Source organism: Excalfactoria chinensis, chromosome 1, assembly GCF_039878825.1.
Source record: "Excalfactoria chinensis isolate bCotChi1 chromosome 1, bCotChi1.hap2, whole genome shotgun sequence".
Taxonomy (NCBI): domain Eukaryota; kingdom Metazoa; phylum Chordata; class Aves; order Galliformes; family Phasianidae; genus Excalfactoria; species Excalfactoria chinensis.
The window spans coordinates 31,876,456-32,133,533 of NC_092825.1; the positions used below are offsets into that span (position 1 = coordinate 31,876,456).

At 43.4% G+C, this 257,078-nt stretch overlaps 4 protein-coding genes across 11 annotated transcripts; 2 read left to right on the forward strand and 2 right to left on the reverse strand.

Annotated features, from left to right (window-relative positions):
• Positions 1-474: 474 nt before the first annotated feature.
• On the forward strand, positions 475-98,041 carry RASSF3 (Ras association domain family member 3). 4 transcript variants are annotated; one of them, XM_072326373.1, is made up of 6 exons: positions 475-528; positions 26,462-26,586; positions 92,317-92,424; positions 93,464-93,731; positions 94,671-94,786; positions 95,110-98,035. In XM_072326373.1, the coding sequence occupies exons 2-6, from the start codon at positions 26,533-26,535 to the stop codon at positions 95,257-95,259; spliced, it is 696 nt and encodes a 231-aa protein (XP_072182474.1). In that variant the 5' UTR covers positions 475-528; positions 26,462-26,532; the 3' UTR covers positions 95,260-98,035. The 4 variants fall into 4 exon arrangements, with proteins under 4 accessions (XP_072182474.1, XP_072182475.1, XP_072182473.1 ...); XM_072326374.1 differs by lacking the exon at positions 475-528 and adding an exon at positions 10,586-10,674; XM_072326372.1 differs by lacking the exons at positions 475-528; positions 26,462-26,586 and adding an exon at positions 49,073-49,338 and having other exon boundaries at positions 95,110-98,041.
• Positions 98,042-101,931: 3,890 nt separating this feature from the next.
• Positions 101,932-121,936, reverse strand: GNS (glucosamine (N-acetyl)-6-sulfatase). The gene is made up of 14 exons (XM_072347937.1): positions 121,643-121,936; positions 121,219-121,278; positions 120,371-120,577; positions 118,750-118,815; positions 118,257-118,355; positions 115,790-115,957; positions 112,329-112,411; positions 110,942-111,060; positions 110,339-110,442; positions 109,886-109,987; positions 108,598-108,705; positions 107,830-107,940; positions 106,249-106,409; positions 101,932-105,539 (listed from the first exon to the last, which is right to left on the reverse strand). Exons 1-14 carry the CDS (start codon positions 121,784-121,786, stop codon positions 105,455-105,457), a joined length of 1,617 nt encoding a protein of 538 aa, XP_072204038.1. The 5' UTR covers positions 121,787-121,936; the 3' UTR covers positions 101,932-105,454.
• Positions 121,937-122,679: 743 nt separating this feature from the next.
• On the forward strand, positions 122,680-171,575 carry TBC1D30 (TBC1 domain family member 30). 5 transcript variants are annotated; one of them, XM_072334634.1, is made up of 13 exons: positions 122,680-122,969; positions 124,860-125,024; positions 148,339-148,400; positions 148,818-148,883; positions 151,246-151,371; positions 152,939-153,124; positions 154,869-155,037; positions 156,338-156,506; positions 159,730-159,835; positions 164,550-164,662; positions 164,809-164,948; positions 166,894-167,100; positions 168,583-171,575. In XM_072334634.1, exons 1-13 carry the CDS (start codon positions 122,729-122,731, stop codon positions 169,359-169,361), a joined length of 2,529 nt encoding a protein of 842 aa, XP_072190735.1. In that variant the 5' UTR covers positions 122,680-122,728; the 3' UTR covers positions 169,362-171,575. The 5 variants fall into 5 exon arrangements, with proteins under 5 accessions (XP_072190735.1, XP_072190773.1, XP_072190745.1 ...); XM_072334672.1 differs by lacking the exon at positions 122,680-122,969 and adding an exon at positions 125,631-125,654 and having other exon boundaries at positions 124,893-125,024; positions 168,583-171,460; XM_072334644.1 differs by lacking the exons at positions 122,680-122,969; positions 124,860-125,024 and adding an exon at positions 142,402-142,935 and having other exon boundaries at positions 168,583-171,460.
• A 35,686-nt stretch (positions 171,576-207,261) lies between these two features.
• Positions 207,262-249,332, reverse strand: WIF1 (WNT inhibitory factor 1). The gene is made up of 10 exons (XM_072349219.1): positions 249,149-249,332; positions 248,915-249,054; positions 226,082-226,190; positions 221,679-221,819; positions 217,615-217,710; positions 216,011-216,106; positions 214,692-214,787; positions 211,053-211,148; positions 210,670-210,765; positions 207,262-208,086 (listed from the first exon to the last, which is right to left on the reverse strand). Exons 1-10 carry the CDS (start codon positions 249,279-249,281, stop codon positions 207,965-207,967), a joined length of 1,125 nt encoding a protein of 374 aa, XP_072205320.1. The 5' UTR covers positions 249,282-249,332; the 3' UTR covers positions 207,262-207,964.
• Between the last annotated feature and the right edge of the window lie 7,746 nt (positions 249,333-257,078).

Genomic DNA, 257,078 nt, shown 5'->3' on the forward strand with positions numbered 1-257,078 from the left:
CCGTGTGGGTCCCTCCTGAGTCCTTCTCTTCCCCCCTCCGGGCACGGCGGCAACTGCCGCGCGGCTCCGAGGAGCGCTGAGGCACCGCGGAGGGTTGCGGGGCCGGGCCGCTCCCGACTGTCCGGAACCCTCCTAAGGGAACCTGCGCTCGAAAAACGCGGTGGCTAAAAGCAGCTTATTATGGGATGCTCATTACGCTCCGCAGCCACCCCCTGCGCGCCACGCGCGGTGTCACTTGTAACGGGCTGAGGAGCGCCGGGCGCGGCGCCGCGCCTCCCGCACGCAGCCGTGCCTGTGGGACGGCGGGCAGGGCCGCGCTGCCGGGCCGCTCCGCTCAGCGGCTCAACGGAGGAGCGCGCATGGCGGCGGCCCCGGGGGGACCCGGCCCCGACCTCGGCTCCGACCCCGGCACCTCCTGCGGCCGTCCGGCGCCGCCGAGCGCTCCGCACCGCTTCGTGCCGGCGGCGGCGGGAGCGTGGTGCGACCTCTGCTGCCGCTTCGTCGTCTCGCAGGGCCTGCGCTGCGCCGGTGAGCGGCCCCCGACCCCTCGCTCCCTTCTTTCCCGTCCCGTCCCGTCCCTGCGGTGCCGGGTGGGGGCTCGCGTGCTTCCAGGGCAGGAGCGGAGCGGCGGTGGCCGCGTCCCTGCACGGCGGGGAGGTGCCACGGGGCGAGCCTCGGGGGGATAGTTCCTTCCGTGGGGATGCACGGCGGGAGAAGGTGGGTTTTAACCTCACCTCTCAGAAGGCGACTTGCCTGTTTTGCAGCCTGTCAGCCAAACGCACCTTGTTTTGATTCTGGTGCTTTTGTCAAGCGTAAGGAAAAAGTCCAGCAGGAAGCGACCTTCCCACGTTGAGGGCTCTGTATAGCTTCAATCCCCCGCCCCAGAAGGACGTGTTAGAGGATAACCGAGCGCTGCCCGTAGCCGAGTGCTGTGTCGGGGTGTGGGCTGTGCCTTCTGTCCGTGTCCCCGATGAGCATCAGTGTTAGAGGTGGGCGCTGACGCCCGGCCCAGGGCAGGAGGCTGCGTGTGCTGCTCTGGCTTAAGGAGATGTGGCAACCTTAGGTTGTCCTCTGCTAAGGTACAACATTCCTCTTACCAGGTTTCTATCATTACCTTCTACAGCTCTATTCTTACAGTTAATATTCTGAAAGGAAATAAATACTAGCGATGTGAAAATACCATTTTTAGTGATTTCTTATGATTCAAGTTCTTGCACCGTTGTGACAGGACGTGTAAGTGCAGTTATGGGAAAGTAGACCTTAAGAATCCTATTATTTTCTTTTACGGTCGACTGTTCTGTGGCAAGAGCCCTCAAGTGTCATGTTGGATTATGCATCTTCCAGCAGTGTTTTCTCAGCACGATTACGGCTCGCAGTGCTTTTCTTTCTCCTCTGTGACAAGCTCCATTTTTATCAGCCATAGTCCTCGCGGCTGCTCTCTGGTGAAGTAGCACAGGGACCATTCAACATTTATAGCCTAGCATGGATGTAACATTTAAAAGCCATAAAGCGGTGTGGAGATGAGAGGGAGTGGGAATGAAGTCAGGCACAGACCGCTACTTGAGCCCAAGTGCTTGCTGGCACCCCACGATCTGAGTGGATGGACCCAAACAGCTGAAAGAGCGGTGCAGAGCAGCAAATCCCCATCTGCACCTGTGCAGTCCACAGGCTCTTCATCTGACCTGGCTGTAGAGGTGGCAGCGGGCTGCAGGGCTGCAGCAAGGCTGGTGACCCCCGGTGGATAAGCCATGGTCCTTGTCAGCACCCTTTGAGAAGCAGAAGCTACAGCAGGAGTTACAGTGCCAGTTCCTGGCAGAGGCTTTGAGCTGCCTGGCAGGCACAGCAGTGCTGGGAGGTATCCAGGTAGTTCTGGGCAATGGTAGAGAGCTTTGCTGCCTCATCTAAAAAGCAAAACGACAGCATCTTCCTGGCAGCCTGCAGCAGATAAAGAAGGAACTGCGCACTGAATTGTCATGAGGATTCTGAATCAGAGAGATGGAGGTATTACTTGTACTTGGGTCACCCTGTTTGAGTTGGCACTCAGTAGCCAGCTGCCCTCAGATGAGACCAGAGTCAGTCTCAGCAGAAAGAGCTGCAGTGTCCCTATGGAGTGTTGGCAGATCATTATGGCAGGGCTGCGCTTTGCCATCCTTGTTTCATGGGGGCGGGCTGTGATCATCTCTGGGGTTCCATGTTCTCCTTGGTACATGTGATAAAGTGAGGTGTTAGGATGGCTGCAGTGAATGAGGAACCCCCAAGAGAAGGTTCCTTCTGCTTCTCGTGCTATTTTGGCGTGGAATTCATCAGTTGGTTTTCCAGCTTCTGCTAAAAATTGGAAAAATACTTTCATGTAACTCAGGGAAGAATGATCAGAATGGGAAAAAAAGAGTTCAAGGAGATCAGTGACCATCTGTTAAATGCAGTGCACAAGGTGCACATTATTCAAGCAATATATTTCTTGGAAAAAATAAGGCAATGCCGGAATTTCTGGACCTCAGCCCAGGAAGAAAGCCAAGTGTAATGAGATACCTCTGAAAAAGATGCTTGGTAGTATCTGAGCTCTTGCTGTTATTCTGGATTACTTTTCAAGGGGGCCTTAATTGGTGCAGTGCTCCTGACTTGCTTGGCCCTTCACCTTTTCACCTCTGTTTTGGGGGGAAAAACCATTCATCTGTGCAGGCACAGACTGCTGCTGCCCAGTCTGGCTGCTCCTCACAGAGCGGTTGGGAGCAGAAGCAGCCCAGCTTATTGTGGCTTAAACCAATGAAAGGATGTGCAGGAAAGAGCAATTTTCTCTTCTACTGTTCTAATTTTCTTTCAATCTGAGAGTGCTGTGTAGTGATAGTTGGCAGCGTCCTACATCACACCGACGGCTTGACGGTATGTAGCATTACGTAGCACAGCAGCCCTGAAGTAGTTGCGTTGTTTGCCTTATCATTTGGCATTTGGAAGATGAGGCATTTCTAAGAGTTTTAGATAAATGTTGACCTTTGTGCTGCCAGCCTTTGGAATCTTCTTCTCAACAGCTTTTCCTTCCAGCCAGCCTGGTCAGCGGGCTGTGTTTGTACAGGTGACAGGGGTGTGAAAGTATTACCTCTGCGCACCGCCTGCCCTGCGCATCCTGGCTCAGTTCTGTAGCTTTTCTTTTCCCTTTTATGTTGATACTTCCATTTCAGATTCACTTTTTCATTGAGCCAGACAGAAACGCCGCTGTGCCTTTCCACGAGTTTTGCTCTTCATTTAAGAGGATATAGAGAAATTATAACGCTTGCATGACTTCTGGTTCAAGATTTCTGAAGATATTTAATCAGGTGGAATTTAGAGGCAAAACAGGTCATTTATTTTCAATTTTAAGTGATGTGACAGGATGGGGAGCTCCTACTTATGCTGATACTTACTGCCCTTAGCAGTATGTCACCCAAGTAACGCTGTGTGTGCTGGTGTGTGGGTCAGGTTCGTGTGGCAGGGCTGATGGTCACCTCTGTAGGGAGCTTGGGAAGCACAGAGGCTCACAAGTATTTGTGAAGTTGCTAAATGAAAGACTGCAGTATTTCCATCAGAGTTTTGATGGACAGAGTCCCTTCTAGAGACAAAATGAGAATGTGGGTAAGTGGGTGTCCTCTGGGTACCAGCCTGCAAAGTGAAGGATGGAGGCTTTACAAGTCACATGTGATATACCTCCCTTATTACAAGACTTCTAAATCATCTTTTAGAAAACCACAAGGCCCCTTAGAACAAATTATGATGTGTTATCTAAATGGCTCCTAATTAGCAGCACTGTTAAAGAAATAGATTCCTCCTTACAGAAAGAGAGGTAAAACGCGGAGCAAAGAAGGAAATGCAGGTATTAGCAGTTTTTTTCCTTCAAAGGATATTTTTTTGGCAAGCAATTTCTGGAATATATGTTTTAATGCTTTTTGAAAGAGAATGGTCCTTGTCAGCTATCCTGGCAGTAGGAGTTCATTCGTATTTATTCACATGTGATGAAGGGTTGTGTTGCTGGGGCTATGCCTAGAGTTACCATTTGTATTACCAAACATTCTGTGTTCCGGGGTTGTCTTAAAGTTTCATCTTACGAGTGAGAACCTTGGAGCAGATTGGAGGTAGAGCTCTTCTTTCCTTCCCCATTCTTTCTGTGGGTAGTTTTCTAATGACTTGCCATTCTCAGATTTTCCTTTATTTTGTTTGAAGTCCAAGATTACCAGAATTTCTCAGGCTCCGTGTGGGCAGGAGAGGCTTCACACTGCAGACCAGGGTTCTGTTTTCCCATGGGTTTGCTGTTCTGAGCCCATTTTCCCACTCATTTGCAGAGAACAGTAACTCCTCATCTGGTAGAAGCAGACCCTGTGCTGAAGTGCTGTGAGTGAACCAGATGCCAAGGAAAGCACCGAGAGGTGAACTCGCATCCTTTGTCAGCCAAGAGGGCACTGGCCAAGCCTGAATCAGAGCTTAGCTCATATCCAGCACTCACAGTCATCCCTTCCTTCTGCTGCAGCATTTACCAGAACCCCTGGCATGACTGGATGGAGCTCTGTATCCAGACAGTTAACTGCAGGTCAGCAGTGCATACAACAGAAGGACAGGAGTTATGCTGCTTTTAGCCAGATGGCTCTATGAGCTGCAAGGCATGTCTGTTGTCAGTACTCAGTGCAGCACAGAGACAAATGCCTTTTTGATTTTCCTCCATAGAGGAAGAGCATGTCTTGTGTAGTAGCTTGGGTGCAGTGCCCTGACAGTGAGCACAAAAGCTTGAAAGAAAGTATAAAGGGATACAGTGAAAGTTGAGCTCTGCGACATCTCTTTTTCTATTGCACTCCGGGTTCTATGATCCAATACCTGACATGGCTAAAATAAGAAACAGGGGATGAGAAACATCCTGCTCTTCTGGGAATATGCATATAAGGGACATCGTCAATCTCAGGTGCAAATGGCATGTGATCACTTGTGCAATGTGCAGAGATCTAGTGAAGGATTCTCAAAGTGCTACTGTAGCCTAAAAAGTAGTCAGGCTGTTGATGTAAACAGACCGGACTAAGATGAATGCATGTGTTCTTTTAACAACATTTAATGCACATTTTTGTTTTCCTGCCCTGATTTCTGATTTCCCTTAGAGATGGTTCTGTGCAAACCCTCAATGAGAAGTCTACTAATCTTGGCACAGTCACCCGGAGCTCACAGGCATGTCTGTCATCCGCCGAGTCAACTCCAATGTGTCAAAATGAGTTACGAGGCGACTCAGTATCTTCAGTTCTAGCCAAGAGTTTTATTTTCTCTATATTTTGAAGTGAAACTGTGTGTGTTTAAAAGCTCACTTGCGATACCGCATCAGTCACATCAGTCTCTGCACATTTGCACCATCAGGAAAAGGACATAAAGAAATTACAACAAATGTTACAGGCTGAAGTGTTCAAAATGAAACAGGGAACAGCCATTGCCCAGGACAATGGACAATGTTAAAAAGAATCTTGCAGAAATATTGCTGAAATTTGCAAAAAAAACCACTTTTCTTTATGTAACAGTGTATTATGGTGTTTCTCAGTAGTGCCATATATTTCCATAGAATTGCCATATATTTCCATAGAATATATTTCCATAGAATATGATTCTATTCCATAGAATCATAGAACAGTTTGGGTTGGAAGGGACCTTAAAGCCCATCCAGTTCCTACCCCTTACCAAGGGCTGGTCGCCCTCCATCAGCTCAGGCTGCCCAGGGCCCCATCCAACCTGGCCTTGAGCACCTCCAGGGATGGGGCATCCCCAGCCTCTCTGAGCAGCTGTGCCAGCACCTCACCGCCCTCTGAGTAAAATATTTCCTCCTAATATCTAAACTAAGTCTCTTTTTCCAGCTTTAAACAGTTTCCCTTTGTCCTATCACTGTCACACCACGTAGAAAGTTGATCTCCCTCCCATTTACAAGCTCCCTTTAAGTACCAGAAGTCCACAATGAGATCTCTCTGCAGCCTTCTTTTCTCCAGACGGAACAAACCTAGCTACCTCAACCTTTCTCAGTAGCAGAGCTGCTCCAGCCCTCTGATCATCCTTGTGGCCCTCCTCTGGATACGCTCCAACAGCTCCATGTCCTTCCTGTGTTGGGGGCCCCAGGCCTGGATGCATTAATCCAGATGGGGCCTCATGAGGGCCCAGGATATGGTTGGCCCTCCGGACTGCAAGCGCACACTGGCAATTCACATTGAGCTTCTCATCAACCAACACCCTCAAGTCCTTTTCCTCAGGGCTGCTCTCAGTGAGTTCTTCTCTCAGTCTGTACATGTCTGGAATTACCCTGACCCAAGTGCAGCACCTTGCATTCCATTTTAGAATACAGTAAGGACTAACAGATGTGAGTAAATGTGCTTTGACACCCCGATTTCTGTCCTTAGATTTCTGGCCAGGATGTGTTCCACTGGAAGTATTTCTCTGAACTTCCTGCTCCTCACTCCCTAAGGGCAGAAATCCAGTTGTTTTCCGGCAGAGCCTATAGATGCAGACAGTTCTCAAGGTTTTTCAGTTCAGATGTTCTCAGTGTGCCACAGAAAAGATGGGACACTGCTTTTTGTCTTCTTACTGCCAGCTCCGAGGAGGCTCTCACAGCCCCTCATGTGCTTTCCGCAGCGGTATCCTGGCTTCTTCAGAAGCTGTGCAGACCACAGTTCATCTCATGGACTGTTTTATAACTTCACTACAGGATGGGAATAAGTATACCCAGGAGACTCCCTTCTTTCTCTGCCAACAAGAGGGGAGCCATGACGACCATGCCAGCGGCAGACAGCTGGATTCAATTAGACAAATCCCATCTACCTGCTCATCCAGAGAGATTTCCGTAGGGCTGGCAAAAAAGGATTGAAACTGCTCCTGCTTTGGAGAGGTTTAATCCCAATTCTGTGGTGTTTTACCTGAAATTCATTCTCATCACAGGAAAAATAACTGCTGGATGGGAATGTCTGGTGGTATAGGGCTGGGAGTGGTTCAGTTTGGTGTGCAGTGACTGTCAGGTGAGGTTTTGGGATTTGGTTGTGATATGTTTTATTCTATTTGTATGCCCTTTGTGCATCTGTAGTGCATTACGTAAGGTTTTCAATATCTTTCCCTTCTGTTGTTTTTCTTTATTTCCATATCACATGTTGGTGTATATTACCTATTGGTGTATAAATGGCTGGAAAAATTCCTAAGAAAGGATTAGATGCAAAATGCCTTTGACAACTAAAAGGCTGTACAATCTATTTTAACTTTATGGATTTATTTGCAAAAAGAATAGATCACGATATCTGAAAATGAATGCTTTACCCCAGTTTGAGTGCTGCAGTTCTTCCATTTCCATCTTTCAAACAGGGGCTTGGGAGCTGCAGATCGTCATTCACTGCCCATTTTTAATCCCTTCTTTTTGTGTATGCGCAGCTGCTGAGAATCAAAAGTGTTTTTAGAAAGCTCAAAATACAGCTCCTTGTTTGGATTATGGATGGATGAGCAGCTGAGCTGGAAATAGGAAGTATTATGTTAGTTTTGCTGAACAAAGCTCAAATGCAGCAGATTTTTGTTTCTTTACTCATAGGAAATGCACTGTGCTCTTCACGAGCCTCCCAGCAACAGTGCAGCATTTTCACACATGATGATGTTATGATTCTGTTGTAGTATGAAATCTGTGGCGCTGTGTCTTGACACTGCCGTGCAAACGCAGCAGTGCTGAAGCATGGGACTACAGAGCTCTGGAAGTCTTTGTCCTTTACTGGAAGTTCAAGCTCCATTGGCATAGAAAATACTATTGTGAAAACTGACGTACGAATACTTCTCCACTCTGTGCTCTGCTCGCAGGTATTGTACATAGCACTGTGCCACATACCCACGCTGCCATGTGTGGGAAAGCAACCACCAAGTGTATTATTCTACCTACAAAAAAAGGCAAAAACTTACTTTGAGCTCAGCTACTGGGGATATTTGCTAATGGAGACAAGCATGTATTAATATCTCATTAATATGTTTACCTTTTCTTATGCAGTTCTCAAAAGGAGTGGTGAGGCATTGGCACAGGCTGCCCAGGGAGGTGGTGGAGTCACCATTCCTGGAGGTGTTCAAGAAATGTGGAGGGGTGGCACTGAGGGTCGTGGTTAGTGGATGCTAGTGGGGATGGGTTGGTGGTTGGACTGGGTGATCTTAGAGGTCTTCCTACCTTAATAATTCTATGATTTTGTGATTCCCAGGAAGTCACCATTGGTTGTTTACATTTCCTTATGTAGAAATATGTCACCTAATAGTGAGTTTTTTAATGCAGTTTGGTTCTTTTCTGTTCCAGTTTTGCAATTCCAGCATAAGCTTGGGAATGACATTGGCGCAGCAGCCACTACACCCTGTGTAGCCCCGCTCAGAGCCAGCCTGCAGGGCTTTGCGTGTCAGTGTTGACAGTGTCATGTCTCAGCTTCAGGGGGTTTTGCCAGCAGCCCTTATAACCTAGGGGTCCTGCTGGGAGCTCACTAGGGCTGCTTTCTGTCTGGCAGGCACAGGTTTCCCTGTGTGGGGTGGGCTGTGGGGATGGCACTGTGGAGGATGAGGTGTTTGCCTGGCTCTGGTGCATGGCCTAGAGAGCACCCGTGGCTGTGGAGCCAGGTCTGCGTACCTACAGAGCTTGAGGTGTGTGGGCCAAACATCAGTATGCTGCAGGGAGAGCCTTGCAGGGGTTGGGGGTGAGGCTGACCCACAGTTCAGCAAGCTGGTTTGTCACACAGCGTAATCGTCTGGTTTATTTAACTGAGGATTTTGCGTGCTAATCGAATTCTGTGTTGTTCCAGTAAGGCATGGAGCACTGCAAGGCATAATCCTCCATAGGTTTGTTGTGCCTACCAGCAAAGTCAGTTTGCCTCTTTATGTTTTTATACCCTGGTGTGTTTTACTGAGTGCTCTTTTAAGCCTCATAAAATACCGTCATAGCAAAAATACAGTATCAGTATTTTTTGTTTGGATGACAAATATATTCCCCCGCCCTTCATATCCTGCTAAAGATAATACATACCTCTTTGTCAATTTATAAACTTACTAGTCCTGACATATATTCACTTTTAGTCTGAAGTATCAAGTATTTTTGTATAAGCCGCTTTGGTTTTCATTCCATTTTGTGCAGACCCATTTCAGGAAGAAAGCCTTAATCATTCAACTCAGCTGCACTTAAGCGCTCAGAACCATTCCAGCTCCCACAGTGTTGAGTTAGCTGTTGGGCTCTAGCTGTGCTGTTTGCTGAGCTGAGTGTCGGAGCTCTGACTTGTGCTGAAACCCTCACTTTGCTGCGAAATTCCTGCTGGCATGGTGTGGTGGGGAGACGAGTCTGGCAGCTCCAACCCTGCCGTCTGCTCTTCCGCTGACACTGGCTGAAGAATTGTGGCAGATCCAGCTGAAGTGGAAATGTTTGTTTTCGGAGACATACTGAGCAGAGGAAATGCAATCTATCTAACTTGGACCCGTGAAGTTAGCAGTGTGTTATAAATGTCCAATGTATAAAATGGGGCTAAATACTTCACTTATTTTAGCATAGAGAAATACATAGTGAATTCTAGAAAAGTTATTAACTGCATGCTGTGAGTGTAGCTCGTGTAATAGAGCCCTTCCTTACTGTCATTTAAAGGTTGAGATAGAAGGATCTTTGTTTAGTAATGACATTAGTTTTGGTATTCAGTGTTTTCTGCTGTCCAGATTCAGCAGAAGAGAAAAAAAATCAAATTAAATGTGAGAAGCTGAAGAGAAGCTTGTGACACAGCTGAGATTGTACTGGGCTTGGGAAGCAATCGAATTGTCTCGCTGTTAGAATGTGTATGCCAGAAGTATACAAATAAATGTATGCTTTATTTGTTTTAAAACAGTTAAAGGGGGTATATTAATTCATTGCATCTCTGGGTTTACAGTTCAGTGTATGTCTTGCTTGAAGCATGCAGTCTGACTACTTACATACTGGTAGTTTGTTTGGATAACTGAATGTTAGTAGATGCTTGATTCGAACTGTGGCAGTGAATGATGTGACTGTTGCATTTACCTTAGAATCCATTACAAGTAAAAGTTGCATTTTAAAAAGCTGTGTATTTATAGAAATCTGTTCAACATGTCGCTAAAAACTTTCAAAGGAAGGTTTCTGAGATACCTAGATAAAATCTTGTTGGTTTAAATAAAGGGCATTTGAAAGGGGTCTTAGGCTATCAGTTTTGGAATTGATTTGCTTACAGTCTAGGAGAGGTAGCTGGAGATGAACCTTCCAAAAACCCTCTGTGGAAAAGAAGTCCTCTTTTAACATCACTGAAAGCACAGCACCAGGTTAAGGCTCTGAAGCATTGGTCTTTCTTTAGCCAGAGCATCTATTAATATAGCTCTGCTTGTCGTAAAGAGGGAGGTCTAAAGGGCTCTAAACTGAGTGACTGGGAGGGAGGGGATTTAGGACTAACAGGTGGTCTCGAGACGCACTGGCTGAGGCTGAGCTCAGTGCCGGCGTGCTGCATGCGGGCATTTGTGGGCTTTCCTCTCGCAGTCTGGCTATGTGTTCCTGCTCTTCCTGATGTAGCTGTGGAGCCCTTTCAGACATGGCCATAAGAAGCGACTTCAGCAAAACCATCAGAAGGATAGCACGTTTCTTTTACCGGTTTCCTAAATCACTGGGCAGCTCGAGGAGGAGGACAGTAAAACTTCTTTGGAAGTCTACTGGTAAGTCTGCTGCTATACTTCTTACGGCATTTATTTTTGTCCCACTACAAAGGAATTCAAAGAGAAAACTAATTTACTCCCATTCAGCTGGTTAACTTTCCCAGTCCGGAGTGGTTCTGCATTTTTCCATTCTCCGAGGCTCATTAGGTAAAACTGTAAAAATATTTTGCGGATACAACAGAAGGATCGTTAGGCTTGCTCAGATGGAGAATCCTCCGGCAGCCTTGTGATTTATTCATATTAGCAGTCATATTGGAGATACTAGGCATCCCAGTTTTACAGACCTTGTTCCTCACTTACACAGGAGTTCTGATATTCCTCAAATACTTGACAGAAAATTATTCCTAAGTGCCTTACCTGTTCATTTATCTAGAAGGCTTTGTGAAGGTAAAGGTGACTAGATATCTTGGCTCTTTGTGTCCTTGTTCACAGAAAGCAATGAGGAATGGGTAGAGGGCTTATGTTTGGAAGTGATGCTCTGTCCTTGATACCCCTTTTATCAGCCAAAATGAAGTACCACTCAGCTCATCAGTTAGCAAAAGTTATTACTTCTAAAGACAATTCAGTCTTTGATCCTTGTCCACTCCTAATGGGAAGGTGTTTGCATCCTCTTAAATAGTCCTAAAGCCCAAAGATGGTTGTGTCCTTTCAGAATTGCCTGAAAGCTGGGGCTGAGGTGTGTTCAAGGAGTTGGGAGAAATGGGCACTTTTTCAGCTTAGGAAGCTGAATTTACTCTGTTATTTTTAAAGGTCTAATTATACGAGACAGAATTTCTTTCGACAAGGACTATTTTGATCGAAGTGGTCATCTTGTCAATTCTGCAAGTATTGCAGCATTAATACAACATTTCAGTTTGCGTGGGGTGGGATTCGGAGCAGTTCTGCAGCTGAACTATTTGTAGTTGTAGTGCTGTGCTCCAGATCACAGATTTATGAACCTGAGACAGAAAGGAAAAGTTGAACAGTCCGTCAACTTGTGAACAAGTTGTGCTATGGCTCCATCACCTGCACAGTGAACAGAGTGCTTCACTATGCATTATCCTAGATTTTTCAGCTTTATCTCCACCTCTGTGTTTTTCTGTCAGTGTTTGTTTCTGTGGTGGCACTAACAGGATTTTCCGGTTAGGTCAGCCAGGATGAGCCAGCAAAATAATTGTGCACTGCTAGCCTTGTTCCACGGATGAAAAACCCAGCTAATAATTAAAGCCGTCCATAAGACTCACTGATAGTTTTTAGTCATGTTTTAACAACAAGAAAGAAACTTTCATGATTTGCATGTGTAATGAAGAGTAGAGATGGCGTTCTGTAGTATGCCTTGCCATAGACACTGCGATATCCACTGTCATCTGAGTCGAGAGATGGGCGCTGTTCCTCTGCACAGATTTGCTTTCATTCTGCTTTGGTCACTCCATGTCTCAGGTGTCCTTGTCCTCTCCTTTTCCGGTCCAGAAACAAAATCAGCTGAAGTACAAAAACAGATTTTAAGTACGAGGGTGAGTTTAGTACTGCTGTATATGATTGTTTTCAGAAAGCTGTATTTGGTACAAGTTTGATCTGTGAAAGCGTAACTAGATTTCTAATCCTAAAAGTCCTTTGTTTCCAGCCTCTTTGGATGGATGCTTTGGCTATGGATTATTGCCCATAGCTAAGATACCCTTTTACGCATCATTAAAGATGGAAGAAAATTCTAGGATAATGCTCAGTAACTATTTTTGATTAAATTACTTACCAAAGGTTAAAATAATATCTTAGATGTAGTTCAGAGTATGCTACAAGGGATGCAACAAGAGTAATGCCTCCCATTTTGTCATGTTGGCCCACAGCATCAGGGATGGGTGCTGGTGGTATAGCAGTAGAGGCTGAACCGTCCCACCAGTGTCCACTACATGTTGTTGCTGTGTGACAAGATGGCGGCAGAGGGGCACTCTGACATAATGCTGTCTGACTTGGAAGTGCATAGAAAGTAACAGTAGGTCATTGAATTCCTGTGTGTGGAAAAAATGGCACCGCTGATATTCATTGACATATGCTGAATGCTTCTGGAGACCAAGCAGTGGTTGTGAGCACAGTGAAGCGGTGGGTAGTATGTTTCAGCAGTGCCAACAGCAATAGTGAGGCACCTCTGCTGTTGCAGGTTTCTATAAGCACTGCATGCAGGCTCTTGTTCATCGCTGGTGAAAATGCATAACTGCTGTTGGTGACTGTTTTGAAAATTGTTTTTTTTTGTAGCTGAGAATCTTCTTTATCAAATAGTGTTACTGTGCTCTTTCTATCTGTGGTAGTTTTAATTTAGGGTTCTGCAGCATTTGTTTCTTCGAAATGCGTTTGGATTTTTTTCCTTTAACATCCTCATAGAAATTGTATTGAGAAGTCGTATGATTAGAAATCTTCCAGTTCATAATAAACAGTCACAGAGGAGTACTGAAATACAAAGAATTAGAAAAATGGGTCAGAGAGAGCCTGGATAAAACTATGGAAACCTATGGTCAACGAAGACACAATAGACAAGTGGCTTCTATTTTCCCTATCTTATAGCAGAGGGTTAAAGTGATGGGTGACAAATTTAAAGTAGGTAAAAGGAAATTTCTTTACTTTTTCTTTTTTTCTTTTTTTCTAATTCAGAATGTAATTAAATTGTAGAGCTCATTACCAGGGGATGCTGCTGAGGTCAGGAATGTAACCAGATTTAAAGAGGATCTGGAAGAATAAGAATATTCAATCATATGACAATTGAAGCTGTAAGAAAAGCTTTGAAAGAGATGTAAATCATCTTGCTTCAGTGTTTAAGTTAATTATTACCAATTACAGATTAGTTTGACATAGTTTCTGGCTCAGATCCCACAGTTGTTTTTTGTAGTTTCTTTGGAAGCAACAGATGCCTACCACTAGCAGAGACAACCTTATATGCATTGACTTAAACCCTTTACAATCTTTCTCAATCCAGTGCAGAAAAAAGCAGATTTCAGACCTGTTCAGAAAAAAAACCAATCTTGCCACAATATCCTGTGGTAATGAACATGAGAAGATGAAAAGCACAATGCTTCCTATCATTTTTTTAGATAAAGTAGCCTGACATGGAAGACGTTGCTGGCCATTTCTTGCCAAAGCCAACTAATACATGAAAATCTTTATTCTCGGCTCTTGGACGGTGATGGTTCTCTACAGTTTGAGCTACTGTCCCTCTAGGAATGTGGGAAGGCTCTTTCAGGGGGCAGAAAGAGAGACCTTCTTGGCAAAATGCTGAACTAACTTTATTTCCTGCCGTTGGAAGTTGATTTTTACCTTTCACTATTGGTTGGGTTTTTACCCTTCATTATTGGTTGGGTTGTGTTGGTTGTTGTTGTGTTTTTTTTTAGCACAATATTTCTGCTCTAGTGTTTTAGCCTTTTAGTTCTTCTCTGTCATTAGTAGAGCTAGAAATCTTTATTTTTTTTCACAGTTAAAAGCTCGTTATGGAGTAGGGTGTAGAAGATAATGGCTTGCTGCACGCAGACAGTGGATATTTTAATGGATATAGTAACTTCTTTTTTGGATCCTGTTGTACATGTTGCAGGGGTGGATACTGCTGATGGTGCTGGCATGCTGCTTGGCTCTGGTTGTCCTGGCCAGTGCATGCCCGAGTTAGGGCAAGCTCACTGCCTGGTGCTTGGGGGCAGTTCTTCATGGTGTGGTGGATTCATGAGGCCAAGCCAGGGCTTAGGGTGCTAGCAGAGTTTGAAAGGAGTCTCTTTCTTTGGGCTGGTGGAGAGTGTTTTGTCCCAGTGTGGATAATGAATGGGGCGTGGGAACATTTGGGAACTGCAGCTCTGAAGCATTCTTGCTCAAATAGGTGCACAAGATGTTTGCCCTCAGGTGAGCAGGGTTAATTAACTGTATCTGGGAGAGTGGGCAGAAAGGCACTGTCTCAGTGGACACCTACGTGGTTGCAGATCAGTTATACTGAAACCTAATGGAGCAGCGGACAAGGTGAGCTTCTGTAGCATGAATCCAGTAACTCAAGGTCATATCTCCTTAGGACCTACTAGGGTGGGTGTTCCAGCTTCGGAACCAGCTTGTCTGGGCTGCTGTGTTTGTTTCCTAAATGCCTACTTCAAGGCTACTGATCTCATAGAGCTAGGGATGGGATGGCACTGTAACAGGTTGGAAGCAGGTAGAATACATTAGCCTTTTACAGTTGGACCATGCAAACAGGTTTTCTGTCTGTGTTAGAACTGCATGCAGTTCTTTCAGTTCCTATTTGTACATCTGCTTTGGACCCTTCAACTCATTTGATGTGAAGGTTCCCAATCCTCATTTTATAGCCTGTGTTCATTTAAGTTCATATAAGTATACATAGATTATTAATAGAAATATGCCATTTAAAAATCACTTGTGTTGTGAAAACATGGTTTTAATTTCTGGTGTTCTTTTCAAAACCATCTCCATATGTACTTTTGCTACCTCTTTTTATTTTAAGTATATGTGTAATTTTTCTTGTACAAATTGCATCAAAGTGCATTTATCTGGCTCCAGAGGAAACTGTTCCAAGCTCTATTTTGTACAAAATATTTAATGCATATTAGCAAAGTGAAAAAGAGGATGGTTGCCAAATGTTGGTGTTTGCAGGTCATAGGGATACTTTAGAGATGGCTGCAAACGGCTGTGGAAGAAACACATCGTTCTGACTGATGGGTCAGTTAAACTTAATTCATTGTTGATAAATATGTACAAAAACATATGAGAAAAACACTGTAACTGCATATACAGAACAGTAGCTTATAGTTTAGCATTCGTCACTTGGAAAACTTGGTTGACACTCAGCTGAACATGAGCCGGCAGTGTGCCCAGGTAGCCAAGAAGGCCAATGACATCCTGGGTTGTATCAGAAAGCGTTGCCAGCAGAAGCAGAGAAGTGGTCATTTCTCTGCACTCAGCCTTGCTGAGGCCACCTCTGAAGTACTGTGTTCAGTTTGGGGCCTCTCACTGCAAGAAAGACATTGAGGCACTGGAATGTGTCCAGAGAAAGGCACTGAAGCTGTGAGGGGTCTGGAGCACAAGTCTTAAGAGGAGTGGCCGAGGGAGCTGGGATTGTTTAGTCTGGAGGAGGCTCAAGGGAGAACTTATTGCTCTCTACAGGTACCTGAGGTTGTGGTGAGGTGGGGGTTGGCCTCTTCTCCCATATAACTAGCAGTAGGACAAGAGGAAACGGCCTCAAGTTGTGCCAGGGGAGATTCAGGTCAGATGTTAGGAAATACTTCTTCTCCAAGAGAGTAGTCAGGCACTGCACCAAGATGCCAGGGAGGTGGTCATCAGAAGTCATTACTCCACCATGAACTGCCCACATGAGAGGCTTAGAACAAATCACTTTTTCACATACGTGCACATAGACGTAATTCAGTTGGAGAGCTGACTAACAGGATGTTTGAGAGACCAAAGTGTAAGCGTATTCAACAGGGGATTAGATAAATTTGTGGAGGAAAGAGCCACAAAGGGATATTAAATAAACAGATGCAGATGCAACCACTGGCTCATTTAAGTTGCAGATTGCCAGAGGAAAGGAGGTCATAAAGAGGAAATGTCATTCAAAATTCACTTTATTTCTCATGCGTGCTCCCTCTGCACCTACTCACAGGCTCTTCCCAAGACAGGATAGTGGCCTGGGTGGTTCCTTGCTCTAATCCAGCTGTTCTTGTGTTCTTCAACTGAAATACCAATACAAGCTGCAGAACAGGACAGCCTCTTTCACTGTTCTTAATTTCTGGGTGTTCTTCCATCCATTAAATAGTTGTTGAGTTTGCTTCATAATTGTAAGTCTGTATTTTTTCAGGCATGACCCGTTCTGTTAGGGTCCGGACAGTAATGGTATATTTTTGTCTGTAACGGTCACTAGTCACAGCACATACAAGTCACATGGCATTTACTAATTGCATCACACATTGTTTTATCCCCATTATTATAGTTAGATGAAGTAAATGTGGTGTCTCACTGTATGGGAGATTGGTAATCACAGCCTGAACCTCTGATTAATCAGCTGAGGCAAGTATGGGGTCAGCTGTGGGAGCACAGGTGAGAGTGATGTAGCTGTGCTCCCGGAAGGGGTGGAGCTCGACTCCATCCCCTCTGAGACCTCATTTAAGGGCTGACTCCCACTGAGGCAGCATCTCTTGGAGATTGCTCACCAGTGAGGACTGCCCCAGCTTCTTCAGCCAAGGCACCACCACTGGTGAGTTTTCCTTTACTTATTCCTTCTGTACATTTGCTACCATCTGTATATTAACAACCAATACACTCACTAAACTCTCTTTTCCTTAGCTCTACCAGTTTTAAATGGAACAAGAGAAACCTCAGTACATAGCTTATTTCCCTGCCAAAGGAAGGTCCTGATTGGTACCCTGAGATTTACTAAAGCCTTCGTAAGTCTGTTATAAATGCAAAGTAAAAAAAATAAACAAATCTCTTCAGGGACTGAACTTCATTTCACAGGTATAACCTCTGTGTGGTTCAGGACTAGCAATGTGAATATCTGCAACGCGTGAGGGATGTCGCCGGGAACTGCTGTTACGGTCTGTGCCTGGTGTGGGCTTTGAGGTACTTTGGAAGATTTAGTTTTACTTTCTGTTTTTCTACTGCTTCTTTTCTTTCCTTTGCCAATGGAAAACAATAGCAGTAGGAAGATGTCATTGCTCTTTGCTTCTTTGTCTTTTTTGCTGCTGTGGTAGCTTGCAGTAAGACAACCAGAAGAGAAGAGGATGCCAACTGTGTGCATTAAACACAGCACCTCCCCAAGATACATGTCTCAAGGTCCATTATCAAGGTGGGAATGATGTCCCATAACAACTGAAATAAAAGCTGTGAGCTCGTCATCTATGCAGAAGAACATTAATAAGTTAGCAGTGAGGAATTTACCCTTTTAAAGACAGAATGTAACAGTATAGCCTTATACCTCAACATCCAGAAACATGCTTGGAGCTGGGCTGCGCTCAGTGTTAAGAAATGACCACTATAGAAGGCTCTTCAGGCTTGCTGAACAAGCACAAAAGTTGTTTAGTTAGGCTTCCTGTCATTTGATCGGTTTGATTTCTCTTTTTCCCAATTTCACATTGCACCAACTGAACCAAGTATAGGGAATTAAGTAACTTGGACCTGGCTGCGAGCTCATAGCTCCTCGGCAGGGTGGGTAGCTACACCTAAGCCATACTTTTCATACCAATGCTTATTTTTTGTCAGGTTTCTTCTAATAGAAAAGGAAAACAAACATAAGATAACTTATCAGTTAACTTTATACTGTGCATTTTGGGTGTTCAGCAATAGAGGGCACTAGAGTAAATGCTTTGTTTTCAGATTGAGCACTGAGAAGTGCCTTGTTTAAAAATTTTTGGATGTTGAAGGTTTTTTTCTCCCCATTATTTTTCTCTTTTAGTGTTGGAAGAGACTAGCAATCACAGCAAAGGGAAATCCAGTAATTCCAGCATGACAGGTATTGGGACTGTGGACCAATCTTTTACCTTTTAAAAATTCTTCAGTTACTTCCTATCACATTTTCAGTTCAGAAAGTTTGCGGACGACACCAAGTTGGGAGGGAGTGTTGATCTGCCTGAGTAGAGAAAGGCACTGCAGAGGGACCTGGATAGACTGGATCAATGGGCCGAGGTTAACTGTATAAGTTTCAATAAGGCCAAGTGTTGGGTCCTGCATTTTAGTCACAACAACCCCAGGCAACCATACAGGCTTGGGGAGGAGTGGCTGGAAAGCTGCCTGATGGAAAGGGACCTTGGTGTGCTGATGGACAGTTAGTTGGCTGAATATGAGCCAGAAGTGTGCCCAGGTGGCCAAGAAGGCCAATGGCATCCTGGCTTATATCAGGAATGGTGTGGTGAGCAGGACTAGGGAAGTCATCCTGCCCATGTACTCGGCATTGGTGAGGTGTCACCTCAAGTTCTGTGTTCAGTTTTGGGCAACCAAGTACAGAAAGGACATTGAGGTGCTGGAGCAGATCCAAAGAAGACCTGCTCAAGGCTTGTGAAGGGCTTGGAGAATAAGCCCTACGAGGAGAGACTGAAGGAACTGGGGCTGTTCAGCCCGGGGAAAAGGAGGCTGAGGGGAGGCCTCTTCCAATATCTGAAAGGTGCTTACAGTGAGAGCGGGGCTGGTCTCTTCTCACTGGTGACAGGACAAGGGAAAATGGCCTCAAGTTTTGCCAAGGTAAGTTTAGGTTGGATATCAGGAAAAACTTTACAGAAAGGGTAGTTAAGCACTGGAATAGGCTCCCCAGGAAGGTGGTTGAGTCACCATCCCTGGATGTGTTTAAAAGCTGTTTGGATGTGGTGCTCAGGGACGTGGTTTAGCAGAGGGTTGTTACTTAGGGTATTATCATCATAGTATCATAGTATCATAGTATCGTGCGAGTTGGAAGGGACCTTAGAGATCATCGAGTCCAACTCCCGGGTTTCGAGCCCTCTGTGTAGCGAAGTGGCACTTCTACCCCAGCGCCACAGGGGGGATTCGAACCCGGGCCCTCCAGTGCCGCAGGCAGCAGCTTAAACCACTGCGCCACTGGTTGGGTTATGGTTGCACTCAGTGATCTTTAAGGTTTTTTCCATCCTGAGCAGTTCTGTGATTCTGTTTTTGAACAGTGTCCATAGAAGGGGATGTCAGAAAACCAGCCAGGTATGTGGGGAGGAGCAGGTTGTGTGGTTGAAAACCCTCAGTCCCCACATCATCGTTTGGTGCTTGGTTCTCAAAGCTTACTGTTCCAAGCCCATAGATGTGTTTCTCAAGGCAAGCAGCTGGGACCATTCCAGCAGAAGGCTGAAACAAGAGAAGCAAGCTTAAAGCTGCAGTATGGAAGTTAAAGCCAGATTTCAAGTTGGCTGTGACACTAAAATAGATCAGAGAGATTTTGAGTAGTAAATATAATCTAAGCTTGTATTTTCTTGTTTTGTATTTTTCTTTTAAAGTTCTCCTGCTATTCAAAATTTATGTTTTAAGTCTTCCTTGATTGAATGAAGTGAATGTATTCCGTTCTGTGTGGTCTGGCAAGCATTAGGAGCTCTGTTGCTGCTGGAGTGGTGGTGGTTGCAAATAGGACTGCACACAGAGCGTTATCTGCTCAGAGCAGGCACAGGAATTCTGAGGAGCACAGCTCTGTTTGTGGGCTGATAATATGGAATCCCAGCTTTGAGCAAGAGCTTCATATGGCAAATCTTAGCAGGAGAATTTTGGCAAGCACTGGGGAAAGGCGGAAGATCCAAGACTGAGATAGCCATGTTGAGAAAAATACAGATGATCTTTGCATACACATTAAATTGACTTTGCCAGAGCTATTCTTTAATAGCTCTGGAGTAAATCATTAGGGTTTATGTTCTGGCATCGCTCAGGGCTCAATGCTCAAAGACATTTAAGCATTGAAGAGCCACTATAAAGTTTAGTATCTCAAGACAGGCATTAATCCTACCTCACACATTGTTTTTACATGCATGAACGTGTGCAGTCCTCCCTCAGAGGTCAGAGGCTTTCTCTGTGGCTGCTGCCAACGCTCTTACCTGGTAGCTGTCACCTCCTAAAGACGCTTCATGTATTCAGAATTCCCCTATCCCAGTTCCACAACGTGCAGCTAGGTGGCAACGTCCGCTGCCAGTTCTTGGGCGAGCTGCCCTGCCATGGCAGTCCTGCTCAGCCTGCCCCCAACTTCCAGATGGCCGTACCCACACAACTCCTCTGTCTGGAGCTGACCACTCAAAGCTAAAGCACAAGCCAGGCTGCGATAAAATCACACACATGCACACACACAAAAAGACATTTAAAGCTCCAAAGCAGACCATGCCATTGTTTATAGAGGTACCTGTGGCAGAAACTGAAGAAACTCTGGCTTAGCTTGTTTAGTTCAAAACACCAGTCCCTCCTTCCTGTTTTGCTGTTGAGAGGCTGAATTAATGTACTACCAGATTACTTGCTACCTGATGCATGTGATCAGGGATGTGCTCTGGGTGTTCACAGATCGCAGGGCCGTTGAACAAATCCAGGCTGATGGATGTTGTTGGCCTCCATGGCTCACCTGTTCCTGGAGTTTTCAATCTGGAGTTTTCATGTCTTCTCACCCAGAGGCCTATGATTCCTGCTCCACAGATGTCATGTCCTCTAGATGTGGCAAAGTCAGAATGGTTACTGCCTGCCCAGGTGGTAAACAGTTGTCTAAAAATTCTCAATCTTCTTTATTTCCTTCTTCCTTTTCCCCACGATAGCCAAGCTCTACTTTGGTAAAACACTTTGCAGACAAAAGTCAAGTGAACTTTTAGAACTGTTTTGTTAAAGCACCCCTTTTCTGCTGAAGCCCAAATGTATGCAAATACACGACCGAGCAGGCCTGGCCTGTAGTCAGTGTGGGTACCATAGATAGCTGCACAGTGAGCTGGTTACAGGAGTTTGTCCTGTTCCCAGGCAGAGTTCCTGACCCTGGATGGGGCTGTGACAGGTCCAGGTGGAGCTGCAGGCCTGATAGGTTCACTTTTAATCAGTGTATATGTAAATGTTTGGGGTTGCACAATGCTGGAACATTCACATCCACGGGTAAGTGACAATTGTTAGTAAAGAGACCTTGCAAGATTCATGTGAACATTACAGAAGAACTTCCAGAGTGCCCGTTTTGACTCACTGAGAGCACTGGATAGGAACCAAACTTCAAGTATCTCCTAATAATTTCCTGTTTTGAAGAGGAGCCTTGAAATGCTGATATATTGCTCAGGATCTGGAGTTATTTCTGTGATCTAAAGTAGGAAAGATATAAATCAAACGATGATATCAGATATGAATTTGCAAGTATGTCATTATTTTCAAATATTCATTAAAACATTGGAAGTAACTTTGGTGTCATACATAAACATTTAATTTTTTTCTCTTCATAGAAGCTAATTAAACCAAACATGTTTTGACGTATCATGCCAGTATTGGATTTATGCCATAATATAAGACTTAGTTACTGATACATCCATCCCATGTCATCAAGAATTACGCTGGTATAGTCAGTAACTCATTTTAGTTTTTCAGTATGACCTCATTTGTTCAGAATGATCCTGTTCATTGAGTCAGTATTGAACATAAGGAGTAGTGTGTCAGATGATGAACTCTCACAGACCGGTATTGACACAGCGTCATCCAAGTTACAAACAGATCCTGGTTTCACTCTTCTACTTCAACTACCTATTTGTAGTCATATTCCTTTGACTTTTAGCTTCAGCTTTGTGTTTTACAACAAGTAACACTTCAGAGATTTAACTCGTAGAATGTGTGAATATATTAGAAGTACCAATGAATGAGTGTGTGAGAGGCTCTTGTTTGTGGTTTTTCTATTCTTTGACAATGGAAGATTGTAATCCAGATGGTTTTTTGCCAGCTATGTGAAAGCAAAAGATGAGGATTCTAGAAAAGCTGGAGGAGGAAAAAAAAAAAAAAAAAAAAAAGTTATATAAATGGCTTAAATTCTGAATCTTGAAGCCTATTTTTAGCACCAGCACTTCAAAATCGTTGTGTTGTTTGGCTTTGTGCTTGCCGCCTACTATTGTCAAGTGGGGCTGTGACAGCTGTGTGAAGCAGGAATTGGATGAGAGAGAACGTCTGCTTTCCAGCAGCACTGTTTGTCTACTTGAAGGTGAAGGCCCATCTGGTTATATCTTCTGGTCTCCTTCAGCCCGCCGGTGCCACTCCAGCAACAAGATGTCTCCATTGTCTTCCTAGAGGTTCTTGTAGTAGCAGGACTCCTGGGCCATTGCCTTAGGGAGTTAGTCAAGCCAGTTTTATGGTCTGTCAGTGCCTGGGAAAACTGCTGTCTATGGGATGTGAGTAGGGCCTGGTGGCTAGTGGCCATGGCTGTGGCCCATGTGTCTGTTGAAAGCAGTCTGCTGAGAAACTGTAGATTAGAAGAACTTATGTAGAAAAGTAGTAATTGTGGATGGATACCACTTTAGAGGAGTTAGAAACGTGGGGCTTTTCTGTACTGGAGTGTGATCTGAGCCTTGTCTAGCTCCACAACAGGGAAAAATGCACAGAGATCGCTTGGGAAAGAGCACAGCTTTAAGGAGGTCAGAAATTCCCTGTCTCATCTGTAATGATTGTGGTGCCTTAAAAATCACCCATGCATCATTCATTGGGAAAACGGTTAAAATGAACTTCATTCTAATCTCAAACTGATGGTGAGTGACGATAATAAATAAAGAAATAATCAGAAATAAAGAGAATTGCAGCTTATGAACAGAGTTATAACAGATCTGAGCCTCTTAAAAGCTGGGGGACACTCAACAATTTCAAAGGGCATTTGTGCAAATAATAGGTTTCTCATTCCACCACAGCATCTAGAGAAACTTGTATGGTGGTGACCTTCTTTGGCATCTAACTAGAATGTAGACTTTTGAGCATCAGCAAAAAGAAGGACACAACATATATTGGGTCCAAACCAAAGCGTGAGATGTGGATGTCAAAGTACTGTAGAACTATAATGAATTCTATCTTGCAGAAGAAATAATGATCTTTCTTCTCCTTCCTTATGTGACCTGCTGGCTGCAAACGGATTAAGAAGTAAAGCCGTAAGCATCTTACGTAGTTTGAATATTTTTCCAAGAAGCTTTACAAGCATAATTTCTGTAGGGCAATCACAGTAGTAATGTCTCCTCTGATAGCTGGGAACAAAGCCACAGGCTATCAATTAGAGATAATTTTACTGTCTAATTTCCCATCACATGCAGTAGCAGAACCAAGCTGTGCACTCTCCTCAAGCTTTCTAGTAAAGACTTCTTCAGTTTATTGCAGCTGATAAGTAGTACCAACCTAAACGTAAATTCAGCTTTGAACTTTTGATGTGTCACTCTGGCATGGCATACATTTGCATTCCTATTTGAAAGTTAAATTTGTCTGGGCCATCACAGAACTTGCGTGCACATGCACACCTTTCTGGGCAAGGAAAAAGACCATAGCAGGAGGGAGAGGCTTTGCTGCTGAACCTCTGCCTGACCCACTGACACTCAGTTACAGGGGCTGATGCTGTAGCAGCCATTGAGCTGCCTGCCTCCCTGCTGCTTGTTTCCTGCTGTGCAGCCTGGCACAGCCCACTCATGCAAACAGCTATTTACAAGCTATCAGACCAAACCAAGTGTCAGATGAAGAGAACCCAAACATCAGGTAGGGACCAATCACATAAAATGGATGCACTCAGGTCTTACAGTTGACCCTTATGAAGGCAGGATATAAGCAGTCTTCAGTTCATGTAGTTTTAAAATTATTTTTTTTTCCTATGACTCCAGTAGCAACGTGGTAATAAATAATGTGTTCCTTTATGACTCAGTAGTTGCCAATGCAATCTTAAAAATATTTGTATGTTTAATAAATACATAGTTTGCATTTATAAAGGATGCAGGATAATTGCATGTGTTCAGTATGCAGCGTTATGGCACTTTAATAAATAACTTAAGTATACAGGACAGCCTGAGCATTAGTAAAATAAACCTGTTAGCTTTTCTACATGTCTGGGGGTGCTTTTATCAGCTGTACAGTTTAAACCCCTGCACACCTTTCAGTTCAAAGGACTGTGTTTGTTTCAGGCTGTGTCAGGAAGCAACACCTGGTTCTGATTGTTTTCTGAGCAGAAATAATATGGCAATTCAGAATCTGGTGATCAAAACAGCATTTTCAGAAGAGTAGCTGATTTTTGAACTGATGGTAATTTTGAGAATAATCCAACAAAAGATTACCAAAAAAGGAGGATATTATTCTTAATTTGATGCTACCTGGACCTTTGTGAAATGTTGTATGCCATGAATTCAGTAAAATAGTGTGTTTAAAGCTAAGATAAATAGTAAAAAAAGGCTGTAAATATTATCATGCTAGGAAAAATTATATGTTTTTTCTTGTCTTGCTCATTGAACTTATAGTCATTATATTGAAATCTGGTTTATGATCAAGAGTTTCAGAGAAGAAGCTTTCACATTTTTTGCAATTATGCCTATAACAGCCAGCAGGAAATTATGGGCTTGTCCTACAAATGACATTACGGACTCACAAATTAAAATGAATATAAATGACAAACAAAATAGCATTGAGAGATAATGTTTCTTAACTTAATTAGTAATCCTGGTTTTGAGCACTGTTTAGCTAGGAGATTTTTTCCTGATATTATTTGTGAAAATGAGCCTTCAGAATAGGCGCATGCTCATATTGTATTTGTTTGCATGGCAGCAGAAAGCTGTTGGAGTAACAAAGCCTGGTTTCATACAGAGTTGTGCCCTGTTCCTTGTAGCCTCCTCCCGAGCCAACAAGAGGCAGGTAGGAGCTGGTTGTCCAATGTCTGAAACCTGCATGATGGTTTTGCCTGCCTTGCCCCAAGCTTGGATATTAGTTTGGTCTCTCTTCTTCAACCTGGTGATGATTTTCATGAAATTCATATAGCCATAGTGCTCTTTTAGACCGTATGTAGTTGAAACTGGTCAACTTCAGGGTAGAGCCTTTTCTCAGTATTTTGAGTAATGCCCAACAGGGTTGTTCTTGCCCAGTAATTAGCTATAAACCATTTGCTGATGCCCTGAGAGTGTGACTCTTGTGTTAAAGATCCAGTCCATAGCCAAGAAGAGCAGAATTACTCCTGCAATGCTCTGTTGACTTGCCCTGTAACACCGCTGCTGAGTATTGATTGTAACTGGGAACCTAGAAGGATTTATCCTTCAAGAGCTGTAATGGAAATCTATTATAAATATATATATTTATATAGATGGGAAACAGATTTTTGAAAGGGAACAAGGGAACAATAAAGAAGAATCCCACCCAGAACTCATCTTTTCCTATAAACAAGAATGGTATAAAGCTCTGTAAAAAAACCAACACGTATTTGCATGAGTGGTTTATTTTTGGGAAAATCAAAGCATTTCCTCCAACAGTCGTTCTTGGAAATGGCTGAATTGTTTTAACCAAAATGTCCTAAACCAAACAGCGTGATATTCCCCAGCATGGAAACTTTGAGGACAAGTGGTTCCTCTTTGGCAAAATTATAAACAATTTAAGACAGAGTCTAAAAATAGAGAGCAACATTCAGTGCTAGACAAAGGTGGTATAACGAGCTCTGCCCAACTTATAATAACAGTGGATGCAACAAGGCTTCAGAACCAAATTCCTCTAAAGTGATTCATCCCTTTGTGATGCTGAAGCAGTAAGAATCGACTGCTTTCTTGGTAGAGACTGGGCCATTTGCCTCTATTAGGGATTTACATTTCTAGTGTCCACCTCGGCAGGTTTTGGTAGCCAGCAAGTGACATCTTTGAGTTGTTCCTGAAGGTAGCTTTCTGATTTAGCAGGTTAACTACAGCTTCAGATGAACTCCTCATTCCATTTTCAATATCCCTGTGTGCATTCTCAAGAGGACCCTGTTTAAAATGCATAAAGCCATGTAATAGAGGTTGTAGGGTGGTTGTACTTATGTAGAAAATCAGAAATGTTGTGTCTTTTCTGAGAACAAACCCTCACGCGCTTGCATTATGATAGCTAATAAATAGTGTGTGGCACAGATTTCTTGCAATAATGCATGAGGGCAGCCCTGATCCTGCTAGAGACACGCGTTGCTGGGACCTTATCGGGGCTGTCTCCTTTGCTCCAATGATTTTCCATCTTTCTGATATCTACCCATTTTTATGGGGAGTTTCAGACGAGGCAGCGTGCCATTTCCTGGGGGTCACACAGCAAATCAGGATGTGCCTCACTCCGAGCTTCTGCCTGCGGCAACTTCATTTCTAAACACTTCTGTTTTTTCTTCTTTTTGTCTGCGTGCGTGTTGCAGATTGCAAATACACATGCCATGCTCACTGCCGAGATCTGGTGCACCTGGGCTGCCGGCGGAATGGGAAATTAATGGACTGCCTCACTGCACATGGCACCTTACATGGATCTGACAGCGATGGTCAGGTAATAGGTCTCATGTTTGTGTAATTACTGCTGTCTCTTGTCAGCTCTGTAATGAAGCATGGTCTGCCTGCTTCACCCAGCTGCTTGGGAGTGATGTCACACTTAAGCATGGCCAGCAGCACTATGGTTTTGCAGTGCGACTGCTGCCAGATGGGTCACCGCTCCTCCAATCAGTTATCAGCTAAGCTTGCTGAGAATTATCTCACAAAATGGTATTTCTTCTGTAGGTTTGGCTGCCCAAGGCAGGTGGCTGGAGCAGAGCAGGTGTGTGTGCTGGGGTGAGAACCTGCGGCTGCCTGTTAGGCTGTCAGCTGTGCCATGGAGCACCTGGCAGCGAGCTGGACAACCCAGGTGCTGTGTACTGCTGAATGGAATGCTGTGGGACTGTGAACAGAGCTAAGGGCTTGGCTGTTTGTGACCATTAAATGATGTTTCAGGTTTTGGCTGGGCTTGGTGTCGTTTCATCATGCCTCTCTGCCAGTAAATTCACATTTCCTGAAATTCCCCAGCAGCTTCAGTTTGTTGTGGTGTACCCCCCTCACTTAGGCCACCACATTGCTTCTCACCTTGCATTTCTCCCTCAGTGTCAGCATCTTCTCCCTGCCTCTCCTTCCTCAGTGGACGCATCAAAGCAGCACGTGATTGCAGGGAGGTAGGGATCCTCCATTAAGGAGATTGACACAGAGATAAAGAACCCTGCAAATCTTTAGTGCTTTGGTAAAAGTTGCATTGTGCTAATTAGCTCTTCCCATCATCCATTTCCAGATAATTTACCTTTCTTCATCCACAGGAGTCCACCCACAATTAATAAGGTGTTTAGCCACTGGACCTGAACCAGTTTCAACTGGTTCTGAGAGTTGAAACAAACTTCTGAGAGCTGAAACTTCAAATTGTCTCAATTCCCTTGCTAGGTTTGCTGAGTGTGCTGCAGATGGGCGCGGAGCTTTCTCTGGGAAAAAATAGTTTGAATTATTCTGCAAAATTATTCTGGCATTCTGCAGATGGAGTGTAGTCTGTAGGGTTTTAATTAGACTTGGAGCGTGCTTTGGAAGCAAGTCTTCCAGTTGTCCTCACTTAACCTTGTTTTGGTTTGTATCAGCAGGCCGACTTAGAGCACACAAACCTTTCAGGTTGAAATTAAACTGTTTGCTGAAGTCTCAATGAAGGGGTACTCTGACATGCTCCAGCCAGTTATGACCATTCAGCCCACAGGAACGAGGCTGTGACTGCCATAAGTAAAACCTCTGAAGTCTTTATATCAGTGACTCCAGGCTCTCAGCGCTGTACAAAATTGCTTTGCTTTACAGAGTTGCTCCTATTGCACCACAGGATTTGTTAACGTAGGCGTAAGATGTTTGTCACAGAACAGTCCTCAGTGAGAAGCACACTGATAAGAGCACCAGTGAAGCCTGCTTTTGCTTTATCTACATTATGACTTTGAAAATCACATGGTATGCAAAACCAGTTGATTTTGCATCACGCTATGTTAGCAAAATGCATATCTCCAAAGAGCATGCATGCATTTGGGGATATCTCAGCCATACAGTGAGTGTCCACTGAAAACGTGATGGGATTAAGGAGAACTGCTGGAACTTTGTGGTACTTATGGAGAGGAATGCCTTACTAACAACCTGTGTAGTCTTGACAGGGACTGGTCAGATAGGTTTATACTCTGGATTATAAACAAACTGCTTGACTTTGTTAATAAGCTCTTGGAGTTCAAAAAGCTGAAGTTTGCTGTCCTTTCTGTATGTGGATCTATGTACACACACACACATATATTTCATTATGAAAAAGTCTAGTAAATTTAATTACGTACCTGTTTGGAGAGATTGTTAAAGCTCTGTGGTTAAATACTTGTAAATGAAGCTCACAGTTTCACACATACTGCAGTTACCTGATGACAGAAATACATGGCTGAGGTGAAAAGGGGATGGTGTCTAGCTAATTCTCTGGCCTTAAATGGTTCCCTCTCAAAGACATTCCAGGTAGAGATTAAAGCAGAAAAGAGGAATTAATGCCCTCTGTGATCTCACAACAGCACCCTTGGGAAAAGCAGTGAGAGAGCTGCTTGTGTCCTCCAGGAGCAAGCAGAGAGGATGGTCATGAGTGAGGTTTGTACAAAGCCATAGGTGCTTGGTAAGGTATAGAAAGGGATATAGGACATCTGAAATGGCTTGCATAATAACATCCCTGGCTTCGTATTGCATGGATCCTCTGTGGAGAAAAGGGAGAGTGCAAGAATGGAAAACTCTGGGTCTGGGTGGGCACCAAGGTTGCCACTAAACGTAACTGGAGCTGAAAGTAGTTTCAGTTCTTTCTGCTCAGAGCGGTGAGACACTCTGACATGTCTTCGAAAAAAAATATCCCCTTTTGGAAGAAAAGAGGCAGTACAGAACAAAATATCACTGCGCAGATGTGTTCAGCTCTTGATTAATAACGAAAGCTACCAGTGAGTTACTGATTGCTCTCACATACCCACTGTTGGTAGTGGTTTGTGTGCTGTACAGCGTGCGTGTTTTTTATGGCTTGTATATTTAAGATTTCTATTCAACCTGATTATGCTTGGTAGTAGTTGAAAGGAAACGAGGAAGACTAAATGTTTTGGCAGGCAGAACATTCATTTTTGCCAGTGAATGGGATTGATTTCAAACCTGGAGCTGATTTCAGTTCCAGTTGTGTGCATTGCTCAGGCCGCTTTTAAAGAAATCCATTTCACATAAATAAAAGCCATGATAAAGTATATTAGCTAGGAATTGGTCCCAGACTTTCAAAGCAAAAAAATTTAAGAGATACCCACAGCAGTTCTCTGCAGCCTTCCTTCACAGCGTGAGTATTGCTAGTATGACTTTGTGCAGTGCTGACTTACTTAAGATCTTTACGTGTATACATGTATATAAAACATAAACGGCAACATTTTAAGAAGTCTCATTTACTATATCAGATATTTGGACTTCTTTAGTAGTCTCTAGAGTAGGTATCACAAGTATGCAGCACGTATCCTCTGGGTCAGGTATCCACCACGTGGCTGCATAAACTCTTGGGTTGATAATAACTGAGGCAGTAGTTAAATACACCAAGTAGGACAAAGGCAACAGATGCATTTAAGCAGGTGTTGTTTTTTTTTTAATTGAAAGAAGATCTTGGACCTTAGGGTGGTTTTTTATGGTTTATTTTATTTTATTTTATTTTATTTTATTTTATTTTATTTTATTTTATTTTATTTTATTTTATTTTATTTTATTTTATTTTATTTTATAAGTATCAATTCCCACAGGAAATATCCCATTTTTGCAGCCGTTGTTGGCTTTATATCTTTCGGTGGCAGTTTTAACGCTGCACACAGAAGTCGTTAAAACGAGTTTTCCTTCTCCCAACATCAGCGTTCTCCAGTAGAGGGCAGGGAGCAAAAGTGCAGCACAGCTGCTCCCAGCCCCGGGCTCTGCCGGCAGCTCTATGCTCCTTCTGCTGCCAGGACAGCTCTTACTACCCGCAGCTGCCTCCCTGTCCGTCTCCTGAAGAACTTCTCTGGAAAAAAATAAAAAATAATAAATAAAAAGAAAGAAAAAAAGAAACCGCAGCAGAAAGCACGTTATTGTGTATAGACAAGTCATTGTGACCATCCCTTTCCAGCCGGTGGCTTGGAGGTTTTCCATCCCTTGCCAGAAAGGGATGTCTTGCTGGAATTACGATGATTTCAGGTTTCTTGGAGATATATTTCTCTCCTGTGTGGTATTCTTATTTTGGCAGAATTTGAGACTTTTTTTGTGTAGTTGCCTGGGATTCCAGATGCGCGATAGCTCAGGCAGTTCTGCTTTACCTAGCTTTCCAAGCATCCAGAAACTATGGACGTCTATGCACAATGTCAACCCCACTTGGATTTGCTTGAAGCCCAACGGTAAAAGCTGGATGGGGCACACAGTGAGTGGACAGACCTGTGTCATCATAGCACCAAATGACATATTATGGGAATTCAGATGTCTAACAGGGCAGGATTCATCCTGATAGCTCTTTATGGGTATTTACAGCCTGCAGAAGAAACATTTTTTTCCCTGAAATTCCATTTAGAGTCCTTAAATAATAATACACAGGTCTGATAATACACAGGTCTGACCTTTCAGACAGAGACGTAGCAAGTGAACACACAGCTGAAATCCAGAGATCAGTTCTTGGTTGTTGAGCAATCAGCTCCATTCAAACCACTCTGACCTTCAAGCTGCATAAAAAGAAGCAGACAAGGCTTCAAATTACAGGCAAAAACTGCTCTTAGACCGGAGGAACACTGCAAGTGAACTTCTGATTTTTGCAGTTTTGTGTTGTTATTTTCAAGACATTCATAGGAGCTCCTCAGCAAACAACACACAGTGCTCCCCCAGTAATGCCACCTTCAGCTTGAAATGTTGTCAGCTATTGTCATAAGATCAATGTTATCCCTTCAGCATGTATTTCACATACATGTTGTTCTTACCACAAACTTCTTCCACAACCATTTCCAGTTTCTGCTGTCCATGTTGTGCCGCATATATGATGTAAAATACTAACTGCCTGTCTTTATTATAGCAGTCTTCTTCCTCGTCCAAAGCTATTAATATCTTCACAGGACCTCAGCAGGCTCCGCAAAGCACAGATGATCACGTTACAAATTTAATAGAAGTAATATAGGCTTGCACGTCCCATGTGTTTGAGTGGTTTGCTGATACTCAGTTCAAATGCCACAGCCTAATCATGCTGGAGAAAAGGCTGCAGGAGAACCAACCTTGTGAGACACTGTTTTACTTGTGTAGATGATATAAAGTGACATAGACACACATCAGCACCAGGGGTGGCCAGGTTCTGCCTGAGCAAGCAAGGGGAGCTGGTAGCAGGTGAGGGTGCTGTGGGTTGTGCCAACGATGGCTTGCAGCAAGGAAATCTGAGTACAGTCTCTTTGTTATCTTTTGGGTAGTTATTCAACATGCAGATCGGGCCAGTGATCACCAGGAGGTCTGTTTTTTATGGGGCATGTGTAGGCAAGTGGGTTTTGGCTGCTTGCATTGAAATGTGCGTGCTTGAAGAGAGGTATTTCACTGTTGTCACAAAATGGCTGAGCCTGGAAGGGACCTCTGGAGGGCCTTTGCTCCAACCCCTGCCCAGCAGAGCCACCAGAGCAGGGTGCTCAGGCCCACGTCCAGGCAGCTTCTGAGGATCTCTAAGGAAGAGACCCAACAGCCTCTGGGCAGCCTGTGTCAGTGCTCTGTCATCAGCACAGTAAAGAAATGCTTCCTGAGGTTCAGAGGGAACCTCCTATGCTCCAGGTTGTGCCCATTGCCCTTTGTCCTGGTTGTGTGCACCGCTAACAAAAGCCCGGCTCCATCTTCTTTGCATAGTGACGGAGGCCAACAAGAATCTCATGGGATGCAAAAAGAATTGCTAAGTTCTGCACCTGGGGAGGAACAACCCGAGGCACCAGTAGATGCTGGGGACATGCAAATGGAAGGCAGCTCTGCAGGAAAGGACTTAGTAGTCCTGGTGAATACCAGATTGGACTTCAACCAGCAACATGCCCTTGCCTTTAAAAAGGTTAATGGTGTTCTGGGCTGTGTTAGGCAAGGTATAGATAGCAGGTCAAGAGAGGTGATAATCTCTATTCAGCAGTGATCAGGCTGTACTTGAGGAGCTGCATCCAGTTCTGGGCTCCCAATATAAGAAAGACATGGATGTACTTGAGAGAATCTGACAGGGGGCCTCAATTTAGGCCACAATGATCCTCCTATGAGGAGAGGCTGAGAAAGCCTGGATTGTTCAGCCTGGAGAAGAGCTGGCTCAAGTAGGGGTCTCATCATCTCATGAGTGTGATGATACGTGTGAGATGCCCATTCACTTGGTGCTAAAGCACTATCTATGATAGCACCTTGTTCAGCTATCAAAACTTGAGGAATGAGAGAAAATGAATGCTGGATAGGGAAGTTGTGAATGTGGGAGCTGATGGCAGCTCCTGTGAGTCTCTGCCCCTCTGCAGAGGCCTACACTGATTTTTTCTTGAACATCCTTGTGAAGCAGATGACCGACAGACAGCTAAACTCCTGGAAATCAACTGGTAGATAGGGTGACAGGCACCTTCACTCCTCCCTTCACAAGCTGCTTGGTTATTTACTTCACATCCATAAAAATATATGGATATATACTCATATACCTCAACCAAAATGAAGTTATCAGTAGCACAGCAGCCATGTCAGGACTGTCCTAATCTATTAATCCACAGGGGTGATAGTTTTCCAAAGAGGGTTCAAAGAAATAATTCGTATCAAACACATTTTATTGTGCTTATCCACCAGGCTCTTTTTATTTCACATTTGAGAGTTCAGGAAGGAAGCTGGGCTGGAATAATGATTGCAGACTGCTTAATTCACCCCATGTGGATCTGCCCTAAGCAAACAAGGTGGCAGAAAGGCTGATTAAAAGAAAAAGTCAGAACTGTTTGGATCTTGGCGTAAATTGGCGTCAATATTCTTGAAGCTTCATTCTCTCTCTCTCTCTTTTTTTATAACAGTATCAAGCTTCTTTTGTTGACTTATGGTGTTAATTGCTGTTGGAAATTTACAGAGAAGAGATTACTGCTGCCTTTTGACTCAGTGCAGGAAAGGCATGATGCAAAACCTTCCCTGGTGGGGAAGGAAGGTGGGGAGCGGTTTTTGATTATTTTCAGTGATAACATTGCTGGATGAAGATATGAAAATATTTGCTCTCGGTCTTTGATCCAAGTGGCTTGCCAACCAGCAGCCCCACAGATAGCTGTCAGGAAAACAGGTAGAGAATAGAGGCGGTGTTGTGCTGATGCAGTCCTGTTTATCTTAGAAGAATGTAAGGCTTTGCTTCCCCAAGAGGAGGGAATCAAACAAAAGAAGGTAGTGTCATTCTGCACTGATCATGGCTCCCTCTTTGTGAGGATACAGCCTACGAGCTGCCCTTGGGGCTCTTCCTTGGTAGCTGACTCTCAGTGTTTGGTCTGTCTGGAGTCCTTCTCCTCTTATGTCCTTCTCACCAGACTGTGAGCAGAGGAGCCCTCCTTCGTAAGCTCAGTTTCTCTCCAACTTGGTATATGTTTTCAGTGGTGGTTTCTGTCCTTCCAAGAATCACATTGTACAGTGAAGCTCCGTTCTCATCTGTGCTGTCTCACAGGAAATGTGGATAAGAACTTACATATTCCCTGTTAACTCTGCAGATAGTGTGTATGAACGCATGAACATTCAGTAATGCAGTAATGTTGTTGCTTCGGTGTATTTACTGGGAAGGAGGAGACTGTGACCAGTTACTACTTTGTTTAAAGGCAAAGACAATGAAGTCATCATACTAAACTAGTAGGGAGCAGTTCTTTTGTTCCTACCCAAACCATAAAGGAGTGGCTGGCTTTCCTGCAGTGAAAACATACCGGGTTCTTGGCATAACTGTGGGAGACCTCAAGGAGTAATGTCTCCTTCTATGTTTTTATTAAACCTGCTCAACCTATTTAACCTAAGCCTGCTGTCCTGCAGCATAGCTTTCAGTCTTGCACCTCTGGTTCCTGTGTCCAGATCATCTACTGCAGTGCAAAAGAAGCTGCCCAGATGTGAAAGACTGTTGTTCCATTTAAACACAGAGCTGGAGCTACAAAATGGAGACTCCTACTAGCTTTTTGGATCTGATGTGTTCTGAATAGAATCCGCTGGTGATAAGTTATTTGGTTTTTAATTTCCTCAAATATTTATTTCACAAAAAACAACACTTTTGAAAATGAGATAAAGTCTTCTCGTCACTTCATCCAAGATAAACATTTTATATTATGGCTGGGCTGTTCTGGATCAGATTTTGGTTCCAAGGGTCACTTTGCACTGATTGCCTTTCAGCTGTGACCTTCAGATGTCCTCAGATTTGTGCTTCTTTTGTTTCTACTCTTGTTTTGGCTTGTCAAGAAAAGAAATTCACATACTACTTGGAAGAAGAAAGGAAGAAAATGAGAGCTTTGACATACTTGGTGAATAAAGTTGAGATCTTGTCTTCTGTGTATTGTCTCAGCAAACAGTTTGTGTATAATTTCCAGGCTGTCTTCAGCTGGTCTGACACAGGGCAGCCTACAAGACTGTTCCATCTATGCATGTCCAGACTGGGGGTTGCAGCTGCTTCCATTTCCCTACCCATCTTGATTCAGATCTGGACCATCTTCACAGTCAGGAGTCCGTGGGGAGGTCAGAAACCCAAAGTCATGGGGTAAGGAGGCTGCAAGGTACAGCGGTGTTGTTTTTCTTCAGACAGGTACACAGCATCCTGAATCTTCCAGTCACTCCCTTTCTCCATGACCCAGCTCTTAGTCAGGAGGCCTCTGGGTGGGTTACAGATCAGCACCTGGCCCAGGTGATGCTGCAGCCATACTGCTTGCGAGGCAGAAGTGCCCTGAGAAAATAAGTGGGGTGCCTGCCCTGTGTGGATATTCCAGCAATATAAAAGGACAAAATCATATCTGCCCTTTATCTTTGTGATGAAAGCTTCCATTGTGGGACCCCAAGAGGTCTTCAAGCATATACACTACAACCAGTGCCATGAGCTGAGGGGAGCAGCAAATCCCTATTTAAAGCATTTTGCCTACTTTGTGCCGCAGTCAGCTGGACGGCCGGATAATATTATTTGCTTTGCTTAAATCGTATCCTGTGCTTCTTCACCTCATTCTCTGCCATTGCTTACAAGTGTGTGTGTGTAACCATGGTCAGTCCCTTTTCAGGTTTTGTCTTCTCTGACTGTGTTTGTTTACAGCAAGATAAGTGCAGCCATTGATTATTTTGCTTTACAGTCCTGAATGAGAACAAAGCAGTGGTGATAGTTACCATGGGGCAGCAGGATGAGGTCAGCATCCTGTCTAGGGCTGATCTCACCTGACTGACTTCAGGATAAAACTACGCTGTCTTGATTCCCCTAAACTTCTGTATCCCTGCAACCTTATCAGACAAGGAAGACTGGTCCGTGGTAAAGCAGACCACTGCTGTTATGTCTCCCATCGCTCCTGAATTTGCATTTAGAGGAATGTTGCTCTGGGTACACGCTGTGCATTTTCTGTTTTCACAGTTCTCTCCCTGCAACCTTCCTCTTGCCATCCTAACAAGCATTTCCCTTCAAATAACCTTGGAGATATTTCTTTATCTGCATATATGACTAATCAGCAAGGTCTTATGATTATTATAAAGCAATTTGTTGGAGGTAGGAATTAGAGCATGAAACTGGGACTGAGGAAACCAGATTTACAGTCCTTGCTCCACTAATGACTGATTAGATATGGCCTTCAGCAAGTCAATTTGGCCTCAGTTTTCAGATGTGCCGATTTAATTTTTAGTCTCTCGCCTCCAGCTTTCTTTTCTTCCTTCTTCCATGAGGAGGGAGGTGCTCTTGGTATGCAAACCTGGTATTTCGCTCTACCTCAAATATATCTCAGTCTGGGAGTCAGAAGTAGAAAATGTTTGTGGAAATGGTGATGTTGTGATTAATATTCCTTGCCTATCTGCTGCTCCTAACCACGCCGAGAACCAACTCTTCATTGCGAAATACTGTGGGCAAATAAATGCGGTGTGTGGCACGCCTGCGTGTCAGCAGCAAGCACGGTTCTATCCCGAGAGCTTGATTGTTTCTGTATTTGTTTCTGCTTTCCCCGTACTTCTGAAATCAAGTACTGCTGAGTGATTCATCATGGCAGGTTGCTGAGTTTGTCCAAGACTCTGTAATCTGGAAAAGGAATGAAAGGATGAAGATATGATAAGCTGGAATGTAACTTGGTACAAGAGAGGGAAAGGAGTAAGATCTCTAGCAGCTGCTTTTGTGAATCATGATCTTACTGAGTTCTTTATGTTTTCCCCCACAAATCGCAGATAAAACTAGGGACTGGAACAATGTCTTGGGCTGAACAAATATGAGAAATAAGTTTTGGAAATACCTAGAACCCCTATTTCCAGCTGTAACCAGGTATCTACTGTCTGTCCGAGAAGTGTTCCTAGCATTATTTGTCATGTAGATCCTAACTTTGTGGCGATAAGTGCGCACTTCTCTTTCCCTCTTCTCAAACAGGCTGGGCCTCCTCTTCCTCCTGCTCTTCATCACAGCCTGCCCCAATACCTGCACTCCAGCCTTATTCAACTCTGGCAGAAAGAGCCACCCTGGGTGCTGGGACAGGAGAGCAGAGAGATCTTTGCTTGAGGAGAAAGTAGGAGAGAAACAGAAAAGCAAACGGGATGCAGACAAAAGCAGCCTGGACATTTCCCTCTTCATTGCATCTCCTTTGACACAGACTGGATCTCCCACGGCAGCCCTGCTCTTAGGGGTGAGAATCATCGTATTGTAGGAGACAGTGAAAAATGAGATGTGGGGTCCAACAGAGTTGATGAGAACAGAGTTTAGCTACATCAGATTGAGTTTCAGTAACCGTTTGTAGATATATTTATATTAAATATTTATATTTATGAACTGTCCTTTATTTTTATCAGCTCACACTTTTGAGCCTTTTGTAGACTGCGGTTGCCTGCTGGAGACTCAGCAACCAGAGCGCTCCTGGCACGGGGAACAGGAGGTGCCCTGCATCCTGAGCCAGGGTCAGCAGAGATGGGGCCTCTGAGACAAGGGGAATGTGCCTGCCTCGATCCCACCCATCCCCAGGCCATCCTAACTAATGTTAGTTGGCAATTGTCCCTAGTACTGAGGGCTGAGGCAGCATTTCATGGATGAGTCCTCTAGATTCTGCTAAAGCAAAGTGCTTATGCACTTGGAGCAGTATTTCCTGGTCATTCCACACTCTTCCTCACACTTTTTGTTTCTTTTAAGTCACCTGTGGGTTTTGGCTGCAATTAAGAAGGAAAAATGTTCTGGCAGTTCTGCTGCAGTCAGATTTGGCAGTTTTGCCCGTTACTTCCAGTAATTATCTTCATGTCACAGCTACGCCCTCAGTGCCAGCTTTAGGGAAACCTTCCACCTTTCTGCTGTTTTAATGAGGAAGTGGATTCTTTAGGAAATTGCTTGTCTGCAAGAACAACCCCTTCTTTGTAAGCACTCTTGCTGCGGTCTGTTGGAAAATATGCAGATGTGGAAGTCCTGTCCGTGGCCGACCTGCTGGCAAGATGCTGCGGGCAGCGGGCGCTGCGTTCCCTGCAGTGTCTGCAGGGCAGCTGTGGATGCTGCCAGCTGGCTGAGCCACAGCAGGCAAACCTCTGCCAGCAGCAGCGCACGGAGACACAGGGCCTCTCAAAAACACAGATGCTGATGCAAATATTAGGGCCGCAATGACAAGTGCTGCTGCTCCGTGAGCAGTGTGGAGTCTGTGGCAGGAGGCTGCTTCCAGGATGGGGATGTGACATTCCTGGGGAAGGCTCTCAGTGCTGGGGTGCCTCTGCATTTCAAACCCTTGCTGCCATAAGCCTCTTTTAAAAGGTTTTGCAGAGTTTTCCTGTGTTAATTTAAAAGCAGGTGGATTTAAAAGAAGGTGGATGCAGTATGCATGCAGCAAAGAAAGTATGCTCTCTAGGGTTATTCTGCCATGGTGTTGTGTGTAAGGGATGTTTCTGACTTATTTTGGAGTTTTTGAACAGACTGCTTGCTCACAGATTGCTTTCTGTCTTTGTGGTGCGACCCATTATTCAATTATCCCGTGACTTGCTAAGCTGGCCACATCAAGTGAGGAGAGGAGCACCCTCAATGTTAAGTTCCCTGTGCACATGGGCTGTGGACACATCTGCAGTCCTGAGCTGCACAGGCACAGCCTCTGTGGTCACGTGTGGCTGGATTCTCTCTGGACCGGGAACTGCAGGCACAGAATGCAAGTGGAGGACGTGGGGATTTGAACAGTTGGTGTTGGTGGGATTGCCTTTACTGCCCAAGCAGATTTGCAGTCCAGGTGGCACATAGCAGCAGGCGGTGATCCTGGCTCCCTTGGGCAGTGCTTTGTGCTGCAGAGCACTCTGTGCTCCTCTCCCGCAGTGTGGTTTCCAGTTCCTGACTGGTACCTCCCTGCACTGATGTCACTGAGCAGTGTCCATACCCCATAGCTTGCTGTTCTCCTGAGGAGCTCCATTTCACCCCATGGGATGGCTCAGTGAGTGAAGCAGCTGCTCTGCTGGGGCAGATTTCAGGCTGGTGCTATGAAAAAGAAACAACGAACCATAGCAAAATTGGTTCCAGTTTATCCTATCAATCTGTGCCCTAAATTGAGGCTGCTCAGCAGCTGCTTCATCAACAGCTGAGCTGTCTTTGCAGGGGGACCAGGACCCCTTGGGAAGGGGCAGAGTGGATGGACAGCCAAGGGCAGGAATAGCTGCTGGTGCCCAACCCACATCTCCCACTGGTGCAGCTGCTTGGCAGCTTTTGGCGTGGCAAAGAAAAGCAGAGTTGTGGGTGAAGTCTCCATGAGCCTGTACAGAGCATTGCTGTGTCAGGAGCAGAAAAGAAAACATGTAGAAACAAAGTGCACAAAGGTTGGTGGAAAGCAGCTATATTTAGCCGCTCTAAAAATTGCCCAGTACAAGGCACAGAGGAAATGTCTGCGGCAGCATACACCCCTATGCTTTCACCTGTTGCGGTGCTTCTTAAGCTTAGAAATGTCAGTAAAATAAGTAGCAAAGCAGCTAAAGCTTCCCCAGAAGAAGTGCCAGCAAACTAAGCTCACTTGTTGAAGCAGCCGTTGCTGAACTATGAATTGACCTTGAGCTGTGTTGATTTACTGTAATTCAAACCATCTGCACTCTGAAACAATTAAAGCCTTCAGATCTCTGAGGAGTTTCCTTCCTCTGATTATAACTTATGTGCTGTGGTAGGACACAGGGGTAAACAGCCAGTCAGCGTGGAGCTCCATGCCTGCCTCTTTATGGCACCACGCACAGTGCTGCTCCGTTTCAAGCTGGCTTTCAAGTGGAGAGTGCAGCATATGTTCTGCACCACGTGCTGGAGTCAGAGGCTGCAAACAGTGTGGGATGGACACATCTGCTGCACCTCCACCGCCTCCTCCCCCAGCTCTGCCTTGAAGATAAGGCAGGGGGTTGGGCTTGGTGATCCCTAGAGGTCCCTTCCAACCGCTGTGATTCTGGGATCTGGTAGGGATTTCTGTCATGTATGGGTCACTGCAGAGGTGGCGCTGAGCTCCAACCCATTCCCCAGCAAGGCCCTGGTTCATGTGTCCTACCTGCAGCCTCCTCACTCCTGACAGTGCTGTGTCTGTAACGCTTGTGTCACAAACATCTGACCGTGCTGGAAGCAAAAGGATGGGATAAAGGTTACAAGTTTGCTTCTGAGTTTGTCCCCCTTATTGCTGAGATTTTACATCGCTTTCCAGGAGCTCAGAGCTTACAGTTCTCTACATCCTTGACAAATCAATCTGTGGCCATGACCTCCATGTTTGGACATCGCTGCGGTGGGAAAATACCAGCCACTGGTTCTGTAGGATCCCTCTAGAGTCTGTCAGAGCTGCAGCTGGCAACATTTCACATTGAAAGCATTGCAGTGTAAATCCTGTTTTTACATGTTCATCCTCCATTTTAATGATAACGACATTAAAACTTGGAGGCCTCCCCTTTCAAATCACAGCGAGGAACAGTTATCTGCAGTTCATGAATGAGAGAAGTAATTTATTTTGTAAGAATAATGTGGTTCTTTTCTGATTTTGGAAAGCAAGTTTAACAATATCAATGTTAGCAATGGCCGTAACATTTAATTAATTAGTTGGCTTTTAAAGCTAAGTAACCAGTAGCTGTAGCACAGCCTCTGAGCCAAGCACAGCCTCCGAGCCAGCTGTGACTATACTGAAGACCTCTGTCACAGACAGTAACCCCCGGCCTCCAACCAGGAGAGGCACAGCAGCTCTGGTCCCCATTTCTCAGCACTGTGACCCCCGAGGGCAGGCTGCGTCCCCACGCACATGTCTCTGCAGACACCGGGTGTGATGGCTGCAGGCACTGCTCCCAGGAGAGGTGTCCCACTGCCACCTCGGGGTGGTTTCTGGAGCTAATGACCCCTGAGCACATCAAAACAAACTGGTTTGCTTTGATGGGAAAGCATGGATGTGCTGTAAAAGAGGGCCCAGCAATGAACTGAGACGTAAAACAGATTGTCAAAGCACCCATCCCTGCGACAGAATGGGGAAGCTCAATCAGTGGATAATGTAGGTACAGCTCCTATAAATTCTATGTCACCTTATGCATGCTGTATACAACAGGCTATCTATCAACAACTAGACAGAAGTGTATCAAATGCCAGATTTATGGCTTCCTTTGTGACCTTGGTACTGACCCGTGTCTGACCAGTGCTGGAGGCCAGAGGGGCAGTGAGGGCCTGGGCCAGGTCCTGCACACAGGGCTGTGGGGCCACGGGCAGTCACGAAGGAGGCATTGCCCAGCTGAGGAGCGCTTGTCTTTGAGGCCAGAATATGTCCCCTTAGTGGTTTGTTTGGTTTTTTTACGGTATTGTTGTTTTCTGTTAATGGAAAAGATAACAGCAAGCAACCCCACGTATCCCACATCAGCACAGGGCCCAGGCCCTGACCTCTTCACTCACAGCCCAACCAGATGCAGCAGCAGGCGAACACATAAAGAGCTTCTCTCCCTTGGCCTGGGAAGCTGCTCCTGCAAATGTGGTTTCTTTCTTCTGGTCATATATATATGTTTTTTTCTCGCTGCAAGTACTGCTGCTCCATCTTATGACATGTGGGGAGAGGAGAGCAGGAGCTGCGCAAAGCCTCCCCCCAGCACACAGGCTGGGCTTCTCGGGGTGTAGGACACCCACTTCCCCCACCCCCTTCCTTCCCACCATGTATGAAGACAGGAGGCTGACTTTACATCGGGTGAATGATGGATTCAAGATGCTGAGCACATCGTTCCACAGTTTTGAAAGAAAAAGCCGAAGCACCATATTTTCCTTTTTTCTAGTCTCCAACATGCTCTCAGCCCTGACGCATGTGCTTTCTTTAGCTGCCCTTTCATCTACTGTACTTTTCCCTCAAGTTTCCTTTAAACGTTTTTGGGTATATATATTTCTTTCTCTAAACCTTCCTTCAAAATTAGAACCATACATCCCATCTTTTCTAGGCACGTGCTCTTTTTGCACCCAGAAATCCATTTGACTCTCTGTTATGAAAATGTCAGAAATTCTGAGTAGAAAAACACGATTCTTAGTTCTTTGTTTGTTTGCCTGTTTTCTGCTTTGCCCAGTTTGCCTCTTTGTCTAATATGTTTTCTTCGGGCCCCTGCCCCTCTGTGTCCTGCACTGGGGGAGGGGGAGTGTGACAGCAGTGGTGAGAACTGGGAGCCTCGTAGGCTGGTGAATGACAGAATCACAGAATGGTTGGGTTGGAAAGGACCTCAAGGATCATGAATCTCCAACCTCCGTGCCACAGGCAGGGCCACCAACCGCCACATTTAATACTAGACCAGGCTGCCCAGGGCCCCACCCTACCTGGCCTTGAACACCTCCAGGGACGGGGCATCAATGGGACATGGGCTGAAAGTGAAAGGCAAGATTTAGCTACATTTTTCAAGGGCAGTCACACTGGAAATGTGAAAAATCTTGTGCATCATTGCAGAAGGAAGGGGAAAAAAACATTAATTACTTTGCATTAGCAGCTTTTCTACTAAGAAGTCCTCGGGTTGGAGGGGCAGTTTCTAGAGGGTTTCTACTATCTGTTGCAATCAAGCTTGCTACTAAAAGAGCAAAATGAAGTCTCTTAGAGGATGACAGGAGGAGGACTTCTTTGGCTAGGAAAGGAGAATGTGGACTTGATTCCCGGATCAGAAGGCCCCTTCCCCCACGGATTTACCCATTAGAGGACAGATGCTTGGAATCAGATTGCAGCTACAGTTCATTAGGGCTCACATTTTCGTGGTATTCACAAGCATGCTGGGCTTCCACAGTTGTGGTTTCTATACTTAAAACAGAAGTTCCTAGTTAATTTTACTGCCCCAAGTACTTTTACATACTGTTAGCAATTAGGATGAAAATTAAAAATTGGGGGATGTCTGTTTTCTGTACACTTTATTACAGAAATGTTTCCTCGGGATTATATTTTCTCATACAGCAGCTCTATTGTTTACCCTGGCAAGGCAGGGATGCTTACAGGGAATTAGATGACAGCACTCCCAGGCCTCCAAGCTTCCTTTATGCCACCCTTTACTTATACTTGCATTTGCTCACACCAGTGGGACTCTGCCATTGAGGCTGAGTTCTTCACCTCTTTGTTGAGCTGGGGCTATTGCACTACAACTAATGCTGACAGACTTGACCTGACACTGTTGGGGTTGGCTATGGTATGAGCTAGAAAGGCCATTCCACAGGGAACAGATTGCCAGGTGCAGTAACATGGCTGTCAGCTCCGAGCTCTCACTGGTACTGGCACATCTCCTGGTCTGTCCGTGCCACAGAAATATGGCCTTGGGAAGGGAAGGGGGAAGGGAAGGGAAGGGAAGGGAAGGGAAGGGAAGGGAAGGGAAGGGAAGGGAAGGGAAGGGAAGGGAAGGGAAGGGAAGGGAAGGGAAGGGAAGGGAAGGGAAGGGAAGGGAAGGGAAGGGAAGGGAAGGGAAGGGAAAGGAAGGGAAGGGAAGAAAAAGAAAGGAGTGTGGAGAGTCACTCGTTTATATTTGCACAGCACTTCAAAACCCTCTGAGTAAACATATGACAGACATATGAAATACATTTTCATCGTCTGTGGTGTAAAAACTACCTTTTTACATGTGTGACAAGAATGTGCCTGTATAAGCATGCATTTTGTAGTCAATGAAGAGGAAGAAAGGAAAATTGCTAGCAAATGTGTCTGTCTAATAGGAATATGAGTATCTTGGAAGAAAAGTGCACACAGGCATGGCCAAGAATTGCATTATGAGCTCCATCCAAACCCGCTCAAAGGCACTGTAAGCCTTTCCATCGGTGCTAGTGGGTTTGGGACAAATGTGAGCTGTGTGAAGCTTGGTGCTCCTGGCACGTGGTGAGGTCAAACCCTGTGGCAGTGTCCTCAAAGAGCAGAAGAACCCCTTGGTGAGGGCTGTACTCATAGTATTGTATCAGACAGCTCCATGCCATCCCACTCAGCTGCGTCCATGACGTTCTGTCTCTTTGAGATGAAAGTTTCCAAGAATATTCAGCGAATGTTTAAGGATCTCTAACAAGGACCAGGATCTAGTGTGTGAGCTCAGGAGCAAGGAAGAGATTCCACGGGCCACCTTTAGTTTCCAGGTATCCTTTTCATGGTGAAATAATGAGTCAGGTGGAATTATGAATTTGAGGAGCTGGGAAAGGACTCCAGGTAACGCTGCCTCAAGTTGTATCTGTCGCAGCAAGTATGTGGCCCCATCCCATTTCTTCATGAGGCAGGGCGGGGAGGCTGCAGAACTGGCTCCTGCTTGTTTTCAGCCTGCACTCATGCGTCTGTGTGGCTGGAGTGCCCTTGTTTGAATTAGCAAGTCACCAAGTATGAATCAAAGCGTAATTGTCAGTGCTGCCAGTGGCACTAAGCAGACCTGAGCTATTAATTCGAGACAAATGGAAGAAATGAGTAAACAGAAAGTTTACTGCTCTATGGCAGCTACGGGCCTGAGTGGATGTTCTGTGTCAGTTTTATTTCAACTTTATTGCTTCACTTTGATCATTTGAAATGACCACTGTTCTCAGCTGGAATGTAGGAAAACCCAAAACACATGATTTCTCAACTAATTATTTTGATTTTGAAGGGATATTCTGTTACAGGCTGTTTTTCTTCCTCCGCAACTTGTCTTTGTATCACTTTTTTGCTACACAAATCATGACTTGCGTAATGAACATCGTGGAATAATTATATTTTGCTGTAAAAATGTTACAAATAAGCCAAACCCAAAGTGTTGGCAGGTAGGAACTCTTTGAATTCAGTCCTATGTGTATTTGAAGCTTTAGTATGTGCTGCAGGGACTAATCATGGGTAGAGCTATGTGTATGGTCGAGGCTTTACAGGATCAGAGCCAGCACTTGCCAAGATGTGTGAAAGCAGAAAATGAGGGGGAGAGAGAACCTGGGGCTTCAGAGCAACCGAAAGGCTTCCTGCTGCAGCCAGAGGCAGGGGGCATCTTGCAACTTCATAGTGCTTGTAATTATGAATAACGCTAGGGTTATTACTGGAATTCTTCTTGCAAAACACTGGTGAAAGCAGGAAAGGAGGCGATCTGCAGACTCCTGCCTTAGCGCCGCGACTGCACCCAGCCTGGCTGTGAGACCTGCCAAGCCATCAGCATTCTGGCTGACACTGGGGTCACACATTAGTACTTCACAGCCTAATAGGTTCTGAAAATATTTGAAATTGTGGCATATTTTTAATTCCCTGTTATCCTTCTGGCCAAGGAAAACCATGTAAGTTGCTCTTGAGGTCTCCACACTACTGTTTGTATTTTAATAGAAAAGCACTCGAAAATGTTACAGGAGTCCCTAAGCCCAAGCCCTGTTTTGCTTTAAGCTGATTCTTTGACACGGTGCTTTTTGAAACAGTCTAGCCAAAATCTGGAGAAAAGTGGCTTGCGAACAGAACAGTGTGTCTTGGGCACTGGCAGCCAAGCAGCCACAGTGGTGGAGTGAATGTTTGCTGAACTTCCCATTTTGTTGAGCTCTCCAAGTTTATATGTCAGAGGGCTGAGGGGATGTTTGAGAAACATGTAAACACCATGCAGTCACTGATGGAGTTAATGTAAACGCTGTAGCATGTTTTATCTGTTGTCCTGTTGTTTAGTCTGGGGAAGAGGAGAAGGGGGGAATGATGAGAGACTTCAAATACCCAAAAGGTTGCTATAAAAACAGCAGTGGGCTGCTCTCTCTCTCTCGATTTTGTTAAGGTTTTAAGTGAGATGTTAGAAGAATCTTTCAAACTCCAGTAGGCAGCTAAAAAGCTCTGGAACAGATGACCTGCAAGGGAGTTGTTACGCTACCATTCCTTGCTCTAAGAATGGGTTGGCTGAAGGTCTGCAGGGATGCTGCACAGACCTTGATTCTTCCTCAGAGCAGGGGATGGATTTACTGAACTGCTCTCTGTAGTGCCCTTCAACCATATTTGCATCTGGAATTGCCGTCTCTCCAATAAAGAGACTTTTTAATGCAAACAGACAAATGGAACTGCAAGGCCTTCAGATGAACTCCGCCTTTATAAAATTCAATATCTATTATTATTTCAGCTATGGTGGCCAAGAGTCCAATCCTTACCAAATTGATACAATTATCCGCACCTGTTGTGCCATTCAGGAACCTTAGCTTTAATTTCCACTTTTCTGCAAGCTATACCTGATGTTTCATTTCTCCAAACTCTCCAAAACCACAAAGTAATTTAAAGCTGAATTTTATCTTTGATGTAATAACGATTTAAAATATTGTTGCTCCCCTTAAGGAACAAATATCTACATATCACACAAGTTAACCTTCCCTGTGATTGCTCTGTATTAATATCTCATTCATTAAACCTGTTCTGGAACCCAGAGTGCCCATTACTACTTTTGCTTGACTTGAGCCACCACATTCTAGTGTCTTGAATGGGCTGTAATTTAAAAACACCATGAAATTCTATCTGTGTCATCAAACCTTGTTAATCTAAATGAATGTTATTCTTGTTTTCTTCATAGATGCACCCATGGCACTGCTAATTGCTTCACTGCTCATTAAAATAAAGAAAAAAGCATCTCAGTCTTCATTGCCAGTTGCCTATGTGGTCACACAGTAGCTACTTCCAGCTTCATTTCTCATTGAACTAATTCTTGGGATGAGTGATTGAAAGCCTCATAGTGCTTGTCTATGTTTTAAATCTCTATCCTCTGCCATATTTCTTGGCTTTTAGCTTCATTGTTTTTACCTAATGCTTCACTAATGCTCCTTAAGAACAAGTATGCTTTCACAAACTTTATTACTAAATTTACCTTGACGTATTGCCCTATTTACATCGCACAGTTATTTTGCTCATTGACTACTTACAAGGACTATCAGAGGTGACTGAAAATAACCCAAGGCTAGTGATAATCTGGAGGTTTCAGTGTTCCAATTCCCAGCTAGGAAGCCTTGATGCTTAGCATCCACCTGGTCCATGTTGCAGTACAGAACAGTAGCCATGGAGAGGAGATGTCTGAACAGGACTTACCTCTCCTTTTAAAGGTTCTACAAATCTTAGTGGATATATGACACTGATGATCACGATGTAGGTGGTGTTTCGAGCTGACCAGACAGCTGTATCTCAAGTGACAGCACATTGATTGCTGTGCTTTAGAAGGAAAATCTGTGCTTGTTGGTGCTGCTGTAAATAAAACATAGGCCTGTTAAATTAGCAGATTTTATCTGAACTTCATAAAGCACAATTAGCGTAATGCAGTTACATATGTTGAGTCTTTTAGTTCTGACTTGGACGTACTATACCAAAATGACTGATCTACAAGCTGAGATCACCCGGATTTCTTTAAAATCCATTTTAAAAAACATACCTGTATATTAAGATAGGGAAACCAATTGATTTTTAAACATCAGTCTAGGATAATGCAGAATAGGATTTGCATATATTATTGCAAGCACCATGTAAATCAAAATTAAAAGGCATCTCATCTGCTCGTACCTTCATGTGAATTCTTTGACTCAGTGCCACATCTGAAAACAAAAACAAGAAACACTGTCAAAATTAGTAGGCTTAAAAACTGAGCTCTGCCTGAAGAATGAGTTTGTACTGGGATATGTATTATAAAGAACTTAGATGGACTTTCTCCATCAGTTTTTGTTGCAGCAGGAGGAAACTACATCAGAAATCTTCCATTGTTGTCGATAGGTGCTTCATGGACAGCTGAATGTCATGCCTTGCTGTCATAAACTGGAGCCAGGACTTGCAACAGATCCTGCACAGATGGACGGAAGCTCCTGCGTGGCACCTCACTGCCTTCACGGTGCTCTTTGTGAGCTTGATGGTCCACCCACACACGATCGGGTTGTGAGGCTGCGGCTAAGCAAACAGGCTGTGTACATAATGCCTTTTGTTGCTGAGAGTCGGTCAAGTGTGCCACATTCAGAACACCCCTTTGTAGCTGGAAAAAAGACCTGGGAGAAGCCAAGCTGACAGGAGAGTGAGGAGATAGATAGCACCTCCAGACTGAATGCTGTCAGTGCTCAGCCTGAGCTTTTTGGCCAGCAAGGGGGTGACTTCACCGATATGCAAGGTGGCGCAGGGAGAACACCAAGCTGACTCCATCCCCATTGCAGCGTGGGCACAGGATGAGTTGCGTGCACACAGCTGGTGAGAAATCATGGAATCATTAAGGCTGGAAAAGACTGCCAAGATCATCCAGTCCAACCACCAGCCCACCCCCTCCATGGCCACTAACCACGTCCCTCAGTGCCACACCTCCATGTCTCTCGAAGCCCTCCAGGGGCAATGACTCCACCACCTCCCTGGGCAGCCTGTGCCAATGCCTCACCACTCCTTCTGAGAAGTTTCTGACCAGTTGTGAAGGCAAGCGAGGCAGAGACAGAGAGGAGAGAAAGGAGATATCAGCAATGGCAACCCAGGCACATCTGTGGCTGAGCACAAAGGCTACAACGTGCTGGATCAGAACATGGCTTGGTAGACACAGCCACGCACATCCACTTAAACTAATACTGCTGCCGGAGATGCCTCCTGCCCTCACTCCCATCCCCTGCCCTGGCTGCAGGCCCGGCCCGGGCTCACTTTCCCCCCGGGATCAGTGGCATAAGCTCAGCATCGCGGAGCCGAGGCCCTACAGGAAAGGCGGGTCTACTTTTTGGGCAGCTGTGCGGGCCGAGGAAGCCGTGCCTTAAAGCCAGTATCCTGTCGCTGACAGCGACCAGCTCTAAATAAATTAATGGAAGAGATGAGAAAACCCGAAGCAGGTAATTATGGAGCTAGCCGGCCTTCAAGCATTGTCTGCCACTTCCCCGTCGGTGTCTGGCCGTGATTTACGCCCCGCATCATCCCAGAACTGCCGTTTCTGAGCACGTTTTTCAGCCGCGGTTGTGGCGGTCCGTGCCCTCCCCGCGCCGTCCCATCCCCGCGCCCTGACGGCGCCGCTCCCGCTGCGGCCCGGGGCGATGGATTCCTCGCGCTTATCTCTGCGGGCCCAAGGCGGGGCGAGGCAGCGCCGCAGGAGCGGCCAGCTGCGAAGTTTAAATTCAAGTTCTCCTAAAACAAACCGAAAAAGACTCGCGGCCGTTCGGCCGGTGGTTCCTTTTTAATGCATTATTAGGGCAAAGTCCCCCGGCGAGGTGCCCCCTCGGCCACCTACTCGCTGAGAGGCCCGGGGGCGGCCAGCGCTCAGCCGGAGCTCCGAGGGCGGCCCGGCGACCTGAGGCCCACGCCCGGACTTTCATCTCCGGCCTTGCCCTCCCAGCCCTGCCCGGCGGCCGTCAGCGCAGCTCCTCAGGGCCGGGTGTGGAGGCAGGAGGTGTCGGCGCGGCGCTGCCCCGCGGAAACTTGTGCGGCAGGAAGAGAGGGCGGGAGGCAGGGAGCGGTCGCTGCGGCGGCTCCTCCTCCTTCTCCTCCTCCTCCCGCGCCCCGGGCCCGGCGGCGCTGGGAGAGGAGCGGCCGCGGCGGGGCCCCATGCGGCGGCCGGGACGGCGCTCTCCGCCGCCGGGCCCCTCCCGTACCAGCAGCAGCACTAGGAGCCGCCGATGACCTGGACCAGCAGCATGAGCAGCGGCTACAGCAGCCTGGAGGAGGAGGACTCCGAGGAGTACTTCTTCACCGCCCGCACCTCCTTCTTCAGGAGGCCGCCGGGCAAGACCCGCGCCGCCCCGCAAGTAAGTGCCGAGCGCCGGGTCGGGGCCCGGCCCGCTCTCCACGTGCCCGCCGATCGCGGAAGGGGCCCCTCGCCCCCAGTGGCCGGCCGTGCCCTCAGCTCTCTCCCGCCAGCTCCGGGCTCCCACGGGCTGCAGCCTCTGAAATCCCTCCCGAAGGGCTGAATGGGCGGGCTGGGATGGGGTTAAACGGAGCGTGTGCTCCGTACGGAGTAACCGGCGGGACTGTGCGCGTCGTGTCGGCGCTGAGTGCGGTGCGTGGCAGCCTGGCTGCCGCCCGGGCGGCGGGGAAGGGCCCTCGGTCGCACTGGAGTGGTTTAAGTGCTCGGCGGAGATCGGCTGTAAGAAGACTTTGAAGTGAAGAGCTGATTAAAAACAATAAAAACCCGAAGCCTTCCTAGTCAGCGCTGAAATGTCCACCTCTAAGGAGGATCTGCGGGCAGCGCTGGGCGAGAAGTGCCGGAGCGTTAAGGCAGTCGATCTAAACTCCCTTCGGGAGAGCAGAACACTCAGGTTCCTGTCAGCGCAGCAGTGGGGCGAACGCTGTGCTCCTTTAGCTGAAGCAGCCCAGCCCCTCTCGTCTTTTCTGAAGCTCAACGTTTCTTTCTAAGCACGGCTTTATCCCTGGAAGCTGATGAGTCAGTTTTCCACGTGCTGGCTTCCCTTCCCTTGCTCTCACTGCTTGCTCGGACCTCTGATCGGTGTTTGTACGACTCCTGCTGTGTTTTCCCTGCTGCGTGAGACTCAGCGAGGAACTTGGCTGAGCCTGGTGCCCTCTGATCAACCTGTGGGGCTTATCAAGAATCGTGGTTGCCCACAGCCCTTCCCCTAGGTTATGTTGTGCTGCAGAAGCCAACCTTGGTTTCTGTTTCTCCAAGGTTCCCCAACTTACTCCCCATTAGTGACTTAAAATGTGAGCCCTGTAACCATCCCTCAGGAAACTCCTGCTCCCGTTTGAGGAAGTGCACGGAGTTTTCTTGAGCTTTGGTTTCCTTCACGGAGTTTGGCAGGGTGCCTGGGCACACCCTCTGCCTACACCTGAGCCTGGCTGCCTTGTACAGATATCCTGGGACCAACATTTCACCTTGTTGCCTCCCCAGGATGCTTCTTGCAGCTCTGTTCCTGAGAGGTCATCTCTTTCTCATCCATTTTGAGTTCCAGTTTCATACAAATTCCGGTGACTCTGAATTTTCAAGCTGGCAGGTCCTGCTGCGTGTCCTTGAACTTCGTCTGCTGACCTGCTTGACTGGAGTTGGCCACCACCTGGCCCATACAGAGCAGAGAATGGCTTGGGTTGGACGGGACCTTAAAGTCTACCCCGTTCCAACCCCCTGCCATAGGCACAGACATCCCTCCATTTTACCAAGTTGCTCAAAGCCTCACCCAACCTGGCCTTTATCATCCCTACAGCTGGGGCATTCACATCTCCTTTGGGCAGCCTGTGCCAGAGCCTAACTGCCCTCTGAGTAAAGAACTTCTTCAAAGCCATTATCCCTTGTCCTATTGCTACATGCCCTTCTAAAAAGTTGCTGTTTTATAAGCCCCCTGTAAGCAGTGAAAGGCTGCGCTAAGGTCTCCTTCCTTGCAAAAGAAGGTTGCAGTGTCACAGCTCTGTGTGAACAGATACCTCACTGCTGCCAGACTGTGGGTGGTGGTTGTATAATGGGATGTGAGAGGCCCCAGGTCTTGATTCAAGTCCTAAAAACATGGTTGTTTCTTTGCTTTGTAATGTTGCTGCATGAGTTGTCTTAGCAAGTACTTGTTAAGTAAGTGTGGTGGATTGTGCAAACATGTAAATCACTGTGTGTGATGTTAATGTTCTCAGTCAAGGGGTGAAGGGAAAAAAAGCAAAAATTTGATATTCTGGTCTGTTTCCCCAAAGAGAACTGTGGTGAGATGCTGCAGGGTGTGTGTTTGAGTACATATTGGGTAGCGTGGAACAAATTCATCTGTATTGCTGACTCTGCAGCGTCAGAAGCACTCAGCTAAATGTTTGTAGCCATAAAGTTACTGCCAGTTGCACTGTGCCTGATGAGTTAGAGAGGAAAGAAAAAAATCCCCTAACAATGCTGAATGTAGATTTCAACAGTCATGTGGCCAGTAAGAGTGAGTTTCCCCTTCCAGCAATAACAATCATAATAAGACTCTTTGTATGTATGAGGATGTTACTTTTGGTTTGTATTTGAGGTTTAGTCAAAAAATGCATACTATGTCCCCTTGAGCAAAGAGGAAAGAGGGGAGCTATTAGTTATTGTTTCTGTGTCTTTCTCAACTATACAGATGCTGGGTTTTGCAGGGTGCTTTTTTATTCTTGCTGAAGACAAAGTGGCGGCAATTGCTTTTAGCCTTCTGTCTCAGCTCCTTCTTTCTCCTGCTCTCACAGTGAAGAGGTTGGTTACAACCTTTTTTTGACTGGATTGAACTGAACGTGGCCCTTTTTTGTGCTCCCAGTGACTCATTTACTAAATGAAAAAGGAGGAACTGTAAATATTTTGTCGTGCCCGTGTGACTGCTCATGTGAGGTGAAGTTACCCATGCACAAAGGCTTTAGCAAGATCGGACCCGTGCTTCTGTACAATCGAACCTTTGGAAACCATCCACTCCCTCCAGAGAAAATACCAAAAGAAGATGTTTTGCAAACTTTTGAAAGCTGACCCCTGTCTCCGTGTTTCATCCCGCCCACCCCCATCCTTTCAGGAAAAGTGAAAACAGTGCTGCCTGCTCCTGCATGTCTGGCCATATGGCCGAGGGAAGTGCATCTTCCTGCCTGCGTTCCTGCAGTTCCACCGGCCACTGCCACACACTCTCCCACTCCTAGCAACATTGATGTAAATCCTCGCTATACCTCTCCTCCTTTCTCGCAGGCTGCCCTGGGTTAGCTCCCAGCCCTGCCTCCCACTGGGCAGCTTCAGGTACCCAGGGAATCCCCCAGTGAGGTATTTCTCTTACACAGGAGGCTTCTGGGGAAGTGCTGCTCCAGGAGCAGGCAGTGCTGTGTTCAGCATCCAAACAGTGAGTGGTGTGCACGCAGAATGGCTGAATTCTGCTGGAAGTGCAGTGTGAAATATGGTGGAGGTACACAGTTTGACTTTGGAATGCCGCTATTCTCTGTAAGAAGAAAAATAAGAACTTTTGTTGTTAATGCTGGTTTTTACAGTTTCACCCAGGGCTCTCTAGAAATGTTAGCAAGAAAAATGCAGTTGCTTCTTGTGGCGGTTTCCAGAAGCACTCACCATCCTGCTGCTCCTCAGTCCATGCTGGCTTGTACTCAGTGCTATCCTTCCCCATTTGAGGTCCAGTTTCTGTCTCTCTTCCCATTACTGCTCTCAGCCTTCGCAGCTTTTGCACCTCCTGGGCATTCTGACCCCACACTGTGTCAGGAGCCCAACTTGGGGCTCAGCCTGTAGAGGTGCTATCCTGCCACACCGTTGTTGTTTCCTCCCTTCCTTCTGTGTTTCAGTGGGATTTGCAGGTGTGGTAATGGGGGTGGGAGAGGAAGTTAATATAAAGAAAGCTGGAAATGGAAGCCGGATGTGAAAGAGCAGAGGAGCCGTGCAGAGGAGAGGCAAAAGGCAGCGGGTGAAAGGCTCATCCCAGCGAGGTGACCATCTTGCTCCGCTATCGGTGCAGAAGATTTGTGTCTTTGTTTTCAGCGGATGAGCTGGCATCCATGTGAAAAATTAAACAGACTTTTGGGTGCGGAAACTCTTTTTTATATCTGTTCCACAGGAGTTTGCACAGTGGCTTGTGGTGTTTCAGTAAGAAGAGAGACAAGAGCACTTTATGTTGGGAGAAAGCAGTTTCTTGGGGTAAAGTGCTGTTTGTAACTGTCCAAGTGTAGTTAGCGTGGCTTTGTGCTAGCAGTGTCCATTATTAGGAAGTTCCATGTTGTTTGGTTGTTACAGCTCTTCCCGGGTTTCCTTTCCACAACACTCCCCAGAGAAAACGGCTCTCCTGACGACCAGAACAAATGAGGTTTCTAATTATAGGCTCCGTTTGGAGCAGAAGAGGTCAGATTTGTGTTTGACGTGTACTCATGAAGCTTATTTAAAAAATACAACTAAAAATATCCTGTAAGGTCTTTTTATTATTATCATTATTCATTACATTTGACTGTTGGTGAATACTGTGGGATAAACTTTATCTCAGCTAAAACACTCAAAAGTTAAGGCTTGAAGGAACCAGCAGCATAGAGACTGTGCCTGTTTTAAGGTCACATCAGTGTTAGAGTAAACCAGCAGCCCTTGTTTCACTCTGGTGTGCTTCATCCCATTCCACTCTGAGCACACCATGCAGTGCTTGTGCATAAGGAGCTCAGCAGAGCAGGGCTGTTCCCAGTGGAGCCCCAAGGCACTTACCAACATCTGACAGTCTCTGGAGGTGAGAGAGGATTTATGTGCTTTGCGCCAAGGAGCACTGATCACTGTGCATTGGTTTATCAGCACAGTTGGCTCTTATAGTTATGTTCAGGGAACTTACCTAAAACATACACTGTTTGTAGGTGTGAAGCGGGGAACTACTAATGCACAGCAATTAAGAAGCGAGATGAGGAGAGATGGGTTGATATTCTGTTCCAGGAGGAGTCGAAGTCACTAAAACATCTCATGGGTTCAGCCATCTCAGTGTCCTCAGTGCAGCAGCACTGCAGGTACTGTTCAGACTGGATGTCTACTCTTTCTTTTTTCCTTTAGTCTGTTATACAGTATGAGATATATCTAGGGCAGTATTTCTCTGGTCATATAAGATTTGGGTTCTCCAGCAGCATACTGCTGGCTCAATTGTTGAATATCACCAGATAAACACTAGGTTTTTAAAATTTTATGATTATTTTTATTATTATTTTGGTCATTTCTTTAGGAAGATAAACCTTTGGTTCACTTACTCGAGCTCATGGTAGTTCTGTGCAGATGTTTTGAGATTGGAGTTTTGGCAATGTAACTGAGTTTGGGATAAAACTGAGGCTTTGTTTGAGTGCAAAAGAGCAGAACTGCTGCAGTTTAAAGCTGCCAGATGTCAGAAAGCGTTGGGACCTGTATACCTTATGGGTTGGAATGTTTAAATCGAGACTTGTTTAGATGTGTGAACAGATGTGGAAGATGCGAGGAGTTCCGCTTAAGTCGAGGAGTCTGGTGAATACAGGAAAATGTGCTGCAGAGCAACTGAGCTCGTCATCATCTGTATACAGTAAGTAGATTTACAAAGTAAGCAACCAACAATTATTTGAAAGGAAGGGAAGAGGAGGGGCCGGTATCCTGTCTTCATCGTTTCTTAGTTCAACTATAGACCTGTGACAAGAATATGAGAAAATATCAGGGTACCATCTTGGAAGAGGTTCTTGCTGACTAATACATAGCCATGGCAAGAGCGAAAATATGAAGATAAATGAGGTAAAAATCAATACTGCGTTTTGTCCCTTGTGTGAAATGCCAGTGGCAGCAGCGTTGGATTAACAGTTCTTAGTAAACCGATTAACAGAGGATTTTAAATGAAGCAATAGATCTGTAATGCAGTGTTTGCCAGTGACAATAACCTTGTGAACGAAGCCAAGCAATGTAAGTGTCAGGAAGGGATAAATCAGAGTGATGGATCTCTGTAGTTAAGCTCTCCTCTTACAGACAGGCAGCCGTCTCCGATGACTTCAGCAGCATGTGCCCATCAGGCCAGAGCTGTGCAGTCTGTGCTGCACTCTTCCTCCCGGATAGATACAGTGTTGGTTTGTGCGTATGGATGCATTTATCTGTACACGCAGTATTTATTATTTGGTGTATTTGTTGCAGCTTGTCATAGTTAGGTGTATACTTTAGGTCAAAAGCAGCCTTCCAGTCAGCTGCTGTGAATCTTCCAGTTGCTACTACGGAAACTGGAAAAGAAGAAAAGGTGGATCAGGATGTTAACACGTGGTTTTAAATTAGGGCTACTAAGATGGAGAAGGGTTTAAAGAGCAAGGTATATGAGGAGCGGCTGAGCTCCATGGGTGTGCTCAGCGCAGAGCAGAAGAGCTGAGGGGAGGCCTGATGGCGGCTGCAGCTCCTCACAGGGAGCGGAGGGCAGCGCTGAGCCTCGGGCCGGCATGGAGCTGTGCCAGGGGAGGGGCAGATGGGGGTCAGGGACAGGGGCTGCACCAGAGGGTGTTGGGCACAGCCCTGAGTGCTGGAGCTCAAGGAGCGTTTGGACAATGCTCTCAGATATGGGGTTTAGTTTATAATGATGCTGCATGGCGCTGGAGTTGGACTCAGTGATCCATGTGGCTCCCTTTCAGCTGAGGTTATTCTATGACTGTATATTATTGCATATTATAGAGTTATAGAATACACACACAATGTATATGTTTTAGATTTTTGCTCTCAGAAAGTGGGATTGTTCTGTACCTTTTGAGACTAACATTCAGGAAAGGCTTAAAACCAGTGCATCCCATGGACTTGTAGGGAACACCCTGCTGTGACTGAAGCTAGCTCAGCATGCTTTCATTCAATGCTGTTTGAGCTCTGCTGTACTGTCCTACGTTTGTGTTTGTTTAGATGCCTGCAATGAAGCACGCAGTCCTGTAGGCAGGTAGGAATTGACTCGGGATGAGTAATTGCCCCTTTTTGTTTTTGTTTTTTGTTGTACTTGCTCTTTTGCAAGGCTGATGAAATGTTGCAGTCAGTTTTTAGGAGAGTACTTCCTTTGTGGCCATATGTTTGGCTGTGTGAAGTAGCCACGTGTGGTTTATGTAGCAATTAAGATCATTTTCTAGTTACTAATCTGTGTGTGTGCTGGAGAAGAATTTGTGCTCCCTTACATGGAGGTATGTTTGCTGTGCTGGAAGTAATAGTAAGGGCAGCAGTGGTGCCCTGGCCTGGTTGAGAAAGCCTCAAGTGGCAGTGCTGCTCACATGGGAGCACCTACTGTGTGCTGCTGCTGGCTTCTCAGTCCCACTCTTCATTTGGGAAATTCTGACTGTTCCATGTGAAGTAATTGTGGAAAATGGTGACTGTGTTTCTTTTAGAAATTATGTACGATAGTAGAGTAGAAAATCATTGGCTGGATGTGCAGGAACAAATTACAAAGTAAGTTTATTGTCTGTAATTTTTTATAGTCATCCCTGTTGTCCCTAATTAGGATTGCATTTCTTGTTTTCTGTCTTGTACTTCACCCCCAGGTGTGTTCAGGTACATGGATTGTACAGTCTAGCTATGCCGTACATTTCCCCACAGTACAGTCACCGTGCTTTATATTTGTGGTATCTGATCCACGTGAACTTTTTAAAGCCAGATTAATAATAACAAAAACTGAAGATCAAGTTCTGCTCTGGCTGAAGATAGTATTTGTTTAATAGCTAAGTAAATGTTTAATCTTATTTCCAAAGAAGCAGAGGTGGTCGTGATTTGGCTTGTCCGGTTATATTGGTTAGTAGTATCTTAACACTTCTGTTGATGGATTGTAACCTTTCTTGTAGAGGGCTTCCTCTCAGCCACTTCCTATGCATAGTTGTGCCTCAGATCATGATAGTCTGACAAATGAGAGAGTTTAGTATAAAAGTTTTATTTAGATCGTGATTTTTCTTGCTTGCTCTTCTGAACAGTTCTGCTTACTGGGAACAAAACATGCAGATCTTGCTGTTTGGTCCACAGGTGGCTTGATTTAGTGTGTCCACTTACAGATAGATCAGCTAAGAGTTGAAAAACATCTTTGTAGTTCATTTGAGAAGCATCTGGGAAAGCTGTGCAAACTAGCAAGTGTACCAGGGATTTCAGTGTGACCCACAGAGCTGATGTCTGCAGGAACTGCCGTATTCTTTGGCACTGCCAAAGAACTGTAAAGATTAAAAATATGATGGTTGCATGTTGTGTATTGGGAGAATTGACCTGTGGTGTTTGTCCTGGTGTCTGAAATGAAGAACTTCACAGTGTACAGTGCCACTGAGATCAGCATTAAACCAGCGCAGCTTCTTTTGTGTGTGTGTGATGGATGTAGTTTGCATTCAGTATTACAGTTTTTAATAGATTATTATTGATGTCTGCAAAGGTTCTGTGGTGTAGACAGGTGTCTTATGTTACCCTATAAAGGTCGCTCTGGTTAGCTTGCTGATAGTGGCAATGTGTACATGTGGCAGGTAACCTGGGCTGTGCCTGAAGAGCTCAGCAGTCTGTGCCATTCCAAACACTCATGGGAGCATCACTTGTGCAGGCAGCCTGGTATGAGCAGTAGTCAGACTGCCGTGTAATCTGCAGAAAAGTACTCTGCTTTACAAAGGAGGGCTTAATATTTCAATATGTCACGATATTCACAGCTTGCACAGAGCCTGATTTAGCAAAGCATCACTTGGCAGTATCTACATAAAATGTGGCCTTGTAACTCAGAAATACTTTAAAACATAAGGCTTTGTGAGCTGATTTTGGTGTGAAATCTAATAGAAAGGAGTTTCTAGTTGTCATATCAGTTAGCAGGCTGGGTTAAAATAACCAAAATGCCTAATGTGTTATTCAGGAGCCTGCAAATTCTTGAATCAAGAATACACCTTTTTTTCCTTTCAAAGACTGTGCTGTGTGGGATGATGACTAATGACAGGAGTCCTAATCAACTCTTCATGTAATTAAAGCCATTTAACTGCTGCTAGAGAGCCTATTAAGTGGATCTCAGGACCTGAGTAGATGGGTTCACAGTAGCTGAAAAATACATTTTCATGTAGTTGCACCATTGCAGATTTCAGTCTGGAATTCACTTTTCTATTTGCTGACATGATTTAGTTATTTCGATGAGAAAGTGACTCTTACGATGCACTTGAATTGCTTTAGCTATTTTTTGATTCACCAAAGTGGTAGGAGATTAATGTATGTACATATGGTGGTCTGAGCTTCTGGATATGGTCACATGCACCTCTGAAGTAGGCCATCATGTTATTTGCAGCTGCATTTTTCTGTTCTTGTTGAATTAAGTGCACAAGGAAAGAATTGCCTTCCCTAAGCTTATTTCTAAGGGCTTCATGACTGACAGTATAAAATAAATATTCCTCTACATAATGCAGTGGTATCTTCTCTCATTCTTCATGGTTGTGGCCATGTGATAAACTGTTTTATTCTTTGGGGTACACATTACTTTCTCTTCTCCTTTTAGTCTGAGGCTTGCTTGCACTTCTGTGGTTTGTACCAGAAATGCTGACAAATGTGAATACCTTCTCTCAACATACCCATCTAAGCTGGCAAAATATTGCTTTGGGGTCTGATTTTCCTTCATGGGAACAAGTTTGTTTTCACAGAACTTGAAAAAAGGTATTAGTGTTCATCTGACCATGTGATCCACTCTGCTGAGCTTCTGTCGGGCCCTGATTTGTGGGGAAGGTATTTCATTTTGAAATGAGTAGAGTAAAACACAACTGATACAGAACCACCATCTTTTAATCAAAGTGGACCGAAGAATGTTTTCTGCAAGGTTTTAAATTCTCTACCACAATTGCATCTTCTTCTTCCTGGAAAAACTACATAGACTGTATAAGTAAATAAATGAACAAACAAAGAAGTAAAACCGGGTTGTGCCCTTACCTTAAGCCTATGTGCAGAGGGACTTCTCAAGATGGATGTGGCTGTGAGATCTGAAGTTTTTTGTCACCCTGGTTCCAAATCCTCGATCTGCCATACAGTGAAGCAGACAGCTGATGTACTTAGCTTGGTGAGACTTTAAATTGTGGATTAGGCTGAGTGCTAATTAGCCAGCACACGGAAGAGACAGTTCTTCTACCTTAAGCCCCAGTGACAGCACACACAACATTATCTTTGCTAAACGTCAGATATTTGGGTGAAGAGAAAAACCAGTGACACTTCATAGGTCAATGGATGTCAAATATGAAGTGGCTTGGATGCTCAGAGCGCATTGCATCAGGATTTCCTCTTTTGCCTGTTAAATCATAGGGCGTTTGTCAGTGCCTTGACAGTATTATGACAGCACACTTGTTATAAGATATAGGGAAAGTAATGCCTGGTTTACACCTTTCTCAAGTTGTGAATGAAAATGAAGATGTCTGTTAAACAATAACAGTACGGAAATGCCCAGCTGTCAGAAAATCAAGCAAGTTGTTGCAAAACATAGCAGGTGGTGCAAATGCAAATCACTTTAACTTCTCTTTGATCACAAGGAGGTTCCTTGGGAGGCTAATCCTGTGCTTTGTCACCAGATGCTTTGTGCTCACCTGTGCTCACAAAACAGAGGTGTGAAGATCTGCCTTAGTAGAACTAACAAAGTGTTTAAGTAAGTCTCAAACGTTTCCAATGGACCAGAAATTGCAAAATGCCTTTAATTTCTTTCTAAGTGTCTTCTACTTATGACATGCATCTGCCTGGTCATGGAAACATCGTTATTAGGGTATAATTAGGTATGATTAATAATATCACAAGTTATTTTGTTTTATGGATAGAATTGATGGGTTTGTCTAAGTTGGCAGCTGCTGTTGATTCAGTTGCATGTTCCACATGATAGAAGCTTATCTCAAGATGTGGGAACGTGATTGTTTATAAGGTTGGTATTATGTGAAGTGGTACATCAAAGCAGTTTCTGATTCTCTGAACTTTAAAACTCACAGCTGATTTAATTAAAAAAAATATAAATAAATTAAAAGCAACATGTTTCTCCGCCCACTAAAACAGACCCCAAGTGTTCTTCAAAGCATATTTAGTTTTAATGGCTTGGTGATTTCTTCCCTGAGGCGTTTTTGAAGTTCCTGTTAGCACTGGAATATGAAGATGTAGCTTTGAATTGTGAAGATAATAGACCATTAAGAGGCGTTTGCCTCTTAAGATGACAAAATGGCATGTTCTGTAAAAACAGAAGTAGCCAATAAACCTGATGATATTTCCTGTAACACTCAAAAGTTCATGGCAGATTTCTTTGTGACTTATAACCTGAAATTGCTCCTGGAGCAGCCTGGTGAAACGTGTGCTTAAAGATAACTGGTATGCCATTCTTGCTTTCCCCCTTGCCTCAAAACTGAATCAAGGATGCATGTTAAAATGAGCTTGCCTAAAGCCTTTGTGGCTCATGTCAGAAAAATCTTATGAGGTGTAACACAGCTTTTACATCACTACTCATATAGCTGTGAGCACATTGTATGGAGGATTTTTGGGTAGGTGCTCTGTGATATGTGCCTGGATTTGTCTTACTTAACTAAGTAATAATCCATATGTTTTCATCTTGAGGGATAGATGTAGAAGATAGAGGAGGAAAAAAACCCAAAGCCCAATAAACATCGTTCTGCAGGTGTTTCACATTTGGTGGTAACTGTGGCAGAAACAAGAGGCAGCTGAGCAGCGTTAATTATTTGAAGAATTACAACAGTTGTGTTGTTGGTACTGCCACCGGCATTTTGTTATCTTACAGGCACTGAAGCGTTAACAATATAGTAAGGTACAACCAATAGAACTACAGTGCTGTCCCCTGGATTTGGGAAGGAACTGTTTCTTTTAGGTGTTTCTAGAGAATCTCTCTCTTCCCTTATTCCCTCAATATATGCTGCTAAATGAACCTCTTTGCTGCCTTCCCAGAGGGATGTGGTCTTTGACCCGATTGTTCCCAATACTAAAAAGGTAAACAAAAAAATCCAAAATATTGTGACAGTACCCCACTGAAGCTTTGAACTGGAATTAGCTTCCACTTTCTTTAGAACATGTACGAAGATGTACTTCCCTGAGTAGCACTTGTACTGTTTCCTCTTCTCCACACCGTGGGGTTTTGTGGCTCATTATGTCTTCTTACAAAGGCTTCTAATTCTTGTGCTGGTCAGCATGGGTTGTCTGTAGTTCAGTGTATAGCTTTTTCTTTCAGATTCTTATCTTCACCATCATGTCCACTTTTGATAAGTGTACATATACAGTATGTTTTGGTAAAAACTTGGTACATTAGGTGTAAGTTGGTTATCAAGATGTACCTGTGGTCAGAGCACAACTCTTGGTACTCTTCTTGTTTGGACATTTTATAGAGGGGGCGGAGCACTGCTATTCTTTGAGACTCATCCCATGAACTAAGAACAAATGATGTCTCACAGGATGGAGGTGTTGTTATGGAGCAATTTGTAGAATCATAGAATGGCCTGGGTTGAAAAGGGACACAGTGATCATCCAGTTTCAATCCACCTCCTATGTGCAGGGTGCCCAACCACCAGACCAGGCTGCCCAGAGCCACATCCAGCCTGGCCTTGAATGCCTCCAGGGATGGGGCATCCACAACCTCCTTGGGCAACCTGTTCCAGTGTGTCACCACCCTCTGAGTGGAAAAAATTCCTCCCAGTATCTAACCTAAACCTCCCCTGTCTCAGTTTAAAACCATTCCCCCTTGTCCTATCACTATCCACCCTTGTCAACAGCTGCTTCCTCTCCTGTTTATATGCTCCCTTCAAGTACTGAAAGGAACTTCATCCTACTGGAAAGAAATTCATCCTACTTCTGTTGATTGTGTCATGTAACATCTTGGCAACACACCCAAAATGCAGATGTGACACGTCTAGGGTTATTTTAGAGCATGGTTGCCATCGCTTGAGCAGAGGGTGTGGTTTCACTGCAGCGTTAGTTTAATTAAGCTAGTTTTAAGGCAGACCCATTCCTTGAACCAGCTTGTCGTGTGGCTGCATGAGGAGCTGTGCTGGTGCGAGAGGGGCTGGAGGAATGCATAGGTGGGGAGGGTGGGACCTCAGGAAGCCCCATCTGGGCTTTTCTTACCTGGCAGAGCTGTGCTTTGGGATCGCTCCGAGGAAGAGCCTCAACGGAAGGTGCAGGGAGGATGTGTCTTGGAGTGCTGGGATGGATTTCTTAACCGTGTGCTCAATGGAAATGCTCCGGGTAAGCAGAAGGTGGAAAAGTTTGTTTTAAATGTATAGGAGATAGTGAGAAGAGATAAGCAAGGAGAAAGTAGTACAGTTTACTCAGTGGGAAAAACTGCTTGTGCTTTAGGCTGCGATAAAGTAGGAAACGGAAAAGGACTGCAGTGTAAACTTGGATTTACTTTCAGGTTTCTGATGCTAAAAATGAATGAATTTGTTTATTTTTACCTCTTCATATTTTCCGTGGATCTGGATTCTTCTCTTCATTGTTCCCTATAACAGACTTTATAGAGCAGTTCATCAGTTTAGGGCACTGTTTTAAATGTGTTATAATACAATTTAAATGTCATGCCAGCCCAGAAAGTGGCTTTTTATTGTGTAGCACTCTTTCCTGTGTCTTAAAAACTGTAGGGAGGTTCCCTTGTTTGACAGTTCTGAAGTGGGAGAAGTTTGGTATGTCTTTATTAATCTATTTGATGAATGTATCATTTTCATGCCAGTTTGTAACAAATCTTAGAATTGAAACTGTCTGCTTCTGGTAATTATCACAGAAATCAACTTTGTGCCATGATTTAGCTGTTGTATTTTGGACTATTGATTATGGCAGGTCTCCTCTGAGACGGGAGATTCAGGTTAGACAATTAGGAGGAAGTTTTTCACCCAGAGGGTGGTGACACACTGGAACAGGTTGCCCAAGGAGGTTGTGGATGCCCCATCCCTGGAGGCATTCAAGGCCAGGCTGGATGTGGCTCTGGGCAGCCTGGGCTGGTGGTTGGTGACCCTGCACATAGCAGGGGGGTTGAAACCAGATGATCACTGTGGTCCTTCTCAACCCAGGCCATTCTATGACTCTATGAATTAGGGGTATTTTCCAAAGTATAGGCAGCTTTTTAGACACTACTACTGCTCCAGGAAAAAAAAAAAACACACATATCTTCTCCTGAGTAAAAGACATGAAAAAAATGCAGGTGAAAAAGGAGCTATTACCGTGGAAGTGGGAGCTGCAAAGGGCAGTAGGTGTTGGACCTCTGAAAGGAGAGAAGGATAAGCCTTCTACCTTTCTCTGACCTCAAACATTTGAGCCTGATGGCTCCTGACTGTTTAATCATTTATTTTTGCTCTTTTCAAAGAGGGAGAGCATCACTTGGTAAGCTTCTGATCAGACTGTAAGGCAGTGACTGGCTGACACTGCTGAGCCCTGAGAGCATTTCTGAGGCCGTTAGAAAAGAGGCAACCTTCCAACTCAGCCTATAGATGAGCATAATGGAGAGGGTTGCAGAGGAAGGATATAGAAACTTAGACATAAATACAATGAATTTTGGTTCTGACTATTAGTAGTATTCCCTAGCAGTTAACTGTGAAGGCCCTTGTGTTTTATTGAGAGCTGAGAAATGGAGCACTGACCATCAGTAGCCACTGAACTGCAGGCTGTGTGTGTCAGGCCTTCTGGGGACGCAACATGTCCTGGTCAGGGTGAGGAGACCAGGAGAAATCACCTGGCCCTGGCCTGTCCCTTCTTCCCTGTCAGCTTTTCCTTGTCCAGCTCTGAGCTTCACTCCATGCAGTGGCTGTGTGAAGAGTTAAACATCCTCTCTGGACAAAGGGGACAACATGATCAGAGTTGATGCAGCCTGGAGCCCACTTGTGTGGTTTTGGCTGCTTGGTGTGACTTCTGCTCCCAGCCCTGTGTATCATGCCAACACCAACAAGAGGAGAGGCCAGCAGGGGATTTGCTGCCACAGCTGTACGGCACTGCAGAGGGCTTCAGCAGGTTGGTTAGGAAAACAAGGAATCTGTGAGAGACTGGGCAGGTGGAGGATGTTGTCAGTACTGTAAGCCAAGTGTTGGCTGTGCTCTGGTCTGTGATGTGGAGGGCTGAGGTGGCAAGATATGGGACCCTGCCTCCCTGGTGAAGGGAGGCCAGGTAGCTGAAGAACAAGGAGAAAGATGGCTTGGGGAGCACCTGCTTGGGACTGGAGCAGAGGGTTGCATGGAAGCAGGAGGCTCTGGACAGCTGTTCTCATCAAGGTTGGTGGACTGGAGGAGGTGGTGTGGGGCAGTGTTGTAGGTGGGGGGTTGGTGGGAGCTCTGAAGCAGTGCAGGGAAGCTGGATGGTGGGTTGGAGCCATGAGTCTTTGCTATACAAACAGCAGCACTTAAAAGAGAGCAGCTTGCATATGAGAAAATGTGTTTTGTTGTTGCTGCTTGTATTTATTTTTGGTCATTTTTCCTCTACTGCCTGTTCTGTTTTCATTCCTCTCAGAGCCGACTGAGTTGGCTATGAGCTCAAATCAATCAATATTTATTATTTTATGTGTTCCTTTACATCTCTTTCTTCATGGCAGTAATGACTGAAGAGATGACAGAAAAAATACCTGGTTGCACATCATTTTTCAGGTGATGCTTACTAGTACCACTTAGCAGACATCTGTTAAGCGAGGCTATTCATAAACACTGACATGGTGGGTAATTATTAACTGTAAATCCCTCGGTTTTGACTGCTTTTCTCTGGGGTTTTAAGACAGCTGCTGATAATGGATAGGTTGTTAAAATACTTTTCCATGCTGGAGTGTGGCAACCCCACTCTAATACTGATCCCTCGACTTCTTTGCAGGTTGCAGGGAATATTCAGAGCTCAGGTGTCATTTCAGGCTGACCTTGAAGCTCCTTTTATCAGACTACAGCCAGGCTGGAACCCAGCTGCTTTTCTCCAGAAGGCTTCAGGGTGCTTTGGCTGTCCTTCAGAGAGCATGTATGAAATTAAATGGAGAAAGAAATTGGTTTGGTATTTTTTGTTTTGTTTCTGAGGTAACACACCAGAGTACGTTAAGTATAGCGGTACCTAAAGCTTGAATGTTGGCATACAGCAGTATTCTATGAAAGTGAGTAAAAGGTGGAAATTTACAAGGCTGCTGTCTACTAACTGAACTTTTTGTATTGCTTGATTGCCAGTAAAAAGGCAGGAAAAAATAAAAGCATCATTTGAGGGTTTTTTTTTTGTTTTTGCTTTATTTTTTCGCTAGACAGACAAATGCAGACCAGTTGCATGAAAGTGTTTGCTCTGGCACCCTTCATGCTTATGAGAGTCTTTGCTTATGACCTGAATTCTGGGACAGTGTCCAAGCATTATGCAGTCTGGAGCGCTTATCTCTTGCATTCTTTTTTATTATTCTGCACGGCAGAGTACACAGACCTACTTAACAAACGCCCGTGTGATGGTGGCTCTGCGTCCTGTTTCAAACTCTCTCCTCTGCTACAAAGGATGTGCAATTAAATCTCCCCTTTCAAGGAGGTCCTGCTCTTCAGTTCCTGTTTATTCTTACGCCTTGAGCCTCGATGGTGTCTTTTTTCTTCTGATTTGAAAGTCACTACATTAGTGATACAACGTGCTCATTTTCAAGGTGACCCATCATCTTGCATTTGTCTCTGGGAGGAAGATTAATTCACTGAGCAAAATAAATCGTTCACTGGTTTTATTTGAGTACTTGCAGAGTGCGTGTGAAACTTTACATTTGTGCTTTTGTGTCCACATTCCAGATATAACTATACCCTTTTACAATAAACTGTTACATGAATGGTGTTTCTGACCCTCTGAAGCTAACTTCTTGTGGTGACAAGAATGTCGTGTTATGTACCTGTGGTGTTTGTGCAGGGTTCTTGGTTAATGTCTGGAGAAGCTGAATGCTGTGCGTGGAACAAGTCAACTGTAAGCACAGATGGCAGAAATACAGTTGGTTTTACGCTGTCTTTAACTGTGACAGGCAGAGCTTTGGCTGTGCTGTGCAGGTGTTTCAAAATCAATTGTTGCCTGGATGGAGGGATAACTGAGTATCACACAAACTGTCCTCATTTGCTACTGACAGTAGGATCTTCAAGTTCTCCTGGCTGCCTACTTTAGCTCTGTTTCCTAGAGCAGCATCTTCTGCAGCCCATCTCTGTCTTAAGCACGGGACATCTTTGCTCGTTCTCACAAAGGGATGGGGACACACAAAGCTCCTGCAGATTTTCCATAAAGCCATGAGCAGGTTTTGCAGAGACCCTGACAGTGCTTCAACCAAAAGGGCAGCAGTGGCAGCAGGGGTAATGCCAGGTGTAAAGGAATTCACCTGAGAGAAGCTCTGCTGCTTCGTACAGAGGAAAAATACTTCAGTCTCAGCTTGCTCCTTTGTAGCTATCCATATGGAAGTCTTCCAGTGCTTAGTTAACATGAGACCATAGTAAACTAGGCTTTGTTTAGTTCATTTGCACACAAACCTCTTGCTTTTTTCTTTTTCTTTTTCTTTTCTTTTTTTTTTTTTCTTTTTTTTTTTTTTTTCCTTTTCTTTTTTTTGCTGCCCTTGAGCAGCTACTGGAGGAGTTTCCATTACTAAATGGAGCTGATGCCGTCCCTGACCTTGGATCGTTTGAGTCAGAAAGTGTTTTTAGAACAGCCTTGCTTTTTTAGAACAAAGCAGGACCTGAGAGTTTTTCAGAGTTCAGTAAATAACCCTGTGTTGGGCTGCTCATGCAGGGACTATGGCGGGAGCACTGTCTGCAGTTTCTGTTCCCCCTTGTATCTCTAGGCCTCGTCCCTCTGCTCCCCTCCAGTGCTTTTGGCATGAAGGGATGAATCCCTCAGCTGCTGCCAGTTGAGGGAGGAGTAAGCATCCTGTGCCTTGCTAGGTGCTCCCTTACTCAGGTTTGGCAGGCTTCTAGCTCTCCCCCCAGACACTCTAGCTCCTGCCCAGCTATGGAGTGCAGTTTGCCTTTGAACTCAGTCCTGGAGAGCTGGGAATGCTCCTAGTGAATGGCACTTGGCAGTAATGTTTTACCAAACATATTTGTATTTTATGGAGTACAGAGGTTACCCCTCTCCTTCCTTTTCCCACTGGTCCTCGGTGTCCTTCCTAGCACCAGTTGTGCCCTGCAGTACTTCTCTGAGCTGGAGTGCTACTGGGCCCCACACAGGCTGTGGGGCAGCTTCAGCTGGGAGCCCATGGGATGGCTGCCCTCGGCACTGGGCTGAATCTGGCAGGATTACAAATGCCTGCTTTCCACTAACCGTTCCAATCATAAGGCAAAGATAAAAATGGACAGATATGTCTTTCATGAGTTTATAAACTTCAAAGGATTTGGCTTTCTTTTCATGCAGGCAGCTGGCTTTTGATTCCATGCTTTGGCTTTCCTTCCCTAAGTGCTCTTCCCCGACTCTCATAGCACAGAACTTTTATGTGATATTGGAGATGATTTCCAATAAGGAGTGGGATTTAGGGATGGTTTTTGGAAGTGAGGTGCTTTGTTTCTGTAGGACTAATTCTCTGGAGCAGCTCAGTGTTCTCAGTCCTCGGTGTTAGGAACGACCCATGAGTACTTTGCGAGAACAATCTGCCTGCAGATCCTTTCCTCTCTGGATGGCAGAGGCCCAAGGGCTTCAACCAGTTACCTCCAGGTGAAGCAAACCTTGGAAAATCCTGTGCGAAAGAGAACAGATCAAATCCATTTTCGTCCTAATCATAGCAGACCTTTAAGGCAAAGGGAATGAGTTGTCCTGGTCTTTGCAAATATCTCACCTGAGTAAAAGTTCATCATTCTTTTCTTTCCAGGAATTGATGTAGGAGGGACAGGATCGAAAATGTGATTTATAAGCAAATATACAAAATGTCCTTATCTTTAATGCAATCCTTTATATTTTAAAAGGACAAAAAAACAACCCCAAACCCTTCGTTTTGCAGTTGATATATAATGTAGGGTTTAGCTGTAAGCCATCGCCTCTGTCAGAGCAAAGGATGCTGTTTTTTTTCTCCTCTTAGCTGCTTTTGCCACTTCCATCTTTGGAAAACAGGATTCCTTTCGAGTTCTTTGTTATTGTAAGAGGGTGGTTACTTGTCTTAGCTGGATCATGCAATGACAGTGTTTGTTCTTAGCAGCAAGATGATAGGAAGCAAGTTAAATTCCTACTTTACTTTTAGTTGTTCCATAGGGTAGCAGTAAACTGGGAGACTATTGAGGAGAGTGGCTGGATTTGTAGTATTGGTAAGAATGCCATAAAACATGAAAGCATTTTGCAGTGCAGTAGTAGAATATTCATGCTTGTCATTCAGATGAATTTCAGTATCTTCTGCATGCCTTCTTTTTGTAGCAGCGCTGCCTTTCACAGTGAGGATGTATTGCATTATTGCCACGTCCAATCAGTTGCATAAGACAACTTTGATTATAGCAATGCGGTTTCTACTGCAGGGTGGCTTATAAACAAATGACTGTAGGTAAATGCATGAAGCACAGCAGGAAATTTTAAATGGTAAGTCTGGTGAGAGAGATTAGTGAAGGAAGTACTTCTGAATGTGGGAGCACAGCGTGACACTTGTAGTTCTGCAGTTTTCAAATGCTTTGTGGATTAAGCATCTCCCTTGCTTTCAGCAGCAGTTGTTTTTAATGTTAGCCGTCAGAGAACGGGATGTGAGATTGCATTTAAGTTCATAAAGTATATGCCTCTCTTAGTAGACGTGTGGAAGTTTAGGAACATGTGGAACTGAGTGATTTTGTATATTGTAAAGGCACGTGGTCATTTGTATCACCTCAAGTAGGTTTTTCCCGTACAACTTCACTGTAGGCTCCAAGTTCAAATTTGAATGCTGCTAATCGAATAGAATTGTAGGTGTTGCTTGCAGGAGAGCTGGCATGTGTTCTGCTGGATGCCTCCGGTTGCAAAGAGGTATCTTCAGACTGCTGGAGTGTTACAGATGAGAGTTGGCAAAACCACCCCAGCTTGGCTGTGCACTGGTGCAGAGGTCACCTGTGAGGCTGTCAACTCAGGATGAAAAGAAAATGGTGACTGTCCAAGATTGAAGGTGTGTGTTGTTGGGTTGTGTCACACTTGGGAAAACACAGTGCTCTGGGTGATAAGGCTTTAGTGCTTGCTCCATCATACAAACAGGAGCCATGAAGAGCATGGTGTGATGTGAATCAGCAGCCATGTTGTCACAGAATCACAGAATCACAGAATTATAGGGGTTGGAAGGGACCTCTAGAGATCATCGAGTCCAACCCCCCTGCCAAAGCAGGCTCCCTACACCACGTCGCACAGGTAGGCGTCCAGGCGGGTCTTGAATATCTCCAGAGAAGGAGACTCCACCACCCCCCTGGGCAACCTGTTCCAGTGCTCCGTCACCCTCACCGTAAAGAAGTTCTTGCGCACATTCGTGCGGAACTTCCTATGCTGGAGTTTCAGCCCATTGCCCCTAGTCCTGTCCCCACGCACTACTGAAAACAGACCAGCCTCGCCACTATGGCTCCCACACTTCAGGTATTTATAAACCTGGATCAAGTCCCCTCTCAGCCTTCTTTTCTCAAGGCTAAACAGACCCAGTTCCCTAAGTCTCTCCTCGTAGGGGAGATGCTCCAGGCCCTTCACCATCTTTGTGGCCCTCCGCTGGACTCTTTCCAAGAGATCCCTGTCTTTTTTGTACTGGGGAGCCCAGAACTGGACACAGTATTCCAGATGAGGCCTCACTAGGGCAGAGTAGAGGGGGAGGATCACCTCCCTTGACCTGCTGGCTATGCTCTTTTTAATGCACCCCAGTATGCCATTGGCCTTCTTGGCCACAAGGGCACACTGCTGGCTCATGGCCAACCTGTCGTCCACCAGGACGCCCAGGTCCCTCTCAGCAGAGCTCCTTTCCAGCAGGTCTTCCCCCAACCTGTACTGGTGTATGCAATTATTTCTACCGAGATGCAAGACTCTACACTTGCTTATGTTAAACCTCATCCGGTTTCTTACTGCCCAGCTCTCCAGCCTGTCCAGGTCTCTCTGAATGGCCGCACAGCCTTCAGGCGTGTCAGCCAATCCTCCCAGCTTCGTGTCATCAGCAAACTTGCTGAGGGTGGCCACTAGTAACGCTGTCCAGAGTAACGCTGGTTACTTCAGCCTCTTGCTTGTGTTTTGGTGAGGTTGAAATAAATAAGACAAAGCAATACCAGTAAGGCAGTCCCTTTAGGAGAAATGAGGGAGTAGGGCCGCTTGAGAGCTTCTGCCAGCAGAGACGGGTATGTCCATTTGGAGCCTCGGGGTTGCCAGTGACAGTGCTTTTTGTTGGGGTGAGACATGGTTTGGGTGCAGAGGTGTGAGCTGGTTCCTGCACTGTGGCTCTTTGCTGAGGCAGCATTGCAGGGCGCTTTGGTGTCTGTGGAGGAGCTGAGCTTGCTGGCAGGAGCTCGGTATCAGCCATTTCTGATCATGGAGCCACTTGGTGTGTTTTTTCTGCAGCAGATTGTCCACTGCCTCTGCTTTCACTCTCTTGGAAACAGCCCCACTCTCCCTTCCCAGCTCCCCACAGTAGAGGATTGTCCATACGATGGTAAAAGGAAAAACAAACCCAGAGAAACAGATCTATTTTTTAATGACAGTTTCAAGTGATGTGCTACACTGCACAGTGGTACCTGTGGCTCTTAAGTCTTGAGCAATAAAATAATTCAGTGCTACGTTCAATTTTGAATGATATGCTATTGAGAAGTTTTAAATTAGATGCACAGCTTCCAGTCTGAAGGTGTTATCATTCTTCTGGAAAAATCTAATGGGTTGTGTTTCCTTTGCAGAAAGGACTTTCATTGCAAGTCTGAATTAATATTCTAACAGCTAACCGATCTGTCAGAGCATTTGCCATCTTACAGACAGCTCTTGTAAGTGCTGTCCATCCTCTCTCTCAGCAAGTCAAAGCATCAGACTGGAGAAGGATCTTCTTTTAGCAAAAGCAAACTGACAGTTGGTAGCATGCTGAAAATAGCAGGAGATTTCTCTTATTTTAAAATGCAAGCAAGCACAAATCAAAACATAGGCACTGCATGGTGTTTTTCATGTGTTCGTATTCACTTTTGCCACTGCAAGTGCCAGCTAATCAGGCAGAAACAGTACTTAATTGTTGAAATCTAAGCATTCATCGCTCAGTAGTCAGGAAATGTGAATTGACGGGTAATCTGCACTGTGCAGAAATCTATTGTAGACATACTGGATTTGTCTGCCAAAGCTGGTGATTAAATATTATCTGAAGCACATGAAATGTACACCAGTATTGAACTTACAGCAATTAATGAAAGTTTGGTTTTCAACGTTGTTTTGGGCACAGCAACAGCGAGATTTTAGGAATTAAGTTTTAAGTTAATTGTCCTTCTAGACTTCACTGTGCAAATACATTTTGTTGTTACAGGTTTGTCTTCTATGGAAGGGATTAAAAGCTTTTGCTTTTCTTTAGTGTAACTGACAGCCCTCTGTTGTCCTACTCCTTCAGAAGAGGTTGATGACAACTGCAAACACTTGACACCTATGAAAATCAGCCCTCACATTCTTTAAGTTCAGAAAAGCCTTTTTATATTCTGCTCTGCTGAATATGGTATTGCAACAAGAGGTAATTTGGAAAAAGCATTTAAGGTCTATAAGCCTCAGGTTTAGCACTCTGTTTACCTTATTCTTTTTATAAAGCACTTCCTAAAGTGGCTTAACTATGGTGACAGGTACTTGTAAACAAAATGGGCTTGACTGCGGTGCTTTCTTCAAAGCCTCTTTTACATATAGCAGTAGAAACAGCCGTGCTTTTGACTTGTCCTCTTTTAATTTGAAGTTCATCAGTGACACCTGACAGCTTTCTCTGAGACACACATGGGCGCAGTATGTGCTGTGTACAAGTGCCTCCAGATATTTGAGGATACTGGGCGAGTTCAAGTGCATCTTTGATTCCCTTCTTATCATGCACTTTAAATCACTTTAACTACAGAAAGGTGCATCATTTTTTTTCTTTGGCTTTCACCAGTGAGGAGAGACAGACCCAGCTCTGTCTTTATTAGCTAGCAGTAACCAGCTTTAGTGTTGTTGCTGGTACCCCTAGGTCACCAAGCTTCGCTGCCTCTGGTTTTCTTTTTACTTAGGCTATTGTATGGAGGAGCAAGTACTGCTTGACCTGCCAGTCTGCCAGCTCATTACAACCAGCTCTCCTTTATTTCCATTTCCTCTTTTGCTTGTTATGCAGTGTGAGTTTATCTTTAAAGAAGGGAGGACTGAAGTGCTGTTTTTGTGGGCTGCTGTAGCTTGCATCTGAGCTCTGGGTGTCCCAGGAAGGGGCAGGCAGACAGCAGCTGCTGGAGGGAGATCAAAGGATGTTGTGCTAAACCAGACAGCAGGGAAAGCTGCAGGCACAGGCAGAGCTTCGCTGGGATGGGGTTGGATGAGGGAGAGCTGCAAGTCAGAGCTGTCTGTTTCTTTGCCTTCACTCTACAGCAGCTACTTAAACCAGAGCTGAGGAGAAGTATGTGTATTTCCCAGACTACTGAGCATTTGCAGTGGGACATAACAGAAGTGGCTGTGGCATCTTTGAGATGTTCCCCTGCCTGGGTGCAGAGTCTGTACTGGTGACAGATCAGTTTGGCACAGCAAAGCTATTGAAACTCCTGCAGGGTTGGGGTGCCCATGCTATAGAAACAGTGGCTGTGTTCACTTTCCTCTCACAACAACAGCCCGTATCTTCTCTTCACACTTCTTTCCCATCCCTTCTTAGCTGTTTTTTTGCTCCCTGGGATGATTTCCACTCAGTGTCTCAGGTGCAGCAGCTGTCAGCTGTGGGGCTCCTTTTTGCATCCAGGCTCCCCAGTTCGGCAGCAGTGACTCAGCCTGGGCTGGGTGCCTGTCTGCCCCTCAGCCCTTTCATCTCTTCCCTGCTCTACTTTCCTAATATCTATGATCTCCCAACTTCCCACAGCCACTCCTTCTCCTTGTCAGATAACAGTTACTCAGTGCTGCTATGCCACTCCTGCCTCCCAGGCAGGTGCTAGCTGCCCTGGGTGTTCCCTGTGGCTGCTGCCTTCCCCTAAATGCCGTTGTTTCTGTCTCTCACTCCCTGTTGAGATAGATCAGACAGTGATCTGTAGTTTGGGCCTAACCCACGGTATTTTGGGACAACCAGCCAATTTGCATGCATGGAAGCCTGTCCTTCAGAAGTTCTGCATTAATAATCTACTGTATTCTGCAACCAGCTGAACTTTCAGGAGCCTCCACTCCTGTACCAGTGCAACCACATTCTAAATTGAGCCACCTGCATTAGTGCTTCCCTAGTTCTGCTCTGCAGGTGGCCATAAAGCATCCTTCATAGCTCTACTGACAAGAGGAAAACGTGGCAGGAGAAGCCTCCTGCCTGGAAGCCTGTAGGAGAAGGAGAGGTGTGGAAATTCACCATTAGTCTTTTTAGCTGCCATCACCTGGGTGGTGTTTGGGGTTACACGTAGTGCAGGTGGGACACGTTGACTTTTTGACCTTCTGGCAGCTCCTTGGGGCGGCATTATCCAGATGCTAATGGCATTTGGGAAAAGTTCGTGTTCCATCATCTCCCTGTGCATTCCTCAGCCCAGGGATTGTGGGAAAGTAACAAAGTTTGGGTAGTAGCAGAACTTGCAAAATGCTGAGAAACAGTTGCTGATTCTAGAAGATATAGGAAGATTTTCTTCCACTCATCTAATTCCCTGGGATGTGGTTCTATGCTCGTGCTACTCGAGGCAGAATTCTCTGAATCATACAAGAGAGGTCAGTAAGAGGAGTAGTTGCATGCCTCGGGGGATTATATGGTTTGAAATACATCTTTGCTATAAATTGCAACAGATGGTGGTGGGATACTTTTGGGTGGATTTTTTTTTTCCAACAGTACTTTCAAAAAAAAAACCCACAAAAACCCCTTTCCTTTCACCGTCCATCCAGCTTTCTCATCAATGCAGATTTCTGGGGAAAAGGCGATAATGAACTAAGAAAGGTTGACTTTTTGTTGTTGTTCTGCGGCTTTGAGTTTCACTTTTCTTTTTCAGGGTTACCAGATGGAGCTTTTGCCTCTCCCAGTACTGCTCTGCTTTATTATCCAGGCTAGGGATCACGTGGTAAATGGCAAGTGTGCATATGGGCTTTTGCACATTCTGTATGTATTTTTAACATGTGCAATATATCCTGTAAGATCTCCATTCTCTTCTCTCATCAGCATTCTCTTCGGTTAGGAAAAGATCCATCTTGCAAGAAGGGGATTAGCTCTGCTGATTAGCTGCAGGCTATACATTTGAAGAATTGACTGAGGATTACCTCCCAAGGCAGGGTTTGGTCCTCCCAGTACCCAGGAACACAGAAGCTGCCCTGTTAGTTTCCAGCTGATCATTTTTCATTTGCTCGGGAAGGGTATCCAGTGCTGTTGGGTTCCACACAGTATCTGATTACCTCATGAAACTTGAATGTAGTCTTGAACTCTTGACCAGATACCTTATCTTCTCATAGTCCTATCAACCTTTTAAGTGGTGGGTTTTAGGTGGTGGTGGTTGTTGTTGTTTTAATACCTCTTGCAGCAGTTGGCTGCAAGATGGATGGCAGTACATCCCATTTTTCTTTTAGGTCACTCTTTAATTGGTATCTTTACTTAGATATGGTCATATATGATACAGGCTCAACTTCCTGCATTTCTCCTTGCTCTGTTCTCTGTGTATGGGCAGGAAATTATACCTTTATTTATATTTTGTCCTGAAAGAAGGCTGTTGATACTTGTTTCAGTTGAGTGTCAGGTCTTAGGATGTACAGATCTCTTTTCCTTGAAGGTTGTGAACAGAGGTGGTAATTCTTACTTTTCCTTTTGTCCTGGCCAGATAGATCCATTCTTATGTTCCATAAATGTGTAGCATTTGCAGATCCCTCTTGACCTGTCAAAATGAAAGCTGGCTGTAATAGTTTCATATCTGCCACTTGGGTTGAAACAAGAGCTGGCTGCCATGGAGCTTGTCACGTTATTTGGAGTGCCAGGTTTTCCTCGAGACAGTCATTTGTGGGGTTTTTGGTTTTTGTTTTCCTTAAACTGAGATCTCTATACAGTTGTTTTCTAAATCATCTTCAGTAAGTATGGTGGGGTTACCTTGCCGTCCTCAGATGGCATGAGAGATCTTGTTCTGCTGCCTTCAGGTAGATCTCATCTCTGAAACCAGACAAGGGGCTCTTAGTAGTTAAACACTAAGACTTCAGATTGAAGACTTGTATTTGAAAGTTGATGATGAAACTTGAAGAGGAGAGGGGTGAGTGTTGAGTCTAGCTAAGCTTGAGGTAGCTCCCAGCATGTCTGCTGGTTGGAGGATGTGTGAATGCAATGCTGAGAGGTTGAGGGTGGCATCAGTAAAGGCAGGGAAACAATTTGTGTAACAGCATCTCATCATAAACAGTAGTGTAGGTAATAACTAGGAGTTCTGTAGTAAAGCAAGAAAATAAAGCTGATCTGTGAGAAAAAGCTAAATAAACTCCTTCTCCCAAGAGAGGCACTCTTGAAATAAATGGTTTAGAACAGTTATGTCTACTGCAGCCTATTTTAATAAGAGGCCAGGGGTGCAGTGAGAAAGCATGGCTGCTGTTTGCAATGTTTCTTCTTTTCTTGTTAATTCTTTGTTCAAGCCAAAGCTCCCATGTCTTTTAGTTTATCATCAATCTGTTTAAAAAATAAAAATAAAAAAGTTGTTTGGAGGTGTTTTTGGTCGGATATGAAGTATGTATGTGCCAGGGCATCATCGTGTAAAGTCAAGTACGATTGTTCTCATCTGCAAACATCTCATTGTCCTTGAATGTACAGCTTCCTTGTAGTCTTCATGGTTTGTTGACAAATCCTAGCTCAGTGGTACTCTTGTTCTGGATTGGATGTTCTAGGTATTAAAATAAATCTTAGTATGAATTAACACATTAAAATGTGTGTTTATTTCTGAAAACACTGGATAGCTAAGTTGTTACTAGTTGGAAGAGTGAGAGTTATTTCTCCTGCTCATCTCTTTCAGTTAGATTATGGTTCTTAATTACCTTATTGCTTGCCAGCTTGCCTCCCACAGACTGTTTTCCTCATCCATTACTCAGAATGTATGGTGCTAATCTTGATGAGTCTTTCCCCTTCTTGTGATTGTGGGATATGTCATATGGCCATAAATTTCCTGCAGAGTACTCCAAGTTTGCTTTAGAAGAAAAATGAATCCCTTCAGTATAGACTTCTTTTTTCCAATGGTATTTCACAATTTTTTGTGAGTGTGCCTTCCAATAATAACACATTAACAGCATCTTCCCATCTACAAGTGCACTACTGCTCGTGTTTCAGGCTGTAGGAGGCCCATTCTGCATTACAGCTGAGTACATGAACCCCAGCTTCACGTCCCAGGCTCTGTATAAGGCTGTGTTTGGCTAGCCTGGCCTTGGTTCAGGGCCCACTCTCTGATGCATCAGTATTAAATCTTGGGTTATGGTATATGATAGCTTGGGAGCTCAAAAGTGAGGGCTGTTTACACTGGTATCCTGTCTGGCAGTTGCTTACAGTCGGTGCCAAGGGAGGAGTAGGATGGAGCATATACACTGTGGTGTTTTGCCAGAGTGTTTTCCCAGCCTCTGGTGATTTGGAGCTAGGTGATCTTCGGTGAGTTATCTAATTGTTTCTGAACTCGTGTAAACTTGTAACATCCACAGTGTGCCGTGGCACAGGATTCCTCAAATTAACTATGTTGCACACAAAGGCACCCCATCTTTTTTGTTTTTCAACTCTACCTCTTGCTGGTATCATTGGGGTTCAGCTCAGGACCGGAACGTGTCCATGCAGTAATGGTGTGAGTGCAGATACCTTGGTGCCAGTGCTGGCAGTGGAGCTTGGAGAAATTCAGCTCAACACCAAGTCAGCCTGTGGGGTGGAATTCATTGCCTAGGCCTGAGGTACCTGCTGCCATTTTGGGTACTATGGGGTGGGTTTTCTGCCATGCCTTGGGTTGCCACTTCAAGAGTTGCAGGTATCTTGGGTGCATGGGGATTTGACAAATATGGCACTTGGGATTGACTGCTGGGAGATGTCTCACTGTATTGACTGGAATGAGAATGAAGCATTTGGGTTGTTCTGATACAGCTCTGTGCGCTCCCCCATTTGTGAGAAACGTCTTCTGCTTGTGATCTGACTAGGTCTAGGATCTGACAGACCTCACATTGCTGGCAGCACGCAGATCCTGCCTATGAGATCCAGCGTATCCTCACTGCTCTCAAGGCAGCTCCCCTAAAAGGGGAGAACCTGCCATTGGTGGTCATCTGCGACTATTTTTGTGCTTAAAACTCCATTTCAGGACAGGGTTGGGATCGGTTTCTGCTGAGCAGTATTTATCCCAGAGGTTCCTGCCTCCTTCGCTGGACTGCTGCCAGCCTCTGCAGTCAGGGACCTCGCAGGCTGGGGTTTTTCCCAACCTTGCAGTCACAGTTGCTTAGTGAAAATGCTGCCACAGAGCACTTAAAAATGTTCCTGTATGCAAGTGCGTGAGGAAAGCAGTATTGTGTGCAGTGCAAGGCAAAGCAGTACTTTTCTTCTTAATACTTGAGTAAATGAGCTTTTTCTTAGCCTTTGTTAGACTGTTGAAGAAAAGTATAACTGTAAAATCTGTGCATTTACTTATTTAAACTAATTTAAAGGTCATCCTTGAATTAAGCCTCCTTTATGAAACATTACTGTATGATCTCCTTCAGCATTATAGCCCTGAATTCCTTGGCCTGCACTGCTTTTTCCCTTCTGGTTCCCTGTTGTCCTTCCAGATACTGTAGCTGCTCAGCTGCTTTAGAGACACCCAACCAAATTTCTGCTGTGGACAAAATGGCCTTTTCCTGCACATTCTCCCTCCACTGCAGTCGTGGCTGCATATTGAGAAAGTATCTTCTTATTATGTAGTCCTGTGTACCCAGGCTCAGGCAATTGACACCAATCGAAGTTAAAATCTACTAAAAAACAGCTGCTGCAGTTTCTGATGCATATTTGTGCATCCAGCTTCATTCATACAAACAGTGGTTTGTGTTTTATAAATGGTGTTTTCAAATTGTTGTTGCAAACTTGACACGTGGATGTGAGCTGAAACCGCTGTTGATAGCTTTCCATAGCCCTATATATATATATATATATGTATACACACAATTATTGATAATGAAAAGCACTTAAACCCATCTCTGAGTGGTCTTGATCAAATCTGTGGTGAAGCTGATAGCCTACTCAGTGCTTTGCTCTCCAAGCATGTAATTAAAGGCTGCTGGATTAAACATTTCTCCTTAAAACTACATGCGTGTTCATGGCAAAATTTGTAATGCTTTTCATTCCTGATTAGAGTACAGGAGTGAAAAACAGACTTTATCCATTATCCAGCTGCAGAGAAAGCAAATTAGAGGCCTCTGGAGGGGCCAGGTGTCCCTTGGCAGTGTTTTGATGGCTCCTATTTCTAATAAGCACGCTGGAGTTTCTAAGTCTGTATGGGTGTGGGGGAGAGCTGTGTTCTGCTGCTTTTAAACCTAAATGAGGGTAGTTGTGCTCTCTTAGCTCCTCTTTCTTATGTTCTTAATCATCCTACACTGGATTTGTTCAGTGATTTCTGTGCTGCTGGGCTACAAGGAGCACACGGTGATTTAAACTGTTTGGATCAGGACACAAATAGCAGTGAGGCATTAGACGTGGTCAGACAACGTATTTTGCAGACAGCTGTTGTGGTGGAAGGCAGCAGTAGCTCTTCCTGAAGGAGGACTTTTTCTAAACTGAAGCAGTCAGATCTGGAAGATATGATGATGTTAGAAAAGCTGATGTGAAGATCTAGTGCCTACTGCCAGCATCCCTAATCATTTGGTATTTTGAAACATCCTCTTAGCAGATAGATGGCTCTTACTGTAAACTGAAACACAAGAACGCTGAGATTATGGGTGCAGATATAATGCTTCTCTGTCATGTGTAATGCTTCAGAAAGAGCCTGCTAAGCCTTCAGTTTACAGCTGATATTCTCAGGAATCTCCAGTTGTGCTGACAAATTCTTCTCTTAACAGGCAGTAGTTCGCATGGAGGTTGCAGAGGGATTGTGGCGCAGGCTGTGGGGAATGCTGGTACACAGGAATGCTTTTGGTGACAACGGGTCCTGACCCAAGGTACTGCAGAGGGCTGGTGCTCTGGCAGGGAACAGCAGCAGCCGCAGGGCACATCACCAGTTCCTCTCGGAGTGTTTTAAATCAGATGGAATTTGGGCATCCTGCATTGGCAGGGAAGGCAAAGAGCTGCTGCTGGGTGCCCAAGATATTCTGAGTAGAAGAGGAGTGCAGCCCCGTGGCTGGCATTTAGCAGGGTTGATCCTGTTGGAGAAAGCGAACATCTGCCCAAACTCATCCTGCATGGCTGTAGGTGCAAGCGTGCTTTTGGAAGCTGCTGGGTTCTGCTGGGTGCTATCACTGCCACCTGTGACACTGTCAGTCTGTGGGAGGGTGGCTGGGAGCACCCGTATGCTTCATTTCTAGTAAAATTCTGTGGCCATGCTTGGGACTACAAGTCGTATCACTGTCTTCATCAGGACAGTGTTGGTTTTGATCAGCCTCTTTCCTTAGCTTAAGAGAAGGCTTCTTCTGGCTTATCAGAAACATGGTATTTCCTAGTCTGGTGAAGCCTGTAATATGTCTGGGGCTCTTGTTAATTTTCCAATAACGTACAAGAACAGGGTTGAGAAATTGCATACAAAATGGGGCTTGCTGAAGCAAAACTAGGAGGTGTGGTGGCGTTGCAAGTTGTACTCCCCGCAACATTATCTTTTCTTAGCATCACTTGCGTGCTTTGTAGTTTGCTTGTTTATATTACCCCTGCTCTTTTTCTGAAATGCTGATTTTATAATACTGTAGCCAGCTGCATCTGGCTTCTTCCCACTTTGCATCATAAGACACATTTGATTAAAAGCACGCAGTAAACTCCCTTTAAGTCCCTGTGTTTCCATACTTTGATGTTGCCATGTTATTTTTTTTTTATTAAAAAAAAAAGAAACACCAAAAAAATCCCAACACGTGCTCCAACACTGTGTGCACATCTGCTTCTCTGTGTGTCACCTTGGTATATTTACAGAGCCTTGTGTGAGTGACTGCTTGTTTCATTAGGAATCACTAACAAATAATCCTGATAAAGTATGATTGTGTGAATAACTCTACTCATTTGATTAGGACTTAATTGGTGGTCCTAGTAGTAAAGGACCAGGTTTGGTTCTCTTGAGAGAACTTTCCCAGAACCAACGATGCCTTGTAATCTATATGCAGATATGATACTTCTTTTAATACGCTGCTGTAACTCTTGGTGTTCATAATACAGCTTGCTGAGAAGGAAATCATCATTTGGATGCTAAATGTGGTTTTAAACCAACACCAACTAATTCAAAAAGAAGAAACTCAGCACCTGAGAACTTTGTGTTTATTGTTCAGTTGTCTCTAGCTTGCAGGTCTGCTCCCAGCATTGTACCTTACAATGCAATGTTGCCTGGACAGGGAACTGGATAGGAAAATGGCGGTGCTCTTCCACTCCGCTGTGCGAGTGGGCACTACATAAAGAGTTTTACACGAACCTGCAGCCTCTGATAATTTGAAGAGTTTCTGCAACTATGTTTCACAAAGGAGCTGTTTGAAAAAGCTTGACTGAATTTCAGTCTTTGGGACAAACTGTGCAAGTTGGGAACAGAAGAAAGTGAAATTGTTCCAGGTTTGGTTCAGTTGCTTAAAGCTGAGTTCCCTTGCATGTGATGGGTCTGTGGTTAGAGGACTTGTTGGACTTGTTTTATGTATTTGCGGTAGAAGGATCAAAACAAACTGACCAGTCTCTTTATGGGACTAATGCTTTTGTGTTCATCAGGAGTTACAGGTATGTTCTCATTTTCTTCCAACTCCAGTTGGAAGTTCCCCTTGACTATGTTTTCCTTGGTGTATTGATTGATACAGTTCTGAGGTCGCTTTGTGTATTATTTAGTAACATAACAAGCTGATAGGTAAGTGCTGTGTTTCTTTACAATCAGGTCATTTTTTGTTATGATAGTTAAATTTTGCTCCACTGACAGCATTGGGCTTCTGTCGGTTTGCTTGCTTTATTTTGCCCCCTAAAAACACAAGCATCAAGATTCTTAGGCTAGGACAATATTCTTCTGTTAAAGTACAGGAAATATTGAAAACAGTATTTCAAAGTCTTATTAAAAGTGATTCCGTTATGGTTTTGCCTTGTGGAATTTGTTGCTTATTTAAATAAGCTTTGATTCAGTTGCACTCAGCTTATCCTGTGCCTGTCTGTGAAGTGACCCACACTTTTCCATGTGTGCTGGCTTACGAGGGTATTTGTTGCAGGGTGTGGCGGGTCCTTATTCTCCCCCTTCTCTTTAATGTTAGCAAGTGTGAGTTTTCTGTGGGGGGAAACAAATCCAGAAGACTCTCTTCTCCCTCCCCCTGAAGTGTGTATCAGCTCTAACAGATCCCGTGTCTTCATGAGCTTCGTGATACATTTCCTGAAACAGAAGTTGGGGCTAAGGAAAGGTGGAGTAACAGCAGCATTTCCTTGTGCCTGTAACATCCTGCCCATAAAAGCAGGGAAATAGCTGTTTGGAAGGAAAAAAAGAACAACTTCTGAACTTTGTGGTAGAATCAACACGTTCTTCCATTTGCTGCTTAAGAACAAAGCCTGTAAGTTTTTTTCCCCTTCACAGGTTTCCTGGAGGCCATTCTCCAGCGTGGTAAAATAGCTTGTGTTTGGAGACGAGCCATGCAATCAGGTTGTGAGCCAGCAAGCGCTTTTCTTCAGCGCAGGCTTATGGCAGTGCTCTTCTGACCCTTCAGAAGAAGGGCTATGTTTATCCAGCTCTTCTATTGGGATACGCTGTAAGCACATTTTAAAGGCTTCTGTTCAGTTCACACTGCCCATGCAAGTCTATTCACTGTGACCTCCTTCTCTGTTCTCCTCCGTAACGTCCTATCTGCATTTTTCTAAAGGACATTGCTCTTGCCCCACTCTTTTATTGATGGCATTAAAAATAAAATGGTGGCAATTGCCCTTTTATTCTGCAATGACTCACTATTCCAGCCTTGTCTGCCTGAGGTATGACTTGCGAGCTGCCGAGGAGGGGAGCAGCGTGCTCATGGCAGACCAGGAAGCAATATGAGCTGTGGTACATAGCATTAGCCTAGTGTGGTGATGGGTCAGCTGGGAACGTGTGCAGGAGTGTTTGTTGCAATAGGATGCGCTAAAACTTGAGGCAGTCAGTTGGCTTGAACTCTCGCTTGTGAGAAATGGACACGTAGGTATTACGGAGAAACAAACTCACACTGAAAGTAGATGGCCAGCTACTATTCAGCAAGTGTATTTTTGCAAAAGGAGTCAAGTCAGATGAGGTTGTAGTAGTTTTTCTTTTTTTTTTGTAATGGCAGTAGTGATTATTGTCTTTCTCCTTAGAGAATGGAAGAGCTGTGAAGAAACTTGTCCTTTTGTCAGTCCTCTTCTGCTCAAAACTGAGGTACTGGGGAGCCTGTTTAAGTGTGCAGCTGAGTTTATGACACTGTTCCTTAAACAGTGAAGGATCTCTTGCTTCGTCTTTTCTGAATGGCAGAAGCCCTTCCCTACCACACGCTCCTCAAGAAACCCCACAAAACCGAGGAAATGGTTTGTTAAACAGAGGGTAGAAAAACAAGGGATTAAAAGCCCTCAGAAAGCAGGTTATCATTACCATACTGATGAGTTTATTCAAGGCATAGACATGCATAGATTGCTCTGTTTCCTCACAGTAGAGCAATCTGAGGATCAAGTACACCTTACCTCAGATACCTAAGTGAGCGTGAGTTCACTGGGATGTGTCAGTGTAGTGAGGGGCTGAATGCCGGGGTCGAGACCCTTCTTCCTGCCTTCACCTTCTTGTCAGTTGTCTAATGATTGTGCTGGGATATGTCTTTTGGCTACTACCCTATTCTTAATAAAACATGCTAATACTGAGGCTGTGCAGGAGTGTTCAGTCTGTTAGCTGTTAATGAAGTGTGCCAGATGATCTACATTTTCTGGAGTGTAAAAGGAGAAATAGCCTTCATGCAGGTTAGTCTGCCGGGGCGTCTCCTTTTGTTTGCTTTTGTGAAATACAGGATTTGGATGCCTCTTTGAAGAGACTGGGAGCTTCTTTGAAGGTGACTCCCGAGCACTTCAGTGCAAGCTGTGTGGAGTTAGTCATACAAGGCACAGTGAGAGATAGTGTTAGTATAAAAGTATTTCCCATATTTGTTTCATTTTCTGCCGAAAAAGGGCTGTCACTGAAAACTTTATTGTATATGGAGTTAGGTTTAGCTCTTACCATCTGATGTGTGTATATAAAGCAGCAGTTATGTAAGTTGGCAGTAAATATATATGAAGGCCTTGTCATTCAGCATACTAAGAAGGTACTTCAGTTCTTTGGTGGCTTAGAGAATGTATACATTTATAAGGATATCAGTGATTTCTTACAGCTTTTTCTCCAAATTATGATGGGACTTTGAGACCTTCAGAATGCGGATTTTTATTTGAGAAGTAGGTAGTTGTGCTTCCTCAGTTTCCTGAGAAGCACTTGTGGTAGGGGAGGACTTCCCTTCAGGAGAGTTTCAGATATGAGGTCAGTGCCAGATGAACTGAGAGAGATCCAGTACTTCCTCTATGGAGGGAATGGTGTGTTTCTCAGCAAGGAACTTACCCCCATGGGCAGTGCTGGCTTGAGAAACTGCTCCATTTGAGCAGTGCTGTGTTCATTGCAGGGTCTGATGGGGAAAGCCACCTGTCAGGCTTGTGCTGTTTCAGGAGAGGCAGTGTATTACATCGTGCTTCTTCAGTCAGCATTACTGCCATGCGGTTTTTAAGGACTTGGTTGTTTTTTGGTTTTTTTTTCCAAATAGATCAAATCCAAACAAAATGGACTGACTTAATGGGACTGTGGCCATGTGCAGATTTGCCATAGCATGAGCCCTGAAGCTGGGCCTAGGTAGGAAGCTGCTGCCTTCTTGATGCAGGCAGGCTTCATCAGATGGCTTAAAAAAGGGTTTGATGAGCCAGTCTGTGAACTACCCAGCCAGACCTGGGAGGGGAATGTTGCTCTGAAGCTAAGATGGCACAGAAGTCCAGCCTGGCGCCCAGCCCCACGAGAGGCCTTCGACTGAACCTGCCTCAGTATGAGAGGCCTGACAATAGCCAAGGGGCAAAAGCAGCATGACGCTGCCTGGCACGTGGCTGGGACTTCCTCCACCAAGCTTCCCCAGGTTGGTTTCCAGTGCCAGTTCTGGTGTATGTTGTAGATGCATTTGAAAACCATGGGGTTGTCATTGCAAGCAGCCTCTTCCTGCATCCTGGTAAATGGAGCCTGCTGGATTCTTGCAGTTCAGGTTTGCATGCAAATACTGTGGTATAATGACCCCAGGTCCTGATGTTACTTAATCATCTGATTTGGTATCTGGATGAATAGCTCACCTTCTTTTCAAGATATAATAATTAGATTTCTATACTGTATCTTCCTTCTATAAGCTTGTTTGCAGATGTCTGTTGGAAGCTAGATTTTGTTGTGTAGGTCTCAAAGAGGCTGACTGTCCCTCTGTACTTCATTAAACCCCCTATCTTTCTATAGAGGAGACCTGAAGGAGAGAAATTATTTGTCGTGTTGTTTCTTGCATCTTATCTTACTAGCTGTAATGAGCAAATTGACATAGCTGTGAAATGTTGCTTAACTCATGTAATGTATTGCTTTTAAAATGTGTCATAATATGAAAAAAAAAAAAAAGTAGAAATCTGCATTAGATCTGCTGTATTGTGGTGGACAGGCTAATGCCAGGCCTTAGAGGCTATTCTTCATATGGTTGGTTTTCACTCTACGCAAAGGATTGCCTTTTAAAAACTGGGTTGTGTGCCAGTAGTTAAAGTACAGCCTTATAGGGTATGACAAGCTTTGTTACTAGGGGTTTTCAGAGGTGAAGTCATGGTAAACATAACTGAAACTTCAGCAGTGTTAACGTTACCAACAAATAGATTTATTTTTCTAACCTTCCTTTCACAATGCCTGAACTTGAACTGCTTTTATATTGCCCCAGCTTAAAGGAAAATAATTTGTTAGAATGAATAAAGGGAAGTTAGTTAAAGCCTGTGTTTTCCTTCTCCGCTGCTTAAAAGTATTCACCATATAAACATAGAGTGTTTACATCAGAGAAGTTGGGCAAGAAAGATAATGCTTTCTGGTACCCTTTCATTAGCATGCCAGCCACCATTGTGTGCTGGTACTATGGGAAAAACTGAAAATGGTCTGCATCTAAAAAGCACCTATTGGCTGGAATGCCTGTACCTTGTAAAATCACACCAGAATGATCAACTGTGGCTTTCTTTGACCACAATGAAAGAACCCTGGCAGAGAAACCAAGCTATAACTTTCTTAGGGATTTTTCACAGGTCTGTAGTGTTGAAGTTAGCATTTTGATGCACCTGTTGTGTGTTCTGTGTGCATCCTAGCTCAACGCATCTCAGGGCAGAGTGGACCTACTTCTCTAAAATGATGGAGAGGGTGGGACAGCTGTGCTAGGAGGAAAGGCTGAAGAGTTCAGAGCACCTCATTTTGTAGAGGCATGTGATTATGTTGTAAAAGTCATGAGGGTGATGGGTAAGCAGACATGAAATTCAGGTTCACAAGGTCTTGCAGTGTTAGGATTAAGGGGGCACCCGTTATGCTTAATGGACGTTTCCTTTTGTCTCAGCAGTAGGTCACTTGAAGGCAGATGACAGTCCTTCACACTGCATTTGTGAATTTCCAGAACTCGCTTCTGCAGGAGGTGCAGACACAGGGAGTATCAGCAGGTTCCAAGAGGCTTTGCATGCATGCCTTGACAGCAGGGCCATAAATGGAGACTAAAAGCACTCAGAAGGGAGCTACCCTCTGCATTCCTGCAGAAACAGTTGTGGATGCCAGTGGAGAGGCTGCAGAAAAGGCTCACGTGCTCTCTCGAAATAGCCTTCTTTGCTGCTGCTGTTGCAGACAGAATACCAGGCTGAATGGACTGTACACCTGGCCCAGGCGGGCGCTTCTGCTGTTGCTGCTTTGAGAATGTGGGTTGTTCTTAGTCAGGTGCAGGCTGTTCTTTCTTGCTCCATTAGGATAATTAAGACTTGGATGAGCCAAGCCTCCTCAGAAAAACAGAGTGTTTTGGACTGCATCCTGCCCCGTGTGCCACTGACCTGGGAGTGGGAACTGGGTCACAGTGAGCTCAGAAAGAAAGAGGCACTGAACAGGATACAGAGGTTGCTGTGCCCGCATCATCCGTCCCATCAGAAAATGGCATTCCCTTACCCAGGGAACAGTGTGTGCCTTTTCAAGAGGACACAGGCATTTTGAGGTGTAGCTACATGAGAAGGTGCCAAGCTTGGAACTGTGTTTTTTTGTTTATTTGCTTTGTAGGGTTTTCAGATTTGTCTGGGTTTTTGTTTAGCTGGTTGTTATTGTCTGTCTTCTCTGTACTTTTCTGGCTGCTGATGTCTTACTATTTGTGGGTGGACACAACCTGCATCTCCACTCTGGTTCTCAGACTTTCTGTGGAAAGAAGAGTGCATCTTCTGAGCACAGACTTGCTCTCGGATGGAAGAAGTTGCTCTTGCTGACAGCATTGCTTTGATCTCGGGAGAGTTAAGGTGAAGGAAAAGCAAGATGTTTGTTTGCAGGGTTTCAGTGTCTTTCTTTCCTGTGGGAGTGCTGGCAGGTTGTAGGAAATGTAGAGTTATCTCTGGTGAAAGTAACAAAACTGTGCTGAGATAAGAAGTCCCTCTCTGTGTTTTCTCTCTTATTCTCTGCTAGGTTATGTGTTGTATGTTACTGCTGTTAGTCCTTTAATGCAAACACAGACTAAATAAGTTGCATTAGTTTCATTTTTTATTAACTAAGCAAGACTTACATACTTTTTTTTTTCATCTATTATAGATTGCATTTGTCAAAGCCTCACTATTTTAACTTAAGAATAACTCCTGATCATAATTCACAGCCAGATCAGTGCATCTCCACTCTTCTGGCTGTATCAGGGTCCACTCTACGTGTGGGATTAATATGGTGTATGAGGGGCAGGAGGTAGGCACTGCCATTGCTTAAACGTTGGCTTGAGATCTCACAGGCCTTCTGTTTAGACTCCTTAGAACAATATTACAGTATTCCTGGGACAGGTTTATATTTTGTCCTTTATGTTTTCTCTTGTCTATCAAGCCAGAAGGTTAAGAGGAGTTTGATTGCCCATTCCTCAAAGGAGCCAAGTTCCTAGAAATGTTGTGAGAATGGGGGGTTAGAGGAGAGGCAGCTTGTTGTATTCCCCTGTAAATTAAAAGCAGGTCGGGGAAGCTGAGCATCCATTTCGAGGCCTGGATCCTGAGGAAAAAGGCATCAGGGTCTTTGGCTGTGGCTTTTTCTTAGCCTGACTCCATAGCAGCTTGCTAGCTGTTGAGGTTAGTGCTTTCTTACTGCAGGCAGGACTAGGCTTTGGCAGTAACCGTGGGACTTGAACTTTATGGAAGTCCCAGATGTGATGTGATTCTTCTTTTTTGGGGATTGTGACTTGATTTGCAGTTCATTTTAATTGTGATCTATGCACTTCTTGTCGTGTTCCTTGAGGGTTCACACAGAACTACCCTCTGGGGGCCCTTGTAGTACTGGGTATGTGCATTAGAAAGACAGGGATTCTTCTCTTAACATCCGCCATACAATAAATGGGATGTACTCCAGGGTATGGAGGGGATAAAGGAAAAAATCATTTTCTGCCTTTTTTGTTGAGAGGAGGCTCAACTGTTAAGAGACATTGCCTCATGAGTTTGAGTGAAAGACCAACTATTCCCTGTGGAGAAACAAAAGCACTTGCCTCATTTCCTTCTCACTGGCAGCTGTTCCTTAGGAATTTCATTCGAGAATGAACTGCTTTAGTTGACCTGAGGAATGGTTTTAATATGAATGGCCATCAGTGGTGTGTGCTGTGAGTGTTGGGAAGTGCAGCGTGATTTTCACAGGAAGTTAATAGGTTGAACTTAAAGAAACTTTTTGGACCCCAAGAAATCCTCCATACACATTCTGGTGAGTTCAGCTATCTTGACATCAGTTTTTATCCTTCCCATCTGCGCTGGGCTGAGAAGCAGGGAACGGAAGGAGACACAGTGCTCTGATGAGGAAAACACACTTAGCTGGGCTGGGAGGAGGAAGGGGCGGTGACATGGCTGCCATTGCTGAGGTCATCATCTGGATGGTGATGTAGAGACACCTCACACAGGTTTTTGTGTGTTACCAAAATAACTCACTATAAGTCTATTGTTCTTTTTTTGTTGTTTTTTGGAACACTGGCACCTAGAAGTGTCTTGGTAGGCCCTGCAGCACCTAAGCTGACAGAAGGTACAGTATGAACTGTTGTGCTGGCTGAGCTTCTGCAGTGACTCATGCAAGGATCTGTGGTTAGGAAAAGTTGTCACCAGGCCTGTCCTTGGAAAAGGGGCAGTTTCACAATTCCCACCATGCAGACTGTGTTGGTCATACATGCTGGGTGTCTCACCAGGAGCTGGAGATGAATCAGCTGCATCCAATTAGGTGCAGGGATGAGTCGTTGGGCTGCAGCATGCCACCCCTAGTGCTGCTCTGGGGAGCTGTGTCTGGGCTTGCAGTGCATGCCTCTGGGTTCTGAGGGCCACAACCAGAAAAGTGGCTTCTGTCCTGGGCTGGGTGAGCCACAAGCTGACACAGACGGGCTTCTCCTCTCACCAGGACAGACGGAAATGTCACAAGGACAGGTCACGCATACTGAGCTGTGGCATCCAAATCTTACCTCTGAATGCCTTCCCTCCCTTCAGCTCCGTTTAACCTTGGTGAGGTTGGAGTAACTGCTCTCCTAGCAGTCTCACTCTGTGCAAGTGTGACTTAAGCTGCTCAGTGAACCTTCCTCAGCAGCGCAATAAAGGCATTTTGCAAGGCCCAATAGAGATGTGTTTATTACTGCTGTTACTCTGCTGCTGGTGGGTCACTCAAGATCTTTTACAGATGGTATCTGTGAGATAGCACAGTGGAATTTGATCTACTGGACCTAAGCAGAGTTATCAGAGGGATTTTCCTTGGGTGAGTCCTGTTACTATGTGACAAATACAGGAGGAAATAAGTCATAGTTTGCCAAGCCCTCCCCCAGCTGCTGAGGTGTGTTGATCAGAGATTTGTGTCTGAAGACATAGCTAGACAAGGCTGTATGGCAAAAGCCAACTGTCAAACCATACTAAGAGCAGTTCAGCTTTGGGGAATCTCTGTACTGTCTTGTCAAGAAGCTATTCTTGCATATTGGTTATGTGTAATTAGTGAAAATGAAAGACACAGGTGCCTCAAATCTGATGTTAGTCACTGAGCACAGCTGACCAGTTGGCTTTGTGTCCATGGAGGGCTCAGTGGGTGTTGGACACTCGTAGTAATGTGGACAGATTGTTTACTTATTGTGAGCCATGTGAATTTGCCCTACACCATTAATGGCAGTATTTTCTTGTTGTTATCTCCAGTTACTGAAAGTCCTTTCTGCCAGATTAAACCTCTTGAAGTGCACCTTCATACAAAAGAATCCATAGAATGGTTTGGATTGAAAGGGACTTTAAGACCATCTAGTTCCAACCCCCTGCTATAAGAAGAGACACCTCCCTCTAGACCAGGTTGCTTAAAGCTCCATCTGGCTTGGCCTTGAATACTTCCAGGAAGGAGGCATCCACAGCCTTTCTGGGCAACCTGTTCAGTGTCTCACCACCCTCACAGTAAAGAATTTCTTCCTAGTATGTGGTCTAAATCTACCCTGTTCAGTTTAAAGCCATTTCCATTTGTCCTGTAAGCCCTCTTCAGGTACTGAAGGCTGCTGTAAGGTCCCTCCCCCCAGAGCCTTCTCTTCTCCTGGCTTAAGAGCCCCAGGGCCCTGGCTCTCTCAGCCTGTCCTCATAGGGGAGATGCTCCAGCTCTCTGATCACCTTTGTGGCCCTCCCGTGGACCTGCTCTAACAGCTCCGTGTCCTTTTTGTGTTGGTGGCCCCAGAACTTGACACAGGCGGGGTCTCACAAGAGCAGAGCAGAAGGGCAGAATCACCTCTCTTGACTTGCTGATCACACTGCTCTTGATGCAACCCAGGTTTACAGCATTCTGGGCTGTTGGAGCACACTGCTGGCTCATGTTGAATCTTTCATCAACTGACACCCCCAGTTCCTCTTCAGAGCTGCTCTCAAAGCCATTCTCTGCCCAGCCTGTATTTGTACTTGGGATTGCCCCAGCCCAGATGCAGGACCTTGCACTTGACCTTGCTGAACTCCGTGAGGTTGGCATGGGCCTACCTCTCAAGGCCGTCCAGGTCCATCTTAACAGTGACAGTCAGCTCCATCAAAGTAGAGAAGAGGCACCTGCTTCATCTGTTGTCCGTGAAATATGGCAAACATTAAAGCTGAGGTGTCCACTATTAGAAATTCACTATTAAAAGAGCTAGCAAATTGGAGAAGCATGAACTCCCACTCTGCTCATCTGTCAGAAAGACGGATATGAGCTGGTGTCTGTGCTGAGGAGCTTGTCTGTAGCTGCAGATGTGGGTTGTCTTCAGCTTTGGGTCTGTTAAAGCAGGCGTAGAGGCAGTAAGGGTTCTCTCCAGTTTGTGTGGCCAGAACATTGGCCTGTTTTCACATGGTTTGAAGATGGCATTCATAATGCCCATAGTTCCAGACTTGCTCTGTATCATTGCTTTTACTGCTTATTTTGAGCACTAAAGCAGCAAAACCTATTTTGATTTCAGAGGAAAAAAAACAAAACAAAACAAACCAACAAAACAGCACTTAGGCAAAAGAAAGGAAAAGAAAATACCATTTTATTTTCATCTGTTCATTTGCTGTCAAAGTGAATGCTGCAATGGCCTCTGAGGAGAAGAAGCGAGAGGTTTAGATGAGATTGTATTTGTAACTCTGATGGCAGTTTGGGGGAAGATGACAAATAGAGGAGTAAGAAAGATTCATTTCTGTAGTGGGACTGCAGGCTTGGATTCTGAAGACGTTCAGTAACTTGGTGTTTTGTAATAATGAGGTGGGGTTTGGCAGCTGTGCTGGTTGCTCTGCGTGCTTAGTAAGAGTTACGCTAAGGAGCCATTGGGAGAGTTGTTTGGCCGGTGTTCATTTTGCCTCAGTTTCCTCATCAGTGAAGAAAAGGTGTGTTCCCTGTGTTATGCAGGAAAGCAGCATTGGAGTCCGGATTGAAGCCCAAGGTTTCAGGCTCCCAGTGCGTTCAGTCCACACCTTTCTTTTTATAGCTATGGGAGAAAAGTCAGCGCCAGCATGTCATTTAGTAAAACACCGTATAGGAAAAGCAACGCTAAGCTCCAAAGAGCTAAAACTGGCCGGTTTTAAATTAGAAGACAGCAAAATGCTTTGCACATTCTTTCTGGGAAATGTCAGCTTTCAGTTCCGCACCGGCTGTGGCCATCCTGGCAAACCAATGCGCTGTCCGGGTGTGTGCAGCACTTTGTCTCAAGGGCCGCGTGTGCGCGGGGAGCTCCTCTCCTCTGTATGGCTCCCCACGTGTGTCTGTGTTCAGATGGACCCCAAAAGCTTCAGACCTCCACTTCCCCTTTCTAAGCGATGTCTTACATCGTTAAAGCTGAGCACTGCAACTCTTTCAGACTATATATGGCGTTGGTGCTCATGGTAGAGTGTATTTATAACGCTGTTCGCTGCAGTGATGCGTGGATTGGGAACAAATGTTTGCTTGGATAAAATCCAACTCCAGGGATTGGTTTTACTGCTGAGCGTAAAATCCGTAGCAAGCTTGTAAGAGCAGCAGTTGAAAATCTAATAGGGCCTTCCCCGTGGAAAAGCCATGGCTGTGGTGTGACGTTATGGTGCTGGCGTGACTCGTGATGGCTCACATAGCAGTCAGAGCCCCAGGGCGTTTCTAGACTGGAACATGGGGATGCTCCTGCCTTTGTGGCACAGGTTGGGACTGCTGGTGTTACTTGGTAGTATGCGCTACTGCTTTTGTGTGCGCTCTTTGTTTGTTTAGAAATACCCATTTGTGCCCTAAGTAATGTTTCAAAAAATCCAGCTGTGTTCTTAATGGAATTGCATAGCACTGACATAAGCAAATCGAGCTGTTTTACATACCCCAATAAATATCTGAGTGAAAACAATTGGCAAAAGAATGACACAAGTGTCTTTGGGTGTGTTGGTTTAACCATCTCCGTTCAGTTCAAGTGTTCCACTCGACTCATCTAGCTTTCTTTTGCCATACAGATGGTTAATGTGCATTGAGCCCTGTGGGGTAATTGTCGCCCAGGCTGGGAAGGCTCAGATCCCACCTTGTAAGAGAAGTGTTCTTTCTTTTGTTTTCTAACACCTCTCTCTCTGCTGTTCTTGTTGAAGGATGTTCAGAAGGAGACCGAACCTCATGTTTATCTCAGTAAAGAAGAAGTTAAAGAGAAGATACAAAGCTATAACTCATCTGTCACTGATAAACTGAAGATGACCTTGGTAAGTTTTGCAAAGGGTTTCTGTAACCTTACAGTAGGAGCAACTGCATGGTAACTTTGTAGAGAATAATTCATCATTTTATCCTTAGCATCTTACATGCAAAACCATCTCTGGTTTCATGACCTTATAGTAGGCTTTCTCTTAGATCTGGAAATAAATCTTACATCTGGAGTATTTTTATCTGTGTCACTTTTTGATGTGAATGGAAGCAAACTGTAGAAGAAACAAATTTGAGTGTCATTTGAAATGCATTTAAGATAAATTCTTCTTTAACACGAAGATGTCAGTTTGTCAGATGAAAACCTTTCAAATGGTAAACATGAACATATTCATTCTGTTTGGGTTTATAAATGTTTTTCAAGCATCTCTTTAACAGATGCACGAACAACTGAGAGAAGTGAAAATGGGCAATATTTCTAATAGGGGACTTAATGCTCAGAGCAGTCCTATAGGTTTTAGTCCTATAGGTTTTAGCATGCTGCCATCTCCATGCATATAATGGGGACAATTGAACTAGGTCTAAGGCTCAGCCTGACCTTCTCCAGACCATAACAACAACATTCACAAGTTCTCTAACTCATAACATGTGAACAGTTTAGCTGTTTTCCTTCAGAAGAAATCAGAAAAAATAATTAGAAATGCTCGTTAGACTAACATTTATTCTGTTTCTTTTGAATTGCAACAAGATTTGAGCATTTAAATGCCATAAAACCATTTGACAAGTGCAGCTGAAAAGTGGGGAGTTGGTTTCTTTATTTGTTCCTCAAATATATAGTTAGAAATGCATGCTAACAGACTTCTGCACTTTGTAGTCAAGATTTAATAGATGTAGAGCTGTTACTGTTAAGGCAGGTATTGACTTTATTCCTGCTGGTATTTCTGCTGAGTAATATGAATTATTGACAGGAGATCTGTCCTAGGAGATGTGACGTATTAAGATGGCGTTTAAGATCTCTCACTCTTCAGTCTTGCTTCTCCACTAATATGTCACGATCGTTTACTGCTGATTTTAAGCGTTTGCTGTTTTTTCCTGTTGCAGAACTCAAATGGGATTTACACTGGCTTCATCAAAGTTCAGATGGAACTATGCAGACCGATCACTGTGCAGTCTTCTCCCGGCCAGGGAACGTGTGCTCACAGCAATAACGAAACTGCTTTTTACCTGCCGAACGACTGTGTGAATACACTTCACATCAGCAGCACCAATACTGTCCGTGAAGTTATTGAGGCCTTGCTCAAAAAGTTTCTTGTTGCTGACAACCCCGCAAAGTTTGCACTTTACAAACGCTGTCACAAGGAAGACCAAGGTTAGACTTGGGGCATTTGGGTGACAGAGTGATTTGTGGGGATCTGTGTTATAGGAGCGTTTGGAATAGGCAGGGTGGAAGAAAGAAAGAAAGGGGCAGTTGGTGGAAGAAAGAAAGAAAGGGGCAGTTGGTCGTCTTAGTCACTCTCATCTTTTTTCTTTGGAAAAGTAGCATGTGCAGGAAAGAGTAAGTGATATGGGGATATTTCACAGAAATCGGGAGAACCCACTAAAGCAACTGCATGGATCTCCTCTGCTGGAGGAGGGGGGGGTCTGTCAGGCCCTGAATGTCAGCACTACAGGTCTGTGAGATTGAAGTGTTTTAAAGAGAAACCATTGTGTCAGCAGTGCCCGCAGTCCCTGCTTGGACAGACAGCTGTTGAGCTGATGAGCGTTGTGGGCGTGCACATTCTGCTTGCATGTGGTACTTGGTGTGCGTGATGCTCTCTGCACCATCTGATGAACAAGTTAGGCGTATGTCATGTTTGGAAATGCCAGAAGATGCAGAAGGTACCTTCAGCATTGAGTTAGTGCATTTAAGAATCTGCCTTCTTCTGTAGGCAGACATTGACAGCGGTTTCAGGAGCTCAGATGTTTCTGGCTGTCTGGAAAAAAAAGTCTAAGAATGATGATAGCACAGCTGTGATGTTTTAAATACTTATTTATAGCTACAGAGCTGTGTTGTATTTCCTCCTCCCACCCCCGCATGTGTTCAGATCCTGTGCTGACTAGAAGCTGCTTCATTCATATTTGAGTTCAGCTTCGCTCTGCTGCCCTTCCCTGAAGCTCATTAGTTCAAAATGACGTTGGAGAATGTGTAAATTTGTGGCCACAGGTGCAGGTCTGTGAAAATCTCTAGCGTTGGCTGGCACTGATCATTCAGAACATGTCAAACATTGTAATTAAAGGTGGTTAATTTCTGTCACTTCTTCTCTTCCAGTTTATATATGCAAGCTGTCCGACCGAGAACATCCCCTCTACCTGCGTTTGGTGGCAGGCCCCAGGACAGACATGCTCAGTTTTGTTCTACGTGAGCACGAGACTGGAGAGGTCATGGTATGTTCCACTCAGCTTTTTGGTCCTTTAACTTCAGGGATCCTGTTTGATCTGCGCTGATGTGACGATCTGTTTTTTTTAGGGGGGAAGCTTTCATTTTTTTCTTCTCCTGATTGATAGTTGTTTTGTGCTTTCTGTAAGTGCTTAGGCTGTGGTTAGACTGGCCTGCTGTTACTTGCAGAACAGAAGAAAGACAGCATAAAGGAGTTGAACGTTTTCAGATTGGTGAGACTTGTGAGCAGGGTGCCTGATGCTGCGTATAGATAAATGCTTTGTGCATTTCCTGTTGTCTCATCTGTCCTTTTCTTTTCCTGTCCTCACAGTGGGAAGCTTTCAGCCTTCCTGAACTGCAGAACTTCTTGCGTATACTGGACAAAGAGGAAAACGAGCAACTGCAGATCCTAAAGAAGCGTTACGCAGCTTACAGGGACAAACTTGAAGAAGCCCTTGGCGGGGTGTGGAAACCTGGTTAAAAGGGGGCCAAAGCACTCTCAGGAAAAATGCACACAACCAAATGTCAGTATAGCATGCCAAACCCAAAGTACAAAAGAGCAGCAAAGAGTAGTTTTCTTTATTCAGAAGACTGTTTCGTGATGCTAGGGTACCTGAATTTTGCTATAGACTTAGTTCCATAAGCCGGGTCACTTAGCATCTCGCACCCACATGCGTAAGGGATTCTGCATGTTTGTACATCAGTTTGCAACCCTCTGTGTGCCTAGAGAGTTTTCCAAGTAATCTTGGTGCAAGCTGTGAAACTGTAATCGATTTACTAAGATGCTATGAAATAAGATTATTTTTTTTCTTCTTCTTTGCTTTAAATGGTAGCTTTACAAGTAAGGAGGTGCAAATTGATTGGTTTAATTAAAATGAATAAATCTTATCTGGAAAATAATCAGTCGGAGCACTATCTTTGAGATGAAATTGATTTGCACTACCTTTCTGTTTTCGAATAGTTACTGTATAATTTGTGAGAGAACTGTTATAGATGGAAGGCATATGAGACCTTGTGTTTTGTTCTGTGAGATTTGCGGAAGGCCTTCAGTTGGTCTTCCCAGAGAAGGTAAGGAGAAAGTTGAAGAGAGGGTTAGAGTTGGGGGCAGGGAAGGTGTAATAACTGATGGAGAAGGACTTGTTTTAGATAGAAATAGTATTTATACAGAGGAAAGTTAAAATACTAATTCTACAAGAGTAAAGTTTTAGGATGTTGTAATATTGTGACTAAGTTTTAGGGCTTTTTAGTTGCATAAACCCACACTGGAAGAGAAATAAAGATGATTGAAATATTGGGAAGGAAAAAGAGGCAAAAGCTGAATAAGAACGGAAGTGGAGCTGCACATAGAGGTCACAATTGGAGAAGCTGGTTCTGTAAATGTGTCGTTGGAAAGTGCAGCAGCGCCAACCAAGTGGCTGCTTACCTGAATTCTGGAATGTGGATGTTATCTAAGATAAAACTCTGTGAGAAGTGCCCATCTAGTGAGTTTAGGATCCAGGCTGTAACTACGGTTGCATTTGCTCTTTATTGGGAGTCAGATCTTTCCCGTGGCTCATCAATCCATGTTTAGGCTGGATAAGTTTGAATTGTGTTATCTGAAAGACAAAAATAGATTCGTCTGCTTCCTCATCTGTGGAAGGGGCTCGGTCAGGCAAAGGGAGCGGTTTCTTATTCATGTTTCCAGCATAACAGAAAATTAAATTATATTGAGTGTGTCGGTGACCGAGTTTAGCAAGTCTTGCTGTCAGTAACTCAAAGATTTTCTCCCTCGTATTTTTAAATCCTTAATTGAAACCTGATTACCAAATTCTGTAAACTGCTGATTTACTTGATTTAAACGTAGGAAAAATGTAGCAAGAAAAACGTTTTACTTTATTGTAAATAAAACTGTGGTTCTTTCAGAGTTATTTATCTAAAAAGCACGCTGGAAAGAAACCAAAGAAGTGGGAGTGCAATAGAGGCATGAGGCAGGTCGGGTAACCCATACTTCAGTCATTACCACGCCAGAGAGGAAACAGAGCTCTGTAGAATGGAGGTGAGGCGGGGGCAGTGCTGTAGGCTGAGGGGCTGCTCCAGCCGGTGCACTGTTTTGTTTTGTTTCCTTTTCATTTGGGTGGGTGTTTTTTCCCTCCGCTCCAAGGATGTTCCTTTTGAATTCCCAAGGAGTTGTTAGAGCTTTGGCGACATCTAATGGATACGGTGTGAAACTCCGCCATGCTCCTGGTCAGCGATTTGACGTGACTGTGCCTTTGTTTCCTTTCCTTGAGCTTCTTTATTTAAAACCCCTTGGCAGGTGTTTTTTGGTTAAAAATAAAAAGAATTTGACAATCGTAATGTTTTAAAGCGTTAAGAGAAATTAAAAGTAGGACTAACTATAAAGTATCTATAAGGCATATCTTGTTTGTTTGTTTAATTTCACATGTAACATTGTAGTGCATGTGCGAGTTAGTAACATTATCCTCAAGTGAGACACTTTATAATGGTTCAGGGAATGCTTTTCTGTTCTGTTATGGTTTGTTTTTTTCTATGAAGCAGCAGCATGTCCGTGGGTATTCTGTTAACATCCACTTATTTATATGCCTGCCCGTAACGATGTAACCTTTACATAATCGCTGTTGATGTTGAACCATTTGTTGCTCAGATTTAAACACTGTTTGAGTCTAAAAGCGGAGTATAAAGATATGTGAATTTTGTTTTTACTTGAACTATCGGTCTTTTTAAGTGGGCACATCTGCATTTACTTTAGCCAAAAACCTCAATCAGTGTTGGATGCACTATGAGTTTTGAATTGGGGGGAGAAAGGGGCAAAGAACCCAAACGGCTTACTATATTTTAACTCTGTCTTAGTCCATGGTTAATTATTGTGAGATGTCGTGTGCGGGGTTAATTATTATTATTGTTATTATGATTATTTTTTACACACTGGCAATTACAACAGCTTTAATTTAAGGAAAAGTGATGGTCGTCCCTGGCCATTTTTTCTCTTTTTAATTTTAGCATCAAATTAAACTGTCAAAGCTTCTGTTGCAGAACTGCTTTCATTTCTATATGTGATGGTACCAGAATGATCAGACGGTGGGGGGTGGGGGTGGGGAAACGCAGGGAAACATTAAAATATATGTCTTTAAAAACAAACAAGCATTAAACTATTTATAATTTTGACAAGCTTAGTTTTATTTTTATAGGGAAGTTTTTATTCCCCTAAAAGTTATTAATGAAACGGCAATTGATGGTTCCATCATTAAAGTTGAAGTTGGCAATACTTCGCTACGTGGTATGTTTTTATTTTCCTGTTCCCTGGAGTGTTGGGATGGTTTGGATGCTGGATGAGGCTTCCTGGTGGCACCGGGTCATGGTTAGCAGGCGTTACCTTGCCTGGGACAGCGGGTAAATTTAGTGTCTGTGTGTGTGTGTCTGTGTGTGTGTGTCTGTGTGTGCTCCCAGTTGTACTCATATAACAGCAGTACGTGGTTTTACTTTAATTTGCTTCTTGTTTTTGATGAAGAATAATACAAGAAAAAAGAAATAGATTTTTTTTCCAAATAGCTCATCGTGGGCTGTAACACATGAGGGAAATGGGAACTCCCTTCTTGCTTCTCCATGAGTGGTCAGGATGGTAGCTGTGCCGTGGGAGTGAGGAGTGCCACACAAGTATGTAAGGCTGGCTGTGTCTTTGTGGGGTGGTGATGCGCTGCGATGCTCTTCTGGTCCCTCCTGTGCTTTTACTAGGGGTCAAGCAAAATAACCGCTCTCCTTTGACCTTGGTGTGAATCCAAAAGGTGAAAATCCAGCCGTGTTCCTGACTGGCCAAGAACCTCTGGCCCAGCGTGTGGGAGAGGTGAGTGAGTGCGGGGAGGCTGCAGGGTGTGAGCTGGGCCTGCACCGCTGAAAGGGCTCACAAGGACAGAGAGCTGGTGAAGCTGCTCTGGCTCCCCAGGTTGGCTGATACTAGAGTCAGGATGTATTGAAACAATGTTAGAGGTGCAGTGACAATGGGAAATAAAACCAGATCACCACCTGACCTGCACTCATCTTTCTTCAGTACCAGATTCCTGGAAGAGCCACTGGATTTGCTGATGAGGTTGGTGTTACTGAGTACAGATTCACCCATCAGTCGGCTACCTCTGCTGTTCGTGATGCCGTGCTGCTTTGGCAGGAGCACACAAGCTGTGACCCAAACCAGTGTGTGAACGCCTCCCTGTGGCCCCAGTGCTCCCTAGTGGGACAGGTTGGTGCTGATGAAGGTGACAGTGACAGAGGTGCTCTCCCACAGGCCCTCCTTGTAGCTCTCAGTTGTTTCCTTGGCTTGGGCTGGTCCCTGTGCTGCTGGAGCAATGTGTGTCTGGCAGCATGGCAGAAATTGTTACAGGTATACAAGTGTATAGGAAGAAAATAGGTTCTTCAGTGATCATATTGTGGGGTGGTGTCCCCATCTGTATCACGAGCATTAGTCTGTTCAACTCTTACTCCCGGATTGATAGGATAAATGGATAAGTAATGCATTCCTGTTCTTCAGTGTTACGTGTCATGGATCCAGTATGCTTTATTTACCACGTACCTCGAAATGCTTTCCCAGCCCTGAGGTTTGCTTGTGGCTGATGTGTGACAGGACAATCTTCCATTACAAAATCCACAAGTGGTCACCAGTTGGGCTCCTTGTTGCTTAGTAATTGACCAACCTCACCTTGCTGCATGCTGATACAAGTCATGTGCACCAGTGCACCCCACTCAGTCACCTCATCTTTGCCTCTCCACAGCAACTTGTAGGAGAGATACTGAGCTACAGGGGGAAGACAACAATCCCACCATAAAATATCCCAAGTTGGAAGGGCTCACAAAGATCATAAAGTTCAACTCCCACTGACTCGAGGGAACACCCCTGTGGGCAGCTGGAGTCACCTCCACCTCACCTGGCTGAAGCCTGAGCAGTAGCACTGAGTCCAGTTAGACACTGCAGCACTAAATACTACTGGTCCTTATAGACTTGGGTTTTGTGCTGAGCATGCACTGTGCATCCTCCCATCTCCCCATACCTGTGGGGTGAAAAGTCACCAGACAGACGTGTCCTGGGGTGCTGCAGCTGCTCGCTCAACTCTTGCAGTGGCTGTGGCAAACACACACCACATTGTGTTCTGCAGAGGTAAGAGGCCACTCTGCATTACTTGTTTGCTGTTGTGCAAGTTGAAAGTAGAGGTGTTCTCAGCTGTCACAACACAGGACAGAAAGGGACTGTTCTATGTCAGCGCTTTGCATTGAGACACCCTTAAAGAACTCCTGCTTTAAAGCTGTTTTCTTCTCACTTTCCTAAATTGCCTTTTTTTTATTGCACTTCTGCTTTCCCACCACTTCAGCTTAGAGAAAGCACAGTGATTGTGGTTGGGTTGCGCTCTGTGGCTGTCCCCCTGTGGCAGAGGGGACCTTCAGCAACCTTCCAACCCAAACCATTCTGATTCTCTGTTTTTAAATGTGAGGACAACCCCTGCAGACACTCTGTTCCCAAATCCAGCTGCTTTCTTGGTGCTATTTAAAAACTGGGGTGTGTTAATCTCCTGAATTTTGCAACATACCAGGATTCTATCAGGTGAAATGAATGAGTCTGTAGTGATGGTGCCTGAATTATGTAAGCAAATGCTGCTTCCTGGATGAGCAAGAGGGGATAGTATGAGTAACAAGTAGTTCTGTTCTGCCTTTACTACAAGTACTCCTGAGACAAGTCCAGCACAGAACTCTCCTGCAGTAGCTGCACCCAGCATCGTAGCCTACACAGTGTGATAGAAAATAGCAAAACAAGGCTGATTTCCCCCTTTAAATTTGGAATCTGGTACGTGAGCAGAGATTTCAGCTGTGGCCAACAGGCTCAGGGAGGCACTGCAGTGCCAGTAGATTTGATGTTCAGCCCCTCTTTATTTCCCAGGCAAAATTACTGCCTCAAACTGGCTGTGAAGTTCTCCATTGGGATAAACAGGTGCTTTCCATATGTCAATAATCCTGGGCAGTTCTTCATGTCTAGACCTGACAGCTGCAACCTCGAGCATCTCTCTCTGCTCATAACATTCTTCCATGGCTGGGAGAGGGCAGATACCAGACATTTCCTATCTGTTTTTATGCTCTGACATAACTGCCTGTTGGACAAAGTTAGAATCCATGCTTTTAATTAACAGCAGGACAGAAAGGTGGCACAGCGTCTATTGAGCATCTCCTCATGCCTGCTGCCAAATTACAGTGCATGTGTTCAAATGTGAGCAAGGCTCAGGTGAAAACACAGCTCACATATATAGGACATAAGGTCTACTGCAGTTGGAGAGCAATATCGATCATAGGAACCACCCCAAAGTGACCTTACCATGTGGGCACCATGGAAATCATTAAGCAGAATGGGAATTTGCATTGAGGTGCTGCAGAGCTGCCTTCCTTGGGGTGTTACAGGGAGCTGTCAAGGCTTCACAAATAGAAACAGCAAGAGATTGAAGTGTTCCTTCATGCAGCTGTTAAATATTTTCCCCTACTTAACGGAGGACTACTAACTAAATCACTGAAGCGGTGATGAAGATACAGCAGAGAAGGACTTATAGAAGCTTTTCAGAAGACCTGAAAAGCTGAGAAGTGCTGAATCACCCTGCAGGACAGTCCAGAAAAGTCATGTAGGTACTTTTAAATAGTTGGACAGAATCACCCAAGGACTCAAACTCTGCACCGGGGACTTGGAAGTGATGGGAAGGAGCCCATCTTACTGTTGCTCACAGTTCCCATTTGTGTGTGGGGAAAAAATAAAGCCTATCCCTTTATTCTTCCTCATCTCAAAAGGCAGAACATGCTGCCTTTAATTACGAAGAGTAATTTCTCCACTATCTGTTCAGTTCAAGTTTTCCACGTACTCAACTACATCAGTTCCCAAGGTAATACGGGAAAGCACAGATTGCTTTTAGATGAGTTTACTCACCTCAACCTTATTTCTTCCTTGTGCAAAGCAGGCAGGTGTTGTCTTGTTGGACACCACACAAGGGATCCACCACCATCGAGGTCCATTGGTAGGCATCTTCACGTCATGCGGCAGTAGGCAGAGCGCAGGCTTAGCAATGAGAAGTCAGTCTGGACAACATGACACACTTCGATCCTTTGGAAAGGTTTAATTGAAATTCGGTAACAAAGGGAAGAAGTTTGATAGGCAGTTTATTTTTTCTTTCCCCAAAAGTGCAGCAGTGAACAGGGTCCTCTGGAAGGGCACTTTCTAAACAAACGTTCAAAACAGCAGAAATTAAGTATGCTCACAACACGCTACAGCAAAGTATGCTCACATACAGAGTACTACAAAAAAAGAAAACCAAACCAATCACTTGAACTGAATCACAGTACAACCAAAAGTCATTGAAATATTGGATGATCAGTCAACCTTGACTTGTTGGAACGGGTATTGTGTCTACTTTGAGTACGTGATTGCATGTCTGTCTGCATTACGGCTCTGCTCCCCACACAGAAGACCAGGATGCTGGGCCTACACTGGGTGAACGTGCACTGGCTGTGCACACTTAGGCCAAAGGGGTGACACACAACATGGTTTGTTTCAGGATAACGTAAGAGTTAACTGTATTTCTCCCTGCACAGTATCTGCTTTGCCAGCTTAGATCATTAAAGTTCACAGCTCTGCTTCTGATAATAATGATTTACAAAAAAAAAAAAAAGAAAAAAAATAAATCACATTTTACCTAAACGTAATTCTGTACCAATAAGGCCCCTTCATTTGACACAAATGCCTTCAGTACCAGGGTGTGGATACAGCTATGATCACATTGCATACGAAGTGGAACATCCAAGGAAGACAATTTGCCTTAAAACCCATTTGGTTGGGAATCGGATCTGGCTGCAAGTTTAAAGTTCCTTCATAATATTTCTGTTTTTAGTCAAGAATCAATACTGTTCATTCGGGGCTCTTCAAAGACTCAGAATTATTCATGGAAATAGATACAGGACAAGTCACAACAAACTCCCCCCTAAGGCAACGGGAGTCAAGCAGCTGTTTGCTCCTGTTCTTACCTTCAACTATGTGCTTCTGCTGAACAGCTCTTGTATCTTCATCCACAGTGAGAAGTTATTTTCCTGAACAGCCTTTCTCTCTGTTTTGGTTGAGCAAGGACTGACTCATTTCATTCTGAATTTCAGCTCAACGTGACAGCTACTGCCTACAACAGACTTCAGGTATGGTGTGATTCTTTGACACCGAGTGCAGAAGGAAAGTTATTGAGTCTACTTAAATGGGCAACTGTTCACAGCGCATACAGAGGGCACAGGTGCTGACCCAGGTGCAGCTGTCTCATCTTGTGTTTAATAGCTATACCAACTCTGTCACCTATTTATTAGGCAAAAAGGAAAACGTTCAAAAAGAAAGATTTGCTGACTATGGCTTTCGATCACTTTGAGTGTTACACATCTGTACCCAAAAGATTTTTCTGTCTTTTCCTCTATTGAGAAGCATAACGTGCATTACTTGTGCTGAAACTTAACTGAAGTTGGAAGTTGACAGATGATCTCCTAGATGTAATAGGGCTGTGGAGGATTTAATGTACAGCAAACTGTTATACTAGCCTCCAGGCAGCTACCAAAATGAAGTCGAAGCAAAAACCAACCCTAAGCAAGACACAAAGTACATGAATCTTGGGTTTGAACCTTAGGTTTAGCTCAGTGTGCAAGAAAACACTTGAGAGCACAAAGAACTTTGGTTTTGTTTTTAAAAGTCAAAGCAGAGTCTAAATGATATTGACAGACAATAAAACAGGCTTAAAAAACAAAGAGAAAAAGATAAAGCTACAACTGTAATGGAGGAAAGGAAGTCCTGAGCATCTGAAAGCATGTTAAGTAGTTTAAGAGTATCCAAAAGCCTCAGTACTGATGCAGATACTCCAGCTGAGAAGTTACCCTTCAAGCATTTTGTTTCCAAACATTTGGTCACTCAAGAGATTTGAAACATTGAGTTAGATTTGAAATCAAAGCTGGATAAAACCCAAGCTGTACGCCAGCACAGAAGTTTGCAGCTAAGCTAAACGAAAGGCAACTTCTGTGCTTCAGAATCAAAAGGAATTATCAGCTGATTTTTAGCATTGCTTTTATCCAGTGTGCAGATCTGTGTGTTGGGATACGTACCTCCGCAGTTAGGATACAGTTGCACTTCTTTGCCTCGTTAGTTTGTTAGTTATTTCCCCCCCCCCTTGGTAGAAGGCTTTAAGCAACAGAAATTGACAGCGTCCTCTTTAGAGAGGAGATCGAAAATAGCTGACTGAGAACTGGAGAGTTGTGTCACAGTTTGTCTGAAAAGGGAACGATTACCTTGCCTGATATACAGTTGATTTATGCATAAGCAACATGAATTTGTCTTGCAAAATACGCACAGCTTGGTGTTTCTAGAAGGTGTTTTGCCAATAATCTATAGAAAAGTCACATTCTAACTCTAATTCAGGTGTTTTTCCGAGATTTCGGAAGATGCTCAAGTTGGGGTACAAGTGACAGCTGCATTTCAGATGAGCCTGATCAGAAAGTTGAAAAGACAACATCACCTTTCCAAAGGGAAACCAAATGATAACGTACCGGTCAGATGTCTGACCTGCAGTCCTTTGGTGTGAAGGCCACTTACTGCAGATTCTGTATAGTTATGTCTCAACCAAAAAGAAACTATGAAGTACTTAAACTGCCTACGATTGCGCTCTAACTTCTAACGAACAGTGATTTACTTATTTCAGTTAGTTTTCTCTCAAAACAGTTTACCTTCAAGAATCTAACTGATATGGTTAGATGATTCCAGGTAGTTGGAGGTTACAGACAGATCAACTCTATTGCTGTGCCCTGTGTGTTTTTGTTGGTTTTTAGTATTACTTCTTTCCACGTATTGAAATAAATGTAATGGTTAGCTCAGAACACAGGCACACTTATTTGAGTACTTGTTAATCCCAACACTGTTTTGATTAACACAGTAGGAAGCCTATGTTAAACCTTAAGAGATTTTTCAGTAGTACATATTAACCCAATCCAGCATTTCAAACTAGGAGGCTGAAATTACATTCTTGTTTGCAAGCTACCAAAGCAGACCTACAAAATTCATTGGTCTCATTTAAAGTGGTCTCGTTAAAAGAGGATACTCTGCATGCTTAGTTTAGTTCTGCAAAAGACTCTCAGATCCTACAGTTTTGACTAATGCCTTCCCTACGCTGTTTTGGGCTAGTCTGCTATTGGCATTAAGAGCTTCGTGCTCAACACAGGAAACCTATCCATAAACACAGCCTTTAGGAAAGTGTGTGACACTGAATATAGGTGAGCGTTACTGTGCAACAGCACCTGCCTATCTGACCCAATTCAACTATGAGTTTACTGGTTCTTTTTAGAACAAAATAAACTGTTTGGATTGACAGGCCATAGTACAACCTCTGTGCCTGGGGTATGAAAAGGTGTTTGAAAGACAAAGGTGGTAATTATCCGAGTAAGAGATTTAGCTGTGTCTAACGATTTAGTTACAGTTCAGCTGTAAAATATACATATTGCACAAGGCAACCAGCTAAAGACAAGGGTTTTTCTTCCAAACAGGGTTTGAATAGCCCGGTAAGTCTTCCAGCTGTGATCAACGAGAGTTTCAGAGACAGACCTGCTGCAGTCACTGGAGAAACTGGTCAGTGGGAGCTGATTGCAAGAGGCTCTTAAATGCTCGATAAGGACCGCGTAGAAAACCTCCGAGCTCGAACACCGTGATTGCTGAACATCAGCCGTGGGTCAAATCTGTACCTGCAAAGAGCAACACAGTCTGCGTGAGCTACAATTAGTCCACAGCAGCAAGCATTTCTAGGAGCAGCTGATCTCTAGAATAGCTCTGGTACAGTGCTACGTGAATAGCAAACAGCAGCGACACTCCACCTACCAGATGAATTATAACAACGTACAGCTAAGGAGTAGATAATCTCCAGAGAAATAAGTATGTATAACATACCAACAGCACATCGGTATGTGTAACATTCATGAGCTGCCTTTTAATAGAAGGTTTTGCTGCCTCTAATTACAGACCTACGCAGCCCATCTATAGGAACATTTCAAACAGTGCTTAAAGTTTCAGTCCAAAAGGCTGCTGTCTGCATTTTGAAGCAGCCCAATTTATCTACAACATGCCTACAGAAACATGCAGAGCTTTTTGTCGCTTGCAGGCAAAACTGATGCCACTTGTCTGACTATTCCAAATAGCTGCAAGACTCAGCTATGCTAAGTCAACAGTGGCTGACAAGATTAAAGTAGTAGTATTAATGCCATCAAGTTACGTTTGGTAGGTTCAATTAAAATAGGGATTAAGCATTCAAGATAGATCAGCATCAAACTATTTCTAGTAAAGGAAAGCATACATGCCAGGGATATTCTGTCTCATCAGAAACACCCTCCATGAAAGCTTAGTCTTTTAAAACACACGGTTATATTTAAAAGTACTATGAATCGACACAGTGTTTACCCAGGATCGAAGACTCCAGGTGTGCGGCAAGTTGCTCCTGAACAGGACTGCAGCATCATTAATCGATAATTCATCTTCTCTAGAATTTCTTGATCGATTGTTTTGGCAATGTTAGTGATCTGGTGTGGATCCGCTGTCAGGTTGTACACTTCCACAAACACCTGTTTAACATAAAGTCCCTGGACTGTATCAAAGTCCTAAATGATAATTAATGTTTAACCACATTATATAATATTAATCAAATGCTGTTCCCAAATACTATTTCATGACCATCACATCATTATATATAGATAGACAGATATGCTTATGTACTTCCAGTTGTCAGAACTCAGGGACATCTTAACTAGACGTAAAAAGCATTCTCGGTACAAATGTTTAGACCTAATAAAAGAAAAGCTTTGGTACGTGTACATACTTAGAGAACTAGATTTGTCTAGGCAACTTTAGGGCAGATTTGGTTTTTGGTACATTAAATCTCTGAACCATTCTGTGGGACAAACAGTAGCTAAACATATCTAAAAAGTGCAGCCGATGTTTTGTCTGGGCTCCAGTAAGTTGTGATTGCAGATGATGCTGATTAATACTGGCTCAGTTGTGTCTAACTGTGATAAAGATTCATCAGGACAGACCTTGGTTACAAGCTTTCTGGGGAGGTTTACTGCAAGGTTTCAAAAGCGACATCACTGCATCTTTCCAGTACTGCTGCCTTAATTTAGCTGAGCGGCCCAGAAATTCAACAACCAATGGAGTGCAGGACCTGCTATCCTATTGTCTTTTCTGCTGTCTCCCTACCAAATCTATCTTGTGGTATTTACTGTCCCAGTTTAAATCATTTATTGCAGATTACTCGAACTTCGTTTGTGGCAGCGTGGTAACTGGGAATAGCTGATGCTTAAACATTCACTACACACATGCTGACATTGCAGTTCATAGGATTTGTGACCCAAACACTCGCCTCAATCCCATTATGCTCCCTGGAGCAACTGCATGCAAATGGACTCAAAAATGAGACCTAAAAACCAGCAGGTTCTGCACATGCAGGTGATGCCCTGCTAACAAGATTCGCACCGTTTCTGAACAGGGGACTGTATATCACATTCTCCCAAATAACATTAGAGACCTTTCTGAGAGTTGTAACTTATACTTGTTTGGCCAGAATAGGCAAACAAGCGGGCAATAGAGGTGAAATGATTAGCCTGATGTTTCAGCTTTCCTGAGGAACAGAGGTGCAGTTCAACTTAAGAATAGCAGAGGTGCGATATAGCAAAAGTATCTATCAGTAGTACAGAGGAATCAGCCACAGGGAATTAAGACTGAGAAACAAATTCAGCCCCAGCACAGCTCTGCTGTTAGGGGATACCAGAAGGAAATAACTATAGTTTAAAGTAGACTCCTTTCCCCACCTTTTCTTCTCCCCAGAACCTCACCACAAACTTCTGTTCATTCTCATTGGTTGTTAAATACTTTGCAAGCAATGCCAGTCTGCTTTCCAGAATACTTCATGCAAACCACTGAGAGCAGACAAGACTGCAGATCATCACCTGCACAGTTGTGACCAGCTAATGCCTGTTATGGACTCACCTCCCGGTCATCAAATTCACAGTACTGCAGATCCCAGGAAGTTGACATTGTCCTTACGCAAGCGTATGTGTTGTTATAGGAATCTTCACAGACACAGTCTGGGAAGCAGTGCTGTGAAGTAAGCAGTTAAATATTTAAGATTAAGAAAGGTGAACTAGCAATCCTTTCCCCAGAGTACACACCAGCTCAAGCCAACTGCAGTTAATTAATGAACACCAGGATCTCAGTCTAACACACTTAAGGCTCTGCCAGGGGCGTTAAGTAAAAATCATTTCTTCTAAATTCAAGACTGTGTTATTAGTGAGTGAACTCACAGTGATTAAATGCATTTTGTCTGGGAAGCTGATGTATATACACAACAGAACAAAACACATTCAATACAACACAAAAGGCACACTTTACTTAGAGCAAACTTTGATCAGAAAGCAGCTAGCAACAAACAGCTAGAAAGAAAGAACAGTGTAATGATGCCACTGGGACTCTAGAAGGAACACTGTGTCTCTGCCTGCCATTTTCTGAAGTCAACACCTTTCTGGATACTTCCGTAGCCCACAGGCTCCATGGATTCCCACTGAAAGGGTGACTGTTCTATATGGTCATATGAACACATCAGTTCCACATGGCTGGATGTCTCCTTCTGACTCTTTAATGCTGCACAGCACCCACAGAGCTAGCTCCTAATGGCAGCTTGCTGCTAGAACCAGGCGAGTCCACAGAACAGATAGGTCAGTTGCTGTTTTCTAATATTAACGTTCTTGTCCTACTTACTGTGACACCGGGTCCGAGGCCAGGACAGGTAGGATCACTGCCGTTGTATCCTTCTCCCTGGTACTCCACCAAAAAGTCTGATCTCCATGTCACGTTTTTGTCTCCCCTCTAGGAAGAGAGGACATGACTTAGAATTCACTGTATTAAGAAACAGAAGATTTCCATGCCTTGCGTAACACAAACACTATCCACTGCTCAAAAGGCAATATGAGTTGTGGTCCCTGGTTTAAGTCGGTCTTTAAATAACATTCAGTCTTAGGCTAGAATTCCTTGGGTAGCTGAAAGACAAGGATCCAACAAGAGATATCCCACCTCAAACCTCCAAGAAAAAGCTACTGAAGTGATACGTTCAGCTCACAAGTAATTGTGCAGTAACACAAACAGTAAGCTGTACAAATACTACAGCATTACAGACAAGAGCCCTGTGACAAGGCTGTTTGGCCTTGATTTGTATCAGATGACCACAACAGGTGGAAAAAGATAGCTTTGGCGTAAGAAAAGATAAACAGCTTTAAGAAGCAACTACACTTTAAGCTGCTCTATTTGTAGATGCATTTTATAAGAGAGAAGTAGTTTAAAGTTAACACACTGCACTGCCACAGGTCTACACAGCAAAATAACGAGCTCCACATTTTTGATTGTCAGTTTAAACTGACACCTTTTACCTGCCTCCATCAGAAGAACAGCTTAAGGTTTGGATAGAAGGTTTTAATAGCAAAGCACTGTTTTAAATCTGGATGATCTCCTCCATTTCCAAGTAAGCTGCCTTCAATTTATAGACTAAATTTAATTAAAACTAAAAGGATAAACTACAAGCAGCTTTATTTAAGTAGGCTTCTGCTCACTTATTGGAAAGGTCAGCTTTACTTTATGAAACCACCTACAGTTTCATAGAGTTTAGTGAGAAATGCTTGCTCTTCTGAAATGTGAAGCAAAACACAGTAAGAATAATCTATCCTTCTTGAGTCTGTGCTGAGAAGTCCTAAGGAAAAGGCAGAGAAGGTTGCAAAATGGGAATATGCAACTTCCAAAACAGGAATTCTTACAAATTGCAGCATTAGACAAAGCACGACAAGTTTCTATTACAAAATGACCGCAGCTCATTGTAATACACCTGCATTTAAACTGCATACCCATGTTTTTAACCACTAAACCGTCAATATCCTGTGTGAAAACTCCAACAAGGTAAGAATATGGATTAGAAGTCCACCCAACCCATTGAAGGAAATAATATTCCCTTTGAACAATCATCCCTATTGCTGGTTACTGTCCCTGGTTGTCTGCTTACCAACAGGGGCAACAGTGACATTCCATCCATCTGAGTTTTATTCAAGTCATATCCCGCAATATCCAGAATAGTGGGACCCAAGTCAATATTTGCAACAAGCATCTGCAAGGTGAGGAGAACTGTTAGCTCAGAAGACCAGAACCTAACAAATACACTGATAAGATTTCTGCTTTCAGTACACCCAAACACTACTTGATTTCATCCTGGCAGGCTAACAGAACCCATAACCTTCACAAGCAATGCTAGAATCTCCAGAAAGTGATCTCCACATCTCTTATGTCAGCATCCTGCGATTGCTTAAATGTACTGCTTCAAGCAATGATGTACTGACTTGTTTTTGTAAAGAATGGAGTATTTGCATTTCCTACCCCCTCATATTTCATTGAGGAACTATTACCTGAAGTGGTTAACAGTGAAACAACAGAAGTAAAGCTGCATTCTCTTTTCACTTACCTTGTTTGTCTGATTTGGTTTTATCCCTGGTCCTCGGACTAGCAATGGAACTTTGATATCAAACTCATACAGCTGCCGTTTGTCTATTGGCAAAGAAAACTGTCCTGTATTGGAGAAGAAAGAAAATTAGACAGCTTCTTCTTTAATGTTTAGAAAGGCCTGTGTTACTTAATTCCCAGCAATGAATTTTAAGAAGCCAGAAGGGGTTACGTGCTTCATTAAAGAAGATATTTTGAAGCTGTCAGCTCCTGTAAGACATAACTCAATGTTTATTAGCTTGGATGACACCTTTTCACTTGTGCAACATGTTCCAGACAGGTCTTTGAGACAGACTTTGACTGGTTAACTTTACAGAACAGAGATCCTTCCTCTACTTCTGTCTCATTTTACAGTGAAAGGCAATGCTGAGAATTAAAAAGACAAACCAAAATCCCTCAAACACTCTACACTACAACTGCAGGATGTTTGCAATTCAGATCTGTACTTCTCATGTGTACAGTTTTCCACAGTTGCTGTTTCCATTTTCTGCAATGGTCTCAAGAGTGAGAAGCTATGCCACTCCTGGAGCTTCTACTAGCATTCAGTAGGCAGTGAAAACCTTACCAGTATGAAAGCCATTGTCTGATGTGTAAAAGATGTATGTGTTATCTAATTCTCCATGGACTTCCAATTTCTTCACTAGCTTCTCTACCAGGTCATCTACTGACAGCAAAGTTTGCCACCTACATAGAAACAAAACAATTCATACAAGAGAGTAAAACATTAGAATTGGGACGAGTAGTGCCTTCATAACATGCTTTAAATCAACAGCGAATGCACTGGAAATGGATTATTTTGTTTGCTTGTTTCTGAAAACAAGCATCATAGATTATCACACTGTACTTTTGGAGGCTGCAATTTAAGATAGAAATGAACTGTTTGTCTTCAGTTCTTGTTGATTTTATTCTGAAGTGTCTGAGAAAGACGTCAAAGTGACGGTTACTTCTAATCTTATCTGGAGACAGCCAAGACCAACTATGAAGCAACACAGTAGCAAAGAGTCACAGTTCTTCTGCAAGGTCACGTTATTAGTTCTTTGTATTTTAGTACTAAACATTAGATATAAGTCTGCCAATAACTCAGTTCTCTATTTGGGATCCTTTATGCCTGAAAAGCACGTCAGTTGTTCTATATCACTCACACAGTATCAGGATCTACTACTGCAATGTATCTAAAAGCCTTAAGCTGACAGAAGCCATTGACACTGCTTCTGAGAATTCAATGATAAGACTCCACAGGCTAACGTAATGTTGAATTTAAATTGGAATTATTCAATTATTATATCTTCTTGTCTCCAGGCTTAATTTAGGATTCGGCTGCTTATTTTTATCTCAGCCTTTTGTTAAGCAGGAGTCTGGGGGAAAAAGAAAATTCAAAAGCCTTGGTCTTCTATCTCCAAAGCAACAGGCTAATCAATACCTGATAACTGCTTAAAATTCAGTTTAACATTTAAAGTTAGTTAAGCTAGTGTTTAATTCAAAACCTCTAAAAAGTCTACAACATAAGCATACATCTACAAGGGAAACAAATACATCTTGCTTTATGCTAAGAAAAAGGGAGCAAATGATATTTTCATATTCATCCCACCCCTTGTAGAAAGGGATCAAGCACTTGCCCTGGCCAGACAGTTATTACACATATTTGCATCTAAAGGGGTAGGACTAGAAGAGTCTGAGAGCCAATGTTAATGACATTAGCTGACCAATACATTGCTAGTATTTCATATACATTCTGAACTGAAAGAAAGGCAGCTGAGACATTAAACGTGACTCATCTTTCTATGATTTACAAGCAAAATACTTCTGAAGGCAATTACAAGTTTCTTTTCAAGAAGTAAACTGAAAGTCAGGTCTGTTGAGACAGATGCCAGAGAACTAGCACAGGTAACACCTTGCTGTCAGATGTATTACGACCCCTTAAAACTTTTTACCTTAAGAAACAAAATTCTTACCTCTTCCTGTAAGCATCGTCAAGAAACTGTATTGAAGAGTTAGTCATTGGAGTCTTTGCTTGTCGAATTAACCAGTGCTTGTTCTAAAGAAGAAAAAGAAATAAGAAAAAAAGCAGTGCGGAACAGAAGTACAAGAAAAGTTGTGTCAGCTTTTATACCCCCGTTAGGCTGATGACAAATCTTGTTAGGGTAAAATATCCACAATTGCTGTTAAACAGCTAGAAAATGCTATGAAAACAGTCCTGCTCTTAGCTCATGTAAGCCCCAAGTTGCAAGAGCAGACCGCACTACAGCTCCATTATGCCTGTGCTGGATGCTTTCAAAGCAGTCCAGGAAAGAAACTGGTGATAACTGCTAGGGAAGGTCCTCCCAAACAACATTTCAGTAGCTACCAAAAATCCAGGAAGATGCATGATTTAGGTCTAATGGGGGAAAGAAAAAGGCCTCAAGGACTGAGCACATTATAAGATTGGACAGGGCTGCTGAAGCACAGTTCTTTGGGAATTCATACTTGTGAGCATACTAACATCAGTAGAGAGCTGGGGAGAAATTCAACAAAGGCAATTAAGACAACCTGGTTTATGGACAGGTGAGAAAAAAATCCCTGCCACTAACAGATTCTCAGTAGCTTACGAACTCTGGGCTACAGACTGAGCTGGGTTCTGCTTCCCTTACTTTTAGCTCTTCCCCTTTTTTCATTGCTCACTTCCCCCACATAACAGATAATATTTAGTTCCTACAAAAAGTTACTCTCTCACATCCTCAAGCGTCGGTCTGAACTGGGTCAGTCACTACACAAATACAAGCAAAAGTCTGTTGTGAATAAACTGAAAGTTAATATTAGTGGGGGAGCAGAATAAAGTTATGTCAGTGCAGCTTTATAATTTTTCATTTAGGAAGTTGGAGATGATCCACTTGCCACCCTCGGCTTGAGCCTATACTTAGCTGGTCACTCTTCTCTAGAGCCTCTAGTTATGCAACTTCCCTCTTGTGACAAGTGAATGACTGGAAAGCATTTGGGCTTCAAGGACTCACAGAGTGACTCACACCCTCTTGCAGTTACTCAATTCCCCATTTTCTGTTTTGTACACTGAAGAAAGGATTTTTGGCATGGAAAAACTCATTTCACAACCAGTTTGTTTTAATTCCCTTTATTCAGATCTTGCTTTTGCAGCAGCTGTAAAGGAGCACAAAAGCGAGGAAAGATAGAACACGCATTATCCCCAGCTCAGCAGAAGTGCTTCAGAAAATGAAGGAGCTGACACTGTCACCTGGCACCTTTTGCAGGCAGTGGGCTCAGGAAAGCTCTTTCCCAAGACAACTGTGCTGTGTAACTCAGACTGAGAAATCACTTGGTAAAACTGAAAATCCCTCTGCTCTGGAGTATTTTTCTCTTCTCATGTTCCTCCTAAGTTTCATACGACACCTAAACATACTTGTTGATTTCAGTATACACCATACTGATTCACCATCCTCAAATTTGCTTCTGTCAGCCCCTGCCAAATTTCATTCACAGTATTACATACAAGGCTGTCCACTGAACCTGCTGTCTCCTGATGCCCCACTCTGAAAGAAAGCCTACAAGACCTTGAGACAGAACACACTATCTTGTCAGTAGAATCCAGACAGGGCTGTGCTTTGACTTTGCAAGGAAAACAATACATGGAAGAGAAATACCTGACACAAATCTTGGTCAGCTTTTGTCAGAACAGCTTAGTTGGACACCTTGTCTGGAATATCAGTAGCCCTCCTTGGGAAACCAGACAGCCACCTATCGCTTGGAATAATCCATAGCTGAGGATCTTGAGCAGAAAGCACATTACTGGCCAATAGAAGAACTCAAATCTTACTCTTTATGCCGAGATTCTACCTACATGGCTTCTTTTAGTACCTCTTGCCCACATACTACATAAGGAAGCTAGGAAACATTGACTTAGGAATCAGGACTGCATAACACACGACTGCACAATGCATGTTTGCTTAGCAAACATTACAACACCAATGACTTTAGTGTCTGGGCCTATGTGTATGTTTATTACTTTTGTAGGAACTGTGCATGCCCTGGAAAATAGAGCTCAAGGAAGAGTTAGGCTTTGAGACTATAACAGTACCAATTAGAAATGCACATTGCTAATGACTGTAGCTATTTTATGGCTAGGAAGGTGCTACTCTGTTCTTATTTTGAAACAAAGTAAGACTGTTGCCTTCACAGGTATCAGCTACCCATCATAACACAAAAAGACAGACTCGTGGGCATACACACAGCTTTTGCCTTTGTTCTGCATAAGGGAACTCCCATGTCATATAGTTTCAACTAGCTGACAACTTCACTGGTCAATTTATTCCTAGCTCACAATTTTGAAAGCGTTCACTTACTGCAATAATGGAACCTAAGACACAATTAACAATCTTTCGTGGAAAAAAAGATTCCAGTTCCCACTACATCACAACATAACGGGTTGGACTGAAGTATCTATTCTTTACTGCCTGGAACACCTTTTCTTCCCTTTCACTCACAGTTTTACATCGTGCTGATAAGCACAGAGTCATTTTTTTGTAAGCGATAGTTCTCAGCTAAAAAGCAAGTTCCACCTGGGACTGCATGAGCCACAGTGACCTCAAAAGTGGTTTCACTGGGCTCCAGACAGGAACAAATCCTGAAGTGAACACTGAACAGTGGTAAAGCCTGTATTTGAAAATGAAATCTCATCAGATCAACTGTCCACAACTTCCACTTTCACTTACTGTCAGAGCGAGTAGCAGATTAGTCTGAGCTAGAGCATATATGGCTGAACTTACTGGCAGCAGGGAAGATACTGCATGTCCCAAATGTTCTCAAGTGTGTAACACCAGGCTGATAAATTCAGCTTACAAGTCATCTCAATAGGTGAAAGCCAAACTACTGAAGTCGTAATGACTCTAAGCCCTGCGCTCCATGATTTCACAAAGTTTTCTAACTGGCCTCAAAAACTTGCCAAGTAGGAGCAGGTCTGCCAGGAGCTCAAGCAAAGGGCCCCACCCTCATGAGTGGACATGGAGTGGAAGCGTAAGAGTTGTTCTCAAATCCCCTCTGAGCCTTTCTGCAGGACAACACTTATGTGTCCTCCTGAACACACTGAAGAACAATGAAAGAACAAAGCGTTTCAGAATAATCCAGAAAAATCATCTTGAAACTGGACAAAGAACAAACATTTTCCACATTAATCATATTATCATCATTAGTCTATTATACCATATGATCTTTGCCACTGAATTTTTAATTTACAAAATAACAGGACGCACCAATCTAAGTCTCAGTATAAATAGCCTTTAAGAATAAGGCAGGTAACATAACCAAACAACTAGTGGTTGTGATGCTAGCCAATTATTCTGTTTAATCTTAACAAGCAAGCCAGAATCACTGCTTACTGCTCTCACCAACTAGGAGAGCAGTCTCTGCAGACTCTTGCTAGACAGCTTACCTTCCCATGAATGTTAAAATTGCTGTTTCTTGGTGCACTGACATTCTGAAAGCTGTTTTTATACTGTGGAGCAGCTGTCCAAGGCGAATGTGGTGCTGGGGTTGAGATCATCATAAAGAAAGGTTCAAAATTGGATTTATACTCCAAGAAGTCCAATGACATGTTAGCCTGTTTTGTTAAAGAAAAAGAGGTCTTAATTCCAAAGGAAAACAGTACTCAACAAATCCAAGCTACACACACACACACAGTATTCAAAGCCTGGACAACAAATAAGCTTCTGAAGTGGTTTGGACACTTGTGGATGGTAATAAAACTGCAACTCCTGATTAAAGTAATTCCAAGCGTTAAACAAATTATCTGTCCCACATCTCTGAACAGCATTCTACTTCAGACCTTTGCTTAGACTGGAAAGCTCATCAAAAGGATGGCATGAAGGATAACTCCAGCTTTTCAACCCACTGTGCTTATTTCAAGTGTTAACAGAATGCACCCAAACCCTTCCGTTCTCAAGTGAAACTGAAACTTTAATACAGTCTGAGGGTCTCAGATGCCATCCCCTGCCTGACAGATCACAGACTGCCAGATTCAGTTGCCCTCTGAAACAGACAAAGTCCTAAAGTTTTCCAGCTCTGCAGCTTATAGAGTATGCTCATTCCACAGCCAGCTCCTTCATTTCTAAGAAGTGTCACATTTCTGCTGGTGAAGCCAGCAGCTTTAATGAAGCACAGCAGCAAATTCCAACTACTCAAGTCACTTTTCTGCACTTTCATTTTCACTTCAGTCTATGCCCAACTTCAGGGAAACACTATGAAGAGCTTCACTTTGCCTTCCCTTGTTCAGTCTTTGAAATTAAAGCTTCAAAGGTATTACTTGCTAGAGAGTCCTCTCTATTTGGATTTTCCAACATTTTCTTTTCCTGTCTGACTAGTATGTCCCTCTTTGTATTCCCTCTTCATCCTCTAGAACTGGAGAAATGCTAGGAATTCCTCCTGCCAATATGACTCTGTCTTCCTCCCTCCTAACTCCCACATATAAACAATAGGGGCTGGACTTTACATGATAACAGACTTAAGGGAGGAATCAAAACTGTTAAGTACAGAAACTTGGTTCACAAACTGGTATGAGGGAGGTAAACTCAGATTTTGTTAGAACATTTCAGCATAGCACATCAGGTCTGCAGCAAACACCTGCTACAGGTGTTCAGATTCTTAATACTAGATTCAATTTCTCATGTCCTCAGTCAGGACAAGGAGATTGCGTGCTGGGCCAAGCAACACAGGAACTTTGCATAAGCTACTTTTTGCTCTTCCTGGTGATCTCTGTCACTGTTTGGCAGCACACACGGTACACATTGCCCACCCACTGGATTAAACTGAAACACTAACCTGAAATGATACATACATACTTAGTAGCTATAGGCAGAAAGTAGAATGCAACATACTGAAAACCCATCATAACACACTGGTGTATCAACAGGCAACCCGCTACAAATACAAACCTGGTCAAAATGCTTATGAGCTACTGAAGGACCAAAAAGACCAGTACAATACCAGTAACAGGATAGCCTCTCTTCTGGCTTACAATTCCAATCTAGCTTTAGACACTGTAAATCTAAATTTAATCAGACAGCTGTTCCATGCCTTAAGAAACATCAATCAGTTCTGTTCCTAGTAAGCAGCTGTCTAGGTTAAAGAACTGGCAATGAACCTCACTAGAGTCAGCAGAAGATCCACAAACTCACTGCCTGAAGAGACTTTTCAGAGGAAAGTTTTCCTGAGCATGTAAGCTCCCAGCAATGCCATTAATACACTACAACAGTGCATTAACTTAAGATTCCAGCTCTGGGAAGGGGATGAGGAAGGTGAAAATGCAATAGAAAAATCCACACTACTTGCTAAACAGGGCCTCAAGAGAACTACAAGATGTCATGGCTTTGTAATGGATTAAGCTATAATATATTCAAGTTACCAGTTTGATGTAGTTAAAATATACAAGATATTGAGACACAGGCAACATCTACAAAATAAAACATGGTGTGAAGTTACTTTCATATGCTTAACTTCCTACTAAGATCTTGATGCAGTTAATCTGCTACTGAAGTTGTCTATTGCAATGAAATACAGCCTTCTATGAAGTAATTTTAAGACACTGCTTGTACATATCACATTCCTCACGTACCACAGCAGTCAGTATTAACCTCTCCGTGAGGCTACTGCTAGTAAACAGGCAGTTGGAACATATTTCCTTTCCACAGCTTCTACACACAAACTTCCCATGTTTAAAACATACCCAGAATCTTGTTTTGCTGTTTGATGCCTGCCTGGTGCTATGACAGGGCAATCATTGGCTATTTATGAACTACTGCAGCCTAACAAATTGCCATTGCCACCCCTCCCCAGTCCCCCAGCAAGAGGCATTATTTGGACACAAGTAGTTTTTATAACACAGATGTAGCAGAACTTCCTACCAGTACATCCGTCAGATAATCGACGCTGTAGTTCTCACCATGCTTTCGTGCTTTGCCATTTACTGAAAGAGTATAGTTGTAGTACTTTGAATTTTTCTCCTGCAAGAAAGAAAAGTTGCACACACGTTTATACAAAGCAACATACTCAGTGATTACTTCAAATAATCAAAACTCCCAACATCAGACAAATAGGTTGCCAGCATTTGTCATAAGGACACTCCAAGAATTATCAGAACCAGTCCCAACAATATCATATTCTGCAGCATTATCTCGCACCACTTTGGCTTTAGGCTCCAAGGTTCTTCCCCAGGCAGTTTAGTAGGAGTAGCCCTTGTGAAAGCCAAAGGACTGATAAACAATAGAGGGGAAGAAAGGGAAGATTTGCATTAAGTTATTAGATGCTCTGTGCTCTCTATTTCATGACCAGCAAAATTTAGAATATAAGCCGGATTACAAAACTATCAAAATGAAGGATTTTAACAACATCACATACCAGAGCATACCAAAAACTCCATCCTGGAGGGACATGACTTACTCCCCCTGCATCCTCTGCTCCATACTGAAAAACAGATAGATTGTGACTCAGTTTCAGTTATCACAAACAAAAGCTAGAGATTATGCTTCATATTCATGTGCTTTATTAAACACTAGCCAGAAAAACCATTAAGTCAAATTAAACTTCAGAACAGAAAAAAAGACAAATATATTTGTATGTAAAATGCATATTTACAGGCCATTAGAGAGACCAGGGTTAAAATAACTGAAAGATATTATAATGAATTCCAGATTTTCATTTACTATTTAAATCTTATTCCCTCTTCTACTCCACACATGGGCTCATACAGAGATCCTGTACATCATCATGCAAGAACACACTATCAGAACACAGGCAGTAAGACAGCCTTGGGTTTTATGCTAACAGCTAAGAGACTAAAGAAAACTGCAAGTAGGCCGACAGCCTCCGTCACTCCGTACGAAGAGTTAGAGTGAACTTAAATCAGTGCTAGTAGCTGTCATCTTCGTGACAAATGATTAAGAACAATTAGGCCTTAAGACAGCAAAATAGGAAACTGGCTGCTGAACCAGCGCCAAATCCAAAACAGAGGGTGTCTCAGAGCAACACAATGTATCTTCTCAAGGCTGCCCCCTCACATCTACACGGCTCCCCAAACTGGAGGGACAGGAGACGGTGCTGACTCAAGGAATGCTCAGAGGAAGCCAGATAAACTTCCCTTCCCCAGCTGCCTCATTGACTTCAGCAGAGGCACACTTGTGCCTGGCTAGAATACTCACTCATGTTCCATTATTCTATTATGCCACCAACATTTTCCACCAAGAGACACATGGAAAATAATGCTGCTAAGAACTTTAAGTCACCTACAAATACAACTCCATTATGCCAGAAGCGAAACAAATCTTAGTGCTTTCAGGGAGAAGTTTTAAAGCTTACTATAAGCTACCATGAAGCACAGCTTAGGAAAGGGAAAAAAAACAAGAACCAAAAAGCACACACAAATGATTTAATAATAAAGTGCTGAGTAAGCTCTGCAAAGAGCTCAGGTATTAGCTGCTCTCCCAAGAAACTTGCTTCAGTGAACATTTAATATTTAAAACAGCAATTAAGTGCCAAAAGGAAAACAGCAATGTTCAAGGGGATATATCAGTTGGAAATGGTGAGAGAAGTTTATTCTTCTCCTTTGAGTAGCATTATTGTAACATCTGCCTCAGGTTGGTGCAGGCCTGATGACATTCTTCATAGCTCCCATGTGCCAATCATGTATTTCTTACAGCCATGAAAAACATGCTGTCTATCAAGTGAAACAACCAAACACACTGAAATATGCCTACGGATCCCATCATCCTTTCACAATTAACTTGAAAACAACAAACCCTCAGACAACCAAGAATCTGATTTTAACTAAGCTAAGCTCGAGATCTCAACTTTGCACGTTATCTATCCCGCCTCAGGGCAGAGAATTGTTCATCCAAGTAATATCATTTAAAATACGGTGGGGATTCAATACCTATTACAAACAAAAAAGCCAGAGGCCATTTTAGAAAGGTGGATAAAGGTGAGTACGCTGTGCCACAGTAAAAATACAAGTGCAAAATACCTCATTCAAGTACTTTCCAGCAAAGAACGTTTGATAACCACACATTGATTTGAGCAGTGCTGGGAAGGTGTTGGGTTCTTGTATCTTCTGCCACGACTTGCTGCTGCAGTTTCCTTCCAGAGTGTTATTGACAACGTGGTGGTTATGAGGGTATTTCCCTGTTAAAATGCTCGCACGACTGGGGCAGCAAAGCGCACTGGGAACATACTAGAAGGAACAGGAAGAAAAGAGACAGGATTGATACTGGAAAACATTTCTCCTTAAAACGTACGGGTTTTAAAAGATCAGATAACAGGTTGATCAAAGAGCTCACCAGCTTTAAAAACTCACAAAACACGCACTGTGTAGGACACAAAGGACACCCTAAGGATATTCACAAGTGAAATGCTGTGCTTGAAACTGCCTTATGGGTTCTCCAATCCCATACTTGCACAGTACAGATAAACAGCAGTAAGCATCCATTCAAACACTGTGCTCACCAGTTGATCCATGCTGTTGTTTTAGTTATGACAGTATATTAGAACACAAAAAGAACGAAGTGGAATTTCAACCTGCAGAAAGCAGCCGGTTTTAAGTGGCTTCTAATGCTTCTCAGTTCACAGTGAGAGACAGACTAGGCAGCTGCACTGCGCTGAGGAAGTCAGCTCGAAGGCTTTTAGGAAGTGAAAATTACCCCCTCAGACTCTGGCCTTGAGTGCTACTTATTTACTTAGAGACCTAAAACTAGCTAGGTGTTGAATCAGGAACAGAACAACACACAGAACATGCACGTTCACAGGCTCTGAAACCGAAAACACAAACCACACACACACACCTCAGAGCCTCGAGGCGTTAAGGCAAACACTTACTGCGTTTAAAAAGGTGACTCCCATCTGCGCAATGAGGGCATTGGTCTTCTTCATGGGGGTCTGCGAGAGAGAGGCACCGAGCGGTCAGCTCAGCTGCACACGCGAGAACAAGGAGCGAAGCGGCAGAGCGGAGAGCGGCCCCATCCCGTACCACAGCGGGCTGCGCGTCACGCAGCTCGGCCACACGCAGCTCGGCCACACGCTGCCCGGCTCCGGGCAAGAGAAACTCCGCCGGGGTCTCTGCGGGCGCTGCCCACCGCCACGCGTCCCACTCCGGCGGCCGCGGAGCACCCCCAGGCCCTCACAACGCGGCCCCGCTCCCAGAGTGCGCGCCCGCCGGGGCCGAGGCCTCCCGCCCCGATCCCTGCGCGGGCACCGCGTCCCTCGGCAGCGCCGCGACGCCTTCCCCGCCCGCCGGCCGTACCATGCCGCCCAGGAAGACGTCCTGGTCGTCGGTGAGGATGAGCACCACGTTGGGCCTCTGTCGCGCCGCCCGCGCTGGGCTCAGCACCAGCAGCGCGGCCAGCGCCAGCCAACGGGACACCGCGGGCAGCGCGGAGCGGGACATGGTGCAGCCACGGGGCCGGCCGGAGGGACAGACGGAAGGAAAGCGCCGACGTCGCTCAGCCCCCCGGCGTCGCGGAGCGGCCGACCGCACAGCGCCGGCTGCAGCGCGCGGACCGCCCCGCCCCCGGCATATGACCAGGGCGAGCGGGGAGGGGGGGCGAGGGGTGTCACGTGGGCGGGAGGTGCCGCCCAACGCCCCGCCCCACCGGGCGGATCGGGGCGGAGCCGCGCTCTGCGCCTCGCCCACAGCGGCACCGGCCGGAGCGCGGGGCGTCACGGCTGAGGCGCGAGGGGCATCGAGTCCGACTGCGGCACCAACTGCAGCCAGACCTCGTGTCTGGGAGCGCCGCTCAAACCCACCTTGAACGCGGGGCCGTGCACGCCGCCCTCAGCCCAGCCGCCCCTCCCCCGGAACAGCTCCATGCCGTTCCCTCAGGCCCTGTCGCTGTCACACGGAGCAGAGCTCAGCGCTGCCCTCCGCTCCTGTCAGGAGCTGCAGCCCCCATGAGGCCTCCCCTCAGCTCCTCTGCTCTGCTCTGAGCACACCCCGGGAGCTCAGCCGCTCCTGGCAAGCACCCTTCTCCATCTTCACACCCTCCTATGGACGCTCTCCAATAGTTTTATACCTTTACGTAGCTTAACACTCGCCGTAACAGACAGCGTAGCTTTTTGTTCTTAATGTCACTCTTGCCAACCCGCTGCGTTTCTCTACCGACCTGCTCACACCCCCGCCCCGCCCGCGCCCCCCCCCCGCCGGGCGGTGATGCCGCACGCAGGTGCAGCCCCGGCCGCGGGCTCTACCAAGCCGCGAGGTGCGCGGGGAGGACCTCGTGCCGCTCCTGCCCGCGAGGAACGCCCCGCAGCCCGGGCTCCCCCCGCCACCTCCGGCCGGCCGTGGAACGGGCCGAGCCCGGAACTCGGCGCTGCCGCGCGGCCGCGGAAGATGGAGGCGGCGGAGAGAGGCGCGGGCGGCCGGGCGGGCAGCAGCGCGGACAGCCTGGCCGAAGAAGAGGACGAGGAGGACGAGGAGGTTCCCGGCAGCGGCCGCTCCAGCCGCACCTCGTCGCTCGTCAGCGGGCTGCTCACCGAGCTCTACAGCGCCGCCGAGGCGGCCGCCCCTCCCCGCGTCCTGCGGGAGCTGCAGCGGCAGCGGCCGAGCCGCGCCGAGTTCCTGCGGCTGAAAGGTACGGACCGCGCCGGGCCGGGACGGCGCCGCTCCCCTCCGCTCGGTGCAGCCCGGACTGCGGGGGCTGTTCCCCGCGGGTGGGTGGGACGGGGCGGGCTCGCCCGCGGCAGGTGGAACGGCTGTCATTCGTTATTGTTCTGCCCCCCCCTTCCTCCGTGAAAGGTGGCCGTGATTTCAGGCTCTCGTAATTCTCTTAAGACTTCGGCTTTGTAGTTTTCAGGCTTACTGTGCGGGTAAACTTGTCTCCAAGGAAAGCCGAATGAATTCAAAGTAATAACTAACCAGAATGAAGCCGTCAAAGAGCTCACGACACCCGTGCAACTGTGACAGTGAATACTTCCTGAAGGATGGGACTTGCAGACCCAAAGTCGGCCCGGTGAAGAGGGCCATACAAAGATCTCTTGTTTCCTGATGTCAGAATATCCTTGTTTCTGTCAAGGACAAAAGAAAGCAGGAGGTGAATAGACAGATTCTCAAGCTGTGCAAACAGCTGTCTGCTTCCTTGTTTGGCTTCCTAACGAGATGATGGTACTCAACCCGATAGTCCAGGATATGGCTCATGTTCTGTATGTCCCACAGTGTCTGGGACTCAGCAAGAATTAGTTTGTATGGGAACGTATGTCCCAGAACTAAAACTCAGGAATTTTGCTGCAACACTAATTAATGGTTTTTACAGGAAAAGCTAACTGGGGTGAACAAGAAAAGATAAAATTCACCTCATTGCTTTGGTGATGACTGTCCATGTCAGCAGGAATACAGTTTGTTTTTTTCCCTGGTACAACGTGGCATGAAATCACTTTGCCCAGTCCCAGTGATGGGGGGTGCTGACTGAGCAGCAGCTGATCTAGATGGGCTGCTTGCTGCAGAATATAGAGTTGTTTTTGCCAGCAGCTGCCCTTGCTGCCATTCCTGGTTCTCTCCCATCCCACAACTGGTTAGCATTTCAGCCTACTTTGTCCTGTTTTTTTTAAGCTCTGCTGAGATCTGAGGAAGGTTTTACTGTATAAACCGATCACCATCCCACTAACGACAGCTTTTCCTGAAGGCATCAACTTTTTGCTCACTGCATCAGATTACCGCAGGATGGATTTTTTGGATTGATTTTTCTTTCAGCTTGAAGAGGCGTGGTTGGACTGAGAGCAGCAGGGTGTGAGAACAGTCTCAGGAAGAAAGCTGTCAGGACAGCAACAGCAAACTTCACCAGGCTGTTCCATAGCAAAGAGCTGAAGAGTAGTAGCACGTGGTAGGCAAGACCCAGACCCTCACTAGCAGGATGCACACAGAGGAGAGAATCCAAAAGCTCTCTCCCACACCTCCAAAGCTCACTGCACAAGTGTCAGCAGGAACATTAGAAGTAAACTGAGTCATTTTGGTGAGCTGAGAGCTCTGGTACCACCGTGACCAGTGGAAACAGTGAAGGCCATAACTGAAGCTGCATCATTTACCTTTAAGCGGTGATAGTTATCCACTTAGAGCTCATCCTGGAGTTGCTTTGCAGGCAGCTTCTTGAACATCTTCCTTTGTCTATTACCATTTACTTATTCCTTTTGCATATTTTTCCCAGGTAGTCTTTTACATATAAAATGTAACCCCTGATTTTGCTGCTCGAGGTGTTTTCTGCTGCATCTGCCATGAAGGTTCAAATTTATCACAGTACAATCACTAAGTTTAATACACTGCACAATTAATTGAGGTACTTTAGTTTGAATGAACATTGAAGACTTTGGCTCAGATCTTGAAAATGTTTATAATTGGGGATCATCCCATTCTATAGATCTTCCAGTATGTGGGAAATGTGTCTGTGTAAATGCTTTGGGGGCAAGTCCCTTTGCATGTCAACTACAATAGGCTGCTCTGGATTGAGGTTGTTTTCTCTGCTTGTTGGCAGATGTGGATGAATTGATGACTATAAAACGGGAACTGAATCACAGAATTTCTGTTCAATCCGCAAAGTTACTTCATCTTCTGAAGCTGAAAGACAGGCTTGTGCATAAAGTCCAGAAGAACTGCGACATTGTCACAGCTTGTTTACAGGCAGTTTCCCAGAAACGACGTAAGTGCTGTTCTGTGTGCATGTGTATTAGTGTAAGTAGCGTATTTCATTAACATAGGCAGTATTTCAATTAAGGCCTCACCCTTGAATTAAAATCATAAGGCCAGACTGTGCTGTTTCTTACACAACTGACTTCCAGTGATGTCTGTGGCACCTGGCAAAGCGCTGCTTGATTTAAGCTATTGACTAGATAGGCTGCTGTAGCTACAGGTGGAAAATGCTACTGTCTTCTCAGTGTTTTGTTAGTAGTGCATGCAGCTCATTTCTATGGAGTTGATGATTCAAGATGAGGAACATTAGTATAAACAAATTTACTTTCCCCAAACATCTTTATCAGCACGTGTGTGTTTGGAGGTTTCAAAGGGAGCAGGTGGGAAAGGGGAGAATTGTTGTTCTTTAATTGTTTAGCTTTTTCTTCCAACATGGTGGAACCTTTTTCTGAGGCTTGGTAAAATTGTCATCCAAAGGCATGTTGAACTGCTTTTATTAGTTCTGCTACAATGAAAAAATGTAATGTTATGTGTCAAAATAAATAGTAAATATGCCTTCAGAGCGGATGTGTGAAAATAACCCGTTTCCTGTCTTATTTTTTTTATTAACATGCAGCGTGACAGGTACAGAAATGTTCAGGTACAGTAAATAAAGCATGGTCACTTCACAAAAATACCTGGCAGGAGCTTTGAGGTGCATGTAAAATATTATGAAAAGAATCTTACTGTAGTGGCATGTGCTAACATAATTTAGTTATAGGTTGGTCTATTCATTTTTAAGCATTTATAAATGTTCCTTTGGTTGACTTAAAGCATAGCATGAAAGATCTTGGCTGACATGTACTACTCCAGGCATATTTCTTCTTCTCACTTACTATTTTTCTTCATCAACATCAGCTTGATAATCGAGTCTTCAATATTAAGCATACACTATAGTCTACTTTTAAATGAGTATTTCTGTTTTGCATGCATTTAAGTATTTAGAGTATTGACTGTAAATTCTGAAAGTGTGAATGTCCTGATCTCATTTGTCTGGTTAGAACCTTTTTGACTCAAGGGGATGTAGGATTTCATCCTAAATATGAATGTGTTTTTACAATTTTCAGAGACTTTTGTACTTGCTTTTTAAACATAATGCCCCTTTCCATTAACTTGCTGGTGGTACTTGAGATACCAGCTGAAATGTCAAGGTAACAGTTTATCGTCTAATATCAGTACATGGGCACACAGATTTTTGAGGATTCTGTAGGTTTGTATATTTACATACCTTCAGGTTTGATGTTTTTATTGCTAATACAATATGTTACTTAGTGTTAACTTTCAGCTTGTGGCTCAGAAAATCCAGACCTGAGTATCCCAGACCAGCCGAAACTTAGTTATTTCTCATGTTAAGATCTGATCCAAAGCCACTGGAGTTTGTTCAGTGACTTGCTATGGCTCCATTTGCTTTGGAATAGACGTACAAGTTTCCAGTAGTCGTACCTTTGAATTGTTAGGTGATCAGCAGCTGTCCAAAGGCAGGCACAACTGATTTTCTTCCCCCTGGCCTTTTATTCCTGCCTCTGTACTATCCTCCTGCACTGTAATAGGCGGAAACCACTGTGTGGTATGTGGTGAACCAGTCTGGAAAGCTGATCCATTTGAAAGATAATTCCTTTTTTCTTTTCCATAGCACTCCCCCATTTTCATTTTCTGCAGAGAGTGGCAGAAGTGAGAGCATAGGAGCTAAGGTAATACTTAGACAAGTATGACAAGTGCAGTTGCTGTGTATGTAAAGTACTAAAATCTCAGCAAAACTGTTAAACAAAGAGAGAAAAGATCTACTAAATATTTTTCTTCTTTAAATATTATTTTTAGAGGCAAAGAAAAGAAGATTCTTTCACCTGTGGTGTCATTAATTCTCACATTGCAATGTATGTAATAATACAGTGATGCTTCAGTTGATTTATGTGGAGTTTTATGGTTTGTTAATACTGCTGTCACACACATCTTTTGTCCTGAAATCTCTGTGCAAAGGTAGGACATCCGTCAAATTAACCTTAGGATCACATCCAGATGCTTAAATCTGGTTCAATACAAAACCGAAGTTATATTAACACACAGTTCGTTCATATTCTCTGTGTATTTTTGATGAAGAAATATTTTCAAAAGAATCTTTCACAAAGGGTTTGTTTAGTGCTACGAAACCTATAATAACTTTAACTGTGTCTTGTACTGTCTTTAGAAAGGCTTAGTACACTCTGTTGTACTTAGAAACTGAGGTTGAAGATTGTTATTATTCTGCTGTTTAACATTGGTTCCAATACAGAATTCTCTAGGATGACAGTAAATATTTGCTGTTTTTTCCCTTCCCTCCACTGGTTTGATTTAATGCGGAGCCAGCAGGGGGAGACAGCATATTTTATTTCATGCAGAGATTGAGGTATGTCTCTTTGGTTTTCATAGGTTGGTAGCTTTTGTATCATTTCCTTAAACATTAAATTAAAAGCTTCACAGATGGCAAATAAATGTTCTTTACAAGGAAAGTATTGGGTTTCATATGGGAAGCAGCTGGGAAAATAGTGACAAATTATATCTTAATTAGAACTGAGATTGTTAATTCTGATGTGGCCGTGGAAGTTATTGAGAAGCTCCTGATCAAGAGAGCTGAGTCTATAAATTCAGAGTTTTATGTATGTACTTACTAGCAATACTCTGATCTCATTGAGTGCATCTTACCTTGATAGGAAGCCTGTGCAAACTGTTATTACCTGTCCTCAGTGAGGTACCCTCTGCGTTCCCTGGGAGACGGCCAGGCTATGAACTCTTTGTGAGAGTGCGCTATTGTCACTCTACAATGAACTCTTCTTACAGGGTAGGAATCTCTCTTAGAGGATACTGAGAAAGCCTTGTCTGAGACAGTAGTAATATAAGTTGGTTAGTTGTGAGTTGTTCCTCATTCTAGTCTCTAAAATATATATTAAAGAGGAGTGTGTTCTGTATTGAAAATTTAAAAAAAAATTAATATTTCAATTTCCATTTGCAATGAAAAGATAGACTGTGTGCTTTCTGTGTTCATCTACAACTTGTCTTTAGGTTTCCTGTTGTAAATTAAATCTGACTGATTTTAAATTTAACTCAGTAGTTCTGATGTTTGAAGCCAGATGGATTTGCTTTTTTATAGCAATAACCATTTAACTGATCTATCAAAAACACATTCCTCCTTTGATACAGTTAAAATAAGAGGTTTACTTCTTGTGGAGTCTCATTTCATGTCAATCATCCTCAAATGACTCTACCTCTACACCCCAATGATGTTTGTGTACTACTTACATTACTAGTCTCAATCCTTCACGGATGTTAATGAATTTGATACTTTAAGAAATGCTGTGATTGCTTCTTGTTTTTCGTAATGAATTGTTTTAAATTTAATTCTACTTCATCCTTCACCTTTGGGAAGCTTTTTGGTGGGGAAGGAGAAATGGGAAAGAAACAGAATAATGTGCCTAAAGATTTAATGTTTGTTTCCAGTTGTTTGTTAAATTCATGGAATCATAGAATTGCTCAGGTTGGAAAAGACCTTAAAGATCATCAAGTCCAACAGCAACCCAACCATACTACCCTAACTCTAACAACTCCCTTCTAAATTATGTCCTTGTTGCTAAGTGTAGGCTGAATTTTTGTTACAGTTGTTTGCCCTATTGGAGCAATATGTATTTGCTACAATAAATATATTGAAAATTTAAATTATTTTTAACTGATGCGATTGTCAACAAACTGTTACCTGTGTGGTATAAAGACACTGTCTGTTACTTATGACTCAAGATGTGGAAGTGGGCTGAAGACTGATTAGCAAAGATTTCATAATCTGATCTGTGTCCTGTGCTGGTTTGTAGAGAATGAAGTAATGGGACAGGAATGGAGACAACCAACAAATTTAAGGATGCTGCAGTTTGGCTTGTTGAGGTTGGTAGCTGTGAGAATCCTTAGAAAGATCTAACTATAGTGGTGAATACACAGCTACGAAATTAAATGGCATTCATTTATCATATTTCATTCATCTTTAGCCAGCCAAGATTTTGTCAAATCTGAGAGCTCATTCCAGTGCAACAGAAGGCTGGTCTGAGAAGGATCACTTGTGAGCAGCATCAGTATCACTATGCACTATGTCATGGCAAAATGTTTCTGTAACTAGTTGTGTGTCATATTTAGTATTTGCTAATGAACATTAGATTATGTATTCTCAATAACTGTTAGTGAGTCTGTCAGACAGAAAAGTGGGTGTTCTCATACACAATACCAGCAGTGTGGAACACTGAACAGGATGCTGATTGTTACAAGGACAGCAATTTTGATTTTTGAATGCTATTGGGAGTTTGCTAAGTTAGTATTTTATGCAGCTACCTGAAATATTAACACAAAAAAGTGCTACCTCTGCATTAAAGGGTGACAAATAATCAGAACCTGAATAATCCTGGGGACTTTTTAGGTAGTGAACAACGTGATTACTTCATTTTGATGAGAGTCGGATCTTGGAACTGGTATTTCATGAACTGCACAGCCAGGGTGCTGAAACTGAGGAAAGCAGTGCAAGGGGAAGCTGTTCTTTCCTTTTCTATTGCTGAAAAGGAAGTCGTCCTGTTGTTTTTCTCTCAAAAGCAAGAGGATGGGTTTACTCTTTGATTTGATCATATCCCAGCTCAGAAGTTCCCGTGGTCTGTGCATTTGCAGAATATAAATTTCAGAAGATGACAAAAAAAATACTTAGTGCAGTACAGAATCTGGAATCCTCACTTGAGGGGAAATTCCACTTTTAGAATGCAGCAACAAAAAGTATCTTGTTCCAACATGAAATGAAACACCCACTCACAAAGTCAACTGCTTATGAAGCATAATTCTGAAAGCTAACATTTTTGAGCTGAAATGCTTTGTTGGGATTTTGGCGCTCCTTGCCTTTGCTCATTTCATGTTATGTAATGAGCTGTTTTTTAGACATTATAGCATTTAATTTCCAAAAGAGTCAAAATGAAATTATGTTTTTAGCATTTAGAAATATATATATATATATATATATTTTTCCAAATATATTATTTTGTCATGAAGGACTCTGCTCTTCACAAGCTGGCATTTTGTGGTAGTTTTCCAGTAAAGTTTCCAACCAGCTTTGTTACTGGAGGATTTCCTGGGAATATACATTCAGCCATCTCTGCAGTTCACTCTGGCTGCTCAGCACTGAGGTTGCCAAGTTGGCTTAGGAGCTGAACAGCTAACACTTATTCTTAAGCCATGTGTTTTCCTTCAGTCTCTTTGGAGATTATTTAGATCCTTACTTCTTCTGTGTCTGATATTCCTCACTATGCCTCTTTGCCCCTAGCTCTCAACACTGGAATTGAAAATATGTCACTGCTGACATATTACGATCATGTGTTCTGTCATTGGCTAAAATCTGCAGTTTTAAGAAAGGGCTTTTATTGTGGGCTTCTTCGGAGTTTAGTTAAGAAAACAGTCCTGACTGCTGCTTTGGCTAGTGGCAGGATCCAGAAGGAGGATTGCTTTTGTTTTAAACCTTGGGCATCCGGTCAAGGTTTAGGCATATACGCTTTCAGACACTTTGGATTGATGGTATATTGTACAAGGCATGGTTTGGGAGTTACCAGCTCTCATGGTTTGGGAGATAACCAGCCTTCACCCAATGGAGTGCAGTGAGAGCTGGTCAACTAACCATGACATCCCCCTTCTGTATAGACTGTGTGTCCTGCAAACTTTAGGGCCATACATCTGCATGCTTTCTTCTCCCCATTTTGAATACTTCCCTTGGGAAATGACAGACATCTGAGGTGAGGGTAAAGTGATGTCACGTTGATCTGTGTGTAAGTGTCACATATGTACAGTCTCATAGTCGACCTCTGCTGCCGTCACCCTATAATAGCCACCACCCAAGCAGTGGTTGATGCTTTCACCATCTTACCTAACTATATTAAAATAGCTCTACAACGTTTTTATGTAACACAGAAACCTGATGGGTTATTAACAGCTGAATGTGGCTACACTATGTATTACCAGAATAAATACTTCATTGCCTATTATAGATATGATGAGTGAATTCAGTGCATCTTTCTGTAAACAATAATTTTGCTGCTGAATCTAGGCCCATTTTGCAATCAGAAGTGCAGGCTGCTCTGTGTGTGAACACACAGATTGCAGGATCGCTGACGTGTTCTAGTCATACAGTGTTCCTTACAGGATGTGAATATTCTTTGTCATTGTGCTGGCAGCTGTGACAGCAAAGAAAAGCTTGTTAATGCTACAGCTGAGAATATATTTATTTTGTATGTACATACAACTGAGGTTGACTGCTGCCTTTTCTGTATGTTTCTGTGTAGCTGTAGCCCTGTTCCTGTTGCAAAGCGATAGCAGACCTCCTGGGATTAGTTTTGTGATGCACATAGAATTTTGAGTGCACTGAACTATGTGTTTCACAACAGCTGTGCCGTGAGAAGTTGATGCGTGGGATAGTACTTGTTACATAAAATGCTTGCTGAGTATTAGAAATGTGGACTAATCTGATAGATTATTGCAGCTGAATTTCTTTTTTTGGATTCCTTATCAAGTAATGTTCCGGTAGTAGCTATATATGAATTGGTCTGAACAAAGTGGTTCTCGTATCAGTCACATCTTATATCTTCAGTACTGCGATAACTTTGAGAAGTGTTATTGGATGAGCTTGAGCTAAGGAGACTGTTCAGGCTGCTGAAGGAAGGATGCTGATTGTTTGCTGACAGCAGTCAGAGCTGCCTGTTCTCCATCTGCAGTCCCTAGTCAGTCAGTTGGGACATTAGTAACAACTCTGTCAGACAATGTTGTTCTCTTTCTGCGTTGAGATGGATACCTCATCTGCTGTGAAATTTGATTGGCCCCACAGTTCCCTGGAGAACTGGAAAAGCAAGGTTTTTATTAAAGTCACAGTGGGTACATTTGGTTAAGTGACTTGAGATACTGACTTCCTCACAGGATCGCTGTGAAGCTGAGCTCATCCTGTTCCACCCCAGAGAGTCTGCCAGGGGCAGGGAAGTGCCAGGCAGGGCTGGGAGGAGTGGAGTGTGTGGCCTAGCCCAGCAAAGGGCTCAGCACACAGCTCTGTGCAACTCGGGCAGCAGCAGAACTAAAAGCAGGCATGAGCTTTGCTGTGTCCAGGATATCTGGGGTACTAGGAATTCACAGCTTTAAATGAGAATCTGAGATGAAGCTGGCTGTACAACCAGTGCTGCAAAAGGCCATGTGGGAAGGTGTGACACATGCTGAGAGCACGTAATGGAGATAGCCAGCATTCATGTGTCCATTAGACACTTCTGATCTCATCACAGATCTACTCTTACACCTGCAAGTAGTGAAAACACATGGCATTTGTGGGAAATACTGAGCATTCAAGATGTATGGGTTTGTTTATATGTATGAGCTCACGGGATGGGTGGCTGCATCAGTTACCTAACTTTAATACAGATGATACAATCTTTAATCTTTTACTGGAAATACCCTGAGAGAAAAAGCTGTGCAATTGGATTGTATACATAGTCTTTCACACTTGTCTAGTTTAACAGTACATACTTTCTAATTCTTCTAGGGATTGTACTTAAGTGCTATTAACCTTGCTGTTCTTCGTTCTTCTTTTTCCTAATGAAATGCTATTTATTTATTTATTTGGGAAATTGTTGTGAATTTTCAGGAAGGTTAATAGAGCTTCATTGAAAATGTTCAACAGAGTGCATAGCATTTAAGCAATACAGATGAATTTTATCTCTAAGAATCACCCACAAAATGTTCTTTGGTTGAGTCAGTCTTTGAAGAGGAGATTTCCTGGATATTGGAGACCAAATGGAGGATAACTGCTTCTTGGGATAATTAGGGCTAGGCATAGACTGATTTTTGAAGCATCAGTCTGTGCTAGCAGCTGAGTTTCTGCAGTTCTGTGAGATAAGCTTGAATTTAAAAACAAGATGGTGAAAAAGTGGGCTGCGAATTTAGTCCTTTTAGGTCAATACTCCTGGCTATAATTCTACGCAGCTCTGAAGACTTCCTCATATTTGAAATGTTTTCTCCTTGAAGTTAGTAACAAGAGCTGAATTTGACTTGCTGAGCAGTGAATGAGTGCTCTTCACATGCACTTGAAATTTGCCAGAGAAGTAAAGTCTGTTTTATCTCCTCATTTCACCATGTACACCTTTGTAGAAAGAAAGTATTATTAGCATTATTGAAAACCTTTTAAAATTTGAAACTTTTTATTATGTTTTATTAGCAATTAAATTGCTTATAAGCAACTTGGAACCAATCAATGTAATGCTTCCCTTTTTATCCATACAGTACATATTGCCAAAATACAAAGCATGTATAGTTTGTGGTTCTTGGCTTGCATTAGGCATCATTGATAGGTAGCAGTTGGAGGGATTTATTTTCAGTACGTTACTGCTAGTTTCTTGCCTCAACCAGTCATCACCAACAGCAATAGTGGTCCTTAGATCCTGAAGGAGAGATAGTTATCCAGTGAAGTCAGAATGGAAAGGTAATTGGTACATATAGCTGATTCTGATTTTTACACACATATGTATATATTTAGAGAATACTAATCTGAGGAATTAGTTCTAATATTTGTGGTAATACTTAGAGAAGCCCAGTGAAGTCAGGAATTTAATGAGCTTGTCTCTGAATAAACAAATGGTGTGAGGCCCCCTGGAAAACAAATTTATATTACGAGTGGGACACCCAAAGGCTGTCATGTTTGGAGGAGCAATGAGAATTGTCCCAAGCAACACTGGCAGTAAATGGTCAATCAGAGCTTTGCTGTTACCAAAATGCACACTTGTATAGTGTTATACATGTTGAAAATCAATTTTAGTTGGTTCAGGCTTCTGCTCTAAAATCAGCTTTGATTAATCATAAACATATTTAGTTCAGGAAACTTTACCTTTGAAAGTGCATTATAAACAGAAACTTTGAGTTTAAAAAGCTTTGAATAGTAACGCGGTCATGACTGATATCTGCTTTCTTCTCGTGTCGCTCGTGAGCTTCATCAAAATCCTGTTGATCCATCCAACTTGTTTGAATGCTTGATGCACTCTTTTTTTTTACAGGAAGTGGGAGGTGGAAGTTTGAAGTTCCTTTGCTTTATGTTAGTCACTTCCTTTTTTGACAGTTGCAGAAGTGCTCTGTGAAGCTATGGCCCATGTGGTAGATGGAGAAAATAATTATGCGGTGTGGAGGTTTGCAGTAGTTTCATTTACAAACAAAATGTAATCGGAACGTTTCAGTTTCTTAGAGGACTAGTGACTTCTGCAAGCAGCAACTGATGTATATGCAGTCAAAGGTCTTGAGTGCTGGTAGATGACTTCCATGCTGACTGATCAAGATTTGTGGTCCTACAAAATCCATTAGCTTCTGTTGGAGTGAACAGCGTTTTCCTTTGCAATCTCAGATGGGGTTTTGTTTCCATTCCTCTGTAATGAAACTCCATCCATGGAGGCCATATGCTGTGAAAGGGAGGGTCCTTTCTAGGAAATATAAGACTGTTATCTGTGGGCAGTCAGGGACGATGTGTCTTTTTGCTAAATATATACAGAATACCTTGCACATTTTGAGCTTGGTCTTTGATGGAAGTCCTTAGCATTACTGCAGATACAAAATAATATCTAAAACCTTTTGTATGTAAACATGATCCAATTGCCACAGTGCTTCATGGCCCAAAGCAAAGGCGTTCTTTGCTTAGTCTTTTTTCTGGCTTAGGTGGTCACTTTACAGTCAAAGATCTTTGAAAGTGTTCTTTTTCATGGATAAATCTTTTCTTGGAGACATATTGGTTTTGCTTTCATTAGTTTTATTTAGAAGATTAAAATCTTGCTGTTTCTGAAATAGCAGTTGAAATCAATCAAGTTGGCAATTCACACTGTGATATTCAATTTCTATGTTAGATGCTAAACAAATAATCAGATTCTAATAAGGCACCTCTGTTTGAGACCTGAAAGCCTGCAATATACTGTGACCTCTGTTCTGTAAATATTTAAACATGACGACAAATAAAAACAGTCAAAATAATAGTTTTTTGTATTCTTTTCGCTGTATTACATTAGTCTTTTCTGCTGAATTGATGATTAGTTTTTTTAAATGATCATGTGACTTTTAAGTGGGATTCGGGGGTATACCATATACTGTATATACTGTCCAAGACATGCATTTGTTTTCCATCATTTGGAAAGTTAAGGGAACATTGCTTAGTTCTTATGTTTATCATTAATATTTTTAGGTAGGCCTCTTCAGTGATTTTTTTTAGTGTGTCCCTTATGAAAATAGTATTCTGTTTCACTAGAGGCAGATGATTTCTCTGACAAAAAAAGGCATTTGCTGTGACATTCCAGTTAAAATGTTCTCCATATATGATTTATTGGGCATAAAGGCATTGCTGTGACTTTTATTCCACTGGCTAACATGAGACTTCATGCTGTTTACTACAGCAGTTAAAATGCGTTGTTACTATAGCAATGCCTGCATGATGTATCTTTTACCTTGCTCATGAAATGCAAATATCTGCTTAATGTAACTGCATGTGATCTGCTTTACTGTTATAACAAGTGCATAAGTGATATGAGTGAAACAAATTGACTTTTGCTCCTTTTCTCACAACAGATTTCTTTATGTCCTTCATCAGGACAATACTGGTCTTACTGATCTTACTGTCTCTCTGTACTATGCTACTGTGTTTTATTTCTTTCCTTTGAAGCAGGCAGACTGTCTTTCTGTGATTGTACAGCACCTACTCTAATACAGTGCTGTAGACCAGAATTAGAATTTATGGGTGCTGTGGTGAGTAGAGATAGCTTTACAGAGTATCAGGCTTACTCAGTTGTGCAGGTTTGTTGCCCTCTATTACTGGCCTAATAACGGGAATTAATTTATTACTGTCCTGTGATCAAGCAATCGAATATTTAAAACCCTTTTTGTTTCCTATAAGGACAATTCTGATTTAAATCTCTGTGTTGTCCTTTGAGTGCAGCCACAACACACTATGTTAAGGTAAAGGTTTCTAAATCACAGCAAGTTTGTAACATTAGGTTATTTTTTTTTTCTCCTTCTGAAAATTGCTGAGGTCCCTGTGGTTTGTGGCATATGATGTTTAGAATGCATAAGTCGGCTTCTGCTTTTCAGAAATTCTTTCAGATCTCTCATATTAAACTCCAGGAACAGGCATTTCCCATTGGTGGGTCTGGAATGAATTTGGTTACTCTTTGTGCCTAACCCATTGGTATGGGTTGCTGTCATTGTGTGCACAGTGTTGCCATGTTATCAGCAAATGTAGTTTTTCCATTCTCAAAAATATTTTTCTTTTTCCTAGAAACTGCAGGTGCTGCAGAAAATAAACCTTTTTAATAGTGCAATCGTGAGAGCTGGTGACATAGCAAGAAGAAATAATTCATGACAGATAGCATTTGAATATTAACAGAATTCCTAGCTTTCAGTGTGATTGTGTTGTAGGGACAGGTTTCCTAAAGGGCTCAGGAAAGTGGGGCCTTTGTGTGGGTCTGGAGAGACATAAACATGTAGTTTTGTTATTGTTTGCCTTAGTGAGTTTTGGTACTGTATGGCTGCCAGGTCTTTCTGCAGCTCCATTGTTTGTAGAGACAACTACATCTTTACAAATGGGGAGAGGCTATGGGTGGGTTCAAGAGGGTTACAAGTGTCTCTACTTTTGGTTTAGCAGCCTGTGATACTTTTCTTTCTATGATTCTGAAGGGTTTCACATTCTCACACACATAATCCAATTGCATAAGTATTGTTTGTGCTACTTTGAGAATGGTATGGGAAGTGAGGGGCCTGCAGCCAGCCTTACCTGCACTGATTGACTGCCTATGAGTGTAGTGCCTCTCTAGATAGTAAACTGGTCATCACAACTCCATCCCATTCTCTTAGAAACTGCTTTTACAATTGATTTACTGGTGTCTTCATGACAGATGGATGATTTTTGAGTTCTTTTCATGGATGATGCAGAAGTTTCGCACACCTCTCAATTACAACAGACTTTTGTGGGTAGGTGATATGGGGAGAGCTGGCTGTACTGAAGAGACCTTCTCTTTGTCTTTGTCTTTTGTGCCCTAGTATACACATATAGTGTGGAAGGCAAGAGTGGATAGTGTGACTGGAGAGGAAGGGGGAGAATGACCAAGAAAAAATAACAAGTATCATAATGAGTAATCTTGGATCTGAAGTTCTTTCCTGGCTCAGTCCCAATTATACTAAGCTGAAGGATCCTATAGTGTATATATGTCTGCGAGCTTCTTACCACATGATTCTTGTGGATTGATTTCCAAATACACACTACAGTAAATGCTGCTACCTTAATTATGTTCTCTAGGTCATTTCTCAGTAAATACAGCTGAACAACATGCAGGCAATATTCTCTTTCAGACATCTTAGCTATAAACAAACCCATATCGCCAGTGAGCTCTCTACTAAGAATTCCTGAGATTCCCTCTACTTTGCCTTAAATTCTCTAAGAACAAGTGGGCTGTGTTAAGGGCTTCCTTCAAAATAAGGCACTGTTAAAGAGTACTTGCTCTTTAAGCTGTCAGTTTTTGAAGGGAAAAACAAGAAGGGTGTGTGCAGTCTAAAGGAAGATTAACACTGGGCTAGAAATAAGCACGCTGGGATATGTTTCTCAGTTCTGCTGCGCACTTCCTGAGACTAATCTTTTAAGTCTTGATTTTCCATTTCTGAAAATGATAGATATTATTTCCTGTCCGTTGAGTAGTTTATATTTGTACTTATTACCTTTGTAACAAGGATTGGCTCTCACTCCTTTTCTTTTCTGGTTTTTGTTTTGTTTTGTTTCTTTTTCCTATGATATCTAATATAGGACAAAGCAAGGTCCTGGCCTCTTTTGTCACATTTACGCACCAAGTACTAACGAATGGAAAAACTTAAAATATTAATGCTGTGTTGATAATGGTGCGTCAACACACTGAACCATTTTCCTGAGCTCAACCTAGGGGAAGTACATAAGGTGAACTTCTCTAGGCACAAAGACAATAGCTGAACTTCTATTTTTGTTCAGACTCTGGCACTATCCCTTGTCCAGAGAAGGCAACCCTGGTTGACTTATATAAGAGCAGAGATCAGCATAGTAACAAAACCGACTGTTAGTCCAAAATCTTTTCTTCTTTCTTTCTTTCTTTCTTTCTTTCTTTCTTTCTTTCTTTCTTTCTTTCTTTCTTTCTTTCTTTCTTTCTTTCTTTCTTTCTTTCTTTCTTTCTTTCTTTCTTTCTTTCTTCCTTCCTTCCTTCCTTCCTTCCTTCCTTCCTTCCTTCCTTCCTTCCTTCCTTTCCTTTCCTTTCCTTTCCTTTCCTTTCCTTTCCTTTCCTTTCCTTTCCTTTCCTTTCCTTTCCTTTCCTTTCCTTTCCTTTCCTTTCCTTTCCTTTCCTTTCCTTTCCTTTCCTTTCCTTTCCTTTCCTTTCCTTTCCTTTCCTTTCCTTTCCTTTCCTTTCCTTTCCTTTCCTTTCCTTTCCTTTTGTCTTTTGTCTTTTGTCTTTTCTTTTTTTTTCTGTGTTTACAACACGTTTCCTGAGATTGTAACATGACTCTGTCCTCCTTTATCCATAGACTCCCTCTTCCCATGCTTGTGCAACTATGGCCATACAAAGTAGTCCTGCAGGTTCTGCTGTGCTTGGTTGTCAACACAGCAGTTGCAGCCAGTTAGTATATTAAAGTGTCTGCTTGCCTGTGCTGTCTGAGGTAGGAAATCCCAAACAGCCTGCAGAGAAGTACTGCCAATGCAGGAGGTGATGCTGTACAAGCAGGCTGAGGCAGGAGGAGTTCTGGGCCACCTGGCAGGCGCTCATGTTCAAGGACACTCACTGCAGCACTGCTGTATAGCACCCATGCCCCTTCAGTGCTAGAGATCTAGCTAGCCAAAAGCCTCTTCTCAAGTTGTCAGATGAGTTATGCTTGTTTTACATCATAATGTGAAGCTGTCATGACATTTTTTAAGTACTAACTTCAGCTTGGTTCAAGAGCCTATAATAGATGAGAGTGGCTTTTAGGATAAAGCAAAAAGATGCCATTTTTGGCAGGATGGTTGTTTAGTAATAGAACTCCTGTAGAATTGGATAGGATAGAAATTTTATGTGGTTTAATGGAATAAGTGTATTTTAAATAGTTTTGCTTCCTGGGAGAACTCAAACTGTCTTATCCTGTCATGCTTCAAAAGTAGGCGCATTTCATTCCACATTTTCTCCTAGACTCTACAATTTGAAAGTATTGTTTTTTTTCTCCCTTGAAGCTCATGATGAATTAGACTGCACATCGTAATGTGTGTTGGTATGCATTTCAAATTCCTCTATTTACTATTTGAGCTGTTTGAAGCCAAATGATAATGGGGTTACATTTTATGGTTACATTTTGCGGACTGTTACTAAATTCTGTGTAATATCTTTACCTTGGCAGGCAATTGGCTTACGATGAGGTTAATAAAATAGCTTTTACCTTGTGATTATAATACATATTTTCCATTATATTATTGATATGTACATGCCATCTAATAGTTGTACCAGCAGCTAGTGCAGTGATGCTGCATAAACATAGTTTCTAAAGTGTTTTGGGATGAAATGTAGCATAAATTTTTTTAAACAGGTTTTTTAACAGCAATAATACCTTTTTGTGTAGGTACTAAAAGGGTTTTCATCACATTTTAAAAAGCATGACATTCTGTAAAATTTTCCTATAAAATAAAACTTGCCAGTTAAATATTTTGCTAACACAGGTATCCCAAACCATGGCAAACAAGCTTTCTCCCCAGACTTTAACTGTTTAACCTTTTATAAAGATGAGATACAAATGAGAATTATGGGAGGTCTGTATAATTTCATATGAGATAAAGAGAAGGATATGAAACGCGTGAAATACAATGACCCAGCTGGAAATGGCTTATGATTTTTCATCTTTTCGTTATGTTTAGTCTTCTTTGTGCACATCATACAAGAGCCAGTGAAGTGTGCCTTCCAGGAGTTCTGGATTTGAGTAGCTAAAGCTTAGTGGAAAAAGATATATCCTTCTGTTTAATTGCAAGATTGCTATGCAGCCCCATTCTGTCACTGCCCTGTCTGCTGATGTTTACTCTCCCTTTCTAGCTGCATGTCTTGAACCTTATTATCCCAGATAGAAGGGAAGAAGGATGGTGAATGGTGAGGAGTCAGGTAAATAGAGCAGAGTTGGTTTTTCAGTGTCAAAACCTTGTGGTGATCATTGGACAGTTCACCAGAAGGCAGACTGTGGGAAATGAGCAAGTTACACTTGTCATGGAGGATTTCTTACAAGGTATCCTAGGCCTTATAAAGGCATGGTTAGCAGGTGGTGACGAGACTCAAAGACATGCCAAATGAAGAGGGAAGGTTTTTCAGAAACTGAACCAGTCAAAGCTCTTCAATTTATTTATTAATCATTCCTGAACACCGTACGGCTTGCTGGTAATTGTAGCTAAGAACTTGTTAATGTGGCCGGCCTTCTATGACTTTGTGAAGCAAAGTAGATTAATGGTGGCTGGTGACATATTTGGTTTCAAATTGTTGCTTTTACCCCAGCTTGAAGCTGGTGGTTTGTCTGTGAGCTTTATTGTCTTTGCGCTTTAAAATTTCCTTGTTGTTGAAGACTATTTACAACTCAGTGGTGACTATGGCACATTTATACAAGCTGCTGACATGCAGTGTCATGATTAGAAGTCTGCAAGTCCAGGGAGTGGGACAGAGAATGCTTGCCACTGACAAGTCAGAAGCTTTGCCTAATCAGCGGTAAAAAAGATGCCATCTATTTTTTCTAGAAGCTCCGCTCCTGTCCTTAAAATATGTATATATATGCATAATGGGAAGCTTAGCCATATCTCTGAAATCCATTTGAGCTGATGATCCAGTGAGTCATCAAACCCATTAGTATGCCTTAGCTTTTTCATTTTGTCTCTTAAAGTTCATTTTTGCACTTTTTTTTTTTTTTTTTTTTTTTTTTTAAGATTAATGCTGCATTAAATGGCTGGCATATGGGCAAGTGCCCTTAGTGTCATTCTGGCCCTTAAAAGCGGCCATTCTGAGTCACAGAATGATTGTCCTGTTTGTTTCCAGGTTTTCATACTGCAATGAGATGACAAGTAGGAGAAACAACACTAACAAGGACTCTGTACTCTGGCTGTACCAAATCAGCTGGTTATCTTCATCACTTAAGCACTGATGTCAGCTGACTTGTAGTTCTTTAACAATTGGACATATGATATTGTTATCATCGATTTGGTGAGGTGACCGAGTATGGATAAGAAGACCCTTAATCATGTCCTGAAACTCTGACCTTGGCCATTGGTTTGTAGTGTTAAATTAGCCAGTCTTGGAATGATCAAAGAAAGATGCGGTACTACTTGCATATGGTGCCAAAGGAAGAGGAGAAAAATACTACATTATGTGGTTATTTCTGTATTTAAGTACTTCTGTTACAGTCCCACTGGTACAATCCGTACACCTAGGGGGATTAATTCGTTTCAAATTTTATGCTTTAACCACTAAATCATCTCCAGCTGGCACTGAAATAAAGTGATCTGCATCATCTACATCAGCAGGGAAGTGTCACCTTTGTTAAAAAAAGAACCACCGACACACAGACTTAATTATCTATTCAGAGTGCGAGCTGGCAGCTCAAATGTAGTGACTTCTCTGCAGAACCAAGCCAGATATTTAAAGAGGCATGAACAAATTCACACTTCTCTGCAAAAATAACGGTAGCTTCTAGATATAGCTGTAACTTCTAGATTAGAAGATTTTTGTTTTGTTCTGTTGGTGTATCCTTTATGTAGTTGGCTTTACTGCTTAACTGTTGCTAGTTTCCATATTGCGGCAGGCAAACATGTTTAATAAAAGGAGGAAATGGCTGTTCCAGAGCTGCAATGATGGACAGGTGGGTTCAGACTTTGGGCAGCTCGGTCTTCGAGCCTGATTTATGTGACATAGTCATAGCTTTAGAATAATCTCAGTTGGAAGGGACCCACAGGGAACATCAAGTCCATCTCCATCATACAGCTCTCCTTCGGCAGGAGCACCAACTGCCTTAGGTGGTAAAAGCTGTCAGCATTTTCAATGCCTCCCCTTGCTTGTCAATCAAACCAAGAGCTTGAAATTTTGTATCAAATCATTTTAAGATGCTCTTGGGTCGAATGAAAGCTCTTGAAGATGCACCTAATCACGCTGTTGGATAGTTTCCTTTTTGAAGTTATGTATTAGGACGTGAGGCTGTAATTTGGGGTCATACAAGCGGCTGTTGTTTTACTTGGGGATGCTGAAAGCTGGACAGCGCCCCGTGGGACATGGGAGCGCCCCCGGCATTCCTGCCCGGCCCCGTTCCGCCTGTCCGCTGGATGTCAATCAGTGCCTCCTCGCTGCTCCCCGTGGCAGAGCCGGAGCGCTCCGTGCCGGAGCGGAGCCGCCCTCGGGCCGCCCTTTATCTCTGTGAGGAGCTGCTGCATCCAGGTGGTGCTGGAGGAGGTTTTCAGGCGCTGATGCTGGGATTGTGGGCGGGAGCAACTCTCTTTTTTTCCCCACCTTCTTTTTTTCCCTTCTCCTCTCCTTGTCCTCCCTCTTTCTCCCTGCACCTCCGCTCCTCTGCCCGCACTGCAGAACCCCGCTAGCGCGGACAGCTGCCACTCTCTTTCCCCCCCGCCCCCCTCGCCATGCCGCCGACCCGCAGCCTCGGGGCAGCTCGCTGAGCCGCGGGCACCATGAGGCAGGAGCGGCTGACGGGCTCGCTGCGGCGCGGCGGGCGATGCCTCAAGCGGCAAAGCTCGGGCGGCGGCGTGGGCACCATCCTCAGCAACGTCCTCAAGAAGCGGAGCTGCATCTCCCGCACGGCGCCGCGCCTGCTCTGCACCTTGGAGCCAGGTACTGCAGCGGAGCGGCGGCCGTAATCCCGTAAGCCGCTTGGCGGGGGCGGGCGGGCGGCCGGGTCGAGCCGGGCAGAGCCGAGCCGGGCCGAGAGGACGCAGCCGGACGCGATGGGGGCCGCGGGTAGGCGCGACGCGGGGAGGCGGCGGCACCGGACCGCGGCAAATGGCTGCCCGGGTCCGCGCGGGGGATGCGGGGCGCGGCGACGGCGGGATCGGGCCGGGCGCCTTCGGGATCCGCCTTCGGAGTGCGCCTCGGGGCCCGCTCGGGCCTGCCGGGCTGTCGTGGGCTGAGGCTCGCTCCGCGCCTCCTTCTCCCGCCCAGAGCTCCCCTCCGGCACTCGCCTTCTCTATGTGACAAAGCCCAGCCTCGATCGCCCGCTGCCGGCTCCCCGAGCCCCCGCCCGCCGCCTGGCCTTTGTCTGCGGCGCGCTGCCGGCTGCACCCGCAGCCGTGGGACGCGCAGCTGCGGCTCTGCGGCTTTACCTCAGCGCCGGCGTCCCGTCGGCACCCGTGGTCGGCCGGGCGTGGGGACGTGCTCCGGAGGGACGGGCTACTAGCAGAAACGCTAAGGGGTGATCGTTGCTGAAGGCTAGGTGGCGGTTGCTCGTCTTCAGAATGGTGGAGCGCTGAGTTTCTATGAGGTATTGGGAATCTAGATTCAGTTTATAATGTTGAGCTGTTAAATGTAGTAAAAGCATTGTTATCTCTTGTCTGATCTTAGGCCTACAGAAAATTTCCAAGCTCACAAAGCTTGGAAAAACCTATAGCAATGCACAGCAATATGTAGGGGTCGTTTTCCCATTGTGTGTTGGGCACTCATGTGCAAGGCTGCTTTTGGAATCGTGCAGCGCTGACTGCTTCTGTGTTTGAGATTCATTTTGGGGGCTGTTACTAATAAGGTCTTAAACACATTCTGGTAAAAGATTTATGGCACTGCTGTTACTGAAAGCATTTCTCACCTTTAGTCCTCACAGACCCCTGCTCCTGCAGTAGCCTTCCAGGTAACAACATCTGCATAATGACACTCTGTTACTTACACTCTTATGGGGACCTGGAGACGCAATCAGAAGCTCAACCACAAATGTTGTAGTCCCAAGGCTAATTCAGTGTACTGTTCAATGTGGGTAAATACAGTGACGTCATTCAGGATGCACGCTTTCCTACAGTGATGGAGACAGGGAGACTAATGAGCCTTCACAAAAATAAACTTAGTTAAATTTTGTTCAGGTTTTCTTGTTATCTATGTACACTGCATGTTTGTAGTGAGAAGTTTATGTAGTCTCCAGTTGCTGGATGTGCTTTGATAAATCCCAGTGAGCTCTAATGGCAGCTCTGGCTGCTATTTCTGGTTTTGCAGGTAAAAATATATGTTTAGAGAAAAATTACAGGGTAAGACTAAGAATCTTGCTATTTCTGAAACAGCAAGGAACAATAAGGTGGTAGTTTATGTTGCCATTTTTGTCCCCATATTTGGTCTCCCACTGCACAGAAAGCTGCTCAGGGCCCTTTTCCTCTTTTTATTGTAAAATATTTATCTGTTTTCTGTTCGAGAAGTTTCAACATCTCCTTCTAAGTACAGGCAAAAACCCACAATTATGTGCTTTGTGAATTTGAAGCTGTGGCTCTTTAGGTTGCATCAGAACAGATCATCTTCATATGGTTGGTTTTTTTTGTTTTTGTTTTTTTCTGTTTTAATATCATTTTCAAGGATCGATCATTTCAAGGAGCGGTTGGATGTTGTGTTGAGGGACATGGTGTAGTGGGAGCTATCGGTAGTAGATGAATGGTAGGACTGGATGATCTTTTAAGGCTTTTCCAACCTTGGTGATTCTATATGATTCTATGAATATTTCTGAAAAATTCACAGACTTTGGCTCTACTCTTCTGTTTCATGGAGCTGAGGAGCAAGGATTTGATTTCTTCATCCAGATACTTGGCTGGATGTCTTTTTTTTTTTAGCTCCCATGGCTTATTACATGGTCATGTGCTCTACTTTGGTCATGCAGTGGGAGGCCTGAGGTTTGGGTATAAAACTTACTTCTCTTAGCCTTTTGTTATGGGGTTTCATAGCATATTTTATATGGGAAAGCTAACAGGCCTGATTTCTTGATTTTCTTATGTTTCATGGGTGTTTTAAAAATGTGTACGTGTGGGGTTGTTTGTTTTTATTTTTATTTTATTGCTTTAATTGTTCTCCAAATACAATTTTTGCAGTCGTTTCTGGTGACCAGGTTGCAAGAACATAGAACAGACCATATTCTGGCATTCTGCCCTTCAGAAATGTAATTGATGCCAAACAATCGTACTTCTGAATATGCTTGTATTTGTGGAGCTAGTTAATTCAATTATGCTCCCAACACATTCCTGTCTGCATAGGTTAATTTTGTTTTATGTATGAAGTGTCATTTGCAGAGGTAATATGTAGTATGCCAAATGATACTATTAGGTTTTCTGGTTTGATTAAAAAGAAGGGTTAAGTTGTACTTATGGTGATTACAGTCCCCAAGAGCTGCATGCAGGGCACATTTCAGCCAGGCTGTCCATGTGGAGAATCTGGTCAGAAAAGTTCCCATAAAGCTTCAAAGGATCAGGAGTTTTTCTTGCAAAAGGTGTGCTTATATTATACAATGATGAAAAAGGTAGCCCAGAGATAAAAGGTGGCCAAAAAAGGAGCAAAACTGCTGAAAATGGGTGCAGAGGGTGGCAAGGTTGGATAGATGTGGGGAGCTGTGGAGGGAAGAAAATATTGGGGAATTTAGGTTTGTGGGAAGAAAGCAATTGAATGCAGAGGCAAAGGTGGTCAGTGGTAAGATGTAGTGTACAATGGATGTTTATGGGAGAAAAGACTGGAGGAATATCTGGATATCTCTGGCCTTGCCCTAGGGCAAGAGTAGGCAGGATGAAAAGGATGGCAGGACTGACGGCAAAAGGCGGAGTACATGCAAGGGTGGAAAACTTGTTAGAAGGGAAAGGATGGAGATAGGAAGCTCTGGGGAACCAAGAGAAGATGAAATAACAGTTCATCTACTTGGGAAAGCTCTGAAGTCCAGGGACAAATTCATTGAAGAGTGTAGAAACTGCACACGCAGAGGAGCACATAACAGGCAGTGAGGTGCTGCTGCCACCTGGCTGGCTACGTTCCTGAAGGTATGCCAGGAAGCTCCTGGCTGGGTTGTCTTTCCGATCTCCTTTGTCCTTGAAATCTTTAGGAAAAAAGATTGTATTGTTCATATTGCAGCTTCTTTTATCTGTTTACTTGCTGATTTTTATTTTTATTTTTTTTAAAAATTGAACAAAAAATGTAATTTTCTGATTTTAGGAAATACAAATTATTGAAAATGAACAGGTGTAAGGGACCATCCCCGTATGTTCTGTGGCTCACTCCCTGTGTTTTTTGCCTCTTCTCTGTCACAAAAAACATCGTATCATTTGATTTGGAGAATATTGCTGCCTGGCAACTGGTAACAAATAAGGGGCCACAGACTTCATGGCTTCATGAAGTAATATTGTAGTTATAGTACAAGGCCTGACCAAGAGGCTCCTTGTCATGCTGCAGAAGGGCTTAGTAACCATAGTCTAGTCTAGTTTTACCACATGATGTTAGTCTAATTTCTCATTGTTTCACACCTGTCCTAGTTGTCAGCTTTGGTTTGGTAAACTTATGGATTCAAGGCACTTGCCTGTGTTTTTGGTTGCATTTTTCTTTACAAAGATTTTAAGACAAAGAGAGAAGTTGTTACTGAGATCTTTATCTTCGAAAACTGTGAAGAGATTATGATGTAGCTGTTGAGTTGGAAATGAATACGTGATTATTTTGGAAGTCTATTGTTTCTTTGATACCAGGCAATGTTAGATATCATGTCAGCTGTTATATTAACAAAAGGAGTTCTTGATCACAGTGTCTTTGTGTAGTAGTCTTTTCCGATACTTAACACAAAATTGCTAGGGAATGAGAATCCCTTTTTCACATCTACAGCAAATGTGATATGATTTCATCTTAGTAGGCTACTAGCACTGTTACACTGCTCTGCATTATTATGAAAAGATTTATGTATTAGGAGTCCCTGCTGAGTGCCATGGGTTTATGGGGTAGAATACTAATAAACACTTGCTTCCAGGAATATTTGTTAATACTTGAATATTTTTCAAGACATTTGTACTGTGCTTTGATTCTTTTATTTTTCTAAATCTGGCAAGCATGTCTTTTAAATCTAAAGCACAGAAACCAAAGCCTCAGCCCCCAGGTCTCAAGAACGCAATACTGAATGATCATTTGTGTGTGTTGTGAATTTTCTTTTTTTTTTACCTCTGCCCTGCCAGGAAAAAAAAAAAAAAAAAAAAAAAAAAAAAAAAAAAAAAGAAAAAGAAAAAGGCAGCCTTCAGGGAGAAAGCTTTGTCTCTCTGTATGATGTCTTATATATAGGCATTACAATTCTTAAGTTGCTTATTGCCTCATTTTAATTTACTTATCTCTGTTTGCACATGTCAGTATGCAAATGCTGAAAGACATTTAATATTCCATAACTAGCAGATGCCACTACAGTTTAAGCTTTTACAAACTCACAGGCTTAGTCCTTCAAAGCACTGAGAATTACTGGTGGGTTGATTAGCATGGATTTTATTTACATAAAACCTAGCAAATTAGTTTTTTGTTGTTGTTTTTTTCTTTTTTCTTTTTAAGGGTATTTAAATATGTATATAAAGATGTTAGGATTGATATTATAGGAAAACTGTGAGCAATATGTAGCATTTTAAGTATGGAGTAAGGCATGATATGGAGGGAAAGCAAAGGGCTTCATTCTATGTGTCAGAAAGTTCAGTGGGTGGGGTGCGGCGCGGCTCTGTTCAGCACCGCAGCTCTGGACAGCGGCGTTGGAAGGACCGAGGCATGGTAGAACGGAACTGAGCAATGCAGAGCGGAGCGCAGGTGTGACTGTTCTTCATGTCATGGCACAGTAGATGCCATACTCAGGGTCCAGTGTGGGCCAAATCTGAGATCCTAATATTTCGTGTCATACTGTTCTTCAAGTCATATCTGCTAGTATTCTGTATAACAACTCCTATAATTTGCTCCTATGGACAATATAAAGGTTCATATAGTAGTTTGCAAAGTCCTGGTATGTTTTAAAAATAGCGAACTATGTGACTCTTGGTGAAATGAATTGTGCTGAACTAAAACATTAATTTGAAGAGGATGTCATTTAAAAAGCATTTTGTCCGTATGCTTTTTAACATAGCTCATCTGCTCTTCCCTGAGCAGACGATAAATCACAGAAACAGGTTAAAATATGATTACTCAAACAAAGATAGTGGATGTTCTGTGATCTTATTTGAGCTAGTTTTATTTGTGAGCTAAATGAAAATAAAGATCATAACTATTTTTCCTTCTTGTTTCTAGGAGTTGATACAAAATTGAAATTTACTCTTGAGCCATCTTTAGGTCAAAATGGTTTTCAGCAGGTAATTTGGTTAATTATTATCTGGGCTTATTGGAGTACTGGGCTCACCTCATTTAAAGTACTTGCTTGAGTTCAAAAATGCATCTATCATCATATCAGCATATTATTTGCTATTGCATGAAGAATTGTTCCATTCGTATTTGGAAAGTCCAATAGGTTTTTGTTTGTTTTTTTAGAGATCTTTTACATCTTTGTGTCCTATTATTTAATAATGTTGTTGTATCAGTCAATAATTAAACTATTTTCCCTATAAATTGATTAAACAGTTGAACTCTAAAAAGCATACAGTAAAATAAAATGAATGTGTATGTCTGCAGTATTGTAGATGCTGCCACATTTTTGCATTAAGCTAATGATGAATTTTTACCTGAATTTTTATGATTTGTTCTTTTTTTTTTTTTTTTTTTTTTGCTTTTAGTGGCATGATGCACTCAAAGCAGTGGCCAGGCTGCCAACAGGCATACCAAAAGAATGGCGGCGAAAGGTAGGTAGACCTGCATGCAGTGTTCAGTGCGTCACCTTTGAGTTTCACATGAAAGATGAACAAGGTGGACCACATCAGTATTACTAATGTTTTTCAACACTGGAAATTTTAAGTGTGAATTTTACTGGGATTTTACTGAATTTACCTTCTTAAGTGATGATTTCACGTAGCATTTGAAAAGACTGAGGAAACAGGTAAAAATAGCATTTACATCAGTCAGGTTCTTTCTGCTTGAGACTCAGGAAACTTACTGCAGTGCAGGTGATATTGTTTCAATTTGTCAGGCCCGAGGAAATGTATTGGTGAAGCTGCCTCAGCAGCTGAAGATCAAATAAAAGTAGAGCAAATCTCTTCTGTAGGCTGTCATGCTTATGAAGGTGAAGTTGATAAATGCTAGTGCTGGAAAAAGTGTTCTTGGATATGTTTGATGGGGTAAAGGCAGGTCCCTTAAATAGGGAAGTTCAGAGTCAGGAGTGATATGGAGTGGTAGAGAACACCATTGCAGGGAGATTGCACTCAGTGGTGTAGAAAAGGACCCAGTGGGATTATGCTTAACTTGTATTATTGCTTTCTTCGGTTGAATTTGAACTTCCCTAGCCTACAAATTCATGTGTATGTATTTACTTTCTTAAAAACAAAATGAAGCATATAATCTCAGCTTTACAAATGTAGTTTTACTCAACAGACTATTTTTAAAGCTTTTAAAAATACCTACCTGGTTCCATGCATTTTTGATGAGTCAGGTAATTTTCTTTCCCGTTTTCTTCTTGCTATGCTTCCAGATTGTAAAATGGGGGAAAAAAATGAGGCTGTAAGTTATTGTTATCCTAACACCACTGCCACTGCCCTTCTATTTTTAATCTACAGCTCCAGTGAATAATTATATCATCTTAATATCTTAATATCATCTTAATATCATCTTTTGTTTCCTGAAAAGTTCTCCTCCCACACTTCAATAAGCCTTCTAGAACTGCCATTTCAGCTTTTTTTTTTTTTTTTTTTTGTGGTGCACTGTATCACATAATGACTGAGGTAGATGGGGACCTTTGGAGGTCATTTAGTCCAACCATCTCCGCAAGGGCTACCTAGAATAGGTTGCCCAGGACCATGTCCTGACAGCTTTTGAATACCTCCAGAGATGGAGACCTCTGTACAGCCTGTGCTTTTCGCTGCTATTCCTTGGTTTTCCAGTGATACTGATACCAAAATTATGGAATCATTTGATGTTTTGGCAGCATGCTGATTGCTTCCTTTGCTGACAGTGGAAGGGGTAGGGTGACATCTGCATTACTGCTACAACATGTGACATCTGTTGTCCAGAGCTGGCAGAGGTAGACAAGCCAGTCAAACATCAGTAAGAAATAAACAGTGCCAAATGCTGCTGGGAAGTGGAGAAACATTAATCCTCTACATGGGTGGCTTTTTAAAAGCGTGGGATGGCATGTTTAAATGCAGAAAATCTGATATTCTGTGAGCTGTCTACAAATTCCTTCAGCATGCAATTATGTAAGCGTTTATATCTGTGGGAAGTGTTTGAATTACTTTTGTCACTTGAGGGAGTTAACAGCTGGTATAAAACTTGACCCATTTGCTTTCACGATTTCTTTCTGTTTCCTGAAAATAAAAATCCTTTATTGTTACTTGTTGCCATCGTATGATCTGTCATGTTTATTTATGGTTCCAGAACTTCTCAAATATTTAATGAAGGTTCATGATTTGTCTTAAGTACATGTACGTAATCTGTTTTGGTAATTAGCTGGTTTTTAAAAGTTGGGCAATATCTGTTTTCAGAACTCCCTGTTGTGCCAGTAGTTTTGGAAGTCTTTTTTTTTTCTTTTTTAAGATTAATGTATACTGATCCAAGTAATACTTTTTCAGATTAGTCCCAAATGCTTCCTACTGGGAGCTGCTCCTTCTGGAAAGTTTAGATCTCCAGGAGTGGGAGCACTACTAGGTTTCTTATGTGGCATTTCCAGGAGATGGATCCATGGTGGAGTTAAAGGAAAGCCTGCAGCTGTTTTATCCTTTATAGAATGCCTTGCTGGTTATGAGATTAGGAAAGCTGGTATGACCAGTAGGTGGGCTTCCACTTGGAAGGGCTCTTGGTTTCTGACAATGGACTTGCAACTTTGTGAACAGTTCATAGATTTACACACTGAATACCGTTTTGCTCCTTTCTGCTTTCAGAAGCAAGGTATTACTTTAATTATGCAAAAAATTGTTTTAAGTATAGTTTTCTCGTGTGTACATCAAACCTAACAGCAGACTGTGGCTGGCGGAAGTTGGTCAGGTTAATCTTATGGTGCTTATAAAAACTGCTCATATTTTATCTGAGAAATAATGCATTTTGTTGACTTCCTAGGTTTGGCTGACCCTGGCTGATCAGTACTTGCATAGTATAGCCATTGACTGGGATAAAACAATGCGTTTCACTTTCAATGAAAGAAGTAATCCTGACGATGACTCTATGGGCATCCAGATAGTAAAGGTAGACAACTTATTCTATTTTACTTTTCTAATGAAAAGCAATTATATACATTTAAGATAGAGTTTGGATGTATTTTGTTCTTTCCAAAGTGTGTGGGAAAAATCTTCTTTGATCCACAGGAATTATTTCTTCTGGTCCTTCTTTTGCATTGCTGTGGTTAGCATTAACTGAAATAGAAAAAAAAAAAAAACTACAACTGAATCTGTTTTCCTTAGTTTCTATTAAAATAATAATTATGAGACATACCAGACTAATGGAGATGGTTGTAAGGTTTTGTTCTTACAGTACAGATTTTGAACATTAACCCCAGAAAGTATTTGCGTTTAACGGTATTATGTTTTATAGTAAAGTAATTGAGCGTCTTTCTATGTGCATTTCTCATCTGGTTGTTAATTTATATATAAAACAAAGGGCATTTTTGAGGAAGAACCTTACTGATTTATATTGCTGTGGTGATGTAGATGTTGGTCTGTTTACCTAGGAGATGTTCTTCATTTTCTATAATCATCTTAATTAAAGGACAGGGAACAAACTTCCTGTGCTCCTGGTTATTACAACTGTCATCTGTACTTGGTAATATAAGGTTTTAGATCTTAGTCATGGAACATGAAAAATTGTAGTGCATTTCATCTTTTACAAGTAATTTTAATTAAATTTTCAAGGACTCCTCTCTATCTTTGTTTTGTTTTGAAAACTTAGTGGGTTGGGATTTATTTTACATTCTGATTTAAAGAAAAGCAGTTCCTCTTGTTTTGTTTGGTCATTTCAAAAATTGGATTTTTGTCTGTATTCATTTCCTAGCACAAATTACCACTTCACAGATGGAATGGTAATGTCAGGCAATTCCAGTCAAAAAATTGGATGGGTTCTAGAACAAATGTCTCAAAGTGGAAGTCCTTGGCAGATGCTCGCTAGAAATTCAGCATCTAGCATCAAACCTTAAAATTGCTGCTGCTAGTGTCAGTTGCACACAAGCATCTACTCAAATCCTTTGTTCCATATTGTGCAGTATTAACAATTCATGATTTTCTGCTCAGCCAGTTCACGTGGTAGCAGTTTCCCCATGCAATGAAAGTGATTTTGAGATAGAATCTATCTATCTATCTATCTATCTATCTATCTATCTATCTATCTATCTATCTATCTATCTATCTATCTATCATCTACTTTTCCCATGTTTAATATGCACAGAATACATTTTTCTGACGTCTTTGGAAATCCTTAAAATCAAGAGAAAACACCATTCTGTGGAGGAAGATTTAAAAAGGAACTACAGAGCTGATATACTTTGCCTCTTTGAAACACAGAAATCTTCTGATGTTTTCTGTGACAACTTCCTGTGAGCACTTTCTAGATGACTTATTTACTTGTGACCCTACTGAAGAGAAATATGTTCAGCAAGCTAAAGGTTTGCAGATTAAAAAAGAAACAAGCTCATCAACTTCAGGAGCAAGTGTTTGGAGGGTGGACGTGAAGGGAAAACTGGGGCAGGCATGGAAACTCCTGGGAGGAGGGAAATAAACACCTTTTATTTTTGGTCTGTTCTTCATCTTTCTATCCTTTACAGGACCTTCACCGAACCGGTTGCAGTTCTTACTGTGGCCAGGAGGCGGAGCAAGATCGAGTGGTACTAAAACGAGTTTTGCTGGCTTATGCCAGGTGGAATAAGTCTGTTGGCTACTGTCAGGGCTTTAACATACTAGCTGCGCTCATTCTGGAAGTGATGGAAGGCAATGAGGGAGATGCTTTGAAAGTGAGTAGAATCTTTTGTTGCAATGTTGAGGATTACTTCTACTTAGTGAACTTAAGAATGAATGAATGTATGAACTTTATAGGCAGCCAAAAAAGAGCAAGGTTTAAAGTAGATTGTTTTTTATCTGTAGATTGCTTATTATCTTGTCTGAGCTAAATGTAGACAGTTTGAATGTCATTACTGTTTAAAAAACCAACAAATTATATTCAAAAAACAAATGAGAGCTTGACCATAAATAAAGATGACATTGCTATTGACTTTACCCAAACACTATGTTTAGCTAAAACTTCCAGTTTGTTATCAACCTCATACATGGCAGTTAAGAAATCTGCTGCATTTTAAAGCTAGTTGTAGAAGCACACAAAATAATTATGGAAAATGAAAATAAATAGCTCATTTGTGCTAAAAATTTATTCAGTTCTGTCAGCTGTTATTTTCCATTTATCTTATACTGTCCAGAAGCTTCCAGGACACATTATGACACTACAGGAAACACAATTGCCCTATTTTTATGATTATGATTTTCAAATAGATTATTTGGAACTCTGTGTTATTTTTGTGTCATCTCTCACTATGAGCTGTGTCAGGCTCCTTTTGCTGAAGAAGTAATGGTATGGCACTAGAGGGCCCTGAAGAGGTAAATCACTGAAGTGTGTTAGCACTACAAAATAAGCCTTAGCTGGCAAAAAAGAACAGAAAACAAAGTTATATCTTCTCCATGTTCGGTATGTGTGCTTTGTAAGGCTGGAATTTCCCAAGAAGGGGAAGGGATTTGGTGTGAAAGCTGCAGCTTTTGCCATTTTAAATTGTAGGATAAGCTAAAGAGGAAAGATACCAGTTTGCAAGAGGGTATGAGAGAGAAAGAGTAGCTCTGGAGCAGGTTTGGGAGTTAGCAAGGATTGAGAAATCTCTAGTGAGGTAGTGAGTAATGGAGAGTTAAAGGAGATGGTGTGAGCATGTGTATACTCTTTTGCTGCAGTTGGTAGAACAGGTATTGAAATAGTGAAAGATCTTGAAGTTTACAGTCTTCTGTTGGGCTGCTGATAGACAGAAGGTGATTTATATCTCTTTGTTCCACTTGTTCGTTCTTAGAAACTCGATAGCATCCAGTTAATGCATTTTTACCCATGTCGTTCAGCTATCTCACTTGAAACATATGTCTCTTTAAACTGTCTCATGCTGCTTACTTTAGCACCTCTTAAAATGACAAGATGAAGTGCAGCATGCACTAACACATCACAGTGAGATGTGTGAGGAGTGTTTTAAAAGAACATTATCTCGCATTTTGAAGAAGCAAAAGAAGATTCTTTAGAAGATGAGTATTCTAGTGGTGGCAGTTAACAACCAGAAAAGGGATAATGGAAGTTTTCAGCTATTTGGAAAATCTCATAAACACCTCTAGCATCAAAAGTGCAAAAAGTTGCCTTTGATTTGAGTAATGCTTCCAATTTGGGCATAGCTTACCATCAAATTGATTTCAGTCATTAATGGTTGATAAAATCTAAGCAGCTTCAAGAGGCTGTCTTAGCCTTTGCATCTGTATCGCTTGTGGTAACTTAGAGTACCCGTGGATGCTTAAAAAGATGTTTACACACCATTTTAATGGAGATGCCAGAGGCATGTATTGACACTGGCTCTAACCTGTAGTTTTGTGAACAGAATTTAGAATTTGATATCTCTTTTCTGTTATTGAGACTTATTTTCTAGGAGTGAGTCCTATCTGATTATATTTATCTTCTTACAGATCATGATTTACCTAATCGATAAGGTGCTTCCCGATAGTTATTTTGTCAATAATCTCCGTGCTCTCTCTGTGGATATGGCTGTTTTCCGAGATCTTTTGCGAATGAACCTTCCTGAACTGTCCCAACACTTAGACACCCTGCAGAGAGCTGCTAACAGAGAAAGTGGAGGTAGGTTCAACAGAAAATGCTACTGATTTTTCTTCTTGCTCTTGTTTCATTTGAGCACAGGTCTGAAAATAGTCTTTGAAGTGTTTTCATGAATATATTGCTCAGAAAATACGCATTTTACATTGTTAGAAGTAGAAGATTATTGATATGCTTAAAATATATTGTTAGTTCTCTCAGGAGAGACAAGGAAAATCATTTGGTCCCACAGTTAACAGCAAACATAACATAAACATGTTGACAGGGATGTAAAATGTGTGGAGTGCCATCACTGTAATGTACGGCTTAGTACAAAAAAATATGTGGAAAAAGTGTATCTTTCCTTAACTCATGATATGTGTCCAGCCACTTGCTGCTTCTAGTTGCTAGAATTTACAGAGCTGTTCTGAGAAGAGTTGGAATGCAAGAGCAAAGGGTAACTGGTTAATATGTCTTCACCTGGATGCTTAGCAATATGCAGATACAAAACCGAGCTGCTTCTGGGATTACTATCTGAAAACTGGCTTTGCACTGTGAATTTTTGTTGTGTAGCATTTCCTCTAGATAACTTTATTGTTTTCAAATCAAAATACAGCTGTTTCGTTCATGAGAGGTTCCTCCTCACTCTCATCTCCCATCTGGAAGCGAAGTGCACTTAGGTTTCATCTTTTCGAAAACATACAACCATGCTACATATAAGTAAACTCATGACAGCGCAGTCTGTATGGACACTAAGAAAGTGTATCAAGTAAGCATTTGCTGTTTGAAAGTATATTCCTCTGTGGATCATGGACGTCAGCTGATACTAGGATGCACAAATTGTTCTCTGAAAATAACAAGAAAATAAAACTACAGGTTTGTCTGACTTCTGAATCTTGTAGGAAGCTGTTAACAAGCCAGAAGGAAAACTGAATGTGTTAACAGTTTCTTCTTCTAAGCTGTCAGTGCATCAGGACTGAAGACTCCTTATGTCATTAGTTTCTGTAGAAATGCAACTGCATTTTTTTTAATAAAAGGCTTTTAGCTTATGTTGTTATAGAGAAGGATAAGCAATCTTTCTCTTGTTAAGAAAAGGTGTTTAGTGGTGTTTTTCAAAGTGGATGCTGCTGCTTAGAGCTTTTGGCGATACAGCAGAATGAATGGTGACTATATATGTCCTTTTTTTCTTTTTCTCAGCTTCTCTTTAGCTCCATGCTAAGAAACTTTTGCCCAGTAACAGGGGTTACTAGAATGACAGGTGAATTTCGGTATGCAGTTCATACATCATGTAAAACAATGGTAATTACAAAGGACTTAAAGTATTTATGTGTTTTTTTTATTTCAGGAGGCTATGAACCCCCTCTTACAAATGTCTTCACAATGCAATGGTTTCTGACCCTCTTTGCCACTTGCCTGCCTAACCATACAGTTCTGAAGATCTGGGATTCAGTATTCTTTGAAGGCTCTGAAATTATACTGAGAGTAGCTCTGGCTATCTGGGCAAAGTTAGGAGAGTAAGTGGTCATGTTCATCTGACTGTTTTTCTTTTGCTTTGATCAATGTAAATAATTTATACGTTGTTCTGAAGAGTATGTTCTCAGTTCTCAGCAAGATGCAGTCTTCCAGGAGAACGTACATCTTTTTCAATGTAGAAGCAGTGTTCCTCTTTGACTTCTCCAAGAAACTGTGTACTAGAGGATATTGTCATGGTACCAAAAGAATGGGCATGATAATAAGCTGAACACTCTTGCTGCAAATGTCTCCCACTGTTTGTATTGTGTACATATAATGTCATTATGGTATGCTGAAATAATAGTTGGACTTTCCAGAGCATCAGAGGGAGTTAGTAAACATTCTGGGGAAAAAAAGTACAGAGCAATTTGAGGGTGATTAGCTGATTTAGTCCTACTTTGTCTGAAGCTGGAGATGCTAATCCTCATTTTTTTTTTCACTTAAGCCCATTGGCTACGTGTAAGAAAACAGCTGACAGTTACTAAGAGAATCATTTTGTGTAACATGGTTCTCTGTTAATGCTTGCAAACACATCTTCTTGAGTTTCTCTGCTTGTCAGCATGCTGTAGCAAAACTGCCATTATTGTTAATTTGTTTTTCTATTATTATTATTATTATTATCTGTTCATTTATATTGCTATTAATCCACTATGTAGGATGAAATACAAAAGACTAGTCCTAAAAAGGAGCTGTTGTTACAGCAAATGTTTGCGTTCCAAAGAGTACACAGTGCTCCTGGAGAAATGAGAAATGTCACCAACTTTGGCAGGAGGTGTGAAGTCTTTCAGGACAAACAGATGTTAGTTCAGCTGAAAACTTCTTCAGCAATTGCATCATTTTTTTCTTGTGATGCTTAACTTCCTTTTTTTCCCTTCAGACTGAACCACTGGGGTTTATGCTCATCTCTGTACTTGGATGTTTGAATTGCTTTTTCTTCCTTTGGAATATATTAACGTTGTAGGCTACTAGCGTTGCAAGGGAATGTTTAATACAACTCATCTTTAATTGAAAGTGAAATTAGTGTAATAATTACCCAAGACATTTCTTTTGATCTGTTCATAAAAGAAACATTTACAAATAATTTGCATTAGGATTAAGCTGCATGTAGTCCTGTTGTGCTTTACTGCTTAGTGCCATACCTTTAGATAAAAGGTGGGGTGGTTCTCTATGTACTTACAAGCCATAGCTACAAATATTCCAACTCATAACACGATAAAGAATAAAAAGGAAATCATTGCTTTGAAGATTTTTAGCATAAAATGTAATCAAAGAAAAAATTAAACACACTTGTTGTACCTTTAGGATAGGTCTCATAATTGATATGAATAAAAAAATAGGGTGAAAACAGTAAAGCTTCTTGTAATCAAAGCAGAAACCAGTACCATGAGTGTGTAAATAAACAGAAATGACCTGGAGCTGCTTGTTGAGCAAACAGGAAAGAGAAAACTTTACTATTGTGAAAGCTCAAATGAATTAATGCCTTCCAAAGGAGAAGGTATTCTGAGAAAGCTCAGCTGTTGCAGTGGCTGACTCAGGAGAGTGTCCATCACCTGGAATGGGAGATGAATTGGCAAATGCTCAATAGTCACATTTTCCAGATGGAAATTTCCTCACTTTTGTCCATTTGGGGTCTAGGGACAACAGAAAAATCCTGCTCTGCCACAAGCAGCGATTCAACAAAAAAAGTGACCCTATCTTTCTGTAGTTGGGAGACAGGGTCCTGAGGCCACCTGCTTTTCCCAGTCTACTAAGAGCCATAGGAAAAACACCAGGAGATGACTAGAAGTGTCTAGTGCTGGAAGCTTTCTGTCTGTACCTGTTTTTTTCCATCAGTGTTTTCAGACACTTCCATTTCAGTAGATTTAAATTGATGACATGAGCACATAAAATCGCAAACTTTGAAATGCAGTATGGAGAAGGCCATGAAAAAAGGGTATATCCTTGTTTACCTTTACACATTTTGGGATGTTGTTGTGAATTTGTTTTTCCTGCATCACAGCTACGTGGAAACAATCACAGGGTCTTTTAAACATCAAGGAGTGGTTTTAGATGAAGCACTTAGTTCTCTCTGTTCTGGTAAAATCCAGAGAGGAAAAGAAGTTTGATTTATTTTATATTTTATATTTTAAAATCTCTTATCAAATTCATGATGTAAGCTGGAATAAATAAATACCACATTCAGTGTATTCCCTTGAAATAATGATCTTAACAAAAGTCATTTTTTTAGACTATGATTTTTTATTATTTTTATTTTTTCCCAACTAAAGATCCATTCTGTTTCTAAAGCTGTCAGAGCCAGTGATTTGGTGCAGCAAATGACTGGTGGTGATTTCTTTTCTTCCAGGATATTTTTAGGAAGGAAATATTTACTTGTGTTTAGCTTTTAGACACTCACTCAACATAAAGGAAAATATGGGTTACTTTTATTTTCATCCAGACTTTGCAGGATTTCACGAATCTTTCCAACCTATAAACTTCTCATTTACAAGATGAAGAGAGTATTTATTTTCCCCTTGAAGGCGACAAGCAGTTGAACTTATTTTTACAAAAAACTGATATCTTTGAATGGAAATTGTTGCAAGGGCAAAGGAACGATTAGGCTTATCTATCTAATCAGTGGTTCGTTATTTTGTTTTGCATCCCTGTCTCTGTCTTTAATGGGTATGCTGTTTGGAGGTCAGACAGGGGTTCTTAGAAGGACTGGTGGGAATGAGATTCATTTTTAATTCTTAGAAGTCTGAAGAGGAGGCCTTGAAAGTTTAAAAGCATTTTTAATTGGATCAGGCCTGTCTAACCCTTAATCAGAGTATTATATTATGACTCTGTAATACAGTCAGTTAAATTGACCGGCATGTAGGCGTGTATGTATGAGATAATCACACAGTCCTGTTTTCACGCTAGCAACCAGAACGTTACAAGATTAATTTAGCAAGAGGCACTCTTATTTTTGATCTGGTGGATTTAATATTTCTCAAGTTTTAGAACTGAAAGAAGCAGAGTGAATAACCTGTCTGTATATGCATGAATGTGTATAGCCTAGGCAGACACGATCTAGTGATGTGCAGTTTTATTATTTGGAAGTGTAGGGGGGGATTACAATAAATGTAAGAATTAAGGTAACTAATGGAAATGCATGTTTTATGATTACAGAAAGTTCAGTTTTGGTTTGGAGGCAAATAATCATATGTAATAATAAAATGACATAAAACATTTATTCTGACATAGGCAAATAGAGTGTTGTGAAACTGCAGATGAGTTTTACAGTACCATGGGCAAGCTGACCCAAGAGATGCTGGAAGACAGTCTGATCGACAGCAATGAACTCATGCAGGTGAGTGATTGTGGTATAATTTTTTGCGTTCTCCATCCATCCTTCAGGTGCTGATTTCTAAAGAATTCCGTTTTCTATTCAGATACTGCAGGTACATAAACTCTCTCAAGAGTAAAAATTGAAGATAAATACAGATGACCTGCAGTTAAAGCTGAAAATCTTACACGTTAAAAATGGAAAAGCACTAGACTCCACTTGATAAAGAGTATGGACACGTTGAGAGCTGAAAGTTTGGTGTGATAAAGTGTGCAGCTGAATTTACGCAAGCAAGATGTAGAATCTCTTTGTAGTCATAATTCTTAGGAAGTTCTTTTATTTTGTTTTTGTTTTGGCCAGTTATTTATTACACTGCGTCCTTTTCATTCTGCAGACACAGTGGGAGACAAGGATTTACCCAGTGAGAAGGGGAAAAGGAGTCCTTCATGATTTGAAAATAAAGGAATAGCCATGGAGAGTAGTCAGTGAACTATAAACAAAGATGTTTGTAGATAACTATGCTCATTGAATTCTTATACTTATGTCACTGGATAAGAACAAATATCTGTGTTGTTCTGGGAAAGGAAAGGGACTTGAGAATTGCAGATAAAGTTGTATTGATTTGTGTTGTGTGTGTTTTTATAATATACACGAGGATTTGTCTACTTACATTTTTTATGAATGTGTCATGCTACAGTTCTCATGTTTTGTTGACTCAAAAAGTGGATGCAGACGCAGAGCACATGATTAACCTAAATATTTTGACTTGGGAGGTGGAAGAGAAGTCTGCAATTGAGTGGGTTTATTAATGTAGTGGGCAGATGACTTATTTTTTCCATTTCTGCAAGCAAAATTTTTTGTTTGGGATTACACACTTCCATAGTCTGGTAGAGTACTGTCCTAAAGTGAAGAATTGCTTTCAGTCTTCTAGTTGTTTTGTCTGATGAAGGGGCTCTGGAAGTGGGAAAGGTAACTACTGTGGCTTTGTTCTGCTTCAAAAATGGAAGTGCAACTGGTCAGAAGTACTTGTATGCTTGTAAAATTGGCATTATGGTTCCTCATAGGGTAGTGCAGATAATGAAGACATGTCAGGAGGGCAACATGCCTGCTTTGTGTATGTCCTCTAAGTAGAAGAAACCCTACTGCAGTTTAGTTCGCATTCATAGAGTCAAAGGCAGGCACTGACAGCGTAGCTGTTTTCATCAGAGAAATTCACTCCAGGTTCTCTTTATGACATGGGAGATGTTGGCAGTGCAGGTATTTGCAGTTAGCGGATATGAGTCCCACCATGTGCCTGGCTGCTGCACTTGAACCTTTTTTTTTTTTATTATTTTTTCTGCTTTGGAGCAGAAAATAGAAAAATAAGAGCCAGTTCATTAATGAAAGGAGATAGGCTGTTTGAAAACATTGATTTTATAAATTGCTTCAAGACTTTCTAGACAAGTAAACCAAAGATGAGCATTTAGGCTGTTTTGTTTTCAAAACGTTATTTTTTCTTTTCCTATTCAGAATCAGAGTGATGGTTTTGCTTGCATATGATACTTTTTACAAGGTGGCTGAGGAATTAATATCCTACCATGGTGAAGGATTAATATTCTACTCTGTATTTTCTATACGTTTCAGTAGAGGTTGATGCTGATGATCATCTCACTTTTCTTTAAGCTTGCTTGATGCTTTCACTTGTATTTTAACTACTTATCCAGGCTCACTTAAGCCCCTGAAGAATAACAGGCACTTCTAGACCACTAGGAAACAAGTTGTGCTCTATAGACTTATTGCCTTTTGAAGCTAGAAGAGGAAGGTATGACTGATGCTTCAGGAGCAAGAGTTGACAGGGCAGATATCTAAATGAGATAAGCTTTTGCATATTTGACCCTTGTGTAGAAAGAGTTCTTATAATGTTAAACTGAGGAGTAATTGGAGGAGCAAGGAAGCCAGCAGCTTTCTCCTTTATCAGACTGAGCAGTTTAGGTGAATAAAGTGTAAGTGTTGCACACACCAGATGCTAGGCTGCATGTGTATTTCGGACTAGCAGTTAAACAAGTACAGTATTCAGTAATATTTTATTGGCCTATTATTAAACTGTAGCTCTTGCATGGAGACAAAAGGCTGTATGCCAGGTGTCTGCAGATTCTCTAAACAATGTGTGCTTATTTGGGTACATGCTTTCATGTGTTCCCATAAAATGAGCATTTTTACAAGCAGCTAAGTTAATTCAGTTTGTAGACGTAGAAACATTGCAGTGTACAGATGAGAAGAAAACAGAAGATGGAGAAGTATCCCCGTGTATTTACTGTGGTGGAGGGAAATAGGGGGTTAATCCCTTTCTGTTAGCCCAGCATTTTGGACTATCTCCTGCAGACAGTTGCCTGCATTTGATGGTAATTCCCTGGTAACTTTTTGCTGGAGCAGCACATAGTCTGTTTTTGAGTTTGGTTTTGCTTTTTATTTTGTTTTCTAGTGAAAGAGGGAGAAACCTTAAATCATTGTGGAGCAGCTCTTGAATCAAGAGTTTGTGAGCTATCTTGCAAAAGCAGAATTTCTTGCCCTCCTCTGGAAGCCACAGGCCTGTCACCTTTGGTATGGCATTCTGCTGAGAGCATAGCTGGCTTTGCAGTTTTAGAGTAAGGCGTGAGGTTTGAGATGAGAAGGGAGGGTGTTTTTCTCACCTCTTTAAGTGTTCCCAGAATCTGTCCCTCACAGCCATATATAAGATGGTGCAGCCAAACTCTTAATGCTTCGTATTGTAGACTGTTTCCCACTGGCCCACTTTCACCAGAATTAATCACGCAGCATCCAGATCTGTGTGCAAACAAGAAACAAGATTCACTGAGGCACTGCTTTGGGATCACAAGTGCTGGTTGACAAAAATTTTTGAACGTGCACCAGCATCAAATCTGTTTGTGGATCTCTTAGCCAGATGGCAAATGAAGCTCCTAGTTAGAATCTGACAGCAAGTAATTAAGCAAAAGATGTGTGCAAGAGAAAAATTGCACAGGACCTGGAAAAGACACGTTGGAGACATGGAAAAGCTGGAAGCATAATCTAAAACAGTAGGTGTGAGGAGTAAGTGGAGAGTTCAGGCTGACTATTCACATAAAGGGTAAATAGCATATGGAAGAAGTTACCTGAAAAGGCTGTTGACATAAAAAGTAGAAATAAATTCCAGACGCACCTCCTTCTCTATGAAGGGAGAGAGCTGAGACATATGGGGAAAAACACAGTGAAGTGTGATGGAGATCAAACAAACAGGCAGACATGTTGGGCCGGAGGTAGGTCTTTCTCCAGATCATAAAATTCCTCCGTCTGGTAGACTGCCGGCATATCACTGTTCAGGCCCTGGAGGATATTTGTCTTTCACAGTAGTGCTGCAGTTTCACAGAGTGACGAAGCTTCAGTTCATGCTCTGAGTTTCTGAAGGCATTCTCCGTGCCTTAGAATCTTTGCAGAGCTCAAAATAGATAATTCCTTACACAGTGGCCTGTTGAACTGTACTACTGCCCTGAGTCTGATCTAGCCAGGAATACCCTTCCTGCTCCTCACTGCTAAAATCATTGCCACTGGAGATTTCTTTCCCCCCTTTTTTTATCAGGAAAGGGTCAAAATTCATTTATGCAGTTTTCTTAATGTATTTAGCACAGACAAAGCACTGTTTGTGAATCAATTAGATAGAAGTTGTGCACAATTTCCTTTCATCTTAATTGAGGCCATTTGCCTTTAAATGAAAATGTCAGTGACTTACTAGTGCAGGAGCAAGAAAAGGGAAGATTTCCTGCCATGGCTAAGGAGAATTTTTTATGCTGCTGTCTGTCAGTAGACATTAATTTATCAAAAAGCTTAATTTTTTCAAAGGAACTCTGGGAAATGTTGTTTCAGGTTGTTTTTTGTTTGTTTTTTTGTTTTTTTTTTTTCAGTGCAAAAGTAAGGGGAAAAGGGCTACTCAGTTAGGTAGGGTCAAATCCGCAGTGATACTGCAATGAATGTGATCTGTCTTCATGCCAGGTTGGTAGCTGACACACACTGTCTAATTACGAAATGGCCTAAAGCAAAACTAATGCTGAAAGCAAGTTCATTTGCAGCTATTGATCATCTTTAAGTATTGAAGTAAATAGAATTTAGTAAGAGCTTTTTGTGGTCTTGCTTTAGCAGTTACTCACACTGATTTTGCATACAAAGAGTTGCAGTGACATTTTTTTTTCAATGACAGGAAAAATCTCTCTTTTTTTCTTTTTCTTTTTCTTTCTTTTTTTTTTTTTTTAATGCTAGCTGGATAATATTGGGTCCTTTCTGTTAGTCTATAATGCAGGTGATGTAAAGGATCTGTTAACACTCTTCATTTAGTGAGGGTCTACTCATCCTTATCTACAACAGAGTCAATGCCTTGCTGAATACCTAAGCAGAGGCGCAGTTCTTCTGGAAGGTGCCTAATGCCTCATTGATGCAGGTGTGCTGCTGAGGAGTGATAGTAATATTAAATAAGTACATCAGATTTTTTAAAAGTCTGTATATCTAATATTATCTTAACTGCTTTTAAAACTCTAAACTATGCGCTTTCCTAGTGAGTCTTAGTTTTCTTACAGGAAACATTAGCTAATTCATAAAACTAGATGTCTTACATTTTTTTTCATGGCACAGCGTTTAATTCTGCATGTCTATGAAAGTCACAAGGACACATATTTTGTAGAACTATTGATTAAGGGGATGATTGTAAAAGCTGCGTATTTTTTTTTCCCCTTAGACTGTTTATACCATGGCTCAGTTTCCCTTCCCACAACTGGCAGAATTAAGGGAGAAGTACACTTACAACATTACTCCTTTCCCTGCGACAGTAAAGTCAACTTCATTTCCAGGGTAAGTCTGAAATGCACAGTGGATCATTGTCAGATATTGAAATGACATCTTCCCTTATATACACCTAAAGAAAGTAAAGATGTTTAGTAGTAATCGTGTTTAAGAATGTCTCTTTCCCCTTTTTCCCTTATGTTCTCCTTTGTCAGAAGGCTAGGCAGGACCAGAGACAGTGATGAAGAGAATGATCTAGATGATGAAGACTCCATTGCCAATGCAATTGGCTGTCTTGGACCATTAAGTGGCTTTTTGGCACCAGAGCTCCAAAAATACCAGAAACAGATGAAAGGTAAAAATGTTCTAGTTAATTTTAGAAAATGGAATTAAATCTGCATGACCTTGCAGAAATCACTCCTGTATTCAACTGTGAAAGCTGCTGTGAAAATGGTATTTTTAATTCACACAGGGATTACAGTAGGTAACAAATCACTTCCTCTGCAGTCCATGAAGATGCACTGAAAGTCAATTTCAAAGGCTGCATATATATAATAAATAATCCTATGGGGTGGGGATTTGGCTACAGTAATGTTTAAAAAAGAGTAGTGAAGTTTTGCCCTCCCACAAAAAAAAAGAAGCAAGCGTATGAAAAAGAAGTCTAGCCTATGTCCACGCTAATTTCCCAGAGAACTATTTGGTGATCAGCGTCTTCTGAAGAGTATGTATTTAATAAATAATCTTAACCTTCATTAGCATATGTGCATATGGAACATGTCGGTGAAGATTAAATTCTGCAGGAAATTTCACCGCGCTATTGGTCAAACCTTTAGATTGTATAAAATTATAGGAGGGATTGGGTTGGAAGGGAACTTGAGGATCATCAAATTCCAACCCATATACCACAGGCAGTGTTTTTAAACACTAGGTCATGTACTAGACCCGGTTGCCCAGGGCCGTATCCAACCTGGCCTTGAACACCTCCAGGGATGGAGCACCCACAGCCTCTCTGGGCTGCTGTGCCAGCACCTCACCACCCTCTTCCCCTGACATCTATTCTAACTCTTTCTTCCTTTAGTTTAAAACCATTCCCTCTTGTCGTATCACAGTCTACCTGTGTGAAAGGTTGATTTCTCTCCTGCCTATAATCTCCCTTTAAATAGTGGAATGCTCTACATTGGTGAGCAACAGCTCCAGCGATCCTTCACCTCTTGTTGGTATGTTCAATACCTGAACCAGAAGGTTATTGTTGATGGACTCCAGGAACCTCCTGGTTTGTTTGCAGCTTGCCATGTTGTTTTCCCAGCAGATATGTGGGTGGTTGAAATCTCCCATCAGAATGAGAGTCAGCGAGTGCAACGCTTCTTGCAGCTGAAGCAGGAAGTCCACATCAACAGACTTCCTTTGATCAGATTGCCTGTAGTAGAGCTCAACCATCAGTTGTCCTGTATTGGTTCTGTGCCAGTATTATTATCCCACAGGTTCTCAACCTGTTCCTGACTGTTTCTCGGAGGGAGCATTCTATCCACTTTTTTTAACACAGAGAGTAAATCCCCCACTCCTCCTGCTTTGCCTATCCCTTCCAAAAATCTTATAGCCCTCAATAATGATATTCTAGTTATGTGAATCACCCCACCATGTTTCCATGATAACAATGAGATCGTAGTTTTCCAAGTACATCATGGTTTCCAGCTCCTCCTGCTTGTTTTCTGCTTTGCATGCATTGGTGTAGAGGCACTTCAATGGGCTTTAGGATACATTACCTTTCTAAAGGAGCCCTTCCACAAACCTCCTGGACAAATCTGAGGTTTTCCCACACTGCTTCCTAAAGTGACAGTGTTCCCTGGCTCTTCTCTATCACTCAGCAGTACTTACTAACCCGGGTTCGAATCCCCCCTGTGGCACAAGTGGTAGAAGTGCCGTGCTGCTACACAGAGGGCTCAAATCTCGGGAGTTGGACTCGATGATCTCTAAGGTCCCTTCCAACTCACACAATACTATGATACTATGATAACTTTCCACTGCTTTGTTATTTGATGTTGTATTATTAAAACATGCACTCCTTCCCCTGCCTCCCACCAAATCTTCTTAAACTATTCTTAAGAAGTAGCTCTAGAAATAATTATTAGTTAAAAATACTGCAGCTTTATTAAATATGTGTATTATAACAACTTAGATTAAAGACTACAGATAAATAAAGAGAATAGGATTCTGCTACAGGCTTGCCTTGCTGATAATCTGTGGAACTCTTCAGTATGCCAATTAACTTCTTGGCTCCGCTTTATTCTCACTCCATGCAGATCAGAATGAAGAACAAAGTCTGGGCTCCAGTAACATTGCAGAACTTAGTCCTGGAGCAATAGACTCTTGCCGAAGCGAGTATCACGCTGCTTTTAACAGCATGATGATGGAACGTATGACCACCGATATCAATGCACTGAAAAAGCAGTATTCCAGGATAAAGAAGAAACAGCAACAACAGGTTCACCATGTGTATATCAGAGCAGGTAATACATAAAAACATACTCAGTTACTGATTTATTACAAGCCAATCTTGTAGTAGGAGCCAAGACCAATGATGCTCTTTTACTTTTAGCCAAATAGGGAAAATGAAAGATTGACTTGTAACATTAGTAGTAGGGTGGTTACTACTCAATGTACACAAAACATAAATGAGAAAGTCACAATGTTTTTTTTTTGTCAGGTCCTGAAGATGATGACCCTGGGATATTTTTAGGTCCCAGGGACCAGCTGAACAATGGTATTTAGAAGCGTCATTGCTATCTGGGTGCACTGTGTTGATCTCTCTGATTCAAAAGTTTAAATCCTTGGCATTCTTGGAGTTGACGTACTGATGCACTGGAAAAAAATGATAAAAAGAGATGAGTACACTTTGGATCAAGCAGCAGGTAGATTCATAGCTGGTCCGTAGCTTCCTAACACCCCTGAGATAACCAGGGCATGACAGGTTCGAATGTTCCATTGTGGCTGACAGTCTATCTAGCCCTAATGATATTGCTCTCAAATTCAGGCTGGACATTAGTTTGTTATTTAGCAGTCCGTGTTGCAGGATCTGTTTCTCCTGATTTGGAGATTAGACTGAACAGAATAACTAAAGGTTTTACTAGGTATGCAAGCTCCTTGTTGGAAGTCATCTTTCCAAGTCAGCATTGAAACATGCAGATGGATCACTGCAGGGAGTTTTATTCATCTCCCAGTGGCTAAACCTTTTTTCATAGGAGCTGCTAATTTTCATTAAAGTTAGTATCTTTTCTGAAGGAAATTCATTTCAATAGTGGCAAGGTATCTGCTTTGAACAAAGGCGGTGGCTGTGCCAAAACAGTGCAGACAGTAAGATGTTGATTCCCAAGAACTGCCAAAAAATATAAAATCAAACCCAATATAGTAACAGTTCTGATTTTTCTAATCATGTTGCAGGGCTGGGTTTGAGGTTTAATCAAACTGTCACCTGATTATCTAACTCTGCATTTACTGCTGTGATTGAATCGGAGGATGCAATAATAAGTTGGTGTAGTTTTATCTATTAAAAATATGCTGGCTCATTCTGTATCCACTCAAGCCTCATGGAAAGGCTTAGATGACTGACTTCATGTAGGGATTGAATTGCCTCTTACAGCTGGAAGAGAAACGAAGGATGGGGGTGCAGAGATAAGAAGCCAGTTTCTGTTACAGCACAGTTTCACCGGTGGAGGAACTGTATTTGTTATGATTTATTTTCATGGTTTTCCTAGCTCGGGACTTAGCCATAAATAAGAAGTATGGAGGAAGAATGGAATTATAGCACTTCTAGCTTTGCTTTTTACTTCAAGCTGTAAGAGGAATTCAGTGATTTTACTTGAAGTCAGTCCTACAAACCTTTGCTATACCTCAAGAAAAGCTACAGATTGTCTTTGCTGATAGATCCTTGGAACGTTTTGTTTCAACACTGATTTAACAATACTGTGCTTCTTTCAAACACTTTCTTTCAGACAAAGGGCCGGTTACCAGCCTCCTCCCTTCTCAGGTAAACCATTCCCCAGTGATAAACCACCTCCTTTTAGGAAAGAAGCTGAAGTCAAGTAACAAATCTCTCAAGAATGCTGTTATCCACATTCCAAGTCATGCTACAGGGAAGATGTCTCCCATTCCCCAAGAAGATCTTAAGTCCAAACTGAACTCTCCATGGCGCACTCACATACGAGTTCACCGGAAGAATATTGCTAGGGCTAAAGGCCAGCTGGGCTATGGGGATACCATAGGACTTATAGATGAGCAGAGTGAGAGCTGTAAAACAAATTGTTCTGGTGCAAAGGAGGACACTTCCAAGCATTCTGATTTTGGAGAAGGAGGAGGTAGCTTGGATGACAGGACTACTCGGAAAGCTGACCAGCAGTCTGCCGATGCAGTCTCTATGGACAGCAATACAGACTTGACAGTGGTTCAGCTAAAACTGGAAACGCTGGAACTCACCTCAGATAACAAAACTGATGCTGAGTCAACATCCAGTCAGTCCTGCCAGGCACATTTATCTGAGTCGTCTAATTCATCCAGTGACAATGGGAACCTGGCTAAATCTCCCCAGTCTGGTAATTCGAAGCCACAAGTCTTCAATCCTTTCCCCAGTGTCAAGCCTCTTCGAAAGTCAGCGACAGCCAGGAATTTAGGGCTGTACGGCCCCACTGAAAGAACGCCAACTGTACACTTTCCCCAGATGAGCAGAAGCTTCAGTAAATCAGCCAGTGCTAACAGTGGGACCAGGAAGCGATGATGACCGCCTGGCACTTTCTGTTTCTGACAGCGACCAGATTTGTATTGCTTTTTTACATTTTCTTTTGTTTGTGTGTATTTGTGTCCCAAAGAGTTCCTGATCTTTACCTGATGAGGACAAAAGTGGTTACCAGATGTACAATTTTGTGTCTTTGGAAACTGTGCTCCTGTGTTGCTGTGGGATAGATTAGTGAAGATGCACTTTGGCACCCAGTCGCCAACTTCAATGTTTCTGTGGTAATATAAACATTGATTTGGAGCGTGAAACATACTAAAATCACCAGCTGCCTTTAATCCGTAGGCCTCAATGGCTGCCTCTTGTTTCTTTCAAAGCTGTGAAGACAAACTGTCTGCCTGGTGCAACAAAACAATAATGCAGTTTTTAAAACTGTTATGCAGCCTCCTGGTTAGACTTCTTCATCACGCTGAGTAGCTGGAGAAGCCACAACTAACAAAAGCACAAGCAGCCCTAGCAATCAAAAGTATCACTTTTGTTGTTGAACATGGACATGTGTTTATACTGGACCACGTGACTTCAACCATTCTCCAATTGCACGTCATGCTTCTCTTCCCATGGCAGTCCTCTGCTGATATTGTTTTTAATATAAATGTAAATCAGTGAGTGTGAGAATAACACACACGAGTCCTTCCACAACACTGATTTGCTCCTTTTCTCTCACATATAATGGCTGGGGAGTTGCAGTGCTGCAAGATTAGGTGTAAGGTACAACTATACGTATAGTTGTGTTGAATGTTATGACACATCTTGACTTTAGTGGATGTAAAACTATTACCTAGATTACAGCCTGTTTTGTAATTAAATCATATTTGCCTGCTTAGCAGTAGGTAAAATATATGAATGTTCCAAAGTAGTTTAGAAGTTAAAATTCTATAAATAGAGTAGTAAGATACTTAGGGTGCCACTTGTCATTAAAACCCAGCACATCAGCCACTATGTTAGTGGATTGGACCTTTTGGACTGCCAGGAGTTCCCTGCATGGCTCTGGCTCGTTGAGAAACACCCACGGCTAAGCTGTAAGCTGAATATTTACTTCTCAGTCCCTTTTGCCTGTTGCTTAGAACGTTTCCTCAGAAGCCTGACTTCTGATACGTGTCCCCTGCTAAAGTTTTGCAAAGCTGATTAAATACCATGCGACAAACAACATTTATATGTGTATATATAAATATACGCAGGTAGGCAGAGGAACGAAATGTGGATCATTCAGCTTTGGGGTTGCAAAATCAAGCACTCAAATTCCACCAAAACATGCTGCTCTTAAAGGATTACAGCCCTGCCACGCTGTATGCATTGACTTTGCTTTGTGACATTAGTACTTCCAGGTTCCTCATGGTGTGGAACTGTCCTGACTTTAAGCTGATGTAAAGGCAGTAGTGACAAATCAATCCCATTGTATCTATTTCCTCATCTTCGTTCTTTGTTAAATTTGGAAATTAACATATGATTGTCTATTTATTAACGTATCCCATAACTTTTAGGATGTGATAACAGTTTTAGCTGTACAGTATACCCTGTTTATTGTTGTGGGGACAAAATTCTTTCACTGTTGTATTTTATACAGGTGTATGCGTATAGGATAGTATACAAGTATGAACACGATGCATTTTTAAACAGTTATAGATCAAATCTTGCCCCTGCCTTATTTCGGGTGAAGTAGTATTGTCGCTAATGATTACTCGTAGCATTAAGTAAATTTAAACTAATGTAGAGTTTAGTCACTAATCATTGGGCTGTATGAGAGCTGTTTCTGCCTTGATTTAAAAGAAATGCACTTCTTTGCAAAATCTTACTGTGAATCATCCACCCCATTTTTTATTGTGGCTTTAGCGGCTCGTGCGGCTGCGTGTGGAACCAGTGGAAATAAAAGGAATGGCATTCTGGAAAAGAAAAAAAAAACAACACACTAAAACGTCACAAGTATGTGCATGAGTTTTCCACACGTTGAGATGTGGTTAAGTAATGGAAAATTAGCAAGCTTTGCGTAGCTGGTGGTCTGGGGAAAGAAACACCAATAAACAACTAATTCTGGTGATTCAGACCTAATCAATGATGAGTGCGTTTTGAGGGGCCTGGGCTTCACTTGGGCTGTTAGGATTGAGGCAAAGGAATCGCAGCAAGTGTGTGTATAAATGGGGTGCTGTTTGCAGCAGGAAATTTTGTCTAAAATGATGTTCAGTTTTCTTGGTTTCCAGAGCTAGCAATACTGAGTTGTTCGATACCCCAAAGGATGTTTGACCTACCTGAAAGCTCTGCTGAGCACGCAGCAAAAGCGTTTGGTATTGAGGAAAAACATTAAGAAGAGGTTCAGAGAACCAGGAATCTCCAGACAAGTTTCCAGTTATTTTTCTCTAAGGATTCCTTTCATTAAGTGAGGTCTGTGGACGCAGCTGTCTTTGGAGGATTGGCAAAGATTCATCCTAATGGATGGCTGTCCTTGTTGTTGCTTTGTTTGCTCCCATTTTACACATTTTTGTATTGGTGGAAGATCAAAGCAGGCCATTGCCACAGTGTCCACAAATGCTTTAAGAAGTGCAGAACTGCCCCATGAAAGGGCACCTTCAGCCCAAGTGTTGTCAGCCAACAGGAGCTGGTGGGATGGCAGGTTGCTCGAGCACCTAGAGACTGCTCTGAGACTTCTCAGTACTGCCTTGTTTGGTGATAGGCATCCTAGGGAAGGTGTGGGAAGGGTGGACCCCCCCAGAACCCTGTAGGAAAAGCTGTGTATGAAGAGGATCTTAATGGTATTCTTCTCCTGAAGACTTCATGGTTTGCACTGTCTGGAATTTGAATGGTCTTAAACGTAGCAAAGGAAAGCTACAGCACTGAAGTCTATGTGCTCAGTTCCAATGAGGGGTTCAATCATTTTTAATGTGATTTGGTGTGCAGAATTGGATGCCACCTAGGGTTAATAGTGTTTCAGACTGGTCAGTGGTCTGGCCCACGTGCCCTCAGCTTATGCGGTGCAGCTTCTGCTGTGCTTAATCCTGTACACAGCACGCAGCAGTTACTGGCTCACCACAGGTTTAACAAGAGCCACAAACTTGTTTCAAGTCTTCCTTTGGTAAAACCATACTGAACCATGCTGGCTTACCACAAATAAGCAGGAAGGATAGGCAGCAGTAGCAGGGACGTGGAAGGTAATGCACGTCAGTTGGGGTAAGAGCATAAACAAGGTGTGTGGCAAGCTGCGTGCCCGTGCTGCTTTTTAAACTGTTAATTTACAGACAATGCATGGAAGGATTGGGTCAGCTGTGTGCCCCTCTCCCACTCGGTGTGCTCACAGGGAGCTCTGGCTTGCCTGAGGTCTGCCAGGGGCTGATCTGTGGTGATGGTACCCACCCACACTGTAGCCCAGCCACTGCACCCAGCCTGCCAGCAAAGGGGAGATGACAGCTGGGGAGCAGCTGATGCAGTTTGCTGAGGCTCCCTTATCAGGGCAAACTACTAAAGAAGGGAGTGGACATTTGGGGTTACTGCAGATAGCTGTGCTGGGCTGCTGCTGGATGACAGTGAATGTTTCACTGTGGGTGAAGCCTGACTTGCTAACTGCAGCTCCATGGTGCAGAGCTGGCTTGCCTATGTGCTCAGAGTACCATTTAGTTGCTGGGGCAGCTCCTCAGCCTGCAGCTGCCTGAGTGCCTGGGCTGTGCACAGCACGTCGAGTGGTGGTGGTTGGCCAGGCTGGGGCTGATGAGAAAAGCAGCAAATGAGCTCTGTGCTGTCCTGGGAATGCTGAATGCACAGTGAGGACCACAGACAGTGCTGCAGCAGCAAAACGTCCTCCTTCACATGAAACACTACAAATACAGAAGCCAGGAATGAAAGGAATAATAAACAGCACAAAGCTTGAGCTTGAAACAGTAACTGCCAGCTCCTATGTGAGCTCTAAGATGCACCTGGCTGCCTGAACTCCAGTTGTCCCATAAAAGCCACTCACATGGGAGTCAAACAGCGCTTCTGAGGAAGGTGTATCTGCAGCCTCCGGCACTTTCCTGTTTGCATCTGAAAAGTAAGTGAAACTGATTCGGTTGTTTCAAGACTGGGGTTTACCATTGCAGTTTTCCTTACCCTCCTAATGACATGATTTCTGGTAGATGCTGAGTGCTGGTGTAAAGCTGCTCTTCAGTGCCAGTCAGTTACATGACACAACATGCCCTCTGAACTCCAGCTTACACCCTAGGATAATTTCTTTGCACTGTTTTCCCTGCACTAGCAAACTTCTCACCCAGCTACAACAGCAGTGCCCGCTGCCTGGCCCCAGCGCCCTGGGAGAAGAGGCCTTTCTCCACAGGGAACAGATGGGCCTTTGTCTGCTTGGCACAGGGAAGAAGCCTCAGTGTTGGCCGACACGTTCTCCATCTCCGCCAGCCGATGCTGAGTCACTGATTTCCTTCCCAGCCAGAAGGCCTTTGCTCCATTCATGCCCTTGAGCCACTTCTGCTGTAGTGGGAGAGGCAAACTGTCGCAGCCCATCAGCAGGCCGTGGGCTCAGTGTGACAGGCGGCTCCTGGGGGATTTTGCTACTACACTTTGCAAAACATAATGGCATGTTCTTTAAAAATGCTACAACTGTGAAGATACGATGTTGCCATCTAGTAGAGGTTGGATCAGGTCTGTAGATACCGCCTCCTGCAAGTCCGTGCTGGATCCTCTGGCCTCCGTCTGCCCCATCTCTTCCTGAGTTAACATAAAGGCACAGCGACCTAGCTGTGGTCGCTAGATGCCACTGTTGCTCCATACAAAACCCGTTCCGCTGCCTAAAAGCCGCAATTGAGAGGAAAGGAAATGCGAGCCCAGTTTGGTGTTCGGAAATCGTTCTCGTTTTCGACCCTGGAGCAGCTACCGAGTCACTCACCCTTGTTTTCCTACGGCATCCTTCCTGCTCTGTTTGGCTTCTCAGTGAGCCTGCTAAGCTGGAGCAGTGAGCCCAGCACACAGACTGCCAGTGTGTCTTTGGAAACAGCGCCCGTAGCAATACAGTAAAACACTTACAGCCTCTTTCTCAGTTAGTGCCATAACAGAGATTTAAAAAAAGACTTTTTGTCATATTTCAGTAATAGCTAAACTAAAAATGTCCCTCCCTGGATGCTCAGCTCCATGCCTTGGAGTCCTTTCTATTCCAACCCCCAAGCATTTTCTAAGCCTCTGCAGTCTGCAGGTAACCTGTGCTTATGGATCCCTCACTACCCTGCAGTCCACCTGCCTGTCCTCAGCTATCAGTACTTTCTCTGGACACCTCAAGCTGCTACTTGTCATCCAGTAATGAATCCTAAGACAGAGAATCTTGATGTTCCTGAACAAAGCCAGAAGTTGATGGATTTTGGTCATTAAACCAAAGTGTGCTAAAGAACACAGTCATTTCTAGATTGGACTGACTGCAGTTCATCTAAAAATGGCTGTGAAAACCCAGCAGTTCCAGGTTTTTAACCTCTGTTTTGCGATACGCTTCAAAGAAAGGAATCGCTTCCAAAATGTCTTTTATCCTCAGAAATCATTTTTTCCCTTATCCACCCAGTGATGTCCTTGATTGGCGTCCACAAGCACGAGCAGTCCCTATCCTGATAAGCAATGTATTAACTGTTGAGCGTTGTCTATTTGAGGGCACACGGCTGCTTTCTGTGCCTTGTGTTGAGGCAGCACTTCTGCAAACACTCAGCCAAGTTCCATGGTACCAGAACACTGCTGTGTGCCAGCAGTGGGGCTTGCGTGGGTGAAGGGGGACGAAGGCAGCACCCTCTTCTAAAACGGCAGACAATAGTCTTATTGTTTCAAAGAAAAACAGGGGTAGAGGGGCCTGTGCATCTGCTGGAAGGGCTCAGGGCTAGAGGCAGCGGAAAGGCTCTCTCAGAAGGATCTGTCTGCTCAGGTGGCAGAGGGAGATCTGTGCCCCAGTACCTGCATGTGTTTAGATGTTATAGTAAGTGGTAATTATACAAAAAGAGGACAGAACTCCTCTGCAAGGAATAATTTTCATGAGGGGCTTATTTCTTTAGATTAATGGAAAATAAAGGATGAAAGTTGGCAATGACGTAATTTCAGTATGCGTTCTGCGTTAAGGAGAACCCCCAGTAAATGTTCCTGGGCCTGCCCTGGCCTCCTGGTGTAGGTTCGGGAGGAGGCAGGTGGGCTCTTCCACTTAACGCTTACTGACAAGTAGGGAACTCAGGACATTTCCTTTCTGCCTTTTTCTCCTCCTTTCACACCCAAATGGGTCAACCTGTGCTCAACATCCAATGAGGAAGAGATCCACTTCTGACACAGCTACGAACCACACTCATGCCTGTTTTTCTGCCAATCCAATTTGTTGGTCTCCCCCTCTGAGCCCATCAAAAACCCAGAACTTCTCTTCAGCTGGAAACTTGGCTGTTAGTATCACATATGCGTAGCTATATTTGCTAGATCAGAAAATAAGAGTACCTCAATCTTCTTTACAAATTCATAACAGGAGGTTTGTTTGCGGCTGTCTTTCATCCCTCTCATTTACAAAGAACGTTTTGAGAAGTGTTTTGCCAAAAAATTTGGACACCAGAAGGGAAAAATATTTCTTACCCCTACTTTTATCTGCATGTCTTTGAAAACTCAGCGCACAGTTCCTTACGTTCTGGTTTGAAAAACAGCGCTCTCCTTGAAATGCAGAGGCCAAAATCTATTCAAACTCACGACAGCAAAGAAAGGTAAAATCACTGCACTGGTTTATTTCACTGCTACAAATGACAGGCCCAGAGAAGAAAGAGGCGCTGGGACTTGGCTGCCATCAAAAGTGACCGCATGAAGAGCAAGTAAGTGAAATACATGGATTTTCCTTTCAGAGGTGTGTTCTGCTCTGAGGTGCTGTTGGGGGTTGTGGAAAGCTTTAATGAAGGTACTTTGATGATGATGAAAAGAGCCACTACATATGTGTAGAAATAAAAAGGAATTCCTTCCTTTATCTTCTTTTTTTATAGCACAACGGATGGACTAATTGGAAATGAGACTGCTAACCTACATCATGATTACTCAGCACTTTTTAAACTACATCGGGGATCATGGAATAGAGGGTAAATCCTGCTTGCTTTTCTCTCACATAGAACATGTGCCTACACTATTTTTGAGCTCTACGCTTCACATATGTAGACTGTTACAGATGAAATGTATGCTTGATGTTGTTTTCTCACTGCTCTCATGCAGAGATGGACTATGGTGGAGAATGCCTCGTACCCTGTAGCCCTGAAGTCATTACTCTCAGGAGTGTTGCAATGTGAGCGTGTTGCCTGGGCTGTATATATTAGTTCTGTTGTGTCACAGCATCTTGTCTTAAGTTAAGGCCACTTCAGGGTGGGAAGAGGATGTCAGTTTAGGTCTTTAGTTGCCTTCAAATGATGGCCTTAGCTTGCGAAAGGTGGAGTCCTTCCACCAGAATTTGGAAGATCCTCGGGACTACTGAAGGGAGCTGAGATGTGATGGTAAAGTGCCCTTAGCCTATTCTCCCTGAGCGCAGTGCATGTCTAAAACAGGCCAAGTTTCTGGCTTAAGCTGTGAGTTTTACACAGATCTTCAGTTATGACAACTAGTCTCTGAGATGCCTCTACTGAAGCTGTTGCTGTTTTGTTTGGAGAAGGCATTGAACTGCTCTTTAGGTTGGGAACACTGCCTTAGCTGGCAAAAATGTCCTTTTCCCACACTTTCTGTAACCAGAGAATATAAGCTTAGGGCTGCAGTACGGGAAATCTGCCTCCCTTATTTTATCCTTTAGTGTATTAAACCTGTCACCTAAACAACCCAGAAGTGACCACAGGAGGCTGTGCAAGACTAGGGAGGAAGGAAGAGGATTTGTGGGGAAGAAGTATCCTATGGGCATAAAGGCAGCCTGGAACCACCATCGCCAATAGCAGCCTGTGAGGAGAGGTGTCCCAAATGTGGCCTCTGGCTTCTGGCTGCAGAGGCAGCTGATGTTGGACCACCCTGATTCACCACACTGAGTTTTAGGCTGTGACCAGAGTGCTAAACAGTAGAAAATTTAGAAGAAATTGGAATATTCCTCATTGCTGTTGAGAGCTAAATGGAAAAAGACAACCGTCATCCCTTTATCTGCAAGTCACAGATCTCTGAGCAGGAAAGCTGAAGAACTACACAGAGGAAGTTGCCTGCAAGGCAGAAAAGAGCTTTAATACTTGTGAAAAACAAGAGTTTATAGAATGATTGTGAGCACCGCCTACTGGCTCATTAATCGCTAATAGATTTTATGTGTATAAAAGTGTAGTGCTGAATGAAACTTGATCGATTTGACCTCAAAGACTGTAGAGATCCAACACAGAATCATAGAATCACAGAATGGCCTGTGTTGGAAGGGACCCCAAGGATCATGAAACTCCACCCCCACCCCCACAGGCAGGGCCACCAACCTCCACATTTCACATTAGACCAGGGAAAGTGGACTAATATTTGTTAAGGAACGTGGTTTGAAACATCCTGGGTGGATTTTCCTCAGTACAGTGAAAATGAAATGAAGGTTTAAAAGGTTTCCAACAGTGCTGACAGCTCACACTCACATTTCTTATTCAACACTGCGATGTTTAGTTTCTATTTGTACACTGTTTGTGTTACGTGGTCTAACTCAAATTATTTGTTACATATTTAATAAAACAAAGCTACCGGTTGACTTGGAACATCCCAATGTTTTGGCATTTTAATTTTCGTAGAAGTGTTGGGGGTTTTCTGCTCCCAGAACTTCATTGTTAAAGAAGGGAGGAGGAATTTGTCCTTCCCTCCGCTTGGCAAGCAATGCACACGTTCCTTTCTGTAAACAGCAGATTAATTTGAGCAGTAAGCAGCTCCCACTGGCTTCTGGCTTTTACTAACTGGAGGCTGAGCGCTCGGTGCAACAAAAGCTTGAGTTGCCTACAGAATAGCTCCTCTGATTCAGCTGAAAGCTGAGGAGGACTTTGGTCCTTCTTAGAAAAGACCTGCGCTTTTTTGTTGATTGTTCTTGTTCCCAACAAAGACAGAAGTGAATTAATCTCCCAAAGTGGGATGCTCAGAGATGTGCAAAGTGAGACAGAACTGGCAAGAATACAATAAGCAGATTAATAAGGAAGTCATTAAGGGATAGAGAAGCTCTGATGTGATGGAGAGGCTTTTAGTTTGAAGAAAAATAGGTACATAAGCTCTCATTTTGCTTTAAATTTCACCCTTCTTTTCTGCAGTAAGCCATAAGTCAACTGCTTGCTGTGACTTCAACAGAAAACAATCTCTCTTTACTTTCCTTCTCATAGACATCTTGGGCTCAATAGAAAGCTTTCTGACTTGGATCCAACTGTTTGCTCAGTTTAGGAGACATTTCTGATGCTATTCAGTATTTCACAATGGCACCAAAAGGAAATTTGTCAGCACAGGAACTCTACTTAATTAACAAGCTGACAGAAACACCCCTGAACCAGAAGAGAAGGGCTCTTGCAAGGCAAGGCTGGCATGCCACTGGGTAAGGTGAAGAAAGATTAAGGCAAAGAAGGAGGTGTCCTGCAACATGGGAATAAGCAAAATGGAAAGGAAAGACAATATCTGAAGATTAACAGAACAAAGCAACACAACGCAAGCAAATTACTCAGTTTTTCCACCCATTTCCTCTGCCTTGCTTGCGTGTTGTGTACTGAGCACCTAGACTCAGTGCAAACTGATCCAGTGATCCAGAGTGTCTTTGTTACTTGATCATGTTTTTTTTATGCCTGGGTTTATTTGACACAGGCACATATATACCTAGATGCATATATGTATATAAGAGATGCTCTGAAAGTACTTCCACCAATTTTATTATGCTGGCCCACTATGTCAGGGGCAGATGTTGGCAGTATGGCAGCAGAGACTGAGCTTTCCCACCAATACTCCATTACATTTTGCTGCCATGTGACAGATGGCAGCAGAAGGGTAGTCTAATGGAATAGCATCTGACATGGAAGAGTGCATGAAGTGCTATACCACTGAATGTGAAAAAAAAGTAGACTTGGACCCCCACATTGTTTCATACTTAGGTCCTGAGGAATTAACTGCAAGGAGCCACTGTAATGTGTTAGACCTGATGTTCCTACCCTGTGGTTCAAGAAAAGCTGGCAGATCACACTGTAAACAGCAAGGCTTATCTTACACTGCTTTAAGCTGCCTCTAAGCCTTTATATGGCATCATGTCACATACATCTTCAGGTGTCAAGTAATGGCTGGAAGATAAATCACTGCTTTCTAAGCCCCAGTTCAGATAAGTAAGAATGCCCTTGGTTTTCTATAAGTAGCTCCTACTGTAGTAGCTGCAGTGTCCTGGTCACACGGGACTAAACACAAAGGGTTTCTAGATGGTCTCCTATTTCCTAAAAAGACATCATGCTCTTTGGATTTCACATAACACTGTGCCAAAGCTCTGAGAAGACTGTAGGACAACACATCAAGGAAGTGGGGTTAAATTGTCTGCATTCCCTTGGGACATTTCTTATCAGTATGGGATTTGCAGTTGACTCTTCTGAGTATCGAGATGGCTTTCCTCATCTCTCACGAGAGAGAAGGATCAGCACACTAACCAATGAGCATCACACATCTCACTCATATGTTTCCTGTTAGATTAATCTTCCAAGACACCAAAGGCTCCCGTAACTTTACATCAAAAGGTCTCGTGTTTCATTCAGTGAAGAAACTGATACAGAGCAGTAGAAATAGCAGTTGGATTTTGTCGGTGCTCTGGGAATGAGTTCCTGGTGTGATCTACACTGTCCACGTTGCACATAGGAGCCATGCCAGGCGGACAGGTGCAGCTGGCTTGGAAGCACAGGGAGCATTTTGTGGGGATCAACGTTAAAGAAATCTGATCCAGTTTCAAGGGTGGCAAAAACACAGTTCCATCCAAAAACTGTCCTGAATTTCACGTCCAGTGTTCTACCTCCTTCTGAATTCGACTCCTCTCTCAAAGCTATTGCTTTGCCTGGATACTTTCGTCCATAACATTTGCCCCTGAAAAACATCTCTACCTCTATCTCCTCCAGTGTTACAAAGGCACCAATATTCACACAAGGAGGCAGACAAGTGTTTTGTTTCCTGTGTGGTTTGGCAGCAAAGCAAGTGCTCATTCTGGGTGCTGCGACTCCTCAAGAAAACCACGTGAAGTGGTGCTGGATTTAGATTCCCATTCTAACTCCCACCATGAACGTTTGCTTCAGAAATTCAGATAAAATCTTACTGTTTCTATCCCTTGCAAAACAGGCGTGTATTGGAAGTTTTATTTTTTTGGAGTGTGGTCATTAAAATCTCTACAGCAGTTTGTAGGTGGACTGGAGATTTGTCTTAAGTCTGTTCATCACCTGGACAGTGTATTGGGGAAATGTCACTGTGCATGTCCCATTCTTAAACTCTTCCCTAGATATCTCTGGTTACTAACCGACCAGCAGAACTCCTGAATTAATTCGATCCACTTGTTACTGTGAATTCAAGCTCTGTCATTAAATCCCTTCCCTCTGACCCAGAATCATTTTAAAAAGTAGCTCTTTTTTTTGCTCCTTTTCTCCTTCTCTTACTTCTGTTGCTACTAGACAAGGCTGCAGGACTTGTTCTTAGCTGAAACTCTGCGGGTGGTTGCTGTTTTAAAGAATGGAGCACTTCATTTCATGCTTTCTGCCCATGACCTTTCCTCCTGGTCCTCTGTTTCTCGCTGTACTCTTCGATTTCCTTCACCACGTGTCATTCCTTGGTACTATGATTAATCATAGCTTTGGGTAGAAACCTATAATGAAATACTTAAATAATGCATAACACTGTATGCTATAACAAGAGATGTGATAGAAACAATGAAGGAAATAGCTCCTAGGAGGTGAAGAAGTCCACTCAATCTGTTAACACTATTGATTAGTCAGTCTTCTCATTAACAAAGTGCTATTATTCTCTACCAGAATATTGGATAGGCTAAGTTATTTTAGTCCTCTTGTAGAGACAGATATTTCTGCAGTGTTACCTGCTAGAAAAGCTGTTTCAGTTTTCTTTTTAGTCACTTGCAGTCACTACTGAGTTACTCATGACTGAATTACTCACGGTTGTTAATATTACATCAGCTACTATAAAGGTAAAAGAAATTGAATTAAACAATCTTTTTGTTCACTTGTTTTGTGGCATTTTGTTTTGTTAGGGAAAGAACTGCACATCCGGGGAGTGATTAGATCGCTGTATACCACAATCACTGTTCTTATTGTTGGTGATACCAGTGCCACTAAGAAGATCAACGAAACTGGTATTTCACTATCTCAGGTCTGACAATGATAGTAAATGGCAACCAAAGGATTTTTAGTACAGTCTGAGATTACAAAGATAGAAGTTACTTTTATCATTTGAGAGACATGGGCTCAGAGAAGTTAATTGACTTGTTCTGTATGCCACAGTGAGCCAAAGGCAACACAAAGCTGAACCCAGCCACCGTCATTTCAAGGCTCACATGCTAGCATCAAAAATGTTGCTTTGCTTCAAAACCAACAAATTCAAAACAAAAAAGATTCCTCTTGGGTATGAGCTGGTAACCTCTTGTGTCCATAACTGGCACTGTCTTGGAGAGACCTTTACCATTTGGTAATAACTGTGGGATTTTGTTCCGTCCAGTGCTTGATTAATTGTGCATTTTTGTGCTCTGATGCTGAAGCTGGAACTATCAATTTTATAATATGTTTATTTATTTTCAAGAAGCACATAATTTAGTTTACAGTAAGATGTGCCCTGTCCCTGAGTTTTCTGCATTCAGTCACGCATTTGGCATGCCAGTAATAACCTTCTGCTTTTGACGGCCCTTCATATTATATGACTAAGCTTATTTCTCTTGAGTCTATCTTGACACGAGCCTGTTGTTCTAATCCTTGCCCTTTGAAATGCACGTTGTACACAAACTGTTCCACTGTGTGCAATCTTCTAAAAACACAGTGTTACAGGTTTATTACTTGCCTAGCTTTAAATGATTTCCCTAAGCTTAGTCTGTCTCTCATCCCAATTGTAAAGTTTCTACTTTTTCTTTAAAATTCAGATGAAAATCCTTTGTTGGAACAAATAAAGGTCATTCTTCCTGGTGAAAAAAATGTAGTTGAGAGAAGACCAAAATATTTGTGGACTTAAGAGTAAAATTTCCTCTGCTGACTTATCCAGTAGAGGATATAGATTTTGGCTTGAGATTTTGATTATGCCTCTTTTGAGGCAGACATCCCCTGCTGATTTCAAGGGGAGTTTCAGGAATTGGGAGAAAGCACTTGAGTAGGGATCACCATCTGAAATTAATAAAATATTTTTTCTTCGTGTTTCCTAAGTCCTTGAAACTGTGTAAATGATACCAATGTCATAACTGAAGTATTCTTTACCCTTTGTTTAACATTAATGAACGTTACGTAGCCATTACATTTTCCACTTTAGTAAGCCCATCTGTAAAATGAAAAGAGAGAAGTCAGGCTTTGCCATGGGGCTTTACTAACCAACTTCTGTTATGCTTCATCAATAAGATTGTCAAAAAACAGCCAGATTTCCACTCTTCAAGGAGGAAGAACATACGTAGTATCAAGTGATAGTTGTGAAGGTGCCAGAACTGCATGATGCCATTATAAATCTTTTTGCCTATGAAAAAAATTACATATCAGTGACTATCAACCCCGAAAGCCCCTTTTCACACAACGATTCTTTCTAGATCCCAGCTAGTATGAGCAGAGTTTCTTGTGCCCATGTATTTCTGGAGTGATGCTTACCATTTTCCCAGATATTGCTATTAAGTCAGTGATTTAGTTGACTTGGATTTTATCTGTGGGCTGTGGTTTCACGTGTTTAAAACAGTGGCCACTCTTTGTATTTAATCCAGATTAACTAAACCCCTTTGCTGACGTGAAAGTATAAATTATCACCTTGTCTCAGTAGTTCTCCCTCCACTTTTCCTTCCAGCATTTCAGAAATGCGCACTTTATCATTCACTGATTTACCAATCCAGCACTGAAAACTGAAAAGGAGGCAGACAGATGAATTCTTCACCTTTTATGACGTCCTGGGCCAGTTTCCTGTTCAATGTAATCTGAACTCAAGAATAATCTTCCATCTGCTCCTTCCAAATTTCAAAGCTTTAACAACAGCAGCAACAAAATGGATCAAGGACGCTGCCTTCTGCATGCCAGGTGAAGAAGCCGGAGACAGAATGGGGTGGAGATTGACTGGGAAAACTGAGAACAGATAGGAATATTTCTGAGTGCAAACTACAGGGGAACCTGATAATCTTCTGCAGTGTGGTACAGAATGTTCAACTGTGGGGAGTTGTTTCAATGACAAGTAGAGCTATGTGAGCAGTTTATTGTTCTCCACCATAAATGATAAAACTAGGAAAGACCTTGATGATATCTTGTCTGAGGCCCTGCCTAATACATTCATAAGTCCACCCGCTTTGAATTGCAACAAACCACACGAGAGAAATCCACCCACCATTGTTTTCATGTGAAGTCTGATTTCTGGGGATGGATGATCCCTTCAGATGATGGCAGTTTCAATTGCAAAGTGTCTTTCCTAATTGCATGGCGCAATAATTACTTTCTGAGCTTACTGGAACAGGTTGCCCAAGGAAGCTGTGGATGCCCCAGGCTGGATGTGGCTCTGGGCAGCCTGGTCTGGTGGTTGGCAACCCTGCACATAGCAGAGGGGTTGAAACTCGATGATCATTGAGGTCCTTTTCAACCCAGGACACTCTATGATTCTATGATTTATCTAAATGGAAATCCAGCAGTGGCTCAGAGAAGCTCTTTCCAATACCAGATGTACTTAGGCAAGTACATAGGTAAAATTGTAGGTTCTCATACCTTTAACTATTTTCACAACATAACTCTGAGTTTCCATGCTTTCTACCCTAGCCAAGCAAATATGTAACTAATTTAGGCAAATGGAAATTCTTTTAACAATAGAGGCTGAGAGAAGCCCACATCAGAGCAGATCGTGCACCTGCTGTAGGGTGTAATATTGCAAGGTGGAAGAAACTGGGTTAAAGTCATGCTCTTCACCAAGGAAGCATGAGAAGCCCTGCAGCTGGGCTCTGCAGGAGGCCCAGAAAATGCCAAACAGGCATTATTTCCCCTAATCTGCCCTGTGAACAGTGCTGAAATGAGGAATCTGGGGTTTAGGTGACTTAAAAGGCTGGTTTTCCACAGGAAGAAATGTTATCCAATGTACTGACTGGCAGCTGAGACAAGATCTGATGACTGCCAGCAGGACTCAGATAATACCTCCTGGTGCCTGTGGTTGCTAAGGCTTTCTGTCTCATGTTCTCTTTCCTTTAGTCATCGCTGAGAAACTGCTAACTGGAGCAGGGCTGCAGAACCTTACAGTACTAGAGTGAGATTGTTCCATCTTTGTTTATGACTAATTGATCCAGTTTCCAATTCATTTATGCTGTACCATGGTCCTTTGGCACTGTTACCACACCTTAACTGGTTGTCAGTAAAGCAAAGCAGTCCAGTGGTTTGCAGTCTTGGGATTTGTCTTCTGATAGCCTATATGGATCAGTATTAATTATAGTACCTTCCCCAAAGGGACAATCTGCATTCTGCATGGTTAGGGAAAGGACAAATGGATCTGGAGGACCCTGTTATCCCCCTGGTTGTCTCATGGAGCTGGGCAAGAAATGGTGTCAGTGGATACTTGCCAAAGGCTTAGCTTTCCTTCAAAAGGATTTAGAGTTAACTCAGCTGAGTCTTCTGAAGCTGTTTAAGGCAAGGCTTTGTGTTTTGCTTTCCTGTCATATGAGCTCACCTTATGGTATAGGTGAGGGGATTTGAGCTGTGTTTGGCAAAGGTGGAGGTACAGCCACCATCAAAGCACAGACACAAAGAATGGAGAGAGGTGAGTGCTCTGTGTCACCAACAGCTGCTCCTGAGAGGCTGGGAAAAATTGCCTTCTTGCACCCTAAAACCACAATGCTCTCTGTGCTGCTCAGGTATGAACTCATTGGGTTCTCTGGCCAACCTGGAGATGTGACCGATTGCCAGCCTATAGCTTGAGACCAAGACAGAAAGGGGTCAAGAACTGAATGTGGCTTCTTAAGGGAAAAAAAAAAAAAAAAAAAAAAAGGAGAAAACAGAGACAAGAAAAGATATGGGAGGATTAAAGACTAAATATGAGAGCTTTGAAAGCTTCAAGGTCAAGCATATTTTTAAAGGGGTTTGGAAACAGTTCCTCTCCACAGAGTTCTTCCCAAGTACAGGATAAAACACTGTCCTCTAAAGCAGCAATGCCATCATTTCTCTTCAACAACTAAATAGCATCATAGTTTTCTTCTCTGTTTTGCTCTATTAGGGAAAGTCCTTTGTTGTTCTCAGACATGTCAGACACAGAATTCCACCTCCATGTTGTTTTGTTGTTGTTGTTGTTGTTTTTCTCTAGTTATTTTTAACATTTCCTATTTCCTGGTCTGTAATCACTGTTATCAATTCATCCTTTCTCCTCCCTTAAAAATGTTCTCGGCTTCTTTTGCTTTCCTTCCAAGTCAGGTTTTGTAACAAGCACAGCCTTTCTTCCCAGTTGTGGTATTGTGGCTTTCTTAGCATCTAGTAAAATATTCTTAAATATCTCCTAATTACCAGCTTTCTTTTTCGAGTCATCTCCCAGCTGACTTCAGTCAATTGTTTTCAGTTTAGTAGAAAGTTGGCCCTTTTCAGGCCCCGAGGACGTATATATTTTACTGTTTAGGACTCTATTCTATTTACAAAGAACAAAGGCAATCATATCATAACCGCTGACTTCGAAGCCACCCTCACCTCCTACTTCTGTGAATGGCTTCTGTGTCAACAGAAGGGCTTAATGCTTCCCATGCTGGATATAGTATTTGAACTTGTATGTTGTCTGTGATTCTCCTAGCTGAAGGAAAATCTCATTATTCCTTGAAACATGTTATTTCTTCCTTCCTGAATATTACAGATAGGTCCTGAAGGAGTCAATTGCCATTCAAACCCCTGACCTTATCAAAACATGAATTCTATTGCCATGGAAACAATATAAAACTTTTCTAACCACCCACACCTTGTGAAAATCAGATATTATTTTTTTCAATATCCTGCACAACTTCATACACTTCTGTAGGTCTCCAGAGTTGCTTGTACAAAGCAAAGCATTCTAGATGAAAAGAGACTGACCTTCAGCATCTCTAATTGTCAGCAGTCCTCTGAAGTTACTTGAAGAAGAATTTCAGTGCTACTGGTAGGTAGAATGCTCTATGGATACAGTGTATAGCCAAGAGCTGTAAGTCTGTTTCTAAATCCTTAACACAAACTAGGAGAAAGCAGTCATTTTTACACACAGTCACCACCTTACCATGACCAGAAAGTGTCCAGTAAAGCAGTTGAGATGTTTTTTATTCAATTTTATTTGAAAATTATGAACTCTTTCATTCCCATCAGGTAAACAACTGCAACTCTGTCTCTCCAGTTAAGCCTTCTTGGAGTCAGTTTTGCAGATCCCAGGCATTGCTGTATATCGACTGGTTGGAAGCAGCTTTGTAGTAAAGGACTTGGGAGCCCTGGTGGACACCAGGCTGAACATGAGCCAGCAATGTGCCTTTACCACAAAGAAGGCTGATGGTGTCCTGGGCTGCACTAGAAGAGTGCTGTAGACAGGTCGAGGGAGATGACCCTTCCTCTCTTATGAGAAGGGATGAAGTCATACCTGGCATGCTGGGTGCAAGTCTGAGCTCCCAGACCAAGAGAGAAATGGTCATACTGTGTAGATTGCAGTGAAGGGCCATGGAGAAGATCAAGGCGTGTTTCCTATGAGAGATGAGACCATTTAGCTGTGGTGGATCTGGATGGGAAAGAGGGTATTTTTTTCACAGCAGCCCATGTGGAGAGGTGCTTTGGGTTTGTGACTGAAACACTGTTGATAACACAGCAGTGGTTTGACTTTTGCTGAGCAGTGCCTGCACAATATTGTGGCTTTCTCTTTCTCTGGCTCAGCCCCCACAGTTGTAGATTGGCAAGAAGTTGGAGAGTACATTGCCAGGACAGTTGACCAAGACTGGCTCAATAAATATTCCCTGTCATGCATCACATTCAGCAGTAGGAGCTCAAGGAAAGGAGGAGGAAGTGAGGATGCTTGTGGCCACGGCATGTCTTCCCGAGTTATCTGACCTGTGGGATGGGCCCCTGCTAAAAAGAAGGAAACTAAATATTGGCCTTCTGATAGGAAGCAGTGAGGGAGTTCTTTATTTTGCTTTGCTTGTGAACACAGCTCGTCGGGATGAAGACTGAGTCACAAGATAGCAAAGTCTAAGCTGCAACCAATGGACTTTCTCTTCTCATGGAGAATAGCAGAGAACAGAAAAGCTGTAACCTTCTTAACATTAAACACTGAAGTTAAAAATACTGAAGTCCCAAAAAAGAAAGAACTGTTATGTCTTGGTGATCAAGAAAGCACTGAAGTATCAATGCAAGACTGATACCAGTGTTTATATTCCACCTACTGTGCAGTGCTTTGAGTTTAATCAAATGTGTTTTATCTGTTGCTGTTTCCACGCAGCTACAGCTGAGTGCTCCCTCTGCAAGCACTACTCTGCTTCACTGGCTCCTTGGTAATAGACCCAAACATTGTTCATTCTCCCTTTATGTCTGGCTTTGTACTGTTTTACCTTATGCAAAATATTAGAGGATATGGACAATTCATTTTACAATTACTTGTACATATCTGTGGTTTTTTTGCAGTGTGAACTAGAGAACCTACTGGAAGACTTGCTCTCTAGCTAGCTCTTTGTTTTTAGCACAACAGTTGCTAAAGTGCCAGTTCAACACAGCTTGTGCATATAGCTTTTCTATTTAAAAGCCAAAATGAATGAATCACTTCAAGGCACTGAGTTGTGGTTGTTTTTCATTTTAATTCTGTCTGCTGCTGAAGGATATGCTTGTGTGTTCCAATGGAACTATCCAGATTTACAACATGTATTTTAAAGAGGAAGGTATTTGTTTTCTAGGCATGTGTGTGGTTGGTACAGTCTTCCCGGCTTTCTACAACTGAAATTATTACTTCCTAGGCTATGAAACACTGCTCAGCACACACAGGTTGTTCTGAACTCCTGTTATGTTAGAAATGTGTATACTTAAGTCTCTCCTGGGGACATGAAAGGATATTTTTGCTTTGCTTTATGTGCTCTTCCAAAACGTGGTCTCCAATGCAGAAACGATGTTCTAATAAAGTATTTTCTAATATCCCATGCAAATATCAGCCCTTATGTGCGGATGTAAAAATAAATGTAGCCTGAAGACTGCACCATCCTTGGGAACTTGTTAAAGCTGGATATTTTGGGACCCTGTTCTGCATGTTCATGCTGTTGTGATGGCTCTGTGTGCTGTGCTGCCTTCTGGAGTACAGCATGGGAGTCAGTGTTAGCCATATTCCAGTTACCCTGCACTGTGGTAGGTCTTGTAGGCATTGGTAGGACAGACAGAGACTCAAGACTGGGTTTTCTCTAAGAGATCCATGTCTTTCCCCTGGAGGTAGAAGCCGTGTGTGTCTTGCTGCCAGGCAGCATAAAAGAGAGGTAAATTTTAAGGAAAACAAGGGACCATTCAGATATGGTTGAAATCAGCTTTGGAGATTTATCTCAGATTTGGGGTGTCTCTGTATTTGGGAAAAATGACAAACAATCCCAATAACCCATTTGCCCTTCTTTGGCAGTCCATCAGAAAAGTCAGATCTCACTTCTACATAAGACTTCTGCAAACTGTCCTGCTCCTTCCCCCAGGCAAAAAAATGTCCCAGTGGCTCCTATAAGGAAATGTCTCTTTTTCCCTGGGTCGTGTCTTTCGGAACACAGTCTTCAAAATAAGGATCAATATACAAAGCTCACCTTTAGGATAGAAATGAAGCCATTTCTGAATGTGTTAAACGTGTCACACTTAAAACCCCCTTGCCAACCTTGTCACAAAGGCCTGGGGAGACAAGGAGCACAGTGTCCTTTCTCCATATGTAAATATTGTTGGATGTTTGTCTGAAGTACTTGGTTCCCTCTAATTGCAGTTTTGACTTTAGGACTAAAGACTATTTGTTTACTTTAGATTTCTAATCCTGTTCATTCTGTTATGGAATTGCACACATTATTCCAGTTGTAGCAGGGCAGTCCATAGCTTCTTTACATACCATGTAGCCAGCTCAGCCTTTTTTGAAATCAAAGGCTTGGGCTTATTTTGTTTATTTTGCTTCTTTTAAGTAAAGAGACTTTCCAAACAAAATGCCAAACAAATTTTCCTGTGGTCTTCCTAGATTTGTTCTGCTTCAGTTAAAGAAAGATGTAGGACAAGCTAAAGTCTGTTAAGAAACAATGGGAAAAACAGAATAACCCAGTTTTTCTGAGTTTAAGAGCTTTCTAAACAAAAGAAGCGACCTATTAGGGTTTGAATCTGGACGTCCTTGAAGTCTGTGTCTGATCTCACCTCCTAGAACAATGAATTCCCTCACAAAGCAAGTGCCAACTGTTAGCTGAGTGTTCATTTGAACTTCCTCCAGCTTGAGAAGAAAGGGAAGCAAGAAATTCCTCTTAAGATGCCAGCAGGTCTCCTGTGTGTGACTGGCAGCTCTGAGGGATTCCAGATGGCTTAAGCCCTTCTTTTGAACATATCTTTTGATCTTATTTAAATTTCCCTCTGATTTCACCTGCTCTGTGATTATCGACTGGAGAATATACAGGTGGACGTATTAATTCCACCACAGAGTACAAATGGACTAAAGGGAATTTATGTGCGGGATGGAGTGTGTGTAGTACAGCTAATAGAGCTCCAGCTCTTCCCTGTGATTTATGATTCTGAAACCACAGTATAATTTTAACAGACAACACAAACAAATGAAAAACCTTCCGCACCCCCCAGTGTGTTTTCTAAATGAAATTTACTCTTCAATCTGGTGGTCACCTCGGAAGTCAAGCAAGTCCAAGAAACATTTTTAGAATTAGTTTTTGTGATCATGTATTTTATCCTGTTCCTTGTTTACATATTTGCAGTCCTCTTTATTCACAAATGCAGACAAAGCCACCCTTCAAGCTTTCAAACTATGATTAGCTGTTGAAGTTTTTACATAAGTAGTAGTAACAAAAAATAACACTTGTGCTAATGACAATGATCTTATCACATTAACATTGTAGTTGAATCCACACTTGGTGGAAGGAGGCAGTCAGGATCATGCCTGGCATGGCCTAGACTCCAGAAGACCTCAGAATAAAACAAATGGGCAACACCGATGACCTGGGTCCTCATGAAGCAGGAGTTCAGCCTGCAGAGACAAAGGTCTTCATTGTCTGAGACAGCACGTACCTTCATCCGAGAAAGGATATTCTTGTGATTGTAGAGTGCTTCTTAACTTCACTGTAGGTAGACTCCCCATCTACCTCTTACCTGTGTCAAGTGTGGTTTCTGTGGAGTACATAAGCTCAGAGAAAAACTGTTTCACCCTTCTGCCACATTCACAGAGGAGCACTGCCACGGACCTCAGACATCAGTTTTCGGAGTATGTGTTTGTACATCACTTAGCAGAATCTCAGTCCACAGATCTGCAGTTAAAATAGATATTTAAATATTAAAGCTACCGTGGGCTCAGGTAACTGACTATCAGGATTGTACAAGATACTGCCACAAGTTCAGTGACCCAGATGGGAATGGCAGAGTCAGAGAAAATCAGCTTCATCCTAGCCCAAACCAGAACAAGTGTATTTCAGGATAGTTTCACCTAATTGTCAGCATTGTCCAGTCTTGCAGAGGTACACAGCCCCTACATTGTATTACTACTTCAGATTTTCACTGACTTCAGTGAGAACTGCGGTTAGAGAAAGTATAGCCACTAAAGGCTCAGGTCTTGGTCATATAAAGTACGTGCAGGAGTACAATGGATGACATTACTCATAGAAAATAGCTCTGAAAATCTACGTTCCCCTGTGCTCTAGCAGATTATTACACTGGAGCTAAAAGAAACTGAGTTCACCCAGCAACAACTCTGGATATGCCCTATTTTTGCCTCCTGTTTTGTTATACTGTCCTGGAGCTTCTCTTTCCCCCTACTCATAGTCCCCTTCCACAATGCAGTGCTCCAGGACAACATCATCAAGCAGTACACTTATTCATCTGTGTCATCTTAACATTTTTAAGTGGAATAAATAGCAGAGAAATGCAGTTTGGGCAGTTGCTGGAGCAAGTGAAAGCCCTCTGTCCCTGTCTCAGTACATTCTGTTTTCTCAGCTAGTGTGCACTCCTGAAGCTCTATGCCTGCCCGTCCACCAGCCTTCTTGCTCTAATTTCACATCTCCTCCACTGCTTGCATGCATCACTTGGTATCTTCTTTGGAGGATGGGATTGTCAGGGCAAATAGCATGGCACACACTGATGATGCAGACTAGCCAGAGAATACACATTGCTTAATGACTCTTTTGTTACTTAAATAAAGTCCCATTTGTGTTGTGTTTCAGAAAGTTGTGAGCCTTCTCCAGCCACATGATTCATACCTGCTGGAAAAATACTGTTAATTTTCTAACCAAATAACCCAAACACACCGAGACTGCCCAGTCTGACCATTTGCTTCAGAGGAGTCTCATTGGGCCAGAGTACATGTTTGTAGCTGAGAGTCTTCCTGACGCCATATCTAATTAAAGGAGAGAAACAGGCATTTCCACAGCCTGATTCTTCCCATCTTAAACAAACAAACAGGAGTCACCCCAGCAAAGGACTCCACTGCCTGGAGAAGGAACATGTGGCAACCAGCTTACATTCAACTCCCTGCCTAACATCAAACGAGACGAGACCTACCATTTATCAATGGCAGCCACACTTGTTCCTCATCCTGCCCCAGGGGGAAGTCAGTGAGATGCTACTCTTTCCTTATTTTCACCCAGTGTGGTGCCCAAACTGGCTTGGTGCAAGGCAGCTGGCGGCAGAAAGCTGGGCCTGCAGCCATTCCTGTGGCTGGAGCTGGAAGGGTCTCTCTGGCTGTGGCATCCACTCACCCATTCACAGCACTGCTGAGCAAAGCCCGGCACCTCCTCTTTCTCCCTGGGGGGCTGAACAAACTGCTTTTCCAGTTTCCCCAGCTCACACTGCTACAGCTGCAGAGGGTTTATCCTCTGAGGAGAACAAGGTCTTTGTGCTAAAGCACCGGTACAGTCTGAATGTGTGAAATCCACAACGGTCAGTAAAAGGGACAAGTAATACACACACAAAGTGATTCACCTGAAGTTTGTTTGAGCTTTTTTTTCCTTTCCCTTTTGCCCTTTTAAAGGTGTGCTGACACCACAATTGCAACAGCTAGACAGCTCCAGGTTCTCCTGACATTATTATGGGAAGGAAAAGCCCTGCTTGGGCTTTTCTGTAATTCCCAGTTACAGTGAAGCTTGTCAGAGTAATTAGGGCTTGAATGTACAGCCCACAGAAGATAAAGAAAGCATTTCATTATTGGACAACTTATCTCACATATTTGTTCTTCAGATAGACAAGGTGGTGACAATGTCATTCCTGCACATACCCTCAGTGGAGGCTTTGGCCTGCAGTTGGTGTACGCTGTCTGTTTTCAGCCTTGGAGAGTCAAGTCTAGCAGCGTTTCTCACCATTTTGTTATGGTTGACAATATTCCAAATGTTACAGTTTAAAGACTGGGAATTTTGAAACATAGACATGAAAATGAAGTGCCGTTAGCTACACTGTATGGCAGTCCTATCTCCCAGCTCTGGAGTACGTTGGTAGTAAAGCCATGTGAACTTTCATGCAGTGTTCCAGAAAAATGCTCACATGTGGACTCTATGGGCTTGAACATTCTGCATGGCATGGAACTCCTTTCATTACCCAGTATTCAAAATATTTTCTTAGAAGAAGAGTGGGAAAATAAATGTCTGAGAGGAACAAGCAGATGTCTGCTGTTAAAGATCAGTATGTTATACAATCAAGTTTACAATAGCTGCTTTTAAATATAAACTAACTTCTGACCAGTGTTGTCCAACATGCTGTGAAGTCTGCTTGTTTGTTGTTCCTTCTGTCATGTACAAGTAAACACCCACTGGAGAGTTGTATAATTCGTGAAATATGGAAGAAGCCTTGTTCATGAGAGACCACTGTGATAAAGCTGTGTGCCAGAAGCCTTTCGTTTCTCTTGATCAGACTGAACAAACTTTCCTGCAGCTTGACCACTCTTCAACATAGTACAGCTTTGCTCCCCTCTGGACAGGGCAGATGTTGGGAGGCAGGTTTCAGCAGCAAGGAAAGGCCTCTTTATCTCCTGACGGGCCTACAGAACTTAAATCCACTAGAACACTCCCCCTCTCTTCTGTGACCCTATTTCTCCCATGGCTTAATCACAAAGCTGGAGCAGGACCTTGCCTCCACTGGCTTTGAAGTTCGAAAGATTTGTATAGAATTGTTTCCTCTCATGAAGAAATGCATTCTGTTTTTTAAAGCTGACAAATGGTAGCGTTTACTGCTACGTTCTCCTCTGAGGATGGGATTAGTTTGGATATGGCTCATTTCTGTGAGAAGAAGTTCTGCCAATTGCATGGTACTTCAGCAGTGCCACCTCTTCTGTCCATCTGTCTGTCCCCCCAGACATGGTTGCCTGGAGACTTCTGTCTGCTTCCTGCTCTTACAGCTCAGGGATAAGGCCTACTCAGCTGAGCGCACCAGCTCAAAATGGTCACAGGGAGCCAACACTGAGATTTCCTCATCTCAAACCCATGCAGGCAGAGGAGGGCAGAATCTGCTCTACAGCTTTTGTAGCAATTACTCGTTTATTTTTGAATGGCCTTATTCTAAAACACTTCTGCTGTAGGAAAGCGGGCAACAGTAAACCCTGGGCACTGCTGGGTGTTACAGAGGATAATAGTCACGAATGAAGTCCCGATAAAGCTCCTGTAACAATTCTGGTTCATACTTGGTTTTTAAATTGGCCCCAGCTGGCCCAGGTGGCCCTTTGGAAGGCAGCTGTCAGGAAATAGCTGACAGAACCTGAATCAATTGGGATGCCATAGCGACCAAGTAAAAGTCTCAGCATTTTCTCATTCTGTGAGTGAATAATTGGGATAGACTGGGAGGGTGAGGAGAGACAGAAGAAAAACACTACATGCAAGGCTTTCTTCTTCAGAGAGAAACTCTTTCCACCAAATTCTAGCAAAGATTTGTGTTATATCATGTCCTGCTGGATTTTAGTTTTAAATGGGAGATAAAAGTAAATTTCTTTATTGTCTGAGAAAAGATCACTGAAAGAGTGATTTAAGAGGAAGAAAAGCTAAGCCTTTTCCCCCAACTATCTATATGTTTACCATATGCACATGTGAGTAGACAGGGACTTCTTACCCTGGGGAAGAAACTGAAAGACAGGAGAAATTCCCAGAAATTTGAAGAAAACATGGAGCTTCTGATCTTTGTTTTCTAGAAGCTCAATTCTCATGGATCCCCGGACAGTCACAAAAAGGGGTGGAAAAGACAAATTATGTGCAGGAACAACAGCTGAGTTTTAAAAGGAGTGTATGTTTGGCTTAAAGGACTTCACACTGGAACCTGCTGGGACCTCCAGACCAGCTCCAGACACTTCTGGTTGTATGACTAAATTTGTGAACGAAGTGAAGCTTTGATCTAAATAGCGGGAAAGGGGGTCATCCTCAGGTATTTGTGTATTCAACATGAAACCCTAGGTACTGGCAGAATGATACCAAATAGGCTAGAGATAGATATGACCCTTTGCTTTTGAAGATCAGTAACAAATCCTCTCCTCTTGCATTTACACTCCTGGTTTCCAAAGAACATTTACTGCTGTCTTTACCCATTACTATAAGATGTGATAGAGCATTCACCAAAGAGGTCAGAGATACATATATGAAGCTGGATCATAATACAACAAGAAATTAAATAAACAACAATGTAGAAAAAGAGTCTAAAACTGTGGGAGGCTGGTAACTGTGGAGGACACAGTCTCTGAATTTGGTTTGCTTTCCAAATAAGAGTCTCATGTGTCATGTGAAATGTTCATTGCATAGGAACCCCTGGGACAGGGCTCTGTATTAGCTACTGAACTGGAAACTTGCTCTCCATGGAGGCATGAACACTTAGGAAGCATCCAGAACAGCAAACCTCAGAACTTGGTGCTAACAGGAGAAACCCATACATACCACCCAAGTGCTCTTTCAAGCATTTATGTTTCACCTGATGATCATTAAAGCCTCTCCTCTCATCCTTCTGATAGTCTGAGGCTTAGATTTGGGAAGGACCTGAATGTTTTAGGGAATCTGTAGCTGTAGGAATGTTATTGCACGTGAATCTGAAGCTGACAAGGGCTCTTGCAGGACCAGTGTGGTTATCCAAGGCCCTTGAAAGGTCCCCTCAAATAATTTGAGAGCTAAAAATGGATGTTTCTGAGTACTTTCATAGCCACAAAACATTTTTAGCATCTTGTTAATTGCATGTTTTGCAGTAACATTTACTTTTGGCTCAGGAAGAGACCACAAGATGTACTGTTTGTTACTGAAGTGATAGTACTTTTGCCCTGGGCACCTTATTGCAGAGGAAAGATGCTTCTCAAAACAGTTTTCAGCCACTGATCTTTCATCTCTATGTTATGTAGGTGTGTTTATACCTACCCTTATGCCGGATGTCATAGGATTTAAAGATTTGTTTGCTTAAGGACAAATGGACAAATCTAAGTGTGTGACAGACAGTTACAAACTTTATTTACTAAACAGTAAATGTGAAGATTTGCTAAGTGTACTAATCAAAATTTCAATACATGGCTAAGTCAACATAAGTTACACACCATTGCTTGGCTGTGTTCTAATGAACTCTGTTCAGTAAGATAACTTCCATGTTGCCTATTCATTTAGGAGAAGAAGTAATCTAGAAACCTGTACTCCTCTTTTGAGGGGGAAGTTTTTTTAGAACAGAAAGGGAAGGAGGGAGATGGATTTTATTTTTAAGTTATCATACAGGTGGGACTCATCAGGCAATGTCTGATGCACAAACTTACCTCCTGCCTGTGACGGACACCTCATAACTGCAAGAAAAGATTGCTCTGAGTGGGGATTGGACTGGACAGAAACCCCACTTAATGCTCTAAAGAAATGAAAGAGGCCAGATTACTGAGCAGTCAGACTTGGTCTGTGAGCTTGGCTTGCCTGGTTTGACTTGAAAACAATAATGCACACAAATAAGAACCTGAACTCCTTCCCCTAGGGTTTCCTGCCCAGACCTCTTGCTTGAAGAGACAATTCACATTTTTCAGCTCTCTCAAAACAAATTAGGCCCACATGCCAACATGACTTAGTGATTATGTAGTAATTACCTTGAATATTTATGCAGGATTTCAGCAGATAAGCTCAGGGTGAGTCATCGGAAGGGCTTGATTCTCTTGCACAGTTTAGTCCCTGACTCCTTAAAAACATCATTTAGTTTCTACTGAAACGCCTTCTGCTTGGCTTGAATTTCATCGGGACTTTTATGCAGTCTGCATTATTGTTCTTATTGCAAGTGACAATTTTATGAGCAATTCAATGTCTGAAAAGCTCTTCTACTTGCACTTGTAAAGACTATTTCAATTGAAAGCCACAGACTTTGTCTTGGTGTGTTTGAATGTGAACATTAAATCAGAGATAATAAACAGAGATAAGACTTGAATTAGAAGAAAGAGCAAATCAGAGTTGAAAAGTAAAATGCTTGCTTAGCACAACTCTCATGTTAAGGCAACCAGTATATATATCAAATTATTTTTTCTTTTTCCATTAACGTAGAGTTTTTCTTAGCTCAGCTCTACTCTGATCTTGAAAATAAGTGTCTGGGATGACTTAGTTTCCAATGCTCACAAAAAAAAGAACATTTTGTTCCAGCTTGTGGCATCCTTTTATAACTCTTAAGCATACAAAAAACCCTGCTTTTGTGCAGTGAAAAACTTCTGATTTTTTTTCCAGAGTGGGATTGCTACATACCTGCAAATAAAATGCACACATCTTGCAGCTCCCTGGTGCCGTCACAATGGACTGTTCAATTTCTGACCTGCATTTCTTTTTCCCAAATGATGCCATTTTGTTTGTCAGATTTGGGTGGCAGAGTTGACATGAAGCATGTAGGACGAGGTGCCACGTGGCAACAGCTTTCTCTTCTGGCTGAACGGAGGAGCTTCCAGCTCCTGCACTCACACCTGTGAGTGTTTAGTATGAGAAATGGGGATTTCACGTGCTTCATTGCAGCAGCAGAAGCCTGAACTGGCTGCTTGCAAATGCTGCAAGTACATGGTTCAGCTTGTGGCGCAGTGAACTTGGCTGTGCAACAGTTCAAGGGAACTATCTTTGAATAGTATTTATATTATCATTTTTTTGACCTGTCCTGGTTTGTTTTTTTTTCCCTCAGTACCTTCATTTTCATACATCTGTTTTTCTCTTTTCTGTGCTTGCTTCCCATGCCCTTGCATCCCTTTAATCTCTCTAATTTTCTCATTTTTTTTTCTTGCCCTATTCAACAATATTCTCTCTCCCTTTCTCTTCTTTTTTTTCTATCCCTCCTGAGTTGTTCTTGCCATCACCCCAAACCTGCCCTGTTCTGGCTTTTGTACTCCCACACCTACTCCCTCCCTCCATTCTGCTTTGCTGCTGTAGCTGGCCATCAATTTCTGTCAGGCAGCCCAGCCAAAACTGCAGCTAAAGATGGGCTTCTTTTTTTCTTTATTTCTTTTCTCTCCCTCCTTTCTTCTTCTTCTTCTTTTTAAACCAACTGGATTAGTAATAATTGCAGTTTGTTGCGCATTCTCAATGGGAAAAGTTTTGTGAGTAAATCTCAGTCAATCATCCCCTGGCACGGGAATAAGCACCTTGTTTAGTCTAGGGGCACTACATAAATTGGTCTTACATCTATGCTTTCAAGCATGTATTTGAGCTCTGTTTTGTAATTGCTATTTGCATACCAGAGGGATTGCGTAGGGGTGCTACCCGGATCAAAGTTGCATTCATTCCGGCTTGGTTGTATTAGCTGTAATTAGTAATGTAATTTTAGGAGACAATGCCACATTTAGAAGGTGAACTGAAACTGCAGCAGCACTTCAGCAGCAAAGCACTGTCGGTGCAGCCTGTTCCTCTCCTGGCAGCACACACTAATTGCAGTGGGAGGTATTTATATGATATACCCCCCAAAACTGATATATTTCCTAACATGAAATACTAACTGAATCGTAGGTGTTTCAGTTTTGTGGCTCTTACCAGACGGAAAGACAGCAGAGCACTGGATATTATCTTTTCATTAACAGGGAAACGAGAGGTCAGCAGCCACCAGTCAGGGGAAGGCAGTAGGATTTGGGTGGTATTTCAAGTTCGTGTGGTCCTTACGCCAGCTTGTTGCTGCTCTTCCCCTTCCAAAGACAGTCATGCTTGGACAGTTCTTTCTGTGCTCAGGGAAAAAAATACCAAGCCAACACCCCTAGATATTACTTGATACTTTAAACAAACAAACAAACAGATTGTTAAACATTATTGTAGGCCTTTCCACCTCCTTCCGCCCCCCTCCCCACTATCTCACCTCACACTCCTCTCCATCTACTTCCCTGCTCTGACCCCATGCCCAGTGAGGATGTAGGCAACAGACCCTGAGGAGACTCTGTACGGTTATGGATGTTGCAAAGCCGAGCTGTGTGCAAAGTGGGTCACTAAGAACAGGTAGGATTGTGACTATTGGAGAGCATGGCCAGTCATGGTCAGTTTGTGTCTTAATTCACAATGGGCCTTACAAATGCAAAGGTATCCAACAAAGCGTGTCTTTTGGGCATGCATGTCCAAGGGGCTTAATTGTCTTCAATTCTAAGTGTCTCCAGGTATGGATGTGGAACAGAAGTTTAGATCTGAAGTTCTGTACAAACAGGCAGAAGAACGTCTCTACCATGAGGGTGACAGAGCATTGCAACAGGCTGCCCAGAGAGGTTGTGGAGTCTCCTTCTATGGAGATATTCAAGACCCAGCTGGATGCTTTCCTGAGTATCCTGCTGTAGGAAACCTGCTTTAGCTGAGGGTTGGACTAGATGGCCTCCAGAGATTCCTTCCAGCCCCCAAATTTCTGTGTTTCTGGGATGTAAGCACCATAGGTGATGCTTGTGCATCCCAAGATTTGAACTGAGATGTTCTGTACTTTTAAAAATCAAAACAGATCTGAGGGAATCACTCCAGTTGGACTTGTCCATAGTGGGTAATGCTTTACGTTGCCTCAAACCTACCTGCACACACTGAGCAGATCTAGAGCACCGACAGTAGGTACTGTTCATACCTGTCTGTGCTTTATTACAGATCAGCCTGTGTCCTGTCATTACAGGTCATTGCAGCAGCTCATGTGTGGAGGCATCTCTGGAGAACACCAGGTCCAAACCCCAGCCCAAAGCAGGGCCTCCTGGAGCTGCACAGGGCCATGTCTGGGTGTGAGTGGGCACCCCAGGGATGGGGAATCCCTGAACTCCTCACTGTTCTTGCAGCAGACCAGTGTGAGAGATGACAGACGTGTTTGGTTCAACCAGATGTCACTGTGATCAGGCAGACAGAGGGAAGGGGAAGTTACACAGGCATCACAAAGAGTAGTTTCTAAAATGGGCTTGTTCAGTTAGTGCAAATGTTCTTGAGGACTGGGATTTTGCTCTCCCCTGACTGCAGCAAACATAACATAAAGATGGAAATATTGGCACTGATGTTCTTCCCTGAGTATGCAAGAAAATAAAGGAACAAAGAACTAAGAAAAATGACTGTTAGGTTCTCTGAGCAGGAAAGAGTTACGATTTATTACTTTTGTACATGGATGAATTACTACAAAAGTGTGAAACTAATTATCTTAATGACAATAACATTTTAGTGTAATTATTGGTTTGGAATTTGAATTGACAGTTGTAATCTTTCAATTCAAAAGTCCAACACTGGGCTTTTTTAATGCACTGCATTACACCATTGTCACTCTGTAAGGCTTACTACTCCCTTATAGATGTTTTCCTTTAGCAAAGGCTCACTGGTGGTGGAGGCATTTATGTAACCCAGGCAATTTGGAACTTATTCGGAGTCTGCAGTAAAATGCTCAGCCAAATGGTTCTGACAGTAAAAGGAACCTCTTTTATTTAATTTCTTTTCTTGTTTGTTTGTTTTTAATGGGAGATCGCAATGGTGGCTGAGAAATCTTTGTTGCTCCCTTTTCTCCCATCAGCAACACTCATATGCAGGCTGAATAAATCCTTCAACAGCATTCTTTGCTTGTGGCCGTTTGATGTGGTTCCAGCAGCTTCAAACACGGGAGACATCCAAACTGCTTAGTGCCAAAAAGGCTGAAACTGCACTGCCATGGGAGACTGAATGGCAGAGGGGCCACCTGGCAGTGCCCTGCAGGACCTAAGGTGCTTACCCACCCACTAGGCAAGAAGCTCCCTGTGTCCCTCTGCTCTGTGGTGGGCAGCACCTGGATTGCCTTTCCCAGCTCAGATTCTACTCTTCTGCTCCAAAGCAACAAGCCAAGCTCCCCACCAGCATCCAACCTCTGTGCCAAAAAGAAAATAACAAGAGTAAAAACACTGCACAACAGAAACATATGGGACAGTGAAGAGGCTGAGATTGCTGGGGAGTCCAGCATAGTCATGTCAGTGTGCTCAGGTTGGTGCTACTGCAGCATTCATCCAGGTTAATGGAGGAGATAAGTGGCTGGTGGCTGTGAGCACCTCCCCTGAAAGGAAAGTGACAGCTCTGCTCAGCTCTGGACATTTCTGAACAGGAGACTGGGGAGCCCAGCTCAACTGGCAAGAGGGTAAACATGCTCCAATATCAATGCCATCACCTCTGACCAGGTCCTGGCTGGCTGCAGCACGCTGATGTCCTCTTAAACCAAGGCCTTCTCTCTGATGGCTGTGCAAATGAGAAGCTGGGCTTAACTGGAGCTCAGAGCTGTTGCTGGCTATAACAAAAGATGAACTCTACAATTCCCATTTTCCCAGGGCAGTTCAGTGCCAGGTTAAATCAGTGCATGTGTCCTGCCCTGCTGCCAGCTGGCTGCTCCTGCCTGCAGCAGTGTCTGGTCACAGCTCTGCGGATGTGCCTTGTGAGTCTCCCCTTGGCAGCACCTCCTGCCTGCCACACTCACTTCCTTCAGCCTTTGCCTTTCTCCCTTTTCTGACATCAGAACATGGTTTTCTGTTTTAATTCACTTCTGTATTTATGAACGGGCCAAACTGACTGGATACTTTCTGAATAGGAAATAGGAATACTTTCTGAACCTAGGAGTTTTGAACAAAACATCTTGTCAAAAGTTCTGATATGTCAAAAATGACTTTTTATTTCCCATAACAATGTGGTTTGATTTGTTCTGTTTTCTTTTTTCTCGGTAGAACTGTCAATAGGAACCACTTCTTGAAAGTCAGAAGATGCAAAGCAGACCTTCTCCAAGGAGCAGAGAATTTGAGGATCATCCCAAACTGTTTTCATCCTCTCATCCTCTATTCCTGCACAATGGGACTGGGGGAGGTGCATGAGATCTACTGCTATCCTGTGGTGTGGATAGACTTTGTCTTCCTCAGCTAGCATTCTGTCACCTTTCAAGAGAGAAAAATTCATTTTAAAAACAAAAATCCCAAGTAAGAAACCTCAAATAGTTGCAGGAAACCACCACAGAGGTATACAATATCCAGTGGAAGACCTTGCTGAAAACTGAACAGATTACTCTTGTTATATGTGGTTAAACCGGGCCATTAATGCTAAAACAGTTCAAAGCACAAAATAAATTCTGATTTTCTTCTGTCAAAGTTTGTGGTTCGGTGTTCACACATTCTAGGCTCCAGTTAAATGATTTACTGCACAATTTAATGCCTTTCAGCTTTCACTCGCATAAAAGGATCCCTTGAATGATCTGCCAGCAAATGAAGGCAGCACTTGTCCAGGGTGGATTGTGGCCAGGGCCGTAGGACCCAACTTGCCAAGATATGCTGGAGCAATCACGTAAGCCACTGTGACCCATGTGTGGTACCCAGCCAAATGAAGGCCACCTTGCTGTGATCATACCTGCAAAACCACTTCATTTAAAGCATATCGAGACCCTCACTATGCTGTGGAGCTTTTGTGGGCACCTGCCTTTACAACAGCTTGTACCATAGGCATGCTGCTATTCTTTACCCTTTTTTATTGAGCTTTTCTCTGCTCCTTGTCTTCCAGTGGTGTGATTTTTTGATGTTTTCCTTCACAATATCTTCTCAGAATCCCTGTTCTCACGTATCAACACACTGAGGAGAAGCAGTTGCCATGGGACAGTGAAAAACCTACTTCAGGAGCTGAGGAGCAAGGAAGGAAACAAAAAAAGGCACAGGATTTCAGCAATTATGTGTGGTAGCGTTTGGCATAGTGCTGAGTTCTTTGCTTTGTATCTAGCTGAATAGTACTGTGCCTCTCACGCTCAGGGTGGGTGCACTCAGCAGTGGGTGCAGCTGTTAGCAATGGCCTCATGGGGACATGGCAGAGCCCAGCACTGCAGCCGTGTTCTGTAGAGCAGGGAGAGGAGAATGCTGGTGTCACCTGAAACTGTGGGGTACTCAAGCATATAACATCTGGATTAGGATTTGGCCTTAGTTCTGGAGTTATTAGCCATGTTGTATGTTTACAACCAGAACAAGCAATTAGGCAAAAGCTTGGAGTGGATGAGCACAGAGTGGAAAGAATCAGCACCTTATCTGGTCTCTGCATCAAGACTCAGACTTCATTGTTAGCCAGTCGTGTACCTTCAGTCATGGATTTAATACTCAAGTGATGCAGAGGGCATTTTTTCTCAAAGGGAGTTGATGCTGTGTGTGGCTGAGATGCCTTGTAAAGATCTCCTCCCTTCAGCTGATCTGCTGGAGGGTGTGCTGGGGTAGCTGATCCAGCAGAAAACATGTTTTCCGTGTGAGGAAGGTGTGTGGGTGAGGGAGGGGCCTTTCTTCCAGCAGCAGGAGCTATATGGCTGGCTCTGCAGGTCCTGATGAGTTGTGTTCAAAGCTTCTCAATCCGACACACTTCTCCACGATTCTGAATAGTTCTTGCTTCTTTCTTCTCAATTCTTATAAATTTTCCAAGATCTCTTTTGAAATGCGGATACTGGAAGCTGGCTCTTTGTTTCCTTTTCCTTTTTCTTTTTTCTTTTTTTCCCCTGGAACTAGTGTAACACCTCTTTAATAACAACATCTGGTTAGGATCTTTAATTCTGTCTGTCACAGAAGATTACATTGACATCACTGCGAGGTCCTTTTGCATCCTTTCATGTGTGCACTGATACAGTATTGTATGGAAAGGGAGAGAGCCACTGTCAGACCTCCACTGCTGCAGCCCTCTGTGCTTTGATGGGTGACTCAGCTGGGAGAGCTCAGCCAAACTGGGGCAGCAGTTCACACAGCCCAAGAGGCCTGTGACTCTGGGAGGATGTCAGGGCAGGAGCTAGCAGGTCGGACATTCATGCAACATTCAGCAGAAGTCACTTCTGGGCTTTGCACACATCCCATAAAAGATCCAAGCTAGGTTTGTGCCCTGCAGCTATGTTGTCAGACTCAAAGCAAAGAGGAAACGTTTCAACGCAGTTTTGCAGGAAGACTGTTTGCCTCTAATGATAACTCCAGAGACATGAAATAACACTGTTGTATCATTGTCTGTTCGTAAGGGGAGGACGTCTGGGTGCTTGGTTACACAGTGGATAGGATGGTAGTATTAGTAAGGACGAGGTTGTAAATAGCTTTCATTGGGTGTCTTTTAGGGACCTCACTTGTGCACACCTCCCAATTAGACACTTTTTTTCTTGTAATTATTCTCTATTTTCCGGGATGCTGAAAGGGGACACATACAAAAGAAATGTTTTTTGCTAGGAGAGGAAACAGAGTTCAATGTAAGTGTTGGGATTTTGCACACCTCTTTCCGTCAAGATGTTGCATGCAGCAGACCTTTTTCTTTTATCTTAAACTCTTCCAGAACAATCTCTGCAATGTATATGAGAGCACTGCAGCGTAGTCAGAGCTGTTGCATGAAGACATGCCAAATCCACTTAAAAACTGAGCAGGAACCTAAATATTTAACTACCTTTCTGGCTTTTTTCAGATACTTTCTGTACTCAGCAGCTCAACCATTTGATTTAGGTGTTTGTGTTACTTATTTGCTTCAGAAAGAATGGTATCCCTCAAGCAGAACAGACTCATCTGAGTGATCAAAACCTATTTCAGTCAATATACAAACCGGCTAACTACTTTCTTATTGTCCTCTAAATCCCCCAGGAAACATTGCACTGAAGGCATTCTGCTGGCCACACGGCTGCTGCTCTCTCCTTGTGGGAGGTCCACAAGGTGTTGAGAACAGTTGTGGTACCCTAGTACTGCAGGGGGAATTAGCTTCCAGAGCACTAGCATACCCACCTGCCTGCGGCTGCTGCCCTTACCCAGCACTGTCTGCAGGACTCTATGGGCTCTGGGAAGTTCTTACTCCCACTGATCTCAAAAGAATCCAGAAATGGTGAAAAAACCCAAACACCTCTCCCTGGAAAGCCCTCAACCAACCTCTTTGCCAAATGTATCAGTTTAACTGATGACATCTGAAACACTGGTAATTCTGGTGGGGAGAAAGTGTAAAATTAGGGCAGAATTTCCATGTATTTCTAACACAGTTAATGCCTTGAAGGAATTTGCTCTGGAGCTGGAATGGTCTCTAGTAAATCACTGTCTTACATGTGATAAAGAAAGTAAAGCAGTGCAGTCAGTAGCAAGTTTCTAGTCCAGAGAATATCCCCTCTACCATGAAGAAGGAAGAAAGCTTTATTCCTTCATGTAATGAAGTGGCTTAAAAAACTGAGTTGAGTTGTGCTAAGCTTAACTTTTTAGTGGTGGTACCATCTAGATGATGTATAGGTGGGGAACTCATCCTCCAGGTAGGGAAGGCAAGAGGTTGCGCCCACAGCAAATCCTCTCTTGCTGGGCAGAGGAACTGTGCACACTGAAAACAGCCAGGGCTTTAACTGAGCTCTGACTTTCAGTTTGGCTAGCCAGATTGGATGCAAGCCACGGGCTAGCACACAAGGAGCTCATGTTGTAGCCAAGTTTGTCCAGAAAAGTCTGATAATCAGCAGTATGAGGAGTAGGGAAAATGCCAGGACAGGGTGATGGTCATCCGGGCAAGTTTCCTGGGTGTTGCATAGCACAGAAATGCTGAAACGTGGTGCATTAGGTATAAATGATTTGAAGTGGCCTTTCCCAGTGCTCCCTACTGTAAATGAGGTCCTGCTGGTCCTTGGCTATGTGTGAAGCTTGCTGGGGAAGTGACACAGCTGTGTTGAACGTTCCAGGAGGGCAGGAAGCAGGGAGGCTGCACACAGAGGGCTGTGGCATGGGTTGAGAAGCTGCATTACCACCAGTGCATGGGCAGAGGCCGAGGGCCTCAAGGGGGGCCTCTGCTGTAGCCCACACCTACTGCAGGAAGCTGCCATGGGCTGCAAAGCTGGCTGCGTTTGGATGCTTGAACTTAGAACACAAATGCTGTTCTTTCAGTGCAAGATTTAACATGGAAGAAAAAGTGGTAGAAAATTCATTAAGGAAAAGAGAAGAACTTATTTATTTTTTCCTTTTGTAACCTTTCCGGCTATATCCTCCTCGTGATTAATGATTTTTCCCAGAATTAGTGGTGAAGCTCAATAAACAATGAAGCAGTGCTGCATCTCTCAACACCCTCACATGGTTCTATTCGAAAGAACACACTTGCTATTTTTAAGGAAGCACTTTCTAAGAATTTGACAGAATCAGGAGAAGTTCAGCCAAAATTTGTAAGGAATCAATTCAGGAATGTCTGTGTTTTTTTTCCTGCAGCGCATGAACTGATCCCTTTGAGCAATCAGCCTCAGAAAGAGCAAAAAGTGGGCAAATGCAGCATCTGAGGTTAGAAATAGCTCCTCAGGGGAGGCACTGGGGGAGGCATGATGCCAGGACTGGATGGACGTTTGGAGCCCACCAGCCATAGCATTTACACATCTAGGCCAACAAGGCTCCTTCTGTCACAAACCTGAGCTGTGCTGCTGCCCTGCACCAAAAGGCCACACCACCCTGCTCTTATTAGTGCCCCAGGTGCAACAGGGCTGCTGTGGCCATAATCTCCATTTGCCAGACGCATTTATCCTTGAACTGGACCCAGAGGGCAGCAAGGTGGTCTTCTATGGAACCAGGCTTGTGAGGTTGCATCTGCAGCCACACTGCAGGAAGGGCAATGTAGGAGCAGGCCCTTGAGAACTGTCCTCCCTTTCTGGCCACAGCATGTACTTTTCATTGGCCTCTGGACTCCTTGATCAAATAACACTTGCAAGATCAGGCCACTAAAATACTCTTTTCACTCACTAAGTTACATTTTGTGCACCAAGCCCAGTGTATTTGCTTTATTTATTTAATAATAGGGGTCCTAGAAGTGCAGTATAGCAGTCAGTATTTATTTGTTGAAATGAATATTGTTCTCCACCCCAGAAAGGAATCATCACTGCTCTCTGTCCACATCTCATTATAAATGGGACTGTTGCAGGACGGAGTGCCAAGACTTCAAAGAGTCTGAACATGCCACGAGATGAAAGCATCACTCTGGAATGGTATTGGTAGGAATGGATGATTTCCTCTTTATCTGCCTTTCAAAAGCAGCACCTGAAAGGAAGGCTACAGAGCACATGAAAATATAACCTCCACATCTGGGACTCTGGTTGGGAGTGGAAGGGCCTCAAATAGGGACAAAGGACAAAACCTGACACTTCTGGCTGCGCATTGCCCAGTGCCACCATCCAGTACTGCTACCATTGGGATTGGTACAGCAGCAGGGAAGTGAGGACAAGAAAAGCAGTTCAACCCACCATTAGTTTATGCAGGGAAGACATTATCCAACCCAGTGCTGGTGAGAGCAGAGCAGGCCACACAGAGCAGTACTCAAAAAACTAAAGCAGCATCTTTATTTTATACATAACCGTCAGTACAAAAAGTTTATTATATAAGAGCTGTTTTGTTTACAATATATTATATTGCTTCAAGCCAATGCAAAAAGTTCATACGTTACAGTTCTACACTGTTTAGAAATATATTATACTGCTTAATTGGCACCACCGCAGTGTATTTTTAATACACAGACCTTTGCAATGTTTTAAGGGTCAAAATGATGCTGAGTTGAGTAGTTCAGTTTTCAGCTAACGTTTGTTTCTTTTCCTTTGGGAAAATTCTGAGTACACAACAAAACTGACACCTTTCCGTTGTCTTAGGCAAACTAAAATCTGCAGTCACTGAAATGTTCCAGGTTAGCATCTAGGAGATTTTCTGCTTGAATATTGTTACTTAAGTTTTGGAAAATGTTACATTGCAGATATGTAATAAAAACAAATGAAATTAAAACATACCCAGAGTATAGTACAAAACCATCCAAAGCACTGAAAGAAGCAGCCTATATAATCATGCTACAGAAGTATTTATAAAACTTAAAAGGAATAGTAAATATCAGCTCAGTGGTTTATAATGAAGCTAATAAAATTCCAGCCAGTAATCTAAACTGTAGTGAACAGCGTTTTAACATCCCATCCATGAAAGGTTAATGAAGGCTATGAACTTTGTGTAACGCGAACCATTTCAGATGTTGGAGCTCACCAGATATAATTGGATTCGGGTGGAGCGTGCCTCTCCTCTGCCTTCTTGGGCGAAGGCGTGTACTGCCTGTGCTTGGTGCTGGCCGGCCTCAGGGCGCTCGGACCGCTGGCTCCATACCCTGGAAAATTACCCAGCTCAAGAGGACAGAAACCACAGCGGCAGCTTCATGATGTGTTGCTAATATTTCAAGTGGAGACAGTCCCCAGATTGAACAAAAGCTTCCAATGCACCTCACATGCATGCGGTTCCTTCCCCATCCTCTCCTGGTCTTGGAAGAGCAGGATGTTGATGGGCAGGCTTAGCCCAAAAAGATCAGGATCATCAGGCAATCTTAGCCCCAAAAGGCTGGAACAGTCAGCCCACTCAGGCAGCCACCTGGTGCAGGCTCACATCTGTGCAGCCCATGCCAGTGTGCACATCAGATGCGAGCCCAGCAAGTGTTAAGAGTCACCTTGAGTGGCCCTTTGGATGACCCAGCACTAGTGGGGTGAGCCGTGCTCTGCTGTGCAGTGGGATGCAAACAGAAAGAGCAGCGACAAAAAGTAGTTTGAAAAAGGCTCAGCAGAGCTGCAATTGTTGCAAATAAAAGTGAAACACTGAACTCAAAGTCTTGTTTTGACATTATTTATAGTCTCATTTAGCCATCTCACTCCGTAAATCCCATGGGAAAAACTGAAAAAATTAAGTCCAAGGTTTAGTTTTTCAACCACTTCTTTAAGAAAATTGCTTCCCCGAGGAGCCATTCATCTGATACACACGTGAACTTTCTAACATAGTCCTTCTAACCTGTGATGTTAATGGCTATCAGCTAGAATTGTGTATGACTGCTGAACTCACAGCTATGTGGTGTGTAAAGCAAGTCTCTCAAGTTAACTATAGGTCTTCCATCAAGGCCAAGAGATACTCGGCTTTAGCTGAAAAATGAACTGTCATGCAATACAGACTCAAATGTGTAATTTAAGCCCTACACAGGCTCTCAAAAAGGGAGTGGATTTTACTCCAGCCACCTATATCACTTTCTTTGCTGAATACAAAGTCTTTTTCAGTGCTAAATGCAGCAGGTTTTTGCCAAAACTCCACATAATGAAGACAGCAAAACCATGGAGCTGTCAATAACACATAACAGCTAAATTTTCATTATAGGGCAGCGGTACTCTGCTTTTTTCCTTGTTGTAGTACAGACAATTACTTTTTGTGGGATGTTCATTCCACATATAAACATTTTCACTTGCTATATAACAAGAATATTAAACTATTCTTTATCACTGCTACCAAAAACATTAAGCATGAATAGTTTGCCAAGTGTTTAAGATAAATGTTAATCCTTCATGAGAGTACATACAGAATATCTTACAGAAACGTCTTTATCAGTGACCTGAATAGCAGGATTGGGAGCACCCTCAGCATATTTGCAGATGACAACTGAGCTGAGTGGTGTAGTCACTGTATGCCATCCAAAAGGACATAGACATGCTTGAAAACTGGGACAGCCACAGACATGAGTACATGGAGAAGAAATCCTTGGGAGAAGCCCTGTAGATAAGAGCTAGTGATGTGAAAGCTGGACATGAACCAGCAGTGTGTGCTTGCAGTCCAAAAGGCCAACAGTGTCCTGCGCTGCATGAGAAGAGGGGCAGCCAGTAGGGAGAGGGAGAGGATTGTCTCCCTCTGCTCTGCCCTTGTGAGACCCCGTCTGGAGTGCTGCATCCAGGCCTGGGGCCCCCAATGCAGTAAAAATGTGGAGCTGTTGGAGTGGGCCCAGAGGAGGGCCACAAAGACGATCAGAGGACCACTCCTATGAAGAAAGGTTGAGGGAACTGAACTTGTTCAGCTTGGGAAAGGCTCCATGAAAACACTGTTGTGGTCTTTCAGTATTTAAAGGGAGCTTATAAATAGGAGAGAGACTGATTTTACATGGTATGATAGTGATAGGATAAGGGGGAAGTGCTTTAAAGTAAAAGGTGATCTTTGAGGTCCCTTCCAACACCTATGATTCTACGACTCTTTGACTCTATGATTCTATGATTTGCTTACAAATTCTTATTGCATGTGGAATGTAAAATGAAGCCTGAATTCATTACTGGATATACATCTAATTGCATTTCAAATAGTTTTATAATGCTTAAGTAGCACCAAAAAATTATCTTAAAGACTTCAACTTCGCTTTGAGACAATACAATTTGCATTCTGTGGAACATGGGTGAGGGAGAGTAGAAGAAAACATGGAAGTTGTTAGGGATAGATTCTGTATAAGCTTTCAAATTTTTCCCAAGCTTCTAAAGAGCAATTCAGTTTTTGTAAGCTTTAATCATCTTTATAATCTGACAGAACTTTAGGTGTAAACATGCCAATTTGGCATTCAGCGGCCAGGAGTGCTGTGGGACTTACAGTCCATTCAACACTGCAGGTGGAAGACACACAAGGTCACCCCAGAGGTCTAGGTGACCCCTGCTCTAGACCTGATGATACAAAGAGAAGGGAAGTAAAAGAATTTAAAACAATTTGGAGTTTTGCTGTTGTTGTTGTTGTTTTTTAAAGTAGTTAGCACTATGGAGAATGTAGAATCTTTGTTTTGTTGTTTAAAGAAGAAAAAGATGAGTATGGTATTATTGATGATGGTGGAAAGGCTCTTGAAGCTGTCGTGTTCATATAGCATCTATAAGTGGCCCTGACACACACCCAGGGGTTGTTTCTCACTTACTTTTATTGCAGTGTCTCCCGTGCCAGCCTTCTTTGCAGTGGCACTTGTTGGGCTCAGCACAGGTCCCATACAGTCCACAGCCAGGCTCACAGACAGCTGCAACAAAGCAGGCACATACGTTGGAGCTGGTTGGAACATCTGCAATTGCTACACTGACATGTTGACACTGACATAGGCAGCAAGTATTGCAGGCCAGACTGGAGGGAGGCATTTGTAAAAAGATGTCTGGTCTTATAATTCCTGGCAGCCTGGTGTATGTTGTATGCTCAGGAAGTCAATCTACCTGAAGTACTCTCAATGGGCAGCTAGTGCTGTTATTGTGTGAGAGGTCCCATGTGAGCCCAATGCTCATCCAAGGACTGACTGAGTGTACAGGTACTTACGCTTTGAACACAGGTCTCCTTGGTAGCCTTTGGAGCACTTGCATTTGTTCTTACCCATACATTTTCCTCCATTTCGACAGGGCTGATGGCATTTACCTAGAAATTAAAAGAATAGAAACAAGGGCCTTAGTCCCCAGCACCTACTCATGACAGTCATCTGAGAAGCCCGCCCTGTGCCCAAAACCTCATCGAGCTGTGGGCTCAGAGTGTGCTCTGTGGATCTAGGGGAAGGCTCCTCTACTAGTACCCAGTGAGCACAAGTAGTATGCAACCTGATGGCATAGGAGCAAGATTTTAAGTAAAGGGAAGCTCAGGAGCTGACAGGCAAGGCAGCCTCTTGTAGAAAAGAAGTAAATCATCCAGGCCTGGCAGCCTGTGACAAAAGGCTGTGAAGCACCATGGTGTTGTGGGTTGTGCCATGAGGTCTGTTTCATGCCTCAGCTCAAAAACTAAGGTACATTACAAAGACATGTCCTTCTTTCCCATTTGCACAGGACAGAGCACCTTTGGTGGCAGTAATTAGAACTGGCAGACATTTTTCAAGGCTTTTTGACTAGAAATTATTTTTCCTCACATTCACACACTGCCAAAAGAAGAAGCTGGGGCTGACCACATATGTGATGGTTTGCTTGGCCCTGACTTGCCAAGAGGCAGGAGATACACACTGATGGGGCAGAGCCATCTTTGAGTTCTGCTGGGCCTGATTCACACCAAAAAGCCTCTGAGGGCTTCTTCAGTCCCTGAAGAGCAGGCTGTCAGCCTCTTGTTAGATTTTGTCTGCATTCTTTACCTAACTAAATCTTCACTCCCTGTAAGAGGACAGCCCTCACAAGCACAGCCATCCCCAGTGTGGGGGGACATGCTCAGCAAGGAAGACCTTCTTTCCTGGTCTCCTCACTGGCCACAGTTACTGCTGCAGCTTCCTCACTGTCCTCCAACTCCTTTCTAATGGTATTAATGGGGCTGCACGTGATAATATGAGCTCCTTTCCACTTTCCACTGCTGGTGTGCTGTGTTGAAAACCCTTGGGAGCAAACTCATCTCACAGCCCCAGAGTGTCCCTTTGGGAACCACACACCCCTAGGAGTGCTGCTCAGCTCAACCCCACCAGACTTCAGTGATACATGTGTTGTTTAGTATGAAAGAAACATTTGTTCCCAATGTGCATAATTATTTTCACAGGCCTGAAGCAAGTTCATGGCCAGCCAGAAGAACAAGATGTGCTAAGGAGAGTTCCTGCAAAAGCACAATTTCCCCACAGAAACCTCTGGAGAGGGAATCTGTAGATATTCTAATTTGCGGGCAATTGGATCTGGAGTAATTAATGAGTGAAAGGAGCAATGCTAAGAGAATCCAGGACTTGATCTTGAAGCAAAGCTGGAGAATGTGGGTCAGACCATGTGGTACGGACTTCCACAGAGCTGTGTTCTGCAAACACTTGGCTCAGTTCAGTTGAGACCCAAATGTTTCCACAGAATGGAGGAAACCTCCTGCTATTAACTGAGAAATGGAAAAAAGCAACAGAACAGTTGGTGCCAAATGGAGGAAGAATCCAAAAGGAAAAAAACTGTTATCAAACTGCAACACTAATTAGAGACAAAGTGTGACTGTATCTAGAAAAATATTCTGGAGGATTATGAATGCTTGCTAGTGAGGTAGGCTGGGCCCAGCAGTTTCCCTGGAGCCCCAGAGAACAATTCAACTACCAGACAAACACTCCAAATCTTTAAACAAGAATAGAAAAAGAACCAAAACCAACCCCACTGCTGGGTGTTTGGAAGACGGCTTTCTGCCTGTTGAAAGGTTTTCTCATTTTATTATTCCAAGACCCCCCATGACTGAATGTAGCTGGCCCTGGGTCTAAGAAAACAGAGAGTTTTCTTTCTCCTCTGGTGTTCCTAAACCGCATCCAGCGCTTCTTGCATTCCTCCACTGCTGAGCTGGCACTAGGGCAGTGCCCAAGGTGGTAGCAGCCATCCATGCTTTACAAACAACTGCTGTCCAGCTTCAAAAAGGCCACAAGAAGAGCACAGCTTTTCTTGCTCTCATCAATAGATTCCCGGTTTAACTTTCCATACTATGACCCTAATTGGTTTAATATTTGTGTATTAGCTAATTTGATTTGCACAGGTAAGCCTTTGCAAGAAGCCAAAGCCATTTGCACCCGTTTCAAGCAGCAATGGACATTAATGACCTGCAGTGCCTCTCAATTCAGTGGAGCACCCTAAATTATACATTCTGCAGTATCACTTTTAAGAATTTGCCTAAAAATAACCAACAACACTGGCACAAAATAACCTAACCTATGAGTTTGAACTTTATTTATTGTCTAAGAAGTATCAAAATGTTGACTTTTGGTTGAAGAAAGAAAGAAAGGAGATCTTGTCAGGAGGTTGAATTTGAACGTGATGGAAACAAAGGAAAATGCAATGGAAACCCACTCTGTTGTTCTCTGTGACCCCTGATCTGAATTGATATCAGAGCCTGTCCCGATCAAATAATTTCATAACAATACACCTTTACCACTTCCATTTGACTCAGTTTTTGTTTAGTTGAAAAGGAGATGTAAAATTCCTTGTAATGCATAAACACATGGTAAAACATTCACCTTTTTCTACACTTACTCTGCAAAATGCAGGCCCTGAGTTATCTGTGTCCTTTCCTTGCATAGTAACTCATTTATCATTTGATACTACCTGACAGTATGTTAATTTCCATTTTTTCCAAGGATTTGCTGCTATATGTTTCATTGCTGTGGGAAGAGCCTGTCCCTAGTGATGCATGCAAAGCAATCACCTTTTACATGCCCCAGGCCAAACGTTGCTGTCTGTGCTCCTGTGACAGCCCCTTGAATGCCAGTGGGAATATTTACAGCAGAAAGGTGGGGAAGCTCCACGTACAGTGGAAGCTTTCATCCCAGAAAGCACGATGTGGATGTAAAAAGCTCATACACCATTCAAGTGTGAGGAACTGTGGAATTAATCTAATCGGTCAGAGCTGTGAGAAGGTTCTTCTTTCAGTGAGATCAAATGCCTGACAGCTGACCTCCCAGGTCTGCTCCAGCCTGGCCACATCTCCACCCCCAGCTTTACACAGCACAGCACACTCAGATCAACCAGGAGCTAAAATATTTTCAATAGCTTTGATGCTAACCTTCTGAAAACATCAAGTCTTTTGATGTTTGTGAGGCAGATTTTCAAGTTGCTGTGTGAATGCAACCTAATACATTAAGTGAAAGCTCCCAGCTCTTATAGCTCAGACCTCTCTTCAGCACAAACCCCTTTGCTTCCAGCTTAGAGCAGTCTTTCTGGGTGTATGGGCTCAAACCTAACCTGCAGCGCACTACAGCGAATTGCAGCAACTTCTGAAAGTATCTGTTCCACGCAGGCTGGGCACAGAGCAATGTTTGCATACTTTTGGCTTGAAGGCTACTGCCAAGCTCAGTTACTAGTGACAACAAAACAAGCTCGGGGTGGGATGGTTCAGCGGTGACTCAGACTTATCAGTAAGGGTCTCACTGGAGGCATCTGGCCCTCTGAGTCTGCCAACTGGCAGAGCCAGGTCACACTGAATCTCTCTGAATTCTAACACAGAATAAGTTGATGTAAAGGAAAGCAAGCACGTGGAGATGCTACTCACTGATTTCACATTGGTCTCCTTCAAATCCCGAAGGACAAATGCATTTTCCCAGATAGAAACAGGTTCCTCCATTGTAACAGGTTGTTGTACAGTTTGCTGAAACAAGTAAAGCAGAAATGAATTAAATCGCTTATATCAACTCACTCCGAATTGCCTTTAATATTTTCTGCTGCTCAACCCAAATAAACACAGCAGCTGCAGGAACTGCAGGGATCGCAGCACTGGAACAGGCTGCCCAGGGGGGTTGTGGAGTCTCCTTCTCTGGAGATATTCAAGACCCGCCTGGACGCTGAGCTGTGCGACCTGGTGTAGGGAACCTGCTTTGGCAGGGGGTTGGACTCAATGATCTCTGGAGGTCCCTTCCAACCCCTACGATTCTGTGGTTCTGTGATCCCCAGGAACTGGTTGTGTTATATCTTCATCAGTCCTCATGTGTGCTCACTGAAGGACCACATCATTCCTACTGTTGAAGCTCTCATAGTGAGTCTCATAGTGAGTCTCATCATGAGTGCTCTCATAGCATCATTTGGTTTTGATGAGACCCTTAAAGACCAACTAGTTCAACTCCTTGCAGTGAACAGGGATACTTATAGCTACATCAGGTGCTCAGAGCCCCCCCCAGCCTGACCTTGAGTGCCTTCAGGGATAGGGCATCTACCACTTCTCTAGACAACCTGTTCTAGTTCCTCACCAGCCTTATCATAAAACCCTTTTTCTTATATCCAATCTAAATCTCCCCTCTTCTGATGTGAAACTATTTCCCCTTGTCCTGACATGTTTTGCAATCTTCTCCTCCATGAGCGCGTCAGTAGTATTTGTGCAGCAAACCCTTTGGCTCTCCCTACATGGTGCTTACACTGTTCCATGTAACTCTTCTGAACAACTGCTTAATCCTTTTTATTCCTGAGCAGCAACAGAAGAAAGATTGGACTTCTGTTGGTGTGTGTGTGTGTGTGTGTGTCCAGATGCAGAAAATTACTGTACTAATTAGTAAAACTAATTCTACTCCAGGAAACCAGAGTTCAAAGAGAGATCTTCCTAAGTGAATCTTGTGGTATGTCCCGTGGCTTTCAGTGGATCAGCTAAAGAGATTTGCTGAATTACTCTTTGCTCAGCTGATGGCTGTGGCTGCTGCATGTGGAGCTGTGACAGCGCTGTGCGCTCCCTGCAGCTCCCAGCCTGCACCAGTGCCTGGGTAGGAGGAATCACAACACTGTGTTTTGCAGACCTTCCTTCACCACTTGCTTGGCTTTCCTAGAGGGGAATTAACATACGCAAGTACACGGTGGCCACAACACCGGGGGTTTCACTGCTATTACCTTTGTCACAGTTGATGCCGTAGAAGCCAGGGGGGCAGATGCAGAGGCCAGGAGTGATGCAGAGCCCTCCATTCATGCAGCGAGGAGCACACAGTGCTGAGCAGCAGGGAGGAAAGGAAAACTGTCACTGGCATGACAGCAGCTGGCTATTAAATGCTCAGCATGCTGTCTCCTTAAGCTGCTTTTCCTTCTGTTGAATCAATCAAGTCACCTTTGCAAAGCACTTTTGTTAGTGGTTACACCAAGACAGTTCTGTTATGTATCTGCCAATCTGTGTACAGCATAACTAAAATAGAAGATTGAGTCTGATTCCATAAGTGCTTCTTGTAAACTACAGTTCAAAGCTGGGAATGGCAAAGTGCCCACCTTTACCTTCTGAATACATGAAGCCCCACTATACCAGTACTCCCTGTAACTGCACTCTGGTGCTGAGCTGGTGCCTCAGTACTGCACAAGGGAGTGTTTATCCAGGGGATGTACTCAGAGGTGTTGGTAAATTAGTGGGACTCTCAAGCAGACTCTATGATGAACCCTCCTTCTGCCACTGCATACCCGGCCATACGCACAGCCACCTGATTTAGTGGAAGGGAGCCTCTAACACTTCCCCTACCTTTCCTGATCCCTTGTACTCTCCCAGAGCTCCTCTGCAGTTATGGCCAGCCCATGAGGCTGCCCATGTCAGGGAGCAATGTTTCAGTTGGTGGCTGCTCACAACTGGTACAAGCAGCAAGGCTGGGTCCATACTGATGGGTTCACCAGCATTTGGACAAAGCCAGGCAGAAGTACAGCTGTGAAGCTGTCATTCCTGGTGTGGCTTTGTTCCCTAAGACAAGCACCAGCCAGGGCTCCTCCAGCTGGGAGTTCAGGGGGTTCAGCTTTAGAAGGCGGGAGAGTTTGTTAACACACAAATACAAACTGCCTGGAGTTCAGGGAAGAAAACAGTCCCTGCTCTTCTGTATTTAATATTCTGGATGTAGTCAAAGTGCCTGTGAGCTGAGTGAAGGGTCACGTTGAAGTGGGATGCCCACAGGGCCCACCTTGGTCTCAAGGAAGGCCTCTCGCTAGGGAAGGAGGGAGGAAGAGAAAGGAAGAAGAGGTGCTTCTTCACCCAGCCACACCAATTTCCTGCACCCTCATGCCTGGAAATGTTATTTGAACATATTAGTAATGGAAAGAAAAAATAAACTCTTTCCTTCATCTTCCTGTCCTCTTTTTCAGTCTGCCTCCAAATTAAACGTTATCTCCATATAAACCAGTGCAGAACAAAAGTCCCCGTGCTTGGTTTTCCAGCTAGTTCTCATTAGCAGAGGAACTTTATTTAATCTTTTTGCCAGATGGATGCTCTGTGATTACGGACTCTCTAACTGTTGTGTCAGTTTTTGTTAGAAGCAATCCCTCAGAGAGAAACCATCTTTCTTGTAAGCAGATACATTTTCCATTGAAATATGCACCATGACAGTAATTCACTTAGATGCGTAGGCTCAAAATAAAATGTATGCGACTTTAGAATAGGCCATTCATATTTTTAGCAGAGGCCACAGTACAGCAGCCACAGTTTTGTTGAGATTGTGGTAAAGAGAGTTTAGAGGATTTTTTTTCATTACCTTTTTCACAGTGAGGCCCATAGAATCCATCTGGACATTCACATACGTGTCTCTCATTGCAAAATCCTCCGTTTCTGCATCCTCCTGGACACTCCGCTTCATAAAACACAATGACAAGCTTAATTATCAATCTTAATTTCACACTTCAGCTGTCACTTATATCTTAGTAGGACCAATAGATTCCTTTGATAAAACAACAACAGATATGCAAATGCTGGTAGTAGTGAGGTTCAGCTAAGACTTTCTAAAGATAAATTATCTTTGTGTTAATCTCCAAATACAAGTCTGAGCTCATGTGCAGGGCAATGTGTGATCTGCTGGATGCTAGATCATGCACACCTTATTGCTCTGCGGTTTTGCTTGTGAATGAGTGATGTGGGTGCTCTGCACAGTCCAATGCTGACTTCTCCGCAAGGAATGAGCAGGAAGCTGGTGCAGGACCTGCATCACTGGTCAGACCTGCCCTTGGTCTGTGGGACCACTTTCAAATTTCACAGCCTTAAGTTGACTCCATTGCAACTTGCATTGCATTAATTACTACATCTGTTGCTACTGAGGTGACAAAGTGATGAAATCTGTCTTCAAATGAAAGAGTCAGCTTTGAGGCTAGATGAAAGGAGGCCAGAAAGGAAGATGAAAGCATTCCTGTGTAGTGATCCTGTATCATCATCCAACTCTTATTCACATCTCAACTATTGATCAAACACTGGTTAAAGTGTTTGGCAACACTGGTTGGATTACACAAGGATGAGAAATACATCTGTGTATGATCACCATCCTCAAAACACCGGAGCCCATCAAACAAGAGGCAAAAGAAATTGAATGCAGTGGAATCTCACAAAAGCACTACTGCCAGGCAGCGGTTCCTTACAAATGCCTTCCCAGGTCTCTCACATGCAAGAAGGGAAGCAGGAGAGGCTGAAATGTGACATCACTTGTGATCGGTGGTACCAGTGCCACAGGGCAGCTTTACAGAGTAGGTAACCTCCTCATATGGGTGCTGTGCTGTGTGACAGTCTGAATGATGAGGTTAAAAATACAATGCGGTAGACCAACACTCAGACAGCAATCTTACTGCAACCTTCTCAACTCAAACTTGAAGGTCATCCATTAGACAGCAGCTGGCTGCAATATTGGCACCCTGCTTTTCTTTGCCTTAGGCCTAGCAGTGCTGTAAATATATGAGGCTGATAGCATTTGCCAGCATTATCCTTAACTCTTCTCTGTTGGCTTTTCACCTGCATCCACCAAGAAGTGTTGGCACTTACCACTCACAAACTGTGTAGGTGTACCATTGATTCATACAGTTTCCAAACTGAACAATACCTGAATTTAAATTCAAGCAGTTACAGTCTTTAAAATGCCCTCACTTAAAGTGACAAGGAGTATCAGAATGTTCATAAATTCAAGTGGTTCAGGTTGCCTAAACATTTTCACAGCTCACAAAGAATCTTCAAACTAACTCCTATTAATGTAAGGGGAAACATAATCCTGGATTAGATTTGAATGGTTTTTCCTCCTTTGTTAGGTGACATATCCTTCAGATCTATTCACATTCTTGAAAACTTGTCTAATAGCTGATCAGAGCCACAGGAGGCTATGGCAGCTCAGGCTATGTGCAGTATTGCTTTCCTACCACACTCATGGAACATTTCTCTACCTACTAAAATACAAAAGGTAACAATGAGACTAAGAAAAAGGTATGAAAATCTGAGGTACCAGGCAGGGGGCTGGATGTTGTGTGCAAACAAAGGGAGGAGAGAGGATAAAACCTGTGATTTTAAAATGCTCTTCTACCTAAGACCACAGATACATGAGGAAAAAGAAGCGCTACTTTAAAAATGAAGCTGTTTGCAGTGGGAGTAATAGAGCAGGAAAGGCACTTTTGTCTCATTTGTTCTAACAGTATACTCTAGGACTTATTGGAAATGTTTCTCTTGTAGCCAAATGCAGAGCTGCTATTCATTACAGAAAATACATGCTTAAATGCATGCCATTTCAAACAGAAAAATAAGAAAACACAACTTTTTTTGTGTGGTCACCTCTTGGCCACAACAAAGTCTCTTCACTGCCACAAAATCGTTCCCTCATTCTGCTCACTTCCTCTGGTGGGGGCCCCTCTGGCTGCCCACAAGAGACTGGAAACAGCGACCCGGGGCCCAGGCAGGAGGAATCCAAGCTGTTCGCCACAAGCAGCATCTCTCCAAGGAAGGAAACCCACCCTACACTAATACAGACCAGTGAGGACATCCTCATCCTTCCCAATGTGTGTACCTCCAAGTGTCATGGAGTGCTCCCCACTGGCCAGAGGGCAGCAGTGGGAGTCACCCCTATAGGCACTGGCAGAGGTAGATGTGAAGGCTCCTCCTCCGCCCAACTATGGCATATGGAATGTCATCCTCCTTTCTCTCAGCTGCTTCAGGACTGGGCCACTCATTACCCTCAGCTTTCCTGAGTTATATATGGCAATATTTCTAAGTTTTTTTATTTCTAAGTATTTTCCACATCAAAATAGTAATAACAATATTAACAAATGGTGTAGAATCCAAAGCTTGGACAAATGCAGCAAAGAAATTGAGTTTGGAGTCCTTCCAGTACAAGATGCGTTTTTCCACAATATAGATCCATAACTGCTGTCCCGATTAATTGACTCCAGTGTTATTTCCAAAGTTTATCAAGTACAGCACCTTTGAACTGAATGGAAAGTGAAAAGGTATGAAATGCTCTGCATTTTGTTTATGTCAGATACAACTTTGTGCACAAGATCTAATTGATTTTACTTCCAATCAGCCTCCATTTTTCTTCCTATTCTTCTTCCCACATCTTCTCCCCCTTTTCCCAGGCTAACTGGGAGCAGCAAGGCTTCAAAGCAGGCAGAAAGTTAGCCATCTATTTAGGCGTTGTTCGGGTTCAAAGAACAAACAGCTCCTGCTCCTGCTGCTGTACTTTGAAGCCACCCTACGGCCAGTGTGGAGAAGAAAGTGTGGGACTGGGAACTGGCATTTAATAGAAGAAGAATAAAAATCTTGCTCTTTGTACATCATGGGTTGATTTGATGCAATCACACATGGCGTGGGATAGCTGTCTGATCTTAGATACTGATTTTTTTTTTCCAATTTCCACAGCATCAGTTCAAAGTGATAATTACAGCTGCTCTTGGTGTATCAAATTAATCCAGAAAGCCTTATTACACAGTGTTTATAGTTCATAGATTGGCTGAGTACACAGGTTCTCTGCTTTCCAAGTAAGCATGGCAATAATTTCACAATGCCCTTCCTCTATCAGTGCATCTTGTGTGTGCTTCTTGCCTGGTGATGACCAGGACCAGATTCCATCGCCTGCCTTCAGTGCAGTTTCACTGTGCAAACAATTCTACCAAACTCAAACCAACAACATGCACGCTGAAGTGTTAATAAGAGAAGAAGGAATGCTCTCATTGGCTTTTATGTCTCATAAACTTTGTGAATGTCAAAGCGGCAGCGTGCTGCTGTGACTGCTGAACAATGTTGCATCCAAACCCAAATGGTTTGAGCTAACTATTGCAAAATGTTCTGATTTACACTTTTTGGATTAACTTGGTATGTGCAAGTTCAGATATAAAGAACTGCTGAACCATGACACCAAACAGTGTTAAGTGAAGACCATGTCCACACTATGGATCACAGAACTCAGTTCTCTAAACTATGGGTCATTTCTGAAAACATGAGCCTAGGCATGTTAGACATTGTAGTGCCACTCCTCCAAATGCTTCAAATCATTTGTTCACATTTGCTTCTCATAGGATGTATTTCTATCAACATCCCTGAAACGATGAGATATAAACAGGAGGAGTAATGCCTCCAACCCAGTCTGCTAAGGGAAGAAATAGCTTAGTAAACACATTGAAAACAAGCAGCAAATGTAAACGAGTAGCAAATCTACAGTGAGAGACTGAACACCCTGGAGTTCAAAGCCTTTGCTGCACATTGCGTGACCACAATATTCTGTAGCCATTGTCCCTAAGGAAACAGAAGATAGTTAGGTGACCCAGTCTGACAGTTTTGTCATGTCTTCATTAGCATTACCTTGCTGACAGGTTTTAAAGAAGATGGCGTTCTGAGGGGTCTGGAGGATGATATTGCCTTCTGCGTTCATTATGATCACGTTCACTTCGAATGCAGCCACTCCATCTTGTTTTCCAAGGCAAGGAAACCCAACCTGAACCACTTAAAGGGGAACAATAACAATAATATTTTGTGTTTACTTGCATATAGATAAAGGTACACATAGGAATACTAAAAATAAAGATAATAATTATTTACATTTAAGCCTTAGAGTAGCACCACTGATGAAGAGGTGCAGCACAGAGGTATGCAGGTCACCGTATTCTTAGACAACATCTGCAGCACAGGAGGTCAGCCTGGGCTCCCTGACTGGCACAGCCCCAGTGTCGGCAGCACAGACAGGGATCTTAACAAACACACTTCTGCCTGCAGACAGCAATTACCCACAAGGAGGTATAGAAGGATATGGTATTCAAAACCTCCAAAGGGAGCTGGAAGCCTACATTTAATTTTCTAGGCTGCCTCGATCCTTCTGAATCACACTTTCATGGGCTCTCAGGTGGCTTTTGCAGAAAGATCACACACATGTTGGAGAAATAGTTGCTTCAGGTATATTATGCTGCTTGGGATCTTGCAGTTAAGACTTAAATAAAACCCTGATTTAATCAAAACTTTCCCCATAAAGTGCCAGCGAGGCAGTATAGTCAAATAAGATCATGGGCTCAAATGTTTACGAAAATTACAGAGTCCCATTGCTGTGACAGAACGCGTTATGTGTGGTAATATTTGGAGATTGCCTTTCCAGGAAAAGTATTCAAACGCTTCTGAACTACAAAGAGTCCAAGTAAATAATTAAGGCCAGTAAATTTGGAGTATTTTAATGAGGAAGTGGGCAGAGAGCTCAGAGTTCTGGAATGCTCCTCTGTGATGGTCTCATGTGATCTCACGTAATCTTCAGATGAAATGATTGTCTCTTTTCTTCAAAATTGGCTCTTCCTAGCTCCTTCATAAATTAGATCCAGTAAATAGTAATTGTTTATCCATCTCTTCTGAAGCTGGCCTGTGATTTTGGAACAAAATATTGACCTAACAGCCTTACATTTGGTTTGTTTTAAATTGCTTGTTATTAAAAGTGTTGCAAGTCATAATGGGGCAATTTTCATTATTTTCTGCCTTGATATAATACAGAATAATTTATTGCTGAAACACATTCTGCTCCTGTTAAATTCTGTTGCAGTTTTCATAATAAAACAATTGAATTATTGAGGCACTTTTACATCAGTTTTTTAAAAGACATTTAGAAAAAAGCATGTAACCATGTGCTAGGAAGAAAACTCTTACGGCAAATAAAAAGCAGTTTAAATGATTCTTAAACTGTAGTAACCTTCTTACAGCTCAAGTGCAGGAATTAATTTAGTGCATCTATGCGGCTGTGTGTGACTTAGCTGAACAAATTGCTGTGGGGAGGAAGATGTGGCAGAAATTTAATGATGGCACTGTAGCAATTCCTAGACTTCACTGCATCATTAGCAAGCTCCATCACTGTTGAGTGAGCAGAGATGTTGCTGCACCTGAAGAAGGCATCAGATGCGCCAGCCCATGTGGAGCCACCTTGGCACCAGCATGCACTAGGGTGGTGTTCACAGCTCATCACTGCCACCATCCACAACATCGGACTTGGGTCTGAACTTAGAATCATAGAATCCTTAGAATTGGAAGGCACCTTTAAAGGCCACCTTGTCCAGCTGCCCTGCAATCAACAGGGACATGTACAGCTATGTCAGGTTGCCCAGGGCCTGATACAACCTCACCCCGAAAATCTATAGGGACGGGGCATCCACCACATCTCTGGGCAATCTCTTCCAGTGCCTCACCACTCTCACTGTCAAAGATCTTTTCCTTATATCTAACATAAATCTAAGCTTGAAGCCATTTCCCCTTGTTCTGTCACCATAGACTCTGTTGAAGAATCTGTCCCCTTCTTTCCTGTAGCTCCCCTTAGATACTGAAAAGCCGCTACCACAGAGACTTCTCTTCTCCAGGATGAGAACTCCAACTTTCTCAGCCTGTCCTCATAGGAGAGGTGCTCCATCCCTTGGATCATTTTTGTGGTCCTCCTGTGGATGCATTCCAACAGGTCTATGTCCCTCCCATACCTATAGTACTCCAGATGTGCTCCAGAGGGGCGGGTGCTCAACCTGCTGGCCATGCTTCTTTTTGTGCAGCTTAGGATACAGTTGGCTTTCTGGGCTGTGAGGGCACACTGTCATCTCATGTCCAGTTTGCCATCCGTCAGTACCACCAGGTCTCTTTTGACAGGGCTACACTCAATCCTTTCAATTCCCCAATTTGTATTGGTCACGGGGGTTGCCTTGACCTAGCATTTGGATTTGTTGAACCTCATAAGGTTCACCTGGGCCCACTGCTCAATCCTGTCTAGGTCCCTCAGGATGGCATCTCATTCCTCAGGTGTGTCAGCTGCACCACAGCTTCCTTAAAGATCTGCCAGCTCTGCTCTGCACCCTTGCCCATAAGGACAGCTTCCCAGGGTGCTTTGTTTACAAACTCCCTGAAGAGCTGGAAGTTAGCTTTCCTAAAATTTAGCATCTTATTTTTACTCTTTGCCTGTCTCATATCCTTCTTGAGCATGAACTCAACCATAACATGGTCACCACAGCCCAGGCAGCATCCCATCCCACTGTCACCAATCAGTTCTTCTGCACTGGTGAGCAACAGTATTGCATCCTCCATGGTGGGACCATCTATTACTTGACTCAAGAAATTATCCTTGATGAATTCCAGGAGCCTTCTGGACTGCCTGCAGTTGACCATGCTACTTTTCCAGCAGATGTCTGAGTGGCTGAGGTCCTCCAACAGGATGAGCATTTGCGATCGCGATGCCTCCTGTAGCTGGAGATAGGCCATTAGATGAAGCCATCACAGCCAAACTCAAAAAAAGAGGGGGATTTTCACACAGTTGGAGGCAATGGACATTTTGCCAAAGGGAGTGGAGGTACAAGAAGTCTGTATGGACTCAAAGAAGAGCCTATACAGGTACTTTTAAGAGAGATCTGTAACCCATGTCTGAGTTTCAAAAAGACATCAGTAAGCCACCGAGCAGAAGCTAGTCAGGGGTGAAGGTAAACAGAACTATCACATATACTTGCTTTCTCTTTGCTCTTCAAAAAATCTGCTCATAGCTCTATTGGACATATAACAAACACAGCCTAGATAGTCCCCAGAGCACTAAAGCCATCTTCATTGATGGTAGGCAAATACCCAGAAGAAACTTTGAGAGACCGCTGATTTTGACAGGAACAATTGGTTCAACTACCTCTCAGTAAAGTATCTACCTGTTTTAACCCCTCATCTTGCTTCCCACTCCCATGTCTAATATAGCTGTCTCCCCTCTGTTATATTCCTTCTGTTACCTTTACTGTATTTTCTTGGGTTGAGATAGGTTTGCAATAAATGTCTCAATACTATTGATCTGTTATTAAATAGGAGAGGAGAAGAGAGGAAGGGAGAGGAGAGGAGAGGAGAGGAGAGGAGAGGAGAGGAGAGGAGAGGAGAGGAGAGGAGAGGAGAGGAGAGGAGAGGAGAGGAGAGGAGAGGAGAGGAGAGGAGAGGAGAGGAGAGGAGAGGAGAGGAGAGAGGAGAGGAGAGGAGAGGAGAGGAGAGGAGAGGAGAGGAGAGGAGAGGAGAGGAGAGGAGAGGAGAGGAGAGGAGAGGAGAGGAGAGGAGAGGAGAGGAGAGGAGAGGAGAGGAGAGGAGAGGAGAGGAGAGGAGAGGAGAGGAGAGGAGAGGAGAGGAGAGGAGAGGAGAGGAGAGGAGAGGAGAGGAGAGGAGAGGAGAGGAGAGGAGAGGAGAGGAGAGGAGAGGAGAGGAGAGGAGAGGAGGGCTGATCAGCTTCTGCTGTAGATCTGAAAGCTCCAGTGGATAGCTGAGAATGCACAGCCAAGGGGAAAATGGTAAATGATAAGATCCTAAATCAGAGCTTCTGTTTTTGAGCCTGAATGCCTGAGAACAGCAGAGCTGACGCCAACTTAAAGTAAAATGCCTGCAAACTGAAGCCTCTCAGAAACAGAATAATTGGATAACTATTCCTTACAGCAATCAAAGATTTTGTTCTCCAGTAGTTGCACAACTTAACCAATAATAAAGTTTTATGTACGTGAATGTTATGCAACAATTTTTGCACAATTCTCTGCTGATTTCTCTACAGATAAAAGCTTCATGTGACTTGGCTCAGACAAAACAGATTGCTCTAGTCAGGCAAGGCACTCACAAACCGTTCAGTGTCAAGTGCCATGCAAGCACTTTTTTAGCAGTAAGGTTCAAAACTGCAGTTCAAGACATATAGACTTTGCTGGATGTGGGATGTTTTGTAAAGGAATTCAATTCATAACATTAACAGCACAAACCTGATGGCTTATGAGGAACCATTCCAAGCAGAGGTATATTTACAGTTGGATCAGCCATGATGCCTTTATCCAAAGAGCGCAAGGACAGGAATTCGTAGAAGTACTCAGCCTATGACAAAATACATCAGAAATTACTATGTATTTTAATTGCATTCATGTAAGTAAACTATTTAGCACAAGCTACAGCAAAAAATTACTGATGAATGCGATGTTGTAGGAGTGCCGTGCTGGGACACATACACTGCTTACAGCTACAGCACTGCCTGGTTCAGTCTCACCTCTTTCAGTTGTTCCAAGGGTGGAGCCGAGAGCTCTCCTAAGGAGCAGGCTATGTGTCGCTTGATATTAAACCTGACATACACAATTTCTTTTGGCTATTCCCTATAGTTGTTGGCATGACTGAAAGCTACTTCTCACCACCTTCACATTACTATATGCACCCATGCAATTGAACAAATTGTAGCCCTTGCTACCTCCTTCCATGGGAGCCCAGCCTCTCTGTTGAGTCACCTGCTCAACATTTCTTCATATTTGATGCAAAGTAGGAATCCTCTTGTCTAATGCCATGCGCCTGCAGCATACATAGATGCACACACCATGTACGTCTGAGACACACACACATTAGCAAGCCACTGCTGCTAATGGACATGGGCACTCCTAAGGTACAGCTGCAGGTGCACTGAGCAAGTGGAAATGAACCCTTTCCCTAAAGTCTGGCTTCTCATTTACCCTGAAGCACTGAAAGGATTGAAGGTAATTTTATCTGCTGCTCTCAGAAAAGCAGTTAAGGCCTTAGCACAGGCACAGGTAAAAATATATTTTCATGCAGCAGCTCACTGACAGCATATGGTATTGTAAGGTGTGCTTTTTAGCTGGGACTGTGAAGGGAGATTAGAGCTATAGTTTTACGAGAACTTTGAGCCAATAAATGGCAGTTGGTTCATGTCTGTGAGATGGCAGTCAATGTCCTTAGCTAGAAGACTGTCACTTTTCTCTCATAACCAGTTTTCTTGTCTTACTGGCGTGAGACCAGTGAACAGCCACAAAGATGATTAAGAGACTGGAGCACCAGGTGTGTGGAAGAGGCTGAGAGATCTGGGTCCGTTCAGTCTGGAGAGGAGAAAGACCAGGTGGATCAGATGGACTTTCTCCATCCATAGTACACATGGAAGCAGGTTCTTCTCAGTGGTGCTCAGTGATGGGACAGGCAACGGTCTCATCTGAACATCAGGAAACACTCTGTTACTACAGGGTGGTCAAACACTGTCATGTGTTTCTCAGAGAGGCTGCAGAGAATCTGTCTGTGGAGATATCTGAAACCCAGCAGATATGGTCCTAGGCATCCTGCCCTAGGTGGCTTGAATAGGAAGACAGGTTGGTTGATCTCAAGATCTTCTCATTTCAGATCAGCCTCAGCCTTTCTGTGATTCTGTACTATCTTGAGCAGAAGCTCTAACAGCATATGAGAGATCAAAGCCCTGGAGCTCCTGGGGCCACCAGCAAAGCTTTCAAAAAATTGATAGGTTGTGCTGGAATTCCTCATCAGCCCTGGCAGCACATCCACTTACTCTATGGAGACAGCAAAATGACCCCAGGCTGTGGTGGCTGTGCTCTGCCCAAAGGTTATTATGTAGGCATGGAGGCCTCAGAGGAGGCCTCACCAAACAACAGCAGGGAAGGAAGCCATGGAAGTTGTTGAGGCTGGCTTAAACACATGAAGCATATGTGGGAGGGAGACGGGACATGGGGAGAAGTAGTAAAATAGGAGATGAAAATTGAAGTCTGGGGTAATATTCAAAAGGCTGCTTTTAATTAAAGAATTTTTTTTTCCAATACAATACACCATGCCAAAATACGAAAACAAGCCATAAAGTCTTAGATTATGAACATTTTTGTTTTCAAATAAAACTTTGGTTCAGAAAAATAATTACATGTCTCCACACATCTATAGAATACTACAGTGACTGAGTCAATGCTTCACTGTCTGTTTCTCATTGGTTAGCTTTGATGTTTGGTTGTATCTAAACCAGGTCATAATGGGCTGGGATATTAAAACATTATGTTCTTACTATTCTAGTAAACAACAACTGGTAACTAAACCAAATAGCTCCGTTCCCATGTTTCCACTCTAGCCAGGCTGCTGTAGCAGGTCAGTTTGTGAGCCAAAGTCCTGATGTGTAGAGAATGGACTGGAATTTTATTTTCTGTAATTAAATGACGCCTAAGGACAAAGACAAAAAGAAAGTTAGGTGTGGGAAAGGCAACCAATCGTGCCATGAGTCACAACCATTACTGCCTTTCAAGGAAGGAATTCTTTTAACCAGGACAGAGGTGCAGCAGAGATTAACGCCCGAGGCAGGAGGTAAGTTCTGCTCACACATTAAAAAGATGTGAAGAGATGTTGCACAAGCAATAGGTTTCTCAGGAGGAAAACCAGTCTGACTTAGGGAAAGATACCTGCTCTCACCCCTTCTGTGCACCTGCTTAGTTTACAAATACTGACCTTCTTGACACGGTGCTATCAAAAAAATCATGGAATGCTGCAAGTAGACCCAGCTAGTGTGATTATGAAGTTATGAAACCATGTGCTACAGAGTGTATTTGCAAATCACATGTGCTGGACTACTTTGGTCAAATTTTAACTTAAAATATACTACACAGAATCAGTCTAGAGAGGCTGCACAGTGAAGGAGAGTAGTTCAGCTCTTCAAACCTGTCAGTCCGAGGTTTGTCTGCTATAAATCCTACCAGTTTTGGAGCAATCTGTCTTGACACAATCTCCATATCTAGTCTCCAGTATTGTCCTGGTGTAATCTGAGTTGATTGCCAATTAACTTGCATTAATCAGCATGACTGAAAAGCAAACAACACGTCCTCAGTAAATATTTGCCATGCTTCAGCCTAGCATGAAATTTAATCATGAAGTTTAATTGAAGAGATAGGCCTGCGCAATTAAAATCTGGACATCTGGGTATTGTATAGTGACTACCACAATTCATACTGTAAGTGGTCATTGTGAGTGACCTGGTAGTGCAAACAAAACTTCTTTGGATATTGCTGAGAGATAATGGGAAAAAAAAAAACACAATATAGAATCTGTTTTCCTTCATAGAAACATTCTTGTGACTTTGCATCTGAAGCCAGTCTATGTACTGCCTGGCATTTGAGGGTCAAAATCTCATTTGAGGCTAAATCTTAATGAAATGCTGTTGTAAGAGGTGATGGAGGAAACTGGTTTGCAATAAGGTGTTGATAATTGACACAAGTGGGAAAGATTTTGGTTTTGACTTGACTTCAGCATGCACCCAAGGAAGGATATTCCTTCCCTATGTGTGAATGCTTTGTATGGGACCCTTAGAAAGGGTGGGAGGTGCTCTGCAGACCCCACATGTGCCATCTGGTGACTTGGTGCCTCCAGAAGCAGGAGCCACACATGGCCACCCCACAACCGCTCCCCATGTGGGCAAAGCCCTCAGCAAAGGGAGGAAATTTCATTTTAGGCAAATAATTCCAAGGTCGGGATTAACTTTTATGGACTTTCAGTGGGCGCTTCCTATAAATCAGAGGAATCTAAAAGGTTATAAAAATAACGAAGCCCTCTAACAAGTACTGTAGTGAACATCTGTCGGTAGTTTGGTTTTACACTTAAAATTCCTACAGAACTCATTTCTTCGGGGCAAGATCTATGGCATTATAATTTTCTCATCACTTAAATGCCATGTTGTGCCTACTTTGTATTCGTTTCACATTTAATCAAAGCATTTGCAGGAATGTGCTTTATGTTTTCTTCATTTTACATGAAAGTTGGAGGATTAGAAGTAATGGTTGTACATTAAAGTGAAGCAGAGTAGCTTAAACTGCTGTATGTCACTGCTCCAGAGCCTAATGAAATCTGCTGCCTTTCTAACAAAGAAAATAGAAGGTGTGTTACCTTTGCAAGTAGAGGTAAGAAATGAACTGTATTTCCTCCTCATTATTTTAAAGAGATAGTTGCTGACATTCCATTCTGCTGTCAATTAAACTGCAAACATACCATAATGCCAGTTTTCTTCATTTAAGAAAAGAAACTCATCAAAAGAAGCTCCTTCTTATCCCAGATCCATAGATATTTCTGGCTATGCACATCTTAGAAGATTCTAGTGTGTATTATACATAGCAGATGCTTACAGCTGTGCATGCCATATATAAAATAGCAAAGCGAGGCAACGTATGTGTTTGCTAGGTGTTTACAGCATGGACCATTGCATCTCCAAGATAGTAACTGCATTAGGTCAGAGAAGTGCATCTTTTGTGTTCCAAGATGAAACATGAAGCAAATTAGATGAATTTCAGCAGAGGAGAGGCTCTAGCTGTACTGTGCATATGGGGTTATTGAAGGAATTTGGCCACAGTTATGAGTATGTCGTCAGCACATTTTGTTATTGCAGTACAGTCTAGACGCTGCTGTAATGAACAACATAATGATCCTCCTTAGACAGCAAATAAACTATCTGCCTACAAGGTTTTGTTTTTCTTCCAGAGGAGGCAGCTTGGCCTTACCTGCTATATTGTCCCATCCTGGAATGAGGAACAGAAGCAGTAGGATTAACAAAAAGTGAGATGCACACAAAAGAAGGAAAATGAGATATTTTTGTTTTTCTAAAGAAGTACCCAAACTAGAATTCAACAAAATATCTCAAAGAAAAGTACAGTATGTTACAGTGTTAATTACACACTGATGTACTGAAGTGTGCAGGTCTGCAGAGTCTATCTGTGTCTTCATTTGCATTAAGAAAACAGGGAAGTCCATGCATGAGGACAAAGGCTTTTTTAGCAGTGGAGCGAACCCCTACATGCAACTTCCAACAATCATCACTTGTGGTTGTAATGGTTTTCATAAGAAGAATGGTACAAAAGTGGTGGAGTCACCATCCTTGAAGGTGTTTAAGGAGAGGGTAGATGTAGTACTTAGGGACATGGTCTAGAGGGCAATATCAGTGGTATGTAGATGGTTAGACTAGATGATCTTAGAGGTTTTTTCCAACCTCTGTTATACTATGATTCTAAAACCTCTCAGATTTTGTCCATGAAATCTTTAACTGGTGTGCAATGTCTTCTGTGGCACAGCATTGTGGATGGCAGATCAGACCCTTGAACAGAATTATTTAGAAAGTTGGAAAATAAATGTTACCTGATCATTACCAAAAGGAGCTCCAAAGTTTGGAAGATGATGTCATGGGGTTCCAAGAATACTCTGTACAGAAGAGAGGGACAGAAATCTTTGCAGAACATATTAGATGTTCCTCCAAAAAATGAGGCAAGAATTTCTTTAAAGTGAAGTAATGCGAAGCTTGATGAGGGCACAAAGTAACAGATTTAGATTATGTTTAGCAATTAGGCTTCTGGCAGTTGTCTAGTCTTTGGATGATATGGAAAACTGGAGAGTACTTGGTCATTTTGAGCTGATACTTCCTCTTGTTAAACTTTGAGCTCTGGAAGTTCTCTGCCATGTGAAGAGCTCATTGAAGACCCACCTGAGACTGGAATTTGACTTGGCAGAAAGGCTGGGTTCTAGAAGGACACCAGTGAAAAACAAAAACCCTCAGGAAGGCATTAACTTTGGAACTCATCTTTGCATGCAGCAAAAGCAGGCTGCCTGAGACATGTTGCCAAAGAAGTGCCAATCATCACAAAATCATAGAATAGGATATTCTGAGTTTAACAGCCCCACAAGGATCACTGAGTCCAACTCCAGGACCACCCAACACTCAAATCATATTTCTGTCTGTTAACCCATTGCTAGTCTGCTAATGAAATACAGCATTGGTGCAGGTTGGAGTCAACCCATTGATACAGGAACACCATGGGGCTGAGGCTTGGAGTGCAGTTGTGCTCCCCAAGGCTGGCATCTCAGAAAGCAGCACACGGACAAACAGATTAAATTCCAAACAATTCCCAGGTAAGTACAAGTACGCTGCTGCAAAGGCATGTAGAATGCAGTACTTAAAAAACAAAGTCAGATTACACTGATAGCTATTCATTGCAGAAAGATCGGATCTTTCTTACTCCTCCCCTACCTTGCTTTACTCTGAAGCAGGTGAGAAAGGAAAAGAGTGAAACAGGTTTGATTCTCTTTTAACGGGCTTCCCATAACAAATTTTATTCCTGCTTCTCTAGTTACTTTCCAAACAATTAAAAGAGAAAAAGTCATTGAGGTTTTGATAAATATGTACAGCTAACTACATTTTGAAGGTCTTTAGCAAGGAATGAACAGCATGAACCAGCTGGAATGCATACATATGCCCTTCAAATTGTTTTCTACCATATCTTATGGATGAAAATAAAATCTCTCTTCAATGGGGGAGATAAGCAAGCAGTACACCGGAAGAAGAATTAGTATTTAGAGCTCAGATTTAAAAACCAGAAGATGCATAACCCTACATTGCCTTCAAATATTTGAGTACACATGTTGCTCCAGGATCCAGAGAATGAGTAAAAATTATTCAAGTGAAAAGTCATTTCTTGCTTTGGCATAACAAGGGCTAGTTCATTCTTTAGTCACCAGGCAAAAGATCAGCGCTGTCCTCAGAAGGGATTTTATGATCAGAGATGTTCAAAATGCCAATTTCCTAGTGCTAATGAAAAAGGGGGAAATGAGGAAATCATTACTGCTCCTTAGGGGGAAAAAAAAGTATATACATATACACACACACTATCTAATCACATTAGATCCGAACAAAATAACGTTGTACAAGTCTGCTGTCCAAACCTGAGACACATCTGCACAGCTCCATCTACACTGAGAATAAACTGTAAGGTTATTTTCTTCCCCTCACAGCTTGAAAGATAAATGACAACCTGGGCTGGCTGGTCCTGGGGCTGCATTTCTGCATAGATTACAGCTGGTTTGCAGTTTCAGGCTCTAGTTAGCTTTATTTGTAACTAATAGATTAGCCTCATTCCTTTCAGATAATGTAAAATAATTTCAACGAAACCTCCACAATTAGGGAAATGATTGCACTAACAAGTATTTAGACTGGTTGTGATGGAGATCTGAGAAAATGCTACGTGTAATTAAACAGAATCTTTTCTAAAAGCACAAATGTAAACCTTAGAGATGGTGGCTCACCCGATGTGATGAGAGAAAGTTCACAGTCGGAGAATAGGCTAATCCTCCCCTTGCACAGTGGTAAACATGGATAATGCACACAGATTCATTCTGGCCAGGCTTCAAACTCCCAACCCTTTGTTCTTAAGCCTTCCAGGACAGCTTTGAAGTGGAGGATAAAGCTCCTCTAGCACACCATTACCAAAGAACAATCTTCTGATTATGATCTCATGAAAGTGTAATCAATAACTTACACAAGTTAAAAGCGTGGCAAACAGCAAAGGTCACGTAATTGGACCTTTATTGAGTCCATGTGTTTCAGTCTTGGCTTTAGCTGGCACTCCTGTATCATTAGTATCTCTCTCCAAAACATAAGCAATGATCTGTCTTGAAAATTATGAAATCTCACAGCAGCTTCTGTCAGACTGGAGTCCTTCCAGGGTCTCAGAGGGTGATGCTTCCACTTGCATGTGTCTCAGAGAAATGAAGTTTGCAGCACCTCTGGAGGTGAGGCTCTGTTTGTTGATTGCTCAGCAGATAGTGGCTTTTGCTTGTATTCCAAGCAAGTGTGTTAAAGTTAGGGTAAATTGGTTTCAAAAAAAAACAAAACAGCTCTTTTCAGACTGGATGTAAGAAATACTTCCCTGACACTCCTCTTTTGATGTCTTCGGTGTGGGTTTTAAATGCCCCTTTGTGAATATTCATTTTGCTCTTATTTTATAAGCTGCCATTCACCAAAGGAAATTCTAGATACTATCATGGAAGGACAAAATTCATTATTTAAATGGAACCTTTGATCAATACATGAAAAACTAACAAACAAAATCCCGTGTGTGTTTCACAGAATCACAGAATGGCTTGGGTTGGAAGTGACACCAAGTATCACCAAGTTCCAACCCTCCTGCCACAAGCAGGGCCACCAGCCTCCAGATCAGGTACCAGACCAGGTTGCCCAGGGCCCCATCCAACCTGGTCTTGAACACCTCCAGGGATGGAGCATCCACAGCCTTTCTGGGCAGCCTGTGCCAGTACCTCACCACTCTCTCTGTGAAGAATTTTCCCCTGACATCCATTTGCAGTGTACCTGAGATGACACTGATTTGCTTATTGAGGTAATACCTCAGTCTGTGGACATACATTATTGTAATATTTCCATGTACCACACAGGCCCCATACAGTTACAGCCTCTATAATTACACATCAGTGCTTTCCTTCACCATAAAGCAGGGAAGTATTGCCTTTCCCCAGTTTCTGGTCAGAAGCTGAACAGTTTCTGCACATAATTTTTCTGTCTTTGCAACTACTGCATAGGCAGAGTCTGCACAGCTCCTGGCTGAAGGCAGGGCTGCCATGATCAGGGCAGTCCTTCACTCAAGGAATGGGACAAAAACAGGGAGGAGTGATATCAGTCAGGATAAAGTTGAGCTCCCAGACAAACCCTTCATATAAGCTTGCAGGAACAAACCCTGCTCCAAAGCACATGAAGTTCATTTTGTGAAAGCAACATCCTGCTAGGTGTTTTCACTCTGAATGACGTGACCTATAAAAGCAGAATAAATCCTGACCACAAGGGCAAGCAACTGAGAGCTCACTGGAAGGATGCTGTGCAGAGACCCCAGCCCTGTTTTTTGTTAGAGAAAAAAGCTAGTGGCAGAGTTCAGCTGAAAAACCAAAGGGGTTTTGGTGACAGCAGAAAACTTTACTTTGAGGTAACTCCCTGCATCTGGGATTAAAGAGTTCCCCTGAGACTGAGAGCTGCAGCTCACTCCTTGGCACACAGCTATGGTGAATCTGGTCTGCCGCTGCAGGCTGAGGCAAACTGTCCTTTTTGTCACTCAGTAAGTCCCTGATAAGCTGACAGTCCATCACCCCTATCATAGTCAGAGCTGTTGGAGGCTCTCCAGATTCTCCCAGACAGCCTTTATTGACTGAATGAAGTGGGTGGCTCTTTGCTGAGTGTGGTCCAAGTGCTTTCAGGAACACCAGCATAGAGCAATGTGCTGCAAACACTGTTGAGCATTGAGATCAGCTCTCCAAACCTGTACTATGTTGCTGTGGCCCTGCCCTCCTCACATATGACTGTGGGATGAGCTACCCAAGATGGACAAGGTGACAATCAATCACTTCTTTTTGTATGGTTAGTCTTCAGACAGACCAACTTCCTGAATGGCCACATCTGTGCTGGCACGAGAAGGAATGAGATGGGATGGGATGGGATGGGATGGGATGGGATGGGATGGGATGGGATGGGATGGGATGGGATGGGATGGGATGAGAAAAAAAACCTGGATGGTTTCAGCTGATGGCCTGGCTAAAACCACAGTGGAACCATGCTGGAAGGGAGGCAAAATGTTCCCTTACCAAATGTTCTTATTGTAAACTCAGGTTTCATTATCCTAGAAAGTGGGAGAAACAAAGCTGAGAACCATCAGCTAGGAGGTTTCTCCAATCCAGTGCTGAAATCAACAGAACATGCCCCCAGATAAGACATGCACATTCCCAGTGCTACTTTAGGCACTATGAAAATATGAACAAGCCATGCATATGATTCTGCCCTCAGAAATATGAACTTGTTGCTGTTCATCAAGGATGTACACTGGGAATGGTTTGAGTTGACTCACATTTGTCATACTTCTAACCTTAGGGCAGTGCTTACTAACAGGTTTCTTTGGATCAGCAGCACTGGATTCCAAAGGTGGTCCCAAAATGTGGTCTGGGAGCTGTACTTTGTGTGGAACACAGCATACCCCTCAGCAAAGTGACAAACTGGGTAGCTGGAGAACGGGTAGCTGGAGAACAGAGTGGACAAGTGCACTGGACCAGGTGATCACAAGGGTATGTCAGCTGCCAGGTGTGCTGAACCAGAAGGCTTTTGTGATGGTGCAGGCTGTGACCTCTCTCAGCCGAAGATGATGCTACATCAGCACAGAGCCTCAGGCAGTGCACGCAGCATAGGGGCTCCCTCGTGCGGATCTGCCTGCAAAGGCTGGGCAGACTTTGGAAATCTGTCTCGTTCTGTCAAGCCAGGGACATCAGGATCCTGATACACAGCAAGGTGTGCAGCTGCAAACTGTACAGTCCAGAACACGCAGAGGTCTGGGGGAAATATGATTGCACATAAAGGCCAACTGCCTTAATTTAAGAGCTTGTTGCTGTACCTTTCAGTTGTGCCTAATGTATGAGTAAGAAGTGGCAGAAAGGGGAATGCCACAGCTTGCTGACCGCAAGAGTCATTAGAAAGGTTTTTAGGGAACTGCATATAGAAGAAAACTCTCGAGCCCAAACCACACTGGTCGTATGCAAATACCCATCCTCATTTCCAAAGGCAGACTTTTAAATTAGTAGAAATCTGTTTTTGGAAAACAAATTATTTATTTGCAGGGTATTAATGTAATTTAAAAGACACCACATGAACAATGCTCTTCAACAAGAAGGTGTGTTTTCCACATTATACTGAAAGACATGTTTAGGTAATAACTGGGTTTTCAATGGGTGGTTTGTACACACTTTTTCCTTTTACAAAGGGATGTTTTCAAACATTTTCTAAGCACTGAGTGTGTCAGTATCTCATCTTGTGCTTACCAGAAACGTTACTTGGACTTTACTGTAGGAACCAATGTAAGCACACCATTACTGGATCTTTCTGGCTTATCTTTGAGCTTGTAATCAGAGATGAAAGCCAGCTTCACCTAAACACCTCTTTGCTGCTTGACTATTGTCACAGTAGTACTTGTGTATTTAAAGTAAAATGTCCCGTGAATGTGTCCTATCATTTTCACTGAAGGGTAATGGTTGTCCCTTTCTTTCTATCATTCACAAAACTCACTTTCTGCTTCCCACTGCTCATGATCCTGCAGGCCTGGGGATGTGCCTGGGTATGCCCTGTCCCCTGCTCTAAGCCAAGAAGGAAAGAAAGACCTTTCTGCAGTTACTGTGTCCTCCTGGACATCAACGGGGAACAATTAAAAAACCAGAGACATAATTTTCTCTTGGAGCTGTTGGGGATGGGGAGAGGTAGGGAAACAGATTTCATGAGAACCTGCAGAGCTTCACGCTCTATGCCTCTAGGTAACTATGCGCTCAGCTGGCAAACTCTAGGAGTCCTTCATCTTGTTAAATATTTCCCTATTAATCTAACTGAATGAACTTATACTAATTAATTACACTTTACAGGATGAGAAAACCTCACTTTTGGATGCATAAAGCTCTTATATAAACAAGCTAAATACTTAAGAAACGTTTTAAATGTTGCAATTCCACTGTGAGGTCTCGATTCCTCTACGAACAAATTACAGGAATGGCAGCAGCATGGCACCAACTACACAAATGATGAAGCACACCTGACTGCAAATGTTTGGCTGCACATTTTAAGTAAGGAGGATATTCACATTGGTATGACCCAAACCTGAGCTCTCATCAGTGGGCAGAATAATGTGCAGATTTTGTCCCATTAAAAGAAGGTGTACATTGCATAAAAGAACAAAGCTGTGGTGGCTCTTGATGGGCCTCTGGTTTCTGCTCGGAGAGGGATAGTGTGAGCATCTCCACCCATGCCTGCTGCCAACACACCGCAGCTCTGACTGCACTGGAGCAACGTGCTGGGTCATAGCAATGCACCGGGCCGTATGCTTTTAGCTGTGCCCTCTTGTCAATACAGAAATCTCATTTGGTCTATTCAACCTGAATAGATTTTCCAGTGTAAAGATGGAAATGAAAGAGAAAAAAAGAGCACACAAAATAAACAAATAAATAAATAAATGAAAACCAAAGTAGCGATCAAAATGTCCAGCTAAGTGAAGTATTCCCTAGCACTCGGTATGGCTGTGCATGTCATCTCTTGTTTGTGACTACGGGCCCAGATAACTGCATTTTGCCACTCCCTCCTCTGGGATAGATCCCAGAGGTCTGTTGTCCCCAAAGACAAAGGTCCCTGCCTTGAATGTCTCAAGCATGGAGCTGCTGGCATCCACTCAGTGTATGTGTGGCTTCATAAGGAAGAAAATAAATTTGGTTCAACCTGCTCACTCCATGGACTCCGTTTCAACAGTTCAATTTATTTCCCAGAACCTCCGCAAGAAAGAGAACTGGCTAAGGCTCAAACCTGGAAAAATGAAAGCAGTGTTTACTGAAGTTTAAAGGAACGCACTGAAGGTGGTACTTGTGCTGAAGCTGCTCAGTGGAGGTGATTATTTGCCTATGTGGTTTTTAGTCTCAAATTCCTATTGACTATATCAATATTCACAAATTTACAAGTTCAGAGTGAGTAAATAATATTTTGGTGGAGTCTATCTCCTCCTGCTCATCAAAGGTTGTGATCTCACCGTGCCTTCCTCATGCTCTAAGGAAAAATACCCACATTCATAATGGTAGCACTGCAAGCCCTGAACTGGTCCTAATGGCCAGGATGGCCCAAGACCTGCTACCTTTCCCCTGCAGCTGTTGCTGCAAGGGCTGCATCTGCTGCTGTGCTACTGGGTTCTTCTCTGCTTGGGCACCCGGAGCTGGTGACAGGTCTTCTCATTAGTGGGTTGCTGTTTGGGGAATTTGTTTTCCCTGGTGCTGGGCCAAAACCTGTGGCTGAGAGATTGCCAGGTTTGATGTCAGGCGTATTTATTTCCCTTAGCATCAGTTGGGTTTTGCTAGCTGTTTACCCGGGCTAAGGGGTAACTTCAGAGGATTTGTGGGACCAGTTCTGAAAGCAGTGTTTGGTCTCTAAGTTATTGATGGAAGTAGTTGGCAGTGATGGCAGCAAGTGCTGGAGCAGCTGGAAGGTAATTGCCCACTTCTCCCTGTATGGCCAAAGAAGCTGGATTCCATCGGCTGGTTACAAAACAAAGCGCACTTTCATACATAGATGGAAAAAAAAATAAAAATAAAAAAAATCAGAGTTTTTCTTGTTTGGTTGAAACAAATCCATCTCAAATCTCTGTAAGCCTTTACTAAGGTATTTCTATCCCACAAGTTTCTCTCCTACAAGTCAGACAGACTTGTCAGGCTAACTCCTCCTCAGCATTTCTTTGCAGCTGAGTGGTCTCCTATGGATGGACTTTGAATGAGCAATTACTATGGTGGATCTCAGGTATCATAGATCTATAAAGACTTCTCAGTGCCACTGTACAACAGGATTACTGTCTTTACTTCATTTACAATACTTTTTTCTGAGGCAGACTTTGGTTTGCTGCTTTGCTGCGATTGTACAAGCCAGTCTCAGATTTGTGATAGAGCCCAGCTTGTTTTGTGTTAACAGTAAGTTTATTTTGACTTTAGGAAAGCTTTCAACACAGTTTCTACTGAGGTCTCCAAAGAAAAAGTGAGAAAGTGAAACTGATGTTAAGTGGATGGTGAGGGGTGCTGCTCCTTGCCTGGATTTTAATGGGCTGTGATCAACAGCATGAAGTCCAACTGGAGACCAGTCAGTAGTGGTGTGCCTCAGAGGTTCACACCAGGTCTCACACTGCTTAGCATCTTCATCACAGAGTACATCCTTGGCAAGTCTGCAGGTGATACATAACCCGGAAGGTTATGCTAGAGGATTGTGTTCCATTCAGAGACTTCGCCAGGCTGCAGAAATGGGCTGACGGGAACCTTGTGAAGTTCATCCAGGGAAAGCACAAATCCCTACACGAGAGGAGGAACAACCCCATGCATCATGAGCCAGCAGTGTGCCCAGGTAGCCAAGAAGGCCAATGGCATCCTGGCTTGTATCAGGAATGGTGTGGTGAGCAGGACCAGGGAAATCATCCCGCCCCTGTACTCAGCACTGGTGAGGCCTCACCTCTAGTGCTGTGTTCAGTTTTGGGCACCTCAGTACAGAAAGGATATGGAGGTACTGGAGCAGGTCCAGAGAAGGGCAACGAGGCTTGTGAAGGGCTTGGAGATGCCCTATGAGGAGAGACTGAAGGAACTGGGGCTGTTTAGTCTGAGGAAAAGGAGGCAGAGGGGAGACCTTATTGCTCTTGTCCAGTATCTGAAAGGTGCCTACAAGCGAGAGCGGGGCTGGTCTCTTCTCACTGGTGACAGGACGAGGGGAAATGGCCTCAAGTTGCACCAGGGGAGGTTTAGGTTGGATATCAGGGAAAACTTCTTTACAGAAAGGGTTGTTAAGCACTGCAATAGGCTCCCCAGGGAGGTGGTTGAGTCACCATCCCTGGATGTGTTTAAAAACCATTTGGATGTGGTGCTCAGGGACATGATTTAGTGGAGGGTTGTTAGATGGGGTAGTATGGTTGGGTTGTGGTTGGACTTGATGATCTTTAAGGTCTTTCTGAACCTGAGCAATTCTATGATTCTATGATCAGTATGCACTGGGGGCTCCCCACTACAAAACAGATGGTAGAAAAGGAGATGGGGGCGCTGATGGACAGCAAGATAACCACAAATGAGCAACATATCTGTGTGGCAAAGAAGGCCAACACCTCCCAGGCTGCATAAGGAAGAACACTACCAGCAAGTTGGGGGGTGATTTTTCTTCTCTGTTCAGTCTTGATGAGATGCCCCTGGATCACTGGGTCCAGGTCTGGGCTATCCAGTAAAAGAGAGGCATGGATGTACTGGAGGGAGTCCAGCAAAGGGGCATGAAGGAATAGATACCTGACAGAATTCTGAAGGCACATCTGCTTCTGTCTATTTTTTCTCTTTCTTCTATAAAATAAGTGTAAAGAAAGAGGTTAATCTTCTGCAGGTTCTTCTAGAATCTGATGGGTCTCATTAGAGATCTGTAGGGCCAGTGCACAGCCAGAGGCCCCACAGGGCTGCCAGCTCACACAGACCAGCTGCCAGGATGCCACCCATGGGGAAAATGCCTCTGACCTCAATGCATGCATGCTCCCTGAACTGCTCTATACAACTGGCTAGGGTCAAATTGTCACAGATAGACCAGAGGCTTTTTGGGCATGGGTTTGAGCAATATTTTGTATGAGAAGAGCCAGTCTTTCATTACATTATTACGTGTATTTTATTGCAATCACAGTTTATAATAACCAAGATCACGAAATGTCATTCTCCGTCAACCAAACAGCAGAGAAAAAAATGTTAAGTTAACCACACATTCAGCAGCTTTTCCAAAATATGATTGATAAAGCCTATTTACATAACAGAAAATACCAATAAGACTATCTTCTCATGCCCCCAGACAGTCACTGAACTTTATACACATCATTCACTGCAAAGAACACTGTATGTTTTGTTATGGAAAGAATAAGGATTTCAATGCAGCTGACATTGCTGTTATTCTTCACTGTGCATTTTGGGTGACTGCATTTTCCACTACGTTTGGGTTGCATTATGATGCAGTAAGGAATTTGGCCACAAATAAACAGTTAAAGTTCCCTGAGCCTTAAAAAGGAAACAAACAAAGAACTAAACAGCAAACTGATACGGGTTAACAGCAAAATAAAAAATAAACAAAATAGCATGTTTTAGAAAGTGGATGAAAATGGAAGGAAAAAAAAAAGAGATAAAGAACGAACAAACCTTGATAAGCTAAATATTAAGCTGCAATAAATCAGATAATTATTTGTGATAGATTATCCTGGAAGCTCTCAAAATATTAGTTCATTTTTTCATTAAATTCTTCAGAGCAAACAGCTGTCAAGTCAGTGGGGCTAATGGATGAAGAAGGTGCAAAGGAAAACCCATAGAAAAAGAGAGGAGAGCACAAAAAAAGCTGAATAAATGTTTTGCATATACATTTATGAATGAAAAGGATGGTAAATTGCTACACCAAAGCTTTGCTTTATGAAGCTTAAGGAAATGTTTCAAACTGAAGCTTCTTGGGACTGGGGGAGAAGGAGGGAAATAGTAACCGAATGCATGAACCTGATGGTGTATCCCAGGGGTTTTGAGGTACTCAGTACTATACTGCAGAGATCCCAGCTGTGGGGATAAAACTTACTCAACCAGCCTTGGTATCAGAGGAACATGGAAAGAATCATGCCAATGTTTGCATAATGCTCCAGTGAGGACTTGGAAAGCTGAATTCTCTCCTGAAGGAGAGCAAAACACAGAGCAAAACACAGCATCCAGGGAAGACACAGCAAAGCATTTCCAGGGACCTGCCAGAGCTCACCAAGTAGAGAGTAATGACCTGGTTGGTGCTGCCCAGCTGAGTTTCTAGAGTGCTCTTGACAGTGTCTCAGACCAAAGTCCCCAAAAGTTGTAATGAGATAAGGAGGTCCTCTGGTAGGTTTGTAACTGGTGACAGTTGGCCAGTTCTAGAAATGGTCCATGAGTCATCAGCTCTTGTAGTGAAAAGAGTTGACCAAGGCATTTCCAAGAGAGCTGTGCTGTTCAAAATACGGATAACAATTGTAGAAGAGGGGATTTATAATGAGTTTGCAAAGTTTCCTAATATTGGGCAGCTCACGGCGAAAGCTGTCTGTGAAGAGAGGATTCTTCTTCTAAAAGAGAATTCTTCTTTTAGGAAGAATTTCTTTACCGAAAGGGTGGTTAGGTACTGGAATAGGCTACCCAGGGAGGTGGTTGAATCGCCACCCCTGGATGTGTTTAAGAGCCGTTTGGATGTGGTACTCAGGGATATGATTTAGCAGAGGGTTTTTAGAGATGGGGTACTGGTTAGGCTGCGGTTGGACTTGATGATCTTCAAGGTCTTTTCCAACCTGGGTAATTCTATGATTCTATGATTAAGAAGTTATGATGATACCCAATGGCAGGCTGGTAGGATCATAGGTGAGAATAAGTGTTGAAAAACAAGAAGCAACACACACAGAGGGAAAGACAATGTGAAACATAATGAAGTACTTTAAGTCAACTAGTAGTATTACCCAGGAAGGAACACCCTGATGATTATGGCTGGTTCCTTGGCAAGATCAGTCTAGTGATCAATATGGTCAAAAAGGGAAATGGACTATGAGCATCTTTTAGGAATGCTCTAGAAAACAAAATGGAAAACATTCTTATGCCTTTACAAGCCTAGCGGGCTCACAGCTTGAATACTGAGTTTAAGTTTGAGAAGCCTTCCTTAAAAATACACAGGTGATACAGAAATCTCACTAGGGAAGATTAAGAGAAGGGTAAGAAAAAGAGTCAGAAGAACAGAGAGATCTGTAAAACAAATGACTGAGTTTGGGACACCTCAGTGTGGTGCTGGGAAGTTCTTTGGGACACCTCAGACAGATAATTGCATTCAAAGCAAACAGAAAAGCAATGTTTCACACAGCACACACAGAGTTGTACAAGGCACTTGTTTCTGTGCCCATCTCCTCCCAGTCAAGCCACAACACAGTAGATACAAAGTGCTACACCCAAACCTGCCTCCATTTTCCATGCTTAATGTTCTTCCTGTACTCCATATTTCCAACCACATGGTGGATGGCTGTGAATCAACCCGCAAGATATTGACTAGCTTTGGACATCCACTTCCCAAAACCCAACCTTTTCGAGATTAACTTAGTCATCCTGTTGTGGATCACATCCACTCCACGTTGCGTTCATTCCATAAGGCCTTGATGAATGAACCACCCAGGAGAGAGCAGTATCAGCCAGAAAACATGAGGAAGCTGATGTTAATGTTGCCTTTGTGGTATCTCTTTATGAGAAATGTTCAAAATTGTCTAAAAACTAAACTGTTCCATTAAAAAGTATAGAAGAATTACGCAGAATGGAAGAGGAGGCTCCTTGGGTGGATCAGAAAACACCATTTCTGAAAAACAGTTAGCAATGTGGGGAGGCAAATCCAAACCTCTGCACAGCACAGAGCCTTGAAGCTCGGGGTGTCCTGTTTGTTCCAGTGCCTTTCAACTGTTATGTTGTACGGCACAACAACTACTGTAAAAGTAGTGAAAATATTTTACTTCTTAAGGTTTTTTTTTGTTGTTGTTAAAAATATATTAGAATATTTATAGAAAGGACAAACAATGAAAATCTTGAAGAATGGTTTATTTAACACAGCTTTAGACTGCTGTGTAGAGAATAATTGTGTAGTTTACACATATACCACGTAAATTACTATGGAAACCAGATGTCGCTTACACGACAAGGTGCCTTGTAACTCATCTCTGCTGAGCAATAAATTCCCCTTTTACTTCTTGGCAAAACTCTGAGAAACGTTCCTGCTGTTTTCTATCAGCAGATACAACAGATGGCTGGCACATGCCTGCTTTGCTAAGTGAAGTGGGATCTCTACAGCATTACTTTGATCCCTGGTGGCATGTCTACAACACTGAGATGCAAAATACCACAGCTGAACAGAATCTAAATATTAAAGGTTTGGAGCAGCGCACTCGATACGTGAACCCCCTGTCTGAAAATCATGCTCACAGTGTGTAAACATCTTCACATTCCACATTGGAATTCTGGTACAGAGGTCTGAAAACAAAGTATTTCCTCTGTTTGGTGACATGAAACCGCAGTGAAGGTACTACTGTAAGTCCTGGGAGCGCAGGTTTATGCAATTGCCTTGACCCAATTTCCAGAACAGCCCTACTTTTATTAGGAAAATAAATGAATTGTGAGTACTACACATTTTCTAAGCTGAAAAGGATCGCTGCAATCAGTGGGTATGAATAAGATTTTTATGAAAAGTTTGGCAGTCACTCGAAAAAGAGCTTCCTTTGAAGAAATGTACGTTTTGAAATCTACCATTCTTTGTTTTCTTTTTGTTTACTGAGTAAATAAGAACGTTTGAAGGAAGCAAAGTTTTGCAACACCGCTGCCTTAAAATCTGTGGTTTATTAGCTTTCCTTGGGACAGGGAAACAAAACTCCTGGCATCGTTGGGGTTCCATTTGATCTTCATGGTCAGGCTGTGCCTCAGTAAAATAAGGTAATTTCAGAGATGTTGTGGCGCTATTTGGATTTGATGATCACATTGCTGAGAACAGCCCCAGCCTTCAAGAGCTGGAATTACCTAACTTCCCCAAGGTCCATTTCAAAATACAGAAATGCCGAAGAACATATTCATAGAATCATAGAATGGGTTGAAAAGGACCACAATGATCATCTAGTTTCAACCCCCTGCTATGTGCAGGGTCACCAACCACCAGACCAGGCTGCCCAGAGCCACACCCAGCCTGGCCTTGAATGCCTGCAGGGATGGGGCATCCACAGCCTCCTTGGGCAACCTGTTCCAGTGCATCACCACCCTCTGAGTGAAAAACTTCCTCTTAACATCTAACCTAAACCTCCCCTATCTTAGTATAAAACCATTCCTCCTTGTCCTATCACGTTCCACTCTTGTAAACAGCTGTTCCTGCTCCTGTTTATACACTCCCTTTAAGTACTGGAAGGCCACAATGAGGTCTCCCCGGAGATACTGATGATATCTACCATCTCTCCCTAAGAGGTGGGCATCTTTACTCTGCTCATTGCTTGCTCATTGCTATCAGTAACAGCTTTAACTCTTTATAATACACAAGTTTTCCACTTAAGTGTAAAGAAGACAGTTCTAATCCAGCCCTGAACATGTCACATCGAACATACATTTTTGAACTGGAATATGGACATTTACAGCAGTGCAAGACAGATGAGTAGTGTCACTCTCTGAGTTGGATCATTTACCAACCTACAATCTACATTCCTATTTATCCCAGGAGCAGGAAGGTGCAACTTGCCCATGGGACATTTACACCTGCCTTGCACAAGTGCAGTCAGGGACACAAGGCAGGAGGGGCTCAGCCCCACACAGCTGGAGCAGCCACTGCTGGCTGCCGCCCACCTGCCCCTGAATTGTTGGCATCAGGGCTGGGAACTGGGTCATGGCATAGACATAACTGCTTTTTATTTTTCACTGTGAGGGCAGTGAGGCGCTAGCACAGGCTGCACAGAGAAGCTTTGGATGCCCCATTCCTGGTGGTGTTCAAGGCCAGGTTGGATGGGGCCCTGGGCAGCCTGAGCTGGTGGGTGACAACACTGACCATGGCAGGGAGTTGGAACTGGGTGTGCTTTAAGGTCCCTTCTGACCAGGGACATTCTATGATTCCTGTATGCACTCAGAAGTCTGCTATCTGCAGACCCAAAAGGGCTCTGGGTATTGATAGAGGATGTAGCATATACAAGGGCTGCTCTGAAAGAAATGCCTCCTATTTTACTACGTTGGCCCATTATGCCAGAAGTGGATATTGGTGGTACTGCAGTAGAGACTGAACCTTCCCACCAATATCCCGTTCCATTCTGTTGCTGTGACAAATGACAGCAGAGGGGGCACTCTGACACAATGGCATCTGACATGGAAATGTGGGTGAAGCAAAGGTGTGGCACTGAATTCTTCCATGCAGAAAAAAATGGCCCCCACTGACATTCATTGACTCTTGCTGAACGTTCATGGAGGCCAAACAGTGGATGTGAGCACAGTGAGGCAGTGGGTGATGTGTTTCAGCAGTGACTACAGCAACTGTGGAGCACATCTGCTGGTGCCGATTTTTATGAGCATGGCATGCAGGCACTTGCTCATCTCTGGCAAAAAACGTACAGCTAATGGTGGTGACTGTGTTGAAAAGCAATGTTCTGAAGCTGAGAGTTTGCTCTATCAAATAGTGTTATTGTGCTCTTTGTACCTGCTGCAGTTTCTACGGAAATCAATAGGAGGCATTACTTTTGGAATGAACTACTGTTGCCAGCCCCAAAAGCCTGGGAGTTCTACAGAGGCATCTTCAAATCTCCCATGGCATACAGCATGGAGAGGTCAGTAGGACACAAGACACAGGACTCCCAGAAGTAAAGGTTTCAGCTTTATCAAACAGAGACAACTGTATGCCAGGAAAGGACTGCTTTGCAGGAAGCACTGTAGCACTTCAGTACCTTGCATGCCTTCATTCTGTCAAAGACTACTTCTGTTTTTGCTTTTTCTTTCCCTTCCTGCCCTCTCCTCACCTTGTCTTCTCCTCCCATCCTTTCCCAGACCCCAGACAGAAGTGTTCCACCAGAATAAAGGTGGCACTTTCCTGAATGCTGGGGAACATCTGAGTACCTTTATATTTAAAAACTAAACAACACTGAGATAAAACCTGTTAGCACCTTCAGTCTCATTTCTTCTCTTTAAGAAATACTGGAAATTCTGGAGAAATTATATTCTCTTTGCCATAAGTAATTGCTATCCTGTTCTACTTGCAACACTGCTGTGGGCACTTTCCAACTAAGATGCATAGAACCGGTACGTTGATGAGTGCTTTTGTCCTACGAGCTGCAAAAACACTCATGTTTTCTCTTGACCCTTCTCATCAGGTACAGGTTCAGGTGGCATGGGGGCAATGATGATCTGCTTTCCATGGAGGATAAGGAGAACTGCAGGTAACAGGCAACTCTACTTGAGTGTCTCTAAGAGACTGCAAAATCCAACAGGTTTGTGCTGCCAAAAAGTAGGTCTTTTGTCTGGGATGTGAAGTCCATCCCTTTCTAACCCAGCTCCTCAAACACTCACAGGCTGGAGCTCCTTCCCTAGATCAGTCTGAAATCCTTCATCTGCAGAGGTGTTTAAATACCCACGGCCTTAGGACTGGAGTGCCAAAGTTTGTAGTGAGTATACACACAAATAGACTTGTAAAAATGGGATTATAAACTCTGCAATGCAAAGTCTCTCACTTTTAACACTTCTTGGATCCATAAATATCCACAAGACATCATGTTGTTGCAGGAATGGAGTTGTCTGTGATGTTACTTTAACCACACACATGTTTACTTGCTGACTATCTGTGGTCTCACATGAACGCCTTAATTCAGCAAAGGAGGGTTGGTTGATCAGCTTTGCCACAGCTCAGAGAGGTTTCTCCCCACAGGCTGCATAAGGAGAACACATCTCTGTGCTGTCTCTCAACCCACGACCCTTGGCAGTGAGGGCAGTGCCATATCTCTCCCTCACAGGCTATCTGCAGGTGGCCCAATGTGGAACAGAGTGCAGGAAGGGAGAGGAGGGATGGTGTCAGCCTTGCATCGCAACCTCCTTCCTCAAAAGAGGTATTTTTCTCATGACTGATAGAAGCAGGAAGCATAATCCTGACATGCACAGATAATTTCTGTGCTCTAAATCTCAGACCCTGAGGTGCAAACTTGCTCTTTCTGCAGAGCCAGGCGGAGCTCCGACAACTCCGAGCAATTCCCTCAACCTTAGAGATGCCACTCCATGCTTCCCTCCCTTCCAGAGCCCCCAGCCAAATCCCAAGGGCCTCACACAACATGGCAGAGCCCAGCAGGTCTGTCACCAGGAAGGGTGCGTTCACACAGCCAGAAACAGCCATGGTGGTGAAGCTGCCTTAGGCTGAATCACACACTCAGGCGTCACTGACTGTTTGAAGATATATCTAGTTTCATCTTTATCCAGCTCTAATAGACGATATGTAATAAAATATAACATCAGCGTTCGACCTTGTAAAAACGAATCATTATACCCACGAGATTTTCTGTACCCATGCTAACCCAGGCTCACGTTGCAGCTTTATACGAGGGCTGCCAGCAGCCCAACTACCTGCGTGTGCTCATGCAAACACGTCGCTCGCCCCTCTCTGCTTCAACAAAAGAATCCGCACGGAGATGCGTGGCTCTAACCATACAATTTCGCGATGCAAACTGGCAGAGAGAGGGTTCCCTCTGCTTACCGGCACCCCCGGCTCGTTGCGCACCGTGAGCGAGTGGAGAGCGGCGGACGAGCCGCGCTGAGCGCCCGCACGCCGACGGAAGGTGCCCACACCCGCCCCGCCGGTACAGCCGCTCCGGGGCCGTCCCCGCTTCTCAGCGCCCCGTCGGGCCGCACCGCCCGGCTCCGGGCTCTTCTCTGGAGGTGCCCCCGCCCGCACCTACCCGTCCCGTAGCCTGCCAGCTGAAGTTCATGGCGTGGATGCTGACGGGGATGGCCGGCATCCTCTGCTGAGCTTTCCTGAAGTCGTGAGTGAACGGGGCCATCTTCCCCTCGGACACGATCAGGATGTCCTCCTCGAAGCCTGCGGAGGGCAGAGGGTGCGATGCGCGGCGCCGCACGGCCGCGGGTGCCTCACCGCCCTCCTTCCCCTCCCTCCCTCCCTCCCGCCGGCTTACCGATGAGGACTCGGGCTTGCTGCGCGTCGATCCACAGGTACAGCGTGTCGGGCTGCCGCGCCGCGGCCCGCACCCCGCACAGGCTGAGCGCCCCGCACAGCAGCGCCGCGCACAGCCGCCCCGCCGTGGCCATGCTCTGCGCCCGCCGCTGCCGTCCCGCTCCCGGCCCCGCTCCGCCGCCCTCTGCCGCTGCGCGCCGCCACCCGCGGGCGGGCGGGGACGGGCGGGGCGGGGCGGGGCGGGGACCTCGCCCGGGGGAGCGCTCCGAATGTATTCTTTCCTAAGGAAGTTTTCTGCTCGTTTGTTAGTTTGCTTGTTCTCTCGCAGCTGAAGCCAACCGGGATGGATAAAGTCTGAATGAATCCCTGAGTGTCCCCTCGTGGCCCGACCGCTCGCACAAGTGGAAACGGTGGTGGCCGAGTCCTTATATCAGTTCTGTTTGGTTTTATTTCAGCCGAGCTGTTAACAACGATTCCCTTCAGGACCCGCGGCTCAGCACACGAGAAACACACACGTTTCCCTAAGGCGTGCACGCATCAGAGAATCACAGAATCGCAGAATGGCCCGAGTTGGAAGGGACCTCAAGGATCATGAATCTCCAACATCCCCGCCACAGGCAGGGCCACCAACCTCCACATTTGATACTGGACCAGGCTGCCCAGGGCCCCCTCCAACCTGGCCTTGAACACCTCCAGGGACCGGGCATCCACAGCCTCTCTGGGCATCCTGTGCCAGCACGCACACATGCGTACACAAACGCTCACCCAGGGTTAAGAGAGCACCGCTCCCGATCGCAGCGCCACCCCCGCGCCCCCACCGCCCCTCTCTCCCGAATGACCGCCCCCGGTTCCCGGCGGCTCCCGTGACGAGGCTGCCCCCTGGCGGCCGCCATCCCCTGACGGGACGCTCCTTCGCGGCCCCCCCGACGGTCTCTCCGCGGCCGTCCTTCCGAGCGGCGGCGCAACAACACTTGGATGGAACACATTCTCAGCTACTGTTTTTCAACGCAGTCGCCACCATAGCTGTGCGTTTTCACCAGCTATGGACACGGGCCTGCATGCAGCGGTCGCAAACATCCGCCCCAAAAGACAGAACGCAGCACTTTACCCACTGAGGAACTGCATCTAGAACATGGGGAATTCACAAGTGGCCACTCCATGGACTGTTGTTTTGACTCAGGTTCAAAGTGGTGACACCGCATCTTGTCACCAGTAATGATGTGATCCAGGAAACTCACCTTCAGCCTCATACTGGTCAATAGTTCTGATATACATACATAACGGGTTCTTTATCACACAATCATAGAATCCGAATCATAGAATCACAGAATTACCTGGGTTGAAAAGGACCACAATGATTATCCAGTTTCAACTCCCCTGCTATGTGCAGGGTCACCAACCACCAGACCAGGCTGCCCAGAGCCACATCCAGCCTGGCCTTGAATGCCTCCAGGGATGGGGCATCCACAGCCTCCTTGGGCAATCTGATCCAGTGTGCAAAATATTATGTTCCTATATGAGCATTAATGGGACCCATCTGGTGCAAATTTTGCCACCATCATTTCCAATGCATTGACGCTGATATTCAGCTCCATACACCTGACTGAGATGCTCTTCATTTCACGGTATGACAGCTGTCCATGGCTGACTGGAATATGGCATGTCTTTCACATTGCTGTCCTATTCCATACTGCTTGCAGTACAGCATTCCGTTTTCTGTTCTGCTTCTTTTCCTGTTGCATTCGTGTCACACTCATTACAGAGCATGGCACTGACAAAGCCTTTGGGTGGCCCTGTGAGGAGCCAGGACTTGGTGATCCTTAAGGGTCCCTTCCACCTTGGGGTACTGATTCAGTGGCTCAATGATTCTGTGATTCTAGACAGCCGTGGATCAGGCTGGCTACTAAAAGGAGAGGTGTGTGTGGAGCCAGTGCCTCACCTGCTGCTGGACTTAGAAACTGTATTGCAAATGAGACAGGAGCTTGCGGGAATAAAAGTGAGCATTTAATCTAGCAATTAATTGTGAGCTATTAATTGTTTCAGATTTCTCAAAACTCAGTTGGTTGGAAGTACATATTTATATATAATGAAAATTACATGCTCTGAAAACAACTGAAAAAAGGATAGTTAAGGAATAGTTGCCATTCGTTCTGCATTGGCATAATTTATTGTACCGTTCCTAGTTAAAAAATCCACAGTTAGATCAGATGGATGTGTTCAAGTTGCATTGTAGCACTGAGCTGTGAGATATTCCTGGGACTAAAAGAAAGTTCATATCAAAATATATGCATAGAAAACCACTTCCCTGAGTGTCCCAGAGCTTTGGCATGTATGGGTTTGTGTAGTGCCTCTCTGTGGGCACAGCAGATGCTGGATTTCCATGTGTTTTGATGGAGAAGTGCAGGTCTCAGGGAGTATCTCATGGCAAGTTAGTGCAGTGGAAGAAAAGAGACATCCTCTGTGCTGTCTGTGTGAGGAGATGCAGTCTGTTCTCACACACTGTTACACATCAGAAGCATTACTTTACTAGGAGAGTGGTGAGGTCCTGGAACAGGCTGCCCAGGGAGGTTGTGGATGCCCCATCCCTGGAGGTGTTCAAGGCCAGGTTGGATGGGGCCTTGGGCAGCCTGATCTAGTAAGTGTGGATGTTTGGTGACCCTGCCAGGCAGGGGGGTTGGAACTTCATGATCCTTGAGGTCCCTTCCAACCCAGATCATTCTGTGATTACATGGAGAAGAGACCACAGAGAGATCCCCAAATGCAGGTGAAACTCCAAAGACTATACTTCTCCAATTGAAATCAGAGTTCATCATGAGATTCAAACTTCAGCAGTCCAGTCTATGTTAGATTCAGGACCCTGTGAGGCTGCAAGTAATGTTAATTTTCCTATTTCTTCATCAACTCACTCTCTTCTAGCTCTTTTCTGACTGCCTCTGTTACTTCAATCCATCTGGGTTTAACAGCCTCCTTCAGTCCTGCAGAGGGTACTGCAGAGAAAGTCAGATGATCATGGCAAAATGAAAAATAAAAGGGGAGAGAGGGAGAAGAGCAGATACGAGGAAGTTTCTACTTTAGCAGTGGCAAAGAACATGGAGTGCAGACAGTGATACATAGAATCGTAGAATGGCTTAGGTTGGAAAGGACCTTAAAGCCCACCCAGTTTCATCCCCACTGCCGTGAGCTGATTGCCACCCAGGTCCCCATCCAACCTGGCCTTGAGTGCCACCAGGGATGGGTCACCCACAGCTTCTCTGTGCAGCTGTGCCACAGCTTCACCATCCTCTGAGTAAAGAATTTCTTCCTAACATCTAACCAAATCCTTCTTTTGCAAAACTATTATTGTATTGTACTACAGTGGAAAAGAAGCCTGTTTTATGCAAGTTGATTTACTTACAACATCAGATTCAGAGGGTTAAATATCTACATATACTGGAGGAGGTAATGGGCAGATATGGTATCTATTGATCTCTGAAAAGGAGTGAAATATGTGAGAGCTGTGTGATTTGTGGCTGAATGCGGCTGCCCAAAGGGCTCCAATGCTTGTCTCATACACAAGAGAGTAAAAGCTCAGCTTTTGCAGCCCTGAAATCAAGCAAGTTTCACTGGTCTGTGACTTGCTTAGCAAGAAGGCTTTATTTGCTTGCAAAGCCAAGGTTAAATCTAATCACATTGTTAACATTTCTCAGAGATAGAATCAAAAAGCATACTGAAAGTTTTTAGGAGCATTCTCAGAAAACTGTAGCCAATGTCTGAAAGGTCTGTCACCTTAATATGGCCTTGGGAGCAGAATACAATTTACATTGTCCACTTGTGATAAGGAAGGACAGACATGGGGAGGGTTACAGATGTCGCAGCCTTTAATCGTGCCTTGCATATGGTAAAGAATGCGTGAACAGCAAAGCAGGAAAAGATCACCTTAGGCCATATGTTTCCCTCTGGTGTCAAACTGCAGAAGTGAAGGAAATCATCCCCCAGATCAGGTGGTTTTCAAACCACTTTGGGTAGCACAAAGGGAAGGGCTGCACAACCCCATTCACCTCTCTGTCACACCTCACAACTTGTGCAAGGCTGCAGGGCAGCCAGGCAGCAGGGCCTTAACACAGAGCTGCAGCAGCACAGTCCAGGTGTGGGGGTGCCATCCACCATCCAAGCCTCAGTGAAGGCAGTGGTAAAGCCAGCATTGCCAAATGGCAGCCCTGACTGTCTCACTGCTCGTCCTGTTGACACAGGATGCAGGTGCTGCTGAAACCACATCCCAGGCACCTCCCAGCTAAACCAGAGAGTGGCAGACATCAAATGTGGAGCAGGGTTGCCTGTGTCCAGGGTTTGTACATGTTTTGGGTGGTTCATATGGCAGTGGGAGAGCTGCTGATGTCTCTGCTCTTCCTTTCCTGACATGTTATTGCTATTATTATTATTTTTTTTTTCCTCTATAATTCTGCAGTGCAAAGAATCCATCTGCCTTTATCCCTGCAGCAAAACTTCTAAGCTTCCTTTGTTTTGCTGCTTTCCTCAGTGTGCATCCAGAGAGATGGGAATGTGTGACTGAGGTATCTTCAAGGAGAGGTTTTTGGGAGTTCCAGTCAAGATCCATGTGCTGAAGTAGATCTGGAGCCCACAGCAACAAGAAGAACACGGAGCTGTTGGAGAGCATCCAGAGGAGGGCCACAAAGATGAATAGAGGGCTGGAGTACCTCTCTTATCGAGAAAGACTGAAAGAGCTGGGCTTGCTTAGCTTGGAGAAAAGAAGGCTCTGGGGAGACCTCATTGAAGCTTTCCAGTACTTGAAGGTAGCCTATGAACAGAAGGGGTACCAACTCTTTACGTGGTCTGATAGGACAAGGGGGAATGGATTTAAGCTAAAACAGAGGATGTTTAGGTTTGATGTTAGGTGGAAATTCTTTACTCAAAGGGTGGTGAGGCACTGGCACAGATTGCCAAGAGAAACTGTGCCTGCCCCATAACTGGAGGTGCTCAAGACCAGACTGAGTGGGATTCTGTACAGCCTAAGACGGTAGGTGGCAACCAGCCCATGGCAGAGGCATGGAACTGCCTTCCAACATAAGCCATTCTGTGATTATGCGATACGTTGAGCTACAAACAAAGCTAGATGGAGGAAAAAATTAACACAGTGAAGTCATCTGAACCAGCAGAGAACAATGCCATGAAAATAACGAACTTATAATTAGGGCCTATTACATTCCTAACTGTGAAATATTTCTCCTCCAGCAAATTATTTTCTTCCATGGAAGTTTTAATTTCTGCTCCCTCGGCATCCAAGTATCACTCCTTGTTTTCTCTCTCATAGCATTCCTAGAATTTGCTAAGCTTAATTTCCCCCACAAGATGATATGTATCTCTCAGTGACTTTCTGCTGTAGCATTACTTGGAGAGAAGCAAGCCCAGAGGGGGTTTTCTTGTGGGAGGGAGGCACAGAGAACCAAAATATCTGTGCTGAGGGCAAAGGCTTTGCAGCCCTTTGGGAACAATGGGCAAAGAGCTGGAGAACCAAATGCCAAGGGCTTTAATCCTGACATTCAGGGAAGAAAGCCATGGGAAGAAATGCAGTGCCAGACACAGGAGGACAGGGTGTCAGCAACTTCAAAATGCACAAAAGGATCTAATCAGCAAGAGGACAGGACATGCCTGGCACTGAGCACAATAGCTGCAACACTTTTTAATCACATTAACCTTCTTCCACATTTATTCAATGACACGTCTGAAAATTATCCAACCAAAATAGAGTATTCTGAGAAAAGAATAGACTACTGAACCTCTGCAGAGGTCTGGCACTGCTTCCTGCTGAAGTCAGTGGATATAGCAAGGGAATCTGGGGCTGTAATTGCAGCAGGCAGTGAGAGCAGGTGCCTGAATGATGCATAAAGGGACCTGCACCTCTCAGAGAACTCAGCTCTGGATTTTGCACTCATTTTAATTCCTAGAGAAGCTTTGTGCAGTAGCCAAGATGCAGGAGCCTTGTTTCACTATGCAGAGAGCAAGCAAAACCCTTTTGGGGTCCAAACTACACAGGCAGCACCTGAAGTGAGCACAGCAACCTCTGAATGTATTTATTAATGTGTTAATGTTGTCTTTGCACAGCACGGTGCTGACTTGCAAAGTTCTTCTTGCACTCAGCACCCACAGTGAGGACTGTGGCTTTACCAAACAGGCTGAGCAGAGTGAGGAGTCGGGTAACTGCAGTGAAGAAACCCAGAGACTGAGTGAAAGGGATAATGGAGGATCTGGAATTTGTATGTGTTCTCAGCAGCAGATAGCAGATACAGTACTACAGCATTACCAGGTGTCAAAAGGGGAAGAAATAATGTCAAATTGCGGAGCAGCTGGAAGTTAAAACTGAATTCTGAGAGCAACAGATGAATAAAGAAAGTGTTAATATATATACCTGCCTGCAATGGTATTCAGTGACTTTTGACTTTTGGGATGAGTTTTTCAGAAAATCCTGACAACTGCAAATAGATGTAAAAGGGTCCGGACTTCCACAGTTAGCAGAAGGATGAGGGGACTCGTGCAGCCAACACAGTGTCAGTATGAATGATGTAAGATGATGCAAAAGGTGCTGAACAGTGCACAGTAAATCAGCTCCTAAGGGAAGGACCAAGGATTAATACGTCCTAAAGCATGGCTTTAATAAATGATAATTAAAATAGGAAATGCTCCAGAGAGTCAGTAAAATAAGCCACGGAAAGCAAAGATGTGTTATAAAAGAAACCCCAAACCGAATTACAAGACAATGATACGATATACATGTCAGCGTTGTGCAAAATATACGGAAGCAATTGAAGTGCTTATGGTTTGCACAGAACAATTCTGCTTCCTTCATATATTTGTTTTCTTTCACCAGATCAAAGTAGATCCAGGTGTATCTAAGAATGGACATGTGGATGTCCTTGAGCTGAGGATCCACAAAGGAGCATGGAAACTGTGCCTGTGTAAGAGATGAAATGAAGTGATTTTTATGGCCTATTGGATATTGTTTTCACTGAGATTACACAAAATTCTCAATGCCAGAGAGTTTGAAACATTTTATAAGTAATACTGAAGTGACTTTTCTAAATTTTACTTGCTAATTTACATGTGTAACACGTAGATTTAACCATCAATTCAAAGGTACCATTTTGATCAACACAGCTGGCTAAGACGCAGCTGCCTAATTGGACGCTTATGGATTGTCTGTCAAATGAATATAACAAATAGCAAATGTACACTAAGCTGAAAACATGCATGTAGGATTTTGAAAATTTGCACGCAAGTAATTAATAATGGTTATTATAATTTTTAGCTGGAAAGGTTTCCATCCTGTATCTTTCTGGATGAATTTGCAATTAATTTCAGTTAGATTTGTGATTGGAGTTTCTAGGAAGTGGTCTTCTATACATCTGAACCTGAATGTTTAGAACATCATGAGCACACTGCAAAGGGCTCACTGGAAAGCTTGCCTTGCACATCTTCGCTATGTTACTATCTGAGCTTGTCACAGAGCTAATTCATTTTTCCTGGCCACAAACCCACAATATGAGGTCTGTACTCTCATCTGTTCTCTTCTTGTCTCCTTATCTTACTTCAACTGTTACATATTTTTTGCTGTTAACAAGGCTATTTGCTCTGAAAATCGTAGTTTCATGATCTAACATAACACTTTCCCATTCAGCTCCTCCGTCTGTGCCTGTTTCAGCACATCTCTAAGGGTCTAGTTATACCTACCCATTTTGTTTCTGATTATGTTATGACAACTTTTTAAATTACATGGTTACATACTGTTGTTTTTTTTCTTCCTCTGGACTGAGTAGTCAGCTGGCATTTTATTTTTTGGCTGACTGACTCTGCAACGCAGAACATTTTCTTTTGGTACATCTTCTGTTTGTTTATACCATATAATAGCAGTTATCTTGCATTTAATTCCATAGAATTTT

What these genes read in the sequence shown, in the direction of transcription:
- RASSF3 (XM_072326372.1), top strand. Translation starts at nt 49,210, where the DNA reads ATGACCTGGACCAGCAGCATGAGCAGCGGCTACAGCAGCCTGGAGGAG. An exon ending in CTGTCACAAGGAAGACCAAG is followed by an intron (nt 93,732 to 94,670) that starts GTTAGACTTGGG and finishes CTTCTCTTCCAG; the next exon opens with TTTATATATGCAAGCTGTCC. An exon ending in ACGAGACTGGAGAGGTCATG is followed by an intron (nt 94,787 to 95,109) that starts GTATGTTCCACT and finishes CTGTCCTCACAG; the next exon opens with TGGGAAGCTTTCAGCCTTCC.
- GNS (XM_072347937.1), bottom strand. Translation starts at nt 121,786, where the DNA reads ATGTCCCGCTCCGCGCTGCCCGCGGTGTCCCGTTGGCTGGCGCTGGCC. An exon ending in ATTATCTGACGGATGTACTG is followed by an intron (nt 115,958 to 118,256) that starts GTAGGAAGTTCT and finishes TTAACAAAACAG; the next exon opens with GCTAACATGTCATTGGACTT. An exon ending in ATTTTAACATTCATGGGAAG is followed by an intron (nt 112,412 to 115,789) that starts GTAAGCTGTCTA and finishes TTTCTTCTTTAG; the next exon opens with AACAAGCACTGGTTAATTCG.
- TBC1D30 (XM_072334634.1), top strand. Translation starts at nt 122,729, where the DNA reads ATGGAGGCGGCGGAGAGAGGCGCGGGCGGCCGGGCGGGCAGCAGCGCG. An exon ending in GTCAAAATGGTTTTCAGCAG is followed by an intron (nt 148,401 to 148,817) that starts GTAATTTGGTTA and finishes TTTTGCTTTTAG; the next exon opens with TGGCATGATGCACTCAAAGC. An exon ending in ACAGCAATGAACTCATGCAG is followed by an intron (nt 159,836 to 164,549) that starts GTGAGTGATTGT and finishes TTTTCCCCTTAG; the next exon opens with ACTGTTTATACCATGGCTCA.
- WIF1 (XM_072349219.1), bottom strand. Translation starts at nt 249,281, where the DNA reads ATGGCCACGGCGGGGCGGCTGTGCGCGGCGCTGCTGTGCGGGGCGCTC. An exon ending in CGGCATCAACTGTGACAAAG is followed by an intron (nt 214,788 to 216,010) that starts GTAATAGCAGTG and finishes TACTTGTTTCAG; the next exon opens with CAAACTGTACAACAACCTGT. An exon ending in CGGGAGACACTGCAATAAAA is followed by an intron (nt 208,087 to 210,669) that starts GTAAGTGAGAAA and finishes GTAATTTTCCAG; the next exon opens with GGTATGGAGCCAGCGGTCCG.